General features: G+C 44.9%; 6 protein-coding genes, 1 long non-coding RNA gene and 1 other non-coding gene across 13 annotated transcripts; 4 read left to right on the top strand and 4 right to left on the bottom strand.

The window, feature by feature from the left end:
• Positions 1-213: 213 nt before the first annotated feature.
• LIMA1 (LIM domain and actin binding 1) lies at positions 214-83,177 on the top strand. 3 transcript variants are annotated; one of them, XM_060024753.1, is made up of 11 exons: positions 214-301; positions 29,048-29,189; positions 41,108-41,153; positions 50,695-51,159; positions 61,788-61,872; positions 62,997-63,145; positions 66,002-66,109; positions 70,256-70,313; positions 71,858-71,967; positions 79,195-79,328; positions 80,834-83,177. In XM_060024753.1, the coding sequence occupies exons 2-11, from the start codon at positions 29,071-29,073 to the stop codon at positions 81,840-81,842; spliced, it is 2,283 nt and encodes a 760-aa protein (XP_059880736.1). In that variant the 5' UTR covers positions 214-301; positions 29,048-29,070; the 3' UTR covers positions 81,843-83,177. The 3 variants fall into 3 exon arrangements, with proteins under 3 accessions (XP_059880736.1, XP_059880734.1, XP_059880735.1); XM_060024751.1 differs by having other exon boundaries at positions 71,855-71,967; XM_060024752.1 differs by lacking the exon at positions 214-301 and adding an exon at positions 2,751-2,965 and having other exon boundaries at positions 71,855-71,967.
• Positions 40,690-40,762, top strand: TRNAG-GCC (transfer RNA glycine (anticodon GCC)). Its single transcript has one exon. It is a non-coding gene; the product is annotated as a tRNA-Gly (tRNA).
• Positions 83,178-86,324: 3,147 nt separating the features above from the next.
• On the top strand, positions 86,325-121,498 carry CERS5 (ceramide synthase 5). The gene is made up of 10 exons (XM_060026213.1): positions 86,325-86,589; positions 110,630-110,735; positions 111,347-111,477; positions 112,103-112,160; positions 114,042-114,092; positions 114,783-114,875; positions 116,515-116,643; positions 116,745-116,851; positions 117,657-117,813; positions 120,567-121,498. The coding sequence occupies exons 1-10, from the start codon at positions 86,393-86,395 to the stop codon at positions 120,741-120,743; spliced, it is 1,206 nt and encodes a 401-aa protein (XP_059882196.1). The 5' UTR covers positions 86,325-86,392; the 3' UTR covers positions 120,744-121,498.
• A 13,543-nt stretch (positions 121,499-135,041) lies between these two features.
• COX14 (cytochrome c oxidase assembly factor COX14) lies at positions 135,042-139,828 on the bottom strand. The gene is made up of 2 exons (XM_060024750.1): positions 139,594-139,828; positions 135,042-135,466 (listed from the first exon to the last, which is right to left on the bottom strand). The coding sequence occupies exon 2, from the start codon at positions 135,456-135,458 to the stop codon at positions 135,285-135,287; it is 174 nt and encodes a 57-aa protein (XP_059880733.1). The 5' UTR covers positions 135,459-135,466; positions 139,594-139,828; the 3' UTR covers positions 135,042-135,284.
• Positions 139,829-141,971: 2,143 nt separating this feature from the next.
• Positions 141,972-147,658, bottom strand: GPD1 (glycerol-3-phosphate dehydrogenase 1). 2 transcript variants are annotated; one of them, XM_060024748.1, is made up of 8 exons: positions 147,553-147,658; positions 146,835-147,012; positions 145,856-145,996; positions 145,122-145,260; positions 144,770-144,882; positions 143,849-144,082; positions 143,517-143,623; positions 141,972-142,613 (listed from the first exon to the last, which is right to left on the bottom strand). In XM_060024748.1, the coding sequence occupies exons 1-8, from the start codon at positions 147,591-147,593 to the stop codon at positions 142,517-142,519; spliced, it is 1,050 nt and encodes a 349-aa protein (XP_059880731.1). In that variant the 5' UTR covers positions 147,594-147,658; the 3' UTR covers positions 141,972-142,516. The 2 variants fall into 2 exon arrangements, with proteins under 2 accessions (XP_059880731.1, XP_059880732.1); XM_060024749.1 differs by having other exon boundaries at positions 143,849-143,974.
• On the top strand, positions 143,966-145,844 carry LOC132433673 (uncharacterized). The gene is made up of 3 exons (XR_009521192.1): positions 143,966-144,103; positions 144,405-144,591; positions 145,373-145,844. It is a non-coding gene; the product is annotated as an uncharacterized lncRNA (long non-coding RNA).
• Positions 147,659-148,561: 903 nt separating the features above from the next.
• SMARCD1 (SWI/SNF related BAF chromatin remodeling complex subunit D1) lies at positions 148,562-162,551 on the bottom strand. The gene is made up of 14 exons (XM_060024747.1): positions 161,886-162,551; positions 161,046-161,233; positions 160,721-160,763; positions 160,502-160,624; positions 159,893-160,015; positions 158,705-158,821; positions 157,312-157,413; positions 156,859-157,020; positions 156,681-156,778; positions 155,319-155,454; positions 153,598-153,720; positions 152,373-152,474; positions 149,811-152,241; positions 148,562-148,609 (listed from the first exon to the last, which is right to left on the bottom strand). The coding sequence occupies exons 1-13, from the start codon at positions 162,060-162,062 to the stop codon at positions 152,188-152,190; spliced, it is 1,548 nt and encodes a 515-aa protein (XP_059880730.1). The 5' UTR covers positions 162,063-162,551; the 3' UTR covers positions 148,562-148,609; positions 149,811-152,187.
• Positions 162,552-163,041: 490 nt separating this feature from the next.
• Positions 163,042-187,478, bottom strand: ASIC1 (acid sensing ion channel subunit 1). 3 transcript variants are annotated; one of them, XM_060026211.1, is made up of 12 exons: positions 187,342-187,478; positions 186,128-186,505; positions 185,352-185,547; positions 168,705-168,855; positions 167,942-168,069; positions 167,496-167,646; positions 167,062-167,118; positions 166,442-166,595; positions 165,948-166,039; positions 165,671-165,750; positions 165,478-165,582; positions 163,042-165,321 (listed from the first exon to the last, which is right to left on the bottom strand). In XM_060026211.1, the coding sequence occupies exons 2-12, from the start codon at positions 186,487-186,489 to the stop codon at positions 165,217-165,219; spliced, it is 1,581 nt and encodes a 526-aa protein (XP_059882194.1). In that variant the 5' UTR covers positions 186,490-186,505; positions 187,342-187,478; the 3' UTR covers positions 163,042-165,216. The 3 variants fall into 3 exon arrangements, with proteins under 3 accessions (XP_059882194.1, XP_059882195.1, XP_059882193.1); XM_060026212.1 differs by lacking the exons at positions 185,352-185,547; positions 186,128-186,505; positions 187,342-187,478 and adding exons at positions 171,344-171,834; positions 183,708-183,713; positions 185,602-185,620; XM_060026210.1 differs by lacking the exons at positions 185,352-185,547; positions 186,128-186,505; positions 187,342-187,478 and adding an exon at positions 171,344-172,000.
• Positions 187,479-203,930: the final 16,452 nt, after the last annotated feature.

Below are 203,930 nucleotides of genomic sequence, written 5' to 3'. Positions count from 1 at the left end.
GAAAAAGCAGCCACGCCCCTCACCACGCCGACGCCGCACCGCAGAGCAACGCGAGCAGCCGTGAGGAGGAGCACGCAGCCGGCGGCGCGCACGCTCTCCCCGAGGCCGCGCGGGAGACGGTCTGACGTGCGCGCCCCCGCGTCGGTGGGCGGGGTCTTGGGCGGGGCTCTGAGCCGGACCGGGGCGGGGCCGCAGGGAGCTGTAGGTGTTGCAGCTGGGTCGCGACAGGTGCGCAAGGCAAAGCGCCAGGGACCCGTACCAGGGCTGGTAGCAGCGCAGAGAAAAGACCGCTGTTAGCCAGGTAAGGGCCTTCTTTCTCCACATCCTCCACAGCCGGAGAGTGCGCGGAGACCTCGAATTCCCTCCACACCCTCTTTCTCCCGGGACTTTCGGGGGTGGGGGGAACACAAGGAGCGTGAACCCCTCCCCCTCGAGAGAGGGAGTGGAGGAGCTGCTGATCCTTTGCTCTTTCCTCACTTCTGTGTACTGCGCTGGGGTTGGAGTAATTATGTAGAGCGGAGCTTTTGCTGCCTGAGGGCGGGAACTGATAGGATCCCCTCCTCTTCCAACTGGAACACTCCTTTCTAACTATATGTAACAATATATACTTTTTTGGTGTGGTGGAGGAAAGCGGCAGTTCATCAAAATTCAAAATAGTCTCCCAGGGAAATATTCTAATAATTCAACTGCTCTTTTCCATTCTCCATTTTTAGCCATTCCCTCCCTCTTCGATTTTTCTCCCCTTCCATTCAGCCTTTTGAGATATGTTGATAATATAGCAGTCCTTACAGCTGGATGTGTCACCCCAGAATCGCTATCGTGTACATATGGCACCTGTCAATACGTAGGTGTTAATATAAGGTAACTGTACACCCCTGGCTACACCTACTAAGCCTGAAGCTGTAGGTGCTAGGAGCTAACCATCTGGCACCCTTCCTTACCTCCTTACTGGTGCTTACAATCCTGGTGAGAGATATTTGAAATACTGTTATCTTTCACCTAATTCCAGTTTTCAGAAGTCTGCCTAATCCAGATGGTTCTATTGACTTGACTTTTCAAGTTAGTCAAAGATAATTAGGGAGTTATCAGCCGTTAAGACAGTGACCCTTTAAAAGGGCAGAGGTCTTCTTTTGCATTAGGTGTTCTTTCTTTTGCTCTTGATTTAAGTGGTTAAATGGAATACTTTTCCTTTGCATAGTTATTAATACTATTCACAAATAAGTATTTTAGAAACCATGAAATAACACTTTCTTCTGAGGTCTGATGTAGGCACAAAAGAAGATGACCCTCAATGAGCATTTCCTAAGCTCCTGTGGAGTTATAGCCTGGAAGAAGGATGATCATGTTTTAGGTAGACCTTCAAAAACGAGTGTGTACATATGTATTTCTTTGTTTTGCATTGATAGAAAAACACATAACATGGTACTAGGTAATCACTTTAAGAATTCATTTCTTTTTTTTTGGACAAAACATTTATTGAGTGCCTCTTGTATTGTCAGTCCTGCGGATTCAAAGTTCTAAATGTTCTTACTCTAAAATAGCTTAAAATCAAATGGGTTAGGCAGGTCAATAGATACAACTTAGAGTATTAGTGAGGCCAGTGCTATACTAGAGATCAACCCAGAGTGCTGTAGGAGCACAGAGAATACAGTTTTTAAAAAATTCCCTCTTCTGCTTTTCCTTGAACACAAAACAAAATAAACAACAATAACAAAAACCTTTGAGCAATAGTGAGTGATTCTCTTCAGTCCATGTATTTGTGTCAGTCATATTCCTTACCTTATGTTCTGTCAACATTATGGCCTTTTGATAATGGGATTAGGACTTGTCATTAATTCTATGTAGTTCAGTAAATAGTTGGTGGAGCTATTTTCACAGTTCTGAATTGGGCCTAGAAGTGTTGTTATCATGTAGTCCCTGAACTCTAGAGCCTCTGGGAAGAGAATAGTGTATTGGCAACATTAGCAAAGCAGTGCCATTTTGTAAAACTTGGTCCATTGTGTAACTTTGTTTAGCTTGGTACATTCAAGTTTTGTTCCAGATTCTGGTTAAAGGTGGGCCAAATTTTAACCACCTAATAATTATAAGAAAAGAAAGCTTCAGAAGTGAAAACAATTCTATTAACAGCACATCTTGATGACAGAGGATACTTTTTCTTGCTAAGGTACCCTGCTAAGGTCTTTTTCTTTCTTTCTTTCTCTTTCTTTTCTTTTCTTTTTTTTTTGGAGCAGGGGACAGGGTGGAGGAGGAAAGGGTCAGAAATGTTTGAAGATTCTTTGCAGCATTTTAATGATCTGAAGTCTGTGGTAGTCTGCAGTGTTCTTCATAAACTGCAGGCATTTAGTAACTGCCTACAGTGTGCCGGTGTTCTAGTATATAGAGGATGAACATGCCACAGTCCCTTCTATATGATTATGTTTTTCATTTTTAAAATAGAGATTTTTAAAAAAAAAATAGTTCTGATGAACCTAGGGGCAGGACAGGAATAATGACGCAGACGTAGAGAATGGACTTGAGGACACGGGGAGGGGGAAGGGTAAGCTGGGACGAAGTGAGAGAGTGGCATGGACATATACACACTACCAAATGTAAAACAGATAGCTAGTGGGAAGCAGCTGCATAGCACAGGGAGATCAGCTCAGTGCTTTGTGACCACCTAGAGGGGTGGGATGGGGAGGGTGGGAGGGAGGCACAAGAAGGAGTGGATATGGGGATATATGTGTACATATAGCTGATTCACTTTGTTATACAGCAGAAACTAACACAACATTGTAAAGCAATTATACTCCAACAAAGATGTTAAAAAAAATAAAATAGAGATTTTGAGTTAATAATACAGATGATGGTTGTTTCATTTGGCAATGAGCCATGGTACTTGATGAACACATTTCTTACCTCCTTTGACATTGTTTCTCTCTGTTCACGCTCTAGGAAAGTGGTCCCACCAGGAATTTTTGGAAAGACAGTAGGTATTTGCATGTATTTTGTGTATCTACAATGACTTTGTTGTTTACTTATGTTTTCAAGTACAAATTTTAATTATTGTTCCTCTTAGGGTTTCAAATATCTGGATTTCCTCTGGTATTTTTCTTTCTTTTTTTTTAAATAAATTTATTTATTTATTTTTGGCTGCATTGGGTCTTCGTTACTGCACACGGGCTTTCTCTAGCTGTGGCGAGCAGGGTCTACTCTTCATTGCGTTGCGCGGGCTTCTCATTGCGGTGGCTTCTCTTGTTATGGAGCACAGGCTCTAGGTGCACGGGCTTCAGTAGTTGTGGCTTGAGGCTCTAGAGCACAGGTTCAGTAGTTGTGGCTCACGGGCTTAATTGTTCTGCGGCATGTGGGAATCTTCCCGGACTAGGGCTTGAACCTGTGTCCCCTGCGTTGGCAGGTGGATTCTTAACCACTGCTCCACCAGGGAAGTCCCTCCTCTGGTATTTTTCAACATTTAGAGCTTCTGTATCAGAAAGGTTCATCAAAGACATATATACAACACAGACACAAAAGAATGTTGAGAGTGTGGGAGATCATTAGACATCTTTGCCATAAAAGACCACCTAACCACAAATTGGGAGAATTTGTCATTATTTATGTTGACAGCAAAACTAGTTTTCAGGCATTCTAAATTCCATACACTCATAAGTAGGCGACTTTCACTGAGATTGGAATTGTACTCTTTCTGCAGATAGGAAAAAGTGTGCCTTGGTTCCTAAGTCAGGAATTTCCATAAGAAAAGACTTTTTTTTTTTTAAGGTTGGTATGGCCTTTCACTGTATGTTTTTTGATAGGAAGTTTAAGTACTTTATTTTGGATTGTGTACAGTAGTCTCCAGGTGATGTTAAATTACTTAACACAGACTCTTCAAGGTTCTTTAGTAACAAATGAGCGGTTGTAAGTTGAGTAGTTTCTACTTAATGGTTGTGGAATTGAGATTCTATGGTAAATGGTACTCTTGGTAGGGCTATACTGATTTGTTTATTCTGTGGCTGGAGGGAAAGTCCTTGAGACTCAGTCAAGTTATTGTGCTAATGCAGACCTCTTTTCATAAACAGGACAAGGTTTGACCCAACAATAAACCCATTATTTAACATGTCAGATGATTTCTTTATATTTGAAAATGTTTCTAGAAACTTCACATGTCCAGTCATAAGAAGATAACATGGGGAATTCCTTGGCTCCACACTCTCACTGCCGAGGGCCCAGGTTCAATCCCTGTTCAGGGAACTAAGATCCCACAAGCCGTGCGGCATGGCCAAAAAAAAAAAAAAGTTAACATGATGCTATGAAATTTTACATTATTTTTATTTTTAAAGAATTTCTTTAATACTACTCTGAAACTAAGAACTTGCATGTTTGGGGAAAAAAGATAATAGCTTTTTTGTACTTCTGGTAACAAGTGTGGAGCTGTTTTCTCCCATATTTATCCTATAATGGAGCTCACTAAATGGAAACTTTACAATCCCTCAAACATGTTTTTTCTTGTACACCAAAGTATTGCCAATTTTTGTTTCATTACCCATAGATTAGTCATCCTGATATGCTTTTACTTGGTTTTAGATTTCCACAACCTTTTTCCCCCATAAACTGAAGCTTAAGTAAATAATTTAAGCACAGGACTTCTTTTCCTCACAGTCAATTTTATTGAACAGGTAATATTTGCTCAGATTTGATTTCCACCACCAGCACTAGAGGAAACTGATCTGTCCATGCGTAGTACCCAGTGATTTCCCTCTAATGGCCCTGTCACTGGCCTCCTCCTCGTCACTTGACAACATTTGACCAGGTGGACAACTTTTCTGTCCACTTTCATGTGGCTTTCTTGATGTGACTCTATCTGGTTCTCCATCTAACCATTTCCTTCCATGCTCCTTCATTAATTCACAGTCTTTTTGCCCCTTAAATGTGTGTGTTGGCCATGACCTGTCCAGCATCCTGTTCTCCTTATACTCTCTCCCCGAGCAATCTGATCTATTTCCATGACTTCAACTGATACCTGAATGTGAGTGATTTACAAATTAATCATCTTTAAAACCTCTTTTCATATTATATATATAATTCTTGTTTTATTTTCACATATACAAACATCCATACATATTTTGAAAATAAGAATTATATATGCTAGTTACAGAAAACCTGGGAAAAAAATAAATTATGAAGGAGACAAAATAGTCCATAATCTGTTCTGCAGAGAAGTACTGTTTGGTGTATTTCCTTTCAGTCTTTTTTTTTTTTTCCTTTGATACACACAAACACACTCACATAAACACACAGGTAACTGGGTTCATTTTATTACAGTAGATAGAGTTTTGTATCTGCTTTTCCACTTTACATTATTCCATGATTTTCCATGGCATCAAAATTATTTGAAAACAATTTTAATGGATGTTTAATACCCTATTGTATTGATGTTGCAAAATTTAACTATGTACTTGGATGTTTTGATTTTTACACCATTATTAATAAGTGAAAAAACTGAGAACAAATTTATGCATAAATCTTTGTACGAATCACTCATTATTTCCTTAGGTTAGATTCCCAGAAGTTTAATTACTGGGTCAAAGGGCATGAAAATTAAAAAGTACTGCTGTCAAATTGTGTTTTCATAAGGATTAGATCAATATTCTCACCTATGGTGATTGTGAGGGCCTCTTAGTGCATCCTTCGTTAACACTGAATCTTATTTTTTTATCTTTACTAATTTGATAAGCAAAAGTGATTTAATTTGTATTTCTCTAATTACTAGTGAGAGTGAACATTTTTCATACCTTCATTTCCATTTCTGTGAATTGTCTTTTGGTTAATCTGTTCCCATTTTTAAATGTCTCAATTTTTTTTTTTTTTTTTTTTTTTTGCGGTACGCGGGCCTCTCACCGCTGTGGCCCCTCCCGCCGCGGAGCAGAGGCTCCGGACGCGCAGGCTCAGCGGCCATGGCTCATGGGCCCAGCTGCTCCGCGGCACGTGGGATCCTCCCGGACCGGGGCACGAACCCGTGTCCCCTGCATTGGCAGGCGGACGCCCAACCACTGCGCCACCAGGGAAGCCCAAATGTCTTAATATTTTAATTATGTTTTTTATTTGTTTGTTTGGAGTTCTTTCATTTATTTGGGGCTTTGGGGGAGGGAGTACAGGTTTTTATTAGGCCAAACTGAATGAGTGGAGTGATTAAAGCGGAAAGTGTATAGAAGTTGACATTATGGTGTTTTACATGTCCATTATTTTGAGAATCCAGAGCTTGTGATGGATGGAGCAGCACCGCAAAATGGAAAGGGTGCTGGCTTAAGAGTCAGGATTCCCAACTTAGTGTTGGGAACCAACCACTTAGATGATCTTGGGCAAGTCATTCATCTTCTCTGAGCCTCATCTGTAAAATGAGAGGATTGGGCTATTGATCCCAAAATCCATACAACCTATGTATCGAAAGGATGACTTATGAACCACTGCTCACTAGACATTGTGAAATTATTTTCTGTCCCATCCCTAACCCGGCACACATTTTAAATACATAGAGCCAAGGAAAGACTGGGTGCAATAAAGGTAGTTTCCCTAGGGGTGTCAAGGCTTAGTGGAGCTTGGGGGCAATTTAATGTATTTGTACTCTCAAGACAATAGAAATTACAACAATCGGTATTTTTAGGCACTCCCGTAGGTTGACACTTGATTACCTGGTAAAGTACATCGAAAGAGCCCTGCTGATCTATGCCACAAAGCCCGATCATCTCTAGTGCATATAAAGCAAGTCTCTTTATGACAAGATGTTTAAGCTACCAAGCCAAGTTATTTAATAACTTCCCCTATTCCATACAGAAACTATTCTTAGTGTTTTTTTCTTTGTGATTTGTATAAGCTCTTCGGTTTTTTGTTTGTTTGTCTTTAACTCTTAGTTCCGCAACCAGGGTTTGAACCTGGCCCTGACAGTGAAAGCGCTGAGTCCTAACTACTGGACCACCAGGGAATTCCCATATAAGCTCTTCGTTTTAAGAATATTAATTCTTTGTTCTATGGTCAAATGTTTAGTTATTTTAATTTCGTACATGGTATATTATTTCTTATCTATAAATCTTTTTCTTTGGGATTTTTCTGTTGCTTCTATGTTCAGAAGTCTTTTGCCATCCAGAGATGGGTTAAGTATTCACTTCAATTTCCTTCTAAATTTTATGGTTTTACTTTTTATATTCTTTAATTTGTCTTGAATTTACTTTGGAGTACCTAACCAGTATGTTTAGTGCCTTTGCATATCTTCTGAGCCCAGATCCATATTTCCAACACCTGGTAGACCATGTGGATGGTCCCTCTGCACCAGGTACCTGCGTCCACCTAATTTCCCTAGGGACAAGGATAGAAGTTGTGTTGAACACTTCCGTCCTTCTCTCCTCCCACATTTAATCACCAGCTTTGGTTGATACTATCCCAACAGTGATAATGGCTCTTCTAATTCAGCTCCCCCTTTTTTGTTAGAGTTCTTGAGCAATCCTTAGAGTTGGCTTCAGTTTTTCCCTTTCAGTCCAGACTTGTCATAAAAAAATAGAACACTGATTTTCAAAGTATGGTTTCCTGATTATCTGTCTCAGAATCACCTGGGGTGTTGGTTTAAAAAGGAGATTCTTAGGTCCCACCTAGACTTACAAATCAATGTATCTGGAGGGATGGGGCATGGGAATCTGCAGTTTTAAGTACCTGAAGAGATTCTTTTACATACTTAAGGGGAACCAAAGCCCAAGTAAATCAAGTCTAAATTTCTCTGCATGCCATTGAAGACCCCAACTTCCACACCCTGACAGCCTATTTTTCCAGGCTTATCTCTCACATCACTACCCACCCACCTGGCACTGTAGCCATACAATGATTCACGGTTTCCTGGACCCACCCTGTCCTTTCCTGCCTCTGTGCCTTTGCTCATGCAGTTCCCACAGCCTCAGACTCCCCCCTTCCCCCCCGCCCCCCTTAAATCCTTTTTCCTTAAGAGCTCAAATAAAATGCTACTTTGAAAAATGAAGCCTTTTCTAAAGTCTTCTATTTGAATCAGTGGCTCCCTCCCCAGCCTTCGGTTGGCACTTTATTTTTACTTCATTTTTTACCTTAGTGCTGTCACTGTTTATGAATTATTGCTTCCTTAATAGATTGTAAACCTTCTAAGTGTGAGAACCTTGCCTTTCCTTTTCATTTTGCAACCATTATACATGTAATAAGCAATTAAATACTCGTAGAATACATTAAATATATCTCATGTTGCAAACACTATTGTCTAACAATGTTTGACATCACATCACACTGAGAATAAAATTAAAATCTTCTACCATTCCTTGTAAATCCTATTTAAACTGGCTCTGTCATCATTTCATACTTCTCACTCCCTAGCCATATTATTCCTGCCTCAGGGCCTTTGCATTTGCTATTTCCTTTGCCAGGAAAACTCTCCCATCTTTTCTCTTCACCTGGCTGGCTGCCTGTCTCCTCCCCATCATTCAGGTTTCACCTCAAATGTCATTCACTCAAAGAGGCCTTCCCTGGCCAGTATCTAAAGTATCTGCCCCCTTTCCTACCACCACTCCAGTTACTCTCTTTGTATTTCCTTCACAGCACTAATCACAGTGTTTAATTGTCCAGCTTCCCCAGTGGAATGGAAGCTTCATGAGAGCAGAGACCTTGTCTGTCACTTTTAGTGTTATATCCTGAGCAAATAGAGCACTGCTTGACACATGGTAAGTGCTCAAATATTTGTTGAATGAATGAATGAGCCTTGAAGAGAGACTTCTTTTAACAAGTCTTGTTTTGGTTTGCAATCCAAAGTTTTGTTGTGGTTTTTTTTTTTTTTAATGGACAACAGCTTGAGATATTTCCATCAGGGTTCAAATCAGGTAGCAGTCTCTGAGGATTTCTGAAGGTAGCAGGACAAAGGTTTGGATACTGTGATAGGCAGGATTCAGTTCCACCTGAGTGCAGGTTTTCCAAGATGTTCCCAGGATCCAGGCCACTATTTTACTACCACTGTCAGCATCTACTTTCAGGGTTATTACTGCTGGCCAATACTAGTCTATTAGCTCTCATTACATTTTTAAAAGCAAGTATAGCAAAACTAGAACCAACTGACTAGAATTTTCAAGCAATCAGAAATTTTATTCTGCTTTCCTTCTCTAGGAGAAAAATAAGAAAGCTACCTAGAATCCTCAAGGAAAGATGAAATTATTTTCATTATACTTACTACATGCCCTGAAATAGGACAGTGTATTGATTAGAGAAGTTTTTAGCAACAGTCTTAATTAACCAAGGGGTTTCTTGTTAACATCTAGTCAAACCAGACAATGTTAAGTAATCAGTTCTAATTTTTTTCCAATTTATCCTCATTGGGTAGAATAATTTTTAATCCCACTAATTTTTTTCCTTGAAACTGGCTTGAAATTTTATTAAAAATTATAATAGTTTTATAGCAATTTATACTTTTCAAAGTAGTTATACTTTTATTTTCTCACTTAATCCTCATAACCATCCCTTGTGAATTATTATCTGTTTTTGAGATAAAGAAACTGAAACCTACCCAAAGAAGCTGATTGACTTTCCCATGGAGAATAAAAGACCACTACTCAATAAATGCCTCTCAATGGCTTTTTAAAAACAGCACCATAATTTGATGTAATTTTAGAAGGTAAACATTAAAATGTAATTAAATCATTAACATTAATATGTTTGTAACCAGTCCTTAAGAAATATGATGCATAGCATTGGTTCACATAAGTAGCAAAATTGTATCACTTCTGTGACTGTGTGATTTGGTAATTCTTTATGTGACCAGCCTCGGCTATGCTTGTCCTTGATTAAAGCATTGTTCTGGGTTAGCTTCTCAGATTTTTACAGAAAGGAAAGATTAGAGAACTTGCCTAGAGAAGAGTCACTTTTCAGTAAACCTGTTTTAATTCTCCTACTTGAAGGGATTGGTTAAATTGATCTGAACTGGCTTTTAAGATTGAGCAAGTCCTGAAAAAAATACATCATCTAAAATTTCAGATAAGAAGAATGGAAGCCAGGCCCTTCCTGGAAATGGCCAGGAGTGAAACTAAGAAGCCCTGTATTTGGAGAAAACTTGATTAATTATTAAGGACAAAGGACTGGTATAAGGAGGTTATATCTTTAACAGATGCAGCCTTCTTAAATAAGTGTATATATTTCTTCTGCTTTGACATTGCAAAGAAGACTCTTTAATTAGCCACTTTGTCTTAATTAGCATGTAATTTTCAAGACCTGGGAGTATGTAGTTCATAGGCAGACACTCAATTATGCAGGTGGGTGTTTGTCAAGATATGTGGGAACTGAGAACTTGGATAATACTGTTTTTCATTCATATAGCAGATATTTATTGAGCTCCTGCACTGTACCAGGAACTGATATTTGATGCATCTGCTGTTCAAGTATGAAATGGTACAAAGGTTAAAGAAGAAACAGGAATTCAGAGTAAATCCATGTTTTGTGTAATGGCCTCAGTCAACTCTAAATTTCTATATTCTTTTTCCAGTTAACTATACTTTTCTCTAATTTTCACTTTAAATTTGAAGTTATTGACATCATTATCTGTGGGGGCTTTGTTTTGTTTTGGGTTTTTTTGTTTGTTTGGGTTTTTTTTTACTTACTTGGAGAGATTTTCCTTGCTATGTGTGAAAAAATACTGGGGAAAAAACCTCACTGCATTGGACTATGTTTGTCCTTACAGTGAGTTAATTATCAACTGGGGGGGAAGGGGGAAGAAGAACCTAGTGAATAAGTAACAAATTAGATTTGAGAGAAGAGATAGAATTAAAATTGGATAAGATCTGGTAATTCCTTAATTTAAAGGAAAAAAAAAGATCAGAAAGGTTCTTCGTCGGTTCTTCACGACCAAAAAATTTTAGACTGAAGTCAGTTTGTAAAGGCCATAATTGGGGGTTACTCTTTAAACTGTCTAAATAAGCTTTGTGAAGATTACCACAATTATGTAAAAAGCTAATGTGGGTTTCAAAAGTACAAGAAGATAAGATATTCAAATGAATGAATAAAGTAATAGAAGCATGTAAGAAAATGATAATTATATCATCTTCAACTTAGAGTTTTTACAGAGGTGTTGAGAACACCTAAAATTTGGCCCTTTCAAGGTATAATTTGACAGAGGTTTAAACTTTTTGGTGCAGAGAAATGGCGTCAGGGTTTTGAGCAGCTGTAGTTTTTCTGGTTGTAACTACCAGTTTCTCGGAAACAACATCAGAGATGCTCTTTTTTTTAAATTGCTGATTTAACAAAAATAAGTAGACCATGAAGTACAGTGTGCATTGGAACTGCATTTCTGGTTTATCCTTTGTGCTTGAGATCATTGTTTCCATCCCAGCCTTCTAAAAAATGAGTAAGAGCTAGGATCTATTTAACCTCTCTGGGCCTCAGTTTCTTCACCTGTAAAGTGGGACAATACTATTCTGAATGTGTTACTATGAGGATTAATAAATTTACATTTGCAAAACAATTAAAACAGTATCTAGTACATGGTAAATGTTCAGTGAATGTTAGCTATTGTTATTACCACCACTACTGTCAATATTTATTAAGCACTTATTTTAGCACTAAGCTAAAGGAACATCTTAGAGAGGATGAAACTAAGGCTTAGAGTGATTTTCCTAATTTTACTTAATAGATAAGTGGTTGGGAATTCCTGGCAGTCCAGTGGTTAGGACTTGGTGCTTTCACTGCCAGTGGGCCCGGGTTCAATTCCTGGTTGGGGAACTAAGATCCCGCAAGCTGGGTGGTGTGGCCAAAAAATAAATAAATAGATAGATAAGTGGTAGACTCAAGATTGGACCTGAGCTGAAAGAAACTGGGGCAGAATTGACTTAGAGGTGGAACAGGCTGGGGTATGTGGCCCAGCCGTTTCCATTTCTAGTTTTGAGACACTTTGAGAGTGGCCCAGACCACCCCCAGATACAGGGAGGATGTGATTTTCAGTAAATCATCAGAGCACCGACATTAGGGTCTGTCACGCTTTTTCAAATCCTGGCTCTGCCACTTACTAGCTGTGTTACCTTGAGCAAGTTATTTAACCTTTCTGAGCCTCTTCCTCTGAAAGACGAGAATAGTATTTATTTCATGGTATCATTAAGGATTAAGTGAATAAGATCAAATGGAATGAATGTCTTTGCATATAACTGATCCCTGTGCTAAGGTGGCTCAAACTTTTACCTGATTCTGACACAGTCATCTAGATGGTGGGTGGTTAGGGTCTATGTTTGCCTCCCTGCTCTGGCCTAATGACCCCGGGATCAAGCCAAAACTGCACTCCCAAAGCTGTTTTTACATTGGAATCATAGGGGACCCTTTTCAGAAAAATTAGACGTGTTTGGACTCCGCATGAGAGATTCAGATTCCAAAGATGATCTTGATATTCAGAGCACCCTTCCCCTCACACGACTAAGAAGCCTTAGACTGGCTAGTTGAGGGCAGCAGCTGAAGCATAACCACAGAGTGATCTTAATGCCTGGATTGTCACATAGTGTCAGTCAGACTTCTCACAGGGTTGTGCTGTGCTGGGAATATTGATGAGCAATCAAGGGGTGGGTACCCTACAGAAGAGAACTCTACAGAAACGAAGGTCTCATCTGTATAGTGAAGCAACATTTCTATTTGGAAAGAATATTAATGAGATCTGGATAGGAATCAGACACCAGGAAAGACAGCTGCTGTGAGAGGCAATTTGAATTGTACAAGGAGTTACACATGATATTCAGAAGGTCCTTGTGCAAATTTAAAAAGTAATTAAGTTGTAGAGATAATAAACAATTTATAAATGACCTTTTAAAAATAAATGTAGTTTCAAAAAGTAAGTGTATTAAGTGGCCAATATACATTTTAAAATATGCTCAACCTTCCTTATGATTAAAAGAATAAAAACTAAAACAATAATGTACCATTTTTCACATATCTAGCAGACCGGAAAAAATAAAAGTGATTAATAATGCTCAGTATGGGACTTCTCTGGTGGTCCACTGGTTAAGACTTTGCCTTCCAGTGCAGGGGGTGGGCGTTCAATCCCTGGTGGAGGAGCCAAGATCCCACATGCCTCGTGGCTGAAAAGCCAAAACATAAAACAGAAACAATATTGTAACAAATTCAATAAAGACTTTAAAAAATGGTACACATAAAAAAAAATCTTAAAAAAAATAATGCTCAACATTGACAAGGATGTAGAGAATAAGCTTTCTCATATAGCTAATAGTTCAAATATACATTGATGCAAAATTATATATAAATTGATGCAACTTTTTTTGAGGAACATTTGGAAATGTCTCTTAAAAATTTTAATACATAAGTCTTTTGAACCTATGAAATGCTGTTTTAGGAAGTTACACCTTAGATGCACACCTGAAAGTAGGCAATAGTAGAAGCATGTTCACTGCAGTCTTGTTCTTAAAAATGAAGAACCTAAAACCACATAAATGTTCATTGACACGGGCTTCATTCAATAAGTCATAAACTATTGCAGAATGAAATAGTATGTGGTACTGAAAGGTTGAGGTAGATCTGATCTGTACATCTTAATGTGGGAAGCTGTCCAAGAAGAAATAATTACTGAATAGCACATCAACATAAAACCATTACAATTTTTAAAAATGTGTGTTCACGTGTGACATGTGTTAACTTCTCTGTGCCTCAGTTTTCTCATTTGTAAGATAGGCATAGTGATAATAGCTTCCTCATGAGCTGTTGTGAAGATAAAATGAGATAATGTATACTGAATGCTTAGAACGGTGACTGACACATAGTACTATATGTTTGCTGTTATTAACATGTATAGGCAATATCAGAAAATCTTTACTCCAAACTGTGACAGAGGTTACCTTTGGGAAGTAGAATTGGCTTGGGAGAAGGGGTGGACAAGAGCAGGTAGAGGCTTCTGTTTTGTATATTGTATATTTCCACCTAATTGATTATGATGAGCAGGCTCATCCTTTGACCAGTCACTCTGACCAAGGAAGCTAGACAGTGAAGAAAATGGCAGCTTGAAGTGTTTGCTGAGACCAGCGGAGGAGACGTTCCCCAGAAGGAAGGAGGAGGGTGAAGGAGGGTGGCGGTGTGGGGAAATGGGAGGGACGCTGATGGATTACACCTTGGCTGCTGGAACTATTTTTGAAAACTACTGACCTAATTAAAGAAAAAAAAATTTGCACATTCCAACACTTATATATGGACTTATCCTTTTTGCAGTTTAGTTACGTTTATACTAAAAAAGTGAATAATGTTTAATTTGATTTTTTAAAAATTTTTATTTATTTATTTATTTATTTATATTTTTGGCTGCGTTGGCTCTTCGTTGCTGCGTGTGGGCTTTCTCTAGTTGCAGTGCGAGAGGGCTACTCTTCGTCTCAGTGCGTGGGCTTCTCATTGTGGTGGCTTCTCTTGTTGCGGAGCATGGGCTGTAGGCACTCCGGCTCAGTAGTTGTGGCTCACGTGCTCTAGAGCACAGGCTCAGTAGTTGTGGCGCACAGGCTTAGTTGCTCCGCGGCATGTGGGATCTTCCCAGACCAGGGCTTGAACCCCTGTCCCCTGCATTGGCAGGCGGATTCTTAACCACTGCCCCACCAGGGAAGCCCCTAATTTGACTTTTTTAAGTTTTTATTTTATATTGGAGTATGGTTGATTAACAGTGTTGTGTTAGTTTCAGGTGTACAGCAAAGTGATTCAGTTATACGTATACATGTATCTGTTCTTTTTCAAATTCTTTTCCCATTTAGGTTGTTAAATAAAATCTGGTATGTATTTTACACTTACGGAACATCTCAATACAAACTAGTCACATTTCAAGTGCTCAATAGACTTTCTTTTTTTTTTGGCCACACCGTGAGGCTTGTGGGATCTTAGTTCCCCGACCAGGGATGGAACCCATGCCCCTTGCAGTGCAAGGATGGAGTCCTAACCACTGGACCGCCAGGGGTTTCCCCTAATTTGACCTCTGAATAGAAACTACAAAAAGTAATTGCTCAGTGCTTCCCTGGTGGTGCAGTGGTTGAGAGTCCGCCTGCCGATGCAGGGGACACGGGTTCGTGCCCCAGTCCAGGAGGATCCCACATGCCGCGGAGTGGCTGGGCTGGTAAGCCATGGCCGCTGAGCCTGCGCGTCCGGAGCCTGTGCTCCGCAACGGGAGAGGCCACAACAGGGAGAGGCCCACATACCGCAAAAAAAAAAAAAAAAAAAAGAAAGTAATTGCTCAAAGTGCCCAAAACAAACATTTGAGAAGAGATGGGTAGCTTTTCTAATAATTATGTAATTAAAATTTCAATGTTTTAAAGAGACCACTAATTTCTTTCCATTATACAATATTATAAAGAGAGTAATTTTTGCACTAAAAAAAAGTCAAACAGCTGAAGCAAAAATTACATTTATGAATTATTTTTTATCAGAGTCTAATGACATAGGCCTTGTTAAGACAATGTGACAAGTAAACTAAGCCCAAATATGTATCCTGTTAATGAAGCCTCTGGAATAATGTTTATTGAATGTGTCTTAGACACGGAGGCATACGGAGACTGACAAGATCGGGCTGTGACCTCAAGCTATGTGCTAGGCATGGTATACATTTATTATCTCCTTTTATGTTTAGAACAACCCTGTAGGGTAGGTTATCATCCTCATTTTACGTAGAAGAAGAGGGTAGTACAAAGAGGTCACCATGCATCTGGTTAGCACTGGAATAAGAATTGGAGTCAGTTGGTGTTTCCATGATAACTTACTGCCCTGCCTCCAGATAACCATTGTGGGAGGATGGGTGAAGTGAGCCCTGTATGGGGGTACACTGAGAATTCTCAGGGACCTCAGTGATATCTGTCATCTAGTCTAGTGACTTTCAAACTATAATTTTTTAAAATAACAGTTTTATTGAAACATAATTCATGTAACATACAATTTACCTATTTAAAGTGTAAAATTCAATGGTTTGTGGTATATTAACAGAGTTGTGCAGCTATCACCACAATCCATTTTACAACATTTTCATCACTTCCTGGAAAAACCCCATAACCATTAGCAGTCAGCCCTTCTCCCCCACGCCCAAGTGGTAGGCCATCACTACTCTACTTTCTGTTTCTGTAGATTTGCCTCTTCTAGACATCTTCTATAAATGGAATCATACAATATGTACTCTATTGTGACTGGTTTCTTTCACTTGGTATAATTTGTTCAAGGTTCATCCATGTTGTAGCATGTATCAGTACTTTTCATGGCTGAATAATATACCTTCATATGGATAAACCACATTTTGTTTATCTGTTCATCAGTTGATGAACAATGGGAATGTTTCCACTTTCAGAAACATTCGTGGACAAGTTTATATGTGGATATGTGTTTTCATTTCTCTTGGAGATACACACACATACATGCATACATACATACATACCTAGGATTGGAATTGTGGAATTGCTAGGTCACACGATAATTATATATTTAACCTTTGGAGGAACTGCCAACTCTTTTCCAAAGCAACTGCACCATCTTAGATCCCCATCAGCAGTGTATGAGGGTTTCAGTTTGTCTACATCCTCGCCGACACTTGTCAAACTATAATTTTTTTTTAACCACGTGCCACAGTGGGAACTATTCTACATTCTTACCCAGTTTATACACATACAAACTGAAACAAAAGCTGTATAAAAGAATATTTATCTCTACTATGTGTGATGCACTCTAACATTTTCTGTTTCATTCCATTTTTCATTAACATAAACAAGCATGCTGGTTCTGACCCCCTAAAATTGATTTCATGACTCATTAATTGTGACCCGCAGTTAGAAAAACTAGGCTATTTTAACCCCTTCATTTTACACAAGAGGAAATTGAGGCCTTGAGAGATGACTTGTTAAGCAGATGATAGTGTTAATTAGTGGCAGATTAAATAAAGATTAGAGCTCAAGCCTGTTGGCTTCTTGCTTTAACTTTAACATCTCAATAAATTTTAGTTACCCTCATATTCAGTAGATAATAAATTGGAATTTCTATTCAGATACCGTATTTTTAACCATGTATATTTTTCTCAAGCAACGTTTTAAATTCAGCAACAAACCAATCTAGAGAAAAAAGAGTAAAAAGAATTCAACTTTGGGAAGTCCACAGTGGTCCAGTGATTAGGACTCAGTGCTTTCACTGCAGTGGGCCTGGGTTTGATCCCTGGTCAGGGAACTAAGATCCCACAAGCCTCGAGGCATGGCAAATAAATAAATAAATAAGCCGTTAAAAAAAATCTTCAGAAAAAAAAAAGAACTCAATTTTATTATCATGAGTTATTGGTCTGCACTATATATATATATATATCTATTTATTTAGGCTGTAAATAATTGTAGCACATGGGATCTTAGTTGTGGCATGAGAACTTAGTTCTCATGTTGTTGTGGCATGAGAACTTAGTTGTGGCATGTGGAAATAGTTGTAGCACGTGGGATCTTAGTTGTGGCATGAGAACTCTTAGTTGCGGCATGCACGTGGGATCTAGTTCCATGACCAAGGATGGAACCCGGGCCCCCTGCATTGGGAGCACGGAGTCTTACCCACTGGACCACGAGGGGAGTCCCTGCACAGTAATTTTGTGCCATCTGGGCAGGGAAGTTCTAGATGAACCTAGATGATGGGCAACAAATTTATCAGTTCAGTGACCCAGGTTCATTTTGTCCAAACCTCAGTTAACCTTTGAAGGGCAGCCATTGTTTTTACACTGCCAAATGTGAATGACAATGCAAAATTTGAAATGAACAATATAAAAACATCTTATGCTGCTGTTTTTCCATTTTTCTTGGAATACGTATAGATCTTAGACCTTTTTATTTCAGTGCTTTCCAGCATATGATGGGGAGAGACTTCCAACACTAGAATCACTTCAAGGTTCTTGTTAAGATGTGGTCTTCCTGGACCCTACTCCAGACCTAATGAATCAGAATTGTGGCATGGGACCTGGAAATCTGTATTTTAAACAAGCTTCCTGGGTGCTTCTTACGAACACTTGAGTGACCTACTGAATTAAGTCTCCCCCCTCTTTATTTCTCATCTTAGCTCTCTTTTAGTTTCTAGAATTACTATTTAGCTTTGTTACCTGAAGAGCCAGTTATTTGTAAGAAATAGCATTTGTAAGAAAATACCTGAAATATTCCAACAGAGGGAGTGAACTAAAACAATCTGTATAGATAAGGTTACGTTTTATTAGGCCTGAGTTTAATGCTAGAGACCATTTTTTCGGTGGCTATATCCTCTGGTTTCCCATTATTTGGAATGATTTATCTCGGAATAAACAGACATAACCCACTGTTTTGTTTCACTTTCTTTCCCCCCCAAAGTGCTAGTTTATAAAAATAGGTGAATCCAACAAATGATTTCAGATACCTGGTAAACCTCCCTTCATTTAACAAATACTTGAGTACCCACCCATGTGCCAGGCACTGTTCTGAGAGTTAAAATACAATGTGATCCAAAAAATACAGTGTGATCAATGTTGGGGTAGATCTAGTCCTTTGGAAACTTAAGAGGAACCTCTTAGCCCAGTCTTCGGGGTTAGGGAAAGCATCTGGAGGAAAGTGTCATCTAAGCTGGGACCTATATCATAAGGCCAGGGAGAGTCTGAAGTATTTTCAGACAGAGGGAGCAACATGTACGGAGGAAGGCCCAGGCTCTTAGCCCCTATGCCATTCTCTCTTCACTATGTGTCACAGGTTAGGCATTTTTGATGAGCTAAGGTTAATGATGGTATACTCTTCAGAGAGTTGAATCAAGTGCCTGTGGTCAACACAATTAGAAAGAGGCAGAGTGAGACCCTGGAAGTCCTCTTTTTGACTTCAGACCTTGTACACATTTTGTTACCGTTATACTGTCTTTCATGCTATGTTATTTATTTTATATAAGCAAAAATTCATATGCCAGCTCATCTTTGGAGAAAAATTATCTGTGGTTAAGTAAACTTAATTTGAAGGGTAATAGTAAGAGGATGATACATATGATTTAGGCTGTATTATGTTGTGTATTTATGTGACACATGAAGCTATCCATCGTACAGTGGAAAGTCAGGAAGGTTAGGGCTTATGATACAGCTTTGGGAATCATTTGGTGTAAGTGACCTTTGATGACTTCAGCATAGGTGAGCTTACCCAGAGAGAGGAGAGATACTGACCTTTGAGTAATGTCTAGGAACAGGAGTGGAGAGAGAGAGGGAGAGAGGATTCCATGAGAAAATTGTGAATGGTTTAAAAGATAGGAAAGGAAGCAGGAGAGTTCCATTTAAGAAAAAAGGAGAAATACAATTTCAAAAATGAGGGATTAATCAACAACTCAAATGTCAACAGAGAGTGATAAAAACTGAGACATGGTCCTTGGATTTGATAGTAAGAGGTCTTCAGGAGAATAATTTCAACAGGATGGTGGGAGTGGAAGCTACACCCAAGTGGGCAGAGGGATGAATAGAAGATGAGGAAGTGGAAACAATGAGGACCCGGAAACTAAGTTTCTAAAGATGGGAGCAAGGTGAGATGGTAGTTTGAGGGGGGAAAGGGCTTAAGAGAAAAAAGGATTATTTCCTTAATCCATATATACAAATTTCCACGCACACACACCCCAGAAATGTGAGCATGTTTTTAGGGCAAAGTCAGAGGTGGAGGTAAAGTTAGGGTCTGGGGAAGATAGAAGAGTCAGTATTGTGACACTTATTTTTCTCCTGACATAGGCCAGGTAGGGGGAAAGATTATATCTGAGGGTACTTTCTTCTTCTTTTATCTCTGGAATAGTAACATGTGAATTGCTTAGGGTGATATTTGTAACTGCCTAGTGAAGATTGCTCTGATTCTTTGATGAGCAGTTTCCAGTGAAATTGCTTCCCAGTTTTACAACTTCTTTTTTCGTTACTTTTGCCCTGGATCTTAGTGTTTTTGTGTTTTGTTTTGTTTTGGGGTTTTTTGGCCACGCCATGCAGCTTGAGGGCCGACCAGGGGTTGAATCCCGGCCCTCAGCAGTGAGAGCACGGACTCCTAACCACTGGACCGCCAGGGAATTCCCTCTTAGTGTTTTTTTGTTGTTGTTGTTTTGTTTTTTAATAATACTTTTTTGGGGGCTTCCCTGGTGGCGCAGCGGTTGAGAGTCCGCCTGCCGATGCAGGGGACACAGGTTAGTGCCCCGGTCCGGGAGGATCCCACATGCTGCAGAGCGGCTGGGCCCGTGAGCCATGGCCGCTGAGCCTGCGCGTCCGGAGCCTGTGCTCCTCAACGGGAGAGGCCACAACAGTGAGAGGCCAGCGTACCGCAAAAAAAAAAAAAAAAAACTTAAAAAAAAAAATGTCTATTTATTTATTTGTTTATTGGCTGAGTTGGGTCTTCGTTGCTGTGCAGGGGCTTTCTCTAGTTGCAGCAATTGGGGGCTACTCTTCGTTGCGGTGCACGGGCTTCTCATTGAGGTGGTTTCTCTTGTTGTGGATCACCAGCTCTAGGCGCGCGGGCTTCAGCAATTGTGGCACGTGGGCCCAGTAGTTGTGGCTCGCAGACTCTAGAGCGCGGGCTCAGTAGTTGTGGCGCACGGGTTTAGTTGCTCCACGGCATGTGGGATCTTCCCAGACCAGGGCTCAAACCCGTGTCCCCTGCATTGGCAGGCGGATTCTTAACCATTGTGCCACCAGGGAAGCCCTCCCTCTTAGTATTTTGTTTTGTTTTTTTTTTTTTTGCGGTACGCGGCCCTCTCACTCTTGTGGCCTCTCCCGTTGTGGAGCACAGGCTCCGGACGCACAGGCTCAGCGGCCATGTCTCACGGGCCTAGCCGCTCTGCGGCATGTGGGATCTTCCCGGACCGGGGCACGAACCCGTGTCCCCTGCATCGGCAGGCGGACTCTCAACCACTGCACCACCAGGAAAGCCCCCTCTTAGTGTTTTTAAGAACAAAATATTCTTATAGAGGAGATAAGAAAGAGACAAATGTTATTGGTAACTCTGACCTGATGCAAATATCTATATCCTTGCTGACCCTGGGGAATTTGGTCATTGTTACAATTTCCCTATTGTCTAGGATATATGTTTCTACAGAGACCTGGCTGAAGCTCTCCCAAGAACAGTAGCAATGATTATTCTAACATGCTATAGACTTGTATGTCACCATGTTGCTGAATAATAGAGTAGTGAGCCTTTTATGTATAGTATTTGAAGTTAGTGGTTCCATTTTCTTTTTTCATATCATTTGAGTTTATCTCAGAGTTTGAATAAGCTAAAATTACTAATTCACAGTTCTGAAAAATGATATTTACTGTCTCAACTTGCCTTAGGACTATATAATGGCAGTCATTTTTTGTACTAATAGTGTTTTGGATAAAATTGAAACCTTCATGCAGTTTTATTCAAGACATATTTATAGAGTTCCTTCTATTTAAAAAAAGCAAGATACTAGGAAGGCAAGAGGCAAAGTAGATCTATCCTCTCACCTCAAGAAACTTTCTATTGAGTATGATTTATAAAATTATTATAAGGCAGAGGAAGTGACCTATGCTGATTGGGAGAAGGCTAGGGCAGTTCAGGAAAGGGTTCTTTGAGGAGGTAGTCTTTTCACTTGAGTCTTGAAAGGAGAATATACTGAGGAAGGGATAACAGTCTAAGTGTAAAGAAGAAATATATGGTGTATCAAGGGAGTAGAAACTGGCAATGGCATCATTTTGGAGATTCTAGATCTCTCTCCACATTCTATGAAATTAAGCTTCTCACCCTCAGAGAAAGAAGTTACAAATAAAAGGGAATACTAGAATGAATTTTGTGATGCTAGATTGGAGTCAGAAGTATCACTATGAATTTATAGTTTAAAAATATATATGTATATATTTATAAATTTATATATAAATATATATAGGTAGATATAGAGATAAATATAGAAATATAGATGTGTATATATATATATATGGGTTAATATACATACATATATTCCTAGTTCTGTCCCCTGAGAGCCTAGAAGCAGTGACATCTCCGTAGCAATGAGTACACCTAATGTCCAGATCTTGGTTTCTCCAATAAAAGGAACCAGACTTCCTTGGAGAAGTGGTTGATTCCAGAGCTGGGGCAGGGCAAGCACAAGATGAATCTGAAACATCTTACAGAGCTAGAAAGTGAGGAAGTGCTTAAAAAAGAAAAAATTGGTGGCATCTTGAAAGGACACCTGAGCCAAGCTGGAAGAGCTCCAAATGGCCAAGGTAGAATAATCTATGCAACAAAATAACATAACCCAGGGAATAAAATAATCCAGGAATTATCATAACCCAGAGAATAAAATAAATATCCATGAGTCTGTACGAGTATAAATAAATGATTGAATAAATAAATGAGGGAGAAAGGGTAATTCCTCCTTATAGGATAATTCTTCCTTATATAATAATTCCAATTAATAAATGTAGAAGGAATGAGGGCAATAGAAAGTCACCATTGGAACACCACAGTATGGGACTTCCCTGGTGGTCTGGTAGTTAAGACTCCGTGCTTCCACTGCAGGGGGCGCAGATTCGATCCCTGGTCGGGGAACTAAGGGATATAAAGGGAAGAAGATAGTCACTTTATAGTGGAGAAACGTGGCAGGTACCACCTTAACCAAGTGATCAAGGTTAACATCATCAGTAATAAGATATCAAAATCATGTATCCTCTGGTATGATGCACTGAGAAGGCACATCAGCTCTGTAGTATTCTTCCCCAGATTCTATAACCTCAATCTAATCTGAGAAAACATCATATTTAAAAAAAAAAACAAACTTTTTTTTAAGAATTGAGAGATGTTCCAGGCTTATCTTGTTTTGTTTCATCTCTTTTTTAAAAAATTAATTAATTTATTTGGCTGTGTTGGGTCTTGGTTGCAGCATGCGGGATTTTTTTGTTGTGGCGCGTGGGCTTAGTTGCCCGCCCCCTCCCCACCCCCCCCCCACCCCCGGCATGTGGGATCTTAGTTCCCCAAACAAGGATCGACCCGAGTTCAGCTGGAAGGCAGATTCTTAACCACTGGACCACCAGGGAAGTCCCCATCTCTTTTTTTTTAATTGAAGTATAGTTGATTTATAATGTTGTGTTAGTTTCAGGTGTGCAGCAAAGTGATTCAGTTATACATTTACATATAATATCGATTCTTCTTCAGATTCTTTTCCCTTATAGATTATTATTAGATACTGAGGATAGTTCCCTGCCCAGGCTTATCTTGTATTTGCCCTTCCCCAGCTCTGTATCAACCACTTCTCCAAGGAACCCGGGTTCTTTTTATTCGAGAAACCAAGAAACCCATATTAGGGCCAGTCTACATAATATCTGCCAGTAGTCTTTAAAGTGTCAAGGCCATTCAAGGCAAGGAAAAACAGAAGAACTGTCAGAGATTGGAGGAGCCTTAAGGAGACACAACAACTAAGTGCAGTATAGGGTGCTAGAATAGAAAGAGGACATTAATGAAAAAACTGGTAAAATTTGAATATAGTTTATAGTTTATTTGGTAGTACTGTACCAATGTTAATTTCTTAATTTTGATAATCGTACTGTGGTAATGTAAGATAAAGCTAGGTGAAAAGTATATGGAAACGTTTTACTATCTTTGCAGCTCCTGTGTAAATCTAAAATTACTTCAACATCAGGACTTCCCTGGCAGTCCAGTGGTTAAGACTCTGTGCTTCCACTGCAGGGGACTAGGGTTCCATCCCTGGTCGGGGAACTAAGATCCCACATGCCGCATGGCCCGGGTGAATTTAGTCACTTTTTTTTTTTTTTTTTTTTTTTGCGGAACGCGGGCCTCTCACTGTTGTGGCCTCTCCCGTTGCGGAGCACAGGCTCCGGAAGCGCAGGCTCAGCGGCCATGGCTCACGGGCCCAGCCGCTCTGCGGCATGTGGGATCTTCCCGGACCGGGGCACGAACCAGTGTCCCCTGCATCAGCAGGCGGACTCTCAACCACTGTGCCACCAGGGAAGCCCTAGTCACTATTTTTTGTACAAAAATATACCCTTAGAGATAAATGTAGTTTATATTCTAAAAAAAATTATGTGGGAACACATTTCATGTTGCTTTTGCTTAGAATTTCCCTTTGCACCTTGAAGTTTTTTAGATTGTTTTTTCTTTTAATTAAGTCTACAGTCTATTTCTAAAAGATAACATTTTTTCCTAACAAGTGAGTTTGTACTTTGTTCTCTATTTTGAGGTTATATTCAAGCAACTATGCCTGTTGCACAAGCAACCATCTCAGGAGCAAAAAAAAAAAAAAGAGAGCAAGAAAGATATGACTGAGATTGGATTTTTTTTTAATTGGGGTATAGTTGCTTTACAATCTTGTGTTAGTTTCTGCTGTACAACGAAGTTAATCAGCTATATGTATACATATATCCCCTCCCTCTTGGGCCTTCCTCTCACCCTACCCCTGATCCCACCCATCTAAGTCACCACAGAGCACCAAGCTGAGCTCCCTGTGCTACTGTACAACAGGTTGCCACTAGCTGTCTGTTTTACACATGGTAGTGTGTATATATGTCAATCCCATGAGGCTGGATTTTTAAGAACAGGATTTTATTAGTGGCAGCTCATTTGCTTTTGTCCCAGCCTTGTTTCCGGGAGACAATTCGCTTGGTTAGGTAAAGCTGTAGGTGAATTTATTAGAGCTGGTTTCCCAAGCAGTTCCAGGCCTCACCCTAAGCAATCTCTTGAGGAAGCAGATACCTGGGGCCAAATTTCCCAGTGTGTCATTGCCCAACCCTTTATTTTCAAGGACCTTTGTTCAGAGATCTTTATATCCAGGCTATAGCTCACCCAAAGGGGTTTAGCTGTTCCACCTCAAGCTACCTGGTGTGATAAAACAACTTTGAACTGGGAATAGCTCTGGCTCTCATCCTGACTAGCTGGTGAGTTTGGGAGAGTTATCGGGTGTTTATGTGGCTTAATTCCCTTACTGTAAAAAGGGGGATTTGATTACTTGATGTCTCTCTTGATGTAAAAATCTGCCATATGTACCTGAAACGGAAGGCATCTTCCTCTTAGCAAATAGTTCCCCTTTCTATGTATCGCATTATTACTTGCTGTACCACTGTCCTAGTCTCTGAGGCTAGGTTAATCTTAGAGTTATTTTTGTTATATCTGTTTCCTTTAACTCTTGCACAAAGTTCTGCCAATCCAGCAGTTCTTCCTTCACAGTTGAAGTTTGGGTTTTGGAGTCTCACTGGATTCTGCCTGGGCCGTATGTTAGCTAGATGACCGTAGGCAAATTATTCAACCTCAATAAACCACAGGTGGCTTTTTTGTTTGTTTGTTTGTGTTTGTTTTTTAACGGAAATAGTCTATCTCCAGGAGTGTTGTAAGAATTAGAGTTAGTAAGTGCCCGATAAGTGATAGCTGCCGTCATTATTTGTATATGACAATGCAATGGATTGGATCTTAAAATTCACTGGGCTTCTGGAAAGAATATTCAAGGATATTGTAGCCCAAACTGAATACATCCTTCTGGAAGAGTTTTTTTAGGTGTTGTACATGCCCTTTTCACTCTTAACAGGATTTCTAGGATTAAGGAAGTTATCCTGAAGTCTGAGAATGGAACTGTCATCTGAGACAGAGTGGGTGAGTTGGGGGAGATATCACACATTTAATGCAAGCCCAGAAAGCCAAGATATTCATGATGGGAGAGTATTTCAAACAGGCCCAAGGTAACTTTAAGTTTCTCTGAAATTCTTTTCAGAGCAACTTAAAGTTACCTCTGATGCTAAACTTAAAGTTATCTCTGATGCTAACCATTCTGGAATATACTTGCCACCACACTCTTACCGAAAGATCATTTGTGTGGGTTGCAGCTAGGTGAGTTCAGAGATTTTGCTGCCCGGTTTTCGACCTTGGCTAAAGGTGATGGTCTTAATCATTACTCATACTCGTAGTGGAAAGAAAATTGACTTTGGAATCAGACAGAATATGGATTTGAATTCCAGCTCTGCTACTTTATAGCTAAGTAATCATTGTAAAGTTATTTAATATCTCTGAACCTCAGTTTCTTCATCATAAAGGTACGCTAATAAAACCAATCTTTTAAAGTGGTTGTGAGGATTGAGACGTGCTTTGCGTAACTAGATGTTTTTAGATGTTTTAAAATGTTCCTTTCCTTCTAAGAGTCTGATTTTTAACCTTTCAACTCCCTGCTGTGTATCACTAGGATTTTTCTTGCTGGCATGTGTAAAGCACAGCTCTTCATTCCTCCTCTTCTTCCTCTATGTACTCTCTGTTAGTGGCATCAACAACCTTCTAATGGTTCAAGTTCGATGATGCCACCTTTGATTCCTTCTCTCACCCTAAGTCCGTTTTATTCTAAGAACTCTCAGTTCTTTCTTCCCACTTTTCCATTCCCACCTATGCTAATTTAAACCTTGATTACCTTTCACTTAGACAGTTTTAGGATCTTCTTGACTAGTAAATAAGACTCCAAGCTTTTCCTGTCTTATCAAGTTACACACTGCTGCAGAATCAGCTTTTATTTTTTAAATATTTATTTTATTTATTTATTTGGTTGTGCTGGGTCTTGGTTGGGGCAGGCGTGCTCCTTAGTTGCGGGAGCTATGCTCCTTAGTTGTGGCAGGTGTGCTCCTTAGTTGCGGCTCACTGGCTTCTTAGTTGCAGCACGTGTGCTCCTTAGTTGCAGCTCGCTGGCTCCTTAGTTGCGGCATGCATGTGGGATCTAGTTCCCTCACCAGGGGTCGCACCCAGGCCCCCTGTGTTGGGAGCACGGAATCTTAACCACTGCACCACCAGGGAAGTCCCAGAATCAGCTTTTAAAACATGGCTTTTATTACGTTACTTGCTTTTTCAGAAACTCCCAGTGTTCCACCATTGAGACTGGGTAATCCACTACAGAGCTCTTTTCTTACAGATGTGGATATTGAGGCTCAGGGAAATCCTTTTTTACATTTGCCATAAAGGTCACGCATGTGCTAGGGAATGACACATGACAACTAGATCTCATCTCTGCTCACCCACAGGCTAGTTCTTTCTGCTATTGGAATATGGTCCAGATTCCTTAGCGTGGTTTTCTTTGTTGTTGTTGTTGTTGTTTTGGCCATGCCGCTCGGCTTGTGGAATCTTAGTTCCCCAACCAGGGATTGAACCCGGTCCCATGGCAGTGAAAGCACTGAGTCCTAACCACTGGACCACCAGGGAATCCTATTAGCATGGTTTTCAAGGCTGTTCCCAGTGTGTCCTCATTCTGTCTTTCCCTACTTTAACTTCTCTTGCATCTAGAGTCTAACTCCATTAATGCTTTTCCTTTTTTAATGAACAAGTATGAGAACATATATTCTGTATTTTTTTTTTGATCCATAATTGATCCCTTTAGAACTGACAACATTTATACCTGTACTTACATTGGAAGCATAATTGTACCAAATAATGTCTAAAAGTGTTGTTCCGTATTTCGTGGACTTGGCTTAAAGGGTCATTATTGTGGTTATACATAATTACGTTTAACTGAATAAACAGCTGTGTCATTTTCTTGTTAGAGAAACGCCTGCCAAGGTCTGGTAGGTCTGTCAGTTACAAACTGGAAAGCAGATAGACAAATGTCATATATTATTTGATACACGCAGGTTTATTTCAAAGAACATGTGTAGAATTAAGGTTATTTTATCCAGGGAGAAGAGATAATACAAAAAACTAACATTTATTGCTTACTTATTCTATGTCAGGGTCTTTTTTTCTTTATCTTATTTATTCCTCATAAAGATACCATGAAGTAAGTACTGTTGTTATGGATGAAAAATCTAAGTTTTAGGGAGGGACACACAGCTTTAAGTAATGGGGCCAACACTCCCATTTAGTACATGTGTCTCTTGACACCAGAGCTCCTTACCATAAGAGGGTTCAGTGTTGTCTTACAACACGGGGATTTAAACAAACAAACAAAAACAACAAAACTAATGTTGTTTTCAAACAAGGCTTTAGTGGGGAGAACAGGTACTACAAATGGAAAAGTAGTGTGGTCTTTTTGGGTCACTTATCACTTACTTTGCATCACAGGACTTTTAGGGTGAAATGGTAGCCCACATTGCTTGGTTAAGCACATTGTGTGTTCTGCTGTTGTCAAGGCTGTTGGAAGCAGTGCCTGATGAACCATATTTTCTACCAGATAAGTTATGCTCTGTGGTTGTCAGGAGAGCTACAAGTAGCACTTTCATTTATATTGTTCAGTCTTCAAATAAGGAAACTATTGACTCATTTCTAATCTCACCTCCAACAAAGGTTGGAACTCCTTTGATAATTACTGGGGCAAAAACAAATAATCCAGTTAATGGATAGGGTCTAGGTGATGTCAAGGGCATGGCTGTATATATTCTTTGACTTGAAGCCAGTACTAATATATTATACTTAAAATGTTCTTCATACTACTATAATTAATGCCTAGTATTTTAAGTATATTATCTCCTTAAAACCCACATCAAAAACCCTGTAAGGGTAGGTATTCTCATTTTACAGTGAGGCAACTAAAACTGAAAAGGTTATATAATTTGTTCAAGGTTACAAAATTTTGATTTCATTTGAAGTCTACCTTGCCTTAAAGCCCATGCTCTTTGTTTTATTCTATGCTGTATCCACAGTTCTCTCCCCAGCACCAAGTGGTCATTGCTACAGAACTTGGGGAGAGAGGGCAGCCAAAAAAACTTGGATGTAGGTAGAACCTAATTTGGACCTGACTCTACAGAGATGCCAATTGTACTTCCCCTGGGATGTAACTCAGAAGAGTGGGACATTTCACTCCAAATGTGACTTTGGAACAGGCTTAAGTTCAGGGAAAGGCCAATCACTGTTTGCACAGTGGGGTCAGTCATAAAATGATGGAAACTGAAAGGGACCTTAGAGATTACCTGATCTAACCTTCTCATTTTACAGGAAACTACAACCCAAATTCAATCATCTGACCAAGGTTACAGTTTTTGAGAGAACCGGTAGAGGACTACAGTCTGCTGCTCCAGGGCTCTCTGCTCTCTCACTTAACACCACACCGCTGCCAGTCCTTGGATGCTGGAGAATCCTCTTCTGTGTCTGATATTCTGACTTTCTTTGTCACATAGGTATTTCAGTATCTGTAGACAAGATGGAATCAACTCCATTTAATAGACGGCAATGGACTTCACTATCATTGAGGGTTACGGCCAAAGAACTTTCTCTTGTCAACAAGAACAAGTCATCGGCTATTGTAGAAATATTCTCCAAGTAAGTGCTGATCCTGGTCCAAAAGGACCATCTGTCTTGAGCAAACATTACCACCTGTCAGGGAGATTGGTAAAGGAAGTACATGGTGTAAAATGGCTTTTCTGAGCACCTTCTGGATTTTAAGTACCACACAAGGCTCTGTGGAGAAGGAAGATGATGATAATCAGGATACACATTCTCTGTACTTGACTTTTTGTTCAGTTGGGGAAAGAAAGAATTATAAACACAAAAGAAATTATAAAACACATTAGTTATTAAGCAAAATGTCAGCAAGTCCAGAATGAACAGGAGTAAGGACTAGATATAAAATACGAGAGAGAGAGTGAACACCGTGGGCAGAAGCTAGTCAGGAAGGCTTTCTGGTTGAGATGAATTTTGAGGTAGGTTTTTACTTGAAGGGAGTATTAGGTGCACTCTGTGCCTGCATGGTCCAATAGGGTAGCCACTACATATGTGGCTACTTAAATTTAAATTAATTAAAATTAAAAACACTTAAAATTCAGTTCATCAGCTACACTAGCCACGTTTCAAGTGCCAATGGCTACATGTAGCTGGTGGCCACCATACTGGACATCACAGAGGCATTTCACCATTGCATAAGGTTCTGTTGAACAGTGTAAACTATGTAGGCAGACTACAGCCTACTGGCTGCCTGTTTTAGTAAATAAAGGTTTATTAGAACATAGCCATGTCCTTTTGTGTATTGTCCATGGCTGCTTTCATGCAGCAGAGTTGCAGCAGCAGAGTTGCAACGGAGACCATATGGCCCTCAAAGTCTAAAATATTTACTGTCTGGCTCTTTAAGAAAAAGTTTGCTGACCCCTGCTCTGGACCATGAGTGTTTTGGTACGAGGGCCCCTTTCCTGCGTATTTTATATCCCTAGTGTGTAGCATGGTGATTAGAACATAGTAGGCACTCAACAAATGTTGAGGGAATGGTATGTTAATAATATACCAGAGATGGTAAGCACGTTAACTTCACTCAAATAGAGATGCCATAGAGCTTAGGGCAGAGCTTACCTCACTAGTAGAGTTTGTTAATTAATGGGAAGCTATGATACGTGTAAGAGAAGAAAGGTGGTAAAGATTTGAAGAAAGTGATTCTGGAGCTATATCTAGAATACAGCTAAATACCAGTAGGAAGTTTCTGTAATCTGCACTGTCACCTTTTCTTCAGTGACAAATCCATCAACCACCTGCTCTGTGGAAAACACTGCCCTTCCATCCTGTTGACCATGGGTATCACTTAAGGTGGCATAGAGGGGGGGGTGAGACCGCATAGCCCTTTTACCTTCTACGTTATGCTTTTTACATTGCTTTAATTTTTATGTCAAATGTATCATTCTTATCAAAAAACGAAAATCAATAAAGCTATTTCAGAAAAAAGGGATCAAGCTCTGGAAAGCTATTAAGACTTAATTCCTGACCTCAAGGAATGTAATACTATAGTTTAGTATAGTTTGTATAGTAGAGGAAGTCCCCAAACTTCCTTCATCTTAAGAATCACATGAGGTACCTGTTAATAATATGGTGTTCCAGGGAGTTCCCTGGTGGCCTAGTGGTTAGGATTCCGGGCTTTCACTGCCACGGCCCGCGTTCAATCCCTGGCTGGGGAACTGAGATCCCACCAGCCAAGTGGCGTGGCCAAAAAAAAAAAAAAAGGTGGGGGGGAATAATATGGTGTTCCAGTTATTGCTACACAGGAAAAAAAATCTTCAAAATTTAGTGGCTTGCAATAATGACAATACTTATTTTACTGTGAATCTCCAATTTGGGCAGGGCTTGCCTCTGTTCCCCTCACCATCCCCGGTATCTCAGAACTGGGGGCCCTAGTCATCTAAAGGCTTACTCACAAGTCAGGCGGTTGATGCTGGCAGTCATCTGGGATCTCAGCTGCGTCCATGATCAGAACACCTACATATGGCTTTTCCATGTGGCTGCTTGGCTTGCTTGGCTGGGTTCCAAGGGCAAGCATCCAGAGAGGGAGGGAAGGAGGGAACAAAGAAGGAAGGGAGTCAGGGCCAGGGGTTGTGTAGCCTTTTATGACCCAGCCTCAGAAGTTATACAGTATCACTTTTTCCACATTCTCTTCATTAGCACCAAGTCACTAAAGCTGGCTCATGTTCAGAGGGAGGGGAATTTGACTGTACCTTTTGGTGAGAGAAATGTCAGAGATTTGGGGGGACATGTTTTAAAACCATCCTAAATGGCTTCTGAGGCTCCTCCCTTAAAGATTCTGATTCAGTGTATCTGGGATGGGACCCAGGAATTTGTGTTTTTGACAAGTATCCTAGTGATTTTTACCTTCAGGGAAGTTTAAGAAGCACTGGTAATGGAAGAGAGGGACTTATGAACTCAAAGCCGTGAACTTGAACGTAAAGCAGAACAAATAAGGTTTATTGGTTCAAGTAAACGTTCAAGTAAAGGCTTGTGGAAGCTGAACATGAATAAAGGGAATAGGAAAGCAAGGAGTCAGTCGAGCATGGAGAAATACAGAAGGGAGAAGGGACTGGAACAGTTCAGTTAGGGCCAGATGCTGGAAGGCCTTGAGTGCCATGCTAAGTTTAGGATTTAGTTAGATAAACAACAGAAACAATGGAAAGTTTTTATGATCGGGCTTGTATTTAGTGCCCTCTTTTTTTTTTTTTTTTTTTTTGGCTGCAGCATGCAGGATCTTAGTTCCCTGACCAGGGATCAAACCAGTGTCCCCTGCAATGAAGTGTGGAGTCTTAACCACTGAACTGCTAGGGAAGTCTCTATCAGGCTTGTATTTAGAAAGATGCTTCTGGAAACAATGTAAAAAGTATATTGGAAAGGTGACAGATTGATAGCATGGAGACAAATTCTGAGGCTCCCTTGAGAACCCAAGTGAAAGCTATTGAGGGTGGGGGGCGGGAGGAGTGGAAAGGAAGGGAAGGATTTGAGACAGTGTTGAGCTGTGATTAATGGGACTTGGAAACTCCCTGTTCTGCAGAGAAACTTCTCCACATTCTTACCCTTTTCACCCTCCCTAGCCCCACCTCTCTTTCACTGAACTTGGCTTTCCCTCGCCAGGCATTCTGTTTCTGAGTAGCGCCTGCTCTTTCTGCACATGCTTCCCTGAAATATTCTGGGGCCAGGAGTCAGGGGTGCTACATCTCCGCTACTGTTTCCCATCCATTGTTTTTTTTTTGCCTAGTTCTGAGGTTGTAAACCTGTGCTTTGAGCTCACATCTAATCATAGCATTCTTATGCTCCCCTTCAGGACAGTGGTGTGCCAAGCTCCTTGCCTTCATTGGGGACACTAGCTTCCAGCTTCATTTTCTCCTCAGTGTTTCTCAATGGGGGTGCTATTAGCATTTTGGATTAGGCAGATCCTCCTTGTGCAGGATGTTCATCTTCTTGCCTTCCTCCCAATGCTAGTAGTACCCCATGATATTGTGGCAACCAAAAAAAAGTTGGGGAGAGACCCCAATAAGATTCTCACACATTTCCAAATGTCCCGGCCAGTAGTGCCCCCAGTGCAGAATCACTGGCCTACATAAATGACCTGTCTGACACTTTGGACTCATCATTTCTTATTTATTTATTTATTGGCCATGCCACATGGCTTGCGGGGTCTTAGTTTCCCGACCAGGGACTGAACTCAGGCCCTGGCAGTAAAAGCACTGAGTCCTAATCACTGGACCCCCAGGGAATTCCCATGGACTTGTCATTTCTTGATCCTCCCTACTTCTTCAACCTGCACATTGTCTCCCATGCCCCTGCATCTAGTCCCAACCTTTTCGTCACCCAGAATCCATCTCTGAAATGTGCATCTGGAAAACCTACTCTCTGATTAGAGCCTCCTTTTCTACTTGTTCCACTTTCTTATTCCCACTGACCCTGCTCTTTGGCCAAACCGGGACACCCAGGCCATGGATGTCAGTCCCCTTCCTGGCTTCACTTCCTTCCCTGCCTAACTCGGTCGGTCACCTCAGTGAAACTCTCTCCCCTTCCTCAGTTCGCATCCCCCTGTTTTATTCTGTCATTGTCCATTCCAGCCAATTCTCAAGATAGAGGATTTGGGTCCTGTAGTAGCACTGATGAGAGGAAGTAGGAAAAAGCTACTCATTTTAGGGGCTTCTTAATCTTGCAGAGAAAAGGTGCAAAGGGACCTTAAGAGGCCACCTTCTCATAGAATAGTAGGGTGACTGTCTTTTCTCCACAAAGGTTATAAAGGCAAATGGCAGTTACGCAAAACCGTAAATCCTGAAGCCATTAATCAGAATCAATATGCCAGGTACTACACTAGACTCTTGATGGAAATCGATACTATTTCTAATCCTAATAAAAACGATATGAGGGAGGGACTTCCCTGGTGGTCCAGTGGTTAAGACTCCGCACTTCCACCGCAAGAGCCTCGGGTTCAATTCCTGGTTGGGGAACTAAGATCCCGCATGCTGCATGGTATGGCCAACAAAACAGAACAAAATAAAACAAAAAAACTATGTGAGGAAGGGATATTATCCCTGTTTTATAGTTGAGAACACTGAGGGGTAGAGAGTAACCTGCCCAAGTTAATATTTTGATTTTTTTCTGTCTAGTATGTTTCTTCTGATGCATAGGTCCTACTAATGAACTGGTTTTGAAGGATGAATAGAATTTTATTTGGTAGGCCGGGACGATGGTGGTGACATTGCGGAGGAAGGGGAGTGATAGGAGGTAAGACACAGAAATGGGACAGGACATGATGTGCACTTAGGACAGTGAAAACCAGAGAATCAGCCTGGATTCCTTCTCCAGGTTTCGTACTTGGTGGAGACATATTGCCGACACTGCTTAAGGCTTTGAGGATTCACACACAGTAGGTTCCCAAAGCAGATTGCAGGACTGTTTTCCACAAAACATACATTAATTTTTACTTCTAACACCACGGACCTGATTTTCTCTTATTTTGTAACGATCTCTATTATGGGGTTTGGAATTAATAAATCCTATACAAGCCTAGTTAAGAGACTGTAGGAAACCTCGGGAGGTTTGTGACCAGAGACTAATATAAAAATGGTATTTGGAGGAAGCTTAATCTGGCTCTGCTGTTTGTAAGATTAGCTGGGCTTTACTTTCTAACTGTTGATAATGTTTTACATGGATGTATACATAAGAGTGATTTTTCTAGCATCACAGTTTGTGTCTTATGAGTGCTTTATAACTCCAGACTTATTTCTTTTACTAAACCTCTATACTATAAAAAGCATTAAGTTTGAGTAAGGAGGATGCTCTTGAACAGTCAGTTTGAACAGCTAGCTTTGGTTTCCCTCACAAATGACGGCAGCGTAGTATAATCCTTTGCTTGATTAAAATTTGACTCTTTCGGTAGAATTCGGTTTCTTTGCAGAAGGTTCCTCTTTGACTTATGTATTTTGGGAGCTGAAGGGAATCTAGCCCAGTGGTTTTCAAACTATCTTAATTGAGTTCTTCAGAGGAACCTCAGGGGCCAGTTCTGGGAAGACGGGAAGAGCCTGTGACCTTCCACCCCAGCCGTCCTGCTTTGATCCCTTTTATATGTGAGGTTCTAAGTTATCATTTGAAAAGAGGATTCTCCGACAAAAAAGAACTACTGCTAACTTTTGTCCCATTCCTCTGACAAATAAGGAACTTGTGGTCCAGCAATTACGACTAAAGATCACATCCCAAGATAGTGGCAGAGCTTAATCCAGGACACTTAATCCCTCCACCACCGTGCCTGCCCTCCTGTCGCTGCTTCTCCCACTCTTGTTATAACTTTACCCATTCCACAGTCCCAAGAAAGAACAGGGTTTATATTTAGTTTTCTGTGACTGTTCTTCCTTCATTAAGAAAAAATTTGACCCTCAGATCTCCCTGGTTAACTTCTTTGCTTCTCTGTAACATTTTGGTGGTGAAATTATTCTAGAAGAAAATACATTTCCTAAAACTTGGGAGTTTCTTTTTTCCTCTTTTGGCTCAGTGAGACCTTTGCTCTATTTGAAGGCATACGAGCAAGAGTCATGGCTCAGGAACTCTGTTTTCTGGTCTTAGAAAAGGTTGAGACACTGTTATTACTCCCCAGATAATTTTAGCATCCTCCATCAGCTGCCTGCCTCACAGCTGAGCATTAAGGAGCAGTTGCAAGATTAAATTCTGTGTGTGAAGAGGAGACTGGAGGACAAGAAAATCTGGGAAGGGAAGAGGGATAAGATTTTAATTATAGAAATCTCATGGCAAATATTTTTTCCCTCAGATTTGTATCTTTAAAATGCCTTCACTTCTCCCCCTGTCCAGTGACCTTCACATTTTTTGTCAGAATAATGCTAGTTGCTCTGAGCGTCTTTGAGGAAAGTCTAAGGCCTGAATCCTGACCTAACACTTAATTCGGAAGTACTGTACCCTCAGCATCTCTTAGCATTCTGAGAGTCAAAATGTAAAAGTACCAAGGACCTAACTTGGAAGAAAGCAGTGGTGTGGAACCTTTCCACACCACTAGTAGTGGTGTGTATCTACTATTTAGCAAGTACTTCATTACAAATAAAGGGTGGCGATATTTGAGTGGGAGTTTCAAAACAATTCAAGACAACCATCGGTGTATACACCTGTGTCTTACAGATGCCTCAGTGCTAAAAGGGTAGGACTAAAGATGGAAACTATTTTGATCTTTCTTTAAATATACGTTTCTGTTAAGACAGTAAAGGGAAGGGAACCTCTGAGCTTATTTATCCAACTAATCACAGTGTAAATTGTTCTCCTTGCCTTGGAGAACAATTGGCTAAGAATAAACCTGTCTGCTGATTGGCTCCAGCTCTCATATATTGTATTATTGCTGTAATATACTGTAGATGATTACCCAAGGGGTGTGGAAACATAAGTTCAAGGCCAGTTCTAAGTTTCTTTCTAGCTATAATCCACTGTGTTTCTGCATTTCCATTTTTAGGGACTCTTAGACAGATACAGTAGTACAAGTGGGGAAAAAAATATATGTACAGGGCCATTCACCAAAGCACTATTTGTAATGATGGATAACTGGAAATAATCCAAATGCCCATTAAAAGGACTATGGGTTAATAAATTATATTTATAATGGACGAGGACTGCCAGGGTTACCAAGGACTTCTATGTTGCTAAATCAAGGAGATGTTTGTTAGCCTTTGTCTTAGATGACCCCTTACCACTTCTTCCCACATTTTTTCTTCTCTTGGCTTCTCTGGGAGTCTCTTGGTTTTCCTGTTACCTCCATCTGTTCCTTCTCATTCTCTGTTATCGCCTCTTCTTCAGGTTCTGACTGCTAAATGTTAGAGTCTCCAGGACTGAGTTCTGGGCCTTTTCTTGCACTACGCACTCTTCATAGATGATATCATATACTTTCACGGCTTTAGTATCATCTGTGGACAGACAAGTCCTAAATTTATATTGTTAGCTCAGATCTCTCTTTCGAGCTCTAGACACACGTATCTAATCACTGCCACCACCAAGTGGATGCTTTAGTTAACACGGCTAACACTGAACTCTTCGTCTTCCCCATCCCCAACTTTGCTTCTCCTTCCATTGACTCATCTGCCGGAAACCTGGGAGTCATTTTTTTTTTTTTGGGGGGGGCGGTGGTTCGTGGACCTCTCACTGTTGTGGCCTCTCCCGTTGCGGAGCACAGGCTCCGGACGCGCAGGCTCAGCAGCCATGGATCACGGGCCCAGCTGCTCCGCGTCATGTGGGATCTTCCCGGACCAGGGCACGAACCCGTGTCCCCTGCATCGGCAGGCGGACTCTCAACCACTGTGCCACCAGGGAAGCCCCCTGGGAGTCATTCTTGACTTCGTCTTCCTCATTACCAATCCTGTTGATTCTGAAATATACCTCAAACCTATTCATTTTATCTCTAGTGCCACCACCCTGGACCAAGCCAGCATCTTCTCTCACTATTGCTGCCTCCATTCTCAGCCCCCTCCAGTCCATTCTCCACACAGCATCCACTGCTCTTTTAAAAACATGGCTTGGGTCAGTGACCATTCATTGTACCTAAGATTACATTCAAAATCCTTAGCATAGCCTGCAAAGCCCTTGCCTCCCAGCATCATCTCCTGACCTCTGCCTTTATCTCAGAGTGCTTCAGCAACATTGGAGTTCTTTGTATATCTTATACACATGAGACACTGTCTTGCCTTGGGGACTTTGTGTGCTCTTCTTCTGTGCCTGGAATGCTTTTCTTGCTTCGTTTTGCTTGGCTGACTCCTTCTGATCAAACTTCAGATCTCAGCCTAAAGGTCACTTCCTCAGCAAGACTTTCCTTCGCACGCACGCACGCACGCACGCACATATACACACCCCACCCACCACCTTCTCAATTTGGTTCCTTTGTTAGGTTGTTTAAATATTCTGTCCTGGGCTTCCCTGGTGGCGCAGTGGTTGAGAGTCCGCCTGCCGATGCAGGGGACACAGGTTCGTGCCCCAGTCCGGGAAGATCCCACGTGACGCGGAGCGGCTGGGCCCATGAGCCATGGCCGCTGAGCCTGCGCGTCCGGAGTCTGTGCTCTGCAACGGGAGAGGCCACAACAGTGAGAGGCCCGCGTACCGCCAAAAAAAAAAAAAGTTAATAATAATAATACTCCTTTTTCTTTGAAGGATTTACAGTATATATGTGTGTGTATATGTATGTGTATGTGTATATATTTGTGTGTGTGCGTCTGTGTGCATGTACGTGTTTAATATTTAAGCTGTAAGCTGCCTGAGAGCAGGAACTATGTCTCTTTTGGTTATTTCTCTAGTGCTTAGAACATATTTCTTTTTTTTTTTGGCCTCGTGGCATGGCTTGTGGGATCTTAGTTCCCCAACCAGAGATTGAACCCGGGCCCACTGGCAATGAAAGGGCCAAGTCCTAACCACTGGACCACCAGAGAATTCCCTAGAACATATTTCTTGAGCAATATTTGTTATTTTTAAAAAATGTTATATATTTTGGATGTTAATCCCTTATTGGATATATGATTTGGAAATATTTTCTGCCATTGCATGGGTTGCCTTTTCACTCTGTTGATGGTGTCCTTTGGTTCACAGATTTTGCTGAAGTCCAATTTATCTATTTTTCCTTTTGTTGCCTGTGCTTTTGGTGTCATTTCAAGAAATCATTGCCAAATTCAATATCATAAGGCTTTGCCCTTGTTTTCTTCTAAGAGTTTTATAGTTTTAACTTTTATACTTAGGTCTTTTTTTTGCATGCGGATATCTAGTTTTTCCAACATCATTTATTGAAAAGACTGTCTTTTCCCCATTAGATGGTCTTGGCATCCTTGTTGAAATCCTTTGACCATATATGTGAGAGTTTATTTATGGGCTCTCTATTCTATTCCATTGATCTACATGTCTGTCTTTATGCCAGTATCACACTGGGTTGTTTTATTCATTTTGGTAATATGTACATAACATATTACCTTTTTGGTAATACGTACATAACATATTACCTTTTATATTAACATATAAAATATACCATTTTAACCATTTTTAAGTATACGTTTCAGTGGCATTAAGTACATTCACATTGTTGTGCAACCATTACCACCGTGCTTTTGTTCTTTATATAGTTGCATAGTATTCCATTGCATGAATACATTATAATTTACTTACCAGTCCTCTGTTAATGGACATTCAGGTTGTTTTCAGTCATTTGCTATCACATTTAATGCTATGACAAATAATGTAATGTAAAAGTCACTTTTGCTTGTGTGAGTATACCTATAAGATAAAATTGGCGAATCGTAACATTTGTGCTTTTGTAATTTTGTAATTCTTGTAAATTGACAAAATGCCTTCCATAGAGGTTTTATTGATTTACCCTCAGTATGTTAGCTTTTTTTTTTAAAAAGCTTTTTCTACTTGATGGATAAAAAAATGTTCTTAGTGTTGTTTGCATTTTTGTTTTGAGGCTGAATGTCCTTATTTTTTGTTTAAGAGTCATTTGATATTTTCTGTGAACTGTATGTTTATGGCCATGCCCATTTTTCTATTAAGTTGTTTATCATTTTCTTATTGATTTGTAAGAGTTCTTTGTATTTTAGGGAAATCAGCCTTTTGTCTGTAATGTAAGTTTCAGATATCTTACTAGCTTGTCATTTGATTTATAGCAGTTCTAATCCCATTTTCTTCCATAACCTATGGTCAATGAAATCCCAGAAAATTTTGGAAGTCCTTTCACCCTACCCTATAAGAAAGTTCTGCTCAGTTTCAGAGTATTACCCAGCTTGGTGAATGAGACACTGATATCTGATTACTGTTAAAATTTAAACAATAATAAGACTGGAAGAGACCTTAGAAATCCTCTCAGATACACTTAATTTCATCAACAAGGCCCAAGTAAATGAAGTGATATAGCCCAGGTTACATAGCAGGTGAGCAATGGTGCCAGATCTAGGACTTTCCTCTGGCTTCCATTTTGGATGAGGTTGTTCTGTTTAACACACACAATAAGGAAGTTCTGAGCTTGTGAAGGTATTTATGAGTTGAACGTTGGTTTTGGTAGAGGAATGGGCCCTTTCCCATACTGCTCTTTACCTTTTTGTCTCATCTCCTTTTCCTTGCCCAAATGCCTTGTGAGTTCTGAAATTCTACCTTAAGGCAGGAACAAATGGCCCGTTGAATGTGCCCTTTTCTAGGGTTGGGTTGGTGAGTTCTAGGCACGCAGGCCCAAGGAAGGCACACGGTGGGGATTCTCCACGTGATGGTGCTGCCTTCAGTGCTTGACTCAGAGGCTCTGAGGAAGCCAGGTTAAGATGGTTCTTAGTGGTTTGGAGATTCGCTGTAACCTGGATCTCCCAAGCTTTCTTTGTCTTCAAATGGAGAAAACCTGATCCCCCCTGAAAAGCCCTGGGACTTCAGTTGTTTCTCAGGGATCTTCTGAGCAAGTAACAAAAATTATAAAATAAAATGATGAAAGTAATAATAAAATTAAAATAATAAAATTATATAAGCCTGTTTATCAACTCTAAGATGCCACTGACTGTAGGCTGGGCCATTATTTTATGCATCACTAAGGAAAAAATACTGCTAATTAAAAGGACCAATGCTTGCTTAGCACAGAAACTTTTCTCACATATCACTCTTACGCATAAGTTATAAAAAGTAAAACAATTTTTCTTTAAATGGCAAATCGTAGTGTAATCTCTCTAAAGACATTTAAGTGGCATTTAAAACATGTATAATATCATCAAATACATTTAACAGCAAAATCAACAGTACCAACAGCATAGACTAAGTTCACACACATACAGGCAGTGTGACTACCTCTTGATCATTTGGCCGATAGGAATGTAAGATTTCAGAGTCATGAATGAGGGGGAAATGTGCAACCTAGGACTAATGCAATGCTATATCCTTTGACTAATTCCAAAGCATTTTTATGCATGTGATCTTGTTTAATCTTCCCAGCTTTATAGTACATCATTTTCTAGATAAGGAAACTGAGGCTTAGAGAGGTTGACTTGCCCGAGATCACAGTGAATAAGTGATGAAACTGGGACTTCAAAACCCCAGGCTTGGGACTTCCCTGATGGTCCAGTGGTTAAGACTCTGTGCTGCCAATGCAGGGGGCCCGGGTTCGATCCCTGGTCGGGGAACTAGATCCTGCATGCCACAACTAAAGATCTTGCAGGCCCCAACTAAGACCCAGCGCAGCCAAATAAATAAATATTAAAAAACAGAAAAAAGCCCCAGGCTTTCTGTTCTATCCAGTTGTTTACCAGCATTTGACCTCGTTGTCTTGGATCTTTCTCTTAGAGCAGATGACTGCAACAGTGCAGGAAGTGAGGGCTGCTCTGATTCTCGGCTTCTTCTGATAGAGTTGATTAAAGATAATCCCTGGCAGAGATAGGTGTGCAGAAGTGGTTTTCTTAAAGTTTGGAAGAGTAAAAATATAAATTTAATTTGAGGACATTCTCTTTTTTTCCCCCTCTTCTCTGAAGGTACCAGAAAGCAGCTGAAGAAGCAAACATGGAAAAGAGGAGAAGTGTAAGTATTCGGAAGGCCCCGGACATGTGGAACTTCACAGGCAGAGCCCACGTGGCTCAGCCACCTGCAGCCTCTGCGGGGCGTGGGCTCCGAGTCAGCTGAGCCGGGCATGTGTGCCAGCTGGTCTGACTGGTGAATCATTTGCTCAGGAGAACTTGGCTCAGGTGCAGAGACTCTTATTTTTTCCCTGAGGTTCTCCTTTTGAGCCACTTTTTCTTTCCTGAGTTAAGGATAGAAAGCCAAGTACTTTGCTTGTGGTTATAAAATGGCTTACTGCTTCTGCTCAAATTAGGCTACAGGGCTTCCCAGGCTGTTTCCTTTTTTCCAAATCAAACAACCAGAATGTTTCTCTGCATTTAAGTGGTAGCAGCTGTGCAGCTGTTGTCATTTCCCCCTGGGTTCTTTGTTTAAATCAAACCTCTTGACCCAGTCTAGTTAGCAAGTTTCTTAGCTGCAGGATCCACCAAAGGTGAAAACCTCAGAACCAGCCCTGAGCTCATACCCATGTGTACTCTCCCGCTGGCTAACTTCCAGCTGGGCTGGATAGTGTTTTTCTTTTGAGATCTTACTTGATTTAATGGTACGAGGGAAAAAAACCTCACATATTTGGGCAAGAATTCTTTAATTTGGCTGGCATTACAAAAACATCCTCCTGGCAGCTTTCAGTACCTAACCTATTTAAATTAGAACATAACATGCCCCTGTCACTTTGTTTTCTCTAAGGAGGCAATGCTGAAGGTCTTTGACTTAATTTTCCTGTAATTCGAGAATGGATCCCCTCTGGTGCACTGTAAGAAAACTTACCATCATTTCACTCAGCTGCTGTTTTCTTTTCTTTCCTCCTTCTCTCTCTTGCGTGTTATTTTTCCCCTTTCTCTTTTCTTCCTTCTTTTTTTCCTTTCACTTATTCAATTGGCAAGTATTCATAGAGCACCCACTATATGCCAAGCACTGCTTTAGGCACTAATACAGACTACATCTCTGCCACCATGGAGTTTATATTCTGGTGGGAGAGGCAGACAATAAAGATGTGTCAGGTATGAAACAACCTGAAGCAGGTAAGGAGGATGAGTATAGTGGTCAAGGAGAGATTTGAGCAGAGGTCTGAGGACATGAGCTAGGGAGAAAAATAATTCAGGCAGAAGATAAGAGCGCATGCAAATGCCTCGAGGCAAGAACATTCTAAGTGTATTTGAGGAATAGGAAAGGAAATGTCATGTAGGGCCATTGTGAGGACCTGGACCTTAACTCTGATCGAATGGGGGCCTTTGGAGGGTTTGTGTGCAAAGGAGTAATGTGATCTAACTAAAATTTTTAAAAAGAGGAGGAAGAGACTAGAGGAGCAATGGCAGAAGCATGAAGACAAATTACGAGACAATTGCAGTGATTTAGGCAAAAGATGATAATGGATCGGACTGGAATAGTAGCTGTATAGGTGATGAGAAGTGGCAGGATTTATAGTGAAGGTAGAGAAAAAGAATGGCAACAATGCTTTTGGCCCAAACACCAGGAAACATGCCATTGAGATGGGGAAGATGACAGTAAAAGCAGGTTTAGAGAAGGGGAAATATTTATTAGAAGCTCAGTTTTGGACATGTTAAATGTAAAATTCTTTATTAAGACATCCAAGTGGAGAAGTCAAATAGGAACCTGGATGTACAAATCTGGAATTGGAAGAGATCCAGGCTGGAGATGAGATGTGTGTGTATCAAAGTATCAGTGGTCTGTAAAGATAAGAGATGCATGAGATCACCTGGGGAGTGAGTACAGCTAGAAAAGAGGTCTGAGTACGGAGCTCAGGGGCACCTTGTTGTTTAAAGGTTGGAGATAGAAGGAGGAACCAGCAAAGGAGACTGAGAGGGAGCAGCTGGTGAGATAGCAGTGGAAATAAGAGAACGGAGTGCCAGATGTCCAGTGAAGAAAGTGTTTCTAAAAGACATGTTATCAACAGAGTCAAACACACAGATAGGCTGAGAACTGACCGTCAGATTTGGCAATATGAAGGCCACCGGTCACTTTGTACTATTTGAGAGTGATGGGATAAAGGCCTGATTGGACTAGGTTCAAGACAGTAGGATGACAAAAGTTGATACCACAAGTATGGGTGAACATTTATGGAACACCTTCTATGTGCCAGGTGCTGAAGGCACAAAGAGGAATAAGATGTGGTCCCTGCCTTCAAGGAACTGCTTAGAGTTTGGAAAGTAGAATTTATAATCCCAGTGTTATAAGTACCATATTAAAGAAATACTCAAGGTGCTGGGGGAGAATTTAGGAGGAACTCATAACCTGGACTATGACGTGTCAAGGAAGACTTCCCAGAAGAAGCAGTGCCTGACTGAGCCTGAAGGATGACTAGGAATTAGCTAAGCAAAGGGGGCAAAAGGAGTGGCAGAGGAAGCAGCACGTGCACAGCATGGAGGCATAAGAGAACAGGCACATTGGACAGTTGAAAAGATAATTGTCCCACTCACCAAGATGGAGAATTCAGGAAAAGAAACAGATTAGAGAGTGAGGAGTGAACGGAGGAGAGGCGAGACTTCAGCTTTAGACAAGGATGAATTTAAGATGTCTATAGGATTTCCAGGTAGAACTGAGAGGTAAGGAGAGATTTCTGGCTAGAGTTAATAGGGCATGAATCATCAACAGACAGCTGGTGGGTGAAACCAGAAGGAGGACGTCATCTATAGAAAAATACATAAAGTGGGTAAAGAAGATAACCTAAGGCAGAACCTTGAGAGACGCCACCCATCCTCAGGGAGGGACTGAGGAAGAGAAACCTATAAAAAAAAAAAAAAAAAACTGAAGAGTGGCCAGAGAAATGGGAAGAAATCTAGGAAAAAGGGATGTCACAGAAACCATGGAAGGAAGGAATTTTGTTAAAGGGGGGAGTGGTCAGTAACACCAGATGCTATAGAGAGATCAAATGAAATAAAACAGAAGTGCCCCTTGCAATTGGCAGTTAAAAGGTAAAAGGGTGTGAACAGGTAATCAAAGAAGAAACAATAAATATACAAAAAATGCTTAGCCTCACTAATAATCAAATGTAAAGCAACTGTGAGATATAAATTGTAACCTAAACAGTTGGCAGATGTTTTTGATCGATGATATTCGGCATGTGAGGAATATTCTCATCCACTGTTAGTGAAAAGTCAATTAGGCAATGCCTATTAAAATATTAAGTATGTTTAGTACGCATTGATCCTGCAATTCTACTTCTAGGACTGATCATTGAGAGAAACTCACTAGTGAAATAAAATAAAAGTAAAAGGATATTTATTACAGGATTCTTTGTAATACTTAAACATTTGAAATAATGCAAATATCCATCGGTGGGGTAGTAGTAAATTATGGTACCTACATCCATCATACTAATATATCATATATAATTTTTTTAATTGATTATTTTAGTTTTGGCCGTGTTGGGTCTTCGTTGCTGTGCACGGGCTTTCTCTAGCTGCGGTGAGCGGGGGCTACTCTTCGTTGTGGCGCGCAGGCTTCTCATTGCGGTGGCTTCTCTTGTTGCGGAGCGTGGGCTCTAGCCGTGTGGGCTCAGTAGTTGCAGCATGCAGGCTCAGTAGTTGCGGCTAGCAGGCTGTAGAGCACAAGTTCAGTACTTGTGGCACACGGGCTTAGTTGCTCCAACGGCATGTAGGATCTTCCTGGACCGGGGCTCGAACCCGTGTCCCCTGCATTGGCAGGTGGACTCAACCACTGTGCTACCAGGGAAGTCCTCGTATATGTTATATATGATATTATACTATGTGGTTAAGATTTTGTGTAACGTGGAAAGGTCTTAAAAGCACATTAATTATTAAAGCAAGGTGCAGAATAGTAACTATAGTATGATTTTGTAGAAAAACATTGCAGATAGTGTATAAAAATAAGGAAAAAATTGAGAGCATGTGCACCAAACTGTTGGCAGTGGATATCTTGGCTGGGAGGAATGGGGGAGTCAAATAGGGAAAATTAAAGCATATATTCAAGGCAAATATACATTCTTATATTGACTATGACTTCCCCCCCAATAAGTTTTGGGGTTTTTAAATTAATTTATTTTATTTTTGGCTGCGTTGGGTCTTCGTTGCTGCGTGCGGGCTTTCTCTAGTTGCGGCAAGTGCGGGCTACTCTTTGTTGCGGTGCGCGGGCTTCTCATTGTGGTGGCTCCTTTTGTTGCAGAGCATGGGCTCTAGGCACACGGGCTTCAGTAGTTGCAGCATGCTGGCTCAGTAGTTGTGGCTCGCGGGCTCTAGAGCGCAGGCTCAGTAGTTGTGGCGCACAGGCTTAGTTGCTCTGCCGCATGTGGGATCTTCCTGGACCAGGGCTCGAACCCACGTGCCCTGCATTGGCAGGCGGATTCTTAACCACTGTGCCACTGGGGAAGCCCTCCCCCCCCAATAAGTTTTTTAAATTACTTTTGTAATTGAGAAAAGTAATAAGTTAAAAATAAGATAATGGGGGCTTCCCTGGTGGCGCAGTGGTTGAGAGTCCGCCTGCTGATGCAGGGGACATGGATTCGTGCCCCGGTCCGGGAGGATCCCACATGCCGCGGAGCGGCTGGGCCCGTGGGCCATGGCTGCTGAGCCTGCACGTCCGGAGCCTGTGCTCCACAGTGGGAGAGGCCACAGCAATGAGAGGCCCACGTACTGCAAAAAAAAAAAAAAAAGATAATGAAGTAATTGATGATCCTGATTGGTGCTACTTCAGAAGTGTTTTGGTAGTAGAATTAGAGGGAATGGAAAGTAGTCAAGTGGAAATAGCAATTACACAAGACTGTGCTTTCAACACTCTTAACTGTGAAATGTGGGAGGGAGACAGCAATAGCTGGAAGAAGACAAAGTTGAAGGATGGTTCTTTTTTTTAACAAATTTTTTATTTTAAAATAATTTTGGATTTACAGTAGAGTTATTAAGATAGTACAGAGAGCTCCCGTGCACCTCCACCTAGCCTCCTCTAATGTTAACATCTTCTATAACTGTGCTACATTTATAAAACCTGAGAAATTAACATCGGTACAATGCTATCAGCTAAACCACAGACTTTATTCAAATCTTACCAGTTTTTCCATTAATGACAGACAGTTGCTTTTAAGATCCACCAGACTTGTAAGAGACCTAATTTGTCTCCTGAAGAATAGGGAGAAATGTACATATAAATTTACAGAGGTGACTCTCCAGGTGAAAGAGTACTCACCTGAATACTCCAGGTGAAAGAATATTCATGGAAAGCACGGTAGAGAAACATTCAGGAGCAGGTGGGTAAATTTGTTCCTTTAGCAAATACTAGGATCAGGTTACATGATAGCTTGGATTCCCAGAAATTCAGCCCTCCTTTTCTCTTCCTCTTCCACTTGCATCTAGGACACAGAAACACAGACCATTAATACGACCATCAGTTATATTTTCAGGTTCCTTTTAAGCATGGGATGTGCCACTTCTTGAAATCTGTGCTGTTTGGGCATTCATCTCCATAATGACTGGCTACCACTTTTCTGAGAAGCTCTTAGCCTAGGAATTTATTCCCTTCCTTGGAGTCTGTACATCCAGGTAGTCCGTGTTTCTAGCCCCACTGCTGTATCCTACCAAGTATCCTCCTGCTGTTAAGATGAAGATTCCCCTGCCAAGATTTCAATGTTAAAGCTCATTTGACCCAGCCTCTTCATTTTGTGGGTGGCATAACAGACCCAAAGAGAGGAAGGGACTTATCTAAGGCCCTTTCCAAGTTGAATGCTCCTGCAGAAAGGACACTGCATTGCATCTCCTGAGTGTGTCTGATCCGGATTTAGGCAGCCGGTTATGGTCCAGAGTCAATGTCTGCAGAGATTCTCAGCCTTGCTGGATAGGATGAGCAGCATGCTGGATGTCACCTTGAAAAGGAGGATGTGGTAGTCCAGCAACCAATGGGGCCCTTGAAAACTTGTACCCTCCTTGACTTCCCACTGCCTTATTCTAGGAAAATACTTGGGAAAAAGTTAAAACCCTGACACAAATGACATCGACTAAAATTTCACCTTATTTTGTAGCCCCCGTCCCCCGCCCCAGCCCTACTCTGAAACAGTAGGCACTGTAGAGAGAGTAGAAACAACAGTAAGTGACTGGAACCCAAGTTCAGGATTTGAGAGATGACTGGCTACTGCGGTTGATCACCGTTGTGAGGTATGGCTGGGGAGTGGGGAGGGCCACTCATTTAACAATAGTCACCGCTCCTGGTCAAATACTACATTATGTGCTTTAATATAATCTCATTTATCCTCCACAGTAGCCCTGTATGGAAGTTTCCAGAAATTAAGAAACTTGCCCAGGGTCATTTGGCTGGATGGAGCTGGATTATATAAGTAATGCATGTTCATTGTAGGAAATACAGATACTATACATAAAATAGATAAGTAACAGGGACTTCCTGTATAACACAGGGAATTACACTCAGTGTCTTGTAATAACCTGTAATGGAATATAATCTGAAAAAAAAATCACTGAATCACTTTGCTGTACACCTGAAACTAGCACAATATTGTGAATCAACTATACTTCAATTAAAAATTAATTAAAAAGAAAATACAGATAAAGAAAGAGAAGAAAATGTAGGTGGCCCATGATCCACTATCCAATGATAACCCAGGCTAACTCAGTCCAGTACTCTTTTCATTGTGCTGCCCGGTCTGCTTTCAGCTCTAGCTTTTGTTCTGTGCCTTCTTCCTTCTCTTTCTTCCCCAGAAAGACTGTAGCTACTGCTTCTGCCCCATCTTTGCTTGCCTCAAGCTCTAAAGGCCTGGAAAGCTGGCATGACCTGGGTGGTGCTGCCAGGAGTGATGGCAAGTTCTGGGGCCTTTAATGCTGTCCGACCTTACAGCGCTACCCCTCCCCTACTTGTCCCCACCCCAGCACTTTTGAACTTGTATCCTTAAGAACTCCTTTTAATAAAAGAGCACATTCACGCCTCTGTTAAGATGCCCCGCTAAGGGATGTCCTCCACCCAGGTCCTTGTTTGGGACATTGCTGGTACTCCGTCACACAAATCCCTCTCTTCCAGGTCATGACAAGTAAAGTAGAGATGACAGCTTTCAAGCTGTTTACAAGTAACATCAAAATTATTTGATATTCCATAGAACCTTTTTCTTGTGATATGAAGACGATGCATAATTTTATTTTTATATTCATTTTTATTACACAATGAAAGCACATTTATCCTAAAAAGAAAAAGAAGAAGAAAATACAAATGCCCGTGTCAACCTGTTAACATCCTGATGTCTTTTCTTCTGGACTACTTTTCTATGTTTATATTTAGAAACATATATGTGTATTATAAAATGTGATCATGCTGTCTTTTTTTTTTTTTTTTTTTTTTAATATTTGGCCGCGACTTGGGGGATCTTAGTTCCCCGACCAGGGATTGAATCCAGGCCCAGGCCCACAACAGTGAAAGCTCCAAGTCCTAACACTGGACTGCCAGGGAATTCCCCATGCTGTGTTTTTTTTTTTTCTTTTCTTTTAAGTTTATTTTTAATTTTATTATTATTTGTTTTAATTTTTGGCTGCGTTGGGTCTTCGTTGCTGCGTGCGGGCTTTTTCTGGTTGAGGCTAGCGGGGGCTACTCTTTGCGGTGCGCAGGCTTCTCATTGTGGTGGCTTCTCTTGTTGCGGAGCATGGGCTCTAGGAGCGCTGGCTTCAGTAGTTATAGCACGCTGGCTTCAGTAGTTATAGCACGCAGGCTCAGTAGTTGCGGTGCGTGGGCTTAGTTGCTCCACTGCGTGTGGGATCTTCTAGGACCAGGGATTGAAACCCTGTCCCCTGCATTGGCAGGTGGATTCTTAACCACTGTGCCACCAGGAAAGCCCCCCATGATGTCTTATAATTAGCTTTATTCACTCAAAAGTATCTTATGAGCATCTTTGCATGTCAATAAATATACTTCGATCACATGATATGTCTCTGAAAAAAGTAGTGTCCAGTTACCAAGGCAAAATGCCACTTTGATTCTCAAGGCTCCTGTTTAGGCAGGGCAGAGCAGGTGAAGTTGGAGACCCAGATGACTCATCCATTGTGTCTCAGGAGGGTGCACAGAGCCAAGAGTGCTTCTGGCAGTTAAGGTAGCACCAGCTTTTAAATTTTCTCTTTTCCAACAAGAAAACTTTTCTTGCTGCTTAAATTTCTGGTCCATACATGCTTCCCCCAATGAAGCATCTTGTCAGCTAAGATTTAAACACAAATATCAAGCAGTTGTTCTTCTGTAACTTTCTTTTTTCCATGCCTTGGTCCTACTTGATGAAGTGGCTCTCAGAGTGTATTCAGAAGAGTAATAGGGTGAGAGACTTAATTCCCAATATAGCTGCTAATCCTGTTTAATACCCCAGAGTCTTTCAGTCCTAGGTGGTTTGTCCTTTCTTAGTTGAAAGACCGGTGAGCCACAGGCTGCAGGAATGGAGGGCAAGAAGGTACTGGAGTTTGTGATTTGTTGGGAAGGTGCTGCTGCTTAATTTATTTAGGAGTGCTTTCAGAGTCCGGGACATTGAATTTTACTTCACCCAGCATGTCTCCTCTATTACTGCGGAACAACGTTGACACTTTCCAGGTTGTTTTCAATCTGTCTTATATGTACAAATTAATTCCAGTTTGACCCACGCAAAAGAGAACTGTCTTAGATGTGTAAATGTGTGTCCTTCCATCAAGAGAGGGGGTGGTAGTAGTGTTTCATATGAAGCCTGGGTATTTTTCAACCAAAGGATCTGGAAAATAGTGAATTTTCTGAAAACTGAGGATTTATACATGGACAAACATGTAGAGAAGTACAGGGGGGAAAAAGGATTAGGTTCTTATGTAAAAAATAAAATTTGATTGTTCATGTAAATCATGTCGGATATGATGATATATACATGTAAAAGTCTGGTGGCTGCTTTAAATTTCCACAAAGAGTTTCAATTCTTGATGCTACTGTCCACAATTATTGGTATTGTGTAGTTTAAGCTATACTGCATCTTTGTCTCATTTAGAAGAAAAAAACCCAGCCAGGATGTGATTTTGTGGCACGTAATGATGAACTTTTTTTTTTTAACATCTTTATTGGGGTATAATTGCTTTACAATGGTGTGCTAGTTTCTGCTTTATAACAAAGTGAATCAGTTATACATATACATATGTTCCCATATCTCAGTGATGAACTTTTATTAATGCATATTTACAGGGTTTAAAGTAACTGGTATTTTGCTTTTTCTTTCTGTTTTCCCCATTAATCTCTGGATAAAAAATCCCTTGTCTCCAATGTAACTATCATTAGATCTGAGCTCTCCTTTCTTCTCATTTTGTCCTTATAAGGCTATCCTGTTTTATCACTTCCTGCTTTAGCTCCTGACTTTTTCTCTCTTCCCCTCTCCCTCTCTTGCGGTGGATGCTTTCTCCATGTGGCAGGGCTGTAACTGTTCACAGCTGTCTGAAACGACAGTGGACCGGGAGCAGCTTGGAGTTTTAACTTTCATTTTACAAAGAACAGCATGTTTGAATGTTTCAGCAGGCAAGTTATAACTGGCATTCACTTTTTGTTCTTCTAGAACACTGAAAATCTCCCCCAGCACTTTAGAAGGGGGAACCTGACCGTGTTAAAGAAGAAGTGGGAGAACCCAGTGCTGGGAGCAGACTCTCTCCCAGACTCCGTGCGAAACAGCAGCACCGAGGTCAGGCATAGAGGCGACCCTCCTCCCGCTGAAGTGGCAAACAGCTCTGCCTCTGGGGTCGAGGCTGACCAAGAGGAACGAGTCCACCCCAGACCTAGAATCAAATCGCCTCCTGAAGCTCTTATTCAGTATCCGTACCCCCGCATCGAGGACAGTGAGCATCTTAAAGACCAATCAGCAGAAAGTAAAAAAATGGAAAATTGTCTGGGAGAATCCAGGCATGAAGTAGGAAAACCCGAAATAAGTGAAAATGCAGAAGCTGCAAACAAAATAGAGAAATACAATGTTCCGCTGAACAGGCTTAAGATGATGTTTGAGAAAGGTGAACCAACTCAAACCAAGGTAAGGACTGGGTGGGTTTAAAGCTTGAAAAAGCCAATTCAAGTAGCTAAACAAAGCTGTTTTTCTAGTCTAGACGGTTTGTGTAATGGTGAGTATGTGGTCAGTATGTTTTTTGATTCAAGTTAGACGAGTAGTTAATAAAAAGTCTCAAATGAATTATTTACAGAGATGCTAAGATTTGTGAGTGTGACCCAATTTCACGTGAAATCAAGTGCACACTGGGATTCAGGTCAATATCGAGAAATGAAGAGTTTGATGCTGATTGGGTTATGTGTTTTTGTATGCTTGCCCTTTTAATTTGTCTTCCTGTGCCTTTTGTCATTTGTAGCTTTGGGGGGGTGGAATTACTGCTGAATCTCTCTCTGCCTGGACACAGCTGCAGGCTGAGTGTTAAGGCCAGAGTTTAACATTAAGACTGAGGTTTAGTTGTCTCCTTGCTAGCTGAATCCTTTCTCTTCTCAACTTCCTCATCTGTGCCTTCCAACAAATGTTTTCTATCAGCTAAAATCCTATCCCAGGAAAAATCAATGAAGATAGCCAGACTAGCCGTAGCCTTCAGGAGTTTTGACTTGCAAATACAGAGGGTTGCATTTTCCTACAACTGCTAATGAAACTTGATCCTTCATGTGGAGTGCAGACCAGGTCCCCAGAGGGAATTACTTAACTAGAAAATGAGTTACATATGCTGGTGACTTATAACACAATACAGGGGCCGCAGAGCTGGTAAATTTTTCCAGTTTTCTCATACTTTCCTGCATATCTGGCTTTGTACATGGGGTTGGTTTGTTACAACAGTCATTATAATGAAATAAACAGATCTGATGGGGAGCAAAGCCCTCATTTACTCTAGATTCCCTTTAGATGGGAAAGCAGATTTTTTTCAGCTAAGTATTGGCCCAAATTTCTACATTTGTGAAGTAATGGTATGAAGCATTTCTTCTGAGGTAAAAATTAGATAACTTATCCTAGAATCCTCAGTTATGTTTGGTGTGATGTAGCCATCTCATCTTGTATCTTGCGGTGCCTGTTACTTTTCTACCTGGAAAAATTCTTTAGTGTTCAGCGATCATCTGTTTGAGGATGTATCAATAGAAAGAATTTTTAAAGATTTGCAAAGCTAGAACCCTTTTCTCTGCATGAGTTTTTACTCTGTTTTAACACTGAAACCAGTTGGCAAGAGATGTAACCACAAAGCATTTTATGACTTTTCTTAAACTCTCATCTCTCTCAGTTTTGAGTCCTCTAGGCCTGCCAACTCCCTCTTTCCCCTTTATGGTCTTAATAAAAATAAAAAAAAAAAACTTTAAAAAATTTAAATGGGAAGAAGAATTTTAAATGGAGGGAAAAAATGTCAGAAATCCTAAATAGAGAGGAAGGGTCTTTGTTGTGAGTCAAAGCACCATTGTAAGTCTCCTCCTCTCAGACCCTGTTAGGGGCAGGATGGCTGATGTCATGGCAGCACACACAATGTAGATTCAGTGCAAAAGGCTGGTACATGTCAAAACTGGCCCAAGGTAGGAAATGATTGGGACTGCAGCAAACAAAATGCTGATTATGTGTAAGGATCTGGTGAGAGACTTTTTTCTTGTAAATGTCTAGTGAAAGATGGGCCAGAATAAGCCTGTCTCTTTGTGGCTGGTCAAAGCAGAGAAAAAAATTCTCATATAAAGAAAGGTCCTACCAGCTCAGACTGGCACTCAGCCTGATTGCTAACGGTCTAAGAAGATGGAGGGGTTCTAAGATTGACCTGGGCTTTTTTTTTGGGTGGAGGTACTTTTTAAACTTCCTGATTAAATAGTCATTTGTCGTTTAATGGACTGCTTAGGGAATGTAAAACACAACTGCCCTTGGTTTTATAGCTGCTTCTAAATAAGCATCATTACCCATGTTGGAAACAGTCTAGATTACTTTAAAAATGTTTGTCTAGTATTTCAGTAAAACTGTTTAAAAAAAAGTTTTGTCTACCTTAGTTTAATGAATAACTAATCAGTTTGAAACTAGGTTATGGTTATTGTTATCATAATTTCAGCTTTAATATGGATAAGGCTTTAATCAGGAAGTTACATAATTGGATCTTTGGAAGGAAGCTCTGAGAAATATGGTGGAGACACTAGCAGTCCTTTTCGGAGCAAGAGTATACAAGTAAGAATGATTACCTCAGAGCTAAAAATTTAGTACTTCTGTGAGACAAAGGCATATATTAGGTACAAATCATGTGAATCTTTGTCTCCATAATAGAATTTTAAAGAACTGGACTAAATCTCAACTAACTAGCTGAGCAGGGTCAGGGAGCACATAGATAATGGAAATGCAATGATCTAAATCTTTTATCTCCTAAATCTTTTTATCAGAGTTATTTACAGGAGGCCAAGTTAATTGGCTTGAGTTCTACTTTTCTTAGTCTCTCTTGCTCCCTTTTGTCTGAGATGGTTTCTGTTCTTGTCCACTTTTCTTCCTGATCTCTTCTCTGCAGTCCTGTTTTTTTCTCCCTCCCTGTGTAGTCTCATCTCTTTCCAGGACTCCAAGAGACGTATCCCAAAACTAGCTTCTAATCTTGAATTCTTAACCCAAGCTTCAGCCCCAATTTTGTGGTTGCCTGCCGGATCACACATCTCTTTGTGAATATCCCTTAAGCACTCAAATTCAAGAAGGCTAAAAAAGAATCCATTATCTTTCCAACCAAAACCCGCGCTACCCCTGGTGTCCCTTAGTGCATCACCATTCACCACATCTCCTGGTCTGTAAAGCTTGGGATCAGTTCTTCTCTGTGCCTGCCTCTTCTCAGTCAGTCACTTACTAAGCCATCTACATAAGTCTACACATCTCTCAAGTATGGGCCATTCTCTCCAGGAGGTCCCACATTTACTTCTATGGTTTAGCCTTATTACATCTTGCCTTGTGGTATTGCTGCAACCTTTCCTATTAGCCTCTCATTTTTTTCTTCCCTTCCATCCTCCACACTGTTGCTATTTATTTTTCTAAGCATAGTTGTAAATTACGTTATTCCCTTGATCAGAAACTTTGGATGTCTCAGAATTAATCCATATTTAATATTTGGGTCTTCTACAGTCTGAGCTCAACCTACCTTTCCAGTCTCATAGCCAATCTTATACTCAAACCCTGGATTATTCCTCATTTTAAATCAGTCATATCTTTCCCCTAATTTCTACCTCTTGAAATCTTACTCCTCAAGGTCTAGGAAGACTGTGAGACCTACCTCAGTTTTTTCCCAGATGAAATTACCTTCACCCTCCTGTAGAATTTTCTTTTTACTTCTCTTTGGTCACTTATATCATGCTTTCTTTAATAGTCATGTATGAATTTGTACACTCCCCAGTCTATAATTCTTTCAAAGTAATGATGCTTTTATCTCCCAGTGGTCAGCACAATGACTTGGCTCATAGTGTTTATTTAGTAAAAAGGAGAAAAGAAGCTTAGAACTCAAATAACTTATAAATAATGAGAACTGATTAAAGGCTGTTCCTCACTTATCCTCTACCTTTGGTGAATAGATAGGTTATTCTGGTCAGATGTTTTAGTCGAACATGATACTTCTAATTCCTATGAGCAAATGAGCAGTGGATGGATGAATGTAACCTATAAGTTATGAGGAAAAAGAAGCCCCCCTCCCACCCCCCAGTGACATACATTGCATGTGGCTTAGCATCCCTAGCTCCATGTGTATGTTGATCTGGGTTTTACGTAGCCAGAGTAACTATTCCGGGCATTCTTTTATGAGAAAACTGGTCAAGCAGTTATAACCAATATTCAGTTATCATCATGTTGACATTTGAATCCATAATCTTCAAAGGCCTTGATGCAGTTATTCAAATCACCAAACAATGTAGGGACAGGCTCCTTAAGTCTCAATTCTTTCTGGTTGGTTCCTAACTTATCTGGTTCACACAAATCCTTGGAAAGGAGAATACAGACCAAATATTTGGAAGGTGTATTTCTACCTTCATCACCTATTTAAAATATTGTCTTTTGCTTGGGTCAGGATTAAGCCTATATATATATATATACCACATCTTTTTTATCCATTCATCTGTTGATGAACTCTTAAGTTCTCAGTGTTATTTTGACCTCTCTGTTAGCGGTACATTTCTTGTAAAGACCTCCTACTCGTATAGATTAAGTTTTATTTACCTAGTTAGTAACTCTGAGTAAACCTTTGGTCTTTTGTGGTAAGACAATAATGGATCCAGATATAAAGATGCCAGTCAGGGAATCGTGATCTTTCTGTTTGTTGCCCTAAATGGCTGTCTTTGATATGTCAGTTAGAGACCAGTCATCTCTTTTCTGCTTATTTTCATGCCAGTTAACTACTTACTGGTTTCTATCCGGTTCCATTAAAATAAAATATGTTGAAAAGTAATATCAGGAGACTGGAATATTCTCTAAGCATTGGTTGGCTACATTAGAGTTCGTAGGGGCCAGAAAGACATCATTTGCCCCACAAAATCACCTTTTCTTTCTGCTACTGGACTCACTCCTGGATTAAACAACATAGGTGTGTATCCAGATAAATTGATTAGTCATTTCCTTTAGCCTTCTAATTCATTAAGGAGTTACAATGAGTGAGAAATCCCTATCAAGATCGTTGACAGAAATCCTAGAACTATAAGTGATTGTAAAATGTTATTTAATTCAGCTCATTGTTCGCAGGATATTAAAATCCCTATTTTACAGATGGAAACAGCTGACGTCAGAGAAATTAACTGATATGCCCGATGTCATGTGGCTAATTAACATCAGAACAAGAACTGAAATTGCGTAGTACCCCTTCTACCATAAACACTATCTTCATGGATATTATAATAGCTATTTATTAGATAAAAACATCTGGCCTTACGTATTTTTGAAATCTAAGGAAACCAGGAAAGAATTAAAACATATTAACAGCTGTCTTCTCAAAGACTTTAGCTTTCTATCTGTCCTCTTCCTACGTTTTATAGTCTTTTTACTGAGTAAAAAACATCAGGGCAATGAAGAGAATACACTGGAATGCAAGAGATTTGTACTGAAACTCTTGAGTTAGAAGCTTGTGAGTTTGGGAGGTTTGTTTTTCTTATATAAATTAGTCATCTGAACAATCACACACACACACACACACACACACACACACACACACACGGGAGGTTTGTTTTTCTTATATAAATTAGTCATCTGAACAATCACACACACACACACACACACACACACACACACACACGGGAGGTTTGTTTTTCTTATATAAATTAGTCATCTGAACAATCACACACACACACACACACACACACACACACACACACACACACACACACACACACACACACACACACACACACACACACGGGAGGTTTGTTTTTCTTATATAAATTAGTCATCTGAACAATCACACACACACACACACACACACACACACACACACACACACACACACACACACACACACACACACACACACACACACACACACACACACACACACACACACACACAATGTTACTTCATTATACTTTCTTTCTTTTGCGGTACACGGGCCTCTCACCACCGTGGCCTCTCCAGCCGCGGAGCCTGTGCGCGCAGGCTCAGCGGCCATGGCTCACGAGCCTAGCCGCTCCGCGGCATGTGGGATCTTCCCGGTAAGAGTAATACATAATTTTTATAGAACACTTAGAAATACAAAATATGGGAGTTCCCTGGTGATCTAGTGGTTAGGATTCGGGGGGTTTTCTCTGCCATGCGCGGGTTCAGTCTGGTTGGGGAACTGAGATCCCGCAAGCCGCGCAGTGCAACCAAAAAATATATATATATATATATATTTATTTATACATATATGTATGTGTATATATATATACACACACACATATATATGGAGAGAGAGAGAGAGAGAAATCCCCCTGCCTGGAGATAAGTGCTCCTTCTGTGTGTATTTTGTACTTAAATGAGCTGTATTTTTTCTGCGAGGGTCCCTGGAGAAGGAAATGTTTCTCTCTCAGTATTTTGAGAAATTAAGGCCAGATTTTATCTACACCATATGATCTCCATGCATAGTTCAGCAAAGTCCCATTTTTCCCTAAAAGTCATTCTTCCTCCACGCTTGACTTTGGAGGGATGAGAGAGTCTGAAGGAAGGTCAAAGTTGAATGGTTGAAGGAAATGGCTCTCAGTAAATTGAAGTGTTGAGAATCAACTTTTAAAGAGAATTTTTCCTGAAAATAAGCATACACAGGACAGGAAATCCTGCTTTTTACTTGACATTTGGGACCTAAATTACTTTATTTCTTAAAGAAAACTTTGCAGAGAAAAGAAATTCTACAGACTACTGGCTAAAAGCCCCAGACTATTATTTACTTACCGGTAAATGTTGATGCATTTGGTTTATGGATTCAATGAAAATATTTAAGGGGTGGTCACACTAATGAGAGTTGCTGCAGTCAGCTGACAGGAAGGAGGACTTGTGGGGTGGGGTGAGGCCAAGCCTTAGGAAATTCCAGAAAGTCTTAAAGTGTCTTATCTTTTCTCTCTTAACAGATTATGATGATTAAGGCTGCCTCAGGCATCTGAATAAAAAAGATTGAAATGTAATAAAAATGTGTTACAGAAGAGTATTTCAGTATCAGAATTCCTGGTGTTTGGTTTTTTCTTTTCTTTTCTTTTCTTTTTGTGCTCCTTTACTTTCCTTGAGAAATATTGGAGGAAACCCCACCTTTTTCCTGAACCTCAGATTACCACTTGTAAAATGAGGATCAAAAATGAATAGTAAATGAATTTGAGATCTTGGGGTTTTTTTTTTTTTTGAAGTATAGTTGCTTTACAGTATTGTGTTCATTTCAGGTATACTGGGATCTTGTCATTCTTTATATTTGAGTGGTTTGGAGGTGGAAAGGTATTAAAAGAAATGCATAGTGCTTCACCCGGGAGCTCATTAAAAGCCATCTAATCTCCGAGCTGTATTCCTCCTCAGAACCAGTGTCAGTATAGCTTTGATTTCCAGAGACGTTTTTCTGTTTTTCTCTAAGACCAAAAGACTTTGCAGATTCACTTTTTTAATAGTTGAAAGAAAATAATTCAGAGTATTGAACCCTCATGAATTCTTTGGGGGGGGAAATGGCTATTTAACCCAAAGATTTAAATAAAAAGCTAGTGAAGATGGGAAATTTTATGCATCTAAAACCAAAGAACCTTGCAGGGCATGTGTTCTGGTTCTAAATGGTCTTGCTCTCAATAACACCAGTGTAGGAACTTCAAGCACAAACAGAAAACTAAACTCCTAGCAGGTTGCAACATGTAACACATACTCTTGGAATTATGCTTGAAATTTACCTTTGACAGAATGTAAATATTTGAAATATTGCTCCAGTGTTAAGACTGCAGAACCCATTCCCTTTTGGTTTTTAAAAAAAAAGTATATTTCCAGGCTTTCTCCCTTTTTGAGCCCTGAAAATTTTAGTTTTTATAATGATCTTTTTACAGTGCAGCAGCGTTTGGAATAGATCTTTGGAATTTCCTTTAACTATCTGCAAAAGAGAAATGTTTTAAAAACAGAAAAATGTGGATGGAGGGTATTCTGCCAAACTTATCTATTCACTTTGGCTGATAATCTTCATTTCCAAATGGTAGGCTGTTCCCAGACCAAAAATGTGTTGCATCATAGGAGTCATGTGGATGTGACTGATGTTGGTGCAGCTGACCCGAGTATGATGTGGCAAGGTTAGAGTTGCTACAGTTTCTTTTAGTTTTTTTTTTTTTTGTAAATAGATTCAACCAATAATGTAAATAGCAAAGATGACTGGAGATGCAGTACATTAAATATATATCGAATTTGCTAGAAACTGTATTCTTTTTGGTAGGGTACAAGCAAACCAAATCCTTGGCTCTGATTTCTGAAGTGGCATATTTTCTATCTCCAAGGAGAGAGAGAGAGGGCTGGGGGGCGGGGGCGTGGGGAGGACTTGAAAAAGGGATAGTTCACTGTCTTAAATTTTATTGTTGGTTGATTAGTCCATTGAACTTAAAGGTTTAATAATTATTTATTAATGTTGAATTCAAAAGGGAGCTAAATCTTTTTTACTCTTGTCTCCTGTCATACTGGATTTCACACATCTTTTCCATGTTAAGTTATCTGGAAATAAACTGAGATTTCAATGATAGGATCTGCTTGAAGGCTCTCATGGCAAGCTGAATAAACATGACATACTGTCTGTGTTTTATGTCTGGGAACATCCTCTGATACTTACTAAGTGGCTTTCTTCAGTTACTTTTCTAGTCGTAAAATTAGAATTTGGAACTTTCATTAGAGATCTACCCTAAATTTGAGAGATACAAATGTAGTCATTTACGGGAATCATTTTTTTATTAAATAAATCTGTACCTTCCACTTTTCTATTTAAAAAATAAAAAATAGGACTTCCCTGATAGCACAGTGGTTAGGAATCCACCTGCCAATGCAGAAGATACTGGTTCGAGCCCTGGTCCAGGAAGATCCCATGTGCCGCGGAGCAACTAAGTTCGTGCGCCACACCTACTGAGCCTGAGCTCTAGAGCCCGTGAGCCATAACTACTGAGCCCACGTGCCACAACTACTGAAGCCCGCGTACCTAGAGCCTGTGCTCAGCAACAAGAGAAGCCACTGCAATGAGAAGCCTGCGCACCACAGCCAAGAGTACCCCCCATTCGCAGCAACTAGAGAAAGCCCACACGCAGCAACAAAGACCCAACATAGCCAAAAATTAATTAATTAAAAAAATAAAAGCATGGTCTCTGCCCTCAGTAAACTAAGATTCCAGTCCAGTAGAGGGACGCGCAACAATTTGTTAAGCATTGTAATGGAAGTGTGGCCAGGTCCTTGAGAACAGAGAAAGGGCTACTTAGATTTATGGAAGAGAGGTAGGGCAGATGCAGAGGGACTGTTGCTTAGCTTACACTGAGTCTTGAAGGAACAGGCACTGTTAGACATAGAAGGATAAAAGAGTAACCCAGGTAGAGGGAACTCATTTACAATATCATGGACCTCCCAGTGGTTTGCTTTTCCTGGAGGGTAAGCGGTGAGGAAGAGAATACCCAGAGAGGGTAGGAAGGGACCAGATCTAGAACTGGCCTTTTGTGACATACTAAGCACTTTAGATTTAATTCAAGGAGTGATTAGGAATCCTTAAAGAATTTTGAACAAGAGAGTAACATAGATTTTTTAAAATTTTATTTATTTATTTATTTTTGGCTGCACTGGGTCTTTGTTGCTACGAGCGGGCTTTCTCTAGTTGCGTCGAGTGGGGGCTACTCTTCATTGCAGTGCACAGGTTTCTCATTGCGGTGGCTTCTCTTCTTGCGGAGCACGGGCTCTAAGCACGTGGGCTTCAGTAGTTGTGGCACGCGGGCTCCAAAGCACAGGCTCAGCAGTTGTGGTGCATGGGCCTAGTTGTTCCACAGCGTGTGGGATCTTCCCGGACCAGGGCTTGAACCCGTGTCCCCTGCAATGGCAGGCGGATTCTTAACCACTGTGCACCTGGGAAGTCAAGTAACATAGATTTATATTTGGGGATAATTTTTTTGTTTTACTTGGGATAATGGCAGTATCATAGAGCCTTGATTGGAAGGCGGAAGAACCAATTAGAAAGGTAATGCAAGGACTTCCCTGGTGGTGCAATGGTTAAGAATCCACCTGCCAACATAGGGGACACGGGTTTGATCCCTGGTCCAGGAAGATCCCACATGCCGCGGAGCAACTAAGCCCATGTGTCACAACTACTGAGCCTGCGCTCTAGAGCCCATGAGCCACAACTACTGAAGCCCGCGCACCTAGAGCCTGTGCTTCGCAGCGAGAAGACACCCCAGTGAGAAGCCCGTGCACCGCAATGAAGAGTAGCCCTGCTCACCACAAGTAGAGAAAGCCCGTGTGCAGCAACAAAGACCCAATACAGCCAAAAAATAAATAAATAAATGTTCCTTTAAAAAAAAAAAGAAAAGAAAGGTAATGTAGTAGTCCAGGGAAAAGATGATGAAGACATGAACCAGGCAGCAACAGCAGGGATAAAATGGGATGGAGAAGGCCAACAGAAGATACTGCCATCAGGACTTGGCAGTTTGGAGAGACATCATTTTCATCTGGGACATGAGGATTCTGCTCCAATGATTGTTAAATTCTGAGGCTTTCTGGTTAAGGTGGTTAGGCAGTGATATTTCACAGAAAGCATTACCTGTATAGAGTTACTTATTTTCCCCTGGGCACCTGTGACTATGTAGTGCTTGATATTTATAATACTAAAAACACACTCTGTTGTATATAAAAACTAATATAAACGGGCTTCCCTGGTGGTGCAGTGGTTGGGCGTCCGCCTGCCGATGCAGGGGACACGGGTTCGTGCCCCGGTCCGGGAAGATCCCACATGCCGCGGAGCGGCTGGGCCCGTGAGCCATGGCCGCTGGGCCTGCGCATCCAGAGCCTGTGTTCCGCAGCGGGAAAGGCCACAGCGGTGAGAGGCCCGCGTACGGCAAAAAAAAAAAAAAAAAAAAAAACTAATATAAAATCTAATCTCTACTGGATATTATTTATAAAGGAGATTTGCAGGCCTCCTTTTTGAACATTGCATCAAGATTTCCCATCCTCACTGCAAAGCTTATTGCTGGGTTTTGTCTTCCAAACAGATTCTTCGGGCCCAAAGCCGAAGCGCAGGTGGAAGAAAGATCTCTGAAAACAGCTATTCTCTGGATGACTTGGAAATAGGCCCAGGTAAGCAGAGAGTTCCATGTGTGGGAAATTTTCTAGGAAGTACTCATTAGTAACAATACCTTTTGACCGCGAAGCTGATGCTTTTAAAGGAAGAGTGGTACGAATGAAAAGAAAGGCTGCTAGATACAAGCCATTCCCAAATCTCATTGCTTTTTCCAAATAGCTTCTCTGTATTTTTAATCCAACTTTATCAACAGTAACCTGTGTTAACCAAAGGGTAACTTTGCAGGATTATAAGGGAAGTACTGTTACCGACAGTTTTGGCTCCATGGTCATCTGGGGCTTGAGGGCTCCCATGGATGGACATTATCCCCTGTCAGGATTGGTTATCCTGTATTACTGATGCTAACATAACACCTTGAGAGCAGAATTATTATGTTTTAAAGGGGGCATATACAAGCACTTCACAAAAGAAAATAAAATCAATTAATATAGGAAAACCATCAGCCTCCTAGGAATCAAAGAAATGCAAATTAAAATGGCATGGCCATCTAATTTTTTCACATGTTAAATGAACAAAAATTTCAAAATATATAACACTCAGTGATGGTAAGGGTTCTCCTTTTAATGTTGGGAAAGTAAGTGAATGTTACCTTGTAAGTGACAGTTATAATCCTGATTTCCTTCTTTGTATTCTTTTTTTAAATTAATTAATTAATTAATTATATTTATTTTCTGGCTGCATTGGGTCTTCGTCCCTGCATGGGCTTTCTCTAGTTGGGGCAAACAGGGGCTACTCTTCGTGGCAGTGTGCGGGCTTCTCATTGCATTGGCTTCTCTTGTTGCAGAGCACAGGCTCTAGGCGCATGGGCTTCAGTAGTTGTGGCACGTGGGCTCAGTAGTTGTGGCTCACGGGCTCTAGAGCGCAGGCTCAGTAGTTGTGGCGCACAGGCTTAGTTTCTTCGCGGCATGTGGGATCTTCCCAGACCAGGGCTTGAACCTGTGTCCCCTGCATTGGCAGGCTGATTCTTAACCACTGCACCACCAGGGAAGTCCCCCTTCTTTGTATTCTTAATAGAAGAGGTTGATTATATTAGATTACAATAGCCCAAAATTTAGAATCTTGAGATCGTTCAAATCACATTTTATCTTCTAATAAAGCACATTGTTTGCAATGCTTGCAGGTCAGTTGTCACCTTCATCATTCAACTCAGAGAAAAGCGAGAGTAGGCGAAATCTGGAGTTCCCACGCCTGTCAGAAACCTCCATAAAGGATCGAATGGCCAAGTACCAGGCAGCTGTGTCCAAACAAAGCAGTTCCACCAACTATACAGTATGTGTTCAGCATCAGTCATTCGTTCACTCATCCAGCAAATGGTCACTGAGCACGGGAACTAAAAGTGTCTTCCAGACCCTGACCTGTGAGCCTTGGCTCCTTACTGGTCCCCAGCCATTCTCTCTTCACATAAATCCTACCCTAGCTTCATTCATAATCCTCACCATGTTCTAATCCTGACTTTGCTTTCCTAGGCCTCATTCCCACCCCACTCATTTTTTTGTGTGATGTTACCATCCAGTAATGTCAATGAGAATTTTCCTGATGCTTTTACTTAATCTTGTTGTTAAAGAAGTATTGATAGTATTTTATTAGTTTTAACATATACACTTATTTTTGTTTTTGAGAGAAGAAAGGGAGAATACTGGAGAGAAATATTGAATATATTCAACATTAATGTGGGTTGGGGTGTTTTTTGCAATTTTTATTGATATATAATTCACCTGACATAAAAATCACCATTTTTAAATATGCAACTCAGTGATTTTTAATATATTCACAAGGTTGTGCAATCATCACCACTGTCTGATTCCAGAAATTTTCCATCACCCCAAAAAAAGAAACCCATACCTGTGCAGTGATTCCCAATTCCCCACTTCCCTCATCCCCTGGCAACCCAGGGGCTTTCTGTCTTTATGGATTTTCCTGTTCTGGACATTTCATGTAAATGAAATCATACAACATAGGGTCTACTTAATCTTCACTTCTTATGATGTAATAATTTTCTAAACAAATAGAATAGTGGATAGGAAAAAGGGGGAGAAATGACAGGAAGATGACATACTCAGTAAGCACAAAAATGTATTCTAAGTAGCATGGAGGGTCTTTCCACTTTATACTTTCCTAGGCTTAACTGGCAGGAGGACACAACTGAACTGTTTATTTTTTTTATTTTTATTTTTTGTGGTACGCGGGCCTCTCCCATTGCGGAGCACAGGCTCCAGACACGCAGGCTCAGCGGCCATGGCTCACGGGCCCAGGCGCTCCACAGCATGTGGGATCCTCCCGGACCGGGGCACGAACCCGCGTCCCCTGCATCGGCAGGCGGACTCTCAACCACTGTGCCACCAGGGAAGCCCTGAACTGTTTATTTGAAGTTGCCTTTTAAATGCCATTTATTCATAAGTACACACACATATATACACATGTACACATACATATATATCTTTCAAACAGTTGTTCCTTCTAAGATTTCAAATGACAAATTATTAATCTCTTGATTGTTATTTTTTAATAAAATTGGAAGAACAGTATTCACTTTTATTTGGCAGGCTGAACTAGTGCCTGTTAGAAATCACAGTGTGTATTCCAGGAGCTGAGCCTTCTTTCCCCCACCTTATGAAGTATGCATTTTCCGATAGTATTTATTGGTGGACTAAGTCTCTAGGCAGTGAGTAATCTCATCTTGATTTTTCAGTATCGATTTAAGAAGAGATATTGTGTGTAAATCAGTAGCGAAGTGGAACATCACAGGCTTGTTATTCACTGGGAGTGTGAAAAATCAGCAAATTTAGACTTCTCTTAAAAGGCAGGTCAGGAGATACAGCAAACAGATGATCTGTGGAGCTTAATTCCCTCTGTTACAGGATTTTGCTGCTTCTCAGTGCCCTCCTGCTATAAACATTCTTACCAGGTGACTCCCTAAGTGGAAAAACCTGTTCAGTGACTTTGTTTTTTTTAACTCCTAAATAAGAGTTTCTGCATTGCGGTTCGCCTGCTCTGTAAATTTTAAGAGTTGAGAAGTCTTAAGGAATTCTTATAAAAAGCACGTTTTATCTCATCCCCAAAGAATTTCTCAGGCCTCTTACAGAGCATGGTTGTAGCAAGGCGCACTCTCTCTGGCAATGATTCCGGAGGCTGGGCTTTGAGATGGGGTCACAAATGAGTTTTGGGCTCTTGTACTGTTGGTTTCTGTAGTGCTGGCTGCCAGCTCCTCCTCATAGACGCACCTCCAGAGCTGTAGGGCTCAACCTGGAATTCCACACCTGAGTCAGTTGCACTCACACTCCCTTCGTTGGCCTTGTGGCCATAAATCGCTCTTTTTCTCCCCATGCCTAAAGGAGTCACAGAGAACAGAAGGGTAGTAGATAACTAGCAGACTAAAGGTAGGAAATGTCCGCATTCATCTACCTCTGTACTGATTATGGATCTAGTAATAAAGTCAATTTTAATATTTTGCCCCAAGTGTTCTTTGCAAGGAAAACAAATATGTTTACACTTACTCCTTCTGATTCCTTATGCCTGTTTTTTTATGTTGAAGCTCTATTATGAGAAGTAAAATAAGGTATGTCTTTAGTATACTGAATGAATTTTATGCTAAAAACATGTCTTTGAAAGTCTCACAAAGAAAGGCTGTTTTATGGTATCATTAAGTATAATTTCAATTTTTATATGTATACATCATTGCTGTCTCTCTTTCCAGGCCGGGCATTTATATATATATGGTCAGTATATTTTCTTAATTATTGGCACTTGGCATCTCCTTTCCCCTGCTCCAGAATGGTCTTTTCTGGTAAAACTCACCAGCTTTGCATTCCCACAAGCTCTGCTGCTAGAAGAGTGAATCACGAGAACATTGTATGCGGGGGGTGGTCTGTGTGTGTGTCTGTATTCTAATGAGCATCCAGTTTTAGACTAGTTGTATAAATATTTAACTCTGAGGTATGTGTCCACAAAGCTGCTTTTGTCATTTCACAAGTCAATGGGTTTTGCTTGTGAGAGTTAGGGGGTTGATTTGACTTAAAGCCTCTTAAAATAATTTCTTTTTTAACATTCCAAGTTTATTTAATAGATGTGCTATGAAGAGAATCGTGAGACTTTTTTTTTAATTCACAGACTATTTTTATTTTGTAGAATGAGTTGAGAGCTAGTGGTGGTGAAATCAAAACTCATAAATTGGAGCAAAAGGAGAATGTGCCCCCGGGTCCTGAGGTCTGCATCGCCCATCAGGATGGAGAAAAGGTGGGTTGGAAAGTCTGATGTCCATTTGCCAGGGAAGCATGTGTTCTAAATTAGATGCTTAAAATTAGAAACGATTCTAACTCTAGGCTGTAGAGTGTCTGGGAATTTGGTAACAGCTGCCAGGACAGATTGTCTTTTTTGGAGGTCACATAATTTTGATTGGGGAGCTCTGCAACTTATAGCTGACCAAATAATGAACCTTCACTGGAAAATTCTTTTGCCCAGCAAATGCTCAGAGGACTTAGAGCTTAAGTAATTTTTAAAAACCTGGTTTGAATAGAGATATCATCTTCAAAGTTATTTGTATATTATTAATTTAACACATTTTATGTAAGAAAATGTCATTCTTTCACTTCAAAGTATTTTGAAAGCTAGGCACTATGCTAAGCACAGGCAATGCTGAGCTTAGCAACTAAATGTGAACAAACCATTCCACGTGGTCTTTACCTGCAAGAAAGCTAACAGAGTAGGAGGGAGATGAGTGTAGGTTGGCTATTGTAAAACAGTATAACAAGTGCCGTGAAAGGGCTATGAGGGGCCCTGGAAGCTTGGACTAAGGACCCTTAACCTGACTTCCTCAAGAAGGTGATATCTGGGACATCCCTGGTGGCGCAGTGGTTAAGAATCCACCTGCCAATGCAGGGGACGTGGGTTTGAGCCCTGGTCCGGGAAGATCCCACATGCTGTGGAGAAACTAAGCCCGTGCATCACAACTACTGAGCCTGTGCTCTAAAGCTCGCGAGCCACAACTGCTGAGCCCCTGCACACTACAACTATTGAAACCTGTGTGCCTAGAGCCTGTGCTGTACAACAAGAGAAGCCACGCTGTGAGAAGCCCCCGCACCGCAACGAAGAGTAGCCCCTGCACACTGCAACTAGAGAAAGCCCGCATGCAACAACAAAGACCCAACACAGCCAAAAATAAATAAATAAATGTAAAAAAAAAAGAAGGTGATATCTGAGCCAAGTCTTGAGGGATGTGTGGAAATAGACCAAGTGAATAAGGGGACGGTTGAGTAAAGAAAGAGAAGGGAGAAACAACAGAGGTTTGGAAACCAGAGAACCCAACCAAGATGACTTGTCTGGAACATGAAGTACCTATAGGCAATGGCAAGAGACAGGTGGAGGGAGAGGGCCAGGTTGGGTCTTGAAAAACCCTTAAGAGTATGATTGTAGTCCTGCGTCGGAGGAAAGCCATGGGAAGGTTTTAAGCAAATCAGGTTTTATACATTTATGGTTAGATGGATGGCTTAGTTGGATTAAGTAACAATATATATGTCAGGTGAATTTATCATTTTCTCTGCCAATCCATTACCCAGTCTCGTTGGTCTTTCTGTCAATATGATAATCAAATGTTAAGTTAGATGAGGAGAGAGCTTTCAAGTCTATTACAGTGACTAATAGGAGTATAGTCATTGTTTCTGTTACACATATTAACACCCTTGAGGCCATTCTACAAAAGGTGAGGAGATAATTAAAATGGGTTAAGAGCAATAGTTCTCAAACTTATTTGATTATAACAGACTTTAAAATAGATATATTGACAGCATACCAACAGGAACTCATGAGATATACTACACACTTGGACCAAAGGAGGCACACAGAAAAATAGTCTCAGATTAATGGCTACAATATTAGACTCAAAGAATAGAACAGGAAAAAATTTAGGAACATCAAATCGCTTTATTTTACAAAACTATATCACAAATGTATTTTGAGATAATAAGACAAACTACATGGCAGTAATGTGTTTCATAATCATAAAATAATCAAATTACATACATCCTTGAAACAGTGGGCTCAGGCATTATTTCCATGTCACATGTCATGTATCAAGTGAGTTCTCTCATTAGACTGCCTGGTTTTCCCATTTTTTAAGTGGGAGATTATATCTTAGGTATAAGTGATATGTTTGGAATTTTTCTTATATACTGTAAAAAAGACATTTAAGAGAAAAAAATATTCCCAGCATTGAAATCCTCCCATCTGTCCTTGGAGCATAATTTGAGGAATGATCGTCTGGAAAATCATGCTTGGATTGTCCCTATATCTAATTTCATGTTTCCTTCTTGATTGTCTTCGTATTGATTTGAACCTGGAACTCTGAGCTGAATTGGAGGATCAGAACATTTTAATTATAGCCTAAAAGGGTATCATTGCAGCTGAATCACAAATTGGGAAGTGGGTGGGGAAGAGAGGAGATAAAGATAGTACATAGTCTTCAAGTATATACTGTAGGTTCATGAACCCTTGGCTGCCTTAAAATTCATAAATTTTTTCAGAGCTTCAGCTCTCCTTTTGACTCTTTGCCTAGCTTTTGTTAACCAATACCTAAGAACTATTTGAACTTCAGTTTGTTACAAAAGGACATTAATGCCAGGGTAAACTTGCCTGAAATAGAATATTTTGTCAAGGTATTGTCTTCCCGTTCTCCTCTTGTGAATGAATTTGTGCTTTTCTTTAATGAAGTGTTTGAGCAAAATCTCACATGCTCTTTCCTGGCTCTTCCTGCAGTGAAGTCATCTGGTTGGGCGTGTGCAATGATGTCATGATTGGCATTAAGTTTACCCTGCAGGTTCAAGGTGACTAAATTCGAGATGAAAGAAGGACATCCTGGGATGGGTGCACCTCCTAATTTAGCAAGAATTGAAGAGCTTTTTATGGCCATGCACAACTTTCAGAAAATTTATTTCGTATCATTAAATGAAATAACGCATGTAAAGTGGTCATTCCAATACCTGGAACATAGTAAGCATTTAATAAATGTTAACTGTTATTATACTGGTTTGGTTTATACCATGTCACAACTCCTGTAATGAACAGAGAATAAAGGGAAAAAAATGACTACGCTGCAGTCAGCCAACAACCTAATCTCCATTGTAAATTTATTCAGTACATTAGACATCCTGATATAAACACTCAGCATCACCCATAAAATCCCTGACATCTGAATGAAAGAATATTCACGAGGAGTGCACATTGGGTCACCTCTTGACCCTTCATGATTTTTTTTGGGGGGGGGTGGAATTCCTTCCTCATAACCTCACTAGAAGTTCTCTGCATTTCTTTCTTTTTTTTCCCTAATATTTATTTATTATTTATTTGGCTGCATGGAGTCTTAGTTGCAGCACGTGGGATCTTTGTTGCGGCATGTGGAGTCTTTTCGTTGCAGCGCGTGGGCTTCTTTAGTTGTGGCGCGCAGGCTCTAGAGCACGCACGCTCAGTAGTTGGGCTGCACGGGCTTAGTTGCCCTGTGGAATGTGGGATCTTAGTTCCCTGACCAGGGATCGAACCCACATCCTCTGCATCGGAAGGCGGATTCTTAGTCACTGGACCACCAGGGAAATCCCGACCCTTCATGATTTTGAGTGTGGAGGAAGATACCAGGAAGGCCTAGGGGCCAGTAGAAAGGAGAGAGAGCTGGTAGAAAGTACTTTTATTTAAATTTGATGCCAAATGGGGAAAATAATCACCTATACGTAAGATTTGCCATCTTGTTAAACATTGCCATTTTGAGACCAGAACTAGAAAGGGAAACTAACCTTGAAGATAATACCAAAGGTTGGTTTTAGATAAATTTGTTTTATAGCTATCAGAAGGTCTTCTGTACCAGCAAGCTTGTTTCAGCAGAATGCATTTGTTTGGGAAATAAGGAGTTAGGAAAATAAAAGAATAGTTCCTATATGTAAAGACTTTATCTTGCCTTGGAGTGAGTTACAGTTACACGAGTTGTGGTTTGTGGTGAGGAGCTTTGCTCTCCCTGATAGAGGGTTTTGTTTTGTACCCTCCCCGCTCCCGCCTTTTTTTTGAGAGTACAAAGATATGGTTTAGAACTTCTTTTATAAAGGAAGATAATGCACACTTTGGGCAGTTGCTTGCAGTCTGTTATTTGCGTTACTCTGTAATTGAGAGGCATGTTAATATCCTCATAAAAGACATTTTGCTGCCTCTTGTTTAAATGCTCAGCTGTTCTGGGGGCCATTATTTCCCCCAGGCAGCCAGTGACTGACTGGAGTCAGCAGGTTTTAATGGCATTAATAGCAGTTTGCTCTTTTGTTTTTAATGTGATTCTTAATCCACCACCACCCCCCCACCCCTACACCCCACACCCCCCACCCCACCCCCACCCCGCCTTTCTTTTTCTAGGTTTCTGCATCTGAGAATAGTCTGGCAGCCCGTTCCGCACCTGCTGAGGATGATTCCCGTAAGCTTTCACTCTTAGGTCTGGTGGAAGAGGGTCTTGTTCTCTAGCCCCTGTTTGGTTGGCGGGGGTGGTCCCCAGTTCTGTCAGTGCTGAGAATGTGTAACATGTTAAACCCAGTAATGTAGCTGATCAGATCTTTCACTTGGTTTTTAAGGACTGATGCTTGAGTACCCTTCACACATCCCATGCCTAAGAGAGAAGTTAAATTCAACGAAATATGATTAACTTGTGGCCAGCTGAATACTTTCGATGCTTCTCTCATTGAACTTATCCTGTCTTTTGTACCAAACCTTTTCAGGGTTAATGCTATAAAAACTATAATTTTGAAGTTTCATTTTAATAGAAGGTTGGCCAAGAAGGACTTTATTCATTAACAGGAATAAAGAATTGGTATTTGAGTAACCTTTAAAAAATATCTTTTTCTTATTTATCTAAATAGATACTATAATCCTCCCTCTGGCTAGATTCTAGACATTTTCCTGTGGGTGCTGAATTTGATCACCTTTTCATCCTATTTTGGAATCATTTTGAGCCTCTCTTCTCCCAAAGACAAAAACCTTTGTTTTTTAATATACTATGTCCACTTTTGATTCTGATGTTCAGTGTATTATTTTTTTAAATATATATGGATGTCTAGCTTCTCCTCAGGTTAATTAGTTTACTAGACATTGAAAACTCAGCGAGAAGTTGAAGTATCAGCTAAACAGATCTCTAGTAAACCCTGCCTTAAAATTTTAGAAACTTGCTGCTTGAATCCAAGAACATTCCTTTTGCAGTCATTTTCCTTGGACTAGAAATTTTTCTGAGTTTTGACTAGGTTTGCAAAACATTTTTTTGAAAAATAAGCCATAATCGTTCAGTACTTTGTTGACATAACTCTAGATTTTAGGGAATCTTTTATGGTTCCTTAGCAACTGTGTGAATGACTTCTCTGTGCCTCTTCTGAGTTTTCCATAAAACAAATATATTGGCAGGAAATTAACTTATGCAGGTGACACGTCAATGACTATGAAAAAAACTTTATGGAGTCTTTTTCCATAATCTTCATCCATGGATGTTCGCCATAGGACTGAGTCCCAAAAAGATGGTGTCAGATTATACACACTCATATACATGAGCCTGTCTTATGAAATTTCTCCCCTCACATTCCCCCATTTTCCCAAGTTCAGTTGAAACGCCCCAGAAGGAGTTGCTGGGGTTGCTAACTACCAAAAAGCCATCAAAGTCTATAAACAGCCTTAAAAAATGACAAATGCTACAGGGCAGAAGTTTCCTTATGTAGGGAGGTTTGGATTCCCGCTGCATGTGGCAAAGGGTGAGAAAGCCTCTGAGTTGACACTTGTGAGAGAACAGAGACCAGAGAACGTAAGAGCATAGTTTTTAGCATTAGAATAATGCTTTTCTTCAACAGAAAAGCTATGTTTTTCCTGGTGTTGAAAGGACCTGTCCTTAGTGGAGGTGCCTAAAATTTGCTTTGGGGAGGAACCTTTTCTGAGCCTTCCCTTGAGGTACTATAAAATGTCTTCCTTCTGTAACTCAAGCAGGTAACTCCCAGGTTAAGAGTGAGTTCCAGCAGCCTGTGCATCCCAAGCCACTAAGTCCAGATGCCAGAGCTTCCGGCCTTTCTGAAAGTTCTCCTCCCAAAGCAGTGAAGGTATGATGATAGTTTCTCTTGGAGCCTTGTAGACATTGGTTTACTAGTAGAGCTCATTGCATCTTTTATCTTTATGTTCATTATAACCTGTTTTTGCTTTCCTGGGGATGAAAATGCCAAATAAGGGCACACGTGAGCCAGTCACTTTCCCTGGAAATCTTGCTGCTCTTGCTTAGGTGTTTGAGCCAGGAGTGGGAAGCCTCACTGATACCGCTCCAGTCTGAAATCTGGAAAGCTCATGAAAGAAAACCCAAAGTTAAAGAAGATAACCTGACTTTTTTTCTCGTTAAGTCCAAATTCGTAAATCTATGAATGGGTAAAAACCTATACAAAGAGCAATATGAAAAATCTGTTAAAATCAGCCCATCGGATGGGAATGTGCAGTGTTACAGATTTAGTGGCTCCCTGGTCTGAGGAACTTGGCCATAACATGATTGGTGGTCAGCGCGTTTAAAGAAAGAATGTGTGCATTCCAGTGGGGGTTGACCAGTCCATTTGCTATAAAAATGACCATTCAAATAACACTTACACTAGGTTATAATATTAGATATTAAGGAATGTCCAAAATGTTTGTACCCGAGGAAAATTTTACTAGGCTACTCAATCTGTGGTCTCCTTTCATTTACTAATTATTTTTGTTCATTCACTAATTTTTAAAAGCAGTATTTTCCCTTTCTATGAACAAGTAAATATTCCCATAAAAATAAACAAAGATAAAAAAAAAATCCAACACCTCTTTTAGGCTGCTCACCTAACTTGTTTTAATTGAATGCTTTGCTAATGCAGTGTTGATTTACCCACTTGGTTAATAACAAACATATCTTATACTTCTTTAGTGTCTTCCTCCTCTGGTGCTATCTTAAGTAGCTGGGTTTTCTTTCAAAGGTTTTAACATTTGAGAGAAACTCAATAGGTAGAATTAGTTTTAAGGTGGTTTGTACTGCCTCAACCTCATGCACACATCTGCCATGTTTCTATCGCACAACTGTAGGCATGATTGGTCTCTTGATGAAAGTTCTAATGCACAGAAAGGATGGAGATACTCTGTAATGACCTAGATGGGAGAAGAATCTGAAAAAGAGTGGATATATGTATATGTATAACTGATTCACTTTGCTGTACAGCAGAAACTAATACAACATTGTAAATCAACTATACTCCAATAAAAATTAATTAAAAAAAAAAAAGAAAGGATGGAGGTAAGACATAGGTGAGGGTTTGGAACAAAGGGAGGAAAGGGGAGAATCCAGGAAAGGGGAGGTCGGGGGAAGAAGGTAAACATGAAAATTTTAGAGGAAGCAGAGATGTAAGAGGGGAGTAAGGTTTATTGAAAGGAACAAAAAGTGAAGAAAGTAGCAAGAGAAAGCAAGTAAATGAGGGAGAAAGAACTGAGCTGCGTGATGGAATCTGCACATGTACTTAACATGACCCTCTCTTCTGGCCTCAAAGTTCTGCTCATGCTGGCATCAGCACTTTTTTTTTTTTTCCAGTATCTGAAGTCCAACAAAGTAGCAAATGCCACGGGGTTAATTTCCTCTCCAACAGCAACCCTGCCCAGATGTGAGTCCTTGGGTTGTGGTTCTGGACGAAGAACAGCTAACAAAGCTGACTTGGCCATGGATTCTGTGTGACTGAGGGACTAGGGAAATTCTGTGGCTGATCTAAGAACTAAAATCTGTTCTCAAGTATATTTGAATTCTCAGTCCAGTCTTGCTTACCTCCCTCAACTGTTGGGCCAGATCTCCTGGTCCTGGGTTGGACCTTTGGGACTCCTCCGGATTCATACTCCAGGGTCTGAGCTGATGAGCAGTGTGCGAAGGAATGCACCTCACTTAGGTCTTCCTGGCACACCAGGGAGAGGAGATGGAAGAAAAGCTCCCTCTGCACCTGCCCCAGATTCATGCCTGCCTTTTTGGCTCTGGTCACCCAGCAGTAGAATGCAGACAAGCCTGCTTGCACCAGACATACACCTCAGGTTTTGAACATTGTATAAAGACTGGGGTTAAACTGGCCTCACTGCCTGTGTTTGCCCATGGTCCAAAGCTCAAATGGTTATGGTGTACAGAGCTCAGGGTGGTACCCAATCACATCTCCACTTTATTTACAGGCCATTTATTTTCTCTTCCTCAAAGTTACTCTTTACCTTCTGCAGGCAAGTATATAGATACTTTAGTGTTTATAGGAAGACCTGCTGGCATAACTGGTCTTGTGGCTATAGACCATGCAACAGAAGTTGTTTCTCAAGTCTGGGAAATTACATACAGCTAAGAATGAACTTGTTCACTCAGAATAGATTTGTGGGTCCCACACGTCCTGGTAAAACTGCTCCTTGTTTCCTGTCTGTTATTGAAAACAGGACATCTAAGGTAAAGACTCAATTCATTTCAAATTTTAGCTTAATAAAGTAAAAATACAGAAAACAAAAAAACACCCCATAAATGATACTGGTCTTTAAAAGTAAGGATTTTATCTGTTTTGAACACTGGCTAGATAATTCAGTTGATGAGACTTGGCACTAATGAAGTTGACGTTGCAGGTTCCTTCTCAAAATAGATGTTCTGGGTCTAGAGCTCAGTGGGCCCTTTCGGAAGGATCAGAACCTTTCAACTCAAGAGACCCAGAGATCTCTTAAGCTTTATGCCCTCCCACTGAAATAAGTTACTCCCTAAATGTTTCTCCCACTGAAATAAGTTACTCCCTAAATGATAAGGAAGGAGATGTGACTGGCCCTGGGAACAGCTACTGGTCTAGGATAGCCCTATCCCAGGTTCCTAGGCTGGTCCTGCTGATGGATGTATAGAGAAAACATGGCAGCCTGCATGAGAGGCTGTACCCTCTGTGCCCTGTCCCTTCCTCCATGGACAGGGTAGGAGGTTTTATGCTATTTTGCAAATCTACCAGAATTGTGCTAGAAGGGCATCTAGAATCTTTTCTCACTGCCTACATCATTACTGCTTTCTCAGAGCACTAACCTTTCCTCTACATGTAGAGCGATCTGTTTAAGGTGTGAATATCTCCAAAATGCTTTCACAGAAAGCTAGGGGAAGGGTTAAGGCTGTTCAGAGCCAGCCCAACCATTTACTATATGGTGAAGAATTTCAATTTAATTACCCAGATATTTTGTACAAATTGTAAGGAGGAAATGAAAGGCTTTTTATAGTGTTCTATCTGAGGAATGGAGGCCTGACATCAATACAGATTTTTCTTTTGATTTCACTGTGTCTAAAGGCTAATTAGCTTCACCATTTATGGCCAGCTGCTACCTGCTCCCCTCCCACACACAGACGTGTACCCCAACTGGAGCCTTCATTAGACTAAAAAATATATATGAGACAAGAGAGTGAAAGAATGTAGATGAAGTCATAAAAATTTATTGTGAAAAAGCTTTAAGTAGATGCTGATCTACAGAAGGCCTGTAACATCCCTCAGATGGGAAAGACATGACAGTGTTTAGGGACATCAATTATTTATATATTATCGCACTCATTCCTGAATATCCTGAAGATATTATCTGCATATTTTAATTTGAAACAAAGTGAAGACTGTCGTTTGTTCAAAATGCTGTGGTGAAATTATGTTCATTTGGGTTAGTTAGCATCTGCTCCCTTCCCCAAAGCGTTTCCTTTAGTTATGGAAATTTATTCCAGGACAATTGAGAAAATACTCTATTGGGTTGTGAGTCGGGAATTCTGAATTTTAATCTTAATTCTTTTACTGACTGTGCAAACTTCTGTAACGCATCTGACATCCTGGTACCTTAGTTTCTACATTTGAAAAATGGTGAGGGAGGGGAGACGAAAAAACATCTTACTAACTGAAAAAATATATTGGAAAGATAAAAAATGTCTGACCTTCTAATATTGGCAGTGTTTTAAAGGTGGCTATGCAAGTTCAGGCGTGCCATGACGGCCTGGACAGGGTGTGGGCCAGGCCTACCATAATGGTAGAGGTTTGGGCACTGACCGTGCTTCCTGCTGTCTGAATAGACATGGGGGCGATTACAGAAAAGTGGCTGAGAGCCCAGGACAGAGGAAATAAAGGGAATGCACAGCCACAACCACTCTGACTTGGCATATTACCATGTTGGGCTCCTCTTGTCTTTATGATGCTATAAGGGCCCTTGGGCAGCTGCCGTATTAACCTTCATTAAATAATTTGAAAAGGGTGTATGGAAAAAAGGAAGAGGAATAATGGGAATCTGGTAGGTCTGGTGAGGTAGAAGCTTGTGGTTAGTCAGATATTTGAGCTAGCAGTCCATTAATTTGATGTTAAGGGGAGGAACGCCTTTTCACTTGTTGTGGAAGGCTCCGTTCAAGAGGGAGCCACGGGGTGGGGGGGTGTCAGGTGTGGGAGGTAGAAAGACACTAAAGAATTGTTAATGAGACACTCCTTGGGTGAAGGCTACAAGAGCTCTCTCTTCTGAGCTGGTACTCTGATCTAGCCTCAGGTAGATGTGAGTGAGGCCGATTTTGCCAGGATTAGCAGTTACTTGAAAAAGAAAGAAACTGTGGTCTTATTCTTGGATATGAGTCTGTAACTGAGTTTCAGCTCAGCTGCAGAAAAAAGCCCTCCAGGGCACACCAAATGCTGTGTATTCATTGAAGGTTCCTGTTTGTCTCTTCCAGCTTCTGCTTCCTGCTCCCGGTACCTAATTTCTGCTCCTGCCTCCACTTTCCTCCTAATGTGAGCTCAACTTGCAGCTTTCTCTCAGGTTTTCCTTTCTGTTCACTGGGCTGCACCCTTCTCCTACCGTGTGTTCTCTGTGTGCGTGTGTGTGTGTGTGTGTGTGTGTGTGTGTAACAGAGGCATGCTCTGTAGGCTTCCAGTCCCCTTTAGCAGAATAATACCCATTTCCTCCTCTACCATGGGAAATTTCTGTCTCCTGCTCTGTCTTTAGCGACCAGAATGAGCACTTACTCTCCTAAGTATTACAAATACAATATTCATCCTGCAACTGAAAAAGATTTTCAATCTGATAAGTAAATACATTTGTCCTATTACTTTTACATTGTCTGAATTGTGATTTGTACAGCTGCTCTCCAGTGGCTCCAGTTGTACTATTATACCCAAATTTTATTCTGCCTTTTAATGGATTTCCTGCTTGCTAGACAAGGACCTAGTCCTTTTAGAGAAACCTAATTAAATTATGCAAGGACATCTCCACTTAGGTCCTATCTTGTTAGATGTGTCCATCCATATAAGAAAAAAACAATTTCGGAATTCCTTGGTAGTCCAGTGGTTAGGATTCCAAACTCTCACTGCTGAGGGCCTGGGTTCAAACTCACAAGCCATGAGGTGCGGCCAAAGGAAAAAAAAAAAGCAAGAGAGAGAAAGAAAAAACAATTCTACAGTGAGGTCCTACTGTATAGCACAGGGAACTATGCTCAGTATCCTGTAATAAGCCATAATGGAAAAGAATATGAAAAAGACTATATATATGTAAAACTGGATCACTTTGCTGTACACCAGAAACCAACACAACATTGTAAATCAACTATACTTCAATAAAATAAATTTTAAAAAAAGAAAAAACAATTCTGAGCTCCAAATAACGCCCTAATATCTGCCAGCAGCATTCAGTACAATACATTTGATCATATTTAAGTTCCTCCCTTATGCCTGGTAAACTTAAGTTGTAGCTGTGGTCTTTGATTCTTTAAGTTTTTCTCTTCTACTCTAACCCTAGGAATGGAGGGGCTGCTGTTAACACTCAGCCCTCCTCCTTCACTTTTAAATTCTTTGGTGCTATTTGGGGGCACTAATTTTATTAAACTCCCTTTTATAGATATTAACCTTTACTTCCATTTTCTACTCTCATTTTCTGTCCACATCTACTTGGAAAACCATTCCTATTTTTGCTTTACTTCCTAGTGAATCATGTGGCAAGTGAACCAGCAGTCTGAATTTTTTTTATGGGTCTATTCGGATTTTTTAATCAAAATTCTGTCTTACCCATAAGCTGGTTTATCTTAGGCTTACCTTAACCATTCAGGCCCTGGGCTTTGGGACTAAATTGTATTATTTACCACCATACCGGTCTTGGTGGCAGAGGCCGCCAAGGTGCCTGAAAGAGCTTCCAGGCCACCTTAACTAAAGCTGCTTCTGCCTGTACTGGTTGAGCTGTTTCTCTTGGGACAAGTCAAGAGTCACACACACCTAGGGACTTCTTACCCCCACCCCTAGTGGCCATGTAACTATTTCTTATCATGTAAAAACTTATGGTTTTGGAATTCTAGCTTTCATCAGTGCTAATACAACCTACTTTATGTAGTTTAGGACTGAGTTTACCAGCAACAGCTGTGCTCACCCCGCCCATATTCCACACTTTACAAACAGTTCATGAATCCCCGTTATGACTCACCCCCCTATCCAGTACATTAGTTTTATTCTCCATTTGGTGTTTTAAAAAGATTATAGAGCCTGTAGCTTTATTGGGCTATGCTTTCTTCTGGAATCCTAATAAAATAGTTTGTGTGTCTTTTAAAATGTTCCATTTATGTGTCAATTTTGCTTTATTTAAAAATGTTTTGTCTAGTGGATTGAGCAAGTCAAGATTATATGCACAGGGGACTGAGAGATGCTTTATCAAAGTGTCTTTTATGAATATTTAAAAAAATGTCTCTGTGTATAACTGAGTCACTTTGCTGTACAGCAGAGATGGGCACAACATGGTAAATCAACTCGACTTCAGTAAAAATAAATAAATAAATAAATAAAAAGATTTTAAAAGTCTTTTCCTACTTCCCAAAGCCAAATGCTTTCTCTCCTTGAAAGTTACCCCCTTCAGAATCTGGTCTTTAAAAAGTCTGTTCTGCTTCTTATTTGGCGCTTGGATCAAACCATCAAACTTCTTTCTTCTGTATGTGATGACATTTTCTCCTCATTTCCTGTGCGTGGAATCATTTTGTGTGTACTTGTGTGTGTGTGTGTGTGTGTGTGTGTGTGGTGGTTTGTCTAAACCTTTCTCTGCAGTCCAGCCCTAGCTCCACCCATCCTCAGTGGCTGCTGCACTTATGGCAGCCAGACAATCTGGGTAAGGAATTCAGGAGAGCCTCTTGGCTTTAGAGAGTCAACCGATAGAATTGCAGTAGGCTTACTGTTCCTCTGAGAATTGACAGACCAGGTAAGGGAGCCCTTAGATAACAAAGTAAATCCCAGGGCCCACTTCAGCAGAGTACTAACTCATCACTGCCTTTGCTAGCTAAAGTGGTCCTTTGCTTTTCCTAGAAGTTTCAGGCACCTGCAAGAGAGACCTGCGTGGAATGTCAGAAAACAGTCTACTCAATGGAGCGTCTCTTGGCCAACAAGCAGGTGTTTCACATCAGCTGCTTCCGTTGTTCCTATTGCAACAACAAACTGAGGTAAGCCAGGCCAAAACAAGCCATCTCTCTGTGTGGTTGGACCTCCAGAGGGAGTCTTTGGTTTTTAGAACACTGGTACTAAAATCTGTGGTGCTAATAGTGTGTGCTGTTGAGGACCTCTGAAGAAAGTAAAAAGTACCATTTAATGACAGGCATTTTATATCAAATTATAATGGTGTTTAGAACTTCTTGGTACTCTCACATGTTAATTTACATGTTAGGACCGAAGCTTAAATCATGTAAGTTGCAGGTAACTGCCCCTGTGACCTAATTTAGTAGAATGTTTTCCCTTGGTATCATAGAATCATACAGTTAAGAAATCTCAAGAGGATACTTGTTGAAGCCCTTGAAATTATCCCAAACACTATATAAATGGTAAAAATAGCAATAATAATAGATCCTGAAGGGCATATATTTTTCTGTATATTGCTTCATTTTATTTTCTGAGAAAATAATTATGTATCATTTCTTCCAAGTTACTCAAAGTATGGATATAAATGTGACAAATTGGGGAAATATTCCGTATTAACTCATTTTAACCATAGAACCTTGGAGGAGGAAGTAACCAGGATGTCATTTCCTCCAGCCTTCCTTCCAGAGCAAGCACCCTTTCCAGCATACTGTTGAAAGATGTCCTGGCACCTGCGTGGCGCTTCTGCGGGGGTTAATACCCCACTACAGCTAGTTCCAGCGTTAGCGCTAGCTTGAAAACTTTTCCTTCTGTTGAGCCAAAATGTGCCTCTGTAACTTCCACACGGTGGTTCTTTTTCTGTCCACTGTATTTTTTTCTCCAGAGCACATTTTTCTAAATTTTTGAATTTTTATATTTCTTCTGTGGAAATTCTGTTGTTTTTATACCCCCCCTTTAAAATGTGTTAACCCTGCGAGAGACACCAGATGTCCTAAAGGCCTGTCCAGCACTCTTGTTAGGGTAGACCGACTTCTGGCTACTGCTCACCATTCTCCTATTAACCATAGCTTTCCTTTATTTAATCACTGACGTCTACTCAGTGCCAAGCGTTGGGAGAGCATTATACCCATTCCTGTAAAAACATGCTTTTAAATTATAACACAGATGGGAAACTAGGAGGGAAAAGATGCAACTTTTTACAAAGGAATATCATTAAAAGTAGTTATAGGTTAGAAATACTTAGGAAATATATGAATGATCAGAACTAGGTGGGACTACCTAGGGAAGACTTCCTGGAAGAAGTAACTTTTTCAACAGTTTTGACAGAGGGGAGTGAAATCACTTGAAAATGGGAGCATGTACCAGGTGGAAGAATGTCTTGTGAAGGTTCAGACCTAGAATTGAGCATGTTTTTTATAAGGATAATAAAACAAATGTGCTTAAAAGGACACCCTCAGTGACTGATGTGCTTTTAAAGGTATTTTTCTCACTTAGCATCTTCTGAATATACTGGAGTTGCCAGGTTTCAGCCTACTGGTGTAAATAAGAGAATACATATTTGTTAACTTTATGCTCTTTTTCTTAAAAACAACAGTCTAGGAACATATGCCTCTTTACATGGGAGAATCTATTGCAAGCCTCACTTCAATCAACTCTTTAAATCTAAAGGCAACTATGATGAAGGCTTTGGACACAGACCACACAAGGATCTGTGGGCGAGCAAAAATGAAAACGAAGAAACATTGGAGAGACCAGCCCAGCTTCCAAATGCAGGGGAGACCCCTCAGAGCCCAGGGGTAGAAGATGCCCCCATTGCTAAGGTTGGTGTGCTGACTGCAAGTATGGAAGCCAAGGCCTCATCCCCGCTGGAGAAAGAAGACAAGCCAGCTGAAACCAAGAAGTTGAGGATTGCCTGGCCACCCCCTACTGAACTTGGCAGTTCAGGAAGTGCCTTGGAGGAAGGGATCAAAGTATCGAAGCCTAAGTGGCCTCCTGAGGATGAAATCAGCAAGCCTGAAGCTCCTGAGGATGTAGATCTGGATCTGAAGAAGCTAAGACGAACTTCTTCACTGAAGGAGAGAAGCCGCCCGTTCACTGTAGCAGCTTCATTTCGAACCTCTTCAGTCAAGAGCCCCAAAACCTTGTCCCCATCTATCAGGAAAGGCTGGAGCATGTCAGAGCAGAGTGAGGAGTTCGGAGGAGGTGTAGCAGCAGAAAGGAAACAAACGGAAAATGCCAACGCCTCCGAGAAGAATGAGAGTGTGGAAAAAACAACCTGGCCAAACAAGGGATCTAAAGGAGAGGAGGCAGGAAGGAGAAGTAAGGAAGTTCACAGTTTTGAGATGGGGAGTGAAAATCTTATAGAAAATGGTGCAAACTTAGATGAAGGTGATAGAAACCTTCTCACACAGCAGTCTTCACTAGAACCCAACTCTAAAAATTGGTCTAGCTTTGCAGATAACACCTCCACTAAAGAATTCACTACTCAGAATCAGACATCCCAGGATGTGGGATTCTGGGAGGGAGAAGTAGTCAAAGAGCTCTCTGTGGAGGAACAGATAAAGAGAAATCGGTACTATGATGAGGATGAAGATGAGGAATAACAAATTGCAATGATGCTGGGCCTTAAATTTATGTTAGTGCTAGTGAGCCACTGCCCTTTATCAAAGTGATGCACAAAACAGCTGTCTTAGCATGAGCTGTAATTTATGTGGAAGTAACTTTGGAAAAGAGTTCTTGCTTCAAAAAAATCCCATACTGTGCAGCTTAAGTGAACCAATTCTAAATGCTAGATAACATTACTTAAATCCTCTCTTTTAGCAATGATGATATACACAACTGCTTTAAGGCCTTTTGGGGGTTGGGAGTGTGTATGTGTGTGTGTGGGGGGGGAATATTCCAACGGATATGGTCCAGCTTCCATTGTACTCCCAAAAGACAATATGAAAATGGAGAGATGATTAGTAGTACATTGTTACACTAAAAATTCAATTGTGGAATTAGGAAACATGCAGAAGGGATTTAGGGGCCTAAACATTGTGACTGAATGCACTTTAGTATAAAGGGCACAGTTTGTATATTTTTACATGAATACCAATTTATTGTTTAGTATTCCTCTGTTAAGAGATCAAATATTTAGTCTTTAAAAAAAAATTTAGGTTAATTTTCTTACTCTGATATATATGGGGAATTTACTGCTTGCTCCGATATATATGGGGAATTTATTGCATCCTGCTTTCTAAACAACATCCTGAACTGGATTATTGAGATATAGCATAACCATCTTTTTGGAGCACCTTTTGAGCACCCTTAGTGCTTGGAGAGATTCATTGTGTCCCAAATAAGCTATGGTATTTGCCAATGCGTTTGACTACACCCCCAAGTGATTGCTTTCTTCTCTGGTGGTATCTGTGCTTCTCATAATTTACTGTAAGCTGCAATATTTTTATAAGATCTTTTGTATTTGCCATGTTGCATATTAGAGCAAAATGATGAGTTTAAAGGAGGAATAACAGAAGAAAAAAGAAAAAGCCTTAAACCACTTGAGCTCAGATCCCCAAACCCTATATTCTACTTCTGATATCCCCTTTCTGGGACACTAGTTTTTTAATACTTATAAGCTCTGAAATGTATTGATTTTTATGGCAGACAGTATTCCTAGGGTACAATTAAACCAGTTATAGGCCTTTTGTGGGAGATGGTTTTCTAGTATTAAGGTTTTGGAACAATATAAACTTGAGTACAGTTGTTGTACATAATTGATATTCCAAATTGTATGTTGGGGGAGAGAGGTGTTTTAAGGTATAGGCTTTTCTTTATACTGCATTTTTAGAGATTTAGCTCTGATATTTTTTAGAGATGTAAAATATTCTGCTTTCTTACAGTCTTGCTTACTCTGAAACATTTTTATTCAATAAAGCTTTTAATTTACACTTGAACTTTTCAATGTTCCTTTTCCATTATTATTTTACATTGTTACAGTCTCTCAGGACCTGCTTTTACCTTAGCAGTTGTGGGTAGAAAAAGCAGATGGATCTGATGGGTATCAAGTGAAGAGACATGCAATGTATACTTCTCACCACTAGGTGGTGGTGTTGGGCTGATCTTAGGATTTCATCCGCCTAGAAAACATTTTTCTTGAAAATTGAAAGCAACTTGGCAAGAGAATTATTGTGTACATTCAAAATGAGCTGTTTGTTTTACCAATTCAAAATGCAGTGGTTTTTTTTATTGTTAATTGTACTCCGCATTTAATAATTTACCTTACAAGTATACCTAAATGCTAAATGGAATTTCCAAATGCTTCTGCTGAAAATGGACTTGTTTTCTACCCTGGGCAGAGGCATAGTTGGTTGTTTGTTTTCCTTGCTTGCAGAGGCAACTGCCCCAATTAAGGTACCTTTTTTAATGGGAGTGTAGATTTCCTTGGAGATAGAAATGCTTTTTGAGTCATCTGTTAACATTTTCCAGGGTCACTGTGTGTTCCAGCGTCTTGCCTGGTCTTCTAAGTGCTTGTCCGGGTACTACTATCTGCTCTTGGCCCCAACACAGGCTGAAGTCATTTAGAAAGCCCTGTTCACTGAACAGTTAATCCAGAAGTTCCTGCTGACATTTATAAAATATCCAATCTTGGCTTGAGTTTAGCTACCTTTACTCTGTGACTCACTGCTTGCTGCTCTAACCCATCCACATTGTACTCCCTATATCTACTAACCTTATACAAAAAGTCTGAGTGCCTATGGGTGGCATTAATGGGTATCAGTTGAGTATGTCACCGTATATCAGGTACTTGGGGGCTGAGATTACCCTTGGAAGAACTCCTTTCTGTGCCTTTCAAGGGCTAAGGTAGACATAGGTACAGACCGTAGAGACAAGAATTAGCTCCATAATCAATATAATAAAAGGATATTCTTATCAAGAGAATGACCAGATAACACTAAACATTCTTAGAAAACAAAAGAACCTACAGCCAAATAAAAAGTGCTTATCATTTATTCTCTCAGCTCTCTAAATGAAGGCAACTTGTTGGACTATGTCAATGTTGACAATAGGATGATGTGAATTTTTCTGTTGGTAAAGCAGGAAAAGGGGCCAGCTTGGGACTTGAGATGGTTAAGGAGACTCTGTCCATGACTGCTATAGGGGCCAACTTAGTTCTTTTACCAGCTTGCTGGTCAGATCACTCCTGGCCAAAGTGAAACCTGTACTAAATTTGCTTTCATTACGTATTTCGTCAGCAGTATGTTTTCTAACAATCAAGAGGTTGAGAAATGGTACGTATGTGTTTTTCTGGGAATAGATCTTGAGACCAAGATCATTGTGTGTTGGCCTCTGCATGCTAAGTTAGCATGTTCTTTGTTCCTTGGGGCTCTGCTTTGAATTCCCATGGGATCAGAGAGAGTTTACTTCTTTTATTTATTTATTTTGGCCACACCACACGGCATGTGGGATCTTAGTTCCCCAACCAGGGATCGAATCCATGCCCCCTGCAGTGGGGGCATGGAGTCTTAACCACTGGACCACCAGGGAGGTCCTGTGAGTTTACTTCTTTTAAAACGTATCTTGAATATAGGGTAGTTACCATTAAGCTATTTCTGGGTTTGGACGAAAATGGCTTCAGGCAGTGTGGTTCTCAGACCAGCAACAGTGGCATGACTTCTGAGTTTGTTAGAAATGAGAAATGCACATCCATGGGCCTACCCTGAACCTCCTGAATCAGAATCTCTTTGGATGGAGCCCAGAAAACTTTTAGCAAACGTTCCATGTGGGAGATGAGAGAAGCTAATGTCTGAGCTGTGGCACACTAAGGTTTGAGAACCACTGACCTCAAGCAGACCTTCTAGTCTACTCCTTAAGGCGGCTCCTTTTTTCTCTTCTTTCTCTCCCTTTGAAACTCTTTATCTTCTGCCGCAAGCATGCCTACTAGTATAAAGATACTCTGTCCTTGGACAAGATTAGTTCTTTAATCTTTTTTCAGATCATTCTAGGTAGCCTGTGGTAATTAACCTTGTAGCCAGGTTTGAACGGTTGGCACCCAGGGTTCAGCGTTCTCCAGCGGTTGAGGGACAATTTAGAATTCAATGTTTTGAAGGTTTCTTGTCTATGGCTCCCCTCCCTGTTTATGTAGATCCACAAAAGAGTTCAATGTTCAATGCGGACATCTAAAGTTAAGGAGTTTTATAGGATAAAGCCTCAGGGCTCTGGAATCTAAAGACTTTCTAGTTCAGAAGCTCAGCTCTACCACTTGTTTATATAGCCTCGGGCAAGCTGCTCTCTGGACCTCAGTTAACTCATCCATAAAATAGTAAATACCTACTTCACAGAATGAGGAAGTTAAATAATGTGTGTAAAATGTTCGGGGCAGTACCTGGCATATAGTAAACCTCATTAAACATTGGCCATCATCTACTTTTCTTTTTCCTTTAATATTTTCCTTTGGATATCTTCCATTTCCTTTCCCCATGAGAAGAATAAAAGGATTTTTTAAAAGTCAATTTTGAGGGATATACAAGGACAGGGGGTTGAGATCACGGAGGGGCACGAAGAGAGAAAAAGGGTGGGGAGCAAAAAGAACGCTGCTAGTAGGCGGGACCAGCTGAGATGGCGATAAACCCTAGTGAGAGATGGGGGCTGTGAGGGAGGGGGGGGAGAGAGAGCGCGAGAGAGGTATGGCCTTCCAGGGAGCAGGAACAGCTTAAGCTGGCTGGACTGAGAAGAATGTCCCCATAAGGGAGCTATGCCTGAAATAAGGGGTGTAGCCGTAGCTGGACGGGAGAGTGAGGGAGGAGGAAAATCTTCGCCGAAACCGGTAGCAAAAAGGGGCGGCACGAGCGTTGAGTGCTTGTGCGGGGCGGGACCAGGGCTGGGTGGAGGCGGGGCGGGAAAAGGAGGGGCGTGGCCGGGATCGGGAGGCGGAGTCCCGAGGAGAGGCGGCCGGAGAGGCTGCGGTGAGGGAGGTGGGCGGGGAGGCGGGATGGGCGGTGAAGAAGCTGGGCCCCTCAGAGAAGGCGGACTGAGACGTGACGGGGACAAGAAGGGGCCGGAAGGGGGCGGCCGCCGGTCCAGCCCCGCCCCGGGGCCGCCTCCCCGCGGGTTCTGTTGGCCGTGGCGGCAGCTGAAGCTGTGGCGGCGGTGGCCGCGGGGTGGGCGTAAGATGGCGACAGCGGTGGCGGGAGCCCTGGGCCTGCTGTGGGGCTGGCTGTGGAGCGAGCGCTTCTGGCTGCCCCAGAACGTGAGCTGGGCCGACCTCGAGGGGCCAGGCGACGGCTACGGCTACCCGCGGGCCCGGCACATCCTCTCGGTGTTCCCGCTGGCGGCGGGCGTGTTCTCCGTGAGGCTGCTCTTCGAGCGGTGAGAGCCCGCGGGCGAGCGGCGCGAAGGGCTGTGGGCGCGGGCTGGTGAAACCGGCCCGGGGGGAGAGGCGGAGGTCGAGGACCGGAAGACGAGCTGCAGGGAAAGCCCGGAAGCAGGAGGCTGGGAGAGCCCTGGGCCGCGCGCGGGATGCTCCGAGGGTCGAGTTTGGGGCTTGGACATTGAAAGAGTGAGAGTCGAAGGGGACACTGGACCCATTCAATTTGAGAGCCCGGGGTGGGTGTCTCATGGGCCTCTCCCCAACCTCCAAGGATTCTGCAGACCAAGAAACTGCGAGCTGCGACCGAGAACCCGAGGCGGGAAACAAGAAAGGGCTGCCAGAACCAGGACTAGTTGGGATCATGGAAACTGAAGGGTCGGCTCAAGAGCCAGACGTTCCAAGCCGAAGAAATGGGTTCATGGGAAGATAAGATTTGTGAGGGCACTTTAGTTCCAGATAGTTGAGGGGCACAGGATTAGTTAGGCCCTAAGCCTTGGTTCGTCACACCGCATGGACGCGCGCGCGCGCGCGCGCGTGTGTGTGTTTCAATAAAATTCTGCCAGAGCCCGTAAGAGAGTAGAAATCTGGTAGGGATAGGGTGTGGTGGAGCCTGAGGCTTCCAGAGTATGGAAAGGTGTCAAATTAGTTGCAGAACAGGCCTTGGAGGCCTGAAATGGAAGGAGGAGTGGTCATGTTGAAAGGATGGAGAGCCTTAGGGCGTATGAGACAACAGCTGTATTGAGACAACAGCTGTATTGAGCCAGCTTCTAAGTGACCATGTGTTCTTGACAAAAAGTGTTTTCACTTTTCATTGAGTGAGCGGCTCCTGTCTGCTGTCGAAGATAAAGATATCCATTGAGGACTTGCTGTGGTGATGTTACAATGTGGTCTTATAGCTGTGAGTGATCTTGATCGAGTCTACTCACAGCCCGGGAAAGGTGACTTCTTTCTGCATAGGTCTCAGGTAACGAGGATGGCACTTTGACATCTTTTGTTCCTTTGGCCTATAGAGCAGGAATGCCCTTTCGAGGATGGGACTGTATTGCAGATAGACTACTTTGTTACTGTCTGAAAATCTAATATTATCTGTTTTGGATTACTTCTTTGATTTGCCTACTATTTCTGACACAAAAATCTTTCAAAATATATATGTTTCCCACCATTCATCCATTATTTAACAGTGTTTATGTATTGTCGTCAAAGTGCTGTGCCAGAAGTTTAAGTATAGTCGTTGTATTAAGTATTCCTGGGGTGGAGGCACAAACTGCTTGTCCCTCTTAGGAGTAACCTAGGTCCAGGTACTCTCCACCTTCGCATCTGTATATGAGAGCAAAAAAAACATAGAGAAAGACAGTATAATGACTGAAAAGGAAAATACACAATTCAGGAGAGAAAAAAAAAGTTCATTGTCTTAGGAAAAGATTCTCTGCTTTTCATATAAATATATACTAATATGGAAATTTCCCCAAGTTAGTGGTAAGAGGAACTAGCTTGTTGCTTCTAAACACTCATTTTATATAAGCTTGCATATATCTTCATATTTCCCAGGAGTACTCCCAGGTGACTGTGAAGACGGACATATCCCCTGGCACAGCCACTGGAAAAGATCCTTTTTACCTGTGGGAATTCTATCTGAATGTTTCTGTGGTGCTCCAGTGTCAGGGGAGAAGGGATGGATGGGAATACTGATGTGAAAGCATTCTAGCATGGTATTCCTTGGTTAGTAAGGACATGTACCTTGTTCATGTCATTTTTGACCTTAGGAAAGTTTAAGCCTAGAAGCAGTCTTGCTACTTTGTTTCTCTTTAAGACCTACGACTTTAGTTAGCAATAGAAATAACAGCTGGATTACCAGTTCTTCTCTTACTGTGCTGGACTTCCATAAAGGTAATAGAAGTCACTTTTAGAGTATAGAAAAAGATATCAGAAATATTGGTTCATTTATTCTCTTTCCTACATTTTCTCCTTTCTCAAATCCTAACTACTTAGTTTCTAAAAAGTGATTCATATAATAATCATGAACTGTAAGAGCTAGAACTCCAACCTCCATTTATATAAATAGTAAACTAAGGCTTAGAAACATTTTGCAGCTTTTCAGAGGCTGCACACTCACCTGGGGGAGGAGGTAGAACCAAGATCCAGAGTGTTTTCCCCAGCCCCATTCTCTTTCCACTGTATGGTGTGGCCACTTTTCATATTCCTTAAAACCCCCTTTCAAGAGTTAAGATTTAACCTGCCGTTGCTACTATTCTAGGATTTGGAGAAGAAATCCATGTACATCTTATTCTTGGTTATTTAATATAATGTGTTTGACCTGAAATTTGCATTTTTTGCTTCAAATTGTTCTGCATATATTAATGTCTTACACTATACCCTTTGATAAATTATCTCTGTGTTGTTTTAAGAATATCCTAAAGAAAAAATATAGAGTTTACAGTTTATCCTTACTTTCTCTTTCTTATCAACCACACCAAGCATTTGTTTATTTTATTATTAATATTTTATATTTTTATTTATTTATGGCTGCGTTCGGTCTTCCTTGTTGCGTGCAGGCTTCCTCTAGTTGCGGCGAGCGGGGGCTACTCTTGGTTGGGGTGCACGGACTTCTCAATGCGGTGGCTTCTCGTTGCGGAGCACGGGCTCTAGGCGTGCGGGCTTCGGTAGTTGTGGCACGTGGGCTCAGTAATTGTGACTCGAGGGCTCTAGAGTGCAGGCTCAGTAGTTGCGGTGCACGGGCTTAGTTGCTCCGCGGCATGTGGGAGCTTCCTGGGCCGGGGCTCAAACCCGTGTCCCCTGCATTGGCAGGCGGATTCTTAACCACTGTGCCACGAGGGAAGTCCCCATTTTATTCTTTAAGTTCCCACATTCCCTGGAGAGCTGTAGCCTCATCTGATAGGGACGATTTGAAAAGCCACCTGACCATATATTAATGTATCTAGCTATTTCGCTAAAGAACTGCAGATAGGAGATTATTACCTACCCAAGAATAGAGGCTTTTCCTTTGTGGGCCTCTGCTAAGTGGTTGCATTCTGGTGGCCTGCACCTTGCAAAATACCTTCGATGTGGCATGTGGTCAGTAAATTCTGATTGAATGTTTGAGAAGGGTCCACCCTCATCTATTCAGATGCCCAGAGGAGTAACTGGAATCTAGATCTTCAACATGAAATAGATGTTTGGCTAGACTGAGAGAGACAAAACTATAATTCCTTTGTTTCTGTTAAATTTCACCACACAATATTTGCATGTTGTGCACCTTTCTGCAGTTTCTTTTTCCCCACCCCCCATGCACACACTCATGCTACCCTATACCCTATCAAAAGAGAGATAAGAAACTCTTCCACCTGTTCTTTAAAACTTCTTTTAATATTACATTGATGATTGAGACCTGAGAGAATGAATAGTCCAAGCTAGGTGTGCCGTGTCTTACTTAAATTGGATCTTAAAGATAAAATTGTTTGAAATTTAATATCTAGTCCCTGAGCACTTATTCCTTGGGATCAAGTATAAGCTTGAGACTTAATATTGATATCATCAGAGCTACATAGGCTCATTTATTTTGAATATGGTATTGCAATAGGAGCTTTATGTTGCCAGGAGAAAATTGTTTGGTGAATTATACAGGAGATAGATTAGAGCTCTCCTTACTGCTCATTCATTATTCCAGTCCCCTCTTCTCTCCTGTTACTTCCAAGGCAACCTCACTGGCATGTCTAAGGAACTTTCTCAATACCATTCTCTGGCACAGGGGACTAACAGACTCACTTACTGGCCTATCTTATAACTAGAAACAAGAGCAGTGACTCACTTTTTTGTGCACATTTCTTAACCACTCATTTCATCTTCCTCTTGTAAACCTTGCTAACTCTGCTGCTTGCTGCCTTTTTTTTCTTTTTTTATTTCCTGTTCTTCCCCACTTCTGCCAAGTGGAGGAAGAAGAACCTTTTTCCTCTTCCTGACAGACCTGCTGCCTTCCTTCTAGGTCCATGTCATGTCACAACATTGTGACCCAGTATTAGTAGGTCCTCCAGACTGGAGAGAGGTGTTGGGAGGAATGGACATAGCTGCTGACTAGGTTGTAAGGGAGATTGCCCATTCCACTACATCCCTAAAGGTATTCTGTTGGGCCTTACTGAATTGTAAATCACAGAATTAAGTCAGGTTTGCAGATCCAGCAGAGTGAGATTGAAAAAGATGGTCACATGGCTCTGCCCTTATCTAAGAACCCACCTCTTAATAAGCTCCAGATGATCAGAAGCCTTATGTGTCCCTCCTCTCTCCTGGAAAAATTTCCCTAGCCCTTTCTGTGCAGTGGGTGTTGATGCTCTGCAGACAACCCTGAATACTGTTGTGACTGAGGTCAGGTTCCTGGCTTACCCCTGGAGACAATATATTTGTCACAGAAAAGAAACATGTCAGATATTTTTGCTTTAGCCCCTTCCTGATTCAGAAAACTAGGGTCTCCTAGCTGGGTAAAGAAGAAATTAATGGGGAGAAGAGGAGGCATCAAGTGAACTCTGTACCTTCCTTATAGAGTGGGGAGGGGGAGATGTACCTGTTTTGGCTTCCTCACCAGAGGTAGTTTTAGGCAGATAAAGCTGCTTTCTAAAGAATTCACTGAGTTTTGGGCTCTTTGTGGTTGAATCCACTCCTACTTTATCTTTGGGGAAGTTAATTGAGGTGCTGCTGCAAAAGGAGTTAACCATAGTCACTTCTAACTAAAAAAAAAATCTGAAACTCATTTTCCTAGATGCAAAGGCAGTTTTCCTAGATATGAAGAATTCTCTCTGAATTATCTAGTACTGTGGTTTCCAGTATAGGAGCCACTAGCTAGCACAGTAGCTACTAGCTTTTGGGGATTTCAACGGTGACTGGTCAGCACTGAGATGTGTTCTAAGTGTAAAATACACACCCGATTTTCAAGACTTAATGCAGGGGAAAAAAATGTAAACTATCTCAATTTTTAACATTGATTACATATTGACATGATAATATTTTGGATATATCGGGTTAAACAAAGTATATTATCAAAATTAATTTCACCTGTTTCTTTTTTACTTTTTTTAAAGCGCCTATCAGAAAATTTAAAATTACATATGTGGCTCACATTATTTCTATTGAGCAGTGCTGATGATAGTGATTCAAATAAGTATTAATAACCAAGAAGAGAATTTTAATGTAGATTCACATTTTTTTTAACTATTTATTTATTTTTGCTGTGTTGTGTCTTCCTTTCTGTGCGAGGGCTTTCTCTAGTTGTGGCAAGCGGGGGCCACTCTTCATCGCGGTGCGTGGGCCTCTCACTATTGCGGCCTCTTTTGTTGTGGAGCACAGGCTCCAGATGCGCAGGCTCAGTAGTTGTGGCTCATGGGCCTAGTTGCTCCGCGGCATGTGGGATCCTCCCAGACCAGGGCTCGAACCCGTGTCCCCTGCATTAGCAGGCAGACTCTCAACCACTGCGCCACCAGGGAAGCCCGTAGATTCACATTCGATTTATTTTTTATTTGTGTTTTTAAAAAATATTTATTTATTTTTGGCTGCATCAGTCTTAGTTGCGACCTGCGGGATCTTTCATTGCGGTGCACGGGCTTCTCTCTAGTTGTAGTTTGTGGGTTTTCTCTCTCTCGTTGTGGTGCGCAGGCTCCAGAGCACATGGGCTCTGTAGTTTGTGGCATGCCGGCTCTCTAGTTGAAGCACGCAGGCTCAGTAGTTGTGGCGCGCTGGCTTAGTTGCCCCGTAGCATGTGGGATCTTAGTTCCCCGACCAGGATCGAACCCGCGTTCCCTGCATTGGAAGGCGGATTCTTTACCACTGGACCACCAGTGAAGTCCCTGATCTTGTTTTTTTTTTTTTTTTTTTTTTTTTATTTTATTTTATTTTTTTTTTTCCTGATCTTGTTTTTAAGCACCAGAAGGTGATTAGTTCTGAGTATATTGGACCAGGTTTTAAACAGTGGGGCTTTCTAAAAAATTATAGTAATAATGGGATTTTTAAAATGTAAATCATTTTCTGAATGATTTAAATGACTAGTTATAGTCTATTTTGAGTAACTGTCGATTAACAGTGCCCTCTAGCCAAGTATTGCTCTGGAGTTTTTTTCTTCTGCATATATTTCCTCAGTCGAGTAGTTAATGATGTGTAAACAAGTTTGTCAAGTAGTTCATTGTACATGAGGTGCTACACAGCCCTGATAAGGCAATGAGAATAATCAAACTATTGTATTCTTCTCAAAACTATGGAGTTTCTTAAAAAGGGTATATATCTTGTAGTCCTTAGTTCTGGGGTAGTGTCAGCATTTGTAAGAAGTCTCAATTATAGGCACAAAGGGTCTCAAACTAAATCAGATTGTTGTGGTTGTGTTTTAATACTTCTTGGGGAAATCTCCAGTTATAGACTGAAGTTAGTTAACTTGAATTTCTACTGATTCTCTGGAAATCATTGACCTCCTACATGTAGCTGGTAGGTTATCTGATGACCCAGGAGGACAGGTGGCCACATTTCCTTGAAACGCTTTACCTTTTAGTTGAGAATTAAGTTTTCACCCATTTGTTCATCTGTTCATTTTTCAACAATTATTTATTGGGAGCTTAGTATATGCCAGATATCAAACTGAGTGCCAAGGGTAAAAAAGTAAGTCATGGTGTCTACCTGCAGGAAGAGAGCAAGAAAACCAGTGGTTAAAATAGAGTGTAATGAATGCACGCACAAGGTTAAGTCATGGGAATTTGGAAGAGGTGGATTCGGTTCTTTTTAACAGTTATTAACTGAAATACAGGCTTAATGTCCCAGTAACAAACACTTGTTTCTTGAATTATGAAGGATGGTAAAAACTTCTTAAGAAAGAGCTTTTTGTTAACCTTTTTCTCTAATCCACCTCTTATTCAACATGCATGCATTTATGTTCCTACTTTAAGCAAATGCATTAAGTAGTATAATTACTCACCCATTTAAAAAATAAATATGTTTAATGAAAGAAATGTGTGTAGGTAGTTAGAGGAGTTCTTTAACAACGAGAATCTTAGGGACCTCCAGCTGTTCTCCAGCCATACTTGGAGAACTGCTGCTACTTGCTGCTCTATAGCAAGTAAAGTATTCATTAGCTACTGTATAATAAAACTACAAGTTAGTCTTAAATTAGTTTGTGTCTGTGAAGCATTTTAATATACTTATATACTCTAAGTAATTCTTATTATCTCACGACTTACTTCTCTCATAATAAGGTAAGGTGTAAGCAGAATGCTGATCCTTCTTTCTCATCACAGTACCAAGTAGGTTCATCAGATTGCACAGTTATTAGTCATCTTAATTCTTTAAGGCCCTCTTATAGGTCTAAGTGAAGATAACTTTGATGGAAATGGGAGAAGGAGTGAAGAATAGTCTGGTATAAATCCACAGTGTATGCCTTGTCATGGCTTAGGATAGCATAAAGGTTCTCTTCTTTTTAGTTTGTTTCTGCTTTGTTTTAAGAGCAAATTGGCCAATTAAAAAAAAATAGTCCTTAAAAAAACCTGCAAAGATTACTTGCACACCGACCATGCAAGAAATGTTGGATTTGGTGGTATAGGTGTCCTTGAGAAGTGTAGTACCTCGTACACAACAGGCACATATGTGTACAACAAATGTGTATAACACATTTGCTTGTACATAGCAAATTCTGTCCTCTTAAGAATTTACTCAGAAAAAACACACTGATGTGCATGCATATGTATAGGGAATATACAAAATAATATATGGTTGGGAATCAACAGCACATAAGTGAATAAATAGTATAACTTAGTAATTCTTAAATCTTTTGTTCTCAGCATTTTTCTTTTTTTTACTCTTAAAAATTATTGAGGATCCCAAGGAGTTTTCGTAGATGTAGGTTACATATACCTCTCAATTTTTTCATATTTGAAATTGAAATCGAGACATTTAAGAAATATATTTGTTATTTCATTAAAAATAACAAAAATAGGACTTCCTTGGTGGCGCAGTGGTTAAGAATCTGCCTGCCAATGCAGGAGACACGGGTTTGATCCCTGGTCCAGGAAGATCCCACATGCTGCGGAGCAACTAAGCCCATGCGCCACAACTACTGAAGCCCACGTGCCTAGAGCCGGTGCTCCGCAACAAGAAAAACCACCGCAATGAGAAGCCCGCGCACCGCAAGGAAGAGTAGCCGCCACTCGCTGCAACTGGAGAAAGCCCGTGCGCAGCAACAAAGACCCAAGTAGCCGAAAATAAATTAAAAAAAAAAAAAAGCCTATTACATGTTAACATAAATAACATATTTTTGAAAGATAATTTTCTAAACAAAAAAATATTTAGAGAAAAACATTGATTTTATATTTTTGCATATCTCTTTAATATCTTAGTAGAAGATAGCTGGACTCTCCTTGCAGGCGTCTACATTCAATCCCTTCTGATATGTTGTTTCGGTTGAAGTATATAAATAAAAGATGGCTTTACACAGATATGTTATTGGAAGGGGGAAGTATTTTATCTTTGCTACTACACCAAAACACAAGGAGTAGTTTCTTAAAGGTTGGTTAGAATCTGAAACCATATCAATGAGCTTTCCATTCATGTTAAAATCCACTGGTGTCTTACACTTTTAATGGACATCATGTATTGGTCACTTGAAAAATACTGGTTCACTAAGTTATACAGATATCCTAAACGTCAATACATTTCATTATACAGTATTAAAAAATCATAGTAATCTCAGTGTAACAATCTCATCAGAAAAACCTTGAAGTATTGGGACGTTGTCAAGCTTAAAGGCAGATATATGGTCTCTAAACTTCTAATTTTCACTTGAAAGCTTGAATTTTATCAATGGCAAGATTGTTTTTTGAAGTGACAGGCTTATTTCATTCATTTTTAAGAAAATGTCTCTGAAATACCCAGTTCCTGCATAACCGTAGTTTGTCTGTCAGTCATTCTTTGGGGTAAAAATGGTGTTCTTTGTAAAAAGTGATTTTAGTTTAGCATACAACTCAATCAGTCAAACAAGTGCATTTCTTTGAGACCACCGTATCCTTTGGTATGCAATAAAAGTACTTTATGTGTACTGCCCATTTTATCACAGAATACTTTTTAGAAATGTACTCAAGGGTTGGCATTTAATAAAATTAATCATTTGTATTGCTTCACCAAGAACATTCTTTAGTGAAACTGGCTTTGTTGTTGTTGTTAAGTAAGAGGCTATAGCAAGAAAGAATACAATAACTACTACTGCAGTTTGGTGCCGCTGCCCTGATTTGTGCTCAGCTTCCATAAGTTTACCCACCATTGCTTTTTTTGCATCATCATTGTAAATATCAACACCATAACAAAGGCAAATGTCTTAATATCATTACGAAAATAGTTTTGACTTTATGAGCCCCCAGAGAGTATCTCAGGGATGCTCTGGGGTCTGTGGACCATACAGACCCTCTGCCGTTATTGAATGAGATCACCCAGGGCTGAGAGTGTAAAGTAAGGTAAGAATCTGCATAGAACCGTGAGGAAACACTGTGTTTTAGGAAAAGGCAGAGGAAAAAGAAACCCCAAAGAAGATAAGAGGTATGACAGCCATAGAGTATTTGATAATATCAGTAGTTAGCATTTAATAAGTACATACTTTATCCCAGGCACTGTTCTAAGTACTAAACATTGAATCTTCACAGTAACTTTATGAAGTAGGTAGATACTGTGGTTATCCTCATTTTACAGATGAGAAAACTGAAGCAAGGAGAAAGTTAAGTAACTTGTCCAAGGTGACCCAACTAGCAGTGCACACCAATAAGTCTAGTTCTACTGCCAGAAAGATAGATGGAGAGAACTAGGAAGAGTGTGACAGAAAGGAAGCTAACAGGAAAGAGCATTTCAAGGGGGAGAACATGCTCAATAATGTCAAATGGCACTAAGTGGTCAGGTAAGATGCAGGCCTGAAAAGCATCCATTTGATTTCACAATAAGGAGATCATTGACGACTTTGGCAAAGAGCAGCTTCAGTGAAGTGTAGGGACAGAAGCCAGATGAGAGAGAGAGGAAGGTTGAGGAATGAGTGGGAGTTAGAAGAGAAGTCATGAGAAGAGAACTTTTTCAAGAACTTTAGTTATGAGGTGGGTGAGAGCCAGAGGGTGTGAGGGACAGGAAGCGCTGTTTTAAGGTGGGAAAACTTGAGCATGTTCAACGTCTGATGAGAAGAAACAAGTAGAGAATGAAGCCAAAGGTAATAGAAAAAAATAGGAATAAATAGAATGAAATTTCTAATCAGGAAGAGAATGGATATAAAGCACAGGGATATTAGTTTTAGATAAAGTGGTTCTGATGCAGGAAGTGAAGGCATTCCCTTCTCAGCGGAGATTCTTGAGAGTCTTAGCTATTTCCACTTCTTTCTTCCTCCTCTTTATATCTTTCGCTGCTATAACTCATTACTATCTTTGAGTCTCCATTTTATTGGAATTTCTTTGGTGAGGGTTACCACCAGTCTTCAAATTGCCAAATCCATTGGATACTGAAATCCCTGTCTTACCTAATCTCTACCTCATTTGATACAACTCCACCTCTGACATTCCTGTCCCCTAAATTCACCTTTTATGTTGGTGTTTCCCAGTATTCTGACCTTGGTTCTCTTTTTAGTTTAGATTCCTTTCTTATGTAGTCACATCTACCCTCACAGTTTTAGCTACCACCTGTATTCTCATCCTCTCACTCTCTTTTTTCCTCTTTTTTCTTTCTCATATCTTTGTGTCTGTGCCTGTGTGTATGTATCTTAAGCCCTTTTTCCAAGCTTATTTGCCTACTAGACTGTTGCATTTCAATGTTACATGGGTACTTCAAATTCAGCATACACACAACTCATCTTTCACTCCCAAATTTGCTTTTCTTATCTTATTCTCTACTTGGTTGAGGCTCCATAATCAACTTAGTTTCCCAATCCGGAAACATAGAAGGCACCCTTGATTTTTCCTTTTCTTTTGCCTCCTACATCTATCCAGTCACCAAGTTCTATCAGTTTCACTTTCTCACCATCAATTGAATCTAACCTTGCCTTTCCATTTCTATAGCCTTAGTTCAGTGCTTTGGTACTTATAGCATGGATTTTTTTTACAATAGCCTAAAGCCTTTCAGTGACTCTCCATTAACTACAGGATAAAGTTCAAGCTTAGCATAACATGCAAGGTACCTGTGACCTGGCCCCTAACTACTTGTATAGTTTTTTCCCCTGTCATTATCACCACCTCCATTCCCGATTTGTACATTGCATACTTCTCTACGCGCTTTCTTATCTCTTTGATTTAGTACATGCTGTTCCCTCAGCCTGAGTGTCCTTTTTTTTTTAACTTTTAAAACCTTATTTATTTTTTAACGTCTTTATTGGAGTATAACAGCTTTACAGTGTTGTGTTAGTTTCTGCCGTATAACGAAGTGAATCAGCTATATACATACGTATATCCCTATATCCCCTCCCTCTTGCATCTCCCTCCCACCCTCCTTATCCCACCATTCTAGGTGGTCGCAAAGCACCGAGCTGATCTCCCTGTGCTATGCAGCTACTTCCCACTAGCTATCTATTTTACATTTGTCAGTGCTACTCTCACTTCGTCCCAACTTAAGCTTCCCCCTCTCCGTGTCCTCAAGTCCATTCCCTATGTCCATGTCTTTATTCCTGTCCTGCCCATAGGTTCATCAGAACCATTATTATTATTATTATTTTACATTCCATATATATGTGTTAGCATACGGTATTTGTTTTTCTCTTTCTGACTTACTTCATTCTGTATGACAGACTCTAGGTCCATCCACCTCACTACAAATAACTCAGTTTCGTCTCTTTTTATGGCTGAGTAATATTCCATTGTATATATATGCCCCATCTTCTTTGTCCATTCATCTGTTGATGGACACTTAGGTTACTTCCAGGTCCTGGCTATTGTAAATAGTGCTGCAGTGAACATTGTGGTACATGACTCTTTTTGAATTATGGTTTTCTCAGGGTGTATGACCCATTGCTGGGTCATATGGTAGTTCTACTTTTAGTAGTTTAAGGAACCTCCACACTGTTCTCCATAGTGGCCCCATAGTGGCTATATCAATTTACATTCCCACCAACAGTGCAAGAGGGTTAACCTTTTCTCCGCACCCTCTCCAGCACTTATTGTTTGTAGACTTTTTTTTTTTTTTTTGCGGTACGCGGGCCTCTCACTGCCGTGGCCTTTCCTGTTGCAGAGCACAGGCTCCGGACGCGCAGGCCTAGCGGCCATGGCTCACGGGCCTAGCCACTCCGCAGCATGTGGGATCCTCCCGGACTGGGGCACGAACCCGTGTCCCCTGCATCGGCAGGCGGACTCCCAACCACCACGCCACCAGGGAAGCCCTGTTTGTAGATTTTTTGATGATGGCCATTCTGACTGGTGTGAGGTGATACCTCACTGTAGTTCTTTTTTTTTTTTTTTGCGGTACGCGGGCCTCTCACTTTTGTGGCCTCCCGTTGCAGAGCACAGGCTCTGGACGTGCAGGCTCAGCGGCTATGGCTCACGGGCCCAGCCGCTCCGCGGCATGTGGGATCTTCCCGGACCAGGGCACAAACCCGTGTCCCCTGAATCGGCAAGCGGACTCTCAACCACTGCGCCACCAGGGAAAACCCCCTCACTGTAGTTTTGATTTGCATTTCTCTAATGATTAGTGATGTTGAGCATCTTTTAATGTGTTTGTTGCCAATCTGTATATCTTCTTTGGAGAAATGTCTATTTAGGTCTTCTGTCCATTTTTGGATTGGGTTGTTTGTTCTTTAGAGAAATATCTATTTAGGTCTTCTGCCCATTTTTGGATTGGGTTGTTTGTTTTTTTGATATTGAGCTGCATGAGCTGCTTGTATATTTTGGAAATTAATCCTTTGTCAGTTGCTTCATTTGCAAATATTTTCTCCCATCCTGAGGGTTGTCTTTTCGTCTTTTTTATGGTTTTCTTTGCTGTGCAAAAGCTTTTAAGTTTCATTAGGTCCCATTTGTTTATTTTTGTTTTTATTTCCATTTCTCTAGGAGGTGGGTCAAAAAAGATCTTGCTGTGATTTATGTCATAGAGTGTTCTGCCTATGTTTTCCTCTAAGAGTTTGATAGTATCTGACCTTACATTTAGGTCATTAATCCATTTTGAGTTTATTTTTGTATGTGGTGTTAGGGAGTGTTCTAATTTCATTCTTTTACATGTAGCTGTCTAGTTTTCCCAGACCACTTATTGAAGAGGCTGGCTTTTCTCCGTTATATTCTCTTGCCTCCTTTATCAAAGATAAGGTGACCATATGTGCATGGGTTCATCTCTGGGCTTTCTATCCTGTTCAATTGATTCATATTTCTGTTTTTGTGCCAGTACCATACTGTCTTGATTACTGTAGCTTTGTAGTGTAGTCTGAAGTCAGGGAGCCTGATTCCTCCAGCTTTGTTTTCCTTTCTCAATATTGCTTTGGCTATTCAGGGTCTTTTGTGTTTCCATACAAATTGTGAATTTTTTTGTTCTAGTTCTGTGAAAAATGCCATTGGTATTTTGATAGGGATTGCACTGAATCTGTAGATTGCTTTGGGTAGCATAGGCATTTTCACAATGTTGATTCTTCCAATCTAAGAACATGGTATATCTCTCCACCTGTTTGTATCATCTTTAATTTCTTTCATCAGTGTCTTATAGTTTTCTGCATATGGGTCTTTTGTCTCCTAGGTAGGTTTATTCTCCGTATTTTATTCTTTTTGTTGCAGTGGTAAATGGGAGTGTTTCTTTAATTTGTCTTTCAGATTTTTCATCATTAGTGTATAGGAATGCCAGAGATTTCTGTGCATTAATTTTATATCCTGCTACTCTACCAAATTCATTGATTAGCTCTAGTAGTTTTCTGGTAGCATCTTTAGGATTCTCTATGTATAGTATCATGTCATCTGCAAACAGTGACAGTTTTACTTCTTTTCCAATTTGGATTCCTTTTATTTCCTTTTCTTCTCTGATTGCTGTGGCTAAAACTTCCAAAACTATGTTGAATAAAAGTGGTGAGAGTGGGCAACCTTGTCTTGTTCCTGATCTTAGAGGAAATGGTTTCAGTTTTTCACCATTGAGAACAGTGTTGGCTGTGGGTTTGTCAATATATGGCCTTTATTATGTTGAGGTAGGTTCCCTCTATGCCCACTTTCTGGAGAGTTCTTATCATAAGTGGGTGTTGAATTTTGTCAGAAGCTTTTTCTGCGTCTATTGAGATGATCATATGGTTTTTATCCTTCAGTTTGTTAATATGGTGTATCACATTGATTGATTTGCATATATTGAAGAATCCTTGGCATTCCTGGGATAAAGCCCACTTGATCATGGTGTATGATCCTTTTAATGTGTGTTGGATTCTGTTTGCTAGTATTTTGTTGAGGATTTTTGCATCTATGTTCATCAGTGATACTGGCCTGTAGTAGTTTTCTTTTTTTGTGACATCTTTGTCTGGTTTTGGTGTCAGGGTGATGGTGGCCTCATAGAATGAGTTAGGGAGCATTCCTCCCTCTGCTCTATTTTGGAAGAGTTTGAGAAGGATAGGTGTTAGCTCTTCTCTAAATGTTTGATAGAATTTACCTGTGAATCCATCTGGTCCTGGGCTTTCACTTTTCGGAAGATTTTTAATCACAGTCTCAATTTCAGTGCTTGTGATTGGTCTGTTTATATTTTCTATTTCTTCCTGGTTCAGTCTTGGAAGGCTGTGCTTTTCTAAGAATTTGTCCATTTCTTCCAGGTTGTCCATTTTATTGGCATATAGTTGCTTGTAGTAATCTCTCCTGATCCTTTGTATTTCTGCACTGTCAGTTGTTACTTCTTTTTCATTTCTAATTCTGTTGATTCGAGTGTTCTCCCTTTTTTACTTGATGAGTCTGGCTAATGGTTTATCAATTTTGTTTATCTTCTCAAAGAACAAGCTTTTAGTTTTACTGATCTTTGCTATTGTTTCCTTCATTTCTTTTTCATTTATTTCTGATCTGATCTTTATGATTTCTTTCCTTCTGTTTACTTTGTGTTTTTTAGTTCTTCTTTCTCTAATTGATTTAGGTGTGAGGTTAGGTTGTTTATTTGAGGTTTTTCTTGTTTCTTGAGGTAGGATTGTATTGCTATAAACTTACCTCTTAGATATGCTTTTGCTGCATCCCATAGGTTTTGGATCGTTGTGCTTTCATTGCCATTTGTGTCTCGGTATTTTTAGATTTCCTCTTTGATTTCTTCAGTGATCTTTTGGTTATTTAGTAGCGTATTGTTTAGCCTCCGTGTGTTTGTATTTTTTACAGTTTTTTTCCTGTAATTGTTATATAGTCTCATAGCACTGTGGTCGGAAAAGATACTTGATACGATTTCAATTTTCTTGAATTTACCAAGGCTTGATTTGTGACCCAGGGTATGGTCTATCCTGGACAATGTTCCATCAGCACTTGAGAAGAAAGTGTATTCTGTTGTTTTTGGATGGAATGTCCTATAAATATCAATTAAGTCCATCTTATTTAATGTGTCATTTAAAGCTTGTGTTTCCTTATTTATTTTCATTTTGGATGATCTGTCCATTGGTGAAAGTGGGGTGTTAAAGTCCCCTACTATGGTGTGTTACTGTTGATTTCCCCTTTTATGGCTGTTTGCATTTGCCTTATGCATTGAGGTGCTCCTAGGTTGGGTGCATAAATATTTACAATTGTTATATCTTCTTCTTGGATTGATCCCTTGATCATTATGTAGTGTCCTTCCTTGTCTCGTGTAACATTCTTTATTTTAAAGTCTATTTTGTGTGATATGAGAATTGCTACTCCAGCTTTCTTTTGATTTCCATTTGCATGGAATATCTTTTTCCATCCCCTCACTTTCAGTCTGTATGTGTCTCTAGGTCTGAAGTGGTTCTCTTGTAGACACCATATATATGGGTCTTGTTTTTGTATCCATTCAGTCAGTCTGTGTCTTGGTTGGAGCATTTAATCCATTTACATTTAAGGTAATTATTGATATGTATGTTCCTATTACATTTTCTTAATTGTTTTGGGTTTGTTTTTGTAGGTCTTTTCCTCCTCTTGTGTTTCCTGCCTAGAGAAGTTTCTTTAGCATTTGCTGTAAAGCTGGTTTGGTGGTGCTGAATTCTCTTAACTTTTGCTTATCTGTAAAGGTTTAAATTTCTCCATCGAATCTGAATGAGATCCTTGCTGGGTAGAGTAATCCTGGTTGTAGGTTTTTCCCTTTCATCACTTTAAATATGTCCTGCCACTCCCTTCTGGCTTGCAGAGTTTCTGCTGAAAGATCAGCTGTTAACCTTATGGGGATTCCCTTGTATGTTATTTGTTGCTTTTCCCTTGCTGCTTTTAATATTTTTTCTTTGTATTTAATTTTTGATAGTTTGATTAGTATGTTTCTCTGCATGTTTCTCTTTGGATTTAACCTGTATGGTATTCTCTGTGCTTCCTGGACTTGGTTGACTATTTCCTTTCCATGTTAGGGAAGCTTTTGACTATAATCTCTTAAAATATTTTCTCCGATCCTTTCTTTTTCTCTTCTTCTTCTGGGACCCCTATAATTCGAATGTTGTTGTGTGTAATGTTGTCCCAGAGGTCTCTGAGACCGTCCTCAATTCTTTTTATTCTTTTTTCTTTATTCTGCTCCCTGGCAGTTATTTCCACCATTTTATCTTCCAGCTCACTTATCCATTCTTCTGCCTCAGTTTTTCGGTTATTGATTCCTTCTAGAGTATTTTTAATTTCATTTATTGTGTTGTTCACCATTGTTTGTTAGCTCTTTAATTCTTCTAGATCCTTGTTGAATGTTTCTTATATTTTCTCCATTCTGTTTCCAAGATTTTGGATCATCTTTACTATCATTACTCTGAATTCTTTTTCAGGTAGGTTGCCCATTTCATCTTCATTTATTTGGTCTTGTAGGTTTTTACCTTGCTCCTTCGTCTGTAACATTTTTTTTGTCGTTTTTTTTTTTTGATGGTGGTGCTGTATTCCTGTCTTACTGGTTGTTTGGCCTGAGACGTCCAGTACTGGAATTTGTAGGCAGTTGGATAGAGATGGGTCTTGGTGCTGAGTTGAGGACCTCTGGGAGGCCTCACTCCAACTGATATTCCCTGGGGTCTGAGGTTCTCTGTTAGTCCAGCGGTTTGGACTTGGAGCTCCCACCACAGGCGCTCGGGCCCGACCTCCGGCCTGGGAACCAATATCCTGCAAGCTTTGTGGCACGGTTAAAAAAAAAAAAGGAAGAAAGAAAAAAAGGAGCAGCACAATATGAAAGAGAAAAAACAAAATAGAATTAGAAATATAAAAATTATATTAGGAAAAATAAAACTATAATTGAAACAACTGCAACAAGGTAAAATAAAACCACAACAGAAAAAAGAAAAAAAAAAGGGTGGGGGGGGGGGACAAGCCAAAAGGAGAGAACAATAACAAAGTATAAAGAATAAAATAAAATTAGAAAAATAAAAGATTTATTAGGAAAAATAAAAATATGAAAGAATCGACAGCAGTGAATCAACGATGTAAAACAGAACCCCAATCTAAAAGAGGAAAAAAGAAAAGAAAAAAAAAGCCTTGGCCATGGGGGCGGAGTTTAGGCTGGGGTGGCACTTAGGCAGGGACGGTGTTTATGGTGGGGCGGGGCTTAGGCGGGTGGGGGGTGATGTTTGAGCATGGGGCGTGGCCTCTGCTTAGGACCTGTGGGGAAGAGGAGAGGCAGCATGTCCAAAGTAGGGCCTCAGGAGTGAGAAGTTCCGTAGTTTGGAGGTAGGGCGCTGAGTGAGGGTGTGTGGGTGGGGTTTAGGCCCAGCTTGTTGGAGGGGGTCTCCAAGTGTAGAGTCGAGGCCCTGGGTGGGGGTGTAGGGGCGGGGCTTGGGCTCTGCACTGCAGGAGGGAGGCTCCGAGGGCAGAGGATTAGGCCCAGGAGCCCAACAGGCTTCCTGGTGCCTAAGTGGACAGGGTGAGCAATGGCTCCGTTCCTTCGTGCCCCTCCCCCACCGTCTCCCCCAGGGTCTCCCCCATCGCCGCTGGACCCCTAACCGTGGGTGGGTCCCGCTGGGTGTAGGAACTCCTCTCCTCCCCCAGCCACCCCTTGGGGTGCTGGTGCTGGAGGTCTGGACTTTACTTTTGCTCTCCCTTCCCTCCCTCTCACTCCCTCAGGACCCGCTGGGCTGGAGGGAGCCTAGGTGGGCAGAGGATCAGGCCTGGGATCTCAGGAGGTGGGCAGGGGAAACCTAGCCACACTCCCTTTTGATCTTCTGCCCTCCCAATGGTCCCCCAATTTCCCCGTTTTCCCCTCCCCCAGCCACCCTTCAGGGGCACCAGTCCCGTCCGGCCTCCACTTCTCCTCCCCCTTCACTCCCCCCACACACTACCGGGTCACTGGGGGTTCCTCCCGTCCCTTTAGGTGTCTGTGGTCCCCCTCTGGTGCCTGGTAGGTGCCCTAGTTGTGAGGAGACGGAATTCCGCATCCTCCTGGTTTGCCATCTTGACTCCGCCCCCGAGTGTCCTTTTTACTTTCTCCTTCTCTTTCAACTCTTAGGAGTTACTTACATTTTTTGTTTGTTTGTTTGCGGTACTCGGGCCTCTCACTGTTGTGGCCACTCCCGTTGCGGAGGATGCGCAGGCTCACTGGCCGTGGCTCACGGGCCCAGCCGCTCCGCGGCATGTGGGATCTTCCCAGACCGGGGCACGAACCCGTGTCCCCTGCATCGGCAGGCGGACTCTCAACCACTGCACCGCCAGGGAAACCCACTTACATTTTTTAATGTGATTGGTTTATTAAGAATTAAGTTGTAGGGAATTCCCTGGCAGTCCAGTGGTTACGACTCTGCGCTTTCAGTGCCGAGGGATCGGATTCAGCCCCTGGTTGGGGAGCTAAGATCCTGCAAGCCGAGTGGCGTGGCCAAAAAAAAAAATTCAATTGTAAAGGGAATGGACTTTCTGAATGTTTTCTATGGGATTCTGCATTTGCTTCTAAATATCTCAGCTATCTTCTCTCCATGTTTGTGTGTGTGTGTGTGTGTGTGTGTGTGTGTGTGTGTGTGTGTGTGTGTGTGTGTCTGTCTCTCTATGTGGAGGGTGGTGGAGGGAGTATTCAGGTTCAAAATATTTAGTTACTCAATACTCTTCACCTAATGATATACCATCTTCATCAGTCTGGATAAGACCTTTCTCTTTTTATTGTATTTTCCCCTTCTTCATCTTGTTTTCTATTTCAGTTTCTTTGATGGTTATTTTTCTTTTTTATATATCAATTTTGACATTTTATGTTTTTCCAGAAATTGATCTAAGCCAGTGCTTCCCAACCCAATCATGTTGCTGCACACATAGAAAATAATATGTGCATGCACAGTGGGGTATATGAGGCCAAAGGCTACAGACAAGGGTGTCTGGCTACCACCCACCCCATGGACCACCCTAAGAGCTAAGAGCAGTATCTCAACATAAGTATAATCCATCTGTGTTACTTTCCATGACACACTAGTTGAGAAGCTCGGTCTAGACTTTTGAATATATTTGTGTATAGTTCACATCCGTCAATGATGTTACAGTGGGTCACAAAGATAGAATTGTTGATATAGCTCTTGTCTCTGGTATGAAAAAGCAAAGCAGTGAGTAATTTCATCTTAATTAACCCAGGCTTAGGTCAGCTGCTGCCATGTATCTGGAGGACAGGAAAGGGGCAGAATGAAATGGTCTCTCTAGAGTAGGACAGATACAGTACAATCAGGTTGGGTCACTAGACTTACGTTCCTGGAGTGGCAAGTGGAAAGGAGTAGTTTACCATTATAGACCACTAGGTGCCTACTTATTCAGATATGCAGGCAAAGGGTAGTCTGGTCTTACAAATTATTTTAAAACTTGGGTAACATTGATACTGGAGAGGACAGAAAATCACAAGATAAGTTTGACGATGTCGTCCAGCACAGCAGTTTTCAAACTATGATGTCAGGAATTTTTACACTATTAAAAGTTATCGAGGACCCCAGAGAGTTTTTGCTTATATGGATAATATCTACCAATATGTACTGTTTTCAAAATTAACATAGAAAAATTTTTAAATTGTATTTATTAATTCACTTATAAATAACAATACATTGATTGTATTGGTAATATAACTAACGTTTTATGAAAAATTACTTTTCCAAAACAAAAAAAAATGTGAGGATAGCATTATTTTACATTTTTGTGAGCCTTTTTAATATCTGGTAGCTGTAGTCTCATATCAGTTCTGCATTCGATCTGTTGCTATATGTCATGTAAGCTGTGGAAAATTCCACTGTACACTCATGAGAGAATGAGAGAGAAAAGAATTATTATGAAACTATAGAATTATGAGAATAATTTTGACCTTGCAGAGCTCCTGAAAAGGGTCTCAGAGGTCTCCAGGCATGCTTTGAGGAGAGCTGATTTAACAGAAAGGATGAATGCTAATGCTAGGCTCTTTGGAGTTTGGCCAACCTATTTTATAAGTTATACTAAATGTCAGGTGAATGATGTAGAATGACCATATGACTAGGTGTGAACTTTCTCAAAGTTCTGATTTGAATTTTTTTTTTTTTTTTGGTTGTGCCGCATGGCATGTGGGATCTTAGTTCCCCAACCAGGGATCCAACCTGCGCCCCCTGCAGTGGAAGCATGGAGTCTTAACCACTGGGCTGCCAGGGAAGTCCCCTGATATGAATTTTTTTATCACAGAAAAAATTCTTTAGACTTCCCTGGTGGTCAAGTGGGTAGGAATCTGCACTCCCAATGCAGGGGGCCTGGGTTCGATCCCGGTCAGTGAACTAGATCCCACAGGCATGCGGCAACTACGAGTTCGCATGCCGCAACTAAGAAGCCCGTGTGCTGCAACTAAACATGCCACAATGAAGATCCTTCGTGCTGCAGCTAAGACCTGGTGCAGCCAAATAAATGATTAAATAAATAAATACTTTAAAAAAATTCTTTTCCAATCGTAAGTCCTTATATTTGGTTTTTTTTTTTGCGGTATGCGGGCCTCTCACTGTTGTGGCCTCTCCCGTTGCGGAGCCGCGCAGGCTCAGCAGCCATGGCTCACGGGCCCAGCCGCTCCACGGCATGTGGGATCTTCCCGGACCGGGGCACGAACCCGTGTCCCCTGCATCGGCAGGTGGACTCTCAACCACTGCGCCACCAGGGAAGCCCCTTATATTTGGTTTTGTGCTTCATGCTATAGCACAAAATCAGTGCCCAATAAATATTTGTCAAATAAACAAATTTTCTTAGAGTCTTACAGCTGTCACTGACTTGATGCCAATAGCTTTATGTCTTTCATTGAACTCTGAACTAATGAGGGCAGGATGTGAACTTATGACAACTCTAGGATATTAAGTCTGCTTCAAGGTCTAGATAATAAAGCAATCTTGGCTTCACCCAAGTGATCAGGGTACAACCCCATCCCTGTTGTGTGAAAGAGGGTTTCTTGCTCTTCTCACTTTGCTGGAGGTACCGTCAGGGAGTACCCACACTGAACTATCTGTTCCTAGTGAAAATAATAATAGCTGCCTTTTAATGCATGTTTACAAAGTGTCAGGTACTGGGTTAGGCATGCATTATGTTATCTCATCTTTAAAATAAACCTGTGAAGCAGATACTATTATCCTCATTCTGTAGGTGAGTAGCTTTCACAAAGTCTCTTAGCTGGTAAAATCTGTCTAACCCCAGGGCCTTTAATCACCTGACTGCATTGAGGAAGAGGCCTGAATCAGGGAGTAAGAGTAGGAATTGGAAAGGCAGTTTTTTGTTCTTGGATCTACCTCTTCATTCAATTAATGTAGGTGGGAGGAGACAGGGAGAGAGGATTCAGTGCTTTTATCTCTGATACAGGCACCAACTCAACAGCAAAGAATGGCTACCTTTTTTTTTTCTTTTTTTTCTGGCCGTGCTACAGCACGGCATGTGGGATTGTAGTTCCCGGACCAGGGGTCGAACCTGCGCCCGCTGCAGTGGAAGCGCGGAGTCCTAACCACTGGACTACCAGGGAAGTCCCAAGAATGGCTGCCTTAATTACTGTTCTGGATGGTGATCAATGCTGCGTCCAAACTGAGCTCCAACAGAACAAGGGTGGAATTCACTAGACCTGTTCCTTGTCAATTGCTGAGCAACTACTGAGTACAGAACCTTGATAAATACAAAAACAGTATTCTCTGTGTTCACAAGGAGTTTAAACATGAATGGGGCTTTAAAATATTTGTACACAGAATTATATACCAGGAAGTATAAATTAAAGTATCTGTTAGCACTGGCATTTGAATAAAACTTTTATACCACCGGTGCAAAAGAGAGAAAAGAATGGGTCGCGGATGTGGCTTACTTTATCTGAATCAATGTTTCCCCATGGCTCAGGAACTTTGGTGATAAAGGTAAAAGAAGTTTTCATAGAGGAAGACAATAAACAAAGTTTCTTGTTTTCAGTCCCTCCCTTAGAGATAAATTCTGGATTTGAATGCAGATCAAGAAAATAGGTCAAGAGCATTCCATCTTACACCTCCCCGTTATAATTTCATCACGAGACTCCCTAAGATGCTAAGAGAGCTAGAACTGGTTTTGACTTATTCTGAAAGTGACTACATAAAGCTTTTCCTAGAGCTGAGGCTCATAAAAATCTATGGTTGTGTAGAACAGAGAGATCTTTCTTGCAGAGCCAAGGAATAATTCCTCAATTTTCAAAGATGTAAAAGTTATAAGTTAGTTATAATCAATGATATCACTATGGAATCTTAGAAAGAGAAAAAAATCTTTTATTTTTAAAATTTATTTATTTAATTTATTTATTTTTGGCTGCGTTGGGTCTTCGTTGCTGCGTGCGGGCTTTCTCTAGTTGTGGCGAGCGGGGACTATTCTTTATTGCGGTGTGCAGGCTTCTCATTGTGGTGGCTTCTCTTGTTGCGGAGCATGGGCTCTAGGCGCGTGGGCTTCAGTAGTTGTGGTGCGTGGGCTCAGTAGTTGTGGCTCATGGGCTTTAGAGCTCAGGCTCAGTAGTTGCGGCGCATGGGCTTAGTTGCTCCGCAGCATGTGGGATCTCCCCAGACCAGGGATCAAACCCGTGTCCCCTGCGTTGGCAGGCGGATTCTTAACCACTGCAGCGCCAGGGAAGCCCAAGAAAAAAAATCTTATACATCATCTCATATAACCCCTTCTTTTAGATGACAAAACCAAAACCCAAGAATTAAGTGACTTGACCAAGTTTCTGTGACTTATTAGTGGTAGATCTGGGACTAGAATTGAGTACTAATAGGTAATTTCCTTCTTACCACTCTTCGTAGTTTCCCAGTTTTCTTTCTTCAGAGCTTCTGAAAGTTCAAAGTATTTCCGTATAGTCTTTTGATTAGGCAGGAAGGTGACCATGACCCAGGATATTTGTGTTTAGGAAGAGCTCAGTCTCAGTTCTACCTTTCCCTCCAATTAAGATCTTCTTGATCATCTGATATAAGGAAAATTACCATTTATTAAGCACTTTCCTTGTGTCACGGTCTTCATATATGTAATATCATTGTACCTGCAAGATTCATGTAAAGTAGACCCGCTTCTAACATTTTAATGGGAATATGAATCCCCTGGGAATCTTGTTAGTGCAGATTCTGATTTTGCTGGTCTGAGATGGGGTTCAAGATTCTGTATTTCTAAAAAGCTTCTAGGAAAAACCAGTAATGCTGTTTTATCTGTTGGCCTTATGTTGAGTAGGAAGAATCTTAATCTTATAGATGAAAAAACTGAGCTTTAGCAAGATTAAATAAATTGCCCAAGTTCATACAGGCAGTAAATGGTAGACTAGTGATTTGATCTAGGTCTCTCTGACTCTAAAGCTCAAGATGTGATAAGGGAAGCCAGGGAAAAATGGAAAGAGAGCTTATGTTCCAATATTTCTTAAACAGGTCACTTCTCAAGTGAGTCAATGGCAGAATCCAGGACTAAATCAAAAAGTCCTGGCTCTGAGCCAAGTGTTTCCCCTTTTTCCTCTTATCAGTCCCCTAATCAGGATCTTTGCTTCATGCTTAGCAAACCATTTTTAGAATTGGCTTTTGGGTTTTCTCCATTACAGGTTTATTGCCAAACCCTGTGCACTCCATGTTGGCATCCAGGACAGTGGTCCTTATCAGGCCCAACCTAATGCCATCCTTGAAAAGGTGTTCATATCTGTTACCAAGGTAAGTGGGCAAAGAAACAGAGGAAGATTCGTGTGGGGGTTTATCCCATAGGGCAGGGGAGGATAAAAGAGCAAGTATTTCCAAGGGTAGGGATAGGATGGGATGATCTTTCACATTTGGGAAGTCCATAGAGCTATTAGGAAAACTTTATCCACTCAGGGAAATACCTTTGGGCCAGGATCCCTTAAATAAGTCAAGTTTACATACACTTGAGTTTTAGGCCTAGTAGTCACCACCACCCCTCCTTCTTCCCCAGACACACATCATATTTTGATTTTGTTTTTCCCTGCTCCAGCTCTTGTCATTACCTAGTTGCATAATCAAATGGAAATGGTACTGATAGCCCTTGCGGTTGGGTTTTAATATCTCTTTTTACTTAGCTTGGGCTGGAGGGAGAAGACCAAACAAGGATGTGTATAGATGAATGGTAAAGGTCCTTGATGTGTAAAATAGTACTTCATACTAAAACTGACTTTGGGGATGAAACCTGGAAAGAAAAACATTACTTAAGTCACTATAGTTATTGCCGCTTTGCCACTCAACTAGTCAAAGGGATTTAATGAGAGGTTTGAAGAAAAAGGGATGTTCTGACTCTGGTCATACATCTGCAGTATCCTGATGAAAAAAGGCTGGAGGGCCTGTCAAAGCAACTGGACTGGGATGTCCGAAAAATCCAATGCTGGTTTCGCCATCGGAGGAATCAGGACAAGCCCCCAACGCTCACTAAATTCTGTGAAAGCATGTAGGTGTGCAGAAGGAGGTGGGGAGTGAGGAGAAGGGTGGAGTATGACTGGACTAAGGTTTTCTTTTTGGAAATCACTTCTCTTGTTAGGATAACAGTCAATAGATGTGGAGGGCTAACTCTATTATAGGCTGGGAAGAAGAGAACTGGAAGCCTGATCACCCTTAGTTTCTTGGACATGCTTGCCCCTAAGCTAGATGTAGTTCCATTTTGTTCCCCTTTCCCAAATAAATTGGGAATGAATTCCTATACTGGCACTTACATAGGTAGATATGCATACCTACTATAATCCATTTCACTGGATTTTTGCTGATTATCCTCTGGACACCGAGTGCTGTATTTCTCATTATCATGCAAAAAAAAATAATAGGCACTATCATCAGGGAGTCTAATATGGAAGAAAAGTTTACTAAAGACAGTATACACTTGTGGAAATCTATTTTAAACAGAGGCTGGAAGATTTTTATCTCTTTGGCTTTTTCGGTAACAGTATTTGTCCCTATTATGGGAACTTAATTTCTTACCAGTAACTGTCTTATCCCCAAATCTGCTCTCTTGACTTCTTTACTTCACAGACTTTCTTTTGAGTAAATATTTATCTAACTTCTACTTCTTGCCCATCCAGGTGGAGATTCACTTTTTATTTATGTATATTCTGCTATGGAGTTAGATTTCTCTGGTCGGTGAGTCTGAACTTTCTCTGGTTCTCTGTTGGGTTCTAATCATACCTACATTCCTGGAGATAAGAGTTAAATACCTTTAGATTTTGTCCCTTACTCCCTTTTCTTCTTTTCTTGTGATTTTTTTTTTTTTCTTGTGATAAGCTAAATAGATTGTCTTCTGTCTGGGGCCTGACATCAGTAACCTCATGACTCTACTATTTCTCCCATAAATAATGCTAATAATAAAAAAATTAATTAAATCAGCATAGTACGTGATGGTTTACAAAAGCACTTGACAAAAGTCCTGTTCTTTCAAGGAGGAGACATTACAGAAATCAAGTCAGTAACTCATTATAGTGGGTAAAACAGGTATTATTCCTGCTTTTCAGCTAATTGTCAGAGTCAAAGAAGAATTTCAGGCTTTTTGATTCATGAGTCCGTTTTTTTTTTTCACTGTACCACACTATTTTCCTCTAAATGCAATAATTGAGGCTTCAAAATACATGAAACATAAAGAGGCAGAAAGAAGGGAAAAGGAAGAGAATAGACAAATATACAGTCATATTTGGAGATTTTAATACTCTTCATAATTGACTAAATCACTAGACAAAAATCACTGAAGTTGTAGAAGATTTAAACAACACAGTCAATCAATTTGGCCTAATTGACATTTATAGGACACTACACCAACAGCTGAAGAATATGTATTATTTTCAAATGTACATGGAACACCAACTAAGATAACCATATGTTAGGCCATAAAATTAGTCTCAGCAAATTTTAAAATATTGAAATCTTACAAAATATGTTCTCTGACCATATGGAATTAAAATAGAAATCAAATTAATAATAAAAAGATATCTAGAGAAATATTTGGAAGTTAAACAACTCTTCTAAATAACCCGAAGATCAAATAAGAAATCATAGGGAAATTAGCAAATATTTTGAATTGAATGATGCTGAAAATACAACATACCAAAATGTGTGGCATGCAGCTAAAGCATACTTAAGAGGAAATTTATAACTTTAAATGTTTATATTAGAAAAGAAGAAAGCTTTAAAGTCAATGATCTAAGTTTTCACTTTAAGATCCAGAAAAAGAAGAGCAAAGTAAACCCAAAGTAAGTTAAAGGAAAGGAAAAAGCAAAAATCGATGAAATAGGCATTAGACAAATAATGGAGAAAATTAATAAAGCCAAAAGTTGGTTCTTTGAAAGGTTTAATTAAAATTGATAAACCCTTAGAAAAAAATAAGAAAACAAATTATCAGTATCAGGAAGAAAAAGAGGCTATCACGGGGATTTCCCTGTTTGTCCAATGTTAAGACTCCGCCTTCCAATGCAGGGAGTGCAGGTTCGATCCTGGTTGGGGAACTAAGGTTCCACATGCTGTGGGGTGTGGCCAAAACTTAAAAAAAAAAAAAAAAGAAGAAGCTATCACTACATATCCTGTAGACATTGAAAGAATAATAGGACAAGATTGTGAACAATTTAACAGTAATAAATTCAACAACTTAGATGAAATGGACTTAATTGAAACTCCATTAGAGATTATTACTTTTGACTTGTGAATCTTTGGCATGGAGATCTCGCTCTCAGTTATTAAATGAAATCATTGTCTTCCTGCCTCCCAGTTTCCTATATATTCCAGGTTGTGATGTTTCCAGAAACTATCCTAGAGCTCTCATTGCTCTTACATACCTCAAAGCATGGTTTCTCTCTTTGTAATAACACTTTCTTGTTCTAGAAGAAAAGTCTAGCCATTTAGTTACCCTAAATTCTGTCAAGAGGGATTCCTTTTTCTTTCCCAACTCTTTTGCCCCAAGCATAGAGAGAAAGGGATTATATAGATGAGCCAGGGGAGAATTCTAAGGGCTGACTTAGATTATCTGTTTTCTCTTAGTCGCCTTGGTTCTGGGACACCCGACAATGCTGGCACAGTTACCCTTATCAGGTAGGATCTGAGCCCTTTCAAGACAGGGGTCTTATGTGTGTGTGTAAGATGGGGTTGGGGAGAGTACATTGCCAGTCCTAAGGGAAGATAGCACATTTCCTTGGGATTCTTGAGGGATTAGGGACTGAGTCTCTTTGAGTCATATATTCAGGTATATATTTTTGGGGTCCCCATAAGCAGTGAAATCCAGTGATCTGTTTGTTCCAGGTTCCTATATTCACCCTAATTGGGCTGGAAAGAAAAACAGCTCCCTGGCACTTAATGAGGTGCTTTCTGGTTCATGTGTCCCTTTTGAATCCCTCAAGATTTTCTACTATGGTTCTAGTCCATAGTAGAAAAATGTCAGGGGACTGCTAACAGAGTAGAAGAAAGAAAGGCCTCAGTGTATTTAATACCCTGAAAAGCACTAATTGCCCAGAATTCTAGACACACTGATTTGGTTGTGCTATAGTATGTGTTAACCTTATCTGATCTCTGAAAGATGAGAGCTGAAGATGTGTATGTGGAAGGGAAGAGGTTTAAGTCTCCGCACCAATCCAAGGTCTGTTAGCTATTGCAGATCTTGGAAGATGATGGAGAGGAAGGTTATTTAATAATTTGGGGTATGGCTCCTCTGAGAGGGAGAAATTTGGGGAGGTGGAATGAGTCTTTGACTAGCTGGTATTCTAACTACTACTTTCTCTCTTCCAGCCTCTCACAAATGGGCTTTATTACTATTATATCATGGAATTGGCTTTCTATTGGTCTCTTATGTTTTCTCAGTTTACAGACATTAAAAGAAAGGTAAGGACATTGGCTCCCTCAACTCCCTGACTTATTGCATCCTCCTTTCCAGCAGCTATCATCATTATTGTCATTGTGATAGATTCTCTGCCCTGATTGGGACCACAAAAGAGGGAGAAAGTAGGTTTAATGGGACTTTTAGCTCTTTGTAATGTTCTCAGAAGTGAGACCTGACTAATGATGAAGTATATTTGAGGCATTCAGGGCAGCCCAGGATGAAAACAGTTAACCGTCTAAGAAGCATACCCTTTTCCTCATTTTCTCCAAGGTTCTTACATATACAAAGCTCAGGAAACTTAGTCTGAGCTTAGTTCCTAAGCTCAGAACGTAGGGATAGTAAGGCCTGATCCAGGAAAGGCCTTGATTCCAGAAAAGCTAGATCTGGCTTTTGTTTGGCATTAGGGACCCTTGTTCCCTCTCTGTTCTCCCTTCTTGGTGACCCCACTTACTTAAAGAATGTCAGTTGGAAGGGGTTTAGGATGATTTAGTTTACCCTTTACTTACTGTTTAGGAAACGAAGATTCAGAGAAGTGAGTTGACTTGCCCACAGAGTGGCAAAGTTGGAAATGACTGAAGTTTTTTATAAGCAGACAGAAAGGGCAGAATCTTCACCTTTTATTGGTGTCCACCTGACATAATGCAGTTCCAGCAGCTCTAACCCTAATCTATCACTAACTTGTGGTTATCTTTGGTAAGGAAAATCAGGGTTAGCCTTCGTGGGAATGGATTGAAATTGATCTGGGTTATTAGTTGTTGTGTAACCTAGAAGCTTGATACACAATTCAGATGCCTTTCACTCTCCTATGATTAGTAGACACAGGTCTCCTTACTAAAATTTTATTTTAGTACATGACGCATATAAAAAGGTTTGTAATACATATGTTGGTTTTAAAACATTCTAGAACGTGTATTTGTAAACTCATCCCCAACTCAAGAGCTAAAATGTACCATTGTATCTGTCTCTGTGGAGAGCACAGACTTTATATCCTTGCTTCTCTGATGCAGATTTACCTGCCCTCCCCCACCCTCTCTCCCTCACTGGGCTGGGAAGTATTTATTAGATATGTCTGATAACTCAGGTATTTAGAGATTTCTCCAGAGCTAACCTTGGCATTTGAACCCAAGGGGAAGTTTGAGCTTTAAATCTGAAAGCAGGAAGTGCTTGTAGTAAGATGGATTGTTTAGCATGTCTCTGAAATGTTTTGGAATAGTTTAGCTTTGCCCCCTTCACAAACCTCCCCTTTCTGTTAGGTCCCTTTGGTTGAAATTTCCTTCATCAAAGCAGAAGAGTCTTAGACTTTCAAGGATATCTGAAATGTCTAAGGCTTGTATGCCTGACTACCACCTGGGAAATTATTTCCAAGTGTCAGCTCAGCATCCAAGCTGTACATGTTCTGCAACTACCAAAGAAAATTGTTCTTTTCTGTGTTTTGAGCTATATTAACGTAGATTATGGGTCAGTCATTGACGTAGAGAGTTTTGGGTCAAATGTTAGGCAGCTCCCTGAGGGAGAATTTAAACAAAATGGAACTTCTAAGGGGTGGAATAAGACCTTCTGAGAACAATGCAGGACATTGAGTTGGCCAGCAGCTCTATGGCCTTGCCTTTACCTGCCTGTTTTATTTCCATTCCTTCCTAGGACTTCCTGATCATGTTTGTGCATCACTTGGCCACCATTGGGCTCATTACCTTCTCCTACATCAACAACATGGTTCGAGTGGGAACTCTGGTCATGTGTCTACATGATGCCTCAGACTTCTTGCTGGAGGTAAGACCCCAACCCCCCTTTCCTCACTATTCCTCTTTCTTTACTTTCCCTCCTGAGAACTGGCTTTCTCCCCAGCTCAATTCTTATCTTCCTTTCTCCAGGCAGCCAAGCTGGCCAATTATGCCAAGTATCAGCGTCTCTGTGACACCCTTTTTGTGATCTTCAGTGCTATTTTTGTGGTGACTCGTCTAGGAATCTATCCATTCTGGTAAGTGGTAGGGCTGTGGAGCTATGGTAGATACGTAGCCATAAACTGGTGATACCTTTCACCAGTTGAGGGAACAGACCACCAAGGTTCCCTAACCCTAAATATTGCTCTGCTTCTTCCTTGACCTAACCTGACCCTTTATGGACTCTCAAAGGACCTCATTTCCCTTGCACAATATTTCTAGTGAGGTGTAATCTAGACTGAGAGCATCCAACTCACTTAGCTGTGGCTCGCCTGACTCATCTCTGAGGAGCAGTCTTCATTTTATGCCTAAGTAATTCCTTTGCCTTCTTTTGTACTGATTACAAAATTCTCAGGCTCTTGCTTGTTTTCCTGCTCTATACCCTGTCTCCCACCCTGACCAACACACACATACACCACTCTCACTTCTACACTCACTACTTTATGATACAAAGTCATTGACTCTGTGGGTTGGAGATTCTCCTTAGTCTGAGGGAATCAGCTACCAGCTGTCCTATATGTGCCTGAGGATCTGAGTAATTCCTAGGATTATGATTAAAATTGGTGTCCCAAACTTGTGAAACTCTGTATATTTGAAGTGATTAATAATACGACTTATTCTATCAGTTGCTAAGATTTCTATATCTTCCCTTATCCCTAAAGATAGAAAACTCCATGGGCCCCTTTCTTTATTCTTTTCTCACTGTGGATGAATATCTCTGGAACTTCAACTGATAGAAGGTATGGGGAGAAAACACAAGATTCTGCTTTCCAGGGAATTCAGCTTCATCCCTATCTGTCTGGCTTTGACTCTGGAATCTGACCATTGGCCTCCCTCTTACAGGATTCTGAACACGACCCTCTTTGAGAGTTGGGAGATGATCGGGCCCTATCCGTCCTGGTGGCTCTTCAATGGCCTTCTCCTGATCCTACAGGTTCTGCATGTCATCTGGTCCTACCTAATTGCACGAATTGCTTTCAAAGCCTTGATCCGAGGAAAGGTGAGGATGAAAGATGGCTTCTTTCTTTGGGGCTGGGTGGGAAAATAGGTATTACCCAGCAAAGAGCCTAGGGCTCCAAAGTTTCCATCTTTTCTTTAAGTATGAGTGTTTAGCCATCTAAGACATGACTTAGATGTCAGAGGAAGGATCTGCCTTCTTCCTGTCCCTTAGGAATGACCATTGTAAAATAATAAACAGGATTAGGTTTGGAGATGACCTCAACCATTTCCTACCCCTTACCTACCTACTTTGTGGATTTCATATTTTTGTTTTTAGCATGGGAACCTTTTTTCAAAGGAAATCATATGCAGAGCTCCAAGATATACACTGTATAAAAGCAGAGATGTTAGATTGCCTAGGAGTAGTTTGGTAAGTCGCAAGCCACCCCAAGATGGCCACACTGTGATGTTCAAGATATGGTTTATGTAAGGGACTAAGTACCGATCTCACCTTACTGTTGTATGAGGCAGGGGTCTTAAGTGAGATAGGTCTTTAGGGTTTCAAATACCCATCTTATGCCAAGAGCCCAAAAGCATAAAGGAAGATCATTCAGTGATAAAACTCATAACTGAATTTTGCAAATTCTGAAGCAGTCAGACTGTGTTAGCCTGCGGGCTGGGGATTCAGCCTTCGGCAATACACAATCCCAAGGGGAGGGGCTCTGGTAGAGGATACACTGACTCTAGGACAAAGGGATGGAATGTTTCCCAGGAATATATGATCCCTTGTGTCGCTATTCTTTTTTTGTTTTGTTTTGTTTTTGTTTTTTTGCGGTACGCGGGCCTCTCACTGTTGTGGCCTCTCCTGTTGCGGAGCACAGGCTCCAGACGCGCAGGCTCAGTGGCCATGGCTCACGGGCCCAGCTGCTCCGCGGCATGTGGGATCTTCCCGGACCAGGGCACGAACCCGTGTCCCCTGCATCGGCAGGCAGACTCTCAACCACTGCGCCACCAGGGAAGCCCTTGTGTCGCTATTCTTTATGGCTGCAATTGGTTTCAGAACTTGCTTAGTGTGCCTGTGCATCTTGCTGTAGCTACTGGACATCTCTCTTCTCCCCTGCTCTTTCCTGACCAGGTGACCTATCCAGGAGGGATTAGACCCAGACTCTGTACTCTCCACTCTTTTCTCACCTCCTTCCTTTTTTCTATGCCTGGTGGGAGCTGGACAGTTTCATCTCTTGCATGTAAGTGTATCTGTGCTTCTGGTGTTCAGTGAAGCATGTCTGTCTGAATGTGTTTCTCTTCCTTCCTGCTTTCCATTCTGTTTCCCTGGGTTGTATCAGAGCATGTATCTCTCCTGACTCCAGCCACGGTGCCAGTCGGGTGAATGGTCACATGGGAGGCAGCTACTGGCTGAAGAGTAAGGTGGTTGGTATGGGGACTTCAGCGTAGATGGACTTGTAGGGCTGCTGACAGCCTGCTCCTCTGGGCCTCCCCGCATCTGCACTCCTGTGACTAGGGGGTGTGCAGGGCACTGAGGAGAATCAAAGAAGAAAATATTTTCACTTCTTTAAAAAACTCTGCCATTTTATATGGAGCTCAGGTTGGGCCATTGTTGAATGGAGCTCAAGTTGCCAGGTTCTTTTTCCTAAATTGAGGCAAGATTAGAGTCTACTCATTTTTTTTCCCCTTTCTGTTTTTCCTTTCCTTCCCACCCACCCACTGCCCCCCTCCTTTTTGAGCCTCCCTTTCCCTCAAATTTAGACACACTGCCCTCTGGTGGAAATTTCCTAAAGATCAGATAATCAGTTCATCTGGGTTCAGAGGTCGATAGCTATAATAAACCATAGAATCTTAGAGCTAACCAAAGCAATTCCCCCACCCCTTGGCAATAGCAATTGTAGTTTTGTTTCCTTCTCACCCCCTTCTCTTAGTTACTTTAAAAAAACAAAAACAACAAAAAAAAACACATTTATTATCCTTCAGTTCGGGAGGGCAAAAGTCTGACATAGGTTTCACTGGGTTTTTCTCCTTTACTTTTATGGTCCACGGTAGAGAATCTGAAATACTGTGCTTGGTATGCAGGATAGTTTAGATTGAAAAACACTGCTCTAATCCAAATCCTTCATTTGAAAATATAGAACAAAAAGCTGAGGTTGAAAGGTAAAGATTCATAGAGAGTAGCATGATTGGGACTGGGATTTTTTACTCGCTGACTGCCAGTCTACTTTTCTTTTCACCATACTGTGTATCTTGGGGTTGCTCAAGAGAAGTAACTATCAACACCCTATGACCCTAGTCATAGGGTGTCAATAGTTGAGCCCAGGAAGAGCCCAGTTGTGGATCAGCTTTGGGGATAAAGCAAAACTCTGGATAACCAAAACTGCAGTGGCCACACCACCAGAAGATAGAAGCAATGATGATAGCCATATGTATTGTTTGTGTTGGCCTTTTCTTTTCTTGAGGTACAATAGGAGAAAGGGTGTCTGTGGAGTTTCCTTCAAACCTAAACCACAACTGGGTGAATGATTTCAGCTCTTTTAGGCTGTTCCTGAAAGATAAACTCCTCTACCAAGATGGCTACTTATTCCATTCAGAACAGAATTAGAGATGATGAGAGAGAAACCCAGAAAGCAGGCAAAGGATATTCACAACAGTCTCTGTGGTCCAGATAGTATTTTGAGTCAGGTGCCACCAGAAAGTAGGCCAGATTGGGAGCAATGCCCAAACATGGGCTCTGTGGGCTTTGTCTGTCTTATGATTCTAGAAAAGTTCTGTCCTTACCTTTTCTACCTTTGGCCTCATCCCACCCAGGTATCTAAGGATGATCGCAGTGATGTGGAAAGCAGCTCAGAAGAAGAAGATATGACCAGTAGCACAAAAGGCCCCTGTGGCCGCAGCTCCAGCAATGGTGCCGGTCGGGTGAATGGTCACATGGGAGGCAGCTACTGGCTGAAGAGTAAGGTGGTTGGTATGGGGACTTCAGCATAGATGGACTCGTAGGGCTGCTGGCAACCTACTCCTCTGGGCCTCCCCGCATCTGCACTCCTGTGACTAGGGCGTGTGCAGGGCACTGAGGAGAACCAAAGAAGCAAATATTTTCACTTTTTTAAAAAAACTCTGCCATTTTGTATTTAATAGCCTCCAGGTTCTTTCAGTAATGTTATTTGCTCTGTGTGTGCGCGTGCGTGTGTGCATATGTGTGCACATGTGCATATGCATTTGTGCATATGTGTGAGTTTCGTTGCCTAGGTTGGAGCACAAGCCTGGTCCCCTTTGAACCCACCTCAATCCCAGATTTGGCTGCATCTTGAATTATGCTGGCTCCAGAGAGTCCCCTCCCTTGTTGCCCATGGCTCTTGAAGTTCTGGCCATCTGAATGGAGCAGCTAAGTTCACTCCAGGTTTCTGCACTGTTCCTCCTTTGGAGATGGAATATTTCACACGACGTTATATAGAAACAGACAACCATGAATGGATGGCCAGGATTGCTGTGGCCCCTAGCTAGGTCCCCTTCCTGCCACCTGGTAGTGATGGACAGCTGCTGATAGATACCCTGCTCTTTATTCAGTGGTACGCAGGGAGTTGGGGGGTGGGAGGAACAGGTGAGCTGAGGGCTGGAGGACAACAGCCACTGGGTGAGTTGTTAACGGTTTATACTATTGTTTACTCTTCTGTGATTAAAAGTGCTTCAACCCTCATCTGCTGTCTCAACCTCTTTAGTCACTCTGTCCCCAATCCCCTGAACCCATAATCTAATTAAGAACTTTTTCACGTCTGATTCTAGAGGCCATTGGACACCAAGTTTTTCCTTTCTGTGCATGCTGGAAAGAGAGCGCCTGCATTTTAGGGCTTTATATTTTAAGAAAAAATAAACATGTGTAGTGACCATAAGAAAAAATACTGAGCAGATGAAAGCATGTATATTACTAAAGCAACAAAGGCTGTGGTTGAAGAGCTAAGACACCTTGAGTATTTCCTGTATTTCCCATTTTATTGAATACAGAGACTGCCAGTTAACATCTTAAGATTGCGATAAGTGAGTCTAAGCAGATGTTTTCTCTTTTAGTTCTGTTTTTCTCTTTTAGCCTATGGAGAAAAAGTCTTCCTAATCTAGATTTTTCTCTAGTTGAGGTCAAGGCAAAATTACTAATAGTAGTATTCATCTCTTAAAATAGTTTTCCATTTAGTGAATATTCAGATTACCAAAATATTTCCAGATGCTCTTGTGTACATTAAGACATATGGTGTGCTTCATTGTTAGGGAGATGGATAAAAATTGAAAGAAGTAGGTTATTGTTCTAAGAATCAGATACTCATTTGATGTTCATTGACATCATTGGGATATTGACTCTACTAAACTTACTGAGTGGCTGGATTTTAAAAAGACTTACTATAGGGCATGGAAAAATTAAGTTCTAAAAAGTCTTACATAGTTATTTGGTCAGAGCTAGTCAGGAAGACTAAAAGACTAGGGTCTTACATTTAGTTCCTCAATTTGCCGTATTGTTGAATAAATTAGTAATTATGAAATATGAATGAAAATGCTTTTGAAAGTCAGACAAGGTATGTATATTGCCTTTTGAACAATTGCTTTGTAAATACAATCTGAATTAGTTGGCCCAGTTAATCTGACAAAAGATGCAACCAAGTGGTATAATAATTAAAGTAATAATTGCTAACACATAGCTCTTTATTACATGCCAGGTACTGTATTAAGCACTTTACATATGATTAAAATACAGCAAAATAGGTTAACTTGCCTAAATTCAAACAGCTAGTAAAGAATCAAACTCAGAGTCTCTGTTCTTAACCACTATACTGTAACACTTCCCAAGACTTCATATGAGGAAGAATAGTTGTTGAAGAAGCATTTAGCCAGAGGCATAGACTGATTAGAGTTAGCCTTGGATGAGTGAATTGAGATTAGGGTCAGTTATAGGAACAGGGTCTTGTTCTAAAGAGGAACTATATGCATATAGCTGGAGTGGGAGATGAGAGAGAGGTTGCTAGGGAGTTTGAATACAGAGCCGGAAGATAATAGTGTTAACGGGGGGGGGGGGGGGGGGGTTGGTGGGGGGGGCAGCAAGACTGTCATGAGGCCAGTTTTATAGATGGCCTGGGAAGGTTTTATGCCTGAGAGGAAGGCCCCAAATCAGTGCAGAGCAGGTTAGATGCAGACCCATCATCCCTACCCAAGAACTAGGAATATTTGTAAGAGAAGCAAGGCATTACCTCTCCTCTGTTGAATGTAAAAGAGTTTTAACTTTATTATTTATTGAAAAGATAACATGTTTGTATAGTGCTTAACTGCTTTGAAGATGATTTCACAACATCAAAAAGTGAACTTCAGAACACTGCTGTAAAAGTAGGGATTGTTATCCCCATTCCATAAATGAATGTTCTGATTGTCTATTACAATGTAACTAACCACCTGAAAACGTAGTGGCTCAAAAGAACAATTTATTATTTCTCATGGTTTGGTTGGTTGAATGAGCCCAGTTGGAAATATCTCATGTGGTTGCAGTCAGATGGCAGCCGGGAATGGAGTAGTTTAAAGACTCAACTGAGCTGGATGTCAAAGATGATTAACTGGTCTGGCTAGAAGTTAATGCTGGCTGTTCCCTGGGAACTCTGTCGGGGCTATCAACTAACGTACCTAAACGTGGCCTCTCCATGCCTTGGGCTTTGCTCAGGTGGTTGCATTCCATGATGCAGGGAGCAGAAGTCACTAGGACCATTAAGAATGTTGACTGGGGCTTCCCTGGTGGCGCAGTGGTTGGGAGTCCGCCTGCCGATGCAGGGGACACAGGTTCGTGCCCCGGTCTGGGAAGATCCCACATGCCGCTGAGCGGCTGGTCCCGAGAGCCATGGCCGCTGAGCCTGCGCGTCCGGAGCCTGTGCTCTGCAATGGGAGAGGCCACAACAGTGAGAGGCCTGTGTACCGCAAAAAAAAAAAAAAAAAAAAAGAATGTTGACTGGGGGAATTCCTCGGCGGTCCAGTGGTTAGAGCCGCCAGCGCTTTCCCTGGTGGCCCAGGTGCAATCCCTGGTAGGGGAGCTAAGATCCTGCAAGCTGAGTGGTGTGGCCAGAAAAAAAAAAAAGAGAATGTTGACTGGAACTGACACACATTACTTCCACTATATCCTGTTGATCAAAGTAGTCACAGGGACCACCTAGATACGAGGAGGTGGTGAGATAGATTCTACCTCTTGAAGCAGTGGCGAGGTCACTGCAGAAGAGCATGGGGAACGGGAGGTATGGTTGCATACACCTTTGAAAAATTCAGTCTGCCACAGTTAGAAAACTGAGTCTCAGAAGTTGTTCAAAAAACACAAACATCTTAGATTGCCTATCATGTATCATGAGCTTTCGCATTATCATAATCCTAAAAATAATCATATGAGTTTGGTTAGTGGGTGATAGTATGCTGATTTTTTGGGTTTTTTTTTAAATTTTATTTATTTATTTTGGGCTGTGTTGGGTCTTCGTTTCTGTGCGCCGGCTTTCTCTAGTTGCAGTGAGCGGGGGCCACTCACTGTCACAGCCTCTCTTGTTGCGGAGCACAGGCTCCAGATGCACAGGCTCAGTAGTTGTGGCTCACGGGCTTTGTTGCTCCGCGGCATGTGGGATCTTCCCAGACCAGGGTTCGAACCCGTGTTCCCTGCATTGGCAGGCAGACTCTCAACCGCTGCGCCACCAGGGAAGTCCTAGTATGCTGATTTTAAACCAAGTTCTTCAGACTTTAGGTCCAGTATGCCTGCAGGAAGATATTTTCAGTTCAATAAAATATTTATTTAGTGCCTACTTTATGATAGGCACTGTGGCAGAGAAGCTGGGGACACAAAGATGAACAAGATCTGGTTTCTACTTCAGAGATCTCAGACTGCAGTTAGGAAAGGAAAAAAAAAATGATACAATGTGATAACAACTATTCTAAATTATTCTTGGCAAGGTGGGAGAAAAGTTGAAGGTGGAGCTGGGCCATTAAAGATGAGTAGAGCTTTGCCAGGAAAACAGGAATAGGAAGGTGTTATGTTTGGAAGAGATGGGAGGATATGAAAGCTATCAGTTCTGTCTTAATGTAGACTAAAATAATCTGAGACAAACATTCAGGAATGGTGGATGAAGTTGTGGTGGTTTTTTTCTTTTTCTTTAATGCACAGCTGAGCTTCCAAGAAAGGGACACAAAAGATGCAAAGGTACTGAAAACGAGAGCAGAAGGCAAAACAGCTGATGCAGTTATTGAAGGGAGAGGAGAATATACCCTAAGGACTTGGGTTTTAATGCTGACAAGAGACAAGATTGTGGCCCCATGCAGAAAGCTGAAACTGAGACCTCCAGTTAAAGCTGGGACCCGGAAAGAGCAACAGCAAAAGGGGGAAGCTATCAAAAATTCACAGTTGGCAAAAGGAGAAAGCAAAGAAATTTGAATGCTTGGGCTTGTGGGGTCAGGATGCTCCTGAGAATTTTCTCAATTTCTGGGCCCACACTTCATGTGAATCTGAGAACCTGAATGTATACTTCCTGTGTGGTCTGGGAAACATCACACCTCCAACCCCATCCCCAGGTAAGAACTTGCAGGAAAACTGATTTCAGATCAATTATCTATGGGACTGCTCTGGAAAGACCTGTACATGATGATGCAGACGATGTGGGATTCTTATACTACCACCAGCACCCCCCACCAAATAAAAAAGTTCCAAAAGATTTCCTCAAACCTGCAGCACATATAACTAACAAAATACAAGTATCCAGAGTATGAATAATTTTAAAAATGACAAAGCCCAATAGCAAGAAGAGGAGAGGGGGAGGGAGCAAAGGATATGCATAGGTAATTCCTAGAGGGTGTATGCCAATGGATAATCAATAAAAAGGTGATCATCCTTACTGGAAATCCATGATATGTAAATTAAAATGAATAGAAACCCCTTGACGCCAACAGAATGAGGAAATGTTGCTGGTGAGAGTACATTGACATAACTGCTTTGGAAAAGCAACTTCACAACTAGTAAAGCTAAATATTAGTAATTGGTCTTTTATAGAAACTAGTACAAGGATACTCATTGCATTGCTGTTAATAAGAGGGAAAAAGCGGAAGAGACTCAGTGATCTTTCACTAGAGGAATGGAATAAATTGATTTACTCATGTAATTGGAATATTATACAACAATTAAAATGAAGAGCTAAGTTTTCCTATTAATATGGATCTATTAGTCTGAACCAGTAGGACATATATATATTTATGTATAAATTTTTAAAAAATGTATTATAGGGAATTGGTTCATATGGTTTTGGAGGCTGAGAAATCTCAGGATCTGCAGTCAGCAAGCTGGAGATCCAGGAAGGCTGATGGTATAGTTCCAATCTGAGTCCAAAAGCCTGACAACCAGGAAAGCCGGTGGTGTAAGTCACAGTCCAACTCCATAGGCAGGAGAAGACCAGTGTCCAGCTCAAAGACAGTCAAGTAGACAGAAAGACTGCCCTCTTACTCCATCTTTTTTTAAAAATTAAAGTATTGTTGATTTATATTATATCAGCTTCAGGTATATATTTTTTAGATTCCACATGTAAGTGCCAACATAGAGTATTTGTCTTTCTCTACCTTATTTCACTTAGCATAATACCCTCCAAGTCCATCTGTGTTGTTGCAAATGGCAAATTTTCATTCTTTATGGCTGAGTAATATTCCATTTTATATATATATATATATATATATATATATATATATATATACACACACACACACACACACACACACACCACATTTTCTTTATCCATTCATCTGTTGATGGACACATTAGTTGCTTCCATATCTTGGCTACTTTAAATAATGCTGCTATGAACATTGGGGTACATATATCTTTTCGAATTAGTGTTTTCATTTTCTTCAGGTATATACCCTGGAGTGGAATTGTTGGATCATATGTTATTTCCATTTTTAGTTTTTTGAGGAACCTCCATACTGTTTTCCATAATGGCTGCAGCAATTTACATTCCCACCAACAGTGTACTAGGGGTCCCTTTTCTCCACATCCTTGCCAACATTTGTTATTTGTGGACTTTTTGATGATAGTCATTCTGACAGGTGTGAGATGATATCTCATTGTGGTTTTGATTTGCATTTCCCTAATGATTAGCACTGTTGAGCATCATGTGCCTGTTGGCCATCTGTGTGTCTTCTTTGGAAAAATGTCTGTTTGGGTCTTCTGTCCATTGGGTTGTTTTTTTACATTGAGTTGTATGAGCTTACTCCACCTTTTTGTTCTATTCAGGCTGTTAATGGATTGGATAAGGCCCAAACCCATTGGGGAAGGCAATCTGCTTTACTCAGTGTACAGATTCAAATATTAATCTCATCCAGAAACACCCTCTCAGGTGTACCAGGAATACTATTTAACCTTCTGTCTGGGCCTTCAGTGGCCAAGTCGACACATAAAATCAACCAGTGTGAAGGATAAATATCAGAAACATAATGTTGAATGAAAAAGGCAAGTTGCAAAAGAATATGTCCCGTTTGATGCAATTAACATTACTTTTTTTTTTTTTTTTTTTTTTTTTTTTTTGCGGTACGCGGGCCTCTCACTGTTGTGGCCTCTCCCGTTGCGGAGCACAGGCTCCGGACGCGCAGGCTCAGCGACCATGGCTCACGGGCCCAGCTGCTCCGCGGCATGTGGGATCTTCCCGGACCGGGGCACGAACCCGTGTCCCCTGCATCGGCAGGCGGACTCTCAACCACTGCATCACCAGGGAAGCCCAACAGTACTTTTTAAACCCAAAAATATATCTAGGGTACTTCTGTAGTAGACATACAGAAACATACAGCAACTGCAGGATGGATAGTGCTTATCTTTATGGAGTGGGGGGGGGGGTGTGGATTTGGTATGAAATTTTATTTCTGGTGCTCTTCAATAAGTTTGGAATAATTCATCATTTTTAAAAACTTTTTAAATGTAAAAACAAGTATGTGGCATTTTCAGGGAACTCTGATCTGTTGCAGTTGGATCAAAGTGGCAGGAGATGAGAATAAGAAGGTTGCTTGGGGCCAGATTGTGAAGAACCTTGACAGTCAGGCCAAAGAGTTAAATTTTAGCTGGTAGGTCATGGGAGCCACAAAGTTTTAAAGCAGTAAGATGAGTCTTCTAAAAGCAGTTGTAGAGAGGGTTTTCCTAGGACTTGGAACGTAACCTAAGAGAGATAAAGAAAATGGCTTTTTTAAAAAGGGGCCTATGAATTGGCATAGGGCAGTACACAGTAGGGTTATCTGTACCACCTTCACCTCAGCCGTCGGCATACAATTCTGTTTTTTCTAGTTCAGCAAGGTCTCTCATAGGGCAGGTCTCACCAAAAAGAGTTCAGCCACAAGCCCTAAGCCTATAAAAGTAGATTTGGGATCTGCTTTCGCTCAACTGACTTCTATGAAAGACTTTTAGGAAACAATATAAAACTTTCTAGCAGCAACATGGCTTTGCTGGTAATAATTTATTATAAGGAATTGTGGCTCATGCAGTTATGGAGGTATTCCTTGTGGCTGGTCTCTTTCCTTCATTGTCCTCTCTCTCCAATAAGGTTCTTAGGACAAGCTATAACCCTGCTACCAAAGCTGATCCTGACTAACACAGGGTGGGGAGAGCTATGGTGTCCCAAGCTTTGCCCATTAGTCCTTCTCTCCTGAGTCTTTGGCCTCTGAATAGTTGAAGAGACCAGCAAAAAGAGAATTCAATCAGCATATATTTCTTTATGTACATGTAAACACATTGAAAATGGTAGAAAAAATACACCAAACTGTTAACACAGGCAATTTCTGAGTAGGGAAATGGGAAGGGGTGTTGGGGTGGGACAGAGTGACAAGGGGCACTTTTATTTATCTGTATTTTAAAATATTTTCCATTGAAAATATATTCACATATTGAGTCCTGACCTTAAGGAGTTATAAACTAGTAGATATGATATAAATGAACACAATTTTTTTTCTTAAACAAAAAGCAAAAAACCTGTTGAAGCAAGTGTGGCAATATGTTCAAAACAGTTAAAACAGGAATAAGTATATGGGTTTTATTTCTAAATTCCCTCAGCTTTTGTATATGTTTGTAACTCAAAAAATATTTTTGTTATAAAAGCTACATATGCTCATGGTAAAAATATGTTAAGTACATGACATCTCCATTCACCCTAATCATTATTAACAGTTTGGTATATAGCCTTCTAGAACCACTTGTCAGATAACCAAATGTATACAAATGTGTTTCTTTTAAAACAAAAATGAGATTATACCATACATATTCTGCTGGTTTTGACTGATAACATTCCATTTTATGGGTATACCGTTATTCATTAACTAATTCTTGAGCTTATTTAAGACTCTTTACTATTAACATAATACTGCAAATAATAACCTTGTACGAAAATATTGTACAGTTGTGTGACTGTTTCTAAGGGCAAGAGTCCTAGCAGTGAAATAACTAGGTAAGAGGGTATAGACGCTTTAAATTTTTGATAGAAAAAGACTATACAAACTTGTATGGCCATTAACGAGAGATTGCCCTGTATTATTTAAGTATTAAAAGTGCTGTGAAAGGGGTGGTTGTTATGGAGTACAAGAGGTCTTAAATATCATGATAGGGAATTTGACCTTGACCCAGTAGCCAGTGGTTCTCATCTCTATAAAAAGCCTAATAGCATTTTTTTTTCTCTTGCATAAGGCATTTAAGGGCATACATTTCCTGACATGATCTTGGGCTGTGTCCTGTAATTTTATATGAAATACTTTGTTTTATTGCTTTAAAGAAGGTAAGAAATTTCAGTTTTGGTCTTTCTCTTTGATTTGAGGGTTGCCCAGGAATATTCCATTTCCACGTAGTTGAGAATATCATTATTTATTTATAATTTTATTGGATGTGATCAGAGCATACAGTCTGTAAAATTCCTGCAATCTGTAAAATTCCTACTTTTAAATTTGTTAAAAAATTGTTTTAAATAGTCAATCAGTGTTTATAAGTGAACTGTAGATATTCACAGAAGATCTATTCTATACTTATTATATATACACACACGTGTGTATAAGGTTTGTTGTTTGTATTTTCCATTTCTTCTCAGTCCTTACTTTATTCTTCTAGTGCTGTTCAGTCTGAACAAAGTAAGATAGACTCTCAACATAATTGTATTTTTAACCTGTTCTCCTGTATTCCTAAGAATTTTTGCTTTAGTTTTTTTCATTGCTTTGTTTGTTGCAAATTTATGATAACCACCCTTCATAATTTATGTCTTTTTATATTACCAGATGATCTCTTTATTCCATTTAGTGTTTGTTAACCTTTCTTAATATTACCATTCTTGCTTTACATTCGTTTGCATTTCTGGTATGTCTTACCCATCTATTTTCAACTTCTCTTTATTAGTGAGTATGTTTATTAGAAACTATATATACTTTGGATTTGCTCTTTTAGCCCAGTCTATTAGATTTTGTCTTTTAATGGGAGAATTCAGTCTGTTGATATTTAGTGTAATAACCGATGAACTTAATTATATTTCTTCATCTTAATTTGACAGCAAATAAGTCTATTCTTCTTTATTAAATATAGTTCATGCTCAGTAAATACTAAACAATTGCTTGAGTTTAGGTTTTAACAAGCTTTTTTGAAATGACAGTAGGTGCTCCAAGTGAAAATGAGGTAGGAAAGGACTGAACCTAGGCAGGGAGTAAGACTGGACGGATATATATTGGCATATTACGTATTATCTACTCTATTAGAGTTCTCCAGAGAATCGGAACCAATACATTAGAGAGAGAATAAGAGTGAGGGCAAGAGAGACTGATTTATTTCAGGGAATTGGCTAACACAGTTGTAGGGACTGGGAGGTCTGAAATTTAGAGCAGGCCGGCAGGCTGAAAATGCAGTGAAGAGTTGTTGCAGTCCAAGATCCACAGGCTGGAAACTCAGGTAGGGGTTCTATGTTACGTTCTTAATGCCGAATTCCTTCTTTGTGAACTCTGTCTTTGCTTTTAAGGCCTCAGCTGATTGGGTGAGGCCCATCCATATTATGGAGGACAACGTGCTTTACTCCAAGTTGGCTGATACGTTAATTACACCTAAAAAATACCTTCAAAGCAACATGCAGACTGATGTTTGATGAAACAACTGGGCACCATAGCCTAGCCAAGTTGAAACAAAATTAACCATCACCTCAACACCATAGCAAAAGCTGACCAAATATGAATGGATTATTTCTAAACCAGGTGGTTACAAATATTTGTAACACTCCCTTTGCTATCCTTAAATGCAATTAACATTTAACTTATCTACTGTACACATAATTTTTAAAAATCACCATAATGTTCTAATAGTAATATAAAGGATATGTTTTAAGAATTTATAATAAAATTATTTCCACATATAAATATTGGGCATAGTTATACTAGCACTCAGATGCTTGCACTTCTGTACATTCACCATGAATACAGTGGCTACAAATGCAGACTGATACTATCGTGTTGTGTCAGAGATTCAAATGCCAGGAACAGACTCTGCCATCAATGGCATGGTTTTTTGAAATGGTGAACAAAAGTTCTAAATAAACTACACTACAATCTCCCCTCCATTTATACAGTAATTGCATGCCTAGAGGATTCAGAGTACACTAAAAACTGTACAAAAAATACTTCATATTTATAGGTAAAAGAGGTTATAGGCTCAGCTAATTATAGATTTTTTCACTTGAATATTTATAGAGACATTTGATAGTTGTGCAGGACTTGGGACAGTATGTTGTGTAAGACTATCCCAGACATTGTGAGAATTCTGGCATCCTTGGCCTCCACCTACCAGACGCCATACCAGACGCCAGAGATGCTTCCCAATCATTGTGACAATCAAAACACTTTCACCTCTGTTGTGTGTGTGGGGTGCCACTTCTGCTGAGAACTACTGTAGTAAATAATAAGAAGCTATCAAAAGTATTTTTTCTCCCCTCAACTTTTTGAGAAATCGGAAAAAAAAAAAAAACAGAAAAACATTAAGAATGCTGTATGCTCTCATATTTCCAATACCCCAAATTAATACCTCTAACATTTTGTCTTACTTCAAATCTTATTTTTAAAAGAAATAAAAAATTAGAGACCTGTGACATTGTGATATAATAAATATATAATTGGTCTTAATCCCAGGTTCTTGGCACAGAGCTTCTAAGACCCTTGGGAATCTCCAGAGTGATATATCTTTTTATTTGCTAATGAGGTTACTCTTGGTGGGCCCCTAGATAGTTTCAGGTTGGGAGCTGGTTGCCAGAGGAACAAGACAAGGCAGATTAGAAGGCTGAAACTTTCAGCCCCACATTCCCGATCTCCTGGGAGGGGAGAGGTGCTGGGGATTGGGTTAATCATTGAATGGCTGATGATTTAATCATGCTTATATAATGGAACCTCCATTAAAACTCTATAAACAGTGAGGTTCAGAGAGCTTCTGGGTGGAACACATAGAGATGCTGATGCAGGGATGGGCCCTATGCATCTCTTCCATTTGGTTGTTCCTGAGTGGTATCCTTTATAATAAACTAGTAATAATAAATAGTTTCTCTGAGTTCAGTCACGTGAGCCATCACAGCAAACCTGAGGAGGAGGTCGTGGGAACGGATCTGTAGCTGTCAGGCAAAGTTTGGGTGACCTGGGCACCCCACTACTTGTGAATGATTGAGCCCTTAACCTGTGGTGTCTGCGCTAACTCCACGTAGCTTAGTGGCAGAACTGAACTGCAGGACATAGTTGGTGTCTGGAGAGTTGGAGAATTGTTTGGTGTGGGAAAAACATATTTGGTGGTAGAAGTGTTGTGAGTAGAGGAAACAGTTTCCATTTAAGACCCCCCCCTGCCCTCTTCCACCTCACCTCATCCCCAATGTAACGACTACTATTGTCCTTTCAATCTATTTTTTATACTTTTATAATCACATATGTATCCATAACAACATAGAATATGAATTTCCCCATGGGTTTGTGATGTATCCTCTATCATATTCAATTTCTCACAGATACACTGATCTGTGTCTGAGTTTATTATTCTGTGCCATTGATCTATTTGTCTGCTCCTGCACTAGTACCACAACATTTAGATTACTATTAGCTTTCTACTATGTCTTGATATCTGGTAACCCCAACCCATCTTCTTTGTTTCTTTTCAAAACTGTCTTAGATACCTGTGCTTTTAAAGATTTTTTTAGAGAAAAAGTGGTGTCTTCTATAGATACTTGGCCCAGCATGGGAGCGTGAAGAGTCAGAGAAACCTTTTAGGAAAAAGAGGATAGAAAGGATGTTCCATTTAGAGAGAAAGAAAGAACAGGCATGGAGACAAGAAACAACGTGCAACCACACAGGTCATTTGATTTTACTAGAACACAAAGGGTGAGGTAGGAACATAAGGTGGGTCAAGACTTAAGGACCTCATACACCATACCAAGGAGTCTGGACTGGACCTTATAGGTCAGGGATTCTTAACCTATTGTCTGTGGTTGAGCTTCAGAGGGGATCCAAAGCAGAATGCCATAATCGAATCTGTTCCAAATAGATGTCTCTGACAGCAATGTGGCAAATACGAGGTCAAGATTGGAACTAAGACCCCTAAAAGGCTCCTGCAAAAGTATAAGCAAGAAATGACAAGGGTAGAACTGACTGAATGGATGTTTAAATGGTAGAAATTAATAAGACAGTTACTTGGTTGGGAGTAGGGTACAGAGAATAGTGTAATGAGACTCCCATAATCCTGACTTAAATGATAGTGAAAATAAGGGGAAAAAAACAAGTAGGTCCGGGAGATATGAAGGAATGCTGTTAGTCGTGGACAAGTTAGAGAGGACTATAGGATTTGAGTGGATATAGCAAGCAACTGGATATATCTGAAGCTCCAAAGGTGAACCTGGAAGATACAAATGTGGAGGTCAGCAGCAGGTGTTAATAGCTGACAGGTACCGGAGTATTAATATGAATTGTCTCATTTAATCTCAGACCAATCTTCTAACTTAGAAACTACCACTTAAGCAAGTTTATGTACTGCAAAGAAGGAAGAGGGTGAGTTAGATAACTAATGGAGCAAGGTCTGGGGTTGAGAAGGGTAAGGCTGGAGGCAGGGCAGCAGTTCGGATGCTCAGCTGTGGGCACAGGCTGGACAGGGAAGCAGTTTAGATCAAAAAGGGGGTGAAAGATTGGAAGGAAAAAAAGGAATCCAAAGATTTGAAGTATTCAAGTTCTCGAATACAGTGAAAATGAGAATATAAGAAAGCTCCTCAAAAAGGACTGATTTTACACTGTTTGAAAGTGGCACTGGGGAGCTGAGAGCATGGTCACTTTACTGTCTGTACAGGCAAATGAGAAAGCAGAGAAGGCAGTGGAGTCCCTGGTTAACACATCAAGAGAGGACGGGAGTAAATGAGTTGAGGATATAGGAATGCTGAGTTTTTAAATCATGGAAGAGGGCCTTCAGGTGAAAGGTTTAGGAATGGGGGACAAAGGTCAGAGCAGTATGTACATGAGAGAGGACAGGTGTCCAAAGGGGTTGATATTTTGGGCGATCACCAAGAATGATGTGAACAAGCAAGCCTCAAAGCTCAAAATGAAATGGTGGTGGGACTTCCCTGGCGGTCTAGTGGTTAAGACTCTGGGCTTCCGCTGCAGGGGGCACGGGTTCAAACTAAGATTCCACATGCCGCGTGGCCAAAAAAAAAAACGATGGCAAGAATATCTCTTCATAGTTGGATTTTACCTTGAATGCATCGTTTTCTTTCAAATCCTCTTCACAACTCTGCAATCAGACCTGCAGGTAGATTCTTGTGCAGTGGCACAGTGAGAAATCAACCCTGATGCTAATACTATACCCACTATGCTTAAGGAGATGGACTGCATTACTGTAGGCTGCCCAAAAGCCCTTCACATTTTAAGAACTATCCGCCTCCATTTTGTGCAATTTTAACAGCTGTTAAACAAGGGCCTCTGCCTCCTTGGCTCAGAAGTGCACATGTGGCCAAGCTGGCCAGAGAACTCCATTACCTGGACACAGTTTAATTGGTCCAGGAATGGTCACTGACCACAAAAGAGCTTTGGTCTTTACAGAGTCTTCTCAGGAGATTTATACAGATGCTGGGACAGTCTTTTCTCTGAGATCAGGAGAGCTGAGATTACTACTCCTAGAACTGTATATCCCCTACTTCATGGGTGCTAAGAGCTCAAGATATGGAAATCCAGTCTGTGACTAGAAAACTGGTAGTCAAGACCCCACCTCTGTAGTCCATACCCTGTTCAAGTAAACAAAAACACCAAGACACAGACATGGCAAAATATTTAATGTCTGTAGGTGTGCCTCACCCTCCCATTCCTGTTACGATTCAATAGCCTCTCCAAACTGACTGTACCAGAAAAAACATGGGCACTTTTTCCCAGCAGAGTTCGAAAACCATTAAGGCCCTGATCCTTTTGACTCAGAAATGATTGCAGGTGAGGTCTTTCCACAACATGCCTCAGGTCTCTCTGCTCAAGGAAAAAAGCCCCCCAGTTCTACGGGACTCCTGAGGTCTTCTGTTCTTCTGCAGCCTGGCGCTGGGAGCTGCGCCGCTGGAAATAGTGGTAGACTCGGACACTGCAGAGGTAGCCCCCGTAAACAGTGAGGAGCATCATGGAGGTGGAGAAGGTCTTGTAGCCAATGTCGGCTAGTTGCTTGGCAGTTGGCATGTTGTCCCCTACAAAGACAGACTAGATTTAGACCCAAGGATAAGGCCTCATCTGCCCAGCCCACTTACCTGTTTAAGACCATTCTATAACTTCTCAGTTTGTCTGCACTCTATTCTGAATGGCCCCTAGACATATGCAGTCTTATACTGGAAGATATTGTTTGGGAAGTCTTAAGATTCAAAAGGGCAAATAAAGTCTGCATACGAGATACAGAAACACAGCTGGAACCAGGTGTATCTGAATGACATTACAGCTAACACCTGACCCTCCATGTTTATGGAAAGACATGACTGGTATGGACCACCCAGAAATGTTCTTAATTGGTATATTACTTTAGGCATACATCAGTTTTTCTGGCTAGTAGGGAATTTATTGAAGTAGCCAGAGATTAAACATTAGCAGTGAATTATTCTCTGTAGGAGGACCGAATGGGAGCCTTGGGCAATATCCAATTTGTTTTCCCATAAAACCATCTTATTTATGGTGCTCAGGTTCCCAGGTTAGTCTTCAAGCATCTGTTTAAGCCATAATATACTTGAAATAGTGCCAACAGTATGTTTATGTTATTTCAGTTAGACATAACCTTCTACAGCATTAATCTTGAATTCCAAACATAAAACCAAGAACCTATCCCAAGGGCTAAAATGAAACTTACTGTGTCCCCAGCAAATTAACTCACATTTGCATGAGATAAATTACTTCCAACTTAACTGTTCCCTGGACATTTCCCTGGACATTCTGAGCCAGGGAACAAGAGAAAGTTTAGAATGGGAATCTCTCATCTTGAACAAAACGTTCCTCAGTTTGGGACTATGAATGTATATTCTCAGTCTCCTCTCTGTTGAGGGAATTAAAATTAAAAGACTGAAGTTAGTGAGAATAACTTCTTTCTTAGAAGTCAAGAATATGAAAGGAGAAAAGTTCCGGTTAGCTGGTTGAGGGGGTCAGGGGTAGGGTGTGACATCTAAGTGCTTCTCAGAGTAAGTCCCATGGGCTGAACACTGCCTTTGAGCCAGTCCCTGAGGGTAGATCCCACACTGAACTGAGGCACAGCTTCCTTGAATCATAATTCCAAGTGACTATTGAAAGTGACATTAAATAAGGTCAGAGGAAGAAAACCAAATGGCACAGGGACAAGATGAGAAAGGGTTGTATTCAGGTTATCTGGGGTTTGAAAGGACCCCAAGCTGTGAGACAGTAAGAAAACACACACGTGCCACGGAGCAACTAAGCCCGTGTGCCACAACTACTGAGCCTGCGCTCTAGAGCCCACGTGCCTAGAGCCCGTGCTCCGCAACAAGAAGCCCTCGCATCACAACGAAGAGTAGCCCCTGCTCACGGCAACTAGAGAAAGCCCGGGTGCAGCAACGAAGAACCCCAATGCAGCCAAAAATAAATAAAATAAATAAATTTATTTAAAAAGAACAAACAAAAAGAACACACATATACACACAGAGCAGGACACTAAGGTAATAAACAAGCTCCCAACAAAGAGACCTGCAGCCTTCAACCTCCCCCTCACTTATTCTTTCTCCTCCTATCCCCCATTACCCTGGCCAGATGCTAACCAGTTATAGGACCACCTCTTCTCAGGGCTGGAGGAAGAAGGACAGGATAGTACATCTTGCCTAGAAGACTGACAGATCTACTGACAGATGAAATTTTTCTAGAACCTCATTTTCCTCACTTGTCTAATCCAACCTGAGATTTCTCCTATTTTCAAATTAACAAAAACTTTTCACAGATCCTGAGCTAAGGCAGGGCAACGGAAAAACAGAAGACAGATGAAGAAGTTATTCTAGAGGTAGAACAAGGCTTATTAACTGAATGGGCTAGGGCAAAGCTGAAAATATCTCCAAGTTAACAACTGAGGAAACTTTATGGAGTGGGATACTGCTAATAGAAGAAAGAAGAAACAGGTGTGTGTCACTGTGTGTGTAGGGGGATGGTGGTGTCAATAAGCATCAGTCAAGAAGATCATGAACTGGACATGTTAAAGTTAAGATGCTCAATAAAGGGACTTGCCTGGTGGCGCAGTGGTTAAGAATCCGCCTGCCAATGCAGGGGACACGGGTTCCATCCCTGGTCCGGGAAGATCCCACATGTCGCAGAGCAACTAAGCCCGTGCGCCACAACTACTGAGCCTGCGCTCTAGAGCCCGCGAGCCACCACCACTGAGCCCCACGCGCCTAGAGCCCGTGCTCCGCAACAAGAGAAGCCACCGCAATGAGAAGCCCGCATACTGCAACGAAGAGAAGCCCCCGCTCTCTGCAACAAGAGAAAGCCCACGCGCAGCAACGAAGACCGAACGCAGCCCCCCTCCAAAAAAAACAAGAAAGATGCTCAATACAATATTCATGTGATGATGTCTGTCAGGCACATGGATATGCAAATTTGGAACAAATCCTAGGAGAGAGGCTAGGCTACGGATACATATGGAAGTAACAAGTGTCACTGAAACAGATGATAAAACCCAAGAGAAAGAGGCCAAGGGAACGCCAGTTTGAAGAAAGAAAACAATTACGGAAAGAAAACAGGAAATTCCAGAAACATCTGGGATGCATTTTCATTTAACTACAACAGTGGTTGAAAATCACTGCTGTATCAAGTCACTACCACTGACAGAGGTATGCTGTATCTTTGGGTGTACTGGGCCAGAATAAAAATTGGGAAACACTACTGTAAAGTGCCATGAAAACTGGTCAGATGGGATCACTGGATGGGAACAGGTGACCAGATCACAGGTAAACCTAGGACAGAAGTCAATTTAGTGCACTAAATTGGAACAGGCATTAAGTAAAAAGCATGGATTCTTAGCCAGAGCCCCAGCAGGCCCCATGAACCCCGTCCCGCGAGGTTCACGTGTCTGTGCATTTTTTCTAGGACGCAGAAAAACATTATTAGAAGGATCATAACTCCCTCTCACCCCAAAGATAAGAATTGATATTCTTGTGATTTGCTGGTTAAGCGAACAGGAGTGATAAGGCAGCAGCCTGAAAAGGTAACAAGGTCAAGTAAATTCTAGTTTTGTTTTGCTTATTGATAAGGAGATATGACTATGTTTTAGAGGAGAAGAAACGTGGCTAAACTGAGGATAAAAGTGAGGTGGATGGGATGGAACAAAATCTAGGATGGCCCAGGAAAAGATGAAATTAGAAGCCCAGGTAGAAGGATTAACCTTGGAAATGAAGAAAACTTTTGAGGTTAGCAGGAGAACATTCTCATCTGAGGGACATCCATTTTCTCAATAAAGCTCAAGGCTGGGTCTTTTATGGGGTTAGACTGAAGGTTTCAGAAAAACAGGAAAAAGAAAACAAGAACCATAATGGAAATGACATAGGGGTGCAATCTGCAAAAACCTTTTCAGATCGTGGCTCTTTTCTCTTTTTCTGCCCCCTAAACATGGGAGGACCTCAAGGCTCAGGTCTCTCCTCTGGAAAACTCATTTCCTCAAATGGATCCACCCACCTCAGCTTAGATTTACTCACTTATCTGTCTACCTTTTACTCGTGCTATAAAGGCTGCAGAGAATATGGCTTGTGTCTCAAAGGAGCTTATGGTCTGATGGGGATAAGCTATGCACCCAAAATTCTGTTAGACGAAGTGGAAGACGCCGGTGACCAGAAGAGAAGAGGCGTTTTGAGAGTTCAAAGACAAGGTGGAGGCTCAAGGAAAGTCAGCAGAAAGGTGGGGACGGGGGTGTGGGGGTTGGGCAGCTGTCGTTTTAGAAGGGTGGGCAGGATTTACACCGGTATAGAAGAGGGAGGGGGAGAGCATTCCAGGAATTGAAAGCAGCAAAGGAGCGGATCCAGTTAATCGATAAGCAGGAAGGGTGCCCGGGAAAGCTGCATTTCAGGGCGCAGCGGACTGCAAGACAAGGAAGGGTCAGAGCTACTGGAGTCAGAGCGTGGAGGGCCGAGATGCGCGGTGGCAGTCACGGTGTGACAGGAACCTACAGCCGCAAGGAGCTAGCTGGGCTGGAAGCGGCTCAGATCGCGGCACAGGGTACGCGGCAACCTCAAGGGCGCCGAAGCCCGAAGACTGGGCGTGGGAGGATGCGGAAAGCAAAGGCCGGCCCGAGCGGGCGCGCCTCTGCGGACAGGCGGCCCAGGCTCGGGCCTGGCAGACGCCGTACCTGGATGCTGCCGCTCCCTCCCTTCCGACCGAGGCCTCCTGCCTGCGCGACCTCCTAGCTCAGCCGGAAGCAGCACCCGGGTCCAGAAGAGTGAGGGTACCGCCCAGGGACAACCCTGAACGCTGAGGCGCTATTGGTGCGGAACGCCACCCTTTCTCGCACCCCCACGCTCCGCTAAAGCTCTAGGATTGCGCTCCCGACGCGAGGTACTGCCCCTCGCGCCAGACGCAGCATAACCCCGCCCACCGAGACGAGAGCCCGCGCCGGCTGCAGCTCCGACTGGTTGCTGCCTTTGAACATCCGGCTTCCGGGTCAGCCGCCCTTACTACGCATCCTCAGACGAGCCTTCCTCTCGGAGAGGCCCGTTGGTTTCTGGGGGTTGTAGTCATTCTCCGTTGAGAAAGGGTCTTTGGCGACCCAAACTCTGGAACGGGAACTTTTAGGATACTCAGTCACCACAGAAGAGAGCCGGCCAATCCCCAGCCTGCGGCGCGGTGACGTCTCCGGTAGCTGGGTAGGTTCTCTCGGAGTCCGCCCTCTGGAGGGGGCTGCGCGGCCCCTACAGCCTGGAGCTGCCCTCTTACCCTGGGCAGGCCTTCAGCCGAGCTCAGGAACCCGACCCGCCCTGCGAGGCTTGGACCGCCGAGGATTGCGGCAGGTTTGGCCATGGCCACGGAGTAGGCGCGAGGGTCGAACCTCCGTAATGTTTCTGTCCCGTATGTGACCTCCCCGCTTGCAGGCGGCTTGATAAAGCCCCAAAGAAGCGCCGGGAAGGGGTTGGGAGGGGGTGCCATTTGGGGGAAGGGGGACTGCGTGGGCACCCCTGCAAGGGGCTGGGAGTGGCTGGAATGATCGACGAAGGATTTCTTTTCCTTTTTTCGTTTTTCCTCCGGCATGAGTGAAAACATGTACATGCATACGCCCTACCACATGCACTTAAGCGCCCTTCCCTAATTTGTTTATGCAAAAACCACGCTTTATTAGGTAGACAAGTAAGCCTTGTTCGAAAGCCTCAGATTCAGTTAATTGTGGAGTGAGCAAAAGTAGGCAAAGGGGGGCTTCCCTGGTGGCGCAGTCGTTGAGAGTCCGCCTGCCGATGCAGGGGACACGGGTTCGTGCCCCGGTCCTGGAGGATCCCACATGCCGCGGAGCGGCTGGGCCCGTGAGCCATGGCCGCTAAGCCTGCGCGTCCGGAGCCTGTGCTCCGCAACGGGAGAGGCCACAACAGTGAGACGCCCGCGTACAGCAAAAAAAAAAAAAAAAGTAGGCAAAGGTTTTTGACTATCTAAGAGGGTCGCAGCTGCAGCCTAGGGAAGGGAGCTGTCTTTCTGCCCCGACTTTGACCTCCTGGGGAAGCAGCTCCTGAGCCCAGCCAGATCTGGGGTGACTGTGCCCCTCACTCTCGCTGCCTGATCCAGGCAGCTCCGCCCTTCACTGGTAAGACTGACTTCTCAGGGGCTAGGGGCTGAGAGGAGCCTGCCTCCCTGGTTTGTCCAGGAGTAAGGGAGGGTTAACATAATGCTGGCCAGAGCCACAGCATGCCAGATGCTGCCACACAGGAAGCTGAGACCCTCTGCTGGATGTGACAGGAGCCCTCGGCCTCTATTTATAGCCAGGGGTCCAAGCTGCTGACCGGTGACATTCTCCGGCTGCCATTCCATCCTGGAGCAAGGCCACTGCAAAGCACACTCCTCTCCCTCCTCCCCTTCCTGTTCTTCCCTCACCCCAGCTGGTACGGAGGCTTGAATTTTTTTCCTCCTCCACGAGTTTCCCAGCTCCTGAGGTGCTGAAGTAGTCAATACCTCATGAGAAGGCCTTCAGGTGACAAAGGAGAGCCGGCCTTGGAATTCAGACCACAGAGATGAGGACCTGCTCATCCTCCCTTACCCACTCTCTGGCTCCCTGGCCTGCAGATACAGGAACCGGTTAGCTGCCCTGGCTGCTCTGGGGGTAGCTGAGAACTAGGGACAGGGTTTAGGAGGTAAGGGGTGGATCCAAGATGTCCTGGGGAGATAGCAGCAGGAGGGACCCAGCTGACACCTCCCCCCACTAGAGCTCCTGAGAAGGGAGGCAGGGCAATTACAAAGGTCACAGGGAGTAGAGTGATCTGAGCCTGCTGTGAAGAGGTGTAGCTCTGTCAGCAGATTAAGTTCTGCTCCCCAGAGAGGGTGCTGGCAGGGAGGGTGAGAGAGCCTTGGAAAGGTCACACATGGTGGGGTGGAGCTGGCAAAGAACTAGGAACTGGGAAGTCCCAGGAGAGAATGACAAGCCCCATGGCCAGAGATGCCAGCGTGGCAGCAACTCTGGTGCCAGGCAGCCTGGGGGAGGGGGAAGGGGATGACCAGAGGTTTCTGAGGAAACCTCAGAAGAAGCTGAGGTTTCTAGGAGAAGCTAGAAGGGGGTTGTATTTTGCGAACAAACAGAGATCCATTGATGCCATGTGGGGCCTGGCAGAGGTCTACATCAGCCCAAAAGCCCAGACCCCTCCCTGCAGCCCTCGCCTCATCCCTCTTGCAGCTGAGGTACTTCTTTAGCCATTAACTGGGCTTGAGGACAGCAGTCCTGGTCTGTGTGAGGCCTCTTTGCCTTGCCTCCCTCCCCTCCCCTCCTCCCCCCACATACTCAAAGCAGGCAGCACTGGGGCTGATTCTACCCCTCCCAGAGGACAGGGAGAAAGCCCCACATATGGAGAGGGACTAGGCAACTCCACTTCTGGTGCGATGAGGTGGCAGGAGGCTGCGGGCTGCTTGTGCTTCAAGATCTCCAGGCAGGTGGCCGGGCCCACAGGCACCTGTCCTCCAGTGAAAAGCTGAGAAGACGCTACTGTGTGGGGAGTCCCAGAGATCGTGGTGGCCAGGCACCCCAAGCTTCTGCCTGTCTCCGCTGGGGTAAAGAGGCTGCCTGGCCTGGGCCCCAGCCCTGCTCACAGATGTTCTGGATGATTCTGCAGGCAGCGAATGAATTCACCTACTGGCTGGTTCTCGTAGCATACCTTGTACACAGCCATGAACAGAGGGAACCTAGAATGGGGAAGGACAGAACCAGCTGGGCCTCCAGGCAAATCCCCTAACCCTCCACTCCCTACTCTCCCGCCTTGGAGCTCAGGCGGACTCTGGCTCTCAATTTCCCATCGCTGAGAATGTGTATTTCCTAGCCCCGGGGTTTAGGGTCAGGTTTCTATTGCCCTGCTCCCTATGGTATTGAACCCTGGCATGAACTTTTTGTTCCAATTAGGCAAGCCTCAGTAACATCAGCTGTAAAACAGGGTCAATATAACAAAGTAGTGAAGAAGTGATTATGAATTATGTGAAGGTGCTCAATAAATGCCAGTTTCCTTCTTCCCAGCCTGTTGCCCAGGCCGCTCCCTTTACCAGGAGGCTTTACCCTGACCAGCCGCGAGCCGATCTTCTGAGCCTGTTTCGTACTCTCTTGCTCTAGGATTCTTTCCCAGATCAACCAAGTTCTGCTCTGATCAGCCCATCACCCCTGCTGTCTTGTGCTCCCTGAAAAGGAGCACCTTGAAGCAGAGACTTTCCTTTTCCTCACACCTCAGCACCCAGGACAGGATTCACGGAACAAAAGGGTTGGCCTTGGGGGAGCAGCTTAGACTGAGGGTGATGGACAAAGAGGCAGAACAGTCAGAGGAGCTTATTCCTGTCCACCCCTATAGCAGAGGACAAGGAGGAAAGGACAGAGAGCGGCCACGCAGAGGGGTCCAAGCAATGTGGTATAAAGAGCACTAGACTGGAAAGAATTCAAAGACAACGAACGAGCTGGGGGACAGCGGGCATACCAGACCCTGGCCAAGCTCTAGGCTCTGTCTGCCCACTTCACAGACTGAGGAGGGTTCAGGAAGATGATGAATGGGGAGAGCACTTCTGTCAGTGGTTCCCTCCATCAGTGGGGCTGGGGCAGACGCTTACTTGTCCAGCAGGCCCTTGCGCTGGAGGATGCCGTGTAGCTCCCGGGCTGTCTGGGGCCCCTGCAGCTTCTGCCCATTCAGCATCTCTTTCTCCAGCTGCTCAATGGACTGTGAAGAAAACAGGACAGGCAAATGGAAATGGGAGAGGAGGGTTGTCAGTGTGAGACAGAGAGTCTGGGACTCTGGGAGGAGGTAGGTCTTAAGAGGAAAGAAAGGCTGGGAATGTTCCCAACAATCTTAATGTCTGTGTTCAAGAGATGCCTCGAGCCACGTTCCTCTCCCTGAACACCTACAGGGGCCCACCCTCCATTCTTCATTCTCCCCAGGGCCCACCTTTCCTGTGCGGGCGAAGGCCTCGGCCACCTTGCGGTTCCGCCCTCCGTAGCAGGTAGTGATGAGATCAGCAACACCGCAGCTCTCCAAGAAGGTGGCAGGGGACACAGGGCCACTGCAGAAGAGCTTGGTGAAAGCGATCATCTCCATGAGCCCCAGTCGGATCACGGCCGCCTTGGTGTTGTCGCCAAAGCCCAGCCCATCACAGAAGCCAGCCCCCACGGCCACTATATTCTTTGAAGAGTGAAGTCACGGGTGAGAAAGGATCCCCTCCCGCAGGCCCCACTTGGGGCCTTCGGCACCTGCCTCATGCCCCTCCCATCAGCCATGACACGCTCACTGAATAAGTGAAGGAAGGTGGGTGGGCTCCTCAACTATTTTCACCTCTTGGTTTTCCCACTTGCTGCACTCCCTTCTTTTAGCCTGGGCTTGTGCTTTCCGGCTCCCCAGCCCTGCCCTATACTTCATCCTTGAGGACTTTTCCTGAAAACCAGTCTTCTACCTCGCCCTCCCAACCACGGCTATTTTGTTCTATGCCCCCGATATCCATCCATAGGTCTGTCCAGGATCCAGAGTTCTGGCCATCAATCCGTCTGGGTGTCCTGGACGTCTTATCTCCCATTAGCCTGAGTGCTCCCCCTGGGCATCTCCTCTTCCCCCCTGGACCAACCTTTGGAGCCAGGGACAGGGATGTCCCACAAGGGGCTATGGGGGAAAGGAAGAAGGAAGCCCAATGTCTGATGGTAAGTAATCGGCAGACCTGAGCGAGCCTGGCCTTGCTTCTGCCCTTCTTCCCATGTGTATGAGACTTGGTGGGGAAGGGCAGGGTGTGCCTGGAGTCCCAGCAACCTTGTACAGCTAAGCCAGGCCCTCTTTCAGGGCCTTCTCCCCACCCCATAGCTGCCTCTGAAGCCCTCTCACCTTTAAGGCCCCACAGAGCTCTACTGTGTCCACCTCTTGCACCACCGTGATGCGGAAATTGGGTGTCTGCATCAGCTCTTTCAGAAGCTGTCCCTGGGCCAGGTCCTTGCAGCCTAAAGTAGGGAGGGGATAAGGCTTTAAGAAGGGACTCTTGACTCTTCTTCCCACAACTGCCCTAAGCAGGACCTACAGCTGTTGCCGTAGGGGTGCCCCAACTCCCCTCACCTTTGATGCTGGGATCTTCTTCCTTCACCTGCCTTATGGGGAGAAGATGGCTAAGTGGGTGGGGAATATAGCCTGGGGAGGCGATGTAACTGGAGTTGCATTATCTATGTGGGTGGTGGGGTCTCACCAATGGTTGTCTCACAGAACTTCTCATCAGCCACCTCGCTGGCAATGTTGGCCCCCATCAGCACGCTCATGGGGATGCCAAGGCGCTCCCCAATCACTTCAGAGATGAGCTTCAGCCCGTTGGGGCCCTCGTCTACCCCCTGGGCACAGGATGGAGCTCAGGCCAGGTGCCTTTTATCCCCAACTGAGGGCTTCCCACCTAGAAATCCTGCCCATTGCAAATTCACTGTTCATCAATGTCCCTCCCCAAAGGTCCTCCCCTATTCCAGTGCAGCCAAAGCTAGCTGTGAGGAGAGCAGATAACATGTGAAAACGAATCCATCTGAAAACTCTCCTTCCACAACCTACTTCTCCAAGGTAATGTATCCCCGCCACATCCCTAAACAGCCCACTCCTGAGTACCCCCAACCAACTTCCATCCCAGCCACTGCTCCAAACCAGCTTCCCTTCTCAACTCCTCAAACAAGCCGACTTCTTGTATCCCCTAGGCATCCCTTGTACACCTCCTAAACTCCCCAAGACATCTGCCTCCAAACTCATCTCTTATCTACTCCCCAACCAACCTCCCCTTCCCAGTGGCCCCCCGCATCTGTTTCTCAAGCTTCCCCAAAGCCAGCTCCTCTCTTCAGAAAACTCCTGGCCTACTTCTGCTCTTTTCTGTTTGTCGCACTTCACCCACCCTGAGCCCCACAGCAGTTAGCTGCATCCCCATCCACAGGAGGGTGTCCCTGGCACCTTAATAAGAGATATGCCAATGGTGTCTGCCTTCAGGTGGCCCTTGAGCTGATCACAGATCTTGCCGATGAACTGATGGGGTACCACGAAGATCAGGATGTCAGCATCCACTGCAGCCTGGACCACATCTGGGACAGCCACCTGTGGGGGTGACCAGTGTTCATGGGCCTGACGGACTGCTTCTAGCCCCTGTGGAGCCCCATGCAGGAGATCTAGGAGACAGGGTGAGGCTGGTGGGGAAGAAGGAGGGCAGTTTGGGGGTTGAATCTGGAAGGGCTGAACCTGGAGGAACAAGACACTTCTATTCCTTCCACCTAGCCATCATTCCCTCTAGGTTCCAGCTGTCCTGGGTTCTTGAGGACTCCTGGAAACCTCCTCTCAGCACTCTCCTAGCCCTTGGCTGTGGGATAGTGAGGGAGGCCAAAGGAGGTCTGGGCTTGGCAAGAGGAAAAGGCCAAGTATGATTTCATCACCCTGCTCCTTAGGGCTCCCAACTGGGAAGGGAGAGCCCCAGTCTTCCTGCTGTCTTTCCTGCTCCCCCTTTCCAGGTGGGGAGTAAGCCACATGGATCTGACCAAAGACCTTAAGTCCAAGGAGCAGTCTCCACATCTACTAATAACCCAGTGAATGAGTAACAGGGTTAGAGCCCGAGGCAGGCACTACCCAGACTCCAAGTCTGGGGGCCAGAGAACCTGTCTTTGGTTGCCACAGAGACCAACTTCCTCATCCTCTCCCCGTCCCTCTCCTGCCTGGAAGCCCACGGGGTGGGGTGGAGATGCAGGGGGATGCATTCAGGTTCTCCCCAGTCCCAGGAAGTGCTCAGGGGAGCAGTTTGGGGGCTGTGCCCAGGGACGCCCTGTGCCTGGAGTAGCCCTCCTGAGATGCTTCTCAAGTACAGGTGGCACGTGAAGTGGCCCCCTCCCAGCAGGAAGCACCCCCTCCACTTCCCTCTCCCTTCTTATGGGGCATTGGGGCTCACCACATTGGGGGGCAACTTGTGCCCTGGCAGGTATTTGACATTCTCATGCTGTGTGTTGATGACCTCTGTCAGCTTTCTGCCCCCGACGTCTTCCTCAAACACCCACATGGTCACCCGTGGGTCAAAGCGTGCCAGCTGGGCTGCGTTGCCACCCACAATCTTGGCGATGGCTGAGCCCCTGGCAGGAGGGGGAGCACAGAAAGTGGAGGAGCGGGGGCGTGAGAGAGGAACAGTGGCGGGAGGGGACAGTGCTCCCCCTCAGGATGTCACAGAAGCCACTGGATTATTTACCTGCCACCTTCCTTGTCACCCCCTCCCCGTGACGCTGCGTCTCTCCTGACCTAGCAGTAGAAAGGAGACTCAGTTTCCTTTCCCTCACACTTTGCTGCTGGAGAAGGGGGCCAGCCTCTTGATCTCCCCCCCACCCCCTAACCCAGGCAGCCTTTCAGGCAGGGAGCACTCTGGAGGCTCCCTTCCCGTGGCGAACAGGTGCTGCTGCCGAGACGCAAGGGCCAGGAGCGGTCTGGGCATTGTCTGTCCTGCCGGGGTAGGCAGAGAAGACAGCAACAGGGGTGGGCCAGGAGCTGGAGGCATTTCCTCCCCACCGACTGTCTCCTGCCCACCAAACCTCCCTCCCTAACCTCCTGTATACTTGAGGGAGCCTCCCCCTCCCCCCCACCCCCCCCCCCCCCCAGTACTCCTTGACAGAGCCGCTTACCAGTTACCAGAGCCTACAATGCACACTTTCTTGCCGGCCATGGTGCCGCTTCGCTGTCTGGGCCACCAGCTGGGTGCCACTCTCCCCAGCTCCTCTGCCGGCTGGGAGCATATAACTCCAACACACGTGGGTGCCGCCAAGCCCCGCCCTCCAGGGGAGGGGAGGCGGGCGCCCAGGGAGACAGAGTCTGGCAGGGCCAGGGAAAGGGAAGAAAAGGGTAGAGACAGGTGGGGAACAGGAATGGGGCCGAGACCAGGCCTGCTTTTCCTCTTAGGTTTGCCCGCTGACGGTGCTGGCACGCTGCTTCCCTCGGCCCCAGCCCAGGTCCTCAACCCCTCCCTCTCCGCAATGGTTTCATTTTAAGTTCTGCCAAGACCGGGCCCAGATAAGGAGCGAGTGCCCGGTCCCCCCCGACTCCCGTCCCCTAGCACTGGAATAAATTGTATTCAGTCCCAGCAGCAGATCCAGGCATGCCTTCTTTTCCAAGGTAGGAACCGCCCCACTTGTCCCCCCCAGGACCCGGAAAGCTGCTCTATGGGTTCATCCTCTGGCGATGACGGGTCACGTGTTGCCCCACTGCAGGGCTGTGGGTGAGTGAGGTGGGTGGGTGTGGCCCCTTTAAATAAGAGCACATAAGAGGTAAGGACCTGCTCTGGGGGCAACCCAGCCCAAGGATAAGACCCCAAGGGCCCAAGAAACAAAGCACACCAGTGGGCCTCTCCTCACCTGAATGTTTCCCAGGAAGGGGGGCAGGAAAGCCCAAAGTTGGAGGCTCTGATGCCAAGTGGCCCACAGGTGTTTTGCAGACTCTGGGCTTGAGGAGGAGGATAGGAGAGAAAAGAAGGCAGCCCAAGTGTTCACTGTCCTTGAGAGGTACTGAGCTTCCTTCACTTCTTTCTTGGGTTTCCAGGCTAACCCCACACTAGGGGCGCCCTCAGGTTAGTGGCAAGTTTGCAGAAGCCAGAAGGGAAGGGAGGCAGGACCTGGGGCAGTTGTGACCTCTGTAGAGCTTTGTGGTCTCAGATGCTGTAATCAAGAGCAAGTGGGGTGTGCGCTTCTGGGGGGAGGGAGGGTGGAAGGGACGCACAGTGCAGTTCAGGGCTCTGCATCGCCCACAGCAACCTGTTTAACTACGAGGGGGAACTCTAGTTTCTAGGCTGATGTGGAGAGTGGGGCAAAGGCCCCTTACACTCCAGCTGTCTGTGCACCTTGGCCTGGAAAGCAGATGGCACTGTGTGCTCACGTGCTGACCTCCTGGCCGGGCCAACTGCTGAGTGGGTGTTTCCATCCCCCTGGGCTGCTGCTGGCTGCAAACAGTGATAAGCACTGGGCCAGAGGGGAGTTTGTGTGCAATCACTGGGTAAGGGTTAAGTGGCCCTGAGGTCAAGACTGGGGAGAAATGGTTTCCTAACTTCTAAGGACTGCCTGGTAAAAAGCCCACCATACTCTACTCCCACGGCCAGGGAGTTCCCTTAGGGGAACATACGTGAAATCAGCAGTTGATTGTTTCTCTTAGGAACAAAATTATGCCTACTACACAGCCAGCCCCCCCAACGACCACTGTTATTGCACTGGCACTGCGACAAAGGCACCAGTGCCAGGCTGCCGGCTGGGACCACTGATTATGGGTGATGGAAGAGAAAGAATGCTTCTGTCCCTGGCACACAGGATGAGAACCCCAAAGAACGGATGTTTGTGCATAAAATAACCTCTTGTGTTTGCCTAAATGCTTCCATCTTTTTGTCCCTACGATCATTTAAAGTAGTATGGAGACAAAGAATTTGTTCATTTATATAGGAATAAAGAGTGTGCAGAGATTCAGAACTGGCCTGTCACAGGCCAATTATCTGTACCACTAGGGCTCTTTTCCCAAGAGCAAACTGCAGATTTGCTTGAAATTAATAATGGTTCATCAGCCATTCATTACACATGTAATTAGCCTGGGTGAAAACAGATGCCATTTCAATGTCCTTGACATCAATTGTTTCCACTCCCAAGTTATCATCACCCACACACACTCTTCTGCTTTCCCCACTCAAGTCTGATAAACTCCCACATTCCAGATTGGGAATAGTGGTTGTATCCTTGGTGGGTTTGACTGCATATACGCAATACTTGAGTGTTCACATGCATGGAGGCAAAAGTTAATTTTTTAACTACAACTTTGGAATGTAGTTGCCTTCACCCTGTGTTCTAAACCCCCTTCTTGAGTAGAACCAAGCTAGATAATGGCACAAAGGAGGAAAGTAAAGAACTACCAGGTGGGAAGCAGGCATATGATGGAAACTGCAGCAGAATTTCATGCTTCTGCTAATGGGACCCAATCCTGAGCAAAGTCTTCTCAACTCTACCAGTGAAGGCTCGGTTGTCCATAGCACGAGGATGACAGTGCAGCACTTCCACGCCAGTCTCAGGAACTAAAATCTTACTCGGGGTTGAGAAAGTGGAACCTTAAAGAATGGCAGGCACACAGACCACAAACGTCTTCAGTCCTCACACAGCGCTGGCCCGCAGGAAGACAGGAGCCCTGGGAATCCTAGAGGAGGCTCAAGTTCATCAAGTGTAAGGGACCACAGGTACCCAAGGACAGCACCCTCGAGCCAGCAGGTGCCCTGGGGAGTTCAGAAGGACAAGGGAGAGAATGGCAGTGCCACTGTCTTGTTAGAATCTTCCTTAACGGGAACTGAGGACAGGACTCTCAGATCCAGTGATGAAGCCCACTACTCCCAACCAGCACCTGGCCTGCTTGGAGCACTGGGGCTGACAGAACAAGCTCTAAGGTGAGAACCTGAGGTCCCCAGGGTAGAAATCTTGTTTTTCACCATATCCCCAGTGCCTAGAACCACAGCTGGCATACAGCAGGTGCTCAACAAATATCTGTCAAATAAAATGAACAAACACCATGAGCATGGCTAATGGTATCGAAGAAGAAAGCTCAGGGAAGAGCTCTCCATCAGTAGGTAGGGGGACCCATCCTTCAGAAGATTCTTTTATTAAAACTGGGTGACATCGATAAGGAGACAGTACAAAAAAAATTTTGGTCCATGAAAAAAACATAGTAATTCAATTAATAAAAAGTTATCTTCAGGGACACTGTGGAGGAGTGCTGAGCTTCCTTCTCATGGTTCCAGCCCCAGGGACAGAGGCTGTCTGTCCAGTGTCACTCTGGGGAGAACCTTTCAAGGGAGGGATGGGATAATGACAGGAAGGGGAAGACAGGGAGGAAGTTCTGCTGTTCCCAGTGTGGGACAGTCAGGGATACAGGGCTGGGGCATGTGCTCGCAGAAGCCTGAGGAGGGGGTGGGGAAGCAGGGGCTTTGTCAGTTCTGCGGGTTTAGAGCCCATGCTGAACGGAATTCCCCCTCTGTGCCCAGCTGTCTCCCACCCTGCTGTGTTGAGTCTGCGAGCCTGGGACATGCTAACTCAGGGGTGATACAACCTGGAAGAAGAATTTGAGGCTCTCCTGGAAAGATGCAAAACCATCTCAGTTGCAAGGGGCCCAGATCACAAGGTCCTGCTGCTACCTGAGGGGTCTGAAGCTTTTGAGGGCAGGGGCTGGGTAGTCACAATCCTGTGAGGCAGGGAGAGGGAAGAGTCACAAACCCAACTCAGAGCTATTCTCCAGCCCTAGGCGCTTTCACTCCTCAGTGCCCTAGAAGTCACCAGTGGGTGTCAACTGGGCAGACAAGGGACAGGAAGACAGGGATGGCCCAGGGCTTTTACCCGTTTGATTTTAGGCCTGTTTCTCCATGAAAGGATGGGGGAGGCAGGGTGGAATGAATGAATGAGTCACACCTCCAAGCAACAGCAGGAAGGAACAGCCTCTGCCAGCAATGACAGTACCCTAGGTGAGGGCCCTTGGGGCTCTGACAGGGAAAGGCAAGATTCCCCCACTCAAATGCCCTGGGTTAGGACAGGTAGGAGGGAATCCTAAGAAGCAGCTACAGGGAGTGTGGTGAGAGGGAGCAATACTAAGAGAACAAACTCCAATACTGATGTGGACCCCCTACGAGGGAGTAAGAGAAGCACTGAGTCAGCAGGCCAATCCAGAGGGCTGCGGACTGACCTGGGGCTCAGTGGAGCCCAAGAACCAGGATTCCTCTAGTGCTAGAGGGCAACAAGTGAAGGGACAGTTTGCTCCAAACCTGTGGAGGGAAGGTAGGAAACTGGATTCTGTTATCAGGAAAGCCGAGATCAACTAGCTTATAGAGTGCCCCCAGGCCTGAGTCTCGGAGAAGGGGCTAAAGCTCCCACCTCCTGGGTCTCTGAAGGGCAGGATCAGTGTAGCTGGTCCCCTTGAAGACCACTTGGCCTTAGGCCCAATCCATTCAATGCACTGATTACCACTACGGGTTCTCTCTCTAATACTATCTAGAGGTCCTATGCAGACCAGGGGAGGGTACAGGCACATGGGAACTTTGTGGGGCAAAGGGAAGCTGGGGGTAGGAAGGGATGGGGTGGGAGAAGAAGAGGGTAACAGGTATCATGTGAGACCCTCTTCATTCTGGTGTTGTCCTAGAACCAACAGCATCCCCTGGAAGGCCCCAAGCAAGACCAAGGCAGGTGCTATGAGGCAGGCAGCACAGGGCCCCAATAAAGAAATCGGTGCAGCCAATCAGGGCTGTGGGAGAAGCCCTATGTGTTTCGGATTCCCAGGGCTTGCTCTAATTCTTGTCGTCTCTGCTGCACCTAAGGAGAAAATAGTGGAGGGAGCGGAAGATGAGACAAACCAGAAGCTGGTACCTAACACCACTGATCCCCATCAAGGGTGCAGACCCCCTGCCTTTTGTCAGTTTCTCCTGTGCACCCCAGGTGCCTACCTTGGAGTAGAAGTATCGGCACACGGCCTCCTGTGCCCAAGGCTGGAAGTAGAACTCAGCTCGGCGCTCTTCTTCTGGGTTACCCACCACATCAGTCATGGTCTGAGGGAGATGGGAGGGGGAAGACACAGAAGAGACTGGTTTCCTTTCTTGCATCTGTTATGGACTGAATTGTATCCCCTAAAAGATGTTGAAATCCTAGCCCTCCCAGTACCTGTGAATGTGACCTTATCTGGGAATAGGGTCTCTGCAGATGATCAAGCTAAGATAAGGTCATTAGGGTGGGCCTAATCCAGTATGATTGGTGTCCTTATAAAAGAGGAAACTTAAGACACAGAGACAGACATGCAGAGAGGAAAGATGATATGAAGACACATGGAGAACACCATCTGCAAACCAAGGAATGCCTGAAGCTACCACAAGCTAGGAGAGAGGCCTGGAACAGACTCTCCCTCCCAGCCTTCAGAAGGAACCAAACCCTGCTGACAACTTGATTTCAGACTCTAGCCTCCAGAACCATGAGACAATACCGTTTCCCTTGTTTAAGCCACTCAGCTTGTGGTACTTTACTATGGCGGCCCTAGCAAACCACTAAAACAACACCCAAAGTCGCCTCTGCTGTCAACAAGTCATTCCCTTGTTCAGGGATCCTTTCAGGCACCCCCTGTCCCTTGCTCCTCTTCTCGGGCTACCTGCAGTCAATCACCACAGAACAGGCGAGCACTGAGGACACATCTCACACATTCTGCGCTCTTTCCTACCTTCCTGCCTGAGCTTCTGGCGCTCCCCTCTCTGGGATATAACTCAAATCCCAAATTCTCCATGAAGCCTTCCCTAGCTATTCTAGCCTCATCAATCTCCGTTCTCCTTTGTATTACCTTTTTGATACTGGTGAGTTCCAATAATGTCTTACATGATTTACTACTTTTTAAATCACAGTAACATGGTTTCTCTGAACAGAATGTGTGCTACTTTGAAATAGATCAAGTTTTCCACTCTGTATCGCCTCCAATACGGTGCACAGTGACAGCACACAGTAAGTACTAGATAAACACTTGATGGTTCCACCTCCATTTCCCTACTTAATTGTAAAATGGGCCCTGGAACACACTAAAGAAAGTCTGGTCCCTCACTTCCCCCCGGCTCTCCATCTCATGCTACGGAAACAGAGCAAATGTATGCCTCACGGATCTAAGTCTCTTTACACCTGTCCCAGGTTCTTTACCTTGAGGTCCCGGCACTGGGACTGAAGCCAGTCATTGATGAAACCCTGAGGGTCTCTGGCAAAGCTCAGCATGAACTCTCGCTGGGTCTTCAGCTGATTGATAGTTTCTATCGTCTCATGGATCTGAAAGGAAGAAGGAAGCTCGTAACATTTTCACACTGGGGAAATGCAAAGTTAAATGGCAGGCAGTGTGTGACTTCTTGTGCCGCTGCCAAGCTAAGAACAGAGTGCAGCCCACAAATGGCACTGCTGCCCCACCTGCTCAGGCGCTCGGCGTTCGCTTAGCAGGTGATATGCACCGTGTCTCTATACACCCCACGTGAGGGAAGTTTTCCTTTTAGTCTCCACAATGTCCACTGTGGATGAGGCTACATGCTAAATATTTAATCCACAGCATAAATGGGTCCTGAAACACTCTCAGGTAGAAAAGAAGTGGTACAGAGAGCTGTCTCAAAAGCTGTGGTCCGTGGGCTTTGTTCTTTGTCCTCTTCTCATTCTCTATACTCTTCCTGGCGGTTTCATCTACTTGTATGTCTTCCAGTACCACTGACAAGGTAATGAGTCCCCAGTCTGCAGACCAGAATCCATTTCCCAAACTCCAACCAATCCACCTGCTTGACATCTCAAGGCACCTTAAACTCTCCAAAACTAAATTCACTACCTTTCCCCAATACCTGCTTCTCCTCCTGTTCCCAATCTGAATAACTACAACTGTACACCTCAGCTGAAAACCTGAGGGTCGTTGTAATGCCTCTTCTCCCTCACACCTCACCCCACTGTCTCCATCCAGTGTCCAAATCCCTGCAAATTCACCTTAACACCTTCCAAATCTACCTACTCATTTCCATCCTCACTGTCAGGACCGTAAGTTTAGGCCCTCGACACATCTCACAGGCATCACTGCACCAGCCACTTAACTGGGCTTCCTTCCTCCACATCTGCCCCCATTACAGTTCACTCCCCACCATCCTGCCAGTGATCATTCTAAATGCAAAGGGCACCAGGCCCTCCAGTTTTCAGGACAAAGTCTAAGCCAGTTTTCCCCGCAAAGCTGCCTCATGACGAGGATCCTGCTTCCTTATCCAGTTTCTTTTCCCCAGCACCCCGAGCTTTATCTAACACAGTAAGCAGCTTGTACTTCTTGAACATGCCAGGCTCTCTGCTCATCTTTGGGCCTTCATATACCCTGCTCCCTCTTTCTGGAATGGCCTCTGCCCCCCAAGCCCCTAAGCACCATCCTCCTTTCTCCCCTTTCATTGACTCCCATGTCGTCCTTCAAGATTTAGCTGAGGCATCAGCTCTTCCAGGAAGGCCTCCCTGTTCTCCTTTGTGTTCCCAGAGCCTTTCTGGCTTTACTTGCATGGACTATGTCTGATAATGGTATCGCTAATAACAATAGGAGCAGCAGCTGCCACTTGTTTTTATGTGCCAGATACAATGTCATGTCTTTGTATACACTGTCTCATTTAATCCTCATAGCAATCTTATAAAAATACGTATTATGGTCTCTATTTCGCAGATCAGAAACTGAGGCTCAAAGCTATTAAGAGGTATAGCCAAGGATCAGAACTCATGTGTGTCTGGCTCCAACCAGCACCAAACAGAGTGCCTAGCATTTACTGGGTGGCAGTACATTTTGAATGAATATCAAGAATCAAAAGAAGCCAAGAAGCTGTGACAGAGGGCTGGTGGCACCCAACTACCCAGGGCATGGTCCCTACCTTGTTGTCTAGAGTAGCAATCTCCTGCTGGCTGGCAGTAGACAGCAGAAAAGAATTCATCTGGGTCTTCAAGGTATCATCCACTTCCACATCAATGTCATAACAAGCTGTCTTTTTCTGATCATTCGGGTCAACACTGGGGAGGAAACCAAAGGGGCCTGGTAAAGGGCTTGTCCCCTAAGACCTAATTACACAGGGTCAAAAAGATGGTCTAAGACTGAAGGGCAAGGAGCTGACTGCGAAAGGGCACAAGAGACCTCTTCGGTGTGACGGAAAGGTTCTGTACGTTCCTTGTGGTGACAGCTACAGGATGTATACATTTGCCAAAAATCATCAAATTTTATTTTAAGTGGGTGTAATATATTGCATATAAACCTCAACAGAGTTAATTTTTTTTAAAAACTCAATGGTAAAAATTCAAATGTTACAAAAGATATCCAATGAAAAGTAAGTTTCTCCCTCTCCACAAGGAGACCATCACTACAGTATCTTCTGTATCTTTCCCCCTATTAAACTAAAATTGACCCTGAAAATGAATTCAAATAAAACACATACCACGCAAAATAAAAAGTGGCCTAACTTTAAGCCCATGAATACGGGACAAACTAGCTTCTACTGACCCAGTGTATAGGTTGTAGGAGTTACTACTGGCTGAGTGATGATGGTTCAGGGTCTAATGAAAGGAAGGCTAATTAATATGGAATAAGGGAAAGAAGGCAAAGACTACATCCAGCCAGAAGACATGCTGCTTTGAGGAGAAGGTGCCTTCCTTCACTCCATATCTGCCTAGAGATGCCCTGCTCATCCATCTTCTGAGCAGAAAGCAGATGGAGGTAATGGAGTTGGAGTCTCAGCTTGGAATGTCCTACCACCCAGAGAAAAGACAGTAGCTCATCAGTGATGAGCTGGTAAATGTCTAATAACTGATTCTCCAAAAGAGAAGAAGAACAAGAACAAGAAGCCCTGACTTGTAGCATTTGCTGATTTCTGTGTTTTAAATATTCTCGACATGATTGATTCCAAGATGCCAACATTACATCACTGATCAAGGAGCTGGGAAGGGATGTGCAGTAGCACATCATTAGATGGTATTTCCACCATACAGACACAACAGACAGAAGTAACCTCGGTAATACAAACACCAGTAAACTAATATAATAATTCAGAGATGATGAATTTTTGAGTATATATTACCCTTATTTCTAATATAATGTATTTAACTGCAAGTTTGTATAATTTAACCTTAAATAACGACTGTGTTTAACAACCTGCTTGCAAAATCCCTGAAGATTTTGAGAACTGACTTGTGCAGCTGGTGCAAGCCAGCTCCAGCACACCACTGCCTTGCACACACATGCTTACCTGATGACATGATTAATGATGATGGGCTCTGGTGGCATAAGCAAGGCGTGGAGCCGTTGGGGGATCTCTGAAAACTTCATACGCTGAGACTCAAAGATCTGCGGGAAAGAGGAGAAGCAGCTAAGAGCACAATTAGCGCTCCAGTGGACTTGAGCAAAAGAATGGGTCCTTTTCTTACCTGCTGGAGGTACTTGTCACAGATGACAAACTCCCGCTCGTGTGGGTCCTGGAGCTTATGCGTCTTGATATATTGCCACAGTGCTTGAATGATCACTGGACGGGTCTGGGTGTGGATGCCCAGCAGCCGAGCCAGACGAGGGTCTAATTTAAACTGAGGAGGCTACAGAGAACCAAAGAGTTTGGGATGAAGCTAATGAGCTGAGTCTATGTGCATTATGAGGTGCCTGGCATGGCCATACATTCAAGCCAGTCAACAGGCATTAATGCGGTGCTTTCCCTGGGGCAGAAGAACACTAACAGGAACTCAGAAATGACCAAGACCCTATCCCTATATTTAGGGAGGCAACAGTCTGGCGGCAAATTACCCACAACTAGACTTAAACCTTTAAATGTCAGACTGCTGATGGGATGTGGCTGTGAAAGCTGGACCCCCTCACATCACACAGAATACCTGGTAATCCAGCATCAGCAGGACAGTACACCGTACATTCACGTCTCCTGGCCGCTTCACCTGGAAGCCATCTGTCTCCTGGGTAGTGGCGGTCCTGTGCCACTACAGAGAGGAAGATGTCAGGGGGTGCTCTCCCAGAGGAAGAGCTGGAGTGGGAGGGAAGAGCTTCTGTAATGACTGAATATTCAACTTTGATTACTGAAGCTACTGGAGAAGAGCAACAGCATGAGACATTTTAAAAAACTGCACATGATTTTGGGATTCCTGTCTATAAGTCGATTGACTTTTTCATTATGACTGCTCAGGGTCACATTTAAATTAGCCTGATCTTTCAGTGATAATTTTATCCACAAAAATGGATAATATACATGTGTATAGTAAAATAACATAGCTATCATCGATTGGGTACTTACTATGTGCAGGAGTATTCTAAGACATTTACTTGGATTATCACATTTAATCCCCAAAACACCCATACGAGATAGGCACCATTAAACCTATTCTACAGATGAGAAAACTAATGTTTAGAAGAGTGAAGTAAGCTGCCTAACGTCAACAGCCAATAAGTGGTGGAGCTGCTATCTGAGCTCTGGTGTGTCAGATTCTACAGTCCACGTTCTTAGCCACTATGCTCTACTGCTATGAAGTTAAGTTCAATATATTTACAAATTTCTATTGATTCTATGACTTACTTCCCTTATTAGATGGTAAAGACCTTCCCATGTCTCTTAGTGGTTGAGGTTAAGGGGCTGCAGCTACACTGGCAAAGAAAGGAGCAGGTTAAGTTCACCTGGAGCCCTGGACTGTCTTATTCTGGTTTTGACTATATCCCAAAGAATACTGTTGCTGACATAGTCTTCAGAACACTATGTAACCAGGCATTACCATAAAAAATTTTTGATGATTTGGAATGTGAATCTAAACAGAGCAGGAACCAAAAGCAAGTCCCAGATCTGTAAAAGTAGCCTTGGCACAAGGACTAGAACCCTTAGTTAACCCCCTTAATCACAGCACTTGTCACCAGGAAAAAGGTTGAATGGTGTGTGGATAACTACATCTCACCATTTTTAATAAGCAAGATGCAGAGATGGCTTGGCATCTGTAAGAGGCCTCCATCAGAATTTCCCTTGAAAGTGGGGGCAGCAACCAAGATAGTAAAATTTAAAAGGTGGGACAAGTCAGACTGCAAAAGCTCTTGGGTCCAAACAGTACCAGAACTGAACAGCTAGTGCCACCTGGAGGCCAACGTGCAAACTGCGTTGGAGGAACTGTACACCTGGGGTAACCCTTTATTCATACCTTCCCCTTTCCCTAGACATTAATGTTTGGCTCCCAAGTCCATCATCCTCCAGTCATAAAGTCAAAGCAAAGCCTAGAGGACAGAACTACTCACTTCCACCAGATGGTTATCTGGCCCATACAGGTCTTTGTCCAGTTCGATCACCAAGGACTTAAAAAAAGAAGAGAACTTCCTCTTTTGTTTGGTGGCATCATATTTGGACAAGGCTGACTAGAGGAGAGAGAGGAGAGGTCACGTTAGAAAAGGCCAGAAGAAATTCCCCAAAACAAAGTCCCATAATAAAGGAACCCACAAAAGCAATGGGAAAAAAACTCAGAAATGTCTTCTGAGAACCTCTTAGGAGATGGCAAGGTAGCTGCCTGTGGATACTGAACAAGTCACAGTAGCAATGAACCCTGAAGAAGCAGCCTATAACACATACAGGGTGACTGACGTACCCACCTCATTTCCCCAAGGGAAATGGGGCAAGTTAAGCCAAACCTCTGCACATAATAAAGCGAGTCTAAACAGAGAAAAGTCTGACTCTACAGGGGAAATGAATCACAGGTAATAAAAAGCCAGAACAAAAACAGCTTTATTTGGATCACATGCCACCACCGGGAGATGGACCGGACCTATACAGAGAAAAAGGAGGCTCTGACACTCAGCCCTGGTTCTCCTGAAAAATGCATTCATGCTGGCTCGCCTGTGAACAGCTAAAAATAGAGAGCCAGAGAGTATAAGGAAATGGCAGGTGAGCTTCTCCAAGGAGCTTCTGGGGTGGGAAGTTTGGGGGCTATCACCAGTCAGCTGATGTTCCCATGAAGCAACGAAGAGCCTGTCAGAGAAATCTACCCCACGTAAACTGTGAAATGTCTCCAATGGAAGCTGGGAAGATGGAGATGCCACAGTGGAGATCGAGGACCTCAAGGACTCAGAGAGGAAAGCATGGCCCAAATGCTAAGTGCAAACGCACTTGGTTTTAAAAAAAAAAAAAAAAAACTAACTGAAAAATCTGCAGATACTGCCAAGTCCAATGGCTAGCAGCATCAGGAAGGAGGTAAACAACAAATCAAATCCCACGACAATAAGGTTCTCGATATGATACCACAGAGGGGGCCAAGCCGTGGGAGCCAGAAACAAAGAACCATTGTATTTTAGTACAGGGAACACAGTGACCCTCTCCCTGCTGTTCCCAACAGGAGCCGTAAGCACCAGTCAGGCTTCCTGCCAACCAGACAATACTGCTTGTTCCCAGCAGCTCCCACCCTAAATGCCGACCACAGTGGACCTTGAACTCACATCCTCCAGGAGCCGTCCTTCTACCCGAAGCTCCCAGGAAGCCACCGTCCCTTCCCCATCCTCGGCATCTGACTTAGCCGGATTGAAAGTGTTAGAAATGAAAATTCGCAGCTTCCGTTTTTGCTGAGGAAGGCAGAAACAGGATTGATAGTGGGGCTTCAGTGGTTTGATGTTGAAGACAAGGGTCTCCCCAAACCTGAAAATGACTCCTAACAGACTGGCTTACTGTCTACCCAGTCCTTGGGGTGGGTGGATGGAGATTCCACCTAGAAGAAGAGTACAGGCCACTGGCCTGAGTGCAAGTGCATTCACCAGGATGTCAGATGGACGGAGTCATGCAAGCTGCCAGGTTCCCAAGGTGGCAGAGCAGTTGTAGCAAAAACACCAACAGGGTATATTTCTGGTGCAAGAAATATCAAAAGCCCCTCCCCCTTCGCTGTTCTGTTCTTATGCTTCTAATGTAATTCTCAGTTCGTAGGCAGAAGGGAGAGATGTAATTTAAATGCCAAGGAGAGCTGTGCTACGCCTTTGATTTCCCATCCCAAGCCTGCTGAAGGTTCCCGCGTCCTCTCCTTTGGCTCTCTGCCTTGCACTCTCCTGCGTTGTTACCTTGATGGGACGTTTCAAGGCCTCCTGGATATCTAGCCGTTTCCTCATGATAGTCTGGTCCAGTTTCCTTTCAAAAGCCAAGAGATCCATATAGGCCTGGGATTCTGGTACCAGTTCACGAATCTTAGGAGCAGAAAGATATCATTGGGATCTAGAGCTGACCACCTCTATTCTCAAGCTCAGCATACCTTCAAGAAGACCTATATAGCCTGGACTCACCCTTTGAGGTAGAATTTTGTCAGCCATCTTCTTTTTCTTTGCACTGTTTGGAATAAACACTCTTATCAGGATGGGATGGAACTAGCCAGAACATGAAGACAGGCTGTCCACACCTCCGTTTATAGTGAAGTGAAGGAACTGCAAAGCCTGTCTCAAGTCAGACACCCCCATCCCCCAAAAACGCAAAGAATTTTCAAGAATGAGCACCATCTGCTGACACAGCACCACCACTTCTTGGTTGAGGGACTCCCACCACCTGCATCCTCACAGGCCTCCTCCCTCCCTCCCTCCCTCCCTCCCTCCCTCCACCCTGGGGTCATCTTACTTGTGGTTCCGATTTTGGACCGCCTGCTGCTGGACCTGCTGGATCTGCTGAGGCGCAGGTCTCTTGCGGGACTGGTCCATCCCTGACTGGGCCAGGCCAGGTCGGACTGAAGGGTTCCCCCCATAGCCAGGGGGTCCCATGGAAGGTCCCTGAGGTGTCATTCGGCTGCCTGGTAGCATACCTGGTCTCTATACAGGGGAGAGGACCCAGAGATGTCATCGCTTCCCCTGCAAACCCCACCAAGAAAGGCAAAGTGGGGGAGGCCTGAGTTCTTTGAATGAAACAAGGCTGAGGGGGTGGGGTGGAGCACAGTGGTGGGCTGGGAGGAGAGCCCTCTATCTCTGTGAAATCTAGATAACTGGAGCTTCCTCAAATACAGCCCCAAAGCTAAGACAGCTAGATTACACTCAAATTCTCCCCAGTCTATTTTGTATCTGGCGCATTGGACATCTCTAATTCCACATTTGCTCAGAGAGTACTGCCAGCTACTGTCTCCTCAGAAGCTGACCTCAATTTGCCAGCTACACCTTCTGTGTTCCTCCGGGCGCTGGAGCTGCCTAGGCCCTTTTGCACACAAGCTCTCACAGGCCCATGCTTCGCCCCACTTCTTCGTCCACCCTGGTTGTACACCCTGACTCCCCAAGAAAACAATGCCCCTGGGAGCAGATGAGGATGCTAATTGCCTCCCTTCCCTTCCCCGCACTACCTCCCTGCACCCCAACTCACGGCCCGAATCCCTCCCAGGCGAGTCCCTCCTACTCCTCCCCCCACCCCTGTCACTCCCAGGCCCCCGCACGGCCCCGCCCCCGTCCAGCGCGCCCCTCCTCCTGCCGCACTCACCGGATAGGCCGCTCCGGGCAACGGGGAGCGGTACAGCCCTTGACCCGGCGCCGGGCCCATTCGCACCGGAGGCCCCGGAGTCCCGCCCGGACCCAGGGCAGCCGCCGCGCCCGCCCCTCCTGAAGCTCCGGTGCCGCCGCTCGGAGCCACAGACTGGAAACCCGCCCGGGCCGCCATCTTTCCCGGAGCCGCTGCTGCAGCTGCACAAAGAACCGGAACCGGAACTCCCCCCGCCCCCCGCGCGCCCCCCGCGCCCCCCGCGCGCCCGCCCGTCCGCCCGGCCGGCCCGCCGGCACGGGAGGCTCGGGGCAGCGAGACTGTGGGCTAGGGGGAGGGGGGGGACAAGCGGAAAAGGCGTGTGACCACTCCCTCCAGCCTTCACGGTCCGGGAGGGGAAAACCATAGAGAGGAGCTCTGGGATAGAGAGGCCCTGCGAGCGGGCGCCCCCAGGCCGACGGAGGAAGACAAGGATCTGGAAAGGGGGACCACAGCTCAGGGTGATGGGGTAACTGCTTCATCTTGGCGCAATGCGTTTAACTTTACAAAGCGCTGATTTTCCTTTCCTTCTCTTCCTGCTCTAAGCCCAGCGCGCTGAAGAGGAGTATGCACTGTTTACTCCATTTTACAAACAGGAGAGATGAACTCAGAGAGTAAATAACTTGACAAAGTCAACCAACAAGTTAGCAGTAGAAGTCGAAACATAGAATCCAGATCTTCTGGTTGATAGTCCGGGGCTCATTCCATAGATAAAGTGCCTCAATAACTACCTCACGTTCGAACTTAAACCCAACTTTCCCCGTAACCTTTAACCTAACCTGCTTCTAGATTTTAAATTTATTTTGAAGTTTGACTCTGACCCCTCTCCAAAGAATCCTTTGTGCTAGGACTTCTCTTTGGGATCTTTGTTGCCTTTGACCTCTTCCTCTTCCCCTGCGCAGTGGTTCAAACCATTCCTGGTGTGATGGTCAGCCTGTCCTATCCCAGGAAGACCAGAGCATCCCTGCTCCCGCCTCCTTACTCCGGCCCTGATTGTTTGGCCCCAAGCCAAGCTCGGCTCTAAGCACTTAGTTGGAAGGCCTAAATACTATTCAAATAAGAGAAGGATGAGGGCTTCCCTGGTGGCGCAGTGGTTGAGAGTCCGCCTGCTGATGCAGGAGACACGGGTTCGTGCCCCGGTCCGGGAAAATCCCACATGCCGCGGAGCAGCTGGGCCCGTGAGCCGTGGCCGCTGAGCCTGCGCGTCCGGAGCCTGTGCTCCGCAACGGGAGAGGCCACAACAGTGAGAGGCCCGCGTACCGCTAAAAAAAAAAAAAAAAAAAAAAAGAGAAGAATGACACTGAAGAGGAGATAGTTAAAACCCAGTTTATTAGACCAGAGGCATGCGTCACCCATAGCCCTGCCTGCTGTTCTCCATCCGGAACACACCCTTTGGCCTTGCTCCTGCTTCCCTCTGGAGAAGTCTGATCTCTAAGGAACTCCTAGGAGCCAAGAATTCCCAAGGATCCTATATCCTCACTCTCCAACTGCAGGCCAATGCACAGGTGACCTGCCACAGGTCTTGTTCTGGGGTTGGAGACTGAGACAGCTGGGCAGAGAAGGCCTGTGAAGGGGCAGGGCTCTGGCCTGGGAGGAATGCCTGGTGGAGGGGGCATGGCAGGTACTCTACCTCGCTGGTTTCTCTTTAAGGTAGGAAGGGAGGGCCAGAACGGCAGAGCTTTCAACTTCCCCTCTAGGCCTGTCTCTTTCTTCCCACTACCAAACTGTACCTTACCAGAAAATATAAGTGGTGGGCTTGGGTATTAGGTGAGCAAAGAGGCCTGGGCATCCAGAAGGAGGCAAAGGCCACTGACTGAAGACCTCAGCCTCTGCCTGTCAGCACCCCGCTGCTTCAGCTGCAGAAGTCATCAACCCACAGCTCCCTCTGTCTCTGCAGATCTCAATCCCATGGGTAGGGGCTCTCTCTGTAGCAACCCCCTTCCATGGGGAGGCCACAGTCAGCTAGGCAAAGGACATTGGGGTGGGTGAAGCAGGGGTGGGAATGTTAAGGCTGCAGGGAGGGCAAAGGGTACCCAGGTTGGGGAGAGAAGGTGAGGCCAGAAAGAGGCAGAGCTTGTAATTCACAGCTTCCTTTATGTCGCCACCGAGACAGTGTGAAGGTTACAATGCGCGTGTCGTCTCCTTGTGCTTCTTAGAGGGATGTGTGTACACAGTACAGACACCAGGGGAGAATCCAACTCTTTATACAGGCGAAGGCATTCAGAGACCAGGGAGGGGGTGGAAACACAGAAGGGGAACTTGGGGTCGGAGGGTGGTTCTTAGAGACAAGAGGGGATGAAGTAGAGACAGAGTCAGGGGAAAGTATATACAGAGATATAGCAATATAGAGTCTGTATCATATAGAAATAGAAAATGCAGATGAAGTTGTTGAGAGAAGCAAATGACGTTTCGGGAGAGGACTTGGGAGAGTTCCATAAGAAAATTTATGGATGTGGCCCTCTGCAGGGGCCCCTGGGAGAGGGACCAGTGAGGTTAGGCACCAGTGCCCCTCTCCCTGAGCTGGAAGCCAACCAGCTGAATCTTTTATGGGATGGCAGAGGAGGGCCGCCTCTTGGGATATCTCTCCAGCAGCTCTGGGTGGGGGTGAACTTGTAGGTATCAGGATGTGGCCTACAGCACCAGGGCCACAGCTTGTCCCCAGTGCCACTTCTTCAGGGGATTCCCCACCCCTACCTCCCTAGAGACTTCACACTGTGTGGGGTGGTGGGGAGGGAACAGACACAACTCGGGATCCTGCCTGGAGACTTGGGGTTGGGGGCGGTCACTGGGCTGAGAGGGTCTCTTAAGGCTGGGGAAGCCCCCCCTACTAGCCCTCCCCTTCAAGGTACATTCTCTGGTGTGGGGCCAAATTCCAGACCCCGAGGATCCCCTTCACCCCCCACTGGGAGGGGGCTTTGGTGACTGGTGGCAGCAAAATGTAGGTGGACACTCAGATGACAGACAGCCAGACAGACAGAATTCAGGCTGGGAGCTGTGGGAGGCAGCATGGAGCAGAGAGGGGCAGCCTGAGGTCACTCGCCCCGTTCTCTCTTTTTAGTTTCTGTTTTAGATTAGTTTTGTTAAAAAAACAACAACAAAAAAAACAATGGGTTAGAGGCAGGGAGAGGACTCTACGGTCAAGACTCCTTCCTCACCACAGACAAGAGGAAAGGACCGCCCAGGAGTGGGGGGCTGCCTTGGAGGGGGGAGTGAGTCCCCAGGGCGGGGCAGCTGGGGGCCCCCTTGCTCTCCTAGCCCTCCCCATCTAGGCCTTTGGTACAGCGGCCTGCGGAGCTCAGCAGGTAAAGTCCTCAAAAGTGCCTCGGGCCGGATGGTGAGGTAGGATGTTGGCAGCATACGTCATCCCGGCAGGATGGCCCCGGAGGCTCTCACACGGGTTCTGGGGGAACGGCACAGGACAGGCACTGGTTATCGTAAGGGCCACAGGTGCCGCTGGGGCATGGGGGAGGCAAAGGAGAAAAGGTGGCAAGGGGGTGGTCCTGGGGTGGTCGGGGAAGGGATGGGGCGGGAGGGCGCCCCTCTCTCGCTCCCTCACGTGTCTTTTGACGTCATCCAGGCTGAGGGCCACGCCCTTGTCCGCGCTGCTCCGTTTTGCCTCCTTCTGGCACTTCCCTCGTCTGCACAGCTTGTGTTTTATCACCTGGGAGGGAGGAGGGGAGGTGGGCAGGTGGGCGGGCTTGAACCCCGCCCCTCCCGTGGCCCCGTGCAGGCGCCCCGCCCCCACTTACCTCGTAGGCGTAGTCGAAGAGCTCCAGCACAGTGAGGATGCTGGCCCCGATGAACAGACCCATCTGGCCTCCAATGTCACCTGCAGGGGGGCCCACAGGGAGGTCAGTGGGGTCAGGACACAGTGGGAGCGGCAGAGCTCACTGGGGCAGGGGAAGGCCCCTGGGGCTGGCAGGGGAGGAGGCCTTGTGGGACGGAGGTGAGCAGCCTGCTTCGGGTGGTAAGGTGTCACACCATGCCCATGGCATGGGAAGGGGACAGATGCCATCAGCAGCTCACCCAGGAGTCCTGCGATCTCATAGGCCTTCTTCTGCTCAATGGTCTCATAGTTGAGGACTTCAAAGAAAATGTCCAGCACCAGGATGTTCTCCCTGCAAAGGGGTTGGGAGAGGAGACCTCGGATCAAGTCGCATCTCCGTCCCTCACTAGCTGGGTGACCTTCGCAAGTTATCCTCTCTGAATCTCAGTCTCCAATATCTATAAAACAAGATGCTGATGTGGATACCTGCCTTTTAGAGTGAGGATTAAACGCGATGGTGTAATTGAAAAGATGCTCCACGCACCAGCAATTGCGAGGTGATCCCAATTACAAGCAATGAGGATGAAGAGAGGAGGAAAGAGGAAGGGGTGCTTCTCCTGCTTGTTCTGGCTTGATCTTCCCTCCATGCCCACCTCAGACTCTTTGGTTGCCTCCCCCATGTTATCTCAGTTTCCTCCTGTCTGCCAACCCCCATCAGAGCCCGCCCGTTACCCTTCACAGTCAGAGCCCTTACCCTATGTACTGCTCAGACTTGTTGAACTTCTTGGCCAGGTACTTGGCTGACGCTTTGCTGGGGATCTTGACCATGGACAGCTCCTTGCCATAGCGAGTCAAGTTGCAGGGCATTTCACACACACAGTACTCCTGGTCCTTCTCCACCAGGAAGTCTGTGCCAGCCAGGTGAGAGGTGCCAGTTGAGTGATGCCCTTCTGCCAGCACCTTCCCGACACGCACGTCCTGGCCCTGCCCAAAAGAGGCCTGAGCCCCCTCCTCTTTTTCTGACTCGTCCTTCACTTCGGCCCTGTGCCCAGCTGTGCTGGTCCTCACCCGGCCTCTCCATGGATATTCCTTAATCCTATATCTCATCCTCTCGGGGCCCTCCAGGGTCAACCAGCTGAGGTGCTTATGGGAGCAGATGAAGGCCACCCCTCCCAGATGACCCCTGTTCATTTTCCACAGGGGCCTCTAGAGATGCTATTCCCGGCCTTGCTAAAGTCAGACACAGGAGAGTTCAGGTGAAGCCTGATCCAGGAGTGATTTGAAGCTTCTGGGAGCTTGCTCTGAGACCCCTATGCATATGGCTGGCAGCTCCTCCTTCCCTCCCGCAGACTTCCCTGGGACAGGGGCGCTCACCCAGGGCAGGATCTGCACACTCCTTGTACTGCTCTGGAGTGCAGTATGGGGCGTCCCCTAGAGAGGAGAAGAGACAGTGGTACAGGATGGAGATTAAAGCGGGCTTGTGATGCTGGTGGTACCAAAGGCCTAAAAGCTGGAAGCTGGGAGAGGGTGGGAGGGTAGGAATAGTCAGCCCCCAGTCTGTCCTGGAAGTGACCTACCCCAAAGTCCATACCCCCTGGACCCTTCTGACCCATCCCCATGGGTCCGGGCAGGAATTGAGGTCAGAGAGGCAAGAGCCCTATGGGTATGGACTGGGGCTGGAACTGGGGTGGAGAGAAGCCAGCTGGTCTTGCCTGCATGTTGCCAGGAGGTTAACATGCACGGGGTGCTGGTGAGGGGCAGTGCAGGCTGAGGGGCGCAGGACCGTGTTGGGAACTTTGGGGCCTGACCTGGCATGTGCACCATGCGGCAGTTACAGTTCTCCACCAGGTAGCGGGTCTCACAGTCGATGCGGCAGGCGGTAATGCTGTAGGAGTCGAAGAAATCCAAGTCCATGGTAACAGCTTTGCAGGTGCCCCAGGGCGGGGGCAGGTAGATGAGCTGCTGGGAGAGCCGGGGAGCTGGGGGGTGTGGGGACTTCTCCCCGAGTCACCTTGATGGACTTGTCTGACACGATGCAGAACTCAGGAGTCCTGCCCCCTTTTCCTGTGCAGCCTCTGAGGGTCTCTGAGTTTACGGAGCATCCCATCCGTTCGATCATTCATGCTCTGACTAGTCAGATGGCTACCCAGGCCCTAGCTCCCCCATCCCTCCCATTATTGGTTGCCCACCACTCCACCTCCATCATGAGCCTCCAACCACCCACCCTGGGACTGGCCTCCTGTGGCCCTCTCACCCGCTGCTCTTGACAGGCCACGAAGGTCTGGAACCCTGGGGCTACACCAAAGCCCAGCTGGTCGATGAAGGGAGGTTCATCCTGACTGTGGATCTGCACTTTGATGCCCGCTTCGAAGGACGTCTCATCTAGGGAAATGAGAGCGCTGTGTGTTGGGAGGGCTTCTTACTCCCCAACCTCCTTCAGAGCTGGGGGCACCCTACCTCTCCTGAAATAACCACAACATACACTGAGACTGGGGGAGGGTAGTTAGTCCAAGGGCCCCTGGCCCATCCCCAGCCTCCTTCTGGGTTCACCAGCCCCGTGCTACCCTGATGACCCCTGAATCCTACATACTTCTTTTCTTACCTGGCTTCAGTTACGCATCTCGGTGTTTCAAATTATTTCTCACTGTCTCAGAGGCTCTCCATCTCTCCCCCTCCTTTTCTCCCTTCTCCCCCACGTCTCTCTGTCCCAAGGCCCCTGAGACCAGACAGACGGCAGGCAGCCCAAGAAGAGACGGAGTTATTTATAGAGTGAGTGGTGGCCACGAATGGAAAGGGATGGCTGGTTACCTTGGAGAGTAACTGAGCCAGGAAGTGGGAGCCAGGGTAATGTGAGTGTGGCAGGCAGGTAGAGTGGAGGTGGAGATGGCGAGATGCTGGGAGGACGCAAGGAGAGCCCACGCCCTGCCTCAGGCCCACAGTAGAGCCCAGGAGCCCCCCAACGGAGGCTGAGGCCCGGAGCCACAGGGAGGGGGGCCCCCCTGAGAGAGGCAACATACCGGTCTCCCCCCACACGGGCAGGTACTCGTCCTGCTGAATGTCCAGCATGATCTCCAGCCCATTGCCCGTCCCACCCTTCATGGTCTTCAGCCTGGGACGCCCATCTCGGCCAGAGTTGAACGTGTAGCACTTTCCGTACCGTGTGAAGACCTGGTGGGAGCAGAGCAGAGAGCCTGAGAGTCCTGCCAGTACCCTCTGCCCACCAGGGACTGTCTCCAGACCCTCCACCTGGTGGAGTTTCAACCCTTCAGGAATGAGCCCTCCTGAGCAGCCCACTCTCCATTTGTTCTCCTTCTCACCCATTCTGTCCTTTTCCCTGCTGTGTGCCCTGGAAGGCTGATCCCTGTGGGGTGCACTGCCTGTGCTCCTTTGCCACCTGGATGGGCTTCGGGTTGGGTTTGACCCATGGGAGGTATCAGTAAAGGCTCAGAGGACAGAAGGAGGGAGAGACCAGGGTATTTATCTGCAAGTGTTCTCAAGGTGGCTTAGACCCTCTGTGACCACAAATTCTGCCAAGAGGGCTCCCTGCATAGCACTGTTGCCTCTTGTTGTTCCTTTAGCTTGAATATGACAATTTCCCACTATTTCTAGGTGCCTCAGTCCCCCTCATTGGTTTCCTTAACTCTGCCCACAACTCTATAAACAGTCCCTCTGTTAGTCTTTTCGACTAAACTATCCAAGTGTTAACCTTTTTCCCGCTGGGACCCTAACATACACACCTCCATCATCTGGAGCCCCTCACTGCCTGGTCCCTCCTTGGGACCCTCTCCTCAGGCCCAGGGCCTTCTGAGACTTCTCTTCTCCTGGATTTCACCCCGGGCATCTGGAATTCTGCTCTCCCCAAGACCAAGCTATGCTTTATAGTTTCCTCTGCCATTAGTCCCTTATGTCCATCACTGTTCCCTTATCACCAGAACCTGAACATCCAGGACCTGGCATGTTCGTCAATGCTGGCGCAGAACTATGAGGGCGGCAGAAGGGATCTCAGCTCTGGGGACAGGCCCCCGACTCCATGCCACAGAGCAGCCCTTATTGCAGCCCTGAGTACACAGCCATGGAGAGAAAAGTGAAGCTATTCTTTATGGCCCTTTCCCCACAGCTTCCCAGAATGCCTCCAGGTTCCCACAAATGGGGTGAGTGTGCTTCAACTACTGAGAGATGGTGACAGAGTCCACCAAGCAAGTCATGAGGTGAATACAGACACAGCCCAAAGAAAGAGAGAGACAGAGTGTCAGGCTAGACTGAACAGGGAGGCAGTAGGGGTTACTAGTCAATAGAGTCTTTGCCCCCTTCCCCCTTCCTAGAACAACCTCCTCCTTCCCCCTCTGGAAAAGAAAACCAGTGCTATCCCCCATTTTGTGGGTGAAGTCCAGAGAGGAGGTAGAGAGAGAACTCCTAATCCCCCAGCTCCACTACCAGGCTTTGTGGCTTTCAGCCGCAGGGTCCAGGCTGGACACGCATCCCTGCCTACCCGCCTCCTGGGGATGTGAGGGACTCCTGGTGGCTGAGGCCAGCCGGGAGCTGCAACCTTGAGCTGGCTCGGAGGGCTGTGCTGCTGGTCGGTGGGCTGTGCTGCCACCTGGTGGTGCTGCCTGAGAAGTGCCTGCTCTAGCCTTAGATCCCGAGAAAGCCAGGTTGACCCCTTCCTTGGTCCATGTTCCTCTACCTCCTGGCCTGTCCGAGGCCCTGTGGCCAAAACCTCCATGTTCCTGTCTGTCTGTAGTCAGTCCAAGATGCACTGATATGATGACACCCACCTGCCCCTGCACTAGGGAAAAGGTGGGGGACTGAGAGATGGGTGTATGGGAAGGGAAGGCCTGGCATCTGGCACTTGTAGGGGACAGAAGGGGACCTGTTGGGCCAGACGGAACTGGAAGCTGAACTGGGGAAAGGATGGGGTGCTGCTTGGTCCCTCAGCAGGGAAGGCCCTAGACTCTCCTAGTGAGGGCTTCCCCTGGGAAGAGGGTCCCTGGCCACTTAGAGCTGGAGGGGGAGTGGGGAGGATTTAGAGGAGGCCTGTTATTCTCCCTCACCACACACACACACACACACACACACACACACACACACACACACACACACACACACACACTAGGAGGAGCACAGGAAGACCACATGAGGACGCTGCTAACAGGCATGCTGGGGTGGAGGGGGGATATCCCCAGCCCTCTGCCTCCCTTCCACACCCTTCTCTTGCACCTCCAGAGACCAGGGGGCACCTGCCCCAGCTCCAGTCCAGGGGTGATAGTCAACATTGTTAAGGCCAAGCATAGGCACCCACCACCAGATCAAAGGTTGACCTCAGCGAAAGATTAAGGTGCTGACCCTGCTGGATCGCAGAGAGGTCTGGGAAAGGGCTGGACATGCTGGAGGATATTCAGGGAGACACCAGGGGCCTCAGGGCAGCAACTAATTACCAACTATGTGTTTCGAGAGTCTAACAGGGAGGGCAGTACTGGCACAGCCCTGGAAATAGAGCCCAGCTGCAGACCCTGGGGCTCCCAGGCAAGCTCTGGCCAGGCCTCTCTCATAGAGGGTGGGTGGTCCAGGTGAGGTGGGGGGGAGGCAGGATGGTTACCAGCCCCAGGAGGTGACGCTCAGGGTGAGCCATGGCAGACACTGTTGGGCACCCACTCACCACTGAGAAGTTGTGAGGGCCACAGGGCCCCCCGCAGTAGGAGCAATAGAGCAGCATGTCCTCCAGCCGGTGGCAGGAGCGATTGTAGAAGCGGTGCAGGTTAAAGGGCTCCCCAGAGAAGGCCTCGGGCCCCGGTGGGGCGAGGGGCACCCCGGGGTCATCGCTTTCATCCAGCCCCAGCATGGGGGCCAGGTAGAGCAAGTCGGGGTAGCTGAGCTGGGACAGCCGCACGGCATTGGTGTTGCAGAGGGTGACCGCCGGGAAGGCCAGCTCCGTCGTGGCCACTTCATCTAGCAGAGTCACATGTGGGTAGCTGAGGTAATAGGCAACTCGATCCCCGACCTGGCACAAGAAGGCACCCAGTGCCAGGATAAAGGCCGCTGCCCACAGGGCCTGCCGTGGCCCTGGACCCCCTTCCACAAAGATGTGGCTGGCTCCATGAAGGGTGCAGCTGTTGGCAAAGGCCACCAAGTCCATCGGTAAGTCCCCCTCTCTGGCCCCCTTCCTCTCTGCCTCCTTTTCCTTCTCTTCTCCCTCCTCTTCTGATTCTGAGTTGTCCCGCTGTTGCCGCTGGTGGGGGCCCCAAACATCTCCCAAGGGCCCTGGGGCCTCCTCTCCAGAGGAGAAGGACACAGAGCAGAAGATCTGGATGGGCATCTTCTCCAGGGGCTTCCTGGCACCGGGAGGTGGGCAGGAGAACGGGGGAGGAGGCGTGATCCTAGGCAGGGTCCGGCAGTCCTCTTGCCAGGTCTGTGCTGCCTGGATGGTCGTCCTCCCTTGCCAGGGCCTCTGTGGCAGTGTGGCTGAGGTGGGGAGGGGCTTAGAGAGGAGAGGAGGACCAGCCTGCCCTGTCAGGGAGGCGGCTGTCTGAGCCGATGAATAATTGATGGCTGTGGGAAAGGGAGGCCGATGGAGATGGAGAGGAGCGGGCCGGAGCCCCTTTCCCCGTCACCAACTCCAGCAGGACAGACAGGGTCGAGGACAGAGTGGAAACGCCTGAAAAGCCCGAGGGCTCCAGGGGAGATGGGACCTAGCAGAGTCCTCTGCTCTCACTGCCACGACGTGGGCCAGCAAGGGTCTCTGCCCATCCCCCAAGACACACACCCTCAGGCTCCCTCTCACCCTCCAGTCCACCTGCCCCTCGCCTTCCCACCCCAATTCTGAGTCCTCTGCCCTCATTCCCACCTGGTCCAGTCATTCTTCTGAGTTATCTGAGCCCCACACTCTCTAGGCACCTCTAATTAGCCTCTAATTCTTCTCTAATTCCCCCTGACTTGGAATCTCCCCAATTATTTTATGGAGCCCCCCCACTTCTCCCCATACACCCTTACACTGCAGTTCCCCTCGAAATATTCCTCTGGTCCTCAGTTCCCTTCTGATCACTGGGCTGACACAACTTAGTTTCAGTTACCTCCTGAACCCCTGGCTGCCCCGAACCCCTACTCTCTCCCTTGACCTCCGGTTTCCCTCCAGCCGTCCCTGAGACCATCGATCCTCCCCTGACCCCCACCCCCCACTCTACTTCAGTCAGCACCCCCCACCACCACCACGCTGAGCTGCACTCCCTTCTGTGGCTTGGGGGGCAGCCCAGGTTCCATTAGCAGAGGCCTCTCACTGACCACAGACTCACTTATGGCCAGTTCCTGGCACTGGGGGGAGGCACCCTGTCTCTTGCAGCTGAAAAGCTTCCTGGTAGATCACCGCTCCCCCTCCCATCTTGCCCATCCCCTAACAGTCCAGGAGAGCAGGCGGAGGAATTCTCTTCTGGTGGGTGGAAGAAACTGAGCTCAGAACCGGTACAGGGTCCTGGGTCAGGTGGAGAGTGTTGGGAATAACCTGAGGTACCCCCAAACCCTCAGCCTCGCAGATACCCCCCAGCCCCTCAGTCTCTGAGGCCCCTCTCGCTCCCAGTTGATCAGTCCCTGCCCCCAGGCCCCTGGCCCCTCTGTGTACTCTGATTACTCAGGGCCACTGGTTGAGGAACTTGAGCCAGCAGCCAAGTCTCCAGGGCCTAGAAGGTGACCTGAGGGGAGGAGAGGAGGGGAGGGAGGGAGGGGAAACTATTAACCCTTCCTCCACAGAGCCAGAGGAGGACCAGTGGGGGTCAGACAAGTCTACTTGGGCCTTTCCATTCCTTAACCATCCCACAGCCCCAGGCTCCTGCCCCCCTTTCCCTCCCCCCTCCCTGCTCCCACATCTCTTCCCTCCTCCGTTTGCATACAGAGAGCCTGGAGTGTGTTGGGGATGGCAGGCAGGGTGCCAGGTTCTAGCAGAACTGGCTGATGTGGGACCTCTGGCCTCAGCTTTGCTGCCAGGGACACAGAGGCCCTGGAAGAAGAGCAGCCTTTGAGATTTGGTCCCTCTCCCTCCTTATGCCATTGCCCTCAGACTGGTCTCCCACTCTTTTACCTAAACAACCGCCTCCCAGCTGGTCTCCCTAACTCCCTGCCTCCCTGCAGTTTCTCCCCACCTTTAGTCCATGCTATGTAATTCCGACCACCCTTCCGCATAAAGACCTTCTCTCACTCCCCAGTGCCTCTTGGTAAAATTCAACCCCCGCCACCCGGGACCTACACAGCCTTGGCAAGTCACCCTCCAGCCTCACCCCTCCAGCCCACCTAGTCCAGGGTCCAGCATCCAGTCACCATGTCCTTCTCCCATTCCAGACACACGAGGCTCATCCACAGTTCCATGCCTTCCCTGGACTCCACCTGGAGAATTTCTACTCATTTCTCAAGACCCTACTCACAGGTTACCTCCTCCGAGAAGCCTTCCCTGACTCCACAGGGCATAATTAGTGCCCACTCAGGGAACAGACTGCAGGGTCCAGTTCTGCTCAACTCCCTCCAAGCATGAGTAGTGATCAGTAGCTCCTTAAGGACAGGGACTGTGAGAATGAAAGAGCAGGACCCGGGGCTTCCCTGGTGGCGCAGTGGTTAAGAATCTGCCTGCCAATGCAGGGGACACAGGTTCGAGCCCTGGTCAGGGAAGATCCCACATGCCACGGAGCAATTAAGCCTGTGAGCCACAACTACTGAAGCCTGTGCACCTAGAGCCCGTGCTCCGCAACAAGAGAAGCCACTGCAATGTGAAGCCCGTGCACCTCAACAAAGAGTAGCCCCTGCTCACCGCAACTAGAGAAAGCCCGCGCGCAGCAAAAATAAATACATTTAAAAAGAAAGAAAGAAAGAGCAGGACCCAGGGGCCACGTGGAGAAACAGGAACCAGAGATAAATCACTGCAGAGATGAGGAGAGACCTCCCACCTTCAGCTGTTGTCCTCAGGCTTCTCCTGTGTGAATCCGTGGGTTCTTCTTCTGTTTCCTGTCCCGTGTGCATTTTCTTCTTGCCTATGGGACCTCAGCTCTTGGAGGGCTTTGCGCATCCCCAGGATGCGTTTCAGAGGTGGGTTCCAGACTTGGGTTGGAGGTGGGCCAGCCTAGGTTGAGGCTTGGGCTGGGAAAGCTGCAGCATGCGTCCCCACACCCACTAGAGGGCATCGTTCCCCTCCTGCAGCCTTTCTGGAAGAGGAAGTAGATTGGACTTCCAGAGGGAAGAAACTAAGGCTGGGAAGCTCCGGGTGCTTCAGCAGAGAGTAGGGTGTGCACACACGGAGCAGCTTCAGAGGACAGCAAATCTGGTGTGGCTGGACACTTCTTCCCCACACGGGCACAAAGACCTACACTGCACACCTACACAGCACTACACACAGACACACAGCCCTCTTGTGGGCAACGAAGACACACACACACCCCAACTGCACTTCCTCCCTCCTCCATCCTCTAACATTCTCTCCTCCTCATCTCGATCTAGTAGACAAATCCACATTTTGCACAGTAATGGGGAGGTGAGGAAAGGATCAAGCAGCACACACAGACCCCGGAGCGTACACAGAGGAGAAGTACCCAAGCAGACACGCTCGCAGAACAACCCTGTATCCAAAGATGCGACCCCTCCCCACATCACTCCCTACCCAGTACGTCTCTTAAGCTGTGTGTGGCCACCCAGTGCTTTCTGACTTTCTCCACGTCTCTTTCTGAACTCCGGTCACCCCTCACATCTCTGGAATGTCTCCTGCTTTTCAACTGATGCCTCAGGGGATTCGTATACAACCCAGCAAAATAAGCAGGTTTGAGTAATTTCACCCCATTTGACAAATGAGGAAACTGAGGCACAATGACCTGTTCAAGTCTCGCGGAGAGCAAGTAGTAGGCTTGAGACTGGAAGTAGGTCATCCCTCTCTAAATCAATCCCTTCCTTCTTCTCCATTCTTTCACTTACCCATCAAATATTTCCTGAGTGTCCATGTGCTGAGGACACGTGGAGAACAGATAAGGGACTGGGTCCTTGTGGAGCTTATTATCTAATGGAGAGTTTTTTAAAATCACAAAAATAAATATTTAATTGCAAACTATGATAAGTGCTATGAAAAAAATAATATGGTTCCATGGAGGTGAATGACAGGGGGATCTGAACCAGACTGGAAACTGAGGAAGGTTTCTCTGAGAAAGTGATGTTTGAATTGCAATCTAAAGAATAAGGAGGAGTGATTAGGTAAAGGTCTGTGTGTGTATGTGTTGGGGGGTGGGCGGTATTCCAGAGAACAGAGTCAGTGCAAAGGCTCTGAGAGGAGAGAGCTGAGAAGAAGAGGATATAGACGGAGAGCAGGCCCTTAGGGCCTTGAAGGCTGGGTAAGGATTCTGGTCCCATTCCCCATGGAAGGATTTCAAGTGATCAGAGCAGTGTTTTGAAGAGATCACTCTGGAGGAGCCCGAGGGATTCTAGAAGTCCTGTTAGGAAGCCACTGCAGCGGTCTAGGTGAGACATGGAGCACTGGGGTGGCCTGGAACAGGGGGATGGAGTAGAGATGTCTGGGAGTCAACACTGGCAGACCTGGTAAGGGAGGCGAGGGAGATGGAGTGTCAGGGATGGTTTCTAGTTTGCATAAGTGGGTGAATGGCTCACTAGATCAGGAACACAAGTACAGGACTAGTTTGGGAGCTAAGATGAATTTGGTTTGGCACATGCTGGTTTCTTAGAGCCTTGGGGAGATCCAAGTGGAGATGTTAAGTGGGAAATTCGCCACTGAACTGATGCTAAGAGGAGAGAGCCGGGCTGAGACAGACACTTGGCAGTCGTCGGTGTGTAGATGGTAATTGAAATCACGAGTGAAGATGAGACTGCTCAGGAATAGAATATAAAGTTTTTTTAGAAGAGATAGAAAGACAAATGGCCTGATATGGCAGTATCCAGCCAAGCTAAACAGAATCCTAACCTATGACTTAACCACAGCTCCTAGTTATATATACCCAAGAGACATGAGTGCACATGGCAACCCAAAGACATGAACAGGGATGTTCACAGATTTATTTGTAATAGCCCCAAACTAGTCACAACCCAAACGTCTAGCCAGAGTAGAATGGATAAACAAATTGTGCTCTATTTACATAAGGCAATACTACACAGCATTGAAAAAGCACTAACTACCGCTATACAAAACGAGACTGAATCTCACAGACATAGTCATGGGCAAAAAAAGACAGACACGGACATGTATACACTGCACGGAGGATACATATCGTCTAGGAAGTTCAAGAACCGGTGAAACTTATCTCTACTGACAGAAGCCTGAACGTGGTTAATTCCTGTGGGGTACTGTTGACTAGAAAAGGGCCTGAAGGAACTTTCCAGGACACTAGAAATGTTTTACAATTTTATACCAGTGTAAATACATACCGATGTAATATGTAAAACATTACAGTGTAAGATACACCAATGGAAAAATATGCTAATGAAACATGCATCAAGCTGTCCCATTAAATCACAGCCGCACAATTTAAGAGAAGAGGAAAGCTTGGGATTGAGACTTGAGCAGTGCGAACATTTAACGGCCAAGGGGAAGAGCATGAACTGGCACAGAGGCAGGAGTGGCTAGACAAAGGAGGAAAATCGGGAGAGTACCGTCGTTAGGAAAGAGAATAGTGCAGAACAGAGGTGGTGGTCAAACATTTTGAATGATTTTGAGACATCAAGGATAAAAAATGGTTGTGGGTTTTGGAAATATGGAGGTCACTAGCGGCCTTAGCGAGAACCATTTTGGTGGAGTGCTGAGGCCGGGGGAGGAAGGCCGCCCGAGTGGATTAGAGAGTGAGATGGAGATGAGAAAAAAATGGAGACAGCGGAATCTATACATCAATTTTAAGAATTTTGTCTGGGAAAAGAAACAGATACTGTGGGAGCTGGAGGGGGCTGTGGAGTTGAGAGACGTTTGTTTATTGGGTTTTATCTTAACCTAAAGCCTGGTACATAGTAAGTGCTCAATAAATATTAACTGTCATTATAGCTATACATTTTTTAAAAATTTATTTATTTATCTTTGGCTGTGTTGGGTCTTGGTTGCTGCGCGCGGGCTTTCTCTAGTTGCGGCGAGCGGGGGCTACTCTTCACTGTGGTGCGCGGGCTGCTCATTGCAGTGGCTTCTCTTGTTGCGGAGCACGGGCTCTAGGTGCGTGGGCTTCAGTATTTGTGGCTCGCGGGCTCTAGAGCACAGGCTCAGTAGTTGTGGCGCGCGGGCTTAGTTGCTCTGTGGCATGTGGGATCTTCCTGAAGCAGGGCTCGAACCCGTGTCCCCTGCATTGGCAGGTGGGTTCTTTTTTTTTTTTTTTTTTAGAAGCCCGGTCTTTTCTTCTCAATGTCACGGTAAATCCCTTAAAGCTGACTTGGGCTGATTCTTATCTATGAACTTCACAGTACCTGGGAATTTACCCAGTAAGATTTCAGTAGCTGTGTCTCCTCTGTGTGCAGGGAACAAAATCAGGCATTTCCACATGGCCAAGTGCCTCCGCGCAGTCAGTCCAGGCCGGCAGGGCAGGTGGGTTCTTAACTGCTGCGCCACCAGGGACATCTCTATAGCTATACATTTTAAGATGGGAGAATCTTAAGCATGTTTCAGTGTCAATCGGAAGGTTCCACTGGAGGGGGAGACACCGACTACAGAGGAGGGAGAGGCAGAATCTTTAAGATAAAATTTCCATAAAGATAGAACGAGATCAGATGGTAAGAACAGGTTGAGATTTCAGCCTAGAGAAGATGGACGTTCCCCTCTGGGGGCAGATACCCAGAGGAGCGGGGAGATCTTGTCTGAGACTTCTATCTTCTCTGTGAAGTGGGAGGTGAGGTCATCTGCTGAGGGTGAGAAGGGGGCTAGGAAGGGTGGTGGTTTGAGAGGCGTAGAAAAATTTACAGTAATCACTGGGGAGAGCGAGTTGACGGGAAAACACAGTGGGGTTGCCAGGGCAGCACTGGCATGTTGATCATGAACACAATGTGATTCCAACCATGTGACTTCCTCTGGTAGAGAGTGGCTGAGGAAGCCAGTGGTGGGTCCATCTAAGGTTGGGACTTGGCTAAATGGTGCAATGAAGAGGCAGAGAAGTTACAAGATGGTGTGCTCAAACTGAGGCTGGGGTTCTTCTCTTTCGCATCCTTTTTTTTTCCCTTCTTGCCTCATCACACCACCTCTTTACAGAGCATGGGCAGCTGGGGAGCCGGGCACCCTCCTCCACCACACATCCCTGCTCCTATGGTCACACACACGAAGAACCCGGGCTTAGAAGATCTGAGGTCAAGGCACCCACTCTGTCATTTACTCGCTGTGTGGCCTCAGGCAAGTCATGTAACACCTCTGAGCCTCAGTTTCCTCATCTTTCAAATGAAGATATTAACATCTTCCTGCCTCCCAGAATTATGAGGATCACAGGAGCTGAAGTAAAGGGAATTTGTAAACTGCAAAGCGTGACAGAAAGAGAAGATTAATTTGGCGGGTATGTGCTCTGCGTGGGGCCAGAGGTTCGTGGGCACACGAGCTCTCTCCTGCAGACACATGAAGAGAGCTGTGTGTGCCCCTGTGCACATCCATCCCTGTGTCCACGTCACACCCTGGTCCACGTCTGCATTCTCCCACTCTCAGACATGCACAGGGAGGTGCACATGTGTGCTTGCACACCTGGGGCACACGTGCAGTGTGTGGTGAGGAAGCCTGAGCTGGCTGCTCTCCATGGTCAAGGCCACTGCAGCAGTCTCTCCCCGAGGGATGTTCCCAGCCAGACACGAAGAGCCGACACACCGATCAGAGACACTCACTACTCAGCTACACAGCCCAACCTCCCAGGCCTCCAGGACTGTCAGCCACGTCAAGGGGGTGCAGATGAGAGGAGTGGGAAAGGGTTTTCTTTCCAAGAATTCATAGGAGCTCAGAAAAATCACAACTTGCCCTCCCTCTCCCTCGGGAGTGGCCTTAGAGAGCCTGGAGTGAGAGTCTCTGTCCTTAGAGCTTCTTAAGGGAACTTTCCCTCAAGGTGACTACACCTCAGTTTCATGTTTGCTTTAAAATTTTCCACGAGGAAGATGTCTGATGCATGTGTCCAGGAAACGGTACTGCACACCCATTCTACACATGGGCCAGCGGTGGGGCTTAGCCAGAGTGGCCCAGAGGCTGAAGGACAGGCTGCCCCTCGGCAGAGAATAATTTACAAATCTATTTACAGCCCCCTTTGCTCACAGGAAATTGAGCCTAGATACTGAGAAATGGAGCCAGAGGAAACTATGCCCAAAATAGAACCCAGGAGTCCCAGACGCATCCTCCACCCAAACCAGGCTCCATTCTCCTTCGAGCTGTCTCCTTCCCTGCTTTGCCTCCCAGAATCCCCACGCCAGAGTTCTGACCAGAAGGTTCTCAGCCAGAGGGTACAGACATACTGGGTACAGACATACAGTAAGGGAAGGCTTGTGCCTCGGGAACCTGACCAAAGACCATGACCCTTGCTGGAGAGAACTAGGCTGGTCATCAGCTGGGAGAGGCTGGGCTGGGGGAGACACCACACATTCTGTAAAACTGAAGTTTCTCTCTTTCTTTCTTTTAGGCTGCGCCGCACGGCTTGTGGGATCTTAGTTCCCCAACCAGGGATTGAACCCGGGTCCTCGGCAGTGAGAGCGTGGGGTCCTAACCACTGGACCGCCAGGGAATTCCCAGAACTGGCGTTTCTGAATAGCTGAGCTGGGCTGGGGAGACTGGAAGGACCCCACCTAGATGTGGAGGGTCCTCTCATCCCTGGCACGTGATTCTCTGCTCCGAAGCCCTTCGGCTTCCCTTAGTACCACCCTCTGCACTCTGAGCCTCCCGGGAGTACTGCACGTGGCTTGAGGCTCCTGAGGGCAGGGACAGGCTCCGCCTGTTCACCACCGCCCCCTGGTGCCCAGCACGAGGCTTGGCACTTCCACGGGCCTCTGTCGGTGACGGGAAGAAGGAATCAAGTGGAGCTCGGCACTCCCACCCCCAGCCCCTCGTGCCTACTATTCAGTCTCCCTCACCATCCCCCAGGAATTGAAACTGCCTTCCACAAAGTTGAAGCATGCTCCCAATCCGGCTCCACCCACAGCAGAAACGTTCTGACCTCTGTGCAGGCGCGCCCTCTGCTTCCTGCAAGCACACCACGTGCAGTGGCGGCCCTACCACGGAGCTCTCCGCAGGCTGGGACCGGAGAAAGCCCGAGGCTTCGAAGCACTACTCTTCCCACCCCTCCACTTCCGGCTCCGCCCCCAGAGCCGCTTACTTACATCAATTCCCTATTACTTTAGCCAACAGCCGGAGGTCAAATAACTGAGAGTAGCTTCTTAGCTGACAGCAGTCTAGGACAGGGGCAGAGTCAGAAACGGCAAGGGATGGGGGAGGAGAGGGAGGAGGTGAGAGAGGAAACTGAGTCACCTGAGGGAGGGGTGTGTGTGTGTGTGTGTGTGTGTGTGTGTGTGTGTGTGTGTGTGTGAGAGAGAGAGACCCCAATTCCCCTGGATTCTTGCAACTGGCTCTACTCCAGTCTCCTTCCAACCTCAGGCACTTCTGAGGGAGGGAGGGAGGGAGGGAGAGAAGGGAAGGGTAAGGCTGGAGGAGGTATCCAAGAGCGGCTAGGGCAGGGTGCCCCTCTTCCCACGCTAACCTCTCCACTCCAGCCTCTCCTATCCCTCTGCACCCCCTGCATGCTCCCCCGTCCACACCCCACGACAACCCCATACAAAGACCGCCGGGCTTCTGGGTGGGGTAGCCCCAAACCCTCCTTTCTTCTCTGTGTGTAGCAGTGTGGGCAGCCCTTCCCTTCAGCAGCCCCTCCACTCCCTGCCTAGCTGGAGGGAACAGACGCAGGTAGTGAGGTCGGGCCCTCCCCAGGTCTGAGCTGCTGTGGGGTGGTGTGATAAGGAAGCTCCCACTGCTAGTCCTGGCTCTCCCTGGGACCTGCCATCCCTGGCTCTTCTTGTTTAAGATAACCTCTCCCTCCAACTTCTGGGTCTCAGGATCACCCTTCTTTGCTATCAGCATCTCACCTCCTCCAGGTGCTCCAGAAGATTCCTGTCCACCTCCAGAACATTGGGGGGATTTCTTTGCCCACCTCTCCTCTGGGAGATTGCCCCCACTCCAGGGTCCCCTGGACTTTTGTCCTCCTATCCCTTGTCCCCCAATTCCACCCTCTCCTGAGAGAATCCTATCCCCACTGCATACCCACCCCCAGGATTTCCATTCTCTGCCCTCCCCTTCCATCCCTTCCAGGGTTCAGAAATGAATTCCCACTTCTCTCCCCCAGGCAAAGGCTCTGGGACTCAGCTGGAAGAGGGGGTGGCACAGGGCAGACTAGGCCACCATCTGCCAGCCCCCTCCCCTTGGTGCTGTTCAGAATTCAAGCCACATCGGAGCTCCCACTGCCAGGGACAGATAAGGTGCAGCTGGAGGCTGGCACCAGCTGCGACTGTGCTCACCCCCCTGACACCCCACCCCTACCCAGGCTTTGGCAGACAGCTGCACCCCTGGGCCCCCTCCATGGAACCCCTATCCTGCCTTGGCCTGGCTGGCCTCAAAGCGGGGTGGGAGAGTGGATCCTCAGACCCTGTTGCCCTGGCAACCAAGCACCCCACCGAGAAGGGAAAGAGGAGGGAAGAGGGGGCCTGTGGGTGGGCCTTTGGTAGCTCTTTTGGTAGCTCAGGAGAGAGCTACTGAGGCCCACCCAACTGGGCTGCTGGGGGGACACCCTTCCCATTGCCCTCTGCCTCTTCAGTCCCAAAGGGTTTTCAAGCCAGTTTCTCCCAGATTCAGCCCAGGTTCCCCCCACTCTCCCAAGCTGACCCAGCACAGCTGGGGGATGGACCTGGCCAAACACCTCTTGGACCATGTTCATCCCCTGAGGTTCAGCTGGATTCAGAAGCACATCTGCGGGGAATGTGTGTTGCTGCTGACCCCCACCATGGGAGCTGAGGTGTCTAAGGGACCAGAGGATGCCCTTCCTATGCCCCCTGCACTGTCCTCCAGGAGCAAGATTCCTATTGTTGGATGATGGTCGCACTTGGAACCCACAAAAGAGTCCACGTGTGCCTGTGCACACTCTATTCTGCAAACACACTGAGCTGGACTCGGACCCCCAGTTAGGAACCTCTGCTCTCAAGGCAGCAGAAGATGCCAAGATGGTCTCCCCTAAGCTCTGACCTGAGAGAGAGATGTTTTCTGTCAGTGCCTCATCCGTCCAGGGGCTAGACACACGCCTCGTGTCCTAGCAGAGACCAGCAAGGATGGAGAGGCAGATGTTAACTATGGGACCAGGGAGAGGAGGGAGAAGGTGAAGCGTCAGGGAAGGGGTATCTGTGCCCCTTAGGACCAGGGAGCTGGAGGAGAGTGCCAGCGCTCTTCTTCTCCACCAGGGAGATGTCAGACATGGACTCACAATGAGACTCCCATCTGTGTAGGGACATCTCTTATGGGCAGAGTAGAAAGGGGCTGTTGAGGTCAACCTGAGAGGGCAGAAGGAAGGTCTGAGAGGTTTGGGTCCAGCTACATTCAGGGTCAGGCCTTTGACATGGGCTCAGAGACAGCAAAAACCTGGTCCCTGACAACCCAGAACCAAGAAGCGCCAGTGTTGGGCCTGTGGGATCCTAGCCATGTATTTCTCCCCCAGCAAGAGAAAGAACTCACACTGCTCCAGAACTTTGTGAACCAATCATATCTCCGTCTGACTGTGTAGGGTTGTCCCCTCAGACAACATGGACCAATCACATTTCAGGGTCTCCATTTCCATGAACCAAACATATCTTAGCATCACCATTTGGAATCTTTCTGGATGTGAGGGACAGATGGAGCCTCAACTGTATACTTTCTATGAACTCCACCTTGTTCCTTAGCACCTTCCCAGGTCGAGCCAAGCAATTCCCTTCCTCATCCAAACACTACAAACCATTCAATCTAATGGATTTTCTCTATCTTTCTTGATGGTTCCTTCTGCTTGCGTGTGGGGTATGCTGCAGAGGAGGAGGGCTCTGGCTTTCACCTCCACCGTCAACTACAGTTCTACTACCCTTGGGAATATAGTTGGTGAGCCTGGGAGCACTTTGGTCTTGGGCCCTGGGGAATCCAGCCTTCTCCTGTTTTGAGGAAGGAAAAGTGGGAAGGAAATGGCTCTTGCATCATGCTAAGCTCCCTATGAGCTTCGCTTAGCAAGGACCGTGGCTATGTAAACTTTGTCCAGCAGTATTGACCCATGAAACTGGTCTCAGATAAAGGCTTAAAGAGATTGGGAAGTCGTGTGTAACTTCAGCAGGAAAAAACAAGCATAACTGTGGTTCCAGCCTTTCTACACAGACAAATGCAGTTCATGCTCCCATAATGCTAGGGAGGCAGCAAGCAAGTGTGGGAGAAAAGGGGAGGATCTGAGAGTGGAGAACTGGGGGCAGGTATGGACAGAAAAAGAGTCCTAGGGGAGCCTGGGTTTTCGAGAGCAATTGCCAGAACTGGAAGTGGACATGATGACTCCAGGGTCAGCAGTATTAACACAAAGGGCACACTGCGTTGGGACTGAATGAGACATGAGTTCTAATCCTGCGTCTGTCACTAACCAGCTCTGCGAGCTCGGGCAACTCATTCTACCTCTGTGTCTCAGCTTGTTAAATAGAGATAATATGACTATTCATCCAGGGGATTGAAGGACAGTCTAGAAAGCATTTGGAAGAGTTCCAAGCATCACCCTCACATCTGGTATACTTTTGCATACATGGCTGCAGGTCCTCTGGCCCCTTTCCACAGTCCCTGCCTGTTTCTAACCCACCAAGAACCTGTATGACTTGCCCATGATCACCTGGCACATGAGATGCCAGTCAGTTCCCCTAACCCTCCCTGGGGTGCTGGCTTTGAGGCAGCCCCATCTGTGTGTGGAGGGCATGAGTATCTGTGGGGCATCTCCATTTTAAGACGCAGTCTCCAGTTCAGCCATGACTGTGTACCCCAAGTCATCTCTTCTTCCTCAGACCCTGACTCTGTGGGTTGGCAAGGGGGGAACCCAATCAGACAGTGTGTGTGTGTGTGTGTGTGTGTGTGTGTGTGTGTGTGTGTAAAATGGCTGGGGTAGGGGACGGGTGGCACAGAGAGAATTACCTGTCCAGTCGTTTAAGAGAAAACTTCCCTTACTTCCCATGTTTCATGGTGCTTCTCAGACTTTAATTCAGACTACTTGAGGATTTTGTAAACTGCAGTTTCTAATTCAGTAGGTTTGAGAAGTGGGGAGGCAAAGTCCTACATTTCTTTCAAGGTCCCAGATGATGGTCCTTGGACCTCATTTTGAGTAACAAGGCTGCAGCTTACCCATCACCACCCCCAGCTCTGACACCTGTGGCCCAGAAGGTAAGCTTGATGGGGTCAGGGGCCCTGCCAGGCTGTGTGTGTGTGTGTGTGTGTGTGTGTGTGTGTGTGTGCGTGTGCGCGCGCACACACTATAGCCTCTCTTTCCTGCCATCGTGGACACAAGGCTGAAGCCGAGGACCTCACAAAGAGCAAATGCGTCCCTGAGCTGAACAAAGTACCCCCCTGCCAGAAGCGAACCCTAGGGACACACAACTTCCTCCCCAGAGGTCCGCCCGCTCCTAGTCTCCTCCTCCTCTGGGGGCTGGCTGACTCACACCCCACACCAGCCAGGGGGCTCACTCACCACCTTGAAGTCCTCAGCGCTGCAGACCTCCCCCCGGAAGTGGCAGGAGAGCAGCATGTCTCGAATGTCATGCCCCGCGCGGTCGTAGAACTCGCGCATGTTGAAGGGCTTGGGCTTGAAGCTGCGGAAGTTGGCCTTGTCCTGCAGTATCTCCAACTGCTTTTCATCTGCCATCTGTGTGTCTGGTATCTCATACCTGGAGCAGGGTGGGGTGTGGTGGGGGTGTGAGCAGTGCATGGATCGGCAGGACCTTCAGTTCCTGCCTCCATTTGGCCTCCGGTGTCCCATGCCCAACCTTGCGGGGAGGGCAGCATCCAGCCCTGGACAGAGGCATGAAAGGAGAGCTGGGCGGTGTCTAGAGGATCTGCCCCGTGGGGTCTGAGAAGGCAGAGGATGGCAGTGGCTGCCCAGGGGCTGGGCATCTGAGCACGTGGGTAAGCATGGGTGGGCAGAGAGATCAGGGCAGGAACTATGGCTTTTATACCATAGTTTCTACCCTTTAAAGATGGTATGCCCGGATCCCCCAAGGGAGGAGAATATCGAGACATAGTGGCGGGAGGGTGGGCAGAGATCACTCCAGGGAGTGTGGCCATGTCTCACAGCTGGGGTCAGAGATTGGGTGCCCTTAATTGAGTGCTTGGCAGTACCCCGATCTCTTTGCTGTGAGTGGCAGGTTTGGGGGGCTGGAGGGCAGGGTGGTATGGGCTGTATGGTGGCTTAGAGAGGAAGCACCCTGACAGAGGGTCTGGCAGCTGGGATGGGTAGGAACCTCCCACCTGTTGTTGAGCAGAGCCAGCAGCTCCCCGGCGTGGTACAGGTCATTCTTGGAGACTTGGCTAAAGCGGAACTCATTGAGGTTGCACAGTGTGACAGCAGGGAAGGTGAGCTGGGAGGCAGCCACCTCGTCGAGCTTGGTGACGTGGTGGTAGTGGAAGTAGTACTGCACACGCTCGGTGCACACACACAGCAGCACAGCCAGTGAGCCCAGGAAGCAGAGGGCCCAGAGCGCCCGCTTCAGAGACAGCCGCTCGTAGGAGAAGATGTGGGCCAGGCCGTGCAACGTGGAGCTGCTGGCGAAGGCCTGGATGCTCACCGGCTGGACGCCACCCACCTCCTCCTCCTCAGCCTTCAGTTCCATCCTGGCCGAGGGGATCCTGGGGGAAGGGGATGGGGGAGTCTGTCATGGTCCTGGGATGAGAGTACACACAGCATCCCTCCAGATGTGCCCATCCCCATCTCCAGAGGTCACTGTCTCTGGTGTGCAAGCCCAGAGGTGGCTGGCTGGGGGACACACTCTCAGAAGAGGGTTCCTCCGAATGCAGGGGTTTGGGAGTCAGCCTAGGCCAAGAGAATGCTCTCGCAGGGAAGACTCCCAGGCCAGGGGAGACCCCAGATGCAGTCACCCGAGGGTGAGAGGGAAGTCCCAGTGCTCCCCCAGGCAGGCACAGGAGTTTCCTCCAGATGTGGGGTCCCTCTGGGACAGGAATGTCCACCCATCCTGGACAGGAAAACTCCCCCAAATGGGCTGAACCCGGGGTCAAGAGTTCCCGGTCAAGGGTGTCCCCAGGACTGGGCTTTCGCCCCCATGAGCTAGACCTGGGCCAGAAACCCCCCAGGCAGGTGGGGAGGGGCCCAGGGAGGTGGGGAGGGGCCCACCCGAGTCCTCACCTGCGGGTGTCTCCGGTTCTCTGAACGGTGCAGGCTGTATGTGTGCATGTTTGGGGTGGGGGTGGGGGGGGGCAGAGGGCAACCCGAGGTGGCTGCACAGAGATGGGGGCGCGGTTCCCTCTGACAGCGAGCTGTCCCCGCCCCGGACGCTCCCCCACCCCGTTCTAGCTTCTCGACGCAGCCAGATCCCCTGCTCGGCCCCCGCCCCCCTCCCCAGCCACTGAGCCGCCCCAGAAGCTGGGGAAAGCTAGAGGGGAGGAAAGTCCCGGCTTCGGGGCGCTGGGGAGTCCCGCAGCCAAAGGAGGGGGAATCGGAGACCCACCTGAGGGGGATTCGGGAACCCGGCAACCGGCGGCGGGTCCTGGGGCGCGGGGCCGGACGCGGGCTCAGCGGCTAGCCTCGGAGGGGCTCATGGCCCGGAGCGGGAGCCGGCGGCCGCCGCGGCACGCCGCGCAGAGCCCTGCAGGGAGCGGCCCGCCCGGCCCGGCTCGGCTCGGCTCCGTACGCCTGCCGCGCGCGCTCCCTCGCTCGCCTCGGCTTGGTCCGCCCGGGCTTGGCGTGGTGCGCGGTGTGCGGTGCTCTCAGCCCCGGGATCTGCAGGGATCCATCGTCCGGCCGGGAGGCGGCGGGAGGGGAGGCAGAGGGGGAGGGGAGAGGGTGCGCGTGCGCGCCTACGAGTGTCTGCGAGGCTGTCTCTGGGCCGGTGTGCGCGCGGGGCCGCCGGACCGGGGAACGGGATCGAGGGCTCCCCCCGCTGTCTCGCCCCCTCCTCCCGGCCGCTCTTGGCGGCGCTGCCTCCCTCCGTCCCGGAGCCGTCCCCCTGCCTGCGAGGCCCTATGGCTTGTGTGTGACTGTGTGTGGTGTCTGTGTGCGCGCGCGCGCGGGGGGGAAGGTGTCTGCCCCCAGCGTCCCCCTCCCTGCGCTGTCTCCTTCGGATCGATGCTCCTGCCTCTTGCTGCTGCTTCCTCTGGTGGCACGCGCGCGCGCGCGCACACACACACACATACACACACACACAGAGGCAAGCTCCGAGTCACACTTGACTGATTCAAGCACTTGCCCGTGTGGAGACACACACACATATACAGACCAGAGTCACACCACGTCACTCACAGCCCCACGCACCTCCCACAGACACCCACACACCCCAGAAGCCTGGCCCACAGGGCAGGAGCTCGAGAGCTTACAAGTATTCACCTGCGCTTATCCCTGCTCCCCACCTACATGTGACACTGTACACACATGTACATATATAAACAAACACGCAGCCTCGGCCACCCAAACCCCATCCTTGTAGCCTTGGCCTTGACTTGGGGAGGGCGGGTTGGCAGCTCCTCACTGCCAAACCTCTAAAGAAGGAGCAGAGAGAAGGAGGGAGAAACAGCCAGAGGTGAAGGAAAATTGGACTGAAGTCGAGAAACAGGGAAAGGGAAGGGAACGCGGGGCGGGAGGAGGGCGTAGGGTTGGGGGGAGGTGGACAGGATGAGGAAGGGATGGAAGGGGGAGCTGTACTCAGGGATGGAGCTGAATTCTGAGGCACCGAGACCAGGCCTGGGGGTAGGGGTGCTTCTCCTCTAGCTCGCACCTCTCTCCTCCTCCTCCCTCTCTAAGAGGTCTTGGGGGGCCCTCCCTATCCAATTAACAGAGAAGGAGCAATCAAAGGGAAGTTGTTAATTTGCTGATGCTCATTAGGGGCTCTTGGCACGAAGACCGTCGAGGTCTGATGGTGTCAGATGATGGGGGGGGCCGGCGGGACCAGAATTCTATCTCTAACCACTCCTTCACTCCACTTGCGGGCTGGTGCAGCTCAGGGAGAGGAAGGTGAGAGGTGTGTTCCCAGGGTTTTAAGTTAGAATGAGAACCTGTAATGAGAAGGGGCTGGCACAGTAGAAAGAATTTGGAAGAGAAGTTGTGAGGGCTTGGGGCCACGGGGCACATGGGAAGCCAGGGAAGGGAGCTGGAGATCCCTCGAGGGAGGGGTGGCTTAGGGCTGCAGAGGAGGGAGAGTAGGATCCATTAACTAGGTACCTGGGCAAGGCGCTACCAAAAAAGGAAGGGAGGATCTTAGGTTCTCCTCTTGAATCGGGGAGCTGTCCAGCAGCACCAGGCCTTTCCGGAGGGCTGCCATGTCCCTGGGTAGCCACTGGGTGGCAGCACCCTCCCAGGTACTTAGAATCAACCAAAAGGGGCATTTGGGAGTGGGATTTCAGCCTGGGAGGGCCCCAAGCAGGGGGACCTGAGGAAGCACTGGGCAGAGTCTGATTCCTGAATTCCAAGTGTCCTCGGGAGAAGGGGTGGACCATTTTGGAGCATCTGTAATTCCCCTAACTCCCCACCCTTGCAGGTTGAATGACACATGGAGCTTCTTCAAATGGCTGCAAATTGCTTCAGTCACCTGGGATGTTACTGAGGGAGCAGCGGGGGAGGAAGGAAGGCGATGAGATGAGGTGGAGGCAGGCAAGGACTGATTGAGGCCAAGGAGCAGCCTCAGGAGGAGTCTGGGGGAAGATAAGAGAGAATCAGGCAATCTCAGATTCCAGACCTGGTCCCACCATTCATTAGCATGGGCAGGTCCCTTGACCTCTCTGAGCTCAGTTTCCTCATCTGTAAGATGGGGATAATATTTATTTCACAGGAACTTCTGAGAATTACATGAGCTAATGCATAGAAACTGCTTAGTACATTAAATTGTACTTAGTAGATCCTCAATAAGTAATAATTATCATTATTAGCATTAGTGTTTGAATCTAGTGGTAAAGCCACCAGTGCAGCCGACTCAGGGCAGAATCTGACAGCGGTTCTCAGCCCAGGCTGCACATTTGAATCACCTGTGGAGCTTTTTCAACTGCTGCTGCTGTAGCCCTGCTTTAGACCAATTAAATCAGAATCTCCGGAGGTGGGGCCCAGATTTCCCAACTTTTCAAGACCTGTAATATATACCTTGATCTTCAGAATCCACGGGTCTCAATCGAGGCTTCAGTTGTGACTCCTGGTGTGTCAGGCCCCAGCTTTAGAAGTTCTTTCTTATGTACAACCTGAGTCCCTCTTGCTATTGTTTCCTCTTCATTTGAGGTGAGATGGATCCCTGCACACATCCCCCCCATCCCTGCCCTGTACATTTCGGCAAACCTCCACTGAGGCTTTTCCTGTGTCCAGCCCCAGGATTGGCCCCGGAGACATGGGCCAAAGTCTCTCAGTTTCAGAGGAGAGATAAACATGCTGACACCCACCTGAATCTAGTCTAGCAAAAACCGAGGGAAATTGAGGGATGGGACAGCATTGAGCGGCAGAGGGGCAAGTCATACTGACAGGGGTTTGCAGCACAGGGATGAGGAAAAGGGGAAGTTGGCTTTGGTAAGATGACACTTGAGGGATCCAAGGGCTGTGATTAGTGTCACACTGCTCCCTTCTGCTTCTCTGGGCCCACCTACCTCTTATTCAGGCCTTGACAGATCCTAGCTCCTTCAGCCTCCTCCCAGCTTCTTGTCCACACTTCCTTCCTCTCTGGTCACTGCAGTCCCTAGACCTCAGTACCCTTTCTCTCCTGGGGCTGAGAGAGAAATAGGCCTGGAGGTTTCCCGCCCTCCACTGCATGAGGCATCTGGCTAGGTCCCACCCAGGGCTTTGGCATCATGCTGACCTGGATTCAAATCCCACCTCTGTCACACCAGCACTGTGTGATCCTGGGCAAGTTCCTTAACCTGTCTGAGCCTCCCTTTCTCCACAGACCATAAAATCTGGTTAATGCCCACAGTGATGAAAAATGTCTGCCTGGTAAACAGTAGGTGTTTCATCAATAGTGGCAAGTATTATTTTAATCCCTGAGAGGCTGATGGGGCAAATTCCCTATGGACACTTCCCTGGCAGATGGCCCCATCTGCTCTAGGTGCAGAAGCACCCTCCAGCCTCTCAGAGACAAGGGGATAAGGGGGAGGGCAAAGGGGGGGGCAAGGCCCCCTGGGACTCCTAGTCAGCTCTTCTCTGCTCCCCGTGCTTGAAATCACACATACCCCCATCTGTCTGCAACCACTACATCTGTGAGCTCAGCAAATGCAGAGACAGTTAAGGAGTTAATTAGCAGACAGTGGGAAGGGGCTGTGGACCTGAGGCTGATGAGACCCATCAACACACCTCTCCCCCACCCCTCCGGACTCCACTTTGCCCCTTGACCCTCATCTTCTCACCCTGGTCCACGCGGTCATGTCACCTCCTCCCTCATTTCTCTGCTACCCTTGCCTTTACCCTACCCCCCACCCCCCGCCTATCCTATCCTGTCCTCTCTTCTTCCCCATTCCTCTCGCTAATCTCTCCCGTGCCCCACTTAGCTTTTCCTCCCTTCGCCCCCCCAAATCACTGCTTTCTTCATCTTTTGGGGGCTCACCCTTTTCTCCTCTCCATGTTCTCCTCTCATTCTGGCCCCTCTTCACTCTCCACACCTTCCCCCTCTCCCCACATCACCCCTCTCTCTCCAGCATAATATGGGTCTCAGAACGTAGTGCTTTGTTCACTGGGCACCATATCTGCTACAGGAATCAATGGGTTCAAGGTTGCCTGCTACGCTGGGTCCCACCACTGCTGTCCGGAAGGGGTCTCCTCTGATCCTCACCCACTCCCAGCACCTCTCACTCCCAGTTCTCTGGGTAGCCTAGTCTCTTTCCTGTACAAGTACACCTTTGGGGGCTCTCTCCCCATACTTCTACTGTTGCCTCTCTCTCAGGGTCTTGGCAGTTCATCTGCACATCCAGGACTACGATGGACACTTCTTTTTCCTCCCTGGGGGTCCGGCAGATGGCCACCTTTCTCCCATCACACGTCCCAAATTGTGTGTCATCATGTCATTTGGGGAGTCATGGCTTCAGAAGGAAGGGATGATCAAAGAGAAAACATAGATTAGGAGACAGAGAAAGGCAGAGAGCAAGAATGAGGGAGAGAAACTGGAGCCAAGGCAGAGATTAAAAGGGCAGATGTGGGGAGGGAGAATGAGAGAGATTAAGACAGAGAGTAAAGGTAACGAGACGGAGAAATAGAGAATTGGAAATAAGGAAGAGACTGCTAAGATCCCTCACTGCTTTAAAATTCTGGGCCTTTGAGAAGAGTGAACGAAGGAGAAACAAAAGACCCACAGAGGACCTGGGGTTTTCTTCTTCCAGGAAACTTCCCGGGTTAGTCCTTTACGCACCCCTGATCTCCAGTTCCCTCCTGCACCAGCTGCCTTCTCTCTGTTTTGTGGGCTCTGGTTACTCTGGGAGCAGATCTGTCCTCTGTCCTCCCCTGACACCATCTTCCCAAGGCAGGGTGCTCCCCCATAGCGGGCAACGGCTATTTTGACCTCCAGAAGAGGAGAAGGGGAAGGATTGTGGACCAGGCAATCGGCCATAGACTGTGCTCTGCCCACACTCAGTAGGTGCTTTGCATCCTGGGCACCTTGAGGGCAGGGACTGCATCTCGAGCTCTTGGATGTCGGGACCTGGCCCGAGCCTGGCCGTCGCAGCTGCTCAATAGTGTTTAGTGAGTTGAATGAATGAGGAGCACTCCTGGGGGTCATGGCTGGGTCTGGGGGTTCCCTAGGCTGGAGACACCTTCCTCTCTCTGCATCACTTGGTCCTGCAGGGCGCTTGTGTCTCTGAGCTGTCCCCAGCTTACAACAGTCTTCCTCTCTCCCCTCTTGCCCCCCACCCTCCTCCCACCTTAACCAGGCTTCTCTGGAAGGCGCAATCTCAGCGCCCCGGGCAGCCTGTGAGCCGGAGGAGGCAGTGCCGGTGAATAATTCATGGGGCTGGGAGGCCCTTATCTCCCAGGCCGGCCCCACCCGGGGCCCCAGCACTGGTCCGCTGTCCCGCAGCTCCTCGCTTTATCTCGACGCCCAGCTTGTAATGCAGCCCGCCATATCACAGGCACAGGGGGAGATTAATTTTCTGGTTTTGCATGGGCAGGGAGGGGAGGGGGCGTGTGAGGTGCTGGGGAGCAGAAGCTGGGATCTTTCCGATTTCAGACTCCAGCGGCTTAATCCTCTCCCAGGCCTGCGGGAAGCGGGGGGAAGAGGGTGCTGCAAGCCAGATTTCATCATCAGCGGCAGCCCCAACAGGGGGAGGAGGTAGGCGCTGGCGCTGAAAGGGGGGTTGTTTGGAAACAGGGGGAAAGCGGCCCTCAGCCTGGGCTCACAGACGCTGGGTTGGTCAGGAGCAAGGAAGGACTCAGGCCGCGTGCGGTGCACACATGGGCACATGTATGTGTACACACAGGAGCTCGGGCGCATGCGCGTACCGCTTCAGGAAGTGGCAACAGTCTTGGCTGTGCCACACCTCACACGGGGCCTGGCACAGAGGAGCCTAAAAAAAATGTTGACTGACTGAGGGGCTGAATGTCTGGGGAAATGTTGATGAACTAAGCAGACACAGCTCCACATGCTCCTGGAATCTGGCTCTGCCATCTTTCCATCTGCCCCATGGGCCCTGGCCCACAAAGACTGCTGGCTGCCTCCGTTTCCTGTCCCCCAAGGTCCCTGCCGCGTCTGCTTAGCTGACACAACTACCCAGAACTAGAGGAATCCACCTCTAGTTAGTTGAGCACCTATTACACACCAGGACCTGGGCAGGGCAGCCGTGTGTTCCCCAAGATCACCTAGAAGTGGATCTTGCCTTCCAGGAGCTTCTGGCCCAACTGGGATGACCAGACACATAGGTAATTGACTCTGATGCATGACACTGAATGTGATGTTTGCCAGGAAACAATAAATAAAGTGCTCCAAGCAGGGAGAGAGTTGATGATGACCAGGAAAGTGTCTTGAGAGATGTAGCATTTGAGATGGGTTTTGAAGGATGGGTAGGAGTCTGAATTGGCTGTAATGGCATGGGAGGGAGGCATGGCATTTCAGGAATAGGAACAGTATGGAAGAAATGATGACAGGGACCAGGGTGAAGCAAAGAGATGATAACTTTGTCTGTCTGTTAGGTGAGGGGGAATAGCAAAGCAGGGAGAGGCAAGGACATAGAGGTTCCTGACATCATGTAGAGGAGCTTACATTTGTCTGGGGTGACTGGGGAGCAACTAAAGTGTTTTCAGCAGGAGGTGGTAAGATCAAAGTGGTATTGGGGAAAGATAAAGACAGCCAACATTACTGAGTTTGTGTACTGGGTGTTGTTCTAAGTCTATGGAAGGAATTCTCTCATTAAATCCTCACAACCACTCTCTTAGTAGGTAATAATACCATCCCATTTTATAGATGAGGAAATGGGGTCACAGAGGTGTTTGCTATAGAATGGGAATTGATTGAAGACAGCAGAAATCACAGATGGGAAGTTTAAGATGATAAATTCTTTAATATCTTAGGCACTTCGGGGCGTAGAGAGAAATACTCATTATTTTTTCTACTTTGATGTCCAATTTGTTAATCTTTATTCAATTATTAACATTCCCCTAAATATTCTCCTACTACTTATACAACCAATATACCAAAAACTTATAAATTTGGCAAATTATCTTTCCCCAAATATTTAAACCTTGATTGCAAACGAAATCAAACTCTTCATAAATCAGGTTTTCCTAAAAGCTTTAAACATCTTTAAAAGCAGACAAAAAGAAGAGTATTACAACAATTGCCCCCAAAAGCCATTACAAAAACAATATCATGCATTTAAATTTCTTTGTTCAATATTTCTGAGATTATTTTCTTTATTCTTATTCTTTTTCCTTCCCGGGGTAGGATTTTCCTGACTTAAACTAGAGAGTCAAGGTTTACCTGCTCCAGCAGGCTGAGGCCACAGATTGGGTTGATTAGAGATGATTTGGGACCGGGTACAAAGGTCCTGGCGAGGTGGGGCTTCCAGGGAGATTCTCCTAGACTTCATTATGCAGCCCTTTGCTTGTTTCATCAGGAACTTTCCTCTTTACACTTGGGCCAATCATAGATTTTGAATTTTCGTGTGTGACCCTAATCTCTTCCCCAAAATGACTCTGGTTCTGACTGCCTTATCTTTACAGTACAGCCCCCTGTGTTCTGAGTGGGGCCTGGTCTGGTTCAGTTAAGTCTAAAGCCCTTGGTCAGTTGTTTAACTGTGACTACATCCTTTCCTTCTCATCGGCTGCTAAGACCTACACTATTGTCAGCTAGGTGCTGAAGCGAGGGTCTAAGAAGAGGCATTAAGGGCTTGAATTAGGGCAGTGGCAAAGAGAATAAAAAAGAAAGGACAGTTTTCAGACACTCTGTGAAGGCAAAACTGACTTCTATTAAATGGGAGAGAATGGCTTACCTCGGAGAATCAAATGAAAATACATGTGAAAGCCCTTTTGAACAGTATAAGCACCATTAAATCCTAGTTGTTTTTGCTTTTGTTATTGTGGTACCTTTATGAGATGGCTAAGGACGAAGTCTTAGGGAATTCACACAAGTTTAAGGGGTGAACGGAGGACCGGAGGCAGGACAGGAGGCTGAAAGACAAAGGGAACTGAGAAAGATTGGTCAAAGGGAAGAACCGGGAAAGAGAGAGGTCACATAGACCAAGGGGGTGGGAGGTGTCTTACGGAGGTCCAGGAGAGAAGAAGCAAAGGACTGAATAAGGGTGGGGAGAGTACAGGTGTGTCTGGAGCGGGAGAGGAAACAAAAGAGGTGAGTTATAGAAAGGGTTGGCAGATGGCTACTCCCTGGTTGCACTGAAGAGGGACCAGAGGGGAAGCTGTCGATGCAGAGGGTGTGCACTTGGGGGTGGGGAGTCTGGGAAGAGGCAGAAAAGGAAGGTTGGGGTTGCCTTGGGTTCCTACAATGCACAGGATGAAGGTTCTCCACTGTGACCAGGTTTGATGAGCCTCTGCAAACTGAAACTACTTTTCAGCCATGTGGCCCTAGGCTTTCCAGCATAGCTGTCACCATGCATTCACCCTCCGCCCTTCTCATGGGAAGCATCAAAGTTTAGAACCGACAGGGTCTTTAAAGGTCACCTAATCCACCCCTCACCTTCAACTACCACCAGGAAACAGATGAGGACACTGAGACCAGAAAGCCCAAGTGGCATAAATGATTAGTGAGTGACAAAGCTGGGATTAGAGTCCCGGTCTCCTGACTCCCAAGCTAATCTATTTTATCCCTGTCACTCAACCTGGTGATCCTACTGGAGGAGGACTTGGTCCCATGACACCCAGTATCACATGGCTGCCTAAAGAGACTTTTCCAGAGAAGTAAGCTTTATTTTGCCTTGCCAGGCCTGAAAACCCTGGCATTGGCATTGGATTAGGGGGCTTGGTGGTGGTCGTTGAAGGTGCGAAGCATCAGAAAAGGTGAGCTCTGGGAATTCCCTGGTGGTCCAATGGTTAGGACTCTGTGCTCTCACTGCCAGGGCCCCAGGTTTGATCCCTGGTCGGGGAACTAAGATCCCTCAAGCCTCACCACGTGGCGAGGTCAAGGAAAAAAAAAAAAAAAGGTGAGCTCCTTCTGTGCTTATTAAAGAACAGGAGTGATGTTGGGGGGATTTTAAGAAACAGCAGGTAGTCAGAAGTAGGGAGATATTAGAGGCAGGAGATAGAGGCAGGGGGATGGGCTGCCCTGGGCTCAGGGAAGCTGTGGCCTAAAGCCTATGTGAAGGATTGAGAGAGAGAAGATAAAGTGGTGGTGGTGGTGGGTTGTGACCTATGGGGATGTGAAGCTGGAGACCAAGGACGTGAGGACTCAGTACAGGATGGGGTGGATGCTTTATCCAACTTGAAAGAACCACAGCCCAGTCCCCACACTGGCAGCACCTCTCTGTCTCCCTTGGGCCTCTGACCACTCTCTTTTCCCTCCTCCCTTCGATTGCTAGTGGTTATTGCTCTCCATTTGACAATTACTTAGCTCATTAATTGCCTAAAGAAGGACATCAGCCTAGGGTGGGGTGATTGGCAAAGAAAGTAATGGCGAAGGAGGACTCTAGGGGAATGGACATGGACCTGGACCTGGAATGGACTGCAGTGTGGTGGAGAAGAGGGGTCTTGTATATCTGGCTCTAGTCAGCTGGACCCCTCTGCTCAGATCTAGTTTGGAGGAACTACTTTCCAACTCTGATATGGACTGGACACCAATACTTTCACTCTCAGATACCTTGCCATCCTGATCCAATCGCGTTCTCCATCATCAGTACCACCACTCTCCAACTCTCCTCCTCCACTATCATCATCACCTCTGTAGCCATCATGGTAGGCAGCCTCTAAGGTGACTCCCAGTGACCCCTGCCTCCTAGTGTTCATGCCCTTGTGTAATCCTAACCCCTCAAGTGTGGGCTGTATTCAATGACTCACTTCTAGGGAATAGGACTCAGCAGGGGTGACGGAAGGTTATTTCAAGATGAGGCTACAAAAAGATGTGGCTTCCCTCTTGCACTGAGGAAAGCCAGCTGCCCTGTGGAGAGGCCCACATGGCAAGGAACTGAGGGAGGCCTCAGGCCAACACCCGGCAAGATCCAAGAGCCCAAGAGGAACTGAATCCTGCCAAAAATCATGAGTGAACTTGGAAGCAGATTCTCCGCCGGTGGAGATTATAGATGAGATTGCAACCCATGCTAACAACTTGGTTGCAGTCTTGTGAGAGACTTGGAGCCAGAGGTACCCGGCTAAGCCATGCCCGGATTCCTGATCCACAGAAACTATGAGATAATAAATGTGTTGTTTGAACTGTTAAGTTTTGCGAGTAATTTGCTATGCAGCGATAGATAATTAGTACAGCCACTGTCACCATCACTACCACCATCTTCAAATCATCAATATCACCACCGTCACTTACCAACACCACCATGCTCTCAAACTCACCACCATGACTGCCGTCACAGTCATCACCACTGTCACAATTATCCCCACGTCTACTTTATTACTATTTTTTAAAATTAATTAATTAATTTTGGGCTGCATTGGGTCTTCGTTTCTGCACGCGGACCTTCTCTAGTTGCGGCGAACGGGGGCTGCTCTTCATTGTGGTGTGGGCTTCTCATTGCGGTGGCTTCTCTTGTTGTGGAGCACAGGCTCTAGGTGCGTGGGCTTCAGTAGTTGTGGCTCGAGGGCTCTGGAGTGCAGACTCAGTAGTTGTGGTGCACGGGCTTAGTTGCCCTGCAGCATGCGGGATCTTCGTGGATCAGGGCTTGAACTTGTGTCCCCTGCATTGGCAGACGCATTCTTAACCACTGCGCCACCAGGGAAGTCCCCCCACCTCTACTTTAAACTCAAATGTGAATTCTGTCATGAGCACCATCACCACAATCATCACCTTCAGCTACAAAAGTCTTTTTAACACCCAATATGTACCAGAGTCTAGGCAAGCCCCAAGATTAGAAAGAGGCAGGACACATAGTCTGTGCCCTCGGAGAATCCGTTGGGGACTCCCTTGGGGAATCAGGACACATTCATAAAAAGTGACTAGTAAGTTGAGGAAGTCTATGCTTATTGCCACTTTTGGTGGTAGGCAAGGCTTCAAGGAGGAGGAGGCCCCTAATCTAGGCTTCAAAGGATTGGTGAGATCTGGATGGGTAGAGGGGGAGGGGGAGAGAGGAATCAGCGTGTTGTGTCAGGTGGAAAATGAAGTGAGGAGATCTGGCCAGAGGGGAGGACCACGCAGAGGAGGTGGGGTGGGAAAGGAGGTTGGAACCAGAAAAGAAGCACATGGAGGTCTGAGGCATTTGAGCTCTACACTTTCCAAGGCAGTCTCTGTGCTAAGTTGGTTAAGTGCCATTCTCTTAAAGATCTGCCCGGTTTCCCAGCTCGGCCATGGGAGCCAGGACTAAGGCTGAAGCCTCGAGCCTTCTGCTCCAGCGGGAGGCAGTGTGGAGTGATGGGACCCAGCAGACCCGAGTCAGAGCTCCTTCCAGCAGATAACAATGGGCAAGTTATTCAACCTCCGTGTCAATTACACCTGCCTCTCAGGCTACTGTGTAGACCACATATCAAATGAAAAACACTGCATGTGTTTCCAGGCAGCCTAGAAATAAATGTTAAGTCCATCCCCTAGCCTCCCTGCCTCGCACATTGTCCATCACCTGGAGGTTGGGCCGCAGTTGTCTCACTCCCATCTAGGCAGACGTGCCACGCTGCCCAACTCCAGGGGGCGCCATTCACATGTGGACACAAGGCTAGGAGGAGCTAGGAAAGAGATACTATTGACCAGCTGCTTCTAAAATCTTCCCCTCCAGAATGTCTTTCAGGACGGGTCCAGGACAGTTGACCCCTCAGCTCAGACCTGTTTGACCAAGAAATCGCCTGATGTGCCTTCCCAGAGAAGTTACACCCTCCACTCACTGGGGAGGGCAGGGCCCAGAGCCAGGATCCTAGGGCCGGAAGGAACCATCTGGAGCATCTGGTCGAAGCTCAGTCCCATTCTTCAGCCAGGGAACATACCACGAATTCCACGTAAACAAGACATGGCAACCCTCACAATTGTTTACAGCTTTCATATCACTGCTGCCCTAGGAAATAGTTAGGTCTTGTTATTTGCTTCATCCCCACTTTATAGATGAATGGGAGCTCAGAGATGTTAAGTGATGTTGCCCGAGACCACTGAAGCCATGGATGGCTGAGTGACCTCAGGGTGTCAAATGCCATGTTGTCCCCCAGCCCACTCTGTTCCCAGACTCAGAGATGCTCAGTGACTTGCAGGAAGTCTCTCGGCCTGGATGCAGTAGGGGGGTTAGAGCCCAGGCCTCCTTTCCAGCCCCTAGAGCAGTGTTCTTTCTGCTCCATCACCCTGCGCCAGTAGAAGAACTGCTGCGGGGAAACAAGTTTGGCAGTGGAAAGGGAGAACTGATGGGAGGGGAGAGGAGGGAACTGGAACCCAGCAGGTGACTGTGGAGGATCGGGTCGATACAGAGACAGGAGGGCTGGGGCACCAGGGTCCCCATTTGGCTGGGGCTGGGACCAGCCCTCCCCATTCCATCAGGCCTGGGGCTGCAGGCTGCCAGGGCTCCTCTATCGAGACCCCGGAGAGCCTGAAATCAAATATTCCTCCTCCCCTGTTCAGGCAGCCTTATTGCCATTGACAGTAAATGTATTGCTCTAATCTTTTCTCATTTTGCCAGGATGGGCTCCATTCTGACCTCCCTCCCAGCCTTGAAGGCTTCATGAGGCAGGAGGGAGGCACCGAGGTGGGAAGTGTAGGGGCTGGGTTGTAATGGGGCAGCTGCAGTGATCGCAGATTTGATATGCCTTATCTCCTCCGGAAGGCTGAAAGAGACTAGAAAATTTGGAGACCTCTGCGGGGGGACCCATCACTGAGGGTTCCCCTGGGAAAGCAGATGGGAAAGGCTTGGTGGGCAATGAAGAAACAGGGCCTAGAGCCCCAGGGAAACAGACTTCTGCAGAGCAGACAGGCCTGTGTGTGTGTGTGTGTGTGTGTGTGTGTGTGTGTGAGTAAGCTTGGGAGATGGTCCTGTTGAGATGGGGCAAGGCAGGGCGTGCCCACCCTCTCCAGAGTGGCCAGTCCACCCTGTCCATCCTGCTGTCCACTCTGCTGCCCAAGAAGCCTCTCCCCCTGGTCTTCCCTGCTTAGATGGGCACTCAAGCTTGTCAACCTCAAAAAGGCATCCTGGGAGGGCCAGAGGTGTGGGAGGGCAGGAGGAGTAGTGCTTGAGAGACACTCAGCTTGGGGGTCAGGGCTGGTGTCCAGAGCCCAGGCAGAGTGGGAAAGGGGTCAGGTAGGCTGAGTGACTGTGGGAAGGAATCTGGTGCTCAGAGCCCACTGGCGGCCCCGAGAAGGGAACAGCAGGTAAGTGGAGCTCGGCCAGGGAGGAGAAGTGGGGCAGTAAGGCAGTGCTCTGGCTCTGGGTCCTTCATTTGTTCTGCTATAATCAAGCCTGAGCGCGCGTGTGTGTGTGTGTGTGTGTGTGTGTGTGTGTGTGTGTGTCTGTCCCAGGGCAGGGCAGAGTTTGTCAAGGTGAGCACCTGTCTGTCAGTGTTCACCTTCAGGTTGAGCTGGAAACTTTTCTGGATCCTGACAGTTTATGAGTGTGACAGGACCTCAGCCTCTGGGGTATATTGTGTGGGAACCTACTTCTCTCTTCAAGGTTCTCTGGCCCTTGCCAGGGAGAAATTCCTGGTTGGAGAGCCTGAGCTGGGTCAGAACTCTGCCCAGGGTTCAGCAGATTTGGGGGGGGGTGGGCGGGAGGGTGACAGCGGAGGAGGGTGCCGGCCTCTCCTGTCCTCCCCTCTGGCTGTGAGCTGCTGCTTCCTATTGCCAGGCGAGGCAGGCCCACATCTCAGCAAAGGTCTTCTCATAATGATTCCTTTCTTAGAATCTCTGCCTGAAGCTACCATCTGTGGGATTATGACTGAACGCCTCTGCTGACCTTTCTGCTCCTCCCTGATTGCCCCCAACTCCACCTTCAGAAAGCATTCCCTGCCTCCACAGATCTCCACCTGTTCCCCACACTCCTGAGGTTCGTGCCAAGACCGCTCACTCGGGATGGCCATCCATGCCGTGTTTGGTACCTTTTCTTTCCTCAGTCCCTTCCCTTGCCTGAAGATAGCTGAGGTGAAATGTGAGAATTTTTCTATGTGCCAGGCCAGGAACTGGAGCTCAAGGTGCAACTAGATGGAACTTAGGTGTCTGCACTGTGCTGAGTCGCCTCTGGGTCCCTTACCTCCCCCAGCTCTGGAGGTACAACTCCCTTACAGAGCCTTATGTGTAACAGGTCTCAGTTGTGGTCTCTAGACCCAAGGCCACACCCTCTCCCAGTATGGAACCACTCTCTCACGCGCGGCCCTCAGTTTCCATATAGTACCGGGATGCAGCGCCCCCTGGTGGCGGAAAGCCCCTTCTCTTTTTGTAGCTTTGTAGCGTGGCAGCTCCAAGGGCCTCCAAACGAGTACCAAACTTTTTCATTCCAAAACATTTCCAAGGCCCTGACATGTTAGTAGTTGCATTTTTCTTTTTTGGCCGTTCCACGCAGCTTGCAAGATCTTAGTTCCCTGACCAGGGATTGAACCCAGGCCCCCGGCAGTGAAAGTGCTGAGTCCTAACCACTGGTCTGATAGGGAATTCCAGTTGTTGTATTTTTGATATCTGTTGATTGAGAAAACACATAATGACTGAGCTCTGGATCTCATCATTAAAGCTCATTTGTATTTTATTCATCCCCCAGCAATCACACAGTTACACAGTCAGTTAATTACACACAGATGGGTTACTCACAGTCTTTATGGAGCCAGGAGCTAAGTCTCCTGTGATCACTTCAAGGCCTCTAAATTTGGGAACCATGGATTTAAACCACTCCTCCTGTCACAGATGAGAAGACAGGCCTGGAGAGGGGAAGAGATCTGTTTAAATTCACACAACTCATGAGGGGATTGCACCAGAATTTGAATTCAGGGTAGATATTTGCCACAGAGACTGCCAGTATCGGTTCTATAGGGGCCGAAATAGGGAGGAGGCTGCAGGCAGAGGGCTGGGTGGTGGGCGGGAGAGCAGGACCATCCCCGAGAGGTGCAGAGAGAACTCCGCCCCCACTTCCTTTCGTTCAGCTCTGGTAAAACACACCTAGAGGAGATGTAAATGGGGCCCGCGGGAAGGAGATGGCAAAGGAACAAACAGAGAGTTAAGTGTAGAGGAGCAGCCCGCTCTGCTTCCAGCTCTTCCCCTATTTACCCAAAACGCACAGACTCCAGACAAGTCATTTAACTTCTCTGAGACTCAGCTTTCTCATCTGTAATATGGGAGGGAACTAGCAGTTGAACATTCCCCTCCCTGTGGGAATGCCTTTCTTGCTTCACAGGACTGTTGAGAATCTAATAAAATGTGTGTGAAAATTCTGGATAAATAGCAACAACTGAGGAAGGGAACTTTGCATCCATAATCTCCTTTTTAATCCTCAAATCGATCCTGTGAAGTAGGTTCTGTTATTCTCATTTAACACGGGAGACAGCAGAAGTTGAGCGGAGAGGGAGAGAGCCCAGATTTGATTCCAGGCCTGACTCCGATCACTGGTTCTTGACTTAACTTTTAGGGTTAAGAGTTAGTAGTAAGTGCTACTTGTTACAATTTACATAAATCTCTGGTCTTTTTTCAGAACCAGCTACTTTCCTCTTCGCAGCCTGTCTCCCTACAGTTCCAGCCACCTTGAACGCGAGTAGCTGAGCGTCCTCTGAGTAAAGTTCAGGCAGGCAGTAGCCCTTGCTGGGTCAGGGTTAGCTGAGGTGGACACAATGAGGAGGGGAATACAGGAGTGTCAGCGGGGGGAGAGTGCAGGGGGGCAATACAAGGCTGGTGGAACTCAAACCTGTTTGCACATCAGAATCACTTGGGAAGTTTTTAGAAAATTCCTGAGTCTCACTCTTCATGATTTTAGGCCTTGGATCCATATTTTGGATACTCATGACGAGCTGGGCATAGGAAAGGGGTGGTGAAGCTACTTTATTTCCTTGGAGGTAGCCATTCAACAGCTATTCTAGAGCAGTGCTTCTCAAAGTGTGGTACCCACATCACTAACAACAGCATCACCTGGAAATGTGTTAAAAATGCAAATTCTCAGGCCCCACCAAAGACCTAATGACCAGTGGTGCTCAGCAATCTGTTTTAACAAGAACCCTTGAGGGGATTCTGATGCATGCTTGAGAACCACTGGTCTACAGCAGGGACCTACTGAACGTCGGGTACGTTGTTAGAAGTGGGACGAGGTTAGGGTGGATGAGCTGTGGTCTCGACTTTCAAGGAGCCTGGAATCTAGTAGAGATGAGTTCAGGACCTCGATAACTACACCTCCTCCCCCAAGCAAGGCTCTGCTGAGCCTGGGCACCTGGGAGAGGCACAGGTGTGTTTCTGAAGGGGACTTGGTTCTACTAGAGTCTGATTTAATTGAACGTTTTATTCATTGTGAGAGGGTGATTCCTAGGCATGGGGCAGGGAAACCACGGATTCAGGAAGATTTTTTGTTTGTTTCTGTTTTTTCAATGAGACGGAGGAAAGAATCAGAA

The sequence above is a fragment of the Delphinus delphis genome, chromosome 11, assembly GCF_949987515.2.
Source record: "Delphinus delphis chromosome 11, mDelDel1.2, whole genome shotgun sequence".
Taxonomy (NCBI): domain Eukaryota; kingdom Metazoa; phylum Chordata; class Mammalia; order Artiodactyla; family Delphinidae; genus Delphinus; species Delphinus delphis.
This window is presented reverse-complemented; position numbering and strand designations above follow the sequence as displayed.

Excerpts from the sequence above, each read along its gene's own strand:
- GPD1 (XM_060024748.1), bottom strand. The coding sequence starts at position 147,593 with ATGGCCGGCAAGAAAGTGTGCATTGTAGGCTCTGGTAACTG. Across the intron at positions 144,883-145,121 it reads GTTCTGTGAGACAACCATTG|GCTGCAAGGACCTGGCCCAG; the intron begins GTGAGACCCCAC and ends TCCCTACTTTAG. Across the intron at positions 144,083-144,769 it reads AGCTCTGTGGGGCCTTAAAG|AATATAGTGGCCGTGGGGGC; the intron begins GTGAGAGGGCTT and ends CACTCTTCAAAG.
- ASIC1 (XM_060026210.1), bottom strand. The coding sequence starts at position 172,000 with ATGCCCATCCAGATCTTCTGCTCTGTGTCCTTCTCCTCTGGAGAGGAG. Across the intron at positions 166,596-167,061 it reads GTGTGCAGATCCTGCCCTGG|ACTTCCTGGTGGAGAAGGAC; the intron begins GTGAGCGCCCCT and ends TGGCTGGCACAG. Across the intron at positions 166,040-166,441 it reads AAGTCTGAGCAGTACATAGG|GGAGAACATCCTGGTGCTGG; the intron begins GTAAGGGCTCTG and ends ACCCCTTTGCAG.
- SMARCD1 (XM_060024747.1), bottom strand. The coding sequence starts at position 162,062 with ATGGCGGCCCGGGCGGGTTTCCAGTCTGTGGCTCCGAGCGGCGGCACC. Across the intron at positions 160,016-160,501 it reads CCTTGAAACGTCCCATCAAG|CAAAAACGGAAGCTGCGAAT; the intron begins GTAACAACGCAG and ends TGCCTTCCTCAG. Across the intron at positions 157,414-158,704 it reads CAGATAACCATCTGGTGGAA|TGGCACAGGACCGCCACTAC; the intron begins GTGAGTAGTTCT and ends TCCTCTCTGTAG.
- LIMA1 (XM_060024751.1), top strand. The coding sequence starts at position 29,071 with ATGGAATCAACTCCATTTAATAGACGGCAATGGACTTCACTATCATTG. Across the intron at positions 41,154-50,694 it reads ACATGGAAAAGAGGAGAAGT|AACACTGAAAATCTCCCCCA; the intron begins GTAAGTATTCGG and ends TTGTTCTTCTAG. Across the intron at positions 66,110-70,255 it reads CCCATCAGGATGGAGAAAAG|GTTTCTGCATCTGAGAATAG; the intron begins GTGGGTTGGAAA and ends TTCTTTTTCTAG.
- CERS5 (XM_060026213.1), top strand. The coding sequence starts at position 86,393 with ATGGCGACAGCGGTGGCGGGAGCCCTGGGCCTGCTGTGGGGCTGGCTG. Across the intron at positions 110,736-111,346 it reads TGTTCATATCTGTTACCAAG|TATCCTGATGAAAAAAGGCT; the intron begins GTAAGTGGGCAA and ends ATACATCTGCAG. Across the intron at positions 117,814-120,566 it reads AAGCCTTGATCCGAGGAAAG|GTATCTAAGGATGATCGCAG; the intron begins GTGAGGATGAAA and ends CATCCCACCCAG.
- COX14 (XM_060024750.1), bottom strand. The coding sequence starts at position 135,458 with ATGCCAACTGCCAAGCAACTAGCCGACATTGGCTACAAGACCTTCTCC.